The 209,538-nt window shown below is 46.1% G+C and overlaps 1 protein-coding gene across 3 annotated transcripts; it reads right to left on the minus strand.

Annotated features, from left to right (window-relative positions):
* Positions 1 to 12,899: 12,899 nt before the first annotated feature.
* Positions 12,900 to 191,946, minus strand: GAB2 (GRB2 associated binding protein 2). 3 transcript variants are annotated; one of them, XM_073335690.2, is made up of 11 exons: positions 191,544 to 191,605; positions 95,707 to 95,898; positions 81,853 to 82,153; positions 31,185 to 31,425; positions 26,236 to 26,822; positions 25,092 to 25,186; positions 21,331 to 21,613; positions 18,850 to 18,940; positions 16,866 to 16,968; positions 15,536 to 15,661; positions 12,900 to 13,908 (listed from the first exon to the last, which is right to left on the minus strand). In XM_073335690.2, the coding sequence occupies exons 3-11, from the start codon at positions 82,112 to 82,114 to the stop codon at positions 13,765 to 13,767; spliced, it is 1,932 nt and encodes a 643-aa protein (XP_073191791.2). In that variant the 5' UTR covers positions 82,115 to 82,153; positions 95,707 to 95,898; positions 191,544 to 191,605; the 3' UTR covers positions 12,900 to 13,764. The 3 variants fall into 3 exon arrangements, with proteins under 3 accessions (XP_073191791.2, XP_073191786.2, XP_073191770.2); XM_073335685.2 differs by lacking the exons at positions 95,707 to 95,898; positions 191,544 to 191,605 and adding exons at positions 163,140 to 163,257; positions 163,691 to 163,753; XM_073335669.2 differs by lacking the exon at positions 95,707 to 95,898 and having other exon boundaries at positions 191,544 to 191,946.
* Between the last annotated feature and the right edge of the window lie 17,592 nt (positions 191,947 to 209,538).

Consider the following 209,538-nt stretch of genomic DNA (forward strand, 5'->3'; position numbering starts at 1 on the left):
GAGCCTGCCTTAGCCCCAGGTCTCCGCTGTGCCACCAACTGGACTTTTAACAACCTGGTTGCTGGTGCTGATCGGAGCCGCCAGTGTCCCTTTTCGACTGGGCATTCCTCTGGAAAACCGGATGCCTGGCAACCCTAGTTCCAGCTCCCTCCCACGTTCTCTCTGGCCTTATCCTCACTACTAAAAAGTTGTGTTTTTACCTCAAACTAACGAACATGCCTGAGCTATTCTGAAGTAAAAATACAGAGAAGACCAGACACTGTAGCTTTACTGCGAGGTAACTAGGTGATGTGAGTCACAAATAGTGCTGGCTGCACCCTATAGTTACTTCACAGTAAACCTAAAGTGTCTTGTTTTTACCTCAGAAGCGCTGCCCTGTGTTAGCTACCCACCACATAAAAAACACACATTTTTAGTTGTGAAGACAAGGCTAGTGATGGGAAGGGTTTCTTACATAGCGTCTCTCTCTCTCTCTCTGCACTGTCCCATTCTGCTTAGAGGGTCATTCCCACAAAAAGATAAAAGGGCCTGATTTTCAGAAGTGTCAGTTGAAGTCAGTGGGACCTGTAGGCCTTGACGCTGCACTGCATTGCACCTTGTGTTTCTATTTACCTTTGTACCAAGTCAATGTAAAATGTTACCCAATCCAAATGGTATTTGGCAGTCATGGTAGCAAGCCCAAAAGACTAAACCCAATTGTATTATGAAGCTCTGCACTAATCTGCTGTGGGTGGCATGTCATCAATAGATTGGCTTTAAAATCATGGGATTTATCCACAGCCACTAGGGCTAGAAACTTAATTTTTCTTTAAGAATGAAGGCTGAAATCATAACATATCCACTTGACTCCAGGAGCTGGGGCTTTAAGGAAAACATTAATTATCATGAGCCTCATGATGATATCACTAGAGTTGGCAACACTGTTTCATTTTGGGATGAAAAGCAGTCAGAGGTTTGGCGAATACCGCCGCGCCTGCGTCCCCATTTCAACTCTTATTCTATTCCTAAGAACAGGGGTTTGCCCTGCTGCGCTCGGCCAAAATATCCCTCCCCACAGACATGGGCTGAGCTCAGTTTAATAGGAATGAGACAGAGGGGAAAAGCACAAACAAACTGAGAAGGAAAAACGTCTCCATGGGAGGAAATAAGTGTGAAAAACTGATTGTGGCAGAGAGAACCTGATTAACATGCTGACGAGATCTTCTAAAAATGCAGCATGAAGGAGAGTGAAGAAAAGACATATTAACCCATAGGCCAATGGCCAGTCCCGTGTTCTTTATTACTCTGAGGCGAGGTCTTCCAGATGGGCTGCCGTGGCAGGCACCAGGCAGGGTTTTAGCATGCTGGGAAGCAGGGTAGGTTGGGCCCCATTGCACCTTTCCCCTGTTGAGAATCCTTTTGTACAATAACCTGTGCTCCCAGTGCAACCCACTTTACCTCATACCATGAGATAAACGTGAGCCTCATTTTACACCCAGTCCTGGTGTATATCTCCTGTCATAAATATAAAGGGAAGGGTAACCACCTTTCTGTATACAGTGCTATAAAATCCTTCCTGGCCAGAGGCAACATCCTGTTACCTGTAAAGGGTTAAGAAGCTCAGCTAACCTGGCTGGTATTTGACCCAAAGGACCAATAAGGGAACAAGACACATTCAAATCTTGGGTGGTGGTGGGGGGAGGCTTTTGTTTGTGCTCTTTGTTTACATTTGTTCTCTCTTGGGCCTGAGAGAGGCCAGACAGAAATCCATCTTCTCCAACCCATCCTAATCCAAATCTCCAATATTGCAGCCAGTATAAGTAAGCCAGGCAAGGTGGATTAGTTTATCTTTTGTTTTATGTGAATTTTCCCTGTGTTAAGAGGGAGGTTTATTCCTGTTTTCTGTAACTTTAAGGTTTTGCCCAGAGGGGGATCCTCTGTGTTTTGAATCTGAATACCCTGTAAAGTATTTTCCATCCTGATTTTACAGAGGTGATTCTTTTACTTTTTCTTTAATTAAAATTCTTCTTTTAAGGCCCTGATAGATTTTTCATTGTTCTTAAGATCCAAGGATTTGGGTCTATGTTCACCTGTAGAAATTCGTGAGGATTATTATCAAGCCTTCCCCAGGAAAGGGGATGTAGGGCTTGAGGGGATATTTTGGGGGAAGACGTCTCCAAGTGGTCTCTTTCCCTGTTCTTTGTTTAAAATGCTTGGTGGTGGCAGCATACTGTTCAAGGCCAAGGCAAAGTTTGTACCTTGGGGAAGTTTTTAACCTAAGCTGATAAGAATAAGCTTGGGAGGGGGTGTCTTTCATGCGGGTCCCCACATCTGTACCCTAGAGTTCAGAGTGGGGAAGGAACATCTCTATTAACTAAAACAGGACAATGCCAATTTACTCCAGCTGGAGAACTGGCTGATTGTGTCTCACCAGAGGCCAGTGCTGTCTCATTCCCGCCATGGTGCAGGATACATAAGAACAGCCATACTGGATCAGACCAAAGGTCCATCTAGCCCAGTATCCTGCCTTCTGACAGTGGCTAGTGCCAGGTGCCCCAGAGGGAACGAACAGAACAGGTAATCACCAAGAGATCCATCCCCTGTTGCCCATTCCCAGCTTCTGGCAAATAACACATAACTATCCATAATTATGGCTAACCCATAAAAGGGTTCTTCCAACACAAATGATTTTATGAGAGGTCAAAGATGGTGCCTGAGTCCATTTGTCCACTAATTGATGTCTTTACCCTCAGATTCAAATAACATTACAACTCAGGAATTGTGGTTGTCAATTTTTTTATTTATTTATTTTCCTGTTGCTTCTCTGCTGTGATACAATAGTTAAAAACAAGATCAACTTTGCTTCAGGCATGTACCATGTTTATTAACAGCAAAAACGTATTATCTAGGGTAAGCTCAAGAGCAATTTACAGGATAAATAAGTGTTTCAAGTTATTCTTTTTTTAGAAAAAAAACCATGAATAAATTAATAACTTAAGTGATTAGTTGTTCACAGTGATTTGAAAAATTAATAACCACCTCAAACAGCGACACCACAAGAAGACACAGACTGTACATTTTGCTACTGATTTTTTTTGTCCTTTCTGACTTCTACAAATGGAAAAAAATACCCCACAATCCTGTTTAAGAACAGTCATACACTTTGGAACACACAAAATATCACCGAGAATACGCTGCAGATTCAATAACTTCAAAGCTGCCAGTCATACATGCCTCACAGCAGTTAAAAAAGCTATTCTAACATAAATGGGTCCAGCCTAATTACTACTGAAGTTAATGAGAGTCTGTTGAATTCAGTGGAAATTGGATTGGGCCTTACTGATTATTCAAAGGATCTGATCCTGAATCTACTGAAGTCAATGGCAGAACTCCCATTGAGTCCAATGGATGCAGGACCAAGTCCCTAGTTACATTCCCTGTATTCATTGCTCTCCAGCTAGGAGCTCTTAATTGCTCTTTAAAGTGGCAGATGTTTTTTTGAATGATATGATAGCAGAGCTTCAAAACTGTGTAAAAAACCTTCTCCCATCACCTTTCTTCACCTGCACAATTTAGGATTAGCACTTCTAACGGGTTTTATCCAGTAGGACATCCTGGTTCCAGGATGGCATTGTGACATTTGGTGTCATAACACTAAGGTGCAGCATCATCATGTAGTGATCCAGTAATGTACAGACGACTGACAGCACTTTGCATCTCCTGACATTAACTAATTAACCCTCACAACACCCTTGTGAGATAGAGAAATGCGTACTAGTATCCTCATTTTACAAATGGGAAAGTAAATGAGATCCAGGGAGGATAAGTGACACTCATCCAAAGCCACAGAGGGAGTCAGCAGAAGAGCTGGGCTGAGAATTCATGACTTGTCTTAGTGCCCAGTCTTGTGATCAGCCCTCTAGAGTTGCGGCCCATGTGACATCCTGGGGGACATATAAGTAGTATTGGATGCGGCCCACATAACACATTCTGGGCCGCATATGTGGCTCACAATGGTAAATAGGTTGAGAACCACTTCTCTTGAGTGTAGCCCACACTCCAATTTGTTTATGCATCACTACCGTCTAATGAGTGGCCATACAGAATAGAAAAGCCCTTCTACCACTTGTGAGTTGACAGAAAATCTAATTTTGCTCAAATGATAGAGCTGACAGTCCTGGGTTCTATCTGTTTGTGTTGCAACTGGTGACCCTGCTGTCTATATGCACAGGGGAATAAATGTTACGATGGGGTGACGTTGGGCTGGCTTGGGAAATATCTCATGACACTTTGGCAGCCCTACAAGCCTTAACATCGGGTCTTTCCCATGGGAACCAGCACTGTGGTGACCTTATCAACAATACAGCCCAAAGAACTGTAGAGATGGACAAGAGGACAGGAGACAGAGAACAGACCAACAGAGGGACGGATGCCACCGACATGGCCATGGAAGAAATGATTTAATAAAACTACAGCTGTCAAGCTGCAGGAATATCATTAACAGTCATAATATCAGTGCATAAATAAGAGCATCTTAGTGCTTTTCGGCTGTGATCTGAAGTACTTGAACTGAAATAGCGCAGGAGAGTACTGAAAGGAAAAACTGCAGTGGAATTAAGGAAGTGGTTGATACAGGGACAGCAACTTGGGTCCTTCAGTCTTCACATTTACAAACTCAAATTTACTTAGTCCCTATGACTTGAGGGTGGGTAGGTCAGAATTCTCTCCACTCACAGCTATGGCTGCCATTCAGCATTGGTCCTCTTTCATACATGTTACATTGAGGAAACCTAATAAGGTACTGTACAGATGCCAGTGCTGACTTCGGGCTGATTCTAAACAGAGCTCATATACACATATATTTAGTGGGGAATCTCCACTCCTTTCTGTCTCTTGGGAGCTCCTTAAAACAAAGCACTGCGGCTTGATTGTGAGGTACATTAGTAGAAGCCTTATTGATCATGTTAGCATTGCATGGGCAGTCACACTGCAGAGACTAGAGTCCTGTCCAGCATGCACCTGGTTCTGTATAAAACCAGGGTAGGATTTACTGGGGGCCAACATTTTATTTGGTTGTTCCAAAGGCCTGGCCAGGAATGTAGCTGGGATCTTTGCAGGACACTACCGTCTCTGCCCTCTTTCAGGGTAATCCAGTCCACGTCCCCCGTGGAGCTGCACAATTTATCAGCCAAAAGTAACCACTGCAATAGGGAAGTAAAACTCACAACACCTGGGTCTGAACTTCATGCTTTTAGCAGATTAGCTACATCATAAGATGGGATACAATGAGTGTAACACCATTGAATCAACGTGTGAATTCCACCTCTGCAGAAACCAGCCTGTTCTCTTGCGCCTGGGGCAGAAGGCATGCTCTAGAGATTTGGGAGATTTCTCTGGCTTCTTTTAAAGCACCAAAAACCCTTCACAGCAAGAGACACTAACTAACACCTGTCTCTCACCATTTGGTTTCCATGTGCACTCAGAACTAGGGGAACCACTGTGTAACTGAACAGAGCTGCAGGGGGGTCATGAAATAATTGTGACCCCCACTTCCTGACATCACATCCCAAAGTTGCCCACTCACAACACGTCACCCAATAATGCAACGGGCAATCAATAAATAATAATAACAACGTGCACTTCCACAGCACCAGCTGCCTGTGCATCTCAGTGTACTTTACTGAGGCCCGTCCAGACACCTTTTCCATTTTATGTGGCAGGCAATTGAAGCACAGCAAGAGTAAGGGTAAGTCTACACAGCAACAAATACGCCGCAGCATGGCTGCAGCTGGCCTGGGGCAGCTGACTCTGTCTGTGGGACTATCAATTTGCAGGGTAGACCTTCGGGCTTGGGCTGGAGCTTGGGTTGTGAGACCTTGCAAGTGGGTGAGGAGCTCAGAGCCCAGGCTCCAGCCAGAGCCCGAACATCTACACTGCTATTTTTAGCTCAGCAGCCGGAGCCTGAGTCAGCTGCCCAGGGCTTGAGACTCGGTGCCATAGGTTTTTTTTATCACAGTGTATACAGACCCCAAGAGACTTGCTCAAGGCTACAGAGAGTGGCTGGCTCAGCTGAGGCGAGAAGCCAGGTTTCCTGACTCCCAGTCCCTGCTCATCTTGCTGATACAGACATTGTGGGGCGACTCCCCTTGTGCCAGGTCTGGGCTTGGGGCTTCTCCTCTCTCTGAGCTGACTGCTGGGAGGGTGGAAAGACTCCTCTACATCTCAGTGGCTTTGAAGGAATTGCATGGCCTCTGGCCTCTTTCCTCACAGGAGACTGGGCAGAGGGAGAAGAGCCCTTCTTGGCCTGGAACGAAGCTCTGGAACTACACGCCGAGTCTCAGCCATGTTATCTCCTCACAGACAAAGGGGACACAGAAACGGGATCACCTGGAATGCTACAACATTCCCATGCAGATACCTGGGCGGCTGTTTATCCCTATTCCAAAGCACCTCTAAGAATCTGCGCTTCTGTGCCATACTGTCTATTGGTGAGGGCTCCTCACTGGCCACCTCTGGGCTGTTACCAAGTGTGCACTTGCTTACAGCTGGCGTTCTGTAGGACCAGCTCACCTGAACTTCATGGGATAAGGGCCCACAGCTGGATGGGGCTAAACTTGCAGGATGCCAAGCAAGTTCAGCTCCCCACTGAAATCAATGGTGGCGCTGAAGGTGCTCAGCCCTTTGCAGAGTCAGGGCCTGTGTTTTCAAAGGGCTTTAACTCATTAGCAATCCTCACCGCATCCCTGTGAGTCAGGTATGTTTTGTTGACCCCTTATTATTCCTGGGGGAAACTCAGGCAGAGGGGGTCCCAAAGGAAGGGGTTAAGTGTCAGGACCAGGATGGGCCTAATATCCAGGTCTACTCTCAGACCCTTAGGACCTGCTCCTCCTCTTACATAATTCCCCAGAGAGACAGGCCAGGGAATCCTTTAAATGGCTGGTGTCCATGACTAAGCACAGCATTCTAAATTCATCTGGCTTGATTTAAATCATCCCAAACCCCAGCCGACAGCAACCACACTGTACAGAGCGAGAGCTGGGCTCTGTCTGTGAATCACGCCACTCCTCCCCTGTACAATACACCCACTCCTTTTCTTTCTCCTACTTCAGCGTAAGCCTAACTCTATAACCCAAAGCCGTTTCTAGCAGCAAGCAATTCATTTCCCACCCAACACTGAATGTCAACCCTAAGCAAATCAGCTACAGGCAGTTAATGGAGTCCAAGGGCGTGGATAGCTCATAGCTGGTAACTTGCGAGAAGTGATACGTGCTTTCGGATACATGCGTCCTTAAAAAATATCTGCTGAGCACGGTATGGCTGAGGGTTTTGTGCCAGGATCTTGTTATATCATAACAATAAGAAAAATGACACAGTGCTTGACAAAAATTCAACCTCTCTTCATCACCACATGTCATTTTTTTCTAGGTGGGATGACAAAGACGGGAGGCCTTGGCATGAGAATCAGGCCAAGCCTTTCATTTGCAGTTAAGATTAATTATTTTCAATGCATTGAGCTCCCTAAAATACCCAGATCTAACCAAGAAGCCACTCTTCCTTGGCTGTCCCAGTGCAGATGGGACGCAATAGACCAATTCCCTCTGGGCAACGTCGTTGATGCCCATGCATTTAAAGCCGTTGGTTTTCAGGCTGGGTTAAGCAGAAGTGCTGCACAAACATTCACCAGGGATTGAACACCAGGAGTGAGTTCTTTTGTCAAGGCAGCCACCGATAGCAGGTCAACATACTTCGGCCCCTAAAAGTGCCTTTCTTTGAAGGCAGAGCACCATAATGCACAGAGCATGCAGGTTATTATTGAATATGCACTGACTACGTGCACAGTACTGTGCAACGAAGGTGTGAGGACCGTGCCCCCTTCCTGAACAATGTGAAAGGGAGAACATAATGAGTGCTCACCCTTGAGCAGAGCAGCAGAGGCACCCAGCAGTTTCAGGATGTCTGTAGCTGCCTTAAAAGTAAATCTGAACACACACACATATGTACTAAAAATTTACTTGGACAAGGTGGGAAACTTTGATCACCAGTTCCAAGTCTTGTTCCCAGTCACAACAGTGTTACATTAGAGATTTTTGCCTTTGACTGAATGTTCTGGTGTGGAATTAAAGCAATCATTTGCACAATAGGACTGCCACACAGAACAGCTCAGCTGCTATTCTAGCCGCCCTGCCACTGACATCAGTCATAACATGCCAAAGGCTGTTCCTGTTTCAGCTCCCTGACTTTCAGTATATACAGTAGCATCCGAATAGCATGTGGCCATTTGGCAAGTTCAACTTCTCTCCAGCCTCGCAGATGTGAAAAGAAAATAAATTTCTGATCATGCATCCTCTGGTGAATGCCCAAAGCTCTGAGTATATGTGCACGCAGGCTACAAGTCACACAGGTAGGGCATGTATCCATTTACTATGAGCATAGAACCTGCTCTCACATCCATTCAAGTCAATAGGAGTCTTTCTATTGACTTCAATAGGCTTTGGATCAGGCCCAATAGTTTATATGTTTCCTGTCTGAAGCTGACTTCAGTTTCAGCTCTGTAATAATCACATTTTTTGAGAGGTCTGCCTGTCCTAAAATGTGGGGTGGTACTGCTGTGTGCTGTTAAAATAGTTGTTGTGATGCACACCAGCAGTGGCTGCAGTCTGCTGGTGGGTGAAATGAACCTGAAGGGTTAATAAATTAAAGGGACATTGTGAGGCCAATAATCATATCGTGTTAAAAAAAGAGTCTTGTCTGTGTTAATGATAATATTTTTAGAGCATTAAAATTGAAAGAATTTTAAAAATGCTTCCCAGTGTGTATGCCATTTTTGTTGTTACATTTTGCAAATCCCAATGAGAAGGGCTGAATCAGTTTTGCTTTTGTTTCCATTTATTTCCACTTCCTGGGTCTCAAGAAGTACCACAGTGCTGCAATGTTTAGACGACACGGGGTGCCAAGATCCTGTTCATGGGACTATTGAATGTAATGGGAAGCTTTACACTGATGTCTGTGGACCAAGCCCACTGAGCTCTACGATGAAAGGAGCTAGAGAAGTGCAACATATCATGCTCTTCTTGCATTGTCTCATGGCAGAAAGAGTCAGATGCTTTTTTCCGGGACAGAGTAGCTTGCTGGCAATAAAGCCCTCACAATCCTATGAAAGACAGAGATCTACGCTGGCCCCTTCGATTAGCTTTTTCCTGCAACACCACAGTGATTAGTATTCTTCTTATTTGGACCCATTATGACACCTGCTTTATTTTTCCTGTAAAATACCATCATGGCAGCCTTGCAAAATTTCCTAATAGATTTTTCATGATCATCAGCCTTTTGCAGGGTAAAGGGAAGGAGAGTAGACGATGTGCCTGGGTTGGTAAAATTTCAGGACAGTTTTGCAAGGCAGCACAATGTTCTCAAAGAGCAGCATCATACAATGGGATCCATTTGGGTCATGCCGTGCTCATTGCAGGATGCGGGGAGGGGCAGATCTGGAAGAGCTGTTAATGCCCAAACAATAATAATAAGCAATAATTACTTTGTTGCTTGCATAGGTGCGGCAACTAGGGGTGCGGGGGGTGCTGCAGCACCCCCAGGTTTTCTGCCAGGCTCTGCTCCCAGCCCCGCACTCAGGGTCCTGGCTGCTGGCCCCACACCCTAGGCTCCTCTCCTGGCCCCGTGCCTACCCCCAGCCTCAGCCCCCTTACCCCTGTCTGGGTCCCCCCTCCTGGAGACACGACCCTGCTTCTGGCCCCAGCTCTGGGGGTGGGATGGGGGGGCAGACAGGGGAAAGGGGGCTGGCTTTCAGCACCCCCACTATTAAAAGTGTTGCAGTGACATTGGTTTCTTGTTGATGCTGAAGGAACTTTATTTAAAAATTGAAAAAGAACAAACACGTTGGCAATGCTGCGCTCCCCACTCAAAGTGAAATGCACCCCAAACTAGAAAGTCCAGACAAAGCCCTGCACCCCACTGAGGGCCTTCATCTGGGTCCTCTGTCCTGGGTTGAATGGCTAAAGCACCTGATGGGTCTGATTCTCCTATTATTTACACTGGCCGATAACCAGGTGTAGCTCCACTGTTGACAATGGTTTGGGTTGTATGAGCCCCCTCTCGATGTGTAAACATGGCTTGGTATTTTAACTCTCCTTCCAAGGCATTCCTCATAGCGAGCACATTGACTGGGCTCACAAAAACCTGGAGCCAAACATCCCTGCCCTTTGGAGCCAGGAGGCGAGGCTAGACCTCAATTTCACAGCAGGACCCTATCTCAAAGTAGGGCTTAGGCGGGACATAGACCCCCCATGCTGGCCCTCTGCGCAGGGACAAATTCCACCCAGACAGCTACCATGAAGCCCTTGGATGGAATGACCCCTGAGATGAAGCTTGCTGACTATAGACTATTGGGAGAGAGCTTGACACTGTTTGTCACCCGTTCTGGAGCAGACACTAAATGTGAATAAGTCAGTACAGGCTCAGGGAGAATTAATTAATGTCTGTTAAAAGGCTCCAGATGGTTAGTCCTGGAGACAGACATTCTCTATGGATGCACGGGCCAGGGGCACAGGTTTACCGCCATCCTGCCCTGCCAACAGACCTCAGCCCTACCTGGGGAGCAGAGAGCGTTCAGCCTTCATGTGTATTGTTCTGCATACAGTGGGAGCACCCCAAAGCCCCATAGTACCAGGTGATACATTTTATTTGGCCTAGTGTCGTTCATAATGATGCTTCCAGGATTGCACCAGGAGTTATACAATTCAGGCAAATGCCTGTGTAACGTGTAATGAAGGCATTGGAGAAATGTGAATGGCGTCAGTTATAGTGTCAGCCTGGGCTATATTATTTGTGGTGTGCTCTTGTACATTTCACTGTGTGTCTTTTAATAATCGGGCTTTGGGTTTGTTTATAATTGGCATTCCAATTTGAAAGGGTTTGCAAGTATCATGGTATGACCGTGCATTTGTAATACACTGGTTCTGTGCATGTGTGTTATCATGTCTCCCTCTCATAGCTAGCCCTTGTGACTAGAGTAGTCAGCTACTTACTATTAATGGAGAAACTCCTCTTGCTCACGTGGTAGGGACCTGTGTTTTTGTTGCTGGCAGTTCTGCATTCTATCCCCTGCTGATGATGGTAGTGTCTGTATGTGGCTTTAGTTCAGCACACCTACAGCTTGGCAGTCATTTGAGCACGAGGCTGCAAGGAAATGCACAGCTCTTACTTGTATTCATGATGTGTGCACGATTTTATAGAGGTATATTGGCCATCCATCGTGATACCTGCCTCACAGGCATGCTGTTTGTGTATGCATCATAGTAGCGCTGGCTACAGTCAAAGAACCAGGATTGGCACCACTATGACTTTAGAACCAGCCTTGCAATGTTCACTATTCTACTGCTTTTGCGTCAGTGTCACACAATATATATGTGATGTTCTCTTGACAATCCCCCACAAATGTTACTCAGCCAGAGTTAGCACATTCGGTGGGCACTGGGTGCCTAATAGAGCTGGTTGAGAATGTACCATCAGAATGGTTTTCTGATGGAAAATGCCCTTTTTTCAAAAATCAATTTTTTTTCTGTGGGAAAATTTCAATTTTGCCAAAATTTTTCAATTCTCCATTTGGAAAAATCAAAATGTCACTTCCCCGGCTGTGGGCCTGGAAGGCTTCTGCTGTTTCGCTTTCTTCCTGGGTGGGCAGATGGGAAGCCAAAAAATGCCGTTTTCAGTTCTCCCTCTGACTTCCTGAAAATCCCTTCCTGTGAAAATGTCATTTTGGACTTTTGATCCCAATTCAGGACAAGTATAAAAACAAAAAATGAACTTTTTCATGGGAATGGATTTCCATTTTCTGGCCAGCTGTAGTGTCTAACTTGTTTAGGCCCATTTGAAAATCTCACTCTTTGTCATCCATCCCTGCCGCCAATGGGAGGGGGGAGGAGTAGGGGCAGAATAGGTACTCTGAGTTCTTTAATCATTGCGTTTATTATCTTAACCTCTTGGTTTATCCTTCTGTTAACTCTTAGCTTATAGCAATGCTGTTTGTCCAAATCAGTGGTTAGCATGTTTCTAGCATTCTGTTTGGCAATCAGACCATTAAATGTCAATCGTTGTTCCTCCATATTGTTACGGCATCATGGATTGTTATCCATGCGTTTACCGATTATTATCCAGGCAATAGATTCTCCTTTCCTTCTCACTCCTCTCAGAGGGGCAAGTGCTTAGAAGAAGATGAACCCAAAGTGCCGGATCAGACAAGACCCTGGAGCTCACCGCCCTATGTCTCTAGGTGCTCATTGTTCATTAGAGCTGAGGATTGCTAATTTCATCAACATCAATTGCTACTGTAGTGTTGACTCAGTGTTGAGGCAGCGCACTGTGCAAACCACAGGACTGAGGCAACTAGAGATGGGGGAAGAAGGCACAGATCAGTTCTTAGGGCCCAGTGCACAGTTGTTTCCTACAGCACGTTCTTCACTGCTTTATTTGAGCCAGTTTTAAATTACTCAGGTGATGGGACTGCCCTGACTCCTCTTGGGAGACTATTCCCCAGTTGAAGATCTCACCAGTAGCCTAAATTTCTTTCACTCAACTCCATTGCATTACACACCTAGCTCTACCTCCTTGGGCCTCTTAAACAGTTCCACTCCTTCCCTGGTACAGTATTTACGCTCTCCAGATCCTTGTCGACAGCCTTATATGCCATCCCTCGTACTCATCATTAAGCCATACAAGTCACACATGGGCCTAATTCTCCACTCAGACTCAGGGGAGCCTTTTCCTGCTCCCATTGCAATCAATGGCAAAGCTTCTGCTGACTTCAACGGCAGCAGAATTGTCTCCCAATGGGGCTGCAAATGCTGCTGCCCTGGGCAGAAGTTGGCCCTCAGGGCCAGATCCAGAGCCTATTGAAGTCAGTGAAAGGACTCCCATTGGGTTCAAGCCTCTAGTCCTTTAATTCTGCTTTCACAAGCTGATCCTGCCAGCCCTTTAATTTTGGGGAGCTTTGAACTCCACCCCGCCAACAATACCCATTTAAAAAGAAGAGAGACCTTAGTAAATCTTGCTGTTTGATACATTATGTGTGTGCTGTGGGGGAGGGGCGATTAGCCCTGGAGGTCTAAGGTTGTCTCAACCAGTCGGTCAGTCTGGGTGCTTTACAAGCTGCAGAATGGCCACAGGTATTGGCATGCAAGCCATGCCGCCTGATGGAGACGTGCCAGGTTACAAATGCATGTCGGTTTGTTATTTACAAGCGATTTGATAATAAAACGAGTACAAATTAGACCTGGCGGTTGCCCATTGTTTTTAAAGAGGTTGAAGAGGTCAGGACCACCATATGGTATGGAGCGGGAATCCGTGTCCTGTAAAGGACGCCACCAAAGCAGTATACGTTCGGCACAGTTCAGGTGTACAGTACGGAAGAAGACTGAGAGAGATACTACAATGTTAGCAGGTACAAGGTGGCTTTAATAACAGCTGTAAGCAAAAGACATGCAGGGCATTTGTGAGCCCAGTATTGCTAAGTTTTAAGTTCCTAAACAGTATATCCAGCCGCTAAAGTAACAGCACAAACCCAGCCACTGCAAGTAGTTGGTCTTTGTCACTGGCAAACAATATCTGCCAAGTCTTCCCCTGAAATTAAGTTTCTTAAAAAAAAAAAAAGACCCAAACAACTGTACTGTAGAAATGCAACCCCAAAGTGAGCTCGCATACCCAGGGGAACCCCAGCCTGGGAAAACCCGTTGGACATTTGCCTGTCTGGATGGCTGTCCCCATCTGCCCCGTCCATTACTGCTTCATGCTCTTAATGGGCTCTGTTGATTGCCGGACGTCGGTCCACTCCTGCATGGTGTTCTGCAGGGCTTGTGTCTTCTCTTTGTCAACCTGCACATAATCGACCTTCTCGTCTGAGGCGACTGACGATGTGGAGGGCTGGGTACAGGGGAGGAGAACACAGAGTGACATAGTGATAGTACATCTAGCCCACTTCACTGCTTCTGCTGGCCTCATCTCTGTCCTCTCATACAATCTCACCACTCGTACTGCAAGAGTCTTCTTCTCTGCAGCTCTTGCTATCTGGAACCACCTGCCTATATCTCAGCCTTGGTAGCTCTTTATTTACATTACTTGCAAATGCCTTCTTAAGATCCCTCTTATTTTTTAATGAGGCCTTGATCAAAAGACTCCTATTGACTTAATAGGCTTTGGATCAGGCCCAAAGTGAGAGCCTGGTCTGAAAGAGGAGTGTAAAAACGATACCATGGGCTTCCATGTTTATTGTCTCTCAGTGACTCTGTGTCAAATGTGCTCAGTTTACAAGCAAAACAATATTGCTTTCTAACTGCCAGTGCTGCAAACTCAGCCTGGGATCTGAGAGTCCATCTGGGTTCTTTCCTTCTCAGTATGCAACTGTTAGCGACACAGTAGAAAGACTAGAATCTAGCTCCCCATCTCTTAGCTGTGTTGGCTCTGCAGGGCTAACAAGGAGTAAAAGATTATTTTTGTCATTCAAAGAAGCAGGTGTGGCTCCAAATTCACAGAAGGAGCAGATCTGCTGAGTGAGAAGATGCCGTTTGTACATAGTTGCTTTTCAGAGTACTTTAATTTTCTTGTCCCTCTGCAGTTGCTTAACTCTTTTAGAGAAACACAATCGAAAATCCCAGATCCAAACTTTGGAGGTTCAGAAAATCTTAAACTGGATCCAGATTAGATTTTTGTGGCTTTATGCCACCTCTCTAGTATGTGTATTGTTGTATTCTGTAATGTATGTAGTTGGCATGGAAGACACTATACACCATGCAGGTGCGTTGTATTTAAGATGCAGATTTGAACATAATGAAGAGCCAGTAACTCCATTACATGTTACCTAGAAGCCATTTTGCTGATGTTTCCCATCACTGGTCCATCTGGCTAGTCCTCATTTGGCGGCATCTTAATTGGCTCTGCAGAATTTGGCTCATAGATAGGGACTTCATTTTTCAAAAGTGACTTGTGATTTTGATGCTCAATTTGATACACCTTAAGGGAAGCCTGATTTTCCATGGTTAGGTGCTCAGCACTTTCTAAAAAGCAGTCCCCTTCCAGGTGTCTCAAGTTGGGCATCCAAATCACAAGTCATTTTGGATCATTTACTCCAGGGCACTTTGGAGATCCTGCATCTGAAAATGTAAGAAAGGAATGAGGGATCTAATCCAGCTCCCCTAGAAAGGGACATCTTCCCATTGACTTCAGTGAAAGCTGAATTAAGCCTAATATAGGATCTATAGTAGGTGGGCCAAATTCCGCTCTCCTTTACAGCCATAAAAGCCATTGCCTCCAATGGTCTTAGTTACACCTCCAGTGCAGCTGCAGGTATGTGAGTAAGGGCAGAATTTGGCCTAGAATAATATACAGGGCCAGATCCTCAGGTGGATTAAATGGATCCAACACTACTGACATCACTGAAGCAGTGCCTCCTTATCGCCACTGAACATCGGGCCCCTGTTGTTTGTTGAGCTGGCTTCAAATCATTAAAAATATATAATATTTAATTAAACATTTTTTAAAAAAACCAAGATACCTTTCTGTGTGGCCCAGGTGAGTTTGGCTGGAAGTCCAGGGCTAGATAATCCACACTTCCTGAACTCTTTTTTGCTGCTGGGCTGTTGGTGCCACTAGGAACCGGAGAAGCAGAAACAGGATTTTGCTAATGTGGGAAAGAGGTGGGAGAAAAAAGGGTTAATGAAACAAGGAGAATACAAAGGACCTAAAACCAAAATCCATCATTGGTAGAACTTTAAGGGAGAGCCTGGCCTGAATTCCCCCCTCACTTACCCCTCTGCAATTTGGGTCAGGAGCCATGAGAACAGCACAGTGGACTGAATTCAGTGGGGTCCTATAGCCCAAATCACATGCTTAACTGGATGCACCTGAGCAGTCTCATTGACTTTGGTGGAACTACTCACATGCCTGAAGTTAAACATACGCTTAAGTGCTTTGCTGGAAGGAGGCCTTAGCATGGCCATAATTGGGCCCAGAATCATCATTACACTTCGCTACACTGCACTGCAGGTAGATTTAATCAACAGTGTTAAATACAACTGTATGCAATGTGCTGTAGCCATGTTGGTCCCAGGATATTAGAGAGACAAGGTGGGTGAGGTGGTATCTTTTATTGAACCTTCTGTTGTTGACAGAGACAAGCTTTCGAGCTAACACGGAGCTCTTCTTCAGGTCTGGGAAATGTGTACACACTGTTAATACATTTCCCAGCATGACAAAGAGCTCTGTGTAAGCTTTAATACAATTGATTAATAATAGGTCATGGGGTAGCAGCGTTGTAAGAGACACAAATTCTCCTGTCTCATCAACGTCACTTGTTATAGCAGCTGGGAACCTGTCTTTTCATGCCTGGGGCAAGATGGATGGCTCCTGTCCCACACACAGTCAGAGAATGCCAGCACTTCCTGTGGGAGAAGGGTCTAAAAATCAATCTAAAAATAAGCAGGTACAATAAAATGTGGCATGGCATTAAAATAATAGAGTTTTTGGTCCTTCAGTTCCCAGAGAGGACCATGATATGATGTAGAGTAGTACTTAATAAAGGGAGGGTCATTTTTGAGCTTTCTGGTGTGGGAGGGAGAAGCACACGGTATGTCTGTGTCCACTCTCATTCTCTGCTTCCACAACGTAAAACAATAATTAAAAAACAATAGGATGTTTCATATAGATACATGTTAGAATGCCATGTTACAAAAAAACGCCTTGTAATCCATATAAGGATATATACTGGCCTTATCACCATAGATCTGAGTATCTTTAACACCACGGTCGCAAACACCGTGGTTTGCATTTATAGAGCCCAAGTCACTGCAGGACATAGGTAGCTTGCCAGTCCTCACAGGACTTACCATGGCCACGTAGTTTTCCTCACTGTCTCCCGAGTCAGTGCTGGTGATGCTCTGGGTGGAGACCGGGCGGCAGTATTGTGAGGCGCTGGAGTTGAAAGTCTGGCTGCAATGAGAGGTGCCAATGAGTTAGTTACAGCCACAGGACCCCACTGCTCACCACTTACTAGGGATGGGTCAGAGCTGCAGAGCTGGGCTCCAAGTCTGAACTTTCCTGCAGCTCATGAATGAAATCCAGGGTTTTGGTGCCACTTAAGAAGGACCATTTATAAAGTTTGTCTCCACAACCCAACCTTCCCATAGTCCAGGGAGGGTCCAGATTTGGGCCTTTAGCTCTGCCTCATTTCTGTTTAATATCACCGTGTTTCTTTATGTAGCCCCAATTCTCCTGCTACCATATTACTAGAGTCCAGGCTCCATAAACTCTTTTATCTCACAGGATGTATTTAATTGCAATCCCCATATGATGGCACATAGAGCCTCCGAGCTTCTTGCGCCATTTCCCCTCCATACTAATCACAGCTTCAAGCTTGCGTTTACTGTGCAGTAGCCTACTTGCATTTTGATGGCAGGCTAGACCTTGAAGGCCTCATCTTGTTTTCAGTCAACCAGATCTAATTACTGCATAAGGAATAACATAATGCAATCAGAGTCTGTTACTGAAGTTCCCATCTTAAAAAGCTATTGGTTGCCAGGCAGTAAAATAGGGTCATAAAATTAGTCGATAAGGGAAAAATCCATTAGCTGCTGTGGGGTCAGGCGTCCTGTCAATCAAAACCCAAGCTCTGTATGTTTCCTAATGTAGTGATCTGAGCACACAGCTCTCATGCCCTGCAGTCAGTCTCCAAACAATCCAATTTATTATAACTGTCATAACAGCCAATGTCCCCATATAGGACAATGTCAGACTATGAACTAGAGAACTGGCAGAACTGGAGTTGTGTGAATCCTGGCACTTTTGGCTTAGAGGGTTTGGTATGAAGCTCTTTAGTTTCAATTTGCAGAGTTCCTCTCAGCTGAGCTTTGCTTTAAGGGCCCTCAAAGCAAAACTCAGTCAAAACCTTTTGAGTTCCATCCTGTTTTGCACTGACACTGTGGGCTTCAGCTAGTTTTGATATGAAACCATATATTGACTCCAGGTTCAGCTGAGTCTGGGTTCACTCAAAGATTTTGTAAACCTCAGCCAGCCAATGACTACCCTGGCTCTGAGTTTGGATCAAGTCACTGACTTAGGTGTGGTTTGGGTGATGCACAATTCTGAAAAAGGCAACAATCTCCAAGTGAGATTAACCATTGGACTTTTTGTTAGTAATTAGCACTTTGTAATGCACTGGATTTCAATGTCAAATTTGAGACAATTCTCCTGTATTCACAGAGTTTTATCACACCATCAGGTAGAAAATTAGCAAATGCTGATGCATTTCTCTGGATGGGCTAGAATTGGGACCAAGACTGTAATTTCAGATCTGAACATCACCATGCTTTGAGAAAGTCTGATCCAGATTGAAACTTTGCAGCTGGCCCCTGCTTATAAAACGGACCAAGCCAAAACCCTGAATCCAGACATCCTCAAGCTTTTAGGGAAGTTCAGATCTGGCTCCAGACTTTGCAGCTGGGGCCCATTTCCAGCTCAGAATCAAAATGCAAGTCTTGCAAGATAGAAGACACATCCCCGTAACAGCAAGAGATGTTAAAGAGACCAGGACAACAAGAACCCGAATGGTCTTTTTGGTGCTGACTACCCTGGAGATCTAGGGTCAGTTACTTCTCAGTCACACCGGTGTAAATCCAGCGTCTCCATTGACTGCAATAACCATATTCCAGAACGACATAGATATTACTGAGACTAGAATGTGGCTCCTAGTGAATTAGCTATGCCATCACAATCTATCACCCTGAAGCTAAGTAAGTCCAGCTAATGTGGACACGGCCTGAGCTTGGCCCATGGTGGTGTTGCAGGAGTTAAGACTCCCCCCAGTCTACTCACATAGGTCTGGACCAAGATTTGGTGACGGGCGATTTGAAGGGAAGCTCATCGATGACCGTGTTGTTTCTCAGGTCCAGAGGCGTTGGCTTTGCTATCGCAGAAGGAGGATTTATTCATCAGTGAACATGTTCTTTAAGTTCTCCCTAACACTAAATCACCGTCTTTTAAAAAATAAAATGCAAAGGCCTCCACAGCCATGTGGATGATCGCCCCCCCCCCCCCACTTTTATAGAGGTCTATAAAATCATGAATGGTGTGGAGAAAGTGAATAAGGTATTTACCCCTTCATATAACATAAGAACTAGGGGTCACCCAGTGAAATGAATATGCAATAGATTTAAAACAAACATAAGGAAATACTTCTTCACACAATGCACTGTCAACCTGTGGAACTTGTTGCCAGGGGATGTTGTGAAGGACAAAAGTATAACTGAGTTCAAAAAAGAACTAGATAAGTTCATGGAGGATAGGTCCATCAGTGGCTATTAGCCAAGATGGTCAGGGATGCAACCCCATGCTCTGGGTGACCCTAAGCCTCTGACTGCCAGAAGCTGGGAGTGGACGACAGGGGATGGATCACTCGATAATTGACTTGTTCTGTTCACTCCCTCTGAAGCATCTGGTATTGGCCACTGTTGGAAGACAGGATACTGGCCTAGATGGACCATTGGTCTGACCCAGTATGGTTGTTCTTATGTTCTTAAAACACAGACTAGTGGCCTAATCCTGTCATGTGCTGGGCACCTCATGCCTGTTGAACAGCACCCTCACACATTCAGTATCTCCGAGCCATAGATTTGACACCCAAAAGGGATCATTAGATCATCTAGTCTGAGTTCTTGTGTAACACAGGCAAGAGAATTTACCCAGCAATTCCTGCATTTCATCTCCACTGCACTGGGCGGTACAACACCCAGGCTGCAGCTTCCATCTGAATGTGTGAGAAACCAGGAGACTTTCCAAGTTGCTCTGAATTACAGTCTGTTCTTTTATTTTCAAAATGGTGAATTTAAGCAAATGGTTAATTAATCAGTTACGACAATCGAAAAACATGACAACTTAAAAGGTCTCCTGCTGTTTCCTGAACTCAGATGATTATTGGTGTTATGGCAGGGGCTACAGAGATGGTGCTAGGCGCTGTACATACTCATAGTGTATGTCTCCATTTTGAGCGGGAGGTATAACTTCCAGAACAAGGAGACATACCCGTGTGAGCTCTGATGGAGCGAGTGCGCTAAAAGTAGAATGCAACTAGCCTGGTTCGCTGCACAAGCACGTACCTCGGGCAGCTAGCCCCTCCCACGGGCTGCGCTTTATTTTTAGTGCGCTAGCTCAGTCAGAGCTAGCATGGGAATGTTTCCTCAATTACACTGCCAGCTCCAAGGGTAGAAGTACCCATAGCAAGAAACAGTCCCTGCTGCAAGTCTAAACAGAACTGGTATCCCCATTTCACAGAGGGGGACTAAGAGCCTTACCCATACAGGAAGCCGGAGACAGAATCAGGGCTTGAACCTACAGTGCCAGACACCAATGCCTTAACCACAACACCACCTTCTTCTCAAAGAGAGCTGTGGTGCCCAGTGGCCTAATCTACATGAGGAGGATGGAGCTCTGTATTTCCCACTTGGACCTTTCAGTATAATGGCAGGTTCTGGGGAGAGACCATGCACCGCTATAAAGGGAGCGCTGATCCAGCTCCCTTTGAAGACAATGGGGTTGTTAGTAGGCCCATAGTGACACGTGACTGGTGTGTCAAGTACCTGATTTGAAGGTACATTTTTTGGTATGCAGATTACTTGCTATGGGAAAGATTTCTTCTGCGGGGATGCGGGGGGAGGGGGAAAGCAAGGACCTTCCCCATTATAGGGCCTTGTGTAAAGGCCAGGAAGAACTCCACTTATTGTGCATAAGGGCTATGAAGGTTGTGTCATCCCTGAAGATGGAAGAGGAGTGGGGAGGGGTTGGGGCTAAGGCTCTGTACACAGATCCTGGTTAGAGCTGCTCAGAAATTGGAATTTTTGTTTCATGGTAAATTCCAAAACTTGAGTGTTCCCCCTTCACCCCTCCCCCCGCCCCTTCAAACTGAAAAACCAAACTTTCTCATGGAACAAAAATTTGCCCCAAAATTTTGATTTGGAAAAAGGTTAAAAAGTTTAATTTTTTAGACATTTATATTCTGTTCCGTAAGTCATTTTCCGAGTTGCTCTAATAGTGGCCCGTGCAGATGGCTGGCTGTGCTGGGGCAGGGAGCAGTGCCCCGCACAGGGCTGTGGCAGTCAATATGTGCTGGAGGGCTCTGAAAGGCAGTGAGTGCCCTTCCCCGTGTTTGCCTGGAGGCTGTGCACCACTGTTCCCCCATGGTTATGTGGCACAATCTGATACTTCTATTCAGCTGTCTGAAGTATTATAATTAGTCATGGCAGAGTTCCTGTGAAGATTCCCCTCAAGTACAGGAGTTTCTGTCCAAGGAACTGGTCTTACCTTTCCGGTCGGGTTTGAGGTTGCGGTTGACCGGAGGGGGTTGGATTTCGCTCAGCCGCCTGTGGCACTGGGAAATGGCTCCTCCTTTATGGACTGGGAGGGTCGTCGAGGACAATCCCAGTAGGTCAAAGTGGTGTGGACCAGGGCTCATGGGGATGTAGAGATTCTGGGAATTGTCATTCGCTTTCTCCATGTTCAGCAGGGATGAGGAGCCTGGGTTCATTGGGACATAATTGTCCTCGGAGTCAGCACTGTGGGAGCGAGCCACTGCGGCTCTGGCTTGCTGCAAAGCACAGGGAAGTCAAGGGTCAAGAGGATATTTAGTGTGGTATGGAATACGAGCAGCAGTATTCAGTGTAACTCACTGTGGCCTAGACTCCAGAGTATAATCCCTCCAGTGATGAGCTGCCAAAATCTTAACAACGGGTTCCCTCCTCACCCCATGCAGGGGTCATTGCCCACCCCTGCCCCCCGGGACTCCTGCCCCATCCAACCCCCCAGCATTCCTTGACGCCCCCCTGGGACCCCTGCCTTATCCACCTCCCTCCCCTGTCCCCTGACTGCCCCCAGAACCGGGCAGAAGGGTCTCATGGGCTACCGTAGTGGGTGCCCACCCCACCCCTAAGAGCGAGAGGGACCTGCTGGGGGGCGAGGTAGGGAGTCCCGGTGGTGCTTACCTGGGGCAGCTCCCAGGAAGCATCCGGCAGGTCCCTCTGGTTCCTAGGGGCGGGGGAGCGTAGCTGGGGGGGAGCAGGGGGAGCGGCCGCTTCCCCACTGATCACATCAAAAGTGGCGCCTTAGGCGCCGACTCCCTGGGTGCTCCGGAGCACCCACCAGCAGCTCCCCACCCCGTGCCTGGCCCCAGCTCATTTCCGCTCCGCTCCGCCTCCTCCCCTGAACCCACCGCCCTGCTCTGCTTCTCCGCGCCGCCCCCAGCTTCCCACGAATCAGCTGTTTGGCGGGAAGCCAGGGAGGACTGAGAAGCAGGCCGTGGCTTCCCACTCAGGCCAAGGGTGGCGGAGGTGAGCTGGGGCGGGGAACGGTTCCCCTGCACACCCCCCCGGGTTACCTGCTGCGGCGCGGGTGGCCCTCCTCGCGTCCTCCACCCCAGCTCACCTCCGCCTCCCTGGGCCTGAGTGTGAAGCTGCCGCTTGCTTCTCAGCCTGCCCTGGCTTCCCGTGCGAACAGCTGATTCGCAGGAAGCCTGGGGGGCAGAGAAGCACAGTGGGGCGGCGCATTCACGGGAGGAGGTGGAGGCGGAGCAGAGGTGAGGTGAGCTGGGGCCGGGGGTGGGGCGGGAAACTGCCGATGGGTGCTCTGCACCCACCAAATTTTCCCCTGGGATGCTCCAGGGCTGGAGCACCCGTGGAGTCGGCGCCTAAGGCACCACTTTTGGCCGGTTAAATTTAGAAGCCCTTTTAGAACCAGTTGTCCCTAGCGGAACAACCGGTTCTAAAAGGGCTTCTGAATTTAACAACCAGTTCTAGAGAACCGGTGCGAACCGGCTCCAGCTCACCACTGAATCCCTCCCTATCACAGTGAGCAGACATTTACACTGGAGATGGGATCAAAGCTGCCAAATTCACGTCAGCCTTTGGATCTGAAAGTCAAACAGTTCCCAGTTCAGGGGAGTTCTGGTGTTGATTCTCAACATTTCTTTGCTCCCATTCAGCTGTAATTTCTGGGCTAGCCTTTAGTGCTAGAGAGAAGCAGAGCTACCTTTAATATTACAATTGATTTCCAGCATTGCCTAAGGTATGCTAGGCACTTTCCAAACAGGGAAAGAGAAAACAATCCCTGCCCCAAGGAGCTGACATTTCCTGTCCTCCTTAGCGAGTGTCTTTGCTTGACCCAAGTGCTCCGTAGCTCCTGTCAGCTTTCCCCCAGCTCCTGGTTTTAATAATCCCTCTGCGCTAGTTTCCACTTGGGTTAAGGTGAAACCCATCCCTTTGGTATCAGGTCTCCTCCTTTCCTTAAGGAATCTCTAATAAATTTAAACCTCCCCACTACAACATCTTCTCATCCTCGCGTTGAGACCCTGATGGTTCCCTGACTAGCTGGCCCAGGTGTGGCGCTAACCCCAGCATGCTAATTTAGCTTCCAAGACCTCCTTCCTACACCTCCCTATGTCATTTATACCAATATGTACCACAACCCCAGGATCCTCCCCAGCACTCTGTGGATGTTCGTCTAGATGTCCATTGAGACCCAACTTCACAGCCAGTAGGGAAGTAAACAAGGCTACCTCACCACATTTCCCACTATCAGTATTTCTAGTGACCATGTCTCCAACCACAACTCTATCCAGTTTCCGGATGTGACATCGTTACATGAGGAATGATCAGATTCCTCTACCTCTCTTGGAAGGCAGGGCCCATCCATTGGCCCTTCCACTACACTTTAGCCACCTCCCATTATGACACTGGCTCCCTCACAGGGATGGTTGGAACAGCCTGCTGTGAGGTGGACTGGATTTACAGTGTCCCTATAATGGCCTGTAAATAACTCGGCATCTCAATTCCTCCAGCTCAGGAACTCTGGCTTTTCAAGATGCTGTAGTTAGGCACTGAGTATCACAAGGATATTGAGCTGGGAGGATGGTTTGAATTCCCAGATCTGGACCCCTTTGTGTGGCCTCAGAGCATGATTGCAGAAGGTCTGCAAACTCAGAAATGAGCTTTTTCATTTCCACTGTGAATTTTGCACACAGCTCTGATAATGATCTTTATCAAAACATCTCACTGAGCTCCAAGTTCAGGGTGGGGATTAAAGATGGGATGGTGGAATCCATCCAGATAAACTCACGCAAACTTCAAACTGAACTGAACCTTCTCGGAGGTTAGAAAATAGTTCAGCTAACTCTGTTTCTCATGTATCTCTGCATGTCCTGGCTCCAGCCATGACAGAAATGCAGTGCAAGAGGCTGGTTTAATGGTATTTCCAGTTCAAAAGGAAGCAGGAAATATCAGAATTCTCATGATAGAGTCTGTGTTGGCAACATTTCCAGCCCAGCTCTGCAGAATCATAGATTCAGATTCATAGATTATATTTCCAGAAAAGACCATTAAATCATATAGTCTGACCCCCTATATATCACAGGCTCTTACATTTCACACAGTTACCCCTGCATAACTTGTGCTGGGCTAAAGCACATCTTCCATTAAGGCATCCAGTCGTGACCTGAAGACGTCAAGAGATGGAGAATCCACCACTTCCATTTGTAGTTTGCTTGAATGGTTAAAACGCAGGATGTTTACGGTTTGTGTAAGCATCCAAATCAAATCTCAGTTCTCAATAGTGTGAGCTTATCTAGCTACTAGGAAACAACTGTTAAGTTGGTCATCACCAGGGTTGAACCAGACTTCCAGGGCTCCAGCATGAGCTGAAGGACGAAGGCTGCAATTCTGCTTTCACTGAAGTCAAAGCAAAACTTGCATTGAGTCAATGGAGCCAGCTCAAGCCCTAGGTCCCCAAGCTGGCAGCCGTGGCGGAGTCACAGTGACATTTTCAGTAAGGCACAAAATTCTACACTTGCCATGGAAGGCATGACCTGGCAAGTACTTTGTATGGACGCCATTTTGTAGAACAAAATGGCATCCTCCATGCGCATTCAGGGGCCGGTCGGAATTGTACTGGAGGCAAAGCCAGTCCTGGGGCATGTAATGTGTGTGTTGCATAATGGATGGCAGACTCACTTCCTTTGTGGCTGAGGGGGACACATGACACACACTGACGAGTGGGTGATAGTGGCATCAGCTTACCAGATATGAGTTGAACCCGTCATTCACAGACTCTGCTGACTGAACTGTGCTGCTGCCACCATGCTGGGGGTATTCGTAAGTCTCACAGGAAGAAGCTGAAACACAAATCATGGATTCACAATACACACGGCACCTGCTTGTGACTCCTCTAGTTCTAATAGTGCCCCTGACACATGGAGCTCTCAACAGCTCACCTTTAACTATGGCTGGTTATTGCTATACCGTAAATGCTGTGTGTTTAGGTTAGCAGAGGATGGGTATCTGCGCAAGGAGTTCTGAAACTGTGCAAGTCTTCTCTCTTTTTTTTCTATCCCATCTCAAACAGGTTGGTCTAAGTACTCCACAGCCGTTTTATTCATTTATCCTCACTGATGGCTAGTGAGGGTGGTAACAGCATTTGGCTGCAGCTGACCTAGCTCAGCCTGGAATGGGTGTCCTGGAGGGAAAGGCCCCACCTTACATTAACTATTCTCCTCGGCCAGTTAGTTCCTTGCAGCTTTACGCTAAACATTTAAAAAGTGCATGGTGTGTGCGTCCAGCTGGAGATGGACCGACTCTGATTTTCAGAGGTGCTGAAGAACCACCGCTCCAGTCAGAGTCAATGGGAGATGCAGCTGCTGTGAAAATCAGGCCTGGAGAGCACTGAAAATTACCTTTAGTTATCTCAGGTTGGGTGCCCAAACTTCGAGGCCTCCAAAATCAGTGGCAGCTTTTGAAAACATTGGCCATACGTTGAATTAAAAGTCAAATGTACCGGCAGGAGCTGAGAAAAATATGGGCCTGAAAGGTGGTGTTTTGATCTAGATCTGAACTTCCCCAAAGTTTGGGGGTGACTGAATCTGGGGTTTCGGTTCAGCCCTTTATGCAGACAAGAACCAACTACAGAATTTGGATATACCCAAAAATTCAGGAGTGTTCATATATGCCACAGGTCCATCCCCTTAATATGTAGCACCAGCTGCTCAGTTGGAATAAACCAGTGCACCTCCATTGATTTCAGTTGAACTATGCTGATCTACACAGGCTGAGCATCTGGCTCCACTTCTCTCTAAGGGAGTCAGCATCTTTGGCTGTACTGTTCAACTTGATATCTGGGGAAAAGATGCCTTGCCCCACCACACCCCCATTTAAATGTAACACTTACCTCGATGTAGTCTGCTGTTCTCCACTGCTGGTAACGTGTTCCTCCTGGGAATGGTAGCCGCCACGGAGACCATACCTATGCTTTCACCATTCGGCGGGCGCTGCTGGGGGCTGCCCCACCGTGACTCTATCTGCCCTGGTTTAGGGGGCCGGGGTGGGGGAGCAGCAGATGAATCACTGGAGGCCACGGCCAGCGTGTTGTGGTTCTTGTCCAGTGTGAATGTCCTTGGGATCTGGTATACAGAAAGAGGGGTGACGGGGATGTCATAGGAGTCCGTGGAGAGCTCCCCAAACTCCTTGCACAGGGTGTTGTTGGGAGTCTTAAAGGTATAGACCTCCTCGTTATCCGTGTCAGAGCCCGTGAGGCTGGCTTTGGTGTGAGTGTAAGAGCCAAAGCTCCGCGGGAGGTCGTAGGCACTGTCCCTGAGCTCTGAATTGTGTCTGCTGGGCTTCGGCAAGCTGTAGAATCCGTGGACTTGCCCGCCGACCCCGTTCACACAGTGTCCGTTGCCCTGGGAGAGTTTCTGAACGGCCGTGTCGCTCTTCATGAAGAATGAGGACCTTGTGGCTTGGGAGAAACTGGCGCTCCTAGGAAAGAGGAAAGGGTGTGGCTTAGCTCTCCGAGGCAGTGTGGCCAATGGCTACAGCAGGGGTCTGGGCATCTGGAGAGCCACTGACTTGCTCGGTGATCATGGGCAAGTCACGTGCTACACTCCCTGTGCCTCCCCAGCCTGTACAAGTGGAGAAAGACACCTGCCTCACTTGGCTCCACCACAGAGCAAAATCCCCTGAGGGGAAACCTGGGGGCAGCAACAGGAGGGGAGCAGGAAGGGAATTCAGAGGCACAGAGCTTTCATGGTTAACCTGGGATCTGAGCTGTAGGGGGCCAGCCCCCTGGCTGTGTACTAGGGCTGGACAAACTCCACCTCCCTGATGGTCCGATTCAGAGCCCTTCCTTGTGGAAGGTATGATTTGGATGTGACAGAATGCACTCCTGTGTTCACACCCTATTGTTATCATTTTTGTACAAAGTGTGCCTTGTGAGGTACCATTGGGAAACTCATAATTTGCAGGTCAGTCTTGTCCTGATAAAATATGTGTGGCAACATTGTATGTGAAGTTATAAGATTTTCCTATGTGATGTTATTACCCTCTGTTCCAAACCCCACAGCCCCGCCCAAACAGAAGTTGGCAAACAGGTCTGTCCTAACATAAAGGAAAGTATGCTCTACTAAATTTGCATTTAAGTGGTAAACGGAGTCATCAAACAGGGAGGGAAAACAAAGGAAGTTCAAACAGGTGAAAAAAAACCCCAGTGGGGAACATCCTTCCACATAGACTCTGTGTCTCCTGGGTTTCAGCTGGAAATGTTTTTCAAGAGGGAGACTGAAACTATAAAAAGGGACAGAACAACACCGCCCCCCCCAGCACTTCTCTCTCCCTCCCTGTCCAGTGCATTCACTGCACCTGAAGAGACAAAGGAAGCAGCTGTTGGACTCTGGGAGAAGTGGTCCTGATGTAAAGAGTTTGGGCAGTAAGCCTGCTGAAATTATGTGGTGAGAAGACTTTGCTTTGAATCTTATATAGTTTCTTAAGTTAGGCATCAGGAGGCATTTTATCTTTATTTTTCATGTAACCATTTCTGATTTTTATGCCTTATTACTTGTACTCTCTTAAAATCTCTCTCTTTGTAGTTGATAAACTTGTTTTATTGTTTTATCTAATCCAGTGTGTTCAGGTTGACATAGCTGGGTCACTCCATTTGGGGTAGCAAGCTGTGTTCCCTCTAAGATGCACGCTTACCCGGCCACACGGGAACCCATCAAAGGCTGCACATCAGCAGCGCTGGCATACACACAGGGGAGCGTGGAGGACGTGTAGGGTGGGTGGGGGCAGTGGGGTGAGGTGATGGGGGTTTGGAGGAGCGTGGAAAGTGCAGGGCTACCAGGGTGGTGGGGGGGAAACAAGATGCCTCTCTCCTGGATCCAGCTCTGGGGTTATGGCAGGGATGGGAGAGATGCCTCTCTCCTGGCCCAAGCTCCGTGGCTGCGGCAGGGATGGGAGAGACGTCTCTCTCCCAACTCCAGGGCCGGAGGAGTCCTTTCACCCCACCGCAGCCCCGGAGCTGGGGGAGCCTTGGGAGTCAAGAGACTTTGGCTCTTTCTCCAGCTCTGCCATTCAGTTTCTTGGGAAGTCACCTCACTCCACGCTGTGCCTCAGTTTCCCCATTTTCCAGATGGGAATAATGATATTGACCTTCCTCTGCAAAACACTTTGAGATTTATAAATGAAAAGCACTAAATCTGGTTGGCTTTTATATTTGTGTTTTAAAAGGAAATTACCAAAACTAGGACTAATGGAAATGTTTTTGTGACTGTTTTCGTTGGATTTCCAATGACGACAATTCCCTGAGTGGTGAGTGTTGGGGGGCTGCAGGGTGAGGGGTTAAGGGGAGTGGGGTATGTTGGGGGCAATGTGGTGAGTTGTGGGCATTGTAGGGGAAATGGGGATGTCGGGGAGTGGTGGGTAGTTTGGGGACAAAGAAAATTTTAGATTTCAGAATTGGGAAACGGGTCCCTAACCTCTTCTTCAACCAGGGTCCTGTGTGGCCTTGTTGTGCCACTGATAATAGTGTTCCAGGGAAGATTTTGCCTGCAGTAAATTACACAGCGGAGCTGAAATTTGTTTCTGAGGTGTGTAACTTTTGTACACGGGGTAGGCAAGGGCCAGCGAAAGGATGGTTTTGTTTCTATTTTAAGATCCAGGCATGTCTCCCACAACGTGTGCAGATAAAGGTGCTGCTGTTCACAGAAACCATCACAAGATGGCGCTAAGAAATAGACTCATTTGAACAAAGACTGAGCATCACAAGACAATGCTGAATTTCACCAAGTGGATACTCAGCCCTTGGAATTTGGTTCCTGGGTCCCAGCCGGGTATTCTGACTCTGACAGTGACTTACACCAGATGCCCCAGAGAAAGAGCCTTGCTTTGCCTTTCATCTGAGGATCTGAAAGTACTTTGCTAGGGTTAATTAGACAGTTCCCCCTAACGCTGCTGCCACATAGTGACTATTATCCCCATTTTACAGCTGGGTAAGACCCAGAGAGGTTACATGGGAACAGTACCAAGGAGCCCTGACACCTTGCTCTAGGGCTGTAACCATGCGTCAGGGAAGGAATTTTCTTCCAGACCCCTACTGGAGATCAGCTGATACCATGATCATGAAGGTTGACAGCCCTTATTATTTTTATCCCAGCTAATGTACCTGCAGATGCTTCTCTGGGCATTCGAATTATTTCTATAGAGTCCAGGTTAGAGCGGGGCAACATTTTTCGAGTGTAAATTTTTTCCAGTGAAAAATGCTGATCTGGTGACATGAAAATGTTTTGCGAATTCCTGTGCTGAAAACAAAACACAAAAATTCTTAATCTGGGCATGTTTCATTTCAACCTTTTCAAAATGAAATGTTTCAATATTTTCAGTCTGGAGCAACTTTTTGTTTAGAAATTTCCTATCATTTTACTTTTAAAAACAATTCAGAACCAATTTGAAAGGCTCAAAATCAAAACAAAACATGCTGTTCAACCCAAAACAAAGTTTCGTTTTACTTTTCGATTAATTGAACATTTGAAAAATTGTTTTCACGGCAGCCTGAAACTATTTCCTCACCCCCCCTCCAATCTTTCAGACTTATCAGTGAACCAAAAAATCCATTATTTGCACAGCGCTAGACCAGGTCACTGGCGTAAGGGGCCGTCTTATTCCTACTCCAAGGACATCTAGCCCTTGTTATCTTTCCTCCTTGTCTCAGATTCCTCTGTCACCAGGCTTGCAGAGGATGTGTGCAAAATGGTCTTTAGTCTCCAAGAGGCGTCTAACAGCTGGACCATGAGGAAGGTTATTTATAATGTTTCATTAATTCCATCTGAAGTTAATTTTTTTTATTGTTAGTGAAAGACAGATGCAGCAGGGAAATTCTGTGGGGACTCAGGAAAAGCCCCTGATCTCAGCAATCCAGTTGTGCTGTGACCTTTACTCCCGTCTTGTTCTCTCAGTAGTCCCTCCTCATTGCTTATACTCTGCAAACCGGCTCTCCACTGTTTAAGGCAGCCCTTCCAGCTGGGAGGTGGGATGGCTGCCATTCTCCCATAAATACTTCACTGAACGTGACTGACAGCTGTGATGCAAACCAAGGTCTGGGGTACAGCAGGTTTGCACAGTCATCATATGAAACATCAGAAGGGTATCAAACAGCAGGCAAATCTACCCTTCCCTTGAAATAGAAAAATTGTTATTTTGTCCAGAAAGCTTTACATAAAGGTTAAAACTGGAAACGATGGGTCAGATTCATGCAGTGCAGAGGGACTAAAAAGCTGGGCAGCTTAGGATTCCTTTAGCTGGCATAGTCACTGCCAGCTCTTTTTGCTTTTTGCTGCCCCCTCTCAGCCACTCCAGCATAGGGGGCATGTCATGGACATAGAGAGGGAGAGAGGGCTTGGCCACAGTTCAGCTGCATGCTGGCAATCCCTAGCATTGGAACAGCCCCTGGAAGTCTTTACAGCTGGGTGTAATGTAGATGAGCCCCAAGGCTGCTCTACATTATGCCATGGGCCACCCCACCCCACATCAGCCCTTGGGATCGGGGGGACATTAAGACAGTTTAGAGCCAGCATTGCCCTCTCTTCAGCTGCCTAGATTCACTGATGCAGTAAGGCTGACATCATGCCTTTGATCAAGGCACAGTTCTCATTCATGTCAGTGATAGACATGTGAGATTAAGTGACTTGCCCAAGATCACATAGCCAGTCAGTGGCAGAGCTGGAAGTAGACTCCAGTTGTCTGTAGCCAACCGCCAGCGCTCCCTCTGGATATAGCTCTGAGGGTGGAATATCATTGCTGATGTTACAGGGTTTCCCCCTACATTTGCCCATAGACCTCCTACCGTACCTTGTATTTTCTGATTTTCGACTCATACACTGGTGCAGGAAGAGATAGTCCTGTGGGGCACTGGCAGACAAGGTGGTCTGGACGTGGTTGGCAGGTGAATCGAAAGTGAACAAGGTAGGTTGGCTGGAGTGGGCAGGAGCTGACGACTTGCGTTCTCTGAGCAGGTGGTGGTTGGAGCTGTTTAGCTCGGCTGGGGAGGAGCGCGGACCATGGCTCACCAAGGGAATGTTCCTCAGAGTATCTGTGTGAGAAAAATACAATGAGGATTATTAGCATGTAAACAGCTAGCCCTTTCTAGCTATAGCTCTACAAGCACCATGCAAAGGCGGAGGAGGAAAGCGAGACGTACAGTGGCCTACCCAAGAACACTCACTGGGTTTTTGGGTCACCATCACCTGGCTCTGCAGGCAAGTGTTCGACCCCCAGGCCACACTCCACTGCCACTCAATTAGGCACTTACTTTCAGTCATCAAAGTTATACCTGTCTAGAGATCTCAGCTGCGATGCACTTAAAAATAACCGTGCAAATGCCACCAATCCAATGGCAGCTTTGCAGGCAGTCCGAACGCTGAATGGGCCATGGGAGTCTAGACTGTATTCTCACCTCCAGATCATGACTAACACACATTGACGGGGCAGCAAGGGCAAACTTGTGTTCCCACCGCCCCTCAGGCTGTGGATAAAGACAAGATTTAATTCTCCAGGGTTGCCCATCTGGTGCCTTTCACAAGCACTAATGATTCATGCCAACTACAGAGAATTCTTTCCTGGGTATCTGGCTGGTGAATCTTGCCCATATGCTCAGGGTTTAGCTGATTGCCATATTTCAGGTCGGGAAGTAATTTTCCTCCAGGGCAGATTGGAAGAGGCCCTGGAGGTTTTTCGCCTCCCTCTGTAGCATGGGGCATGGGTCACTTGCTGGAGGATTCTCTGCTCCTTGAAGTCTTTAAATCACGATTCGAGGACTTCAATAGCTCAGACATAGGTGAGAGGTTTTTCGCAGGAGTGGGTGGGTGAGATTCTGTGGCCTGCGTTGTGCAGGAGGTCGGACTAGATGATCATAATGGTCCCATCTGACCTAAATATCTATGAATCTATGAACCTTGTCCTTAATAATTTGAACTTTAGATTCTTTAGGAAAATGCTCAGGAGATGGTTTTGCTTATGGTTATTAGTGACATAGTCATGCAGGAACCCACCATATTCCTCAGCATGGGAAACACAGACAGTTATTGGTGCTGGCGTTAAATTAGTGAGTATCTGCTGACAAAGCCACCTAGGTGATCATAGAATCATAGACTATCAGGGTTGGAAGGGACCTCAGGAGGTCATCTAGTCCAACCCCCTGCTCAAAGCAGGACCAATCCCCAACTAAATCATCCCAGCCAGGGTTTTGTCAAGCCTGACCTTAAAAACCTCAAAGGGAGGAAATTCCACCACCTCCCTAGGTAACCCATTCCAGTGCTTCACCACCCTCCTAGTGAAAAAGTTTTTCCTAATATCCAATCTAAACCTCCCCCACTGCAACTTGAGACCATTACTCCTTGTTCTGTCATCTGCTACCACTGAGAACAGCCTAGAGCCATCCCCTTTGGAACTCCCTTTCAGGTAGTTGAAAGCAGCTATCAAATCCCCCCCCATTCTTCTCTTCTGCAGACTAAACAATCCCAGTTCCCTCAGCCTCTCCTCATAAGTCATGTGTTCTAGCCCCCTAATAATTTTTGTTACCCTCTGCTGGACGCTTTCCAATTTTTCCACTTCCTTCTTCTAGTGTGGTGCCCAAAACTGGACACAGTACTCCAGATGAGGCCACACCAATGTTGAATAGAGGGGAACGATCACGTCTCTCAATCTGCTGGCAATGCCCCTACTTATACAGCCCAAAATGCCATTAGCCTTCTTGGCAACAAGGGCACATTGTTGATCATATCCAGCTTCTCGTCCACTGTAACCCCTAGATCCTTTTCTGCAGGACTGCTGCCTAGCCATTCGGTCCCTAGTCTGTATCGGTGCATGGGATTCTTCCATCCTAAGTGCAGGACTCTGCACTTGTCCTTGTTGAACCTCATCAGATTACTTTTGGCCCAATCCTCTAATTTGTCTAGGTCCCTCTGTATGGTATCCCTACCCTCCACCGTATCTATCACTCCTCCCAGTTTAGTGTCATCTGCAAACTTGCTGAGGGTGCAGTCCACACCATCCTCCAGATCATTAATGAAGATATTGAACAAAACCGGCCCCAGGACCGACCCTTGGGGCACTCCACTTGATACCGGCTGCCAACTAGACATGGAGCCATTGATCACTACCCGTTGAGCCCGACGATCTAGCCAGCTTTCTATCCAGCTTATAATCCATTCATCCAGCCCATACTTATTTAACTTGCTGGCAAGAATACTGTGGGAGACGTATCAAAAGCTTTGCTAAAGTCAAGGAATAACAAGTCCACTGCTTTTCCTTCATCCACAGAACCAGTTATCTCATCATAGAGGCAATTAGATTAGTGATGTACACACACAAATACACCCAGGAACTGGAAACTGGGTCCAATGGTGCAACTATAAACTGGCAGCATCAAATGCCACCTTCTCTGCAGGGGAATATGGGGAAACAGAAGGAATTAAGTGGTCGTGGAGTAAATGGACTGAGGGCCGGGTCATGGAAGTCGCCTAGCAGGAGGTTCTCAGCACTTGACAGGAATAGGAGGCTGTTTCTCCTCTCATTTACTCCAGTGAAAATCAGGAGAATGTTCCCTGAAGTCAAGGAGGTCACACTGGTGACAAACCAGCATGAGAGGAGAATATATTCAGGGTCTCTGCATAGGAAAGAATTAAACCAGGCTCCCACTGAAGGGCTCCTAAGGGCCTCTTTAAACAAGTTCTTTAGTTCCCAAGTTCTTGCCTTCAAGCTTAGCCCCAACTGATCCTGAGGAGGGAATACAAGAAGCAGGTGGCTGACTGCATTTGCCTTGCTGGGACATCCTGAGGCAAGGGAGCCTGATTCTTCCCTGCCTGGGGCAGCCATTCACACCTGTGCCCAGTGAGTCCACCATGTTGCCAGCATACAGTGGAAGCATTTTATACCCTTTTTTGCGCTCACTTTTCACAGGGGTAAATGACTACACAAGGCACAAATCTGCTAGGAATCAGGCCTAACATCATCATGAACTCACTGGAACACCAGTTTACAAATGGGAGCTTTTAAATAGTGAGTTGTGCTTCTCATCCAAAGAACTCCCCAGAGGCATTAGAGACAGGTGTTCAATATGCCTCACCACACACCTGTTTGGGATTATTACATCCTAGTTACAGCAGGGTAAACCGAGGCACAGAGAAGTGAGGTGTCTTGCCCAAGGTCACATATTGAGTCAATGGTAGAGCAGGAAGGCATTCCAGAGTCCTGATTCTCCTCTCCTACTGTTTTATGGTGTAAGTCCATTGATTCCAAGAGAGCTTTTTCTGATTTACACCAGGTGAAGTGGGAAAAGATGCAAGGCCTAACTCAAAGTCCCCTTCTCTAGCCACTTCCTAACACTGCCTCTGCACTGTTGCTGAAGGAGAAAATACATTTTAAAATACTAACTCTATTTCCACCCAATGCCCCTACAGCGATCCAGAGCCATCCCAGCTCTCCGATAAATGTGCTTCAAGCACTTGAACCAGGCATGAATTTTTACAGCCAGGCTGTAAGCCCCATAAAAACAAGGAAATATATATTGGAAAAGCAGAGCCAGTTTAGTTAAAGTGGTTTCAAGAGTTCCCAGGCGAGGCATGTAAACACAATACATATAAAACTCTAGTCATATGGTACTGAAGTCACCATTTTTATAGCTGTGATTTTAACTAATGTAGTGTTAATGGGAAAAGTGTCTGATTGACAGTCCTGGGGAATTAAATCCTCTCTCCATGGAGCCGGCACAGCACAGTCAACAATAGTGCAAACTGCTCGTTTGCCTCAACTGTGATCTGCCTGGACCACCCATAGGGATTCATAGATAAGGATTATGATCAGCCCGTCTGTCTTTCTGCAGTGTACAGGCCAAAGAACGTAACCCACTAATTCCCACACCGAGGGTATAACTTCTTGTCTGAACCGCAGCAGCTCTTTTACAAAGATATCTGGTCTTGATTTGAAAATGTCAGGTGATGGGGAATCTACCACTGCCCAAGGTTAATTGTTCCACTGTTACAAATTTGTACCTTGCGAGAGGAGAGACGGACAGCTCAGTCTCCATGTCCATTCAATCCTGAACCTTTCTGCCCAGTGGGGCAGATAAGTGCGAGTTGAGATGGTGGGTTTGTGAAGTGGACACCTGTGCACTAAGATCTGGACTTGGATCACAGCCTTAGTTCACACATGGCATCACTTCTGAACCAAACAAGCTGCCTGCCAGACTATGTGCCTGACATATAAATACGCAGAAGTAACAGGCCCCAGCCTGCAATTTTTGCCCAGGGAAAACTCCCAGTGAAGTCAAGAAATGGAGCCCACTGGTTGGTAGTGTTACTCTGTTTTGACCCAAGTGGCGAATCAAAGCCTGTGAGTGTTCCAGTTGCGACGAGAAACAGATGATAGAGGCTGATATTTCTTTGATGCAATCTTGTTTATTTACAAGGAATGTACAAAGTCCTGCTTCTCCAAACACAGGAGGAACCCAAAACAGGGGATAGCTTTATTGCTTACAGCTCTAAACCTCTTTTAGCCAGCACCAGACCCCAAAACTCTCTCTCCAGCTTCTTCCAGGGCTGTACCATACTTATAGGCCTCAGCTTGAATTTACAATACTCAGCAAAAACTCTTCTGCCCACACAGTTTAAAACTCTCGGGCAGGGTCACATAACCCTTTTGTTTTAGGTGGAGGATTGTGATTAATTTATCCTTACAGTTATGTTAACTGAAGAGTGCATTCACATCCATTAATCTCAACAAAGTTTTAACTCAATCCATAACAAAGTTTCACCTAGTTCATAACAGTATTATAATAAGTATTATTATTTACACAGCACCCAAAGGTGTGTTAGGTGCTTTGGGCCAGAGCTTTAAAGATGTTTAGGTTCCTAACGATGGAAATAGGTTCCCAGTGGGATTTTCAAAAGTGTCTAGGCATCTAATTCTCCATGGGAGTTAAAAAGCTGGCCTTTTGCAACATGTAAGAAGGCAGAAGTTCAGACCCTGGTTCCCTGATCCGCCTACATTGTGCCGCTAGGGTTGCCAGCCATCCAGTTTTCAACTGGAACGCCCGGTTGAAAAGGAACTCTGGTGGCTCCGGTCAGCGCTGCTGATCGGGCTGCTAAAAGTCTGGTCAGCGGGGCAGCATGGCTAAGACAGGCTCCTTGCCTGCCCTGGCTCTGCGCGACTCCCAGGAACTGGACAGAAGGTCCAGCTCCTAGGTGGAGAGGTGGCCAGGGGGGCTCTGAGTGTTGCCCCCACCCCGAGCACTAGCTCTGCAGTTCTCATTGGCCAGGAACTGCAGGCAATGGGAGCTGTGGGGGTGGTGCCTGTGAGCGAGGGCAGCACACAGAGCCTCCGTGGCCAAGCCTCCGCCTAGGGGCCGCAGGGACATGTCGCCACTGCCGGGAGCTATCAGAGGTAAGCGCTGCCTGGAGCCTGCACCCCGCACTCCTCCCACACTCCAACGCCCTGCCCCAGCCCTGAGCCCCCTCCCGCACCCAAACTCCCTCCCAGAGCCTGCACCCTGCACCCCAATCCCCAGCCCTCCTGCACCACAAACCCCTCATCTCCAGCCTGCACCCCCCAGCCTGAGCACTCCGAACCCCTCATCCCCGGCCCCACCCCAGAGCCCACACCCCCAGCTGGAGCCCTCACCACCACACACCCTAACCCCCTGCCCCAGCCCAGAGCCTCCTCCCACACGCCAAACCCCTTATCCCCAGCCCCACCCCAGAGCCCACACCCCCAACCGGAGCCCTCATCCCCTCCCGCACCCCAACCCCCTGCCCCAGCCCAGTGAAAATGAGCAAGTGAGCGAGGGTGGGGGACAGTAAATGACGGAGGGAGAGGGGCTGGAGTGAGCGGGGGGTGGGGCCTCAGGGCTGGGGGCGGGGCAAGGGTGGCTGGTTTTCTGCAGTCAGAAAGTTGGCAACCCAATGTACCGCTCTGGTCGTGTGCACCAGACAGAAAGCAGGTGTAACTAGCTGTTTGAAAATCCCACAGTGTTGGGGAAAGTCCAGGTAAAGTGAAGACCAGAGAACCGGCCACCCCAGCCTCCTAGCTTCGGTGTAGAGTGTGTGTCAGGGGCGTGACTGCAGATGGGGGTGTGGCTGGAGTGCAGCTCCGACGTACAAGATAAAACCTGCAAAGGGAGACTCTGATCTCCGTTATGCTGGCAAATACCACTGTAACTGAGATCAGAATTTTCCCAGTATAACCCAGGCCTGCCTGGGGTGCTGCTCTGTCCCCCTCTCGTGGCACCTAGCCCAGCTAGAGACTGAGGACTCTGCTACAGCCTTAGCTAAGAACAGGGTTTCTCAAATTTCATTGCACCCTGGCCCCCTTCTGACAACCAAAATTACAACATGACCCTAGGAAGGGGGACTGAAGCCCGAGACCCATCACTCAAGGCAGGGGGGCCAAAGCTCAAGCCTGCTGCTGTGAGGGGCACTAAAGCTTAAGGGCTTCAGCCCCAGGCAGTGGGGCTCAGACTTTGGCTTCAGCCCCGAGCTCCAGCAAGTCTAATGCCAGCCCTGGTGACCCCATTAAAATGGGGTTTGTGGTGGGGCAACTGCCCCACCCCTATGAGAGATAGGGCTAGAGTAGGTCAGAGCGGCTGTGCAGAAGGGCAGCCAATCAGGAAAAGGCCTACTGGGAGCCAATCAGGGCTAGGCTAGGCCCTATATAAAGGCTGCCCAGGAAGGGAGCAGGTAGTCTGTCCCAGACCTTTGTGGGGAAAGGTCTGTCTCCTGATAAGGAGACAGGTACCTTGGCTGGAGCAGTGCTGGGCAGGCTTGGGGAAGCATAGAAGGGCTCTGGCCCAATATCTGCCAGACTGTGGGCCCTGATAGAAAGGGCCTAGAGGGTGTAAAGGGCCAGAGGGGAAGTGGCCCAGGAACAGTTAGACAAGGGGAGAGAAGGAGGGCAGGGAGGCTGCCACTAGAGGGTCCCTGGGTTGGGACCCAGAGTAGTGGGCTGGCCTGGGTCTCCCCTCTTCTCTTGCCCCCTCCCTCTTACTCCTTGTACAGCACCTGGCTGTGGAAGGGTGGCTGTGACAGACTGCAACCGGCCCTTGAACAGAGGGGCTAGACTTGAGGGGTTGTGGTTGGCCACTGAGGCAGGAGCAGACTGGAAAGACTGCTGTTAACCCTCTTCCCTCTCCCCCCCCCCGGGAGGGGGTGAATATGGACTTGGGGGCACTGTTGGAGGGCAGTGTCCTGAAGAGGATGGTGTGAGCTGGGTGCAACATGGGTTGAGATGCCAATCGAGGGCAAGATGGACGTGACACCACCGGCAGAGGCCGCTCTGCATGAATTGAGCTAATTCCCAGACTGAACAGAAAGAGGTGCTGTGGTGGTGAGTCCCAACCCACTTTGGGGTCCCGACCCACAGTTTAAGAACCTCTGGCTAAGAGCGATATGTCTCTTAGCTCATACAGTAGGAGTAGCTCATACACTAAGTTTCAGGGATGCCGGGTTTGATCCTGCCTGCTGATGACTGGGGTGTGTGGACATTACACCAGCTCTAAAATGAGATTTTGATTAGTCCACACCCTTTTATCTTCCTCCATGATTATTAGTAAACACCTTCTAAACAATCCACTGTCTTTAACCATCACTTATCACAGGTAAGGTTTGTTGCTCCTAACTTGACCATGGGATCCTATTGAAAGAGAGAGTAAGAAACTGGGTGTTGTAAGTGAAAGTTGCTGTTATAAAGATCATGTTCCACCTGGGACATCACTGGAAGGATGAATGAAAGATCTTTGAATTTTATCTGTCTTCTCTAGATCCCCAAATCTGGGCCAGATTCCACTCTAGATTGAAGTCAATGTTGCTACTCTGGATTTATACTGGTAAAACTGAGATCAGAATGTGGCTCTTGGTCCTTGTGACACGACCAACAGAGAGAAGAATGGCCCCTCAGGAGGTGGTTTTTTTTCAGTCCTCTAAATCATGTCAAGGTACCAAATTGATCTGTCTGCTGATCTTTCACTGCTGATGTATTTTCCCCCATCATACTGTGAACTTCTATTGAGACAGAAAAAGCACATTAGTAAAAGTCCAGGAGTGTGGCTCAACTTTATTGTGTGGTTTGTGATAAACACAAAAATCAATATTTAACATTGACATTAATGGGGTTAGAGGAGGACTTAAACCTAACTCTTGTTTTCTTTGCATGGATATTAAAAATCCCTTGGTGCTTTTCAGGGGAGTAGACAGCTGCCTCAGTGTCCTTGGACACTTATCATTATTATTAAATATTTATGCTGCTATAGTTGCTAAGGACCCCAATCAGAACTGGTGCCCCACTGTATTGTAGGCTCCGGAGATACAGTCCCTGCCCTGAGAATCTGTGAGCTGGGTTGCTGGCTGCATCAGTGCTTGCACCAGCACAGAGGGAATGCAGTTTTTTGCCTCCCCTATTCGGTGCCTGCTGAGATGGGGGTGGCCTCTGGCTAGGGCAGTCCAGATGACTTCACTGAGTTGTACCCTCTGCTGCAATGGCCTGTATGGCGCTCTACAGGGGCACAGAATAGGCAGAGCACAGATCCACTCTGGCTACATCCCAGATCCATCCTCTCCCTTCTCTGGCCTGCCCCTGCAACTGGGGCTGTTGCAGAGGCAGTACTGGGTGCCCCTGCCCAGAGGTATTCCTCAGGGGGGGAATTTATGCCTGCCTAACAGCCCCTTTGCACCAGCCTAGCTGACATAAGTGGGCTGTATGGCAATGATAATGAAGACAGGCAGCATACTAAAGGAGAGGGACAAGGATACAAACAAATTGATCCTATTGTCTATAAATACAGACAAGTCATAAAAAGACCATATTTGGTTAGACCAATGGTCTTTCCAGCGCAGTATCCGGTCTTCTGACAGTGACCAGTGCCAGGGGCTTCGGAGGGACTGAACAGAACAGGTAATCAAGTGATTTCAGGAGAGTAGAAAAGTGATTACCTGATACCTATTCTTAGCTTCTGGCAAACAGAGGCTAGGGACACTTTAGAGCATGGTTTTGCATCCCTGCCCATCCTGGCTAATAGCCATTGATGGACCTATCCTCTAGAAACTATCTAGTTCTTTTTTGAACCCTGTTAGTCTTGGCTTTCACAATATCCTCTGGAAAAGTTCCACAGATGGACTGTGCATTGTGTGAAGAAATACTTCCTTTTGTTTGTTTTTAAACCTGCCTATTTCATTTGGTGACCCCTAGTTCTTGTGTTTGAGGAATAAATAACACTTCCTTATTTCCTTTCTCCACACCAGTCATGATTTTATAAACTTCTGTCATATCTCTTAGTTGTCTTTTTTCCAAGCTGAAAAATTCCAGTCTTATTAATATCTCCTCATATGGAAGCTGTTCCATACCCAATATCCTTTTTTGTTGCCCTTTTCTCTACCTTTTCCAATTCCAATATCTCTCTTGAGATGGAGCGACTGGATCTGCGTAGCATGGATTTATATCGGGTGAGCAAACCTTTTGCCCCAAGGGCCACATCTGGGTGGGGAAATTGTATGCAGGGCCATGAATGTAGGGTTGGGGCAGGGGGTGCAGGAGGGGCTCAGGGCAGGGGGTTGGGGTGTAGAGTGCAGGAAGGGTTCAGGGTGCAGGCTTCAGCCTGGCACCGCTTACCTCAAATGGCACCAGGGTAGCAGTGGCATGCAGTGGGACTAAGGCAGGCTCCCTGCCTGCCCTGGCCCTGCACTGCTCCTGTCATAAATATAAAGGGAAGGGTAAACTCCTTTGAAATCCCTCCTGGCCAGGGGAAAGCTCCTCTCACCTGTAAAGGGTTAAGAAGCTAAAGGTAACCTCGCTGGCACCTGACCAAAATGACCAATGAGGAGACAAGATACTTTCAAAAGCTGGGAGGAGGGAGAGAAACAAAGGGTCTGTGTGTCTATATTCTGTCTTGGCTGGGGATAGACCAGGAATGGAGTCTTAGAACTTTCAGTAAGTAATCTAGCTAGGTATGTGTTAGATTATGATTTCTTTAAATGGCTGAGAAAAGAACTGTGCTGAATAGAATAACTATTTCTGTCTGTGTATCTTTTTTGTAACTTAAGGTTTTGTCTAGAGGGGTTCTCTATGTTTTTTGAATCTAATTACCCTGTAAGATATCTACCATCCTGATTTTACAGGGGGGATTTCTTTATTTCTATTTACTTCTATTTTTATTAAAAGTTGTCTTGTAAGAAAACTGAATGCTTTTTCATTGTTCTCAGATCCAAGGGTTTGGGTCTGTGGTCACCTATGCAAATTGGTGAGGCTTTTTATCCAACATTTCCCAGGAAAGGGGGGGTGTGCAAGTGTTGAGAGGATTGTTCATTGTTCTTAAGATCCAAGGGTCTGGGTCTGTAGTCACCTAGGCAAATTGGTGAGGCTTTTTACCAAACCTTGTCCAGGAAGTGGGGTGCAGGGTTTTGGGAAGTATTTTGGGGGGAAAGACGCGTCCAAACAGCTCTTCCCCAGTAACCAGTATTAGTTTGGTAGCGGCCAATCCAAGGACAAAGGGTGGAATATTTTGTACCTTGGGGAAGTTTTGACCTAAGCTGGTAAAGAGAAGCTTAGGAGGTTTTTCATGCAGGTCCCCACATCTGTACCCTAGAGTTCAGAGTGGGGGAGGAACCTTGACAGCTCCCGGAAGTGGCCAGCATGTCTGGCAGTGACTCCTGGGCATGGGGTGGAGCAAGTGGCTCCACCGCGCTGGCCTGTGGGTACCACCCCCAAAGCTTCCATTGGCCGCAGTTCCCCATTCCTGGCCAATGGAAGCTGCGGGGGGGGGACAGTGCCTGCAGGCGAGGGCAGCGCTTGAAGCCCTTTCCCCACTGCTTCCCCCAGGGGCCGCAGGGACATGGTGCTGGCCGCTTCCAGGAGCAGCGTGGGGCCAGGACTGGCAGAAAGCCTGCCTTAGCCCTACTGCGCCATGGGGCTGGCAATCCCGTGGGCCAGATTGAAAGTCCTGATGGGCCGTAGTTTGCCCTCCCCTGATTTATATAGAGGCAAATATTTTCTGTCTGTCTTAATGATTCCCAACATTCTGTTCACTTTCTTGACTGCTGCTGGATGTTTTCAGAGAACTGTCCACCATTACTCCAAGGTCTCTTTCTTGAGTGGTAACAGCTAATTTTAGACCTCATCATTTTATATGTGTATTTAAGATTGTTTTCCAGTGTGCATTACTTTGCATTTATCAAGTCTTGCTGTTAGAAATAAAATGTCAGACATCCCCATCTGCTCCTCAGCCCAGCCACCCCCCGCAGGCTGCCCACCTCTGTGGAGATGCCTGTATGAAAAACAAAAAAGATCCCAGTTTCATAGGTATTCACATCAGGCCACGGTGTATTTTAATTATTGTTGCACAGGCCTAGCTGCTAAGGCAGCCATTTTACATCATACCATAAGCTGCCTCTTCTCATCTATCATTTCTACCTCCATGCCAAATCTCCCCTATGGCTACTGCTGCCCGACAGTCGTGGGAATGAGGCATGTTAGAATTCAAAGGCATTGGGAATAGATTTGATTGTCGGGGGGCCATTCCGCCAAAGTGATTTGGCATCTACTGAAGATGTAGGGAAGCTGATGAATGCACTAAAAAATAAACAGCAATTTAAGGCAGGACTAATGGCTCCACAGCTCTCCCTGACTGAAAAGATGTTTATAAAAAAAGGCAAAAAAGCAGGTGGCAGGGGAGCTCCAGTAAAAGCATGCTGCTCCCTCAAGGGATACCATTCCATTGACATCCGCATTGATTTTCAAAATGAATTCCCATTACACTTCTCGCACTGACCTGGACACCAAGCACATTAACGGGAGTGAATTCAGCACTCACTTACTCCATTAGGTTTGTGAGATGAACTCCATAAATAGCAGGTGAGAGATGGATTGTTCTGTGGGTCTGGTAGGGTATTTCAAGTGCCAGAAAAATAAATCCAGCTGCTGCACCATGAGGCTGCCAAGATATATTTTTGTTATTAGATAGGAAAGTGTGCTTTAGGTCAAACCTCAGTGACGGGTACTTTCGGGGAGGGGGAAAAGTATGCAGTGTTAAGATTCACCTGACATGATGGGGATTACTTTTGATCCATGCTAACAGCTCCAGCGCTTGAAGAAAAGCCAAGGTGTTAGCATTTCTATACTGGCTGGAAATGGCAATAGGTTAGAGGAAGGCTGACCTTGTGATTATGCCACAAGGCTGCAACTCAGGTGCTCTGGATTCCAGTCCTGGCTCTCCACAAGCAGCCTGAGTCACCTTGGGCAAGTCATTCCCCTCGCTGTGCCTCAGCTCCCCATCTGTAAGGGAAGGATAACACATCCTTTCTATCACCCTTTGTCTACAGAGACAGTACGCTCGTCAGGACAGGCACTGTTTGTACAGCCCCTAGTACAATGGGGCTCTGATCACAGCTGGCATCTCTTGGCCCTACTGAAATGCAAATAATACCAGCTATAGGGTTCATTTTTTAGCAAGTACAAACCTGCTGAACTGAATAGAATTCCCTTTCTCCTAAAAATACACACCTCATGCATGGTTGGCAATGCAATGCGGAGAATGGGAGGGAGGGATTGGTAATAGGCGATGGAGTCCTGGCTTTCTCCACCTGGGGTTCAAAGCCAGCCCCAGCTGGCATCTCCAAAAGCTATAGCCAGTTAGCAGGTGGTAAGAAATGAGCTGACAAACTCAGTTCTGAGTGGGCAAGGTCATTGCAATGGACACTTCTGCTGGCAGGGTTGCTTTTCCAGAGCTGGGAGGGTGTAGAGCCTACCTTGCCCCTCGGGGTTGTTCAGTGGGGGCAGCTAGCATCAGCCCTGTTTGCAGTGATGTGCCATTTCCTGGATGGGCAGAGAACATCAGTTTCCAGAGCCTTGTCTACGTGGAGTATGTTGTTTCCTACCATTGTTCTAGGCCCAGTGCAGCTTCTGCAGTGCCGCAATAACGGCAGTGCTGGTGTAGATGGGGCACTGGTGTCTTTAACCACTGTGTGGTCTAATCCCAGAACGCTGGTGCTTCCACCTTTGCTAGCCCTATATTCTCCGGAGAGACCATGCAGGGCTCCCTTTCTAGTCCCCCGCCTGCAGTATTATGGGGTAATGCCTAGTAACACCAGAGTTAATGTTGCAGCAGTGTTTCTGTTTAGAGCTATTTGAAAGTGCTCCTAAATCCACATGCTGAGGCAGGTGGCCATGAAAAAATCCTTGTGCCACCCAACTGTGAGTCTGCCCTCCTCTCCCCCGCCCCCCTCCACAGACACACACTTTGATTCTTTCCCAAAGGAGTCCCTCAGGCAGCTCCCAGGACTGTACCTTTGTGTGCAACCAGCCTCAGGTATTCCTTGGATCAATGAATTGGAGCACAGTGAAGGAGTACTAGTGGCACCTTAGAGACTAACCAATTTATTTGAGCATAAGCTTTCGTGAGCTACAGCTCACTTCATTGAATTCATGCATCCGATGAAGCGAGCTGTAGTTCACGAAAGCTTATGCTCAAATAAATTGGTTAGTCTCTAAGGTGCCACTAGTACTCCTTTTTTCTTTTCGCGAATACAGACTAACACGGCTGCTACTCTGAAACAGAGCACAGTGAAGTCTCTATGAACAGGTGTGGTACACTGGAACTGTGCCAGGTGCAGGGCAAATATCAAGAGTAGTTATGGAGGGCTAAGGTACTGTCATACTCCCAGTTCCTCATGCCATCCCCACGGGGGCGGAGTTAAGGTTGTGTGGGAAGTGTCATTTTAACCTCACACTTCCTGGTTTTCCAGCCCTTCAGTTTTGGGCGTTAAACTCTCACGATCTAGCAAGGCAGGGGGTGCACAGGGCACAGCTGAATGCCGATGAGCTTCACTCCATGTTAGCAGTATTGTTTTGCATGTGAACCGCTCCTCAAGTTCATGCTACAGATGTTTTAGTGATCCCTTAAGGAAACATGGCCTGATGCTCTGCTGGTGTAAATGGGTGTAGCGGCACCAAAGTCAACATTGTTGACTGATGCCAACTGAGGCTATGGCCCTGCAGAGTTCAGAGTTAAGACGTGCATGTTAAGCCTTATGTTATGGTAAGGAAACAAACAACTGAGACGCCATCCCAGAAGCAAAAATGTGAATCTGAAACTGTGGCTCGCTACAGTATTGACTAGGCTGGGAGCCAGGAATTTATGACTGTTTTTCAATCTTAAAAAGTTGGTATTTCCCTCCTTGTTGACAGCTTTAAATTCCCTTGCTTAGAGCACTTGACTATTACAGGGTACACATTTTTACACAATGTTCCCGTGCTTATCTGAGTAAAATAATTACTCAGTCTCCTTTGGAAATTATTGCTCAGAAGGTAGTTTTTTAACCATGGCAGCTGATATGACAGTTCTCCCCTGCCTAGAGCCAGATACAGCCCTGAAACATTTCCCATGTTCACTGACTTGAAAAGGTGCGTCTATGGAAGAGCTGTAATCCCTTTTCACAGTCAGTTATATTCATGAGCTTCTTGTGGACACAGAGTTAGGGCCAGATTTGGTTTCCATATAATGTGAATTTTTTTTTTTAATCCTGTGAGAAGTGCCATTGAAGTCAATGGGAGTGCTTGCATGAGAAAGGACTGCTGATGTGAGATGGCATTTGCAGGGCAGGTCCTGACGTCACTGTTAAATGATGCAACGCCCATCTGATACCATAGGCCTGCTTCTCCTCTCGCTTATGTTGCTGTGAAGTGAGGGTAACTTCAGAGGAGCCAATGGAATCACGTGGCTGTGAAATGGAAGTGGAGAATCAGGTTCAACCTGCCTTGGGAATACGGATCCTGCTTTCAAGCTCTGTTTTGTGGATGAGGCAAGAATTGCCCTTTAACGCAAGCTAAATTCAGAGACAAATTAGGGTTCATGCTCTAGATGTGGTTTAGCAGAGTGACCAATCAAATCGATCTATGAAGCCATCAGCTCTTCATGCTTTTGGCTTGTGCTCATGTGCCTCCATAATGGCACATAGGTGCAAGTGGGGCAGGATCTGAGGCTAAAACAGGGAAAGAACAAGTTAAGAATTATTTAGACAAGCTAGACATCTTCAAGTTGGCAGGGCCTGAGAAAATATATCCCAGAACACTTAAGGACCTGGCTGAAGAGATCTCTGAGCCATTAGCAATTCTTTGAGAATTTGTGGAGGACAGGAGAGATCCCAAGGGCAAATATAGCACCTATCTATAAAAAGGGAATAAGGATAATCCAGGGAATTATAGACCAGTCAATTTAACTTCAGTATTCAGAAAGGTACTGGATCAAATAATCAATTTGTAAGAAACTAGAAGATAAAGTGATAAGTAACAGTCAACATGGATTTGTCAAGAATAAATGAGGTCAAACCAACCTAATATCGTTCTTTGATAGGGTAACAAGCCTATGGATGGGGAGAAGCAGTAGATATGATATATCTCAATTTTAGAAAGGCTTTTGATACTGTCTCACATAACTTTCTTGTACACAAACTAGGCAAATATAGCCTAGATGAACCTACTATAAGGTGGGAAAAACCATACTCAAAGAGGAGTTATTCATGGTTGTCAGTTAAACGGGAAGGGCGTATCATGTGGGGTCTTGCATGGATCTGTCCTGCGTCCAGATCTATTTGATATCCTCAAAGGATTTGGATAATGGCATAGAGAGTACACTTGTAAAGTTTGCCAATGATACCAAGGTGGGAGGGGTTGCAAGCACTTTGAAGGACAGGATTAGAATTCAAAATTGTCTGGAGAAATGGTCTGAAGTAAATAGGATGAAATTCAATAAGGACAAATGTAAAGTACTCCAATTAGAAAGGAACAATCAATTGCACAAATACAAAATAGGAAATGACCTCTGAGGAAGGAGTTCTGCAGAAAACAATCTGGTGGCCATAGTGAATCACAAACTAAATATGAGTCAACAACGTAATACTGTTGAGGGGAAAAAAAGTGAATATTTTGAGATGTATTCGCAGGAGTGTTGTAAGCAAGACACGAGAAGTAATTCTTTCACTTTACTCAGCACTGATAAGGCCTCAACTAGAATATTACATCCAGTTCTAGGCACCACGCTTCAGGAAAGATGTGGACAAATTGGAGAAAGTCCAGAGAAGCAGCAAAAGTGATTAAAGGTCTAGAAAACATGACCTGAGAGGACAGACTGAAAAACATGACCGTGTTTAGTCTGCAGAAGAGAAGACTAAGGGGGGACATAACAGTTTTCAAGTATGTAAAAGACTGATATAAAGAGGAGTGTGATAAATTGTTCTCTTTAATCACTGAGGACAGGACAAGACAAGAAGTAATTGGCTTAAAATTGCAGCAAGGTTGATTTAGGTTGGACATTTAGGAAAAACTTCCTATCTGTAAGGGTAGTTAAGCACGGGAACAAATTGCCTAGGGAGGTTGTAGAATCTCCATCACTGAAGGTTTTAAAGAATAGATTAGACACGCCTGTCGGGGATGGTTTAGCTAATACTTAGTAATGCCTCAGTGCAGGGGACTGGATTAGATGGCCTATCAAGGTCACGTCCAGTCCTGTGTTACTATGATCATATGACATGCCTACGATGGGAACTTGCAAAGCCTGAGACATGGCTCTCGGCTCACCTCTTGCCCGGTTGTCTCTTCCTGTTGAAACTGACAGTATGTGTATTTTTTTTTAATGGGGATAGTAATATATCGCCTTCTACAAGTGAATCCAGACAGTGGTGAGGCTCAGGAGGTGTCGTCTTTGCCACCGGTCTGAAAAGGATCCGTCTTCCGGTCATGGTCACGTTCACTAATGCAGCACTCGCACCATTGACACCGAAGGCATAGTGCCAAATCATAGGGTGAAATCCTGGGCCCTCAATGGGCACTTTGTTCTTGACTTCAACAGGGCCAGCTTCCAATCTAAGGGCATTCTACAGTGCAAAGTTAAGTCAGCAGAACCACTTTGCTCAGGGGTGTGAAAAATTTCACACCCTGTACAATGTAATTAAGCTGATCTAAGCCCCAATGTAGCCACCACTAGATCAATGGAAGAATGCTGTAGCATTTCTAGTGTAGAGATACCCTAAGTATATGACAAGACGTGGTTACAGAGAGGGGGAGTACCAGGAAACAATAAGACAATATTGGTCAGCATAACAGTCAGGGTCTTTGCGCACCAGCTGCCTGACATCAGTCTCTCTCAGGTCACTTTGCTTCTGCCAAATGAGCATGCTCTTTCTGAGATCTTTTTATTTACCAAACCTTCCCTCTGACTATCACATTTGGAAAATCTAATATGAAATGGGGGAAAAAAGCCCATCTCTCCTCATCAGAAAATTGACAGAGCTCTGGAGCAGAGAAGTGAAGTCACCTTATAAAGGTCCATCTAACAGCTTAATGGGAAAGATGATCTCAACATTTTTTCCTTCTCCACTTCTTGCTGGCAGATTTTGATCACTGCCTTCTCTTCTTTCGTTCTGCACATTCTCTCATCGAACTCAATGCCCCTTAAAGTTAACATCAGAATTCCTCCCTTGTCTCTTTTCTTCGGGGACCATTAAGACCTAGAAAGTCACTGGGTTGTTGTAATTTTAAACCCAAAACAACAGCAGTGTCGAAACTTGAACTCAAGCCCCCGAGTGCAAGGCTAGAGGAAAATCATGAAGTCATTGCATTAATCTCAGGCGGAGAGATTTTCAAAGTTACAGTGATTGCTATTTCCTAGTAAGATATTCTCGCATCTGCTTTAGGGCTTTCTATAGCGTCCAGCCCATAGACATAGTTTCTGAATGCTAGGATTCGCTGGTCACCTACAGCAGAAGTTCAAAACTTACAAGTAATCTTCCGTGTTGAAATATGAAGCACAATGGACAACTGATGGTCATGCAGGGTTGCTGTTGTGAGATGCTGAGCACCTTAATAGTTTCAATGGGAGCTGAAGATGCTCCCCATTCTGTGTTATAGCTGACAATGATTCTATGGGCCAGATCCTCAGCTGGTGAAAATTAGTGCAGCTAATTAGTGCAGCTCTATGGACTTCAATGGAGCTATTCCAGTTTATACCAGCTGAAGATCTGGCCCATAGAATCTACCACTATCCATTTCATGTATTTAAAGGGAGCTAGGTGCCACAGGAAATTGATAACGGGCTACAGCTTTTCATCTCTAGGTTACTGGTTCAAATGCAGGGCAGGTTATTACTATTTGCATGATAGTAGTGCCCAGAACTGCAGCGGAGATCAGAGCTCCATTGTTCTAGGTGCTGTACAAACACAAACTAAGAGACAGTCCCTGCCACAAACAACTTTCAGTTTGAATAGACAAGTCAGACAAAGGAAATATCACCATTTCCTAGATGGGGAACTGAGCAAAAAGAAATTAAGTGATGTGACCAAGTACATACAGGAAGCTTGTGGCAGAGGAAGGATTGACTCTACAGCTACTAAAGTGTAGTCTCATGTCTTAAACATATGACCATCCTTCCTCAGTAGTGAATGCAAACTGGTGGCCAGTCCAAAAGGAGCTGGTGGTCTCAGTCTAGTTCCCAGTGGAGAGATGTCCACATTCCACTGTCATTGGCACTCAGCAGAGAGGCCAATGACTGAAATATCCTCTCAGGTGCATCAATCAGCAAGTTCACAGGACAGTGAGAAGTTTGCACTGCCGGTGTTTATTCTTTGGGTAAATAAAGGACGGCTGTCGCCTGGGCTGTCAGTTCAACACCTTTCCCAAACATAAGATTTTTCTTCAATAAATAAGCAATGCCACATGTGAGTTTGGCTTTTGCTGTTTTGTTTGTGTGTTACAAAGTGAACATTTGCTGAGAGGTGGGGAGAGAGAGAGAGATCAATGTAAATAAAATAACATCCCTGTGTGCAGAAGTGTCAGCAATCTCCTCGGACTGGTAAAAAGAATACAGAAACATGAGACCCTTCCAAAGCAGTGATAGCCTCGGAGGAGCATGGGAATGAGGGGAAAATATCACAGCACGGATGAGAGAGAGAGAAGGGAAAAGAGCCAAGTCAGATCATCCTGACCTCAGAGCATTATATATCTCAGTTATTTTAACAGAAATCAATTATTTGAAGGACAAAGAGGGAAAAGGGAGAGAGGCTGCAACATAAAAGGCAAAGCAATGTGCCTGATCTACCTTGTAGCAATTCATATGAGATTCCCTGCCCCATCCCCCACCACGAACTGACTAAGAAGCAAATCCAAATGCTAATGCCTTCCTTGGTATTCAGATATAAAATACATGAAAAACACAGAGCCCACTAGCTGCTTTAGGACTGCACAGAAGGCTTACTGTGTTGCTTGCTACCAATCAGTTACCAGACAGTGTTTCTGGGGTGCTAGTTCTGATCTCTAACAGGAGAGATGGGTTCGAGGCTTGAGTCATAAGACTTGGATCCAGATCCAGGATTAGATTCAGATCCGAAAGCTCAAGTCAGGACTCTCTGTTCTCCTGTGGTAGATTAATTCCCTTGAGTACAGGAATTACTGCACTGCATGTGCTATGCAGGAGGTCAGACCACTACTGATTTTTATTCTTTGTGTTGTGGTAGCACCTAGAAGTGCCAATCATGAACCAGGATACCATTGTGCTAGGTGCTGTACAAATGCAGATGATCAAAATGATGGTCATAATGATCCCTTTAAAAATAGATAGGCCTGAGTCTCCATGGCCTCACACTGTGTGTGGTCATTCGCACCTGTCCGAACATCACAAAACTACAACTGTTGTTTGACACCCACATTCTGCAAGGTTTGACACCCACATTCTGACTTCACAAGGTGCAAAGCAGTGGAGACACAAGGTCCCACATGCTTTTGCTCCTTCCCATTGACTGCAGCGGTGGAGAATCAAGCCCTATGTTAGCAAAGGGATGTGATGAAGTTGGCTTATTAAAATACCCCTGAACGCTGGGGCTAATTTTAATAAAAAAATAAATAGCAGCTTCTCAGTACTGTGATGATCAACCTTAAAGGGATAATGCCAATGTTTGTAGACCTAACATCTGGTCTACAGAACCTTCCCCCTTTTGATATGCTTGCAGGGCCCATGGTAACAATGTGTAGGTATTTTTAAAAAATGAGTGCTTCAGGACTCAAGGAAAAGACAGACAAATATCAGCATCTGCAGCCCGGCACTTACAAGCAACCTTGCAGTGACAAACCTGCGTGTGGTCTTATCTTACAACACACATGTTGGATAAAGACCTGCAAGGAGGGAAAATAACAGCGCAGGAAAATATTTAGGATGAGGCAGGATTGATTTATTCTGCATAAATAACATTTTTTATGACTTTCCATTTCATGAATCATCATTTTTGTTATGCACAATAACAATATGATGAGAAGGGATTTTTTTTTAAAAAAGGCTAGATCTGTTTAATTTGGAATGGAGAGGAAAAAAGCAGAGATAATAGAGATCTACTGTAACTGTATAAAATAATGAGTGGCCCATTTATCCTTTCTCATAATACATGAAGGGTCATTTAAAACACAGACAAGAGAATATATTTTACAGAATGAGCTAAATTCTGCCTTTAGATAAACATGTGCTACTTCCATTGAAGTCAATGGGAAAGCCAATTGGTATCTGCAGCAGAATTTGGCTGGATGTGTTATTAACGTGTGGAACTCCCTGTTGCAGGATATTATTGTTGGGATCCCCTGAGACTCTCTTCCACTTGGTTCCCAAAAAATCAGTTTGACTCTGGAACTGGGCACTCATTTGGCACACAGCAACAGTATGCCCAAGCTGACCAGGTTTAAACACAGTGGGTGGATGGTACATCACAAATCCAAAGTTACACAGCAAAACATTTCCTTACATATATCTATACTAACACTTGCATTCCTGACTATACATTGCATCATATGCTTCATGACTGGCTTGGTTACTTTTCACGAACCAATCCTTGTACAGCATGTACTGTTATCTTGTCCCTAGTACCAACCAGGGTGTTCCTGCTTTTCTTAGCTAGACTGACTCCAGCCTAATGTTTGTTACAAATTAATCTTCCATTCACCTTCCCAGTCATGCCCACTGATAAATGAAGTCATACTTATGTCATGTAACTCATGTCAAGATAGGCATACAGTTATTGAGGCAAATTGCTTGGTAAGAACCATTAACAGGGATTAGACATTTACTGAATGTAAATTGAAAAAGTTGAAAAGAGGCTCTTTTCTCTTCTGTGGCCCCAATAGAGCCATGGTAGCACTAACAACCTGTCCTCTCCTGCCATCTTAACAGTAAGTACAGTCGCTGTGTTTTAAGGGGTCAGGCACAGGACCACTATAGGCTGTGGTCTTCCCTGGTTGGCCAGGGAGAACTGACTTCACCCAGTCCTTAGCCCAGCCCTGTCAGAGTAGCAGAGGCTTGATAGGTACAGTAAATAACATGCCCCAAAATTCATTTCCACTGGAGATGTTTATTCTACCAGAAGGAGAATTAATGATGTTCTATTTTAATTGGGTTCCCCCCCCACCCCCCCCGAGGCTGGAAAATATCACAGGCTTGATGCAGTGCCTCCCGGAAACTCCTTGTGAAGTTAGTGCCACTTCCAGAGAAACAAGAAGTGAGAATTGCATGAGACAGAAGAGATGGTCTTGAGGTCATGACAGTAGGGTGGGATTCAGGGGAGCTGGCTGATATTTCTGGCTCAGCCACAGGATTTCACTATGTGTGCCCAAGTGAGTCACCTAAAGTCAGATTTCCAAGCCTTCAATAGCTACAGGTGGGGCCAGCTTTTCAACAAAGCTCAGCTCTCATTTAGAGACCCAAAAGTCAACTTAGCTTGCGCTATGATATCCAAGAAGCCAAGCTCTTCTGAAAATTCTGGCCATGATCTCACTGTGCCTCACTTCCCCATCTGAAAAACAGGGATAATGAGTAGAGCTGGTCAAAAACTTTCCACTGAAACAGACACTTTCTGTGGGAATGTGCCGATTTCAAAGAAATTTCATTTTGGGGAAAAAAGTGGAAATGTGATTTAATGTATTTGGAATGGTACATTTTGATTTTTCCTTAGGAAGTGACTTTTCATTTAGAAATGTATTTTATATTACCTTTTACAATAAAACATTTGAAAGACACTTGAAAATCAAAAACAAACACTGAGATTGACTGAAAATGAAATTTCATTTTGCAGGAAATTTTGAAATTTCAGCTTTTCATTCTGATTTAGAATGAAAAAAAAAATTCAAATGTTGGAATTTCACCTGGAATGGAAATTCCAGTTCCTGATCATCTGTCTTATCCGTTCAGCCTGTAAGAGCCTTGGGGCAAGGACTTTCTTACTCTCTGTGCTCACAGTAGTTAGGACAACGGGGTCTCTTCTGGCTGGGATGGGGACTCTAGGCACCACTGATATACATACACATAAGTAGTGTACCAATAAATTGAAGGATCTCTCCATGGGATTCTCTCACTGAAACATGCTGCTTTCGGGAGATGACCTAGAAATAGATTTTTATTTTGCTCATCATCTATGATTGTGAGCAATGTTCTCTCTAATTTTTGACAGGCCGTGTGCACAAAAAATTTCTTCTGTGTAAATTTTTGAAGCAGAGTTCAAATTTGTGCGCCATGGGGCCAATGTGCGCAAGCGAGTAAAATGCTTATACATTTAAAAAGTTTTAATTTGCAATTTGTGATAATAGTTTTACACCAGGTTATTTTATAAATGTCATTTTAAAATACTTAGAAAAAGGAAATTTAACCTCCTTTCCCTTTCCCCCCCGTGCCAGCTAGTAGAATCTGGCTGTGTTGATAGATGGCGGGCGAACAATGTCAAAAGTCACCTGTAAATGATATTTCGGCCTGGCTCCAATGTAGTATTTCATTTTTTGTGCACATGTTGTTTCACCGTGTGCACGGGGTTTAGGACCTGTGTGTGCACACACACGCGCACAGCTTAGAGGGAACAGTGCTTGTGAGTTTCTACCTTTGTTGGGCCCTGATTTCCAAGCAGCCCTTTGGTGGGTCTAAAAATGTTTGGCGAGAGATTAGCCATGGAGAGTGGGGTCACGCAGGCATCATCAGCTACATGGTTATTATGGGTAGGCAAGAAATTAAGGGTTGGTCATTTTTTCCCTCCTGCAAACCTTGGCACCTGAATGGAACCTATTCATTAGACCTGATTGGTTAGGCTAGACAAATGAGAACTCCAGCAGAGCAGGTGACAGCCAATTGATTTAGTTGGGGATTAGGGCCTGCTTTTAGCAGGGGGTTGGACTAGATGACCTCCTGAGGTCCCTTCCAACCTCGATATTCTATGATTCTCTGTAGCTGTATGTGTGAGGCAGTGTGGGATAGTGGCTAGACATTAGGACTGAAAGGGCCTGGGTTTTATTCCTTCCTCTGCCACTAGCATGCTGGGTGACTTTGCGCAAGTCACAGCACCACTCTGTGCCTCAGTTTCCCCATCTGTAAAATGGGGATATTGATAGTGACCACCTTTGAGATCCACTGAAAGCACTACAGAGTAATGTGTTATAAGCATTATTGCTATGACAGCCTTTTTGAGGGTGCAGAGAATACCCTCTCAGCGCCCAGCGTGTGGGGGCCTTGGTTCCAAGTCCTCTGCATGGGGAGCTCAAGGATGGATGAGAGGCTTTTACACAGAGATGTGAGGAACACACAGTAAGCAGACAGCAGGTGTCTCTCCTTGCTTAAACGAACATCACTGCCCTTCTAACTTGATGACAGAGTGTTCAGCAGGGAATTAATTAATTAATGAGACTGGAGGTTCAGTGTCTTACAGCCAGTTTCAAAGAAACTGGCAATGGGTCTTAAAGCTCAGGGAGAGGGTGTGAAAATGATAACCCCCATGGAGTTGTGAGACTGTTCCAAACTGATTCATTTAAATGTGAGGTATTGCCATTTCCATTCAAGTGAATGGATGAGAAGCACAGATATTCTGTATAGAGAATCTGCCCTCTATAGATCTCCAAGTGCTCTACAAATGTGTTTTGTTTATCCCAACACCCTATGAGGTAAGCATTATTGCTTCCATTTTACAGAGTAAATGGAGGGACAGAGATGTTAAACACCTTGGCCAAGACCACACAGAAAATCAGTGGCAGAGGAGTAAAACCTAGGTGCCTTGCCTTCCAGTCCTCTGCTCTAAGCACTAGAGCACACTCCCTTCTAGAGGTGGGAATAGAACCCAGGAGTCCTGACCCACAGTCCCCATCTCTAGTCAGGGCTAGACCTCGCTGCATCCCAGAGTCAGAAACAGAACCCTACAGTCCATTGGCCTCGTTTCTACAAAAAGAAATTTTCCCTCTGTTGATATTCACCCCTTCTTGTCTACTGTTGGGAATGGGCCACTTCCACCCTGATTGAATTCGCCTCATTAGCACTGATCCCCCACTTGGTAAGGCAACTCCCATCTTTTCATGTGCTGTATCTTTATACCTGCCTACTGTATTTTCCACTTTATGCATCTGATGAAGTGGGTTTTAGCCCGTGAAAGCTTATGCCCAGATAAATTTGTTAGTCTCTAAGGTGCCACAAGGATTCCTTGTTGTTTTCACGCCAATCACAGTCACTTTTGAAAACGGGACTTAGCCTCCTAAGTCACTTAAGGATTTTTGGAAATTTTAGCCCAAAACCAAATTAGAAACAAGAGTCTATGAGCCTTTTTTCAGATTTCCATTTCAATCATCCACAGTTTCATCTGCATTCAGAATCCATTTCTTTGATCATGACTAGTCTTTCACTTCTCTACCCTGTAACTGCAATACAAACTTCTAAGGCACCCACCCATGGTGCCTGGGCACTGATACACACTTAGGCCCATTCATTGGTCGTTTAGTCACAGATTCTACAATTTTCTGCTTGTTACAGGAACACTGTGACTGCTTTCTCCTATCAGCCCCACCACACTGGAATGGGATGAAGAGTTATTGCTTCTACCGCTTCTAGCTAGTGTAGACAGGGCATTAGCATCTTCACGCTGCTCAGAGCGGAGCCAGAGACTGCATACAAACACCACGTGAACCTAGTTTCCTGCAGTTCTTCCTCCATTGCTACCATCTGTGGAGCTGCAGTATTGCTAGGGGCCATACTGGGGCTCACATCTCTTGTAGACAAGGGCTATATGTTTTGCAGAACAGCCTGGTAAATTTTTCTTCCCAACACCATGGGGGGGCAGGGGGACAGGGACACCCCATGCCAAACCTAATTAAATTAACAGCTTCTGTCTAGACTATGCTGCAACTCTCCCATTAAGTGACTATGTCTTTTATGCAATGCTTTTATTTTTAGCTGTGCTTGGTTCTTTTTATTTGGACTTAAATCTAGATGATGCAAGTTAAGCTCTCCTCTGCCTGATCTGCTCACGTGCTCTGTTTACAGGAGCATAGGACTTGGGATATTGGATTGAGACCTGTGGTCCATCAAGTTCAGTAGCCTGTCATTGATAGCAGCCAGTTCTAGAGGCTTCAAAGGTCAATGCAAGAAACCTAATACCTACATAGTGCATCCCCTTTGGAGAGAAGGCCTCCTTGTGAAGGTTTATCAACCCAACCATGCAATTTTGGGTTGAGAAAGTACCTAGTCTAGATGTCAGAGTCAGCCAGGAAGTGCTGCAGCAAAAGTAGGGAAGATAAGACTTGATGTTCCTAAGATATCTAAGGGAACAGATAAGAGAAAACCAGCTTAAAGAAATCTGGGGTCGTAGCAGTCTGTTAAGTCTGTCTGTACAGCACCTAGCACAATGGATCCCTGATTGGGGCCTCTAGACACTACCACAATATAAATAATCAGTATTAAAAACCAAACAACCATCCCAGCTGTCCTTATACATCATAAAGGGCAACAACTGAATGTATCATTATTATGTATATTACAATTGTGCTTAAAGGCCGACTTACTTAGGAAGTAAGTACTTACATAGGAAGAGACAGTCCCCGCCCCAAAGAACTAAACAGACAGGACAGACAAAGGGTGGACAGAAAAACTGAGGCACAGAAGGATTAAGTGATTTGACCCACTGCAAATCAATGAAGAATCCAGGTGTCCAGTGCTCTAACCATTAGACCAGCTGCTTTCCCCCCACTTTTATGGATATTCTCTCCACCCCCACAAATTCTCTCCCTGATCCTGCTAAGAATTTCCCACCGCTTCTTGCACTGGTGTAGCTGCTGCCCTTGGTTCCTGGCATTTGTAACACTGTATCAGTTAGGCTGGTGGTGAGCTGATTTAATTGACATGAGGTTAAAAATGACTGCAACCACAGAAGTTTATCTACTCTACGACTCTCAGTTTTGTTAGCAATGGTGGGGACACTTTTAGAACGTCTTCACTATAGACAAGAACTTAGAGGGTTTTTCTTAGAGACATGGGAAAAGTACAGGTTTTTTTAAACCTAAATGCAGTGTTACCAGAAGCACTTCAAAGTCATTACACACACACACACTTAATGATATGATAATGTCATTAGAATGGAATGTTGCATTGCAGGTGATTTAGAATCATATTCTCTTTCAAAATATTAGTGTTTAATTTAAAGTGGTCTCTAAGGCAACAGGAAACAAACTGGAATAATGTCAGATGAAAACCTCCTTCAAGCCTGAGAAGTGCTGACAAGAGATTCCACATTGTACATTTTTTGTTTTCAAACTCTCAGGCTGCTCTGGGGATTAGTAATGTGGGATATGGGGGAGAGCAGTGCTTGTGATCAGATCTGGGCTGATCACGGTCAGATATCATTCCCATCAGGTGGCCATTTGATAGCTTGGGTGAAGCGAATCTGGTGTTGTCAGTCAAGGGTATTATCCCATTAAAGTCCATGCACCTGGTTCTCCTTCCTCATACACCAAAGCTTCCCATGCACCTTAAGGCCCAGATGGTGTCACGTACAGGGCTCTCATCTAACCTTTCTCAGAGACAGCTCAAGTTGTGGGCACAGGGATACCAAGGTGCTCTACCATAGCAGCAGAATGCCTCTGGGAGCACACACGGCAGCATGAGCTGTGATACCCTTCAAAAGGGAGCAGCACCTGACTCCCTGTGCACCAGAAGCGTGCCATTGATCAGTACAGAAGGGGCTGCATTGTCCCACCAGGACTCTTTTAGGATGTCCAGTGTGCACCCTTTAGCCCTGGGAGGAAAGATAGCTTTATGGTTAAGTCAGTGGACTAGGATTCAAGAGATGCAGGTTCAAATTCCAGGTCCACCAGACTTTCTCTATGCCCTGATGCAAGTCACTTATTATTATCAATGGCTGATATTGTGGTAGCACCCAGGAGCTAGGCACTGTACAAACACAAAACACTGGCCTGTAGGGTGACCAGATAGCAAGCGTGAAAAATTAGGACAGAGGGTGGGGGGTAATAGGCCTGTATGTAAGAAAAAGCCCCAAATATCTGGACCTTTCTGGACTTCAGTTCTCCCCCAGGAATAATAATCTTTCTTTTGTCTGTTTTATCTACTGAGATTATCAACTCTTTGGGGGAGGGACTGTTTCTTACTAGATACTGCACCTAGCACAATGGTATCCCAATCTTGTCTGGGGCTGCTAGGCTGCTACCATGACATAATTAATATTAGCAATTTAGACCATAGGAAGGTCTTTCAAAGCTCTGATGTAAGGGGGGATGCATAGAATGGCTGGAAGTTCAGTCAACTAAGAAAAAAGTATCCCCAAACTGACTATCAGCTCTGTTTATAATTATCTGGGCGCTGGTGGGTGTTAAAACATCTGTATTGGTTTGGCAGAGATTTGGGACTGAGGTTTGTGCCAAAGATAAAAGCTGGCCTGGCTTGAAAGCAAGGCAGCAAAACATTAGTATGATGTTCACACTCAGAAATGCAGGGCTACACACCACTCTGCTGCAAGCAATTAACAGAACGAGGAGGAGATCTGCAGCACCCCTCCTCTGTGGACACACCCTTTGATGATGATTCCAACAACTGGGACTGCTCCAGTCAACCTGCTGGGTCTGGTATGTGAGTGCCTCCCTTCCATTAACTTCCTGGCTGTGCTGCTGTTGAGAGTTGCACTTTTTAAAGGGGACACACTTCCAACTGCTGATAACTTATGGCTCTCTCCCAGAAAACCACTGATTGCATCCTTTTTCCATTGACTTTTCTACAGGGCTGTGTCTCTGTCCTACACCAGTTCTACAAGGCACAGAGCTCCATGCATTTCCACAGACTTCAGTGGGAACTGTTGGTGTGCAGCACCTCACAGGATTGGGGTCTTAAGAGAGAAAGAACCAATAGGACTCCCCAGAGTGGCTCAGACATAAGGCCTGTATAGTTCCATGTCCTGGCTTTGGCAGTCACCAGGTGTCTTTCACCAGCTTGTCTTTCTCACCAACAGAAGTTAGTCCAATACAGATATTACCTCACCCCCCATGTCTATCGAATATTCTGGGACCAGCATTGCATAGCAGCCAGGTGTAAGAACCCCACAGCAGCAGAGGTGGGATAATCTACCCCCTTCCCCCCCACATTAGATCTTTTCCTGATTTCTAGTAGATTGGCTTAAATCCTGAGGCATGAGGATTAACACCCCTTCCAAAATTGTGGTTTGCATCAACAATGATAACCCCAGGCTTTCTTGTTGTTTGAAATTTGTTCACTCCATTGTCTGTTTGTTTGCCAGACCATATGCAGCACTGATGATATCAGCAGGAATTGATGAAGTGTTGGAAATATCAGGCTTGGTTACTATGCCCTACTCCACTGGCACAAAAGGGGCTTTAAACCTAGTGGACTCATGCACTTAGTAATTTCTCAGCATAAGGGGATTCCTCGGATAGCAAAGAGCTGGCAGGTGGCTCTATGCCACCATGTCACAGCCCTTGGTGTAAAGGTGTGGCTGGGCCAAAAGGGGTATGCCCAGAATATTCCTGGCTATTCCTGGTTGCCAAAATGACCCTGTGGGGCAATAGACAGCTGGGTGTAATTTAGAGCAGCTTCTGACCAGCTCTAACTTACACTGGGGGCCAAATTGATTCATTGGGGCTGACTCTGACCTTACTAGAATTAGTTTTACACTAGTCTAACTTCATCATAATTAATAATTTGCTTCTGAACTGCTCTAACTTTCACTTGGGGCCAAATTGGGGAGCTGCAAAGCAGATGTAAGGGAGAATGCAGAGCTGAGAGTATGGTGTAGGTGGACTTTTATGATGGATGGCAAAAGGAAGAAGCCATGGGAAGGGGGCATTAAATTATATAGTTGTGGCCCACTTTAAATTTGTGGTTCTGGGGCCCCTCTGAATACTTATGCTCTGACCTGCAGCTGAATACCCAGCAAGGGCAGTGTGGTCAGTGCTGTTTGAATGTGTCACACTGAAATAGTGGCTGTTTTCCCTTTTAAATTCATCAGCAATGGAATTGTGAGTTTAGCAGGGAAAGCAGTGGAATCCAGACACCAGTCCCCAGTGGATTTTAAGTAGGTGAGACTTAGGGTCTAAATTGATTGTCATGGTCTCCTTAAGAGAAAGGTAGACAAGCTCTAAGTGCAGTGGGAAAATGCAATCAAGGGAGCAGCAGTAACTATGGAAGCAATTGCTACAAAAACAATTAAGTTGAGATAATCAGTAACATTTAGGGAAGTTCACAAGTTCACTGCTTTGGTACTACGGGGCACTATTGAAATAAATACAATGTAAGGTATCGGAATGTTTTTCCTCAGATAGCTACATCTTTCTGTTTCCCATTCTTCACAAAACTGACTCAGTTAGCACAGAACGTAGATTCCACATGTGGAACTCATGAGAACTGTTCCCCCCTTAGTTAGCGGAAAGACACGTAGTTTTAAAAAAAAATTAGATACATATTAGTCCTAACTCTGTGACTGGGGTACTTACTATCAATCAAGGTAGGAGTTGTAGTCTAATGGTTAAAACAGAAGACTAGCTGCTATGATTTTTGGCTTCTGTCCCTGGCTGTGGGACACTGTGGTGCCTCTTACCTATCCATCTTACCTACTCCTACACCAATGGGCAAAAATATGGATCCCTAAGATGGATAGAATGAAATGGAGTTTTCTCTCTCCACAAACACTGGGCAGAATAAACCATGTTGTAATAAGTTTTAACCCCAACTACACAACCAACAACCATAGGAACACAGGACTTGCCATGCTAGATCAGAATAGTGGTCCATTCAGTCCAGGTCCTGTCATCAGAGATGCTTCAGAGAAAGGTGTGAGAAGAACCACATAGTGCACAATCATGGACTAACTGGTCCTTAGGAACTAATACATATATATTCCCTAGTAAGTTCTAAAAACTTATCTGATGGAATTTTGGTTATTCTCATATCCACGCAATTGTTTGATCCTTTGAAAAAACCTAAACCATATCTGCAAAGTGAGACTCTATGCCTTATGTAATTTTGAAAATATAGGGCTGGGGTCTAATCTCACATTGGTTGTACCCATTCTCCCCTCACTGAAACTGGTGTAAACTGGGAATAGCTCCATTGAAGCCAATGGGTTTCCATCACTGTCTTCCCCCCAACATCCTTTGAAGATTGAGGCATCTCTGCAATGTCTTGACATTCTAGGTTACAAGTCAGTTATGGACTTAAGTACGTACTGACCTTTAAGCATGTGTATAAATCCCACTGATTTCAATTGAATTTAAGCATGTGCTCATAGTGAATCTATTCCCTGGACTTCCAGCAGAACCACTGATTCTCCCACAGGTTCCTGCTTCTGATAATATTGGAGAATTTGTTGCTCTTTGGTTCTATGGCTGAAGCTGTTTGTACCTTCAAATGCCCACCTAGGCTTCCTAATTTCCATCTTGCCTTTCACCTTCCCCCTTTTGGTGCAGACACAGCCCTGTGGGACAGCACACCTTGCCTGCAGAGCATCTCTTTCCAGGCTTGGGGGATACAGGTGATCGAATCCTGGTGGCTTCCTGCACAGGATTAGTGGGGAGAAAGGGACTCATCAGGCCTCTTCATCCCCAGGGCACCTGGCCTGACACAGGCATCAATTAGCTCTTAACTCATCATTTATAATTTTTGTTTTATCTAAGGTACTTATATGTCCCCATTGCTGTAGTACCTGAGTGCCCCACAGTCTTTAATGTTGTGATCCTCACAACACTTCCGTGAGATAGGGAAGTGCTATTATCCCCAGCGGGAACTGAGGCACAGAGAGACTGAGGGCTAGTCTTTGTTAGGTCGGTATAACAACGTCACTCAAGGAGGTGGATTTTTCACACCACTGAGCGACATAGTTATACCAATATAGGTCTGTAGTGCAGACCGGACCTTGGTGAAACACAAGCAGTTTGTGGTGGAGCAGTGAATTGAACCCAAGTCTCGCAAGTTAGTGTCTTGACCACTGACCCTCCTACTTTAAGCTAAATTACTTTTCTTTAAGGCCCCTGGAAGTGGTGGTGTTGGCTGCTCTGAGCTCGGGCACAGCCATGGCCGGGTACCTAGGGAGGAAAGGAAAGGAAAGATTGGCTGACCTGAATAGACAGGGGAGAAGGAGTGTGGTAGCAGCTCGGGCAAACAGTCTAAGGACACAGAGCTGCAGTTCCCCTTCCCAGGCTGTCAGAAAGCTGTCTGAGATCACTGTGAGCATGGGAAAAGCTTGTTTGTTTGGGTTTCCCCACCCCCGGATGGTCCCATTTTTCAGCAATCTGTCCTGCGAATCTGGAGACTTAAAACAGCACACTTAAATGTTCCCTCTCACGTTCATTCTCCTCAGCCCACAGGGAGAGCCGCCACACCTGTGCTTCTAGGCAGAGCTGTGTGATGGCACCAGAGAGGCACTGCTAATGCCACAGGTGGGTGGCAGGTGGCGGGTGGCCCTGGCACCAGCAGGCCAGAGTGGGGTCTGGCTGGCGGCAGTGACCAGCCCAGCTGGCAGGAGCAGGACCAGCCCAGGAGGAGAGGGGAAAGGAGGGGTGGGATGCGTGTGGGGAATGAGGAATGACAGGTGTCCCCTTTTCATTTTGATCCTCCAGTCCCCACAGACATGGAAGCTTCCAGCTGTGGCTATAGGAGTGCTGACTAGTGCAAAGTATTGATTGTTGTGGGTATGATCCTGCCCTTTCTTACACTGGTGTCAATCAGGAGTAACTCCACTGGAGTCAATGGAGGAGAATCCGGCTACGTGGGCCGGATTTCCCAAGTTGCTCAGCACCCATTTAGGAACTCAAATACATGGCCTGATTTGCCAAATTGCTCAGCACACTGAGTGCCTGTTGGGTGCTGAGTCCTTTGGAAAATCTGCTTGTAAGTGTTGAAGTGGGAGCAGCTGGGGGCTTTTTCAAAATCTGGATCTCATGTAGGTGCCCAAGCGGAGAGTTGAGCTCTTTTGAAAATACGACCCCAATTATCGGTGCTGAACGCTTGAAAGTTTGACCCCATGTCTTCATTTAATATGTTGTATTGTAAATGATTAGGCACAAAGAGCCAGGTCCTCAGTGAATGTAAATTGCCATAGTTCCACTCACGATGATTGGATCTGGCTCAAAATGCATTATTGTGTCAGAAGAAACAAAATGCTAATACTTATATTCTATATCTAGATAGTACATTCTTTGAAGCAGGGACCATCTTTGTGTTATGTTATACAGCACCTAGCACAATGGAGGCCTGGTCTGTGAGAGAAGCCCTTAGGTATGATGGCAATTCAAATAGTAAATACTAATAATAACAACACCACTGAAATGTCAATACAATTGTTTTTTAAAGAACTCAGCTGAGAAACACACAGACATTACATCTGAGAATGAGAAGCTAGCTAGGGGAAGCCGTGTTATCTTTACAGATAAAATCAGTAATAAATGCTATTACATTCATAAATAAGATCAAACTGGAATGGAACACCAAATGGTGTCGCTGAAAGTTCATGCAAATCTGGAGTCCCATGAAGCCACTATTTCACAGTCTGTCTGGTCTCTGTGGTTTTGTCTGATGGCTTTGTGAGAACTACCTCTTTAGTTAGGTTTGTTTCTCACTGAAATAAGAAAGCAATGGAAAAAAAAAAAGTAAACAAATATACATCAAGGTCTGGGAAATGAGAGTTAAGTCTGTCCTGGCTTTCATCTCACGCTTTAATGAATGAGGCTCAGGATCTCTAAAGAGGGGCTGATATTAAGGGCTTAAAAGGATCAGCATGAAAACAAAAAACAAACAAACAAAGAAATGGAGGAAATCAACTGGTAGATAAGGCAGCTTGAAAAAATGTAATGATGTGAAAAGCCACCCTAAATTGTTAGATTAAAAAATACAAAGTCATTTAATCTACAAAATATCTCTCACTCACACACACTCTCTATCTCTCTACACTGTGCAATCCTGCAATGATAGGTAGGGATTTCATACTGCCCCCAGATCAGGCATGCACAGGAATGACAAACGGACACAGAGGATCAAACCTCACCCGCTGTGGATGGATTTTACTTGCTTCTGGCAGGTACCTGAGGAGCGTGTCCCTTTGTGATACTTAAGCAAGCAACACTTGTAAAGTTTGTCATGTTGCCTTTAAGTCTGAACGGTGTCTGTGTTGACTTCACTGCAGTCACTCCAGATTCACACCAGTCTGAGATCAGAATTGGGCCCTGTATAATCATCATCGATTACAGACCACAGGGTACGTCGGGTGTGATGGTCAGGGTAGCCCTGTTGTCAGGCCTTGCTGCGGCACAGCTGAGGTGTTGTACCTCCAGCTGGGCTGTTAAGTGCGGCTGGCAGGGCCAAGGATTGGGCTGGTGTCTGCTACTCCCCCTGCTGGATCTGAGTGGGGAAGGAGCAGCCAGGAGGAGGGGCAGGCCCTGGCAGTAGAAAGAGCAAGATGAGCCAGAGGGGAACAAAAGGTGAGGACTCCAGTACTGGCCCCAGACAACCCTACTCATCCCCCAGCTTCCCCCCACCCCATATCTCAACACCTTCCAGCTCTTCCTCATCCCAAATACTGGAGCCCCCACCTGCCTACCTAGCATCCCTGACACCCTCCATGCCCTCCCCAGATACAGCTGCCAAGTTTTGTGCAGCTTCATGTCCTACTGCTGCCACTGCTTGGGGCAAGGCATGCGGATGCCAGTTTTATGGTTATATGCAAATTAGCTCATTAAATAATTTGCATACCCATTTGACTGCCCAGAGTGCAGAATATACAGCTTCTTGGCTGGGGCCAAGTGGGATATGTATGCACTGGATGCCAGGAGAGCTCAAGGGGTAAATACAAAACATCAGAGTTGCTGAACTGGGGGAGTGGAGAGAGATGGATTCATGAAGACTGAATACAGGAACATTGTAGAGGGAGCCAGAAGCCAGTGTCATGATGGGAGGGGGCCAAGGTGGAATGGGAGGGATCCAGTGCATAAGAGCCATCTTCCCATAGTGGTAGAAGCTGTTCCTTCCTTGTCAAGGTCACTTCAGGGCTGACAAGAGAGGGGAAGCGGGGAGGTGGGTACGGGCGGGGGACAATTGTACTCAGGCCCCCAACTCAGGGCCCTCAAAAATATCTGAAACATCTGTGTAAATAAAGTGAACTGGACGGAGGTGGGGCCCCAGCAACCATGATCTACCATGTCCCCAATTTTCTCTTGATAGGCCTGACTCCAGGGGAGCGGTATATCATCGTGAGATGCAGACAGGCTCTGGGTACTAGGGGATCCGTCCTTATGGAAAGAAATAAAGGGGAACTGGAATGTGAGTTTTGTACGAGCTGGATTATTCCCAAAGTGCCTCTCACTCTGGTCTTTGTACAGGCAGTGCTGCTTTTCCAGTTCTGGTGCTAAACGTCTATCAGCTGTTTTAGCTTCAAAAGACTGGTATGGTTTTGGTTGTTTGATCTTAGACTGATAGTGTCTGCCTCTCTCCCTTTCCCATGGTCAGTTAAGTACTGACATGCAAAGAGCTTGTGAGAAGAAAAGACAATGCAAAGCTCGGAAATAACAGATTTTTCAAAAAATGTGCTGAAGATCTTTGCACCGGTTCTAGGTGGGTGAATTCTGGGCAGATCTGAAATACAGGTGAATGCTGCTTCCCAGCCTTAGTGGAACTGCCGTTACCAAGCAATCTTGGTAACTGATTTTTTTTTTTCAAATGAACAAAGCTCTCAGACTTCAAGTTTTTTTTCCAGTTAAAACAAAAACATTTCCATAGAAAATCTGTCCTGACCTTAAACATAGCAGCTGAGTCCCTGGCCTCACTGAACTCAATGGGAACTTGGCCAATAAGGCCAGGATTTCACCTCATGGGTCCAATTCTCACCAGCACCAACTTTATACTCAGAGGAAGGCAGGGTGAGAAAGACGTCTTTAAGCCACTTTTCTGCCTTCCCCACCCAATTCTGGGGCACCTGGGGGCAAAATGGTCCCTGATGTAACTAACTCCCAATATCCCTAAGGCCTTGTGAGAGTGAAGGAGGATTTGAGGATTGGTTGGGTTTTTTTAAATGTGGAGCATAAGTTTGCCTTCCCCTTGGTAGCCTCTCTTATTATTTGCATTTGATAAGAAACGTCTTTGTCTGCAAAACTGGGTGGGAGTCCTATGTACACATCTTGCAGGAGTCTGTCTGCAGCCTTTAAAGTGTCACAGTTCAGGGAAACTGCACCTGTATTTCCCCTCAGTGGTCCAGCAATGGCCCCCATTCTCAGGCTTCCAGCTCCCCAGCTGTTGCCTCTCTTGAGTGAAGACCCGCGTCCTGCTCCCTTCTGACTGGAGTATTTCCAGGCTGCACAGTTCCCTGCCTTCGCTGTGTTATTCCCAGCACAGACAGGTTTCCCTTTGGGCACCTGCTGGTTTCTCTCCTCAAAGACAAGTAACAGTGTAATCACCCACAATTAGGTCTTTCTAAGCAAGCCTACTTTATTCTTAAGGGGAAAAGCACTACCAAAAAAAATTAAAACCCTAAAAGAACCTACGTGCATGCTAATAAATTTACCAGAGATCACCCTAACCTTAATGTGGATTCTGGTAGGGGCAGCCCCTCAAACCCCTACCCAAAGGGGGATTCCTGGTGGTTACAAGTTCATCATAGCTTCAGCTTAGAATAAGAATGCTCATCACAGGTTTAGGCCACCCTTTACATGGTTCAGGGGTCTTTGATCTGGAGTTTCCCAGAGCAGATAAGTGGTAGACAATGGGTTTTCCTCTCCAGGGCATAGCTTCAGAAAGGAGAATTTAGAGAGGGACACGGTGGGTGAGGAAATATCTTTTATTGGACCTACTTCAATACAAGTGCAGTTGCCCTGAACTGTGACACATTCAAGTCTGCATCTTGGCAGGGGGTTAAACTAAATGCCACTTGCGTTCCCTTCTAACCCTATGGTTCTATGATTCTGTTGGTGAGAGAGACAAACTTTCGAACTTACACAGAGCTCTTCTTCAGGTCTGGGAAGAGGGTCATTTGCATTCCCTAAATACTTCCTAGGAAATCCACTTTAAAGGACTTTTTGGAACAATAACTCTGAAGTTCCTAATACCTTCCAGAGATTGCATTAGCCAGTCTCCTAGAGAAGGTACATATATACAGTAACACATACACAACTGTGTTTTTAATACAATGGACCCAAAGATGTTAAACTTAATTCCATAAAGTTCTTTCAGAATATTGCAAGATATTGTCAGTCTGTCACAAGATGTAACCCAATACGAACTCCCCAAATGTAGCTCTTCCTGTGATCTGGTGAGTGGTCCATGCAAAGAGTCAAACCCTCTGTTAGAGTTAAACCCTTTTTCCACCTGATTTATTCCATCTCCTTGTTTCCTTCCCCCTACTCCCTCATGTCCAGATCCCTGGACCATTGAAGATTAATAGATTATAAGGCCAGGAAGGACTGCTGTGACATCTGTGTAACACAGGCCAGAGAACTTCCCTGAAATAATTCCTGGTTGAACTAGAGCAGGTCTTTTAGAAAAACATCCAATCTTGATTTAAAAATTGCCAGTGATGGAGAATCTACCACTACCCTTTGTAAATTGTTCCAATGATTAGTTACCCTCACTGTTAAAAATGTACACCTTATTTCGTCTGAATTTATTTAGCATCAGCGTCCAGCCATTGTATCTTCCTATACTTTGGTGTGCTACATTAAAGAGCCCACTATCAAATATGTGTTCACTGTGTAGATATATAGACTGTATGTGATGGAGTAGAGCAGCCCTTCTGAGTAATACTGATGAGTAAGGGCAATAAGGGCATTCCATTCCACTCTCCTCCATCACTGACTAAACCTAAAATATTTGGCCCAGAGCTTTGTATTAATTTGGCAGTTCATACCAGTGGAGATCTGGCCCTTCAAGGTACGGCTTTCCACCCTACAAAACTTATATTATCCACCTCCACTCCCTGATTTTTTGACATTCCATTAAAAAATTATAATTAAATCCCACATCATCCTGTCCCAGTATTGTCAGCTCCAACCATTCAAGGTCATGAGTCCCCAAAATCATGATTTTTAAGCCAAATCATGTGATTAAAACATATACCTGGGGTTCTTTTTATTTGCTTTCTTGTTTCTGAGCCTTTATGATTCATGATTTCAAGTTTTCTCTGCAACCAGGAGAGTTAGAAACTTACTTTTTTTTAAAAAAAGAAATGTATGAAGGGGGGTCAGACTAGTTGATCATAATGGTCTCTTCAGGCCTTAAAATCTATGACTCTCTCCTGATATAACAACATGACTCCAGGAGCTGAGGCTTTAAGAACACCACAGGGGAGAACCTCAGCTGGTGTAATGAAACTATGGCAGCTTACACCAGCTGAGAATCCACAAGACTAATACAATAGAACCTCAGAGTTACGAACACCTTAGGAATGGAGGTTGTTCGTAACTCTGAAATGTTCATATCTCTGAACAAAACATTAGAACTGAACATTGACTAAATATAGCTTTGAAACTTTACTATTCAGAAGAAAAATGCTGCTTTTAACCATCTTAATTTAAATGAAACAAGCACAGAAACAGTCTCCTTACCTTGTCAAATCTTTTTTAAACTTTCCCTTTATGTTTAGTAGTTTATATTTAACACAGTACTCTACTGCATTTGTTTTGTTGTTGTTTTTTGTCTCTGCTGCTGCCTGACTACATACTTCCGGTTCCAAATGAGGGGTGTGGTTGACTGGTCAGTTTGTGACTCTGGTGTTCGTAATTCTGAGGTTCTATCACATTGCAAGACTCATGCTCAAAATTGCAAGAGTTGGCAATTTTGCGTCTCGGTTTACTGAGACTGGCGATTCTTGGAGCTATTTAACTAGAGATGATCCCAAACCACAACCCCAGCTCCAAACACCCACTAAACTCTGGGGAAATTGGATTCCAGATCTGAGCACAGCATACTGGGCCTATTTCTCTTTTCATGGAAAAATATAAACGGTCAAGTTTGCTAGAATACACTTTGCTTCCAGTCAGGGCCATAGAAATAAATTGTTGTGAGGAGGTGCTAATGTAAGGGTCTGAGCAGCAAAAATAAAGAGACTCTCCACAGAGTATCAGAGTGCTGGACTGTGCAGTGCCCAGATTATAAACAGGATGCTTCTCAGAACAGCCTGCCCAAATCCCGTCAAGCGAATCCCTCTCCGGAACGCAAAGGAAATGTATATCAAAGTGATGCTGAAAGGTTAGAAAGGCTCTGAGGGCTAGTATGCCAAAACCTTGACAACGGCTAGGCTGTTGACGCACTGAGACCGTTGCCTATCATGCTAATCAATATTATCTTATTGTTTCCCTTTTATTCCCCCATCTGTCTGCATCCACCTGTTCTCTCCTGTAGATTGCAAGGGAACAGGGAGTGTCACTTTCTTCTGTGTTGGAACAGCACAGATCATAGGAGCTATGGTATTATAAATAAACAATAATACCGATATTCACTGTTTCTTTTTTTCAGGGGGAAAACCGCACTTGTTTGTGGCGCTCTCTGCTTTTCAGTGTTGTGACTCATTTAGCACCTGAACTATCTAATCCCTGAAGGGAAAACCAAACGAGCAATGGCACTTCAATATACTTAAGCAGCTCCTTTGTGCCAAAAACTGTTCCATCTCTGGTATTGTTTATACTGAAATGAAACTGAACGGTGCTAAGATCTTAAAATAACTCGCTGTTTGTGACTCAGGAAACTCAGGGTCAGCAAAGTTTACAACAAATTTAAAGGGGCAGCATAACTTCAAGTAATGATTTTGAACTCTGAGACTTAGATTTTTAGAGTTTGGCTACATTTCTTACATCCTTAGGCAGTCAGCTAAGAACCTGATCCAAAGCCTACCAGAATCAGTGGGTGTCTTTCTGTTGTCTGTTTCAATGGACTCTGGGTCACGCCTGTATCAGAAATGCAACCCAAACACTTGCTCTACCAGAATCAATGTAGAGACCACAGCTGTCCCCATTACTAGGAAAACCTAGTACATGTTAGAGAGCCAGGAGGGGCTTGACTCAAACATCCATATTGGAACACCCCCCAAATTTTGGGGATGTTTTATAGCCAAAGCTAGATCCAAAATTCACAAATTCCTCCCCTCTCCCCCCAAATCTGATTTTTGGAATGTTCAGAAGAGTGATCTCCACTTAACTTAGCAGCTGGAAGTGTTGACTGGTAAAGGGAGACAGATTACAAAGAAGGTAGGTAAAGAGGCTGCGTTATACTGGTGCATGGTATATATGATACAAAAGGGGAAGAAGTCAGCCAATCACTGGCGTCTAAATGGAAGTGGGCTGATTTTCAGAGGTGCTGTGCACCTGCGAAGCAAGCTGAAGCCAGCTTCCATTGACAATGCTATAAATCAATGGAAATTGTGATGCTCCATGCCCCAGAAAGTCAGGCCGATTTTATTTAGGTGTCTAAATACGAAGCTAGGTTCTAAGTGTGAAAATCTTTGGCCTTTACTCTTTCGTCTGCCAAAAGGCCCTTGACAATAAGAGCCGAACATTCAAACACGGGCACAGTGCTGCAACTGCAAACAATGCAAGGAGGCTCGTGGCACTTACCAAAGCATGTATTACTAGTCTGCAGGTCCCCAATGCGGGCATGCCAGCTGGGTAAATGTACTTGCACCCAGGTGACCAAATAATGATAGGGACACAATGGGACCATACGCATTTTTCCATGTCCACTTGTTCTGCTCCCTTTTGAAAAACAGGCCGTAATCTGCTGTGTATGTAATCTACCCTTGGCCACCACCCTTCAAACCACGCATCTCATATCACCCAGTGCCCTGCATCATGAGTGCGAGCATGAAAAGAAATGAACATGTGCCAGGCACAAAAGCAAGGAAGTAGTTGGACTTCACTGCAGCTGTTAATGTTTCCCCAGCATTTGAATTTAGCTTGGCCGCACGAGAGGCGACAGCAGCAACAGAGCAAGGACTCTGCGGGAGTTATTTTTCTTCCTGTCACTGCTGTCCTTCCCAGAACCCCTCGGAAGCTGCTTTCTTTCATATGGGTTAGGTATGAGGGTGGCATTTCTGAAGGCACTGACCGTCAGGTATTCAAGGGAGGCTATAAATGGAAAACAGAGGAGGCTCCGTCTCCATCCATTGAAATGTTCAAACCTCTCCCGGATTCTGAAACCTTCTACCAACCTTGTCCCACCTACTTCACACCCCTCCTTCTGCTCTGCTAACAGCAGCCTGCTTGTGGTCCCTCCATGCATCCTCTGTGCTCTTCTGGACGAGTCTTCCTGGATCTCTTAGCTGTATCTATTCCCTGTCTCATCTCAAGACTCATTTGCAAAGATATCTTCATCACCATTATTATTAGTTAACATTCATAATACAACCCCACTGAGCTAAATGACAATCCCTGCCTCCCAGAGCGTACAGTCTGAAAGACAAGACCGAGGAGGCGGATGAGACAAACAAGTGGGTGAGTCGGCAAAGATGAATTAGCACAGACTGGCCGTGTTTGTAATTCTTAGCCAATCAGGTTCAGTAATTAGGGTTTGTCACCTACTAGGCTTTTACCAGACAGCAGTTTCCCGCACGTGTCGAGGCAGAGGTGAGGTGTGAGGACTTGGAAAGAGGATGAGGGGGTGGTTAGCACAGACTGGGAGACCGCCCTATGTATAAGGGGCAGTTTGGGAGAAAGAGCAAAGGTGTTTGTGGGAGAAACTGTGAGGAGCTCATGTAGCCTGTGTGGGGCTTGTAACTGAATTAGTATCGCTTAACCCCTACTAGTCATTGCCCACCAGAGGCTGCCCACACTGGCTACATAAGAACTCAGCGAGTGCCAGTCAGCGTCTGCTCAGCGCAATGGCAGGTGAGGAGCCAGCTATTATCATTATGCAGCCCTCAGTATTGCCAACCCAGATTGCTCAAAAATCAGGAGTTAGGACCTCAGAATTCACGTGTGTGAGATTTACCCTACAATATATTTGGGATCATTGTTATAGACCATCTGGTTTCAGCCATTAGGGGTCACATTTTTCAGCCTTTACTCTGCAACCATGAGGGCTAGAGACATACTTCCTTTTTTAGTCAAAGCTTAGAGTCTCACACAATCACATGCCTCTGGGAGCTGGAGGCTTTAGAAAAGTCACCAAATACTGTGAGGAAACTTGGTAACACTGAACATTAGCATAGAGAGGGAAAGTGACTTACGCATGCGCTCTCTCTCTCTGCCTAGCCCATTGGTGAAATGCAGCCCACTCGGACTGGGCTACAGCGGCTGTTTCCATACGCTGCTATGGGACAGCCAGTGAAGAATACCATATCCAGCTGGAAACAGCCATGGGTTTATTCAAGATAATCTCACAGGCCCTCGCAGAAACTCCTAAGAAGAAGAGCATCCAGCTTCCAGATCATACAGACAAGAAGGAAGGAGAGAGAGACAGTAATTTCTGCTGGGGATGCTAGAGCAGGAAGCTACCAAAACTTTTAGTTTAATGCACAGTGGGACTGAAAACTTCTTAATTTTTCAGAGCAGAAACAGCTCCTGACATTTTTAGGTTACATCTGTACGTAGCTAAGACCATGGTGTTGTGAGGAGACACAGCCCAACAAGAAGAGTCCGGTATTCTCGGCTCTCCTTGATCGGAATGCCCTGCCCTTTGAGCTGGAGGACCAGCTTAAGGCAGAGCCCTGCACTGTGCTCTGGCATCAGACCTTCCTCAGTGACTCAGACTAGCTCTCCTTGGAGTCAGTGGGAGCTTTGCCATTGATTCTGAATGGCTGCAGGCTGTGGTCTTCAGCCTGCCTGTGAGTGCCCATGAGTTCTTTTAGACAAAAGAGCTGCTGTTGCATTTCTGTTAACAACCTGTCTCACCTGGACAGAAATGGCTTCAGATGCTGTGCTGCCCAAGAGCCCGATCCTACAAGCCCTGCCCATGGGAGTGAACTTTGCTCATCGATTTCAATGGGACAGCTTGAGGGCTGGACACTGTTGCTTTCTCAGGCCAACTCTCTCCCCATTAATCGTCTCCTTGTTCCCAGCAGTGCCAGCAAAAGACACTCAGTCTCCCCATGAAAAGTGAATGTTAGTTTCTGGCTGTGATGTTCAGTGAGACAATAAAAGCACAGAGAGTTCTTCGAGTGATTGAGCTGACCTTTAATTCAAAATGCCATGACGTTAACACTGAAGCTTTAGTGTCGGGATCGTAGGTAACTTGGGAGCCTTCCATCTCTCTCCCAACCTCATCTCAGCAGTACTTGCTGTTGCATGCAGAGCAGGGGGAGAAACCCAGGCATGTGCCCTTCTGAAAAGATAACACAAGGCAGAAAACCCGGGTTCATTCAGACTAGTTCTTGGTGTGCCTGGCCTTTTATTCCTAGTGTTGCCACAGTCTCTGCAATAAAACCAGTGGAATGTCACAAGTCGGAGGGTTTGGGAAAAGGACATCAACAGATGACAGGACAATGTGGTCAAGAAATAAAATCACATGTAAAACCCCTCCAACTCTCTTTAATTGTGTTACTTCATTATTAAAACTGACCGGGAGAGGTCACTGCTCCTAAATTCAGACTAATGTCAAAAATTAATCTTAATCTCCCAAACCCCTACTTTTTCTCTCCTGGAATCTGATCCTTAGACTTGGGGTAGGAACCGTATCTCCTTCCATTAATGTATTATTATTGTTATGGTTTATATTACAGTAGAGCTGAAAGACCCGATCTGAGATCCAGGCCTCCTTGCACTACGCACTGTACAAATACATTGAGGGAACAACTGTCTCCTACTATCTAAATAGGCAAGAGGCAGGAATTGAAACAGAGGCAGAGGAAGGCAAAGTTACTTGTCCAAAGTCACACAGTAAATCGGTACCAGGTCTGGGAATAGTACCCAGGTTTCCCAAGTCCTAGGTCAGTGCTCTGCACTGGTCCAGTCTCTCTCACCATACAGTATCATGCATACTCATGGCCACTTATAAAAAGTGAATAAGTTAGATCTCCAGATACATATTCAAAGAAAATTAAACTAGGCACTTGCATCCCCCCATATATGCAGAATACAACTTGGCTGGGTTTTGGATGGAGCCCTCATGTGATCCTAAAGAGGGTTAATGACACAAGAAATATCTTTAGCAAGACTCCCCCCCACCCCTCCCAACAAACAGAACACATGAGAAAGTACAGTTCACAGCTGAGATCAGGCTGCCTGCCCACTGGGGCAAGGGAAATACAGATGGTTAGAAATAGAATAAAATAACAATGAGCTTGTATTTCTTCAGCAGGCCATGTCCAAGTGTCCCTGGGAGTCCTACTGAAGTATAGCAATGAATGACTTTCACATAAAGGAGGGCGGTATAGTCTAAAAAGTACCAGCATAGGTATGGAGTGAAAACCAAGAACCCTTACCATAAAATGTACAACAAATGGTATTATTCCATGCTCCAAAACACCTCCTGTGGCATCCCACACATGCTGACTGTGCACGCACATACCCCATAAAATGAGAAAGGGAACTGTCGCAGGGTGACTGACCTCATTGGGTCCAGCCCTATCTATGCCTCATTCAGCCTGCCTGGGGAAAACTGTCACAGCCAAATGACAGGTAAGTTATGTGGCTAAACCAGTTGTGGCCTGATAATAAAGGAGAAGCCTCCAGAGAGGCAAAGGAGGAGTGAGGGCGGACAGCTCAGAGAGGAGGATGCCTGCCTGGCCCCAGAAGGAGGACTGTGAGCCCTCTGAACCGAGGGGAAGAAGAGGCGTACTGTGAAGTAGAGCTGGAAACTGGCTACAAGTGGGCTGGGGGAAGCTGGTCCTAGTCACAGCACAGGCCTCAAGCAGGAGAGTGGTGGGACTTCTGAACCAAGGAGAGGAACCCTTGCCTTAATCACAACATAGGCACTAATCAGGAGAGCTGTGGGAATCCTGAAATAGGAGAGGAAGCATCTGGGTGTGAGGGCCCAAACTGCCTGTATTTAGAACAGACTTAATAAGCAAGACCCCACAAGGGGAATTGTACTTTAAGTATCTTGGTGTGTGTGCAAATTATTGCAAGACCCTGATGACCCTAAGTTAAGCCCCATTGGACCAGATCAGCAGCTAGCAAAAATCAGCAAAACTCCAGGGTCTTGGCCTTTGGCTACACCCATTTACACCAACTGAAAATATGGTGAAATGATTTTGACCTAGGTTAAGGAGAGTCTCCCGGGGTCCCTGGCAGGGACCCTAGACACTGTGGCAGAACAGATAATAATAATTTCACGAGTGTGTCAAACTGAGGGCCAGAGAGGTCAGATGACCTGCCCAATGTCACTGAGTGCATTAGAGAAGTGGAAGAGATCCAGGACACTCCCAATGCTGTGATCTAACCACTAGCTAACATTCCCACCCATTGAATCGTGATTTACTCATCATCTCCAAGGGTTCTGCTGCTAGTCAATCGGATTAATGATCAGGATTTGTTCTGTATCAGCGAGCACTGTCTGAGCCCAGAGGAGGATTTCAGCTTACTTCCAGTGCTACATAAATCAGGGTCTGTAGCAGAGATGGAGGAGGTGGCGGAGGTGTGGTCAGGGAAGGCTGTTTGTTCTACTGGATGGGACACAAGGTTGGGAACCAGGAGACCTGGGTTATTTCCAGTTGGGATCAGACTTTTCTATGGCCTTTGGTAAGTCCCATGACCTCTCTGTACCATCAATCAGTGCAACAAATGGAGCTAATGTGCTACACAGAGTGAGTGTAGCAAAAATAGAACTGTACTGTCTTCCTCCCCCTAAATCTCTGCTGTCTCGCGAACTGTGCGCTGTAACAGTTCTCACTGTATGTCAGCTCATCATTAAGTAGGGTAAATTTGGTATGGGTTTGATTGTGCTCTAGGATGGATTAATCAGGCCTGAGACTGGGATGAGCATCATAAAGCTTGCACATCACAGTGTTGCATTGCATTCAATGACCTATTGTGATGCAAATTCTGTGTTCTTCTGGAGTGAAGGGCCCAGGTCCATGGGCAGAGATGGAAGAGCTCAAAACCAGAACTTGGCTCCAAATAGCCAGGGGATCATTGTGCACTGGCTTTCAGTTAGCAGGTGTGGTGATTACCAGGTGCAGTCTGGGGTTTATTTTGTTTTTTTTAATAGCACCAATGCAGCTTTAGTGGAAGCTCTGAATAATTCCATGGTGCAATCTGAATTTGAACATCTCTTTTCTAACGCATTGGGATGTGTCAGCTGAGGTTGACACTGCAGACCATCAGAGCCCTTTTTAAGACTGACTCAGAAATTGTGCTTGGCAGCCTAGCACTCCATTGAATGGCTTCCTTTCCTACAGCATTCACCAATAGCTATTTTGTGTCAAGAAGGGATTTTTGTTCCTCTTCTGCTGATGTCACTCCAGGGTCCTTCAGGGACCTACTCGTGGACCTCTGCAGTTTAACACTCCTTGTGCTCCCTTGGGGGTGAGTTTATTCGTAAGCACAGGCTTGTTTTTCACTATGATATCCAGACTTATATTTCGCTTAAGTCCAGTATTGATTCTGCTATCTCTGGCTTGTTTTGCTAAATAGAAAAACTCTGGCTGCAATAAAATTTCTTCCAGCTTAATGCAAGCAAAACAGCAGCTCCTGTGATCGGGTCTGCTCTAGCTCTTGAAACAGGTGTCTGCCTGAATCCTGATGGCCATGAAATTATCATCAGATGGGGATGAAATTTATTTAGCCTAAACTTTCTTTGTAAATTTATGTTTGCAAGATTATCGAGGGTTCTTTATACCACTCATACACAATCATTGCCAAGGTGACATCCTGTTTCATGCGTCAGCCGCTGAAGGTTGGGTTTGTGCTCTTGTGACGCTTTGTTTGCTATCCTGCCTGACAACCTTTTGGCAGGGTTTTAGTTTGTGCAGATTGCAGCTGCTCCATTATTGACCAAAATGAATTAAAGTTAGATACTATTATTGGTTGCATTATTACGATAGCGTCTATGAAGCCCAAGTAACCATCAGGGCCTCCTTGTGCTAGACATGTAGTAAAGAAGATAGTCCTTGCTCTGGAGACCTTACAATCTCTGTATCAGATAGGATGCATGAGGTGGAAAGAAAGGACAAATGGTGTGTGTGTGTGGGGGGGGGTGAGGCATGAAAACGATGAGGTAACAATTAAACAGTTTTACAGAAAAACAGTGGTCTCAACTCACCACTTGCTTACATAATGCCATAGGGGAGTGATAATGTAGTCATCACAATAGAGGTAGGTTTTAAGGAGGATTTAAAAGAGGATAAGGTGGTGGTTTCATGATTCCTGTGGGACAAAGTGGAAATTTTTGGTAATATTTTTATGAAGCTTATGTGTACCTCAGTTTCCCCCTATACTTTGCATTGCTACCTGGGGGGAAACAGGATTAAGTCTGCTCTCAGGGCAGACCAAGCGACATAGAGTATGTCTACACTACCACGTATGTCCGTATAACTTATGTCACTCAGGCGTATGAATAAGCCACCCTCCTGAGTGACATAAGTCACTCTGACCTAAGCGCTGGTGTGGACAGCGCTATGTTGGTGGGAGAGATTCTCCCGCCGACATAGGTACCGCCGCTCTTTGGGGATGGATTAATTCAGCTGATGGGAGAGTTCTCTCCTGTTGGCTTAGAGCGGCTATACTAGAGAGTTTAGAACGGCGCAGGTGCATCGATGTAGCCATGGCCTCAGGTGCGTGCGTGTCACCCAGCTGTCTGAGCAGGCTGAATGGGTCAGTAAGAGGACTAGCTGAGGCCAACCCATAGCCATGGAAAATGCAAGAAGACCATTGGAAACCCCAATAGCCAGAACATTGACACACCTAGCAATCAGTGACCCAGAGGAAGGGGCTTTTCCCCACCTCTCAGCTGGGGTTGTGAACTCAGCATGAACGCACAGGACCGGGAAGTGACCGGCAGGGAATAAAGAATTGATTTCTGAAAGAGGCTGGTGGCTGTCTCCTGAGACTGACTAAGGAGGTCAGAGAGAGAGCGCGAGCCTGACATGGAATTCACCTCAGCTTGGCTGGTGAATTGCTTTGGCTTGACCAGAATGGCCTATGCTTTAACTTCAATGTCTCTGTGCTAACCTAAGGGCTTCCAGTGTTGTGGGCCAGTTGACTAATACATCCTACTCTGTTTCGAAAATGCTGCTGAGATGTCAGTGCAAACGCTTGCTGAGGCACATTAGTCTCTCAGGAGTGGACATGTCTCTGCCAGGCGTCCAGCTCAGTTGGACTCATGGGGCAGAACTGAAGGTGTGAAGCAGGCGTGCTGGGGCCAGAGGCTTGAGGAGAGGAGGTGGTGAGGCTGCGGGACCTACTCTGAAGGAACAGTGGACGAGAAGCTGGATATGAGTCAACAGTGTGCCCTTGTTGCCAAGAAGGCCAGTGGCATTTTGGGATGTATAAGTAGGGGCATAGCCAGCAGATCGAGGGATGTGATCGTTCCCCTCTATTCGACATTGGTGAGGCCTCATCTGGAGTACTGTGTCCAGTTTTGGGCCCCACACTACAAGAAGGATGTGGAAAAATTGGAGAGAGTCCAGTGAAGGGCAACAAAAATTATTAGGGGTCTGGAACACATGACTTATGAGGAGAGGCTGAGGGAACTGGGATTGTTTAGTCTGCAGAAGAGAAGAATGAGGAGGGATTTGATAGCTGCTTTCAACTACCTGAGAGGTGGTTCCAAAGAGGATGGTTCTAGACTATTCTCAGTGGTAGCAGATGACAGAACGAGGAATAGTGGTCTCAAGTTGCAGTGGGGGAGGTTTAGATTGGACATTAGGAAAAACTTTTTCACTAGGAGGGTGGTGAAACACTGGAATGCGTTACCTAGGGAGGTGGTAGAATCTCCTTCCTCAGAAGTTTTTAAGGTCAGGCTTGACAAAGCCCTGGCTGGGATGATTTAATTGGGGATTGGTCCTGCTTTGAGCAGGGGGTTGGACTAGATGACCTCCTGAGGTCCCTTCCAACCCTGATATTCTATGATTCGGAAGAGTGGGATCCCTTGGGTTCTGCCACACTTGGGGTTCCTCCAAGAGACTGTTTAGAAGCTGGGGCATAGCACCAATCCTGCAGATCTGTGACATCCTGACAGGGAAGTGGTCCCCAAACTTTTCTTGTCGCACCCCACCTTATCCCTGTCTGTGCCCTGCCTGGGAGCTGAAACTGGGGCTGCAACTGGGGGCGGGGCTGAGGCCGGGAGTGGAGCCGCAGCCGGGGGCCGAGGCTGGGGCCAGGGCTGGAATCCAGGGCTGTGGGTGCGGGCTGAGGCTGGGGGCTGAGCAGGGCTCCCTCTCCATTGCCTGTGGGGGCTGGCTCAGGCCCTGCTGTGCTCCCCTAAATATTCCTCCATGCCCCCCTAGGGGGGCGCACCCACAGTTTGGGGACCACTGTCCTTAATCTATAATCACTGGCAGTGGACTCAAGGCAGCATCGTCTCTGAAATTCATCTGCCTGCTGCTCTTTGGTTTAGCTGGTTCAACAATCCTGGCTGCCACTGTACCCCAAGATATGGGCCAGAAGTTGATTGTTATATTAGGGCTCCCCAAATGTCCTTAGGTCAGGGTTAGATATGTACCCAAAAGGCATTCACCGTGCAGGGGACAACAGCAGATATCATAAATAATAATGGAATTGGGAGACACTCGCAGAAACCCCCTGGCTGCTGCCAGAGTATCTCAGCCTGTGCCCCTTTCCAGACCGCACTGCCTTTCTTCCAGCCTGGCTTACATTGCCCTTTTAGCTGCCTGCATTGTTTGGGAACCTGAAGGGTTTTGTGGCATGTTTTCACCATGCAACAGATGTTGTGCCATGTGACACTGAAAAGAAACATCCCTGCTCAGCGAGGACATGCGGGAAACACTGACAGGGGCTCTGCTGTCACTGCAGGTCTGTGTAGACGCTCTCTGGGCAACTCAGAGAAAACCAGCAACACTGGCACAAACCAGAAAACAACAGTATTGTAAAAAGAAAAGAAGTACTAGTGGCGCCTTAGAGACTAACCAATTTATTTGAGCATAAGCTTTCGTGAGCTACATCTCACTTCATCGGATGCATTGTGTGCATCTGAGTATGCCTTTAGTGCTGGTGAATCAAATGTGACTCTCCTGTTACACAGAACAACACCAGTTTTTACCTGTCAACTGCTGCCAGTGTCTCGCCTGGGTCCGACAGGTACCATGTTTAGGGATGGGTAAGTAACTGATTCCCCTTGACCCAATCACTCCTTGGCTAAGTCTGCCAACTGCAGAGGTGGGTTTTGTGATGTGGACAGGACACAGTGTTTCTTGGAGAATCTTCCCCCATCAACCTGCCTCCTCCATTTGATCCCACCCATGTCAATCAGCTAAACGAAACCTTTGAAGGAGAGGACGTCCCACTGCCAAGTCCCAAAGCCCTTGAAGAGACTGCTGACAATGACTGAGAATGTAGAAAATACACCTGAGAAGGCTCAAACATTGGACAGAGAGGTAGAAAGATGGGAAAGCAAAAATCTTACAAATGGTGTGTTCTACTGCATGCCATTCTGAACTACCTGTTTCGTTACATCTCATCTGACTTAAACCATTAAACCTCCCTGACTTCTCAAAACCATGCTGTCAGTTACATCCTAGCTATCTATGGTTTTATAAGGTCACCATGGTATGGAAGTGCCTTTCTGATGGGAACTGAAGCATGGAGAGTGATTCTGTGACTTGCCTAAGGTGACCTGGGAAGCCTGTGGCAGAGCACTTCAATCTCAAGAATCCCAAGTCAGTGCCTTTAACCACAAGACCATCCATTACTCTGCCACTGAAGAAATGACCAACATCAGCTCCTGGAAATGGCAAGCTGAACAAGCTTCAGTGTTGGGGAAAGTATGGAAGACAGAAAGCTACAGGGAGAATTAATTAGGGAGCAGGCAGGATCAGTGCTTGCTGCCATGCTGTGGAAGTCAGAGAAGTGCTGGAGGGCTGGGAGGAATATGGAACTCCTGGGGTGGGGAACACTGGAGAAAACTTCCCATTTTGAAATTAAAAGGTCCGTTCCTGCTCCCATTGACATCAGTGGGAACAGAAACAGGGCTCAAGCCCTCTAACTCACACTCCAATCTAACAGAGAAGCTGGATTCCCAAGGGGAAGAGTTTGGGTCTAGCCTCCTTTCTAGAGCACAGTCTGACATGTGAGGCCGTATTTCATATTCCAGACATAACTCTCACTGTACCTGCATTCTCCTCAGACTGGTTGAAGCCACAGATCTGGCAGATACTGCGAACCCACTTGTTCATGTCCTCCTCTGTCTCGGCCACCAGGTAGAAAGTCCTGTCGCTGGTCTTGATGTCGAAGACGTAGCTGTCCTGCAGCTCCTTCTTGTTGAAAGTCAGCCCTGCGTCCACCTGCTCACAGAAGTTGAGGTTGATCACACGCAGAGGCTTCTTGGAGTGGTCATTCTTGTAGTATTCCAGGACGTCCGGGTCGCCGCTCATCCGACCACTGCGCAGGAGGAACCAACGTTTCTTCCACGCCTGAGGACCAAAGAGAAACAGTCTTATCCCTCCGAGAATACAGAGACCCCACTGGCCAGCATTCCCCACCACGCGAGTCCCTTAAAACTGCACCAGGGAACACATGGCAGCATTGGGCAGGCAGTGCGATTGAACTGGGAGACGTAAGTTATCTGACAGAGTGGTTATGGGTTGATCCTGAGAGGTCCTGCCTCGCTCATCACACAATGGGGCCCCAAGTGACTTGCCAAAGACCACGGAAGGTTTCCGAGTCAGGACTAGAATTTAGGAAGTCCTTGATCTCACTGCTCCATTCAGCTAAGTGCCCCATGAATGTCTTGTTCTCTCTGGCTATGTCTACACTGCAATCATGGTGTCTGCCACTCATGGACAAGCCTGCCCAGAACCCTAGGTAGTTACTTGGGTGCTAGCCTGTGCTGAAGTCCATGGTACCACGGCTTCACTGCTCCGCTGCCCACGCTAGCTAGGTTGAAGTTAGCTAGGGTACGTCTACACAATCTACACTCACACCCTGTGACTGCAACATAGTCATACTCTCGGTGCCAAGTGATCTGCGGGAAGACATTAGCAGCAATAATCACGATGAAACACATTTCAGTAATGCAAAAGCATCGCATTCCCTTTGGACACAATGCCCCAGGGAGGCTGCCTTTCTTAGACATCTCCGAGATGCATTCTATCGAGGCTTTACAGTAGCAGGGTATGCGTCAGAGAGCTGCCTATCGCATGCATGTTTAAATGCCAGTATTTGAGAGGCAAACAAAGCCAACGTGAAGCTGCTGTTTTTTAATATCGGGAATCGTGCCAGGAAGATCTGTGGAGAATCCAAGCTTCACTTGTTTGCAAAATCTTCTGTTTCCTGAAATATATCCAATTCCGTAGCAAAGAAAATGTTACTGGTTCTCAAAGAACCATCCCTGTCAAGGCTACTTCCCTGAACAGCCTCTGGGGATTTATGGTGCCCTAGGCAAACTGGAAAATAAATGTGACTCATGACCCCCCGATCGCTCACGTAATGAACATTTTGCCGCCTCCAATATTTTCCTCCCCTAAGCAAACACCTGTTTTGTATGTAGGAAAGTGCTGGCTGAGTGAGACACGTTTGAAGGGCTGGTTTTCAGATCATATGCCTTTTGCCAAGAAGCACATGTGTTTGCAGCATGCATATTGGCCCGGCTGCTGGAGGCAGAGAGCAGGAATTAATCTGTGACCCGAGCTGGAATTTAAAAACCCCAAAACAAAACTAGGCTGTCACGTTAGCTCTGAAGCAATCTTGTGAAACATGCTCTGAAGAGACCGGTGTGCAGCCTGCTGCTTGGGCTTGGAGGATGCCTGACAGGATTACTTATATTTAGTGTTTTCTAGCAGGGCTAAATTGTGGCTGTAAACAATAGTCTTTCTGGGGAGGCAGTACGGAAGTCCCCCAGTCCAGCAAGAGCTCATCTGATTCCAGCCCAATTTTGCAGACACTGTTGCTTTGTATAGAGTTCCTCTAAGCGCTGGGTGCTCATCCCAGCTAAATAAAATCCATGAGAAGCAGTGTGATCTCATGGCTGCAGCCCAGTTTGAGGACTCCTAAATCCAAATCCTGATTCCCTCTGTGGTCTTGGGCAGGTCACTTACCCTCTCTGTGCCTCAGTTTCCCCTTTCTGTGAGAGGGGAATAATAATCCTGCTTTATCCAGCTCACAGGAGTTCTGGGAAGGTGGATTTGCTCATCTTTGTATGTCACTTTGAACATGCAAAATAAGTGCTAAATATTACGATTAACAGAATTTAAACCCAGATGGGATGATTGTGATCCTCTAGTCTGATCTACATAACACAGACCATAGATTTCATCCAGAGATAGACCTTCTGAAGTTTGTCCAGTGCTATCCCCACATACTTCTGTATCCTGTTGCTATTATAAAATGTCACGGCATTAAGAAAAGCACTTCAGGAGAGGAAATAATTGATTTCTGGCTCCTCCTTAAGATTGTATGCTATGATCTTACAATGTGGTGAACTCAGCTCTCATGGAGTCAGTCAGCACCAGTAGATGCTCAGCACCATTCAGTCTGGCCTGTGTGTGGAGTCACCATGCTTGGAAGTAGAGTTAGGCTCAAGCTGCAATGTCTAACTCCAGATCCAGGGCAGATGGAGGGTTTTGGTTTGGCTCATTACAGAGATACACTCCAGCTGTGGAGTTCAGATCTCGGTCAGGCTGCTCTGACCTCTTTGTGCTGCTCTGGCTGGATCTGGACAGCTGAGAATTTTTGTTGCATGGGGGGAGGTCTCAGTCAGCTCCAATGCATGGGCATATTGGGAAAGGAGGGGGTATGGATCTGATTAGCGCATGGTATGCTTCAGCATCTCCAACTAGACCATTGCCAGCTGACATAGGTTACAGTAGGTCATAGACTGCTGTAACCTAGCCTGGAGCTGGTGTGGATTGTCCCAGAGAATCAGGGAGCCATAACCAGCTCAGTGATGGTCTCCTCTCCCTCACTTACACTGAGTGGATTGTGGTGCAGGAGAGAATCCAGGCTCTAAGTTTGAACTTCCCTAAGGTTCAGGGGTGTTTGGATCCATGTCCCAGTTTGAGACCATGCCTCCTTGGGAGTTTCAGAGACTTAACCAGCTGTGAATTCTGTTCTGTAACAAATCTGTATTAAACCTTTCTGAGTGTGTTCTTCCCCTGGAGGTACACATCCTGACACCTGTCTCTGTTAGTATTCATGCGTGTAGGAAAATGTTGGGCCAGATTCTTGACTGGTATAAACTGATGCAGCTCCCTTGACTTTATTGGAACTCTGTGAGTTTACACCGCCTGAAAATCTATCTCTTCCTCTTCAATCAGTTGCATTAAAACCATTTACATCATACATGCATGAAGGAGAAGAAACGTGTTTGTGAGAGATAAACTTGGTGTCAAACTTGCATTGCATTGACAAAGCTGCATTTGTTGATAAATGGTTTATTGCAGATAGCTCGCTGACCATTTGCCAAGCTAAGTAGAATTGTTTTCATTTTGTTCCTGAGGTTCACATACTTTTTTGTTGAATAAATGTCAGTTTTATCTATAAAAACCACAGGCAGTGAACACAAACTCACCCAAAATATTTTGTTTAACAGGCTAAAAGAAAAAAATATAGGCACATACATAACAAAGCCCATGACCACATGCATTCTGGACAGCCCCAGTGCTGCCTTGTGATATTTGGTGGCTCTTTTTTAAAGCCCCAGCTCTTGGAGTCATAGTAATCTCAGCTCTCATTTTTAAAAAAGTTAATTTTTAGCCCTCATGGTTATGGAGAAAAGCTTGAAAATGTGAACCTTAATGGCTCAGAAGCCAACAGGCAAATAAAAAGAATCCCAAATTTATTATTTAAAAAAATTCATAATTTTAAACCAATCTCATGATTTTTGAATGCTTGGGATTGGCCATGCTGCAGACACAATGCATCATCTGCACGGATTGAACTCAAGTCCTCCAGCACCAAAGGCCTAGCCCAGGGCCTGAGGTAAGATATTAATTACCATACGTACTGGGTGGCAGAATCTCGCTCTAAAGATTTCAAATAAATTTGACCCTGCTGGTACCCAAAACTTGTCCAACCAAGGGCCACTTTGGTGGCTTGCCAGGAGCCCAAAGGTTGAACCTAATTTCCATAACATGGAGGAGATTGCAGCCACCGTCATCTTTAATACAGGGATGGAAACTACAGCTCTGATCATGCAATGCTTCTGATCTGAGTGACCTATTGAGATGGAACATCACTTGCTGGGACCTGTAGTAGGCTACATAGCCATATAAATGATGAGGGTGATTATAGTGTGCATGATAGAATTCTCTGCACCTTGGCCGCTACTGATCTAACCCAATTACATGCAGCCAGCGAAAACAAGAGTAAGAGAAAGGAAGCAGAAGTTTTAATTGGAGGACAGGCACTAGGTTGTATATAGTCTGTCTATCTTAGAATGATAGAGGAACCTAATCATGCTGGTATCTAAATATTGCCAGGGCAGAACTGGTACCAGCATCATGAGAAAACAGGAGAGGTACATCGAAAACCAGTCTGGAATAGTATTTGCTTTGGCAGCTGTCGTGTTATCCCAGCAAAAGGAAACTATGGCCACAACCCTACATGGCTGTGTATTCATAATAGATAATAATACTTCACACTTGAATTACATCAGCTTTCATTTATCAACACCCCACTGATAAGAAAGTTGTGTCCATGTCACTTATATTGGAAGCAATTCAGGCCAGGGACCCAGTCTTGTCTTTGCTGATAATGAATCATGAATAATGATTGTACTGTAGCTATAAATAAATAATAATAATAATTAATAATAAAGGCAAAAACATCACTCAGTACACTGGAGATGATGTCAGTTATAGGAGATGTGCTGTGAGCCAGCCCTTATCAGGCAGTGACTTAGAAACTGATAGCATCAGCTGGTATAGAATTCAGATTGTCTTCTCCAGAAGCAAGGAAAGGAGGGTCTTCCTTAGCTGTTATAGCAGTACAGGACTCAGCAGTGCTGATTTCATCCAGCAGAGGACAGTGGCGCACATACACACTGTACATCTCAGAATAGCACGTACTGTGTCCACTTCATTCTGGTCACTATTGTAGTGCATTCTGGAAGGACTGTTCTGGTATTTAGACTAGCTCTGTGAGAATTCAGTGACCCAGTTAAGAAAGAGAAACCTCTGCAGACATTTCTCTGAACAATCAGATTTTCACTTGTCTTCTTATAAAGACTTATAAATAGCCTTTGTTTGCTTCTCCAAGATTTGTAACCTAATTAGTTTTGCGCTAATTCTCAAACTGGCTGTCGATGCCAGGAAACCAGGCACAGTACAATCTTACAAATGCAGTGGAGCAGCGAATTGTTTAGCAATACACAGCACACCAGGCTGGCTTTCAGATTTCAATTAAGCTTGGAAAAAATCACAATCTTCTCTTTGCCATGACTGCTATTAGAGGAACTAAATATATAGATATGTGTATGCACGCCCCATCTGCAACCATTACAGAAAAAACCGAATAGCTCTTTTTTATCTCCTATTTCTGTGGTTCTATAGTAACAAGACAACACGCCACTGTCCCCTACAACAGCTTTCTATACTTGCAAACATTTATCCCTTTAGCCTAGCTCCATGAAGAGAACACTCCATTAGCTTCTGGGTAATAATACTTAGCACTGAAGAGCCATAGGTCTCACACCACTATACTGGGGGATTATTATCCCCATGTAGTACATGGAGAAACAGAAGCAGAGCTGAGTCCAGAATTCTGGTGTACCCTAAGCATTCAAAAATCATGACTCAGCCCCCCCCCCCCAAACCATGACATTCTTTTTTAAAAGATTTTTAAAAAACCCAATACATTTGGGTTCTTGAAGAAGAAGAAGAAGAAAGCTGAGGTTCTCACATAATCATTTGACTCCCAGACCTGAGGCTTTAATTAAAAACACCAACTAGCGTGAGATACGGCAGCACTAGAAAGAGAATTTCTCATCATCACTGATGTCAAACCCATTACAACTTCTCCACTACTTTGTTCTGTATCTTATCAATGGACAAACCCATCCAAAGCCCCCTGCAGTCAATTTGAACACAACCTCAGATTGTTGGTAAAACCTGCTATCTACTCATACAAAGAGAACATGGCCCTGCATGTGAATCTCATTTATTCTTTTCAGAGTAGCAGCCGTGTTAGTCTGTATTCGCAAAAAGAAAAGAAGTACTTGTGGCACCTTAGAGACTAACCAATTTATTTGAGCATAAGCTTTCGTGAGCTTCACTTCATCACTTCATGTAGCTCACGAAAGCTCATGCTCAGATAAATTGGTTAGTCTCTAAGGTGCCACAAGTACTCCTTTTCATTTATTCTTACAAATCAGTTTATTGCAGTGTTGTTGTAGCTGTGTCGGTCCCAGGATATTAGAGAGACAAGGTGGGTGAGGTAGTATCTTTTTTCAGACCAACTTCTGTTGGTGAAAAAGACAAGCTTTTGTGCTTACACAGAGCTCCTCTTCAAGTCTGTTGATATTTTTACAGAAGGAGCGGTTTGCAGTTTCTGTGTAACCTAATCTAGCTCGGCATTCATAATGCTCATCACCATGGCTACTACACTGTACTCCTCCTAGTCAAATTCCTTTAAGTTACATTTTGTCCCCACCAGCTAAAGAGCAATTTATCAGATTTTACAGGTCTAGTGGGAACTAATGCCTTGTGTCAATTGTCCTTGGAAGGGAAAACGATGCCTGCATTGAAGTATCATAAAAGCAAAGGCTTTGATGCTTTAGAGTCTGCTCTAAACCCCACTGAATGTCAATGGGAGCCCTTCCATTGGCTTAATGGGATCAGGCTAGATGGATAATGGGCCAAACACAGAGGGAATATAAGTGAGATTCCTTTGTGCTTATTCCAGGCCTGATTTAATTCCCTTTGAACTTTGGGGTGAGTTTTTCCACTAACTTCAGTGGAGCTGGATCAAGCCCTTAGGCTCTGAATTTTGCCCATTGTGTCCATCGTGAGTGAAGTGTCCATAGCAAGCAGAGGTGATACAGTTTTCCTGCTGGTCTGTTTGTGGGAATCATTCTTTCTGATAGGCTGAGGAGGGATCTTTCTCCTACTTCTTTGTATTTTGTACAACAAAGTCAAGGAACTTCTGTTTCAATTTCTCCCCCGTTACATTCTTTGCAAAGTTATTTCTTGAGTTTCCATTGTGCCTTGTGGCTTCAGTATCTGTTTCCACCGTGTGAGCATTCAGACTGTGTTTTCTAGGCGAGGGCCTTTGCTTTGAGTATTTCACTGGTGTAATGTAGCCTGCTTGAACGAAGCCTCTCTGAAGTGTTAAAGAGCAGTATCATATGCTGCCTTTTTAGGTTTGGCCCGGTGTGTTGAACAGTTAATTTATCTGGTTGTTTCATGGGGCTGGAGGTTATTACTGTTCAGATTTAGCTACCTTAGGTTTTCTTAGAGCACCCCAACTTCGTCGTGTCTGGGAGAGATGGGAAGGGAAAGAGTGGGGTGAAGTGACTTGCCCAAAGCTCTAGGATAAAGACCAGGATTGACAACTTGGCCTCTCTGGCACAGTGGAACTCTCTGCCACAGCCAGCTCCTGGTATTCAGAGCCAGAGTCCTCAGTGACAGGACAGGAGTCAAGAGTCAGCTGGGTTGGGATAGCAGGAGATCAGAGGCAGGAGACAAACCGGAGATAGGAACTACAGTGAGGACAGGTCAGGATACCAGGGGGTCCAAGGCTGGAGACAAAGTGTGGAACCACAAGTCAATCTGGGTCAGAATCCTAGTAATTCAAACCAGGGAAGCGGGAGCAGGGAGCAGATAGCAGGGGTAGCAGGAAGCACAAGATGCATGCGAACACTCCATAGCAGAGTGAAGCCTAGTTGTACACACCGCTTCCTTTTCCTGCTGCTGGCTTCAGTAGGGCCAGCGGGCCAATCAGCCACTCTGGGAGTCTGCCAATCAGACCTCGGGGTGGAGCCTCACACTGGGGCTGGGCTTCGGGGCCTGAGCTAAACTATTGCTAGCAGGGTGGAGGACTGGAATGGGGCTGTGCCCATGGCCCTTGCAGGGCTGTGTTCAAGACCCCTGGGCTGTGACACTCCACGATAAGAATAAAGCTCATCCACGCAGGAGCTAGAGCTTCTTCGGGGACTGTCTGTAACTGTGGAACAAATTCCCCCCATGAGCTAAGGACCTTCCCCAGCTGCCCTACTTTTTGCTGCAAGTCCCAGGTGTGCTGCTTTGACCTTGCCTTCTCTCATGTGGATACATAGCAATGTGTATATTTAAACACAAGCCCCTACCAAACCAACATCCAGGAGACAGGATGAGAGAACAAACGACAGGTGACAGAGGCATTGTCACGTTGCTCAGTGCACGACTGGAAGGAGCTCAGATACCACAGGAATGAGTGCAGCATAAACACCTATAGAGCACAGAAGATGGGCACACAGCACATCAGCCAGGAAAAGAATGCAGCCCTTTGAAATCCCAGTTTTGTGCTCTAGCCACTGGCCCACACTGTCTCTCACTAAAAACATTGCCTGTTCACAGTTTTGTTTTCAATTTTCCGATTTTACTTATTTCTGGTCCCTTCTATTTCCAGCTTGAAACCTTTGCCTGCTTCCATTTCCCCAGCTATACCAGAGCCTCTCATTTCACTCCCATGTAGTTTGATCCAAGGGTTAAATTTGTTCAATAGCTTTTTTTTTTTTTTATGGTGGAGTAGGGCCAGTAGCTTAACAGCTGTAAAATGATGTTTGTGTGGCATAAACTTCCACTGTGTGGTCCTTTGTTCATATCAGGCATCTTCTCCACTAAATTATGGCTGTTTAATGGCCTTTAGATCATTTTAAAATATTTTGATTCCGCATACCTTACTTCTTTTTAAGGCAATTCAAGAAAAAAGAAAAAAATAACAAAGACCTCCCAGCACAATGTATTCATCTGAGCCTCTGATCATCAGGATGATTACTTAATTGTTACATGAAGACCGATCTGTGCCTACTTTAAGAGGATTCTACTGAACCTCTTAATAGAGGAAGGACATGTTATCCCTCAGAGAACTGTCCAGTTTCCAGATGGATGATACTTGGAAACTGGCTGTTTTATGGGTTTGAGGCCAGATCCCCAGCAAGTGGAAACTCCGCTGGTTTTATGGGCCGAGTGCTCTAGGCTGGGGGGTGCTTTATCCACAGACAGGAAAAGATTTGTCTGAGGCATGCTTGACTGAGTGAATGAGGAGGATTCCTGGCAGTGGGTAAGTAGACTGGGTCAAGAATCTTGCTGCCTCGCTCTCAGGGACCTCCTTGGTGTGCTCCCCATGTGACCTGTCACCGACTGGACAATCAGATTGTGAACTGTGCAACAGGGAAGTAGGGAGGGGGAGCTGGATTTTGGAGGAAGATGTCTGTGAAGAGTGGGTGCAAAAAGCAGATACCTGGAGGCTAAGAGGAAGGAGGCAGCGGTACAGGAAAGAATGTTTGCAAGAGAGGGTGTGTCTCTTGGATAGGCAGTTTAGGAGAGAATCAGGGTGTTTGTGGTAAGGGTACAGGTGAGGGAGGCAAGAGGAGCCAGCTGAAGCACACTTATCCTTAGTGATTGTGGGGTTAATGCAAGTGTACACTTTCCACTCTGAACACGAGGTAGGTAATAGCTTGCCCTGACACATTCAGCGTAGTACATTGCCTTCCCTGCCCGTGTCCTAGTTGACATGAAGGGGGAAACTGCAGCAAAAAGATGCTGATAGCATCGAAGCCGGGCATTCAAACTGCCTTTTACTGGTGAGGCAAGGAATTCACTGATAATTATTCAGTCACAGCAATTGCTGATAAGAAGGCCATGGCTATGGCCATTATAAGGAAACAAATTTGATCAGAGAGGAGAGCATGTGCTCTGCTTAGGGGGCAGAACGTGGTTAAATGAATGGGTCCACCTGATCCAGGCACTGTTTCCACCCATACATGTGGTCACCAGAATTGCCAGCATGGCCTTCACTGCATTCAGGGCTTGAGTGTCCTGCCCTTACCACTGGGAGCGTAACCCACTTTAGGACTAGACCATGGGCCTTTGTCCCCCTTGTGGCACATAAGAGGTGTGTGATTCTGCTGCAGCAGGCAACTAAGGGACTTAAGGATAATACTGGCTCTATCAAAATCAGTGGGAGTTTTGCTGTTGGCTCTTCCCACCCCCTCCCACCCCTTTTTTTTTTAAGTCAAGCAGTGGTGGAATTACTTCTGGCTATCTTTTGCCTGGTGTGGAGAACTGGAACCTTGCCAACGGCCTAGAAGGATGGTATTGTGCTCTCACTTTAGAAGGGGAAGAGGTGGTGTGGCAAAGGTAAGAGCTATAGGCTGATCTCCTTGTTGTCCATGCCAGGGAAGGGGTTTGCGCATGTTCTGCTTACATGTTTGGAGCCCCTGCTACATTGGAAGCATCGCCCCCAACAGTCAGGCTTTACGAGGAATAGGTCCACATTAGACGCCATTTTGGCCCTCTGCTTGTTGTCAGAGATACAGCGTGAGTTCAGGAAGCCCCTTCATGTGACCTATGTCACGCTTAAGGCTGGGTTTGATTCAGTTGACCGAGTCGTGCTATGAAAGGCCTTAAAGGGTGTGGGTGTCCCAACCACTCTGCTGGACTTGATTAGCGAGCTGCATAATGGAACCACTGCCCGTGTACATCTGGGGGATCGGATGTCAGCACCTTTTAAATCAGTATCTGGTTTCAGGCAGGGCTGCGTCTTGGCCCCGGCACCCTTTTGTCAGGCAATGGATTTCATAATGCGGCATATCTTGTGTGTGTGTGTCTGAGGAGCCTCTTGAAGTTCGTGTCTCACAGGGAGCTGAGCACATTGTCAACATGTAATGAACCCTATAAAAGGAGGAATAACCCAGCCTATAGGGAACTGGCAAGGAGCTGGGCCTAGTACGGCCTAGGACAGTCATTTCCCACCTCTAGATGCCATGGGCTGGATTCTGATCTTTCTTATACTAGTGTAAAATCAGGACCAACTCCACTGACGTCAATAGACTGATAACCAGGGGAAAACCTAGCACAGGTGGGAGGAGAATCAGGCCCTATGGTCCCAGGTCTATATGAGTAGACAACAGTGAAGAGAAAGAAATGGGGCTCCAAATCCAGCCTGCTTTCACCATGACTGCTGGCCCCTAGCTCTGTAGTTAATGTGCACGTAAATGGTTTTGTATCTGTACGAGTCTCCTTTGCAGCAGCCGCTAATACCCCCTCCTCGTTTTCATCCTGTGTCTGTCACAAACCCCTTCACATAAAGGGACTAACACCCCATTAAACGCATTCAGCCCACAGCCACTGGCCTAGCAGCTTGGCAGAAAGCAGAACTGACTGCGTTTCCCCTGCCAGAGGAATTCACTCTCCAGTGATGTGCTGGAAGAGCCTTGACGCGTCTAATGGGATGCTGAGCAGCATGACTTGGGGATGGGGGAGAGGAGTTGAGGAGTTCGAGACGTGTCCGCAGTGTCACAAGGAGGCAGTGGGTCAGTGGTACAGCAAAGGGAATGTGGAAATGGCTCCCCAGATTTCCAGCTCCATCTGCAGAGGTGAGAGGTGGGAAAACACAGCTCTGGGGCAAAGGCAGGGCATTCAATCCTTGAGAGCTGCTCCCACTGCCTTCTAGGGACTCTGACACTGCCACGCTCCAAAAGGAACAGGGTACGGCCACTTCTCTGGAGGACAGGTCACTGCTTGGAGGGTGTGGATGTAGTTAAAGGGGAGGACAGTCAGGTGAGCCTCCCCTCCATCCTTGGTGCGGAACACTATAAAGACTCACTGGAGAAGACATAGCTAAGGCAATGACTGGGGTCAATTCCCAGAGCTGCCACAGACACCCTGAATGACCTTGGGCAAGTCACTTGAATCTTTCTGTGTCTCAGTTCCCCATCTGTAAAATGGGGAGAATGATCCTTTTGTCTCCCACCCTTTCTCAGTCTTGTCTATTTAGACTATAAGCTCTTCAGGACAGGGACTGTCTCTTACTATGTGTGTGTACAATGCCAAGTGCAATGGGGCTCCGGGATTTCTTGGAGCCTCGAGGACCTCCTGGAATACCAATAATAATAAACAGAGGTTCAGCACAACAAAGGCCTGGGTGTCAGCCAGTCTGGAGAGGTTCTTTCACCGTTGGGAGCCCATTATAGCAGAGTTGGGAGGACTGTGGTGTGGATTTGGACATGAACCCATCAGGAGTCGGGGGCAGAGCTGAGAAATGAACCCACAAACCTGTGCCCTGGCCAATAGAACATCCCCTACCACATTGCCAAACACCATCACAAAGCAATTTGGTCACAGCACCATGTGCGCTCATAACATCACAATGGGATTGTCCTTCATTGCCATAGCTGCTTGGAGCCTTGGGCAGCAGCACCATAGGAAAAGGTCCCATATACCGTAGTTACACAGGGCATGACTTCACACGGGTGTGTCCCAGGCTGTAAAGGACCAGAGCCTTTATCACGGAAGTGAAGGGCAGTTTTGAGAGAGATTTCATTGGGTTATGGAGGGTAAGATACTGGCTGCATTCGTAGCTCTGCATTTGAACGTTAATCAGTGTGCCAGTGACAGGCCTGAAGGTCTGTGTTGTTTCAGCAACCAAGTCTAGTCCCAATCCTGTTGAGTTATCTAAACTTTTCTGAAACTGACACAGAAATTCAGGCTAAGTGAGGCTGAGGTTTGTCACGTTGTGCAAAGCCTCTGTGTATTGGACGTATAAGCTGTATAGTCTGGAAACTTTTCTATTATTCAGTGCATTAGTATCCACGCGTTATCAGACTACACTCAGTCCCTTCACAATCTGGCACTGATTCCACAGTCTTGGCAGGATTATTCTTTGGAAACCAAAAGAAACAGACAGTGGTGAATTTCACTGAAGACAAAGCCTTTCCTCTTACTGTCATTGAGGTCACTGCAGCACCACTTTGTGAAAACAGACCTGACTGAATACAACTTAGTAACAGGTTTGTTGTTGGTGTTTAGTTTACCAAGCTTCAGCACCAGATCCTGAGCTGGTGTAAATCAGCATAGCTCCACTGAGATGACATCCATTTACCTTAGCTGATGATGGGGCCATTAGTAATTTGAGGCAAGCCTCTAGGTATCTGAGTTCTCTGGCCTAAGGAAGCTGTATAAGAACACAGCAAAGTGCTGAGTGAATTAGGGTATCATCTTGTGGCCCTTGTGAGGGGTGGGGATATGTAATGTCTGCCTCATAAACTCAGCCAGACACAGCACGAGGAAGACAGCAGCTCAGTCTGAGTGGTAGAGTGAGTGTGGTCTAGTAGATAGGATACTAGAATGGGAATAGGAAAACCTGAATTCTACCCCGACTCTACCACTGATTTGCTGTGTGACCTTGGTCATGTCACTTTGCTTCTCTGGTTCCCTTCCCATCTTTTGTCTGTCATAGCTGTTTAGAGTTTAAGCATTGTGAGGCAGAGACTCACAGCACCTAGCACAATGGAGCCCTGATCTCAGTTTGGGACTCTGCATAATACAAATAATAATTATAGATTCCATGGCCAGAAGGGACCATTGTGATCATCTAGTCTGACCTCTTGTATAACACAAGCCATGGAACTTCCCAAAAACAATTCCTAGAGCAGATCTTTTAGAAGAACATCCAATCTTGATTTAAAAATAGTCCGTGATGGAGAATCCACCATGGCCCTTGGCAATTTGCTCCAATGATTAGTTACTCTCACTGTTATACGTGTACGCCTTATTTCCAGTGAATTTGTCTAGCTTCAACTTCCAGCCATTGGATTGTGTTATAACCTTGAAGCGCCCATTATTAAATAGTTGTTCCCCATGGAGATATTTGTAGACTATAATCAAGTCACTCCTTAACCTTCTCTTTGTTAAGCTTTTGTAAAGGGAAATCAAGCCTCACCAATCTATGAGAATTCTTTGAGGGTGTCAACAAACATGTGGACAAAGGGGATCCAGTGGATATAGCATACTTAGATTTCCAGAAAGCCTTTGACAAGTTCCCTCACCAAAGTCTGTTAAGCAAAGTAAGTAGTCATTAGATGAGAGAGAAGGTTCTCTTATGGATCAGTGTCTGGTTCGAAGACAGGAAACAAAGGGTAGGAATAAATGGTCAGTTTTCACAATGGAGAGAGATAAATAGCAGGGTCCTCCAAGGATCTGTGCTGGGTCCATTGCTGTTCAACATATTCATAAATGATCTGGAAAAAGGGATAAACATTGAGGTGGTAAAGTTTGCAGATGATACAAAATTACTTAAGATAGCTCAGTTCAAAGCTGACTGTGAAGATTTACAAAGGGATCTGTCAAAACTGGGTGACTCGGCAACAAAATGGCAGATAAAATTCAATTTTGGTAAATGCAAAGTAATGCACATGGGAAAACATAATCCCAACTATACATATAAATCATGGGGTCTAAATTAGCTGCTACCACTCAGGAAAGAGATCTTGCAGTCATTGTGGACAGTTCTCTGAAAACATCCACTCAGTGCGCAGCAGCAGTCAAAAAAGCTAAGATAATGTTAAGAACCATTAGGAAAGGGATAGAGAAGACAGAAAATATTATAATGCCACTATATAAATCCATGATACGCCCACACCTTGAATACTGTGTGCAGTTCTGGTTGCCCCAGCTCAAAAAAGATACATTAGAATTAGAAAAAATACAAAGAAGGGGAACAAGAATGATGAGGGGTATGAAACTGCATCCATATGAGGAGAGATTAAAAAGACTGGCATTGTTCATCTTAGACAAGAGCTGACTGAGCGGGGATACGCTAGACGACTATAAAACCATGATGGGTGTGGAGAAAGTGAATATGGACATGTTATTTACCCCTTCACATAACACAAGGATTAGGTGTCACCCAATGAAATTAATAGGCAGCAAGTTTAAACAAAAAAAAAAAAGAAATATTTCTTCACACAATGCACAGTCAACCTGTGGAACTTGTTGCCTGGGGATGTTGCAAAGGCCAAAAGTATAACTGGGTTAAAAAAAGAACTAGATAAGTTCATGGAGGACAGGTCCATCAGTGGCTATTGGCCAACATGGTCAGGGATGCAACCCCAAGCTCTGGATGTCCCTAAGCCTCTGACTGCCAGATGCTGGGACTGGACAACAAGGGGTGGATCACTCGATAATTGCCCTATTCTGTTCATTCCCTCTGAAGCACCTGGCATTGGCCTCTGTTGGAAGACAGGATACTGGGCTATATGGACCATTGGTCTGACCCATTATGGCCGTTCTTATATAAGCTAAAGAGATTGAGCTTCTTGAATCTTTTGACAGGTTTCAGAGTAGGAGCCATGTTCGTCTGTATCCGCAGAAAGAAAAGGAGTACTTGTGGCACCTTAGAGACGAACAAATTTATTTGAGCATAAGCTTTCGTGAGCTACAGCTCACTTCATTGGATGCATGCAGTGGATGCCTTATGTGCCCCTAGGCACAGCATCTTCAGTGCCCTACCCCTGCCTACAGCTGACCTTTGTATTTTCCATAAAAAATGAAACTTTTAACTCACTTTTTACTTTTAGGTGTCTCTAGAACGCCGGCGTCCCTGGGCACGTGCCTACGTGCTTAATTGGAAATCCGGCCCTGCTGTCACTAGAAGGCAAGTTTTCTAACCGTTTAATAATTCTCGTGGCTCTTCTGAAAACCCTCTCCATCCTTCTTGAATTGTGAACACCAGAACTGGACACAATATTCCAACAGTGGTTGCACCAGTGCCAAATACAGAAATAAAAATAACCTCCCTACTACTTGAAATTCCTGTTTCTGCATCCCTGGATCGCATTAGCCCTATTGGCCATAATGTCGCATGGTGAACTCATGTTCAGCTGATTATCCACCACTACCCCGAAATCTTTTTCAGAATCACTTCTTCTGAGGATACAGTCCCCCTTCTGGTAAGTATGGCCTACATTTTTTGTTCCTAGACATATGATTTTACATGTAGCCGTATTTAAATGTATATTGTTTGCTTGAGCCCAGCTTACTGAGCGGTCAAGATTACTCTGTATCTCTGACCTGTCCTCTACATTACTTACCACCCCCTCAATTTTTGTATCATCTGCACACTATACCAGTGATGGTTTTATGTTTTCTTCCAGGTTCCAAAATGAACTCTGGCATTAATCTGGAAGCAACTCAGGAATGCTGCTTGGGCTGAATCAATCCTTGGTTAAACCAGGGATGGAACTGGCCTAAGCACCCATTAACATGTCATGATTCTTGGGAAAACATCCAGACAGAGGGCTCACAGAATCAGGCACACAGGTTTGACTTCTGCACAGAATCATAGGTGGTAGGGCGGGAAAAGACCTATTAGATCATCCAGTGCTTCTACCAGCTTGCTCCCTCTAGGGCATTCTACAGGGCTTGTAAGTTACTTACATAGGTATGATCACCATAGCCTCTAAGTACCTCACAATCTTTCATGTCTTTTTCCTCACTACTCCCACTGCGGGAGGGAAGTATGTTATCCCATGTTATAGACAGGGAACAAAGGCACAGAGACTCACCCAAGCACTTCATGGCAGAGCACAGAATTTAACCTGTGTTCCCCAAACTCAGGCTAATGACTTAACCACTGGACCATCCTTCCTCTTATTGCAATTAACACACAGGGTGGCCATTACATGATAAACCTATGGCCTAGCTTAGGCAAGGAGAGATAAAGACTGTATGGCACAAGACGTATGTATGTGTGTGTGTGTATCAAGGCCACAGACATTTGAGTGTGAGTTTTCTTCAAGCCAATTGGATGGTTTTACTGGAAAGCCAAGCTCACGCTGATCCAGCCTGGGAAGATCAGATCAGGTCAGCAGGGCCCTTTCACATGTCTTGAATTCCGATGACATGAGACTGAGTCATGATGTTGCATTGTCACACCAGGTCCCATAGAAGTGTAGAAGTGAGCAGAATTATTGTTGAACAGTTCTTCGAGCTGTATAAGCCATGCCTCTGTGTGTGAAAACATTTCCCCAAGACTCACACAGAGGAATCTGAGATTGGTTCTTTGGCTCAGTCCAGAGCTCATCTGGCTTTGTACAGAATACTTTGTAATAAGCGAATGCTCTGTTACATTATCAGCCAGCTTTTGTTTCTTTTATGTTTTTCATGCCAGCCTTGGTGACTTGGCCTACTCTAGACAATCAAAGCGAAGCTTTTATCAAGTGCTATTATTGTTCTTTCATCCACAACAACAGTGTTGATTATAGCCAGGCTTCCTGCATTAAGAGGGATATTGACCTAACTGTGGCTGAGCTACCATTGAATTCCTAAGAAAATAAAGCCTTTCGTTCGATAGCTCACACTGGGTGAAATTTACCCCCGTGCAGAAGAGCATCAGAGGGTCTAGGCATCAATTAAGTCCCACATCTTTAAGGCTTAAATGGGGCATAGACCTTGAGCTAGCTCATTGCGTATGGATACTTTTTACCCTGTGGGTTCACAACATTTCTGATGATCATCGATGATGCGGAACTGACATCTCTGGAGAGAAAAGTCCTCGACTTATGGAGGCAGTGGCAGTGCCCAGGCTTCCCACTGAATCACTCCATTCCCACTAATTTGCCTTATCTCTGACTCAGAGGAACCACATCTGAGCAGAGACAGAGACGGGTAAGGGCTAGCAGTGAGTATGGAAAATCCATGCAGATGTTAATGTCAATGTAATGCCAGTTAGGTCTTAGGCTTTCTGATGGACCAGTGCAGGCAGGTGAATGAGAGTGCAGCATCCTACTACCGTGTGGACATAAACTCACTATGGCCACCAACTCCTTTTACAATAGAATAGACCATGGCGATTCTCAGTCACTTCCAGCATCGTCTGGGTTCCAGCTGTTATCCCAGAGCTGAAAGGATAATTGCTAGTTACCTGAGCCATCCATCCCTGCCCCCCATAATCTAAAAGGCAGTTCTCCAAACTACATGCAAACAATTTGTCCTCAGCTGACTCCTGTTTACACAGCTAGAGTACCTTTTAATCCAACACGTCTTTGGCTAGCAGCAGGTGGTGTTTGTTTGCTTTTGGTCTGTTTAGTTGTAACAGCTCATCATCAGTGTGCAGAGAGCAAGAGCGACAAGTGATTCAAAGGCATGTCATTCCATTGTTCAGTTAGAGGTGCTATAATTATGCCTAATGACTTAAGCAGCCTCTCCACTAATATATCCTATACGGGTACAGCATCCTTCATACATCCCTGGAAAGCAAAAGCTCCCTTCCCCCCAGCCCAAATCATCAACAGTCTGGCTAATATATAAAAAATCATCACTTTGTGCTACCAATCTCTCTAGCTACTGCTCAAAGCTAGTGAAGAGCTGTCGCCCAACTCCGCCTGTACATTGTCCATGTCCTAGATTCCCCAGCCCCAGTCAGGTTTCAGGCTACGTCATGGGAAAGAGACATTACTGATTGCATTGATGATAGATGCCCTCCTCTTATCCACAGACAAGGGACATCCATCCATAATCGCACTGCTGAATCTCTCCTGCAGCATTTGACACAGTCAACCACCAATTACTGCTGTCGCATCTCAGAGATGGGTGAAAAGGAGGAAAGCGCTGAGATGTGCCGATCTTTACTCTTGGAATGAATCCGGAGGGTCATGATGGGCAACTTCCCTATTCTGGTTCCACAGCCCTCACCTCTGGAATCCCACCAGCCTCAAACCTTCTCTCAAGCATAGTCAATGTCTATATGAAGCCGTTGGGGGACCTTAGGAGACTCTGTGGATCCCCCTGCCAGGAAAATGTAGGCAACACCCAGCTCTGCATTTCTTTATGATCAGACCTTAACAGCCCAGTGTCCCATCTATCCCAGTGTCTGGGAGCCATCAGCATCTGGGTGAAGAGAAGTTGTCTGAAACTGGCCTCAGAGAAGATGGAGGTTATACTAGTGGGAGAGAGAAACATTATGACAGAGGAGAGAGACAAAAAGGATTAAAGGTCTAGAAAATATGACCTATGAAGGAAGACTGAAAAAATTGGGTTTGTTTAGTCTGGAGAAGACTGAGAGGGGACATGATAACAGTTTTCAAGTACATAAAATGTTGTTACAGAGAAGAGGGTGAAAAATTGTAGGAGAAGAAGCAATGGGCTTAAATTGCAGCAAGGCAGGTTTAGGTTGGACATTAGGAAAAAAATTCCTAACCATTAGGGTAGTTAAGCACTGGAACAAATTGCCTAGGGAGGTTGTGGAATCTCTGTCACTGGAGGATTTTAAAAACAGGTTAGTTAGACAAACGCCTGTCAAGAAAGGTCTAGTTATTACGTAGTCCTGCCTTGAGTGCAGGGGACTGGCCTAGATGACCTCTCGAAGTCCCTTCCAGTCCTACACTTCCATGCAAATCTGCAAATATCCTCAGACCATGTTTGCAGATTGGATATAGATACAAATTTTATCAAGATGGTTCACAGTCTTGGGGGTCTTTCTGGACTTCCCAATTTCCCTTAAGTATCCAAATAGCTATGGCTGAAAAAAAAAATTTCCTTCCAGCTACAGCTGGGCAGAAGACTGCACTCTACCATATCAGACTCTGATTTGTCCATGGCAATCCTTGGATTTGTATCCTGTAGACTGGATTATTGCAATTCATTTTATCTAGGAATTAAACTGATGACCATGATGAAGCTTCCATTGCAACAGAACAATGCATATCACCTACTGAAAAGCCCATCATCTTGGCGCTCTGCTCAGGCTCCCAGTGAAATACAGAATCAAATCAAAGTTTTGGTCTCATCTGTATCCTACCTCCACAGGACTGACTCCAGTTACCTAAGGAACAGCATCCCACTGTGCAGCCATGGCAGCCCGCTGAAACAATGGAACTGGCACCCTCAAGAAGGGTGCATCGTCCATGCCTTAGTTCAAGCACAGAGAACAAGTGGATCATGACTTCCTCCCACCACATGCATTAAAAGAAAAGGACAGAGAAAACCCAGACTGCAGGTGGAATGCCAGTGTGTTGCAGAGCCTCCAGTTAGCCAAAAGCCTGCAGAAACAGGTAAAACCGGACAATACTTTCTAGATGTGTTTCCAGGAGGAATAGATTCCAGAGACCAGCGGCCACCACTGACAGCATCCTGCTCAGGCCCCCTCAAGCTTCACCCTTGGGACAGACAGCTGCTTTCAGCATTCCAGGTGAATGCACCATCAGACAGTTCGTGTGGCAGCTTTCTATGTGACTGATTAGCCTTTTCAAAAGGCACACAGCCAGATCCTCAGCTGGCGTGAGTGGGAGCAGAGCCATGGCAGACAGCAAAGCTACGCGCTGTATTTGAGAGACGTTGAATAACCTTCAGTGAGTTGCACTTCTGCCTAATTAGAGTCTCTTTTCTGGTTCGTTGCGGTTTTCCTTTTCCATTCCTCCTGCGTGAATGTTGTGCTGCAGCTGGAAAGTCTGTCTTTATGGGTGCCCAATAGGCATTGTGGCTCGCACAATGTTTGTTCCTGTTTCACTAGCGACCCTAGCGTTCAATAGGTTTGATTGACTGTGTTGTCAGCGGCAGCCAGCTGAAAACAACAGCTTGGCGACAAGCATTGGGAAATCCTCCTGTGGTGCAACCAATGTGCAGATACCCTGCCTGAATCGTGGGGGTAGCAGTGGGAGTAATCTTGCTGGAGAAAAGCTTGTACATCACTCGGTGCCATCAAACCAGTGTTCCCTCTTCTGTGTTTTTTCTGCTGGGTGAGGAACGATCATGGCATAAGTTTCATTCCCATAGGGGAAATTCACCCCCCCATGCAGTGGGGCCAGCCACAAGACCTATGCATCACACATGTCCTGCTTCAGTCTAATTTTGAGGAGATGACTGTGTCTAGCTCTCGAAACAGGAGAGAATTCTGCCATTAAAGTTGTATGCCTCAGAAAGAAGCTGTACAAAAGTCAGTGTCTGCCATTTTAGATTTTACTAATAAGGAACTAAGGGTGCCAGATAAGAGGTAATTAAAGAGTAGTGTGAAGGAGTGTGCTGCCCCTTTAAGGGGCAGGGTGGAGTCTACAACCAAGACAGCCTAGGTATAACCAACGGGGCCCTGTCTCACCCTAGGGCTGGGCTATTTAAACAGGAACAGGAAGCTGAGCAAGGGGGAGAGGATTAGGAGCCATGCAGGCTGCAGCAGTTGGTGGGCTGTCTCTCAGACTCCAGAGGACCAGCCTGACAAGATTCAGAGGCTTTATTTTGTTGCGTTTAAGTTTGGGAGCTTTGACCTAGCGTCCAGAGGTGAGGGCTTTATGCACTGTTGTGGCAATTGCTCCTTCCCTAAGACCTTAATAAAGTGGACATGCTGTTTTGTTAGTTGGTTTTGGCTTCCCCTCACTCAGACCTTTTATTGTGAATGCACTGATGCCCCAGTTTTAGGACATTAAGGTGCTGCACATCTGCAGTGCCCCACCAGGCTTGCAAGGCCTGCATGAGGGCAGCACATGGCCTTTTACAAGTAGCCACAAAGCAAAAGGAAGGCAAAATGCTATGGAACCTTGCTAGCTCACACAGTCTGGGTGACCTACTGCAAATTAGAAGGAAAATAAACCAATAAAAGAACATAGAATATGCCTGGCAAAATAACATTTTGCGATGCATTTTCCAAGTGTCACTCATTTGTAACGTTTCAGAGTAACAGCCGTGTTAGTCTGTATTCGCAAAAAGAAAAGGAGTACTTGTGGCACCTTAGAGACTAACCAATTTATTAGAGCATAAGCTTTCGTGAGCTACAGCTCACTTCATCAGATGCATATCATGGAAACTGCTGCAGACTTTATATATACACAGAGAATATGAACCAATACCTCCTCCCACCCCACTGTCCTGCTGGTAATAGCTTATCTAAAGTGATCATCAGGTGGGCCATTTCCAGCACAAATCCAGGTTTTCTCACCCTCCACCCCCCCACACAAATTCACTCTCCTGCTGGTGGTAGCCCATCCAAAGTGACAACTCTTTACACAATGTGCATGACAATCAAGTTGGGCTATTTCCTGCACAAATCCAGGTTTTCTCACATCCCCCCACCCCCATACACACACAAACTCACTCTCCTGCTGGTAATAGCTCATCCAGACTGACCACTCTTCAAGTTTAAATCCAAGTTAAACCAGAACATCTGGGGGGGGGGGTAGGAAAAAACAAGAGGAAACAGGCTACCTTGCATAATGACTTAGCCACTCCAAGTCTCTATTTAAGCCTAAATTAATAGTATCCAATTTGCAAATCTCCAGTTGGACAGTCTCTACGTAAAAGAATAAATGGACACAAATCAGATGTCAAGAATTATAACATTCATAAACCAGTCGGAGAACACTTCAATCTCTCTGGTCACGCAATCACAGACATGAAGGTCGCTATCTTAAAACAAAAAAACTTCAAATCCAGACTCCAGCGAGAAACTGCTGAATTGGAATTCATTTGCAAATTGGATACTATTAATTTAGGCTTAAATAGAGACTTGGAGTGGCTAAGTCATTATGCAAGGTAGCCTGTTTCCTCTTGTTTTTTCCTACCCCCCCCCAAGATGTTCTGGTTTAACTTGGATTTAAACTTGAAGAGTGGTCAGTCTGGATGAGCTATTACCAGCAGGAGAGTGAGTTTGTGTGTGTATGGGGGTGGGGGGGATGTGAGAAAACCTGGATTTGTGCAGGAAATAGCCCAACTTGATTGTCATGCACATTGTGTAAAGAGTTGTCACTTTGGATGGGCTATCACCAGCAGGAGAGTGAATTTGTGTGGGGGAGTGGAGGGTGAGAAAACCTGGATTTGTGCTGGAAATGGCCCACCTGATGATCACTTTAGATTAGCTATCACCAGCAGGACAGTGGGGTGGGAGGAGGTATTGGTTCATATTCTCTGTGTATATATAAAGTCTGCAGCAGTTTCCACGATATGCATCTGATGAAGTGAGCTGTAGCTCACGAAAGCTTATGCTCTAATAAATTGGTTAGTCTCTAAGGTGCCACAAGTACTCCTTTTCATTTGTAACGGTTTCAAGTCGTGCAGCGCAGTGGATCTTGTAAAAGTAATAAGATCTTTGCCGAGAAGTGGGGAGTAGCTGACAGTACAAACAATGGGATGTGTAAATTAGCAAAGTCAGAATTAGTGAGTGGAGATGGTGAAATTTTGTGCCTGAAACTGTTTTTAACCAAACACACAGAGATGGTGACACTGAAACATTTTGCAGATTTGTGTCTATTTTGCCAAGTTCTTCATTTCATATAAAAAACCAAAACCCAAAATTCTCCCAAACCAAAATGTTTCATTTTGACACTTTCAAAACAAAATGTCTGGTTTTTTTATTCAAAATGACTTTTTACTTCAGAAGTTCCTTTAATTTGATTTAATTTTTTTTAAATGTTTGAAAATGCTTGAAATTGAAACAAAACATTTGTTTGACCGGAAAGAATTTGTTTTCCAACTTAGTGGTTGGCCAAACATTTTGAAAAATTTCATTTTTGGTTCAACTTGAAACTATTTTTTTCTAACTTTTTGGAATTGGCATCAAACTGAAGTCCATCTTTCACCCAGCTCTATTAGTGAGAGTCTGCTGTACTTGTATATAGAGACGTACATAGGTTAAACTGAAACATCACAGAGAAATCCAGCTAGGGTAGAAGGATGCAATGTGAGTGCACCATCGGTCTGACTTTCAGTGAATGCCCACAGGTTCCATTGACTCCCCATAGACATAGAGGACTAAATTCACTGGTGAGCCTAGAAGGCAACTAAGGTGGCGTAATGCACACCCACTGCCTCTCCCCACAAGGTGTGTACAACACCAGCTTAGACTCATCCCCACTTATCAATGTGCACAATACACACAACCCTTTGCACATCACCTCTGAATTCGGACAACTAAGTTTCTGCCAGATTTGGAGTGAGCTCCAGAGAAGTCTAAGCTGGAGTAATTTACCCCTTCTTCTGGTCTTTCAGTGAAGACACTACACAAATATTGACTGACACTCACTTCAGAATCGGCCCACTGAAATGCATCCCACTCAGTATGCGCCATAGGCAATGTCAGAGTTAATCAGTCATGTCCTTTATGATGGGGCCAGCCATGTGGGCTCAGCTGTATAACGTGACCTAGGGACCCCGCACTGTGGAAATCTGTGATGAATGACAGCACTTCTCAAGGCCATTCATGCTCATGGCCACTGCTGTGGCATCAGTGCTGTAAATACAAAGGTACAGTTGCTGAATGTTTTATTCTCCTTCGGGTTCCCTTCCTGGGTAATTCAGAATAGAGAACTATGAAAAGTGGCCCTGGATTAATTAAAACTTCCTATCTAGGGTTGAGGTGAAAAAAACCCTACTACACTTATGATAGTCCAGCTTCCCCTACCTGTGCAGGATTGCCTATTGCAGTGTTTGCTCCATTGATTTGTCCCAGCTGGATTTAAATGACTCATTCTAGGGCTTCCACCACTTCCCCTTCACTATCGGGAAGTATTTCCTGGTATTCAGCCTGTTTTTAATTTCATCCTATTACTTCTAGTCATGACTCTACCCATCCATTTAGCTTCTTATCCCATACCCAGCACTGTGGTACGTGAGTGTGATACAGGTGCTATGCATATAGGAATTACCTACTGGATTGAACCGGTCGTCCATGTAGCCTTTGACAATGGACAGAACAGATGTTTCAAAGGAAAGTACAAGAAACCCTGCAGCAGGCAGTTATGAAGCAATCTGTCTTCAGGGAAACTTTCCTATCAACCCCGTCAGTCAGTAGTTAATTTGAGAGACTATGTACCCTAAAAAGCACTTTATCAAACTACTTAGTTTGTGCCTGATCCAAAGCTCACTGAAATCAATAGGGTTTTTTCCACTGACCTCAATGAGCTTTGGATCAGTTCTTTAGTCATTTGATTAATCATTAAACGATTTTTGACCATGATGCTTGGATAATTGTGGTTGAGTTTTGCAACTGTTTGGGTGTTCTTGGTCTCTCAAATTCAGCAATAAGCGGCTGCAGGAGAGAGCAGTAGTCCTATGAAATGGTAACACAAACATCCCTAAAAACAGTAACAGAAGCACCTTCAAGGAATTCCCCCGACCTGTCAATCCATGCTGTAGCCAATTGCCATCATGTTCTATCAGGGCCGACCCCATGAACTGTTAGAACGTTTTGGCCCTGGTTCTGCAATGGGCTCTTGGCATACGGGTCTCTGTGCCGGTGCACTGTCCTATTCACTTCACTGGGGCCCTGCATTGGTGCTGGATCCAGCTGCGCAGAGCTCCTGGCAGGGTCATAGAATCATAGAATCATAGAATATCAGGGTTGGAAGGGACCCCAGAAGGTCATCTAGTCCAACCCCCTGCTCAAAGCAGGACCAATTCCCAGTTAAATCATCCCAGCCAGGGCTTTGTCAAGCCTGACCTTAAAAACCTCTAAGGAAGGAGATTCTACCACCTCCCTAGGTAACGCATTCCAGTGTTTCACCACCCTCTTAGTGAAAAAGTTTTTCCTAATATCCAATCTAAACCTCCCCCACTGCAACTTGAGACCATTACTCCTCGTTCTGTCATCTGCTACCATTGAGAACAGTCTAGAGCCATCCTCTTTGGAACCCCCTTTCAGGTAGTTGAAAGCAGCTATCAAATCCCCCCTCATTCTTCTCTTCTGCAGGCTAAACAATCCCAGCTCCCTCAGCCTCTCCTCATAAGTCATGTGTTCCAGTCCCCTAATCATTTTTGTTGCCCTTCGCTGGACTCTCTCCAATTTATCCACATCCTTCTTGAAGTGTGGGGCCCAAAACTGGACACAGTACTCCAGATGAGGCCTCACCAATGTCGAATAGAGGGGAACGATCACGTCCCTCGATCTGCTGGCTATGCCCCTACTTATACATCCCAAAATGCCATTGGCCTTCTTGGCAACAAGGGCACACTGCTGACTCATATCCAGCTTCTCGTCCACTGTCACCCCTAGGTCCTTTTCCGCAGAACTGCTGCCTAGCCATTCGGTCCCTAGTCTGTAGCTGTGCATTGGGTTCTTCCGTCCTAAGTGTAGGACCCTGCACTTATCCTTATTGAACCTTATCAGATTCCTTTTGGCCCAATCTTCCAATTGGTCTAGGTCCTTCTGTATCCTATCCCTCCCCTCCAGCGTATCTACCACTCCTCCCAGTTTAGTATCATCCGCAAATTTGCTGAGAGTGCAATCCACACCATCCTCCAGATCATTTATGAAGATATTGAATAAAACCGGCCCCAGGACCGACCCTTGGGGCACTCCACTTGATACCGGCTGCCAACTAGACATGGAGCCATTGATCACTACCCGTTGAGCCCGACAATTTAGCCAGCTTTCTACCCACCTTATAGTGCATTCATCCAGCCCATACTTCCTTAACTTGCTGACAAGAATACTATGGGAGACCGTGTCAAAAGCTTTGCTAAAGTCAAGAAACAATACATCCACTGCTTTCCCTTTATCCACAGAACCAGTAATCTCATCATAAAAGGCGATTAGATTAGTCAGGCATGACCTTCCCTTGGTGAATCCATGCTGGCTGTTCCTGATCACTTTCCTCTCATGCAAGTGCTTCAGGATTGATTCTTTGAGGACCTGCTCCATGATTTTTCCAGGGACTGAGGTGAGGCTGACTGGCCTGTAGTTCCCAGGATCTTCCTTCTTCCCTTTCTTCCCTGGTCAGGGCACATGTTTGTACAACTGAGCATGCAGATATCAGGAAGTGCTGGAATTAAGGTTCTGGCCAGGTAACGTTGCCCATGCAAGTTTTGCGACCAGGAAGAACCCCATTGAAGTCAACGGGAGCTGCAGGTGCTCAGCACCTCTGAAAATCAAACCATAAGGGTCGCAAGTTGGGCCCTCAGGAATCAGTGGCTACTTTTGAAGATATTGGCCTCTGAGGGTTGCTCAGGGCCTCAGAGGAAGCCATGTCTCAGGTGAGATTAAAACTCAGGCTTTCTCAGTAGGAAGGTGGATCTATTAGAAAGGGCAGTCGGTCTGGGTTCAATTCACAGCTTCAATACCGACTTTGGGTGTGACATGGGGGAAAGTCACTTAGTTTCTGTGTGCCTCAGTTCCCCATCTATAAAATGGGGATAATACTGCCCTGCTGCACAGGAGCATTTGTGAGGGTAAAATCCATTAATCATTGGGAGGCATTTAGCTACCGTGGGGATGGGCAATAGAAACAGACAGAATTCCTGGCTCCTAGTCTTGAATTCAGGCCACTGGATGATCACAAGCTGAATCTTGCTTGCTTTACTCACATGAGTTTTAGTCCCATTTGGCCAAATTCATTTCTGAGTGTAACTCCATTGGCTTCAGTGGAATCAGACCCATTAGCATTAGTGGAACTAGGTACATGAGTAAGGCAAAGAGGGTTTGGCCCTATAGCGGCCATCTGAGTCTACCGTGGGATTTTCAGAAAGGCCAAAGCCCCCTTGCCTACATATTTCCTGCCACTGCCATGTGATGCTTGAGATTTAAAGCCACAAAGGGCAGGGGGTTCAGAAGTGAGTTTGCATTGCTCTCCATCCCTCTTCCTCTGTCTGAGTCCCTCTTTCCCGGATGCCCTTCTTTCTGCCCCTGCGTGATATCCAAAAGGATGTTTTGGGAGAGGATAAGGTTTGATTTGTCTGGGCTCTGAAGTGCAGCTTATCATCAGTCCATAGTGCACCCAGGTTTTATTTTTCCTCCTTAGCATTTCCAGGCATGTAATGGGGTTGGAGGGACGAGCTGCAAGCTAAGTGGGGAATTATAGTGGGACTTCATTCTACAGATCAGGCCTAGTTCTGCAAGCTGCGGGGTGCCTCTGGTTCTCAACTCACAGCTTGGGCATCTGCAGTGCTTCAGCAATTGCAGTTGAAACCAAAACTGTCCACGGGGAGGTGTCAGTTTTGACAACTCTCCCAATTCAAACGTGGTTGGGGGGGGGGTGGGGGGGGTTCTGAAGTTGTTGAAATGATGGTTTTAAAGTGAAACATTTGGGCATTTGCTTCAAAACAGCTTTTCATTTTGAGAAGTTAATTTATACTATGAAAAAGATGTTGTTATTTTTTTAAAAAGGGCAAAATGGAAAAAAATTGAAATTATTGAACAGTTTCAATTGACCCAAACTGATTTTTTTCCCCCCAGATTATCGGTTCACAAACATTTTTGAGATTTTGACTTTTCGTCCTGATTTGTGACAGAGGAGAAAGATCAAAACCTTGAAAACACTCATGGGACAGGAAAACCATTTTCCACTCAGCACTTCTAAGGGGTTCTCAGGAGCTAAGGGAACCACAAAAGGTTAAAGGTAAACAAACAGGGACAGAAACAGAGTTGGAACAGAGGACTAAGAGACAACGAGAGAGCGAATGCACACTACCCCCAGCCTCCGTGATCCTTCCTTCTTTAAAGTAACCCAGAGAAAGGCATCGTTCCTGCTAAGTGATGTTTAATCCTTGTAAGCAGAGTTGATGCAGTTAAAGGGCCCCATCAAAAGCAAACATTCATGCAGCTCAGTGTCCGTGGATTAATTTGAAATAAGGAATAAAAAGAGGGAAGTTATCATGAGGAACGATCCACCCATCAGGCTTTCAGCCATGGGAAGTTTCTCACAGCATCACTGTTACATAATGGCCTGGGCTCCTGGGTTATTTTCCTGGGGGACTGGTTCGTGCTCCATGGGAAGGAATTTTAGTCTCGGAAAAAATCCCAAGGCTCCTTAATATTCAGCAAAAGGCTTGTGTGCTGTTTTGTTGTCATAGCACATGCCTGTCTCTGCTTGGATGAAATACTGATTTGCCTCTTGCCCTAGAAGTGAGACATTAAATCCTACCAAGATATCACTGCTAATAAATTAAGAGGATGGCATTGTTTTTTTCAGCACAGTCATCCTTAGAGAAGAAGGGGGATCTTCAGGTTGAGACATTGTGTGAGGACTTGGGAGATCTGTGCTAAATCCCTGACTCTGCTACAGACTTCCTGTGTGACCTTAAACAAGTCACTTAACCTCTCTCTGTCTCAGTTCCTTTCCTTTGTCTATTTAAATGATTATTTCTGTTTATGGTAACAACCAGCTAAGAACAGGGTCCCATTGAGCTGGGTGTTGTACATAGTAGGAGACTGTCCCTGTTCAAAAAGACTTAAAATCTAAATAAACAAGACAGGCAAAGAATAGGAGGGGAAAGAGGAGTGAAGGCTTATTGTACAAAACAAAGGTTTGCTGGCAGAGCTATGTCAGCTCGGAGAATGACAAAAACCACACCTCCTAGCCGACATCACACTCAGCATAGATGCAATTCTACCCACAGAAGAGTGCTTTTGTTGGGATAGCAAATGTCCTTCAGGGTGGCGGGGTACCTATACTGACAGAAGAACGCCTTGTGCCAGCATACACCACATCTCCACTAGGGGGCTTTGCTGGCATAGGTGTCTGTAGTGTAGACAAGCCCAAAGTGACCTACTCAAGGTCACACAAAAGGTCAGTGGCGGGAACGGAACCTGGGGTCTCTTGACTCCCACTTCAATGCACTAGCCACTAGATCACCCTGCCTGCCAGCTCTTCGCAACAGAGACTCACTCTTACCCCTTGTACCAATGGAGTCCGATCGCAGTTGGGGCATCAAGGTGCTACCATAATAGGGATAATAAATAAAGAAAAACAACACAGTTGAGACACACCAGTTTGTATTTCACTGCCTCTGCCTGCATCAGCTCTATCTGCTTTAGCATGTAGCACTTATCATGGCTCTGTGAGCATGCTGACAGCTGATGGGTCAGTGCAGCAGAGCAGAACATGCGCGTAAACATGTCACTCAGACCCAGAACTGTGCTGTGATTAAGGACAGCATGTTCCAATTGGGAGGCAGCCTCCACAAACCGAAAATGAGCTTGGTAACAGCAAAACTAGAGCGGAGGAGCATATTACAGGACTGTCTGTACTCCTGGGCAGGCCTGGTGTGGCTCAGATGTCAGAAACAGTCTAATTACACTCATTTACAGTTGGGGTGATTGTCATTTGCTGAGGGTGGGCAATAGCTTGATGCCTACACAAGACAGCCCTGCCCTGAGGAACTTACAGCGTAAACAAGACAGACGCAGAGCCCAGGGGGAGCCCAGAGGAGGGACTGGCTAGGATTTGTTTTGAGGGTTATTAATATTATTGCTGACTCATTTCACGTGGGCCTGCCAAGGAGAAGGGAGCCTGTCAGAGGTTCTGGAATAAGGAGACGGTGGAGGAACTTTGAGCTCAAAGGACTGTACAAAATATAGTCATATGTAGTACCAAGAGGATGCAGCCACTCTGCGCAGCAGAGAGGCCAAGAGTGGCAACCCTTCCAGTATGAAAAGTGTCAGCGGATGTTTCACATGCACATGCAGCAGGCAGGCTCTTGTGGCCTGATTTTCAGTGGCACTGGACACCTGCTGCCCTACCTGACTGTGACTGTGAAAGCCACAGCATGGTTTCTGATCTGAAAGACGCCCACAGAGTATCTTCATGGAACTCGGTTAATCTACCTGGGGACGGTGAAGGCCTGACTCAGCCCTGCTGGGGTTGGAGCCTGAACGTCCAGGGAGCCATGTCACATGTCAGTTTCTTCGTTGGCTCAGCAAAGTTCTGGTTACTTACACTGGGTGGGGGATGTGTCCTTTTTCTGCAACATTTCAGAGAAAGAAACGGGTATGCTTCCAGCCGGAAAAGTGAGCAAACAGCTGATGAGTGGGTCAGAGGCAATTCCTCCTCCATGAAAATGTTTGTCTGTTACAGCCAGCTCCCGAACACACTGCAATGGCAACACTTCCCGTGGCTTCAGTGAGAGCAGGGAATGTGGCTAGGAAATTCCCTGCACTGTAGAAAGCACCTTCTAAAACGTAGATACCAAAAACCAGTGGTAGGAAATCTGATACCTTCACCAATACACCTGGTACCAGCCCTAAGTATAGGTACCGCACCTAGGAAATAGGTATTGGTGGAAGATATGTTGCCACGCTGGCTGTATGAACAACCCAAACCATAATACTTGTTATATGTGAACAGAGGCTGATAAGCCAGAAACTAATTAACCACCATAAAGAAAACTCTTAAGCTCACATGGGAGAACCAGACAGGGCTGGTTCAGAAAAATCTATGATCCTAGCAGAGCCACCCATCTAGCAGCAACTATGATGAACTCAGGGTTGTGAGTGGAGACGTGGGCTTTATCCTGTTGGTTCTGCCCTTGACTTGTTCGTGTGACTTCGGCGGGGAGGGTTAGTCTCTTTCCAACTCTGTGTGACTCAGTGAGCCTCCCACTCCTGTCTGTAAAACAGGCAGAAAGATGCTTCCTCACCCTTGCAGAGTGCTGCGAGATCTAAAAACACAAAGCACCCTGTAAGTTGTTATGATAAGGCCCAAATTTCAGTGTGCTGCTTCCTGGAAAGTTCCTATCCTATGCCAGCAAATCTTCCCAGAACTGGGGGTGAGAGTGGACAGACGGGGAGCGGGGCGTTTGGGTGCAGGCAGTTAGTTGAGGTTTCATATGAAATGGGAGGAGAAGCTATTCTGGTAGTGTCTCAGGGTCATGATAAAGGGGGACTGGCCTAATGCTCCAGACTCTTAAGTTACCACCATCAGACAGCTCTCCTTCAGCTGCTTACACTCCACAGCATGTGTCACAGGAGCCTTAGCTGCAAACAGCATCCCACTGGCATTGCAGCCTGTCTCTGGTGAGCTGCTGCCCCATCACCTAGGCGTTCCCTGCAGTTGCAGGTTTGGCAACATTTGTTGTCGGTAGCTACCAGTATGGTGCTCCGCTCTTGTTCGATGATGATAACAGTTGGCTGCGTGCGTGTTCCCTCTGTGTGCTGCCCCAGCTCTGCGCAGGTAGCTAACACAGCAGACCCCGAGAGAACCCCCCAAAACCACAGACTCTAGAAAGGTACGAGGGAACCCGAGCCAGGTTTAGAATCATAGAACATCAGGGTTGGAAGGGACCTCAGGAGGTCATCTAGTCCAACCCCCTGCTCAAAGCCTCAGGAGCTCAAAGTCCAACCCCCTGCTCAATCCCCAACTAAATCATCCCAGCCAGGGCTTTGTCAAGCCTGACCTTAAAAACTTCTAAGGAAGGAGATTCCACCACCTCCCTAGGTAACCCATTCCAGTGTTTCACCACCCTTTACCTTGGTTCAGGCTTCAGGCCTCAGACTGGGCCTCTGATAGAAGAGTTTATGTTTCAGGGCCTCCTCTTACTACAGCATTGTCTGAACTGGCCGTAATCTAAGACTCCCCATAAGCAAAGGCCATTTGTTATAGCCCTGCCTGCATCAAGATGGTGTGGACTTTGCACTGTGAAGTCTCAACATTTTGCATGACACAGCCTCCCAGCAGGAAGTTGCACCATCCCCAGGTTTTGGGACCCTGATATCCTGTATGCTTAGCTTGAAGGGCATGGCATGGCCAGGAGAGGTGATAACCCTATTCCAAGCTCTCCTGGACTGACAGCAGCAGGGAGTGCCACAGAGACAGACAATCAGCTATTACATTGATGGGCACTGCATAAGAATCTGAGGATGTAGAGATGGGAGGGTGGATGTATGGATGAATGGATAAAGGGATTCACACAAGGCTATCGCTCAGTTGCGAAGCCTTCCACTGAGTAAGATGCTTCACTGAAGGGGCTGGTTGGAAGCCTGGGGACTGTAACATGGAGGCTTTGGCCTTATGGAATAAAACACAAAGCAACGGCCACTTCTCTCCAGCCTCCGCCAGCACTCCTGTTTCTTCCCTGGTGCCAAGAAGACATGTTCTGGCGGCACAATCAGTGTTGTGACTGTCTGGGAAGGTTTTTGGGAGCAAAGGTTAAATGATGAACTCTGGTTAACTCTAGCAGCCTGCAGGGCATGGGTGACCTTATGTAGTAAACAACTGGCTGGACACCGGGAGACCACAGGGACTTCACAGCCAGGCTGCTCCTCGCGGGCACATTTCCAAAGCACGAATCTTTGCTATGAGACTGGAACAGCCAGGATGCACTTGCTGATGGGATGAGCTAATCGTTATGTTGTGGGTTACACTGCAAGCAGCCATTTCCAACAGCCTTGGAGAGCCCTGCATGGAGCCACGCAGGGGACAGTGATGTCTAATCAATAATAATGCTTTGCATTATAGCACGCCTTCTGAGTGTCAGAGCACTGTACAGACAGCAATTAGCTGAGCTTCCCAGTACCACGGTGCGGCCTATAATCAGCATTTACACCCAGAGAAACTGAGGCACAGAGCAGTTAAGTGACTTTCTAAAGAGAACCAAAGCACAGCGAGAAATATCATCAGGAGTCTTGGCCCCCAGAACCCTGGTTTAAATGCTACACAACACTCCCTCCTGAGTTTGGATTTCAAGCTTGGGGCCCAGAGGCCGTTGTGGAGGTTTTACGCTCAAACCCCAGCACAAGTCAGAGCAGTCTCAGGGGCTACCCTTACTGGTGCCCAGCTGCCTAAGGCCCACAAAGGCTGGGGTAGCAGCGGGAAACAGCTGGAGCTAAGGGACAAGTCCACTCCTGCTTCCCCACAAATGCCTCCAACATACACACTGGTACAGCAGTGTCGTTAGACTGGCTCTATGCCTCCTGGGAAATGCCCTTCTCCTGGGGGAAATTCACCAGCCTCCTGAAAGGGGCTACAGCACAGCAAGAAAGTGAACGAAGAGCCCAATTCATCCATTCAATTTCCAGGGTAAATGAGGCAGGGAGTATAAATAGTGAATGCCAGTGAGAGTGACGCCGGACATCCCTCTGCCATCCCAAGTTAACCTAAGTAAAGACCCACACCTTGCCAGTTTGCTGCTATAGACTCATGTATATGACAGACAGCTAAAATAGGTGAGCATCTTTCAATTCCGAGGCAGGATCAGTGTGCCTTGAAGCAAGAGATTTCCCCTCTAGCCAGAAGGCAGCATTTCGTTGGGATCTGCTTTGAGTCCTGTGGAAAGAAGTCTCTTCTCTGGGGACTCTACAGAGGATGAACACAATAGCTCTCAAGAGCAGCAATGCTTCCCAGAGTCCTTTCCACCTGCTTCTCTGGGGCTTGCAGGTTGCAGGATTACGACCAACTTTCCTCATTGCAAAGAAATGACATCAGCATTTATGCCCCAAACTATGAGATGCTATTCTGATACCTCGTAATGGAACAGCTGTGCACAGAGGCTGATGTTCTGATCTCAGGAGCCTGCAATTCAGGAAGTATTTGAATGCCTGATTATGAATCCCAGCCCTTATGTGAATCACCCCAAACTTCTCTTTCCCTGACTTTTCAGATCTATGATCTCTTTTTTCTCCCACTTCCTGGGCATAGGGGATGGGAATGCTGCCATCAGGATCTTCATTAATTTCTAGATAATATCTAGTCCTGCCTCAGTGCAGGGGACTGGACTAGAGGATCTATCGAGGTCCCCTCCAGTCCTACATTTTTATGATTCTATGATTCCCTTCGAGATCTTTGGATTATCATCATCTAGTCTCTCTTCTCTCCTCTCCCAGCCTGCAGGGGGAATCAGTGATAGGATCTCAGCTCCCTTCCCTAAGAGCCAGGGGAAGCAGCCAGTAGAGGTTTTAAAATTCATTAGTGAAGGTCAAAGGAGGGGGAGTCACCAGAGATCTTCAGGGAAGGAACAAAGCATTTGAAGGCACACACTGGATTTTCTTGTGGGGGGCTGAGGCTCTTCTCTTCAGCAGGAAGTGGAGTTGTCTGCCTGAGCCATTGGAGCAATGGGGAAAATACACATCTGCACACTGCAGGGCTGCTGCTCGGGGCAGTAAATAAACACAAAGATTAAATGCTTTGCTAACCGATCGCATAAGAATGTAAGAAATGGCCATACTGGGTCAGACCAATGGTCCATCTAGCCCAGTATCCTATCTTCTGACAGTGGCCAATGCCAGGTGCTTCAGAGGGAGTGAACAGAACTGGTAATCATCAAGTGATCCATCCCATGTCGCCCATTCCCAGCTTCTGGCAAACAGACGCTAGGGACACTTCAGAGCATGGTTTTGCATCCCTGCCCATCCTGGCTAATAGCCATTGATGGACCTGTCCTCCATGAACTTATCTAGTTCTTTTTTGAACCCTTTTATAGTCTTGGCCTTCACAACATCCTCTGGCAAAGAGTTCCACAGGTTGATTGTGCATAGTGTGAAGAAATACTTCCTTTAGTTTGTTTTAAACTGCCTATCATTGGCCCTTGCTTTCCTCTCCAGTTAAGAGGCTCTTGGCATGCAGAGCATCCTGCTTTGCTTCAGAATTTCCATGTGCACGAGAAGTAGCTTGGTAAACTGGAATAAGATATAGCCAACCCCTCCGGGGGTACAAGTTAGTGATGGGCAATCCTCAAAGGGCTAAAGATCTGAACTCATGAATCCTGCTCAACTGAAGTCAGTGGCAACACCTATGTCACCCACAGGATGAGGTGCTCCATTTTGATAGGCTTTGGAGTTCATTGAGATTTGGAGGCTTTTGAGATGGCAAAACTTGGCAGGAAACTTCACAATGATTCCGCTCCTTCCAGTTTCCAGGAGGTGAGAATGGGCTCTCTGGAAATGCTTCTAGCCCTGGCCTGAAGCCGGTATTGAAAGATCCCCTGAAACTGCATACATTGCAAAGGAAAATGTGTTTGAGAGACACCATCAGGTTGACTTATACCCAGGGGTATCTTCTGTATAAACAAGGGGCCAGATCCCCAGCTGGTGTAAATCAGCATAGCTCAATTGACGCCAGTAATGATTTGCATCAGCTGAGGACCCGGCCCAGGTTTTACAAAGCCCTAGATCAACAGAGCTGTGTCAGTGAAATTTCTCTGGAGTGATGTTTCCCAGTTAGATTTCAGACACTTTTCCTGAGATGCTGCAATCCAAACATGGAGGCGTTGGGCTCATGGTGAGAGCCAAGGGAGTGAGTGAGATTCGAAACACTTTGGGATCCTTACCGGGCCAGAACCAAAGTCCAACCCTTCAGTTCATCCCCCACTAATTGAAAAAAACAGACAAACACCATACTGTGAAGCATGTGGCCTTGGAATCTGGCTTTGGCGGCCTCTCTAAAGTGCCTTGTATACCTCTGGTGCGCTTTCAATACCACCCCCACAATGTCAGGCCAGATAGCTGGTGTGAATCAAAGTAATCCCACTGACTTCAAAGCTGATTTATACCAGCTGGGGATCTAGCTCATAATATCTCACTGCTCATATGCACTGAAAAAACCTTTAACTGTCCTTGGCCAGATCCTCAGCTGGTCTAAACGGGAAAAACTCCAATAGCTCCGCTGCGCATATTTCCACAGGAATCCTGACTAGCCATGGATCTATCTGCCGACACAATCAATCTCTGAAAAGTATTTCAGAAGGCAGTGGACCACTTCCCCCTTCATGTATTATTAAAATCTCTGTTGTTCAATGTATTAAGGACATGCAGCACTTTGCATTAGAAAATGACCTCTTTGCTGACCCACTTAAACATCTTCCATTCAAACGTAAACACGTCAGAAGCGCTGAAGCAAGAAAGAGGCAAGTGTCCTAGCCAGACAGCTCAAGGATGGTGGTGTCGAGATTCATTGGCATGAGTGGATGACAGATGCTACCTAAATGATTACATTTACCTAAATGATTACATGACAGAGGCTACTACTTCTGTTTATTCTTAAACCTGCAAGACTCTCACATAATCAAGTGGTGTGCATGGTACAACAACCAGAATAGAATACTGGCCTGAACACAGAACAAGGAGCCAGGAATTCTTAACCTTGGGCAGGTCTCTTAACCTCTCTTGTCCTCAGTTTCCTCTCTGCCTTCCCTACCATAGAATCATGGAAGAGACCTCAGGAGGTCATCTAGTCGAACCTCCTGCTCAAAGCAGGACCAACCCCAACTAAATCATCCCAGCCAGGGCTTTGTCAATCTGGGCCTTAAAAACCTCCTAAGGATGGAGATTCCACCACCTCCTGAGGTAATCCATTCCTGTGCTTCACCACACTCCTAGTGAAATAGTGTTTCCTAATATCCAACCTAGACCTCCCCCACTGCAACTTGAGACCATTGCTTCTTGTTCTGTCATCTGCCACCACTGAGAACAGCTGAGCTCCATCCTTTTTGGAACCCCCCCTTCAGGTAGTTCAAGGCTTTTATCAAATTCCCACTCACTCTTCTCTTAGGCAGAGTAAACAAGCCCAGTTCCCTCAGCCCCTCCTCGTAAGTCACGTGCCCCAGCCCCCTGATCATTTTCGTTGCCCTCCACTGGACTCTCTCCAATTTGTTCACATCCTTTCTGTAGTGTGTGTGTGTGGGGGGGGCCAAAACTGGATGAAATACTCCAGATGTGGCCTCACCAGTGCCAAATAGAGGCAACCCTTTCCTACCTCAGCGGGGTGTTGCATAGATGATTTCGCTGATGTTTGCAAAACACTCTGAGCACAGAAAAGTGCTTCACATTGTGACATGATGGGCTGAGAAGTACTTCTCTGCTTGAAACATTTCTCTGATCTGGGAGGTAGCAAAGGGCTGTGGGAACAAGAAAAGGAGTACTTGTGGTACCTTAGAGAAAGCTTATCCTCAAATAAATTGGTTAGTCTCTAAGGTGCCACAAGTACTCCTTTTCTTTTTGCGAATACAGACTAACACGGCTGCTACTCTGAAGGCTGTGGGAACCTGTACCTGCAGCTGAGAGGAATGGAAGGAGGGGATTATGAGTTTTACTGCAGTGTGTGTTAATCATTCCTCCAAAACAGAAATGGGGTGGGGGAATCAGCAGCTGGTAGGAGGACCGGTGGAAAAGATGCTTTTGAGATATATTTACAGTGTTAAATCATGGTGGGGACTGATACCAGGGCGGGGGTGCAGTGTCTATGATAGTAAGGCCAGACGGAAGGTTTCTTTGGGAATAATGTTCTGAAGGGTCTGACCGGGTGAGCCAGGGGTAGTACTCTGAGGTATCCAGCAGGAGACCTGGATTTGTATAGCAAGAAAGATGCTTTACAAGGGAGCTGAAGTCAAGAGCTTCCTTGCTGCTATCTGTTCCCAGGCTGGGTGGTCAGGTCACAGCTGTTGCAGACTGCTATTTTGTGGGTTAGCATAAACTCTCTAAGTGGAGGGGCATTGACCAGACCTCTGAAGGGAGCCCGAGCCCTGTTCTCTCACCTAAGAGAATTCAGCGTGGCAGATGGACCTTGCCTTGCAGCTGGCTAGAATGGGCTCCTACCCAGGAGAGGCAGGTGATCTGCCCTGCCATGCAGGAAACATGGAGTAAATTGCCATTTGCAGGAGATGGACAGTGAGGCGACTCAATGGTAAAAAGGGCCAGGGGCTGAACCAGAAGGGAGAGAAGAGCTTGTGTTCTCCAGCCAATTGAGGAAGAGTTGCCCCATTCCCAGCATTCCCCCATTTATGACATTCCCTGTTCAGCTGACTCTGAACTTACTGACATGTGTTTTACAGCAGCGTAACGCCATTGTCTTCAGTGCAATTATTCCTGGCTGACATTAGCATAAGTGAGATGTGAAGCACAGTCCAGGTAACAGCCTTTATGCAGCCACAGATCCAATACATTTCCTCACAGCTTTCTCAGGGGTTAATTAGTGTTTTCAAAGTCCTCATATGACAGGCACGATTATATATACGTGCTAAGTATTAATCACACAGGGTAGCTTTGTGGCCACAAAGAAGTATGCGGCAGGTATGTGGCTCGACTGCACGGTGCCGCACAAGCAGCAGGGTGAGTGGAAGTCGGTGAGGCTATCCTAGCTGAAGATTCTTTGGCTCATTGTCACTGTCAGTGAATGGAGACGATCTGCCCTTTTTTGGGTGAGTCATGTTTTATGCAGCCTCCGTTGTATGCAGTAACTGTATCATAGGCCCGTTCCACTGTGTGCTCTCTGGCCAATGTCTGGCATGTGTTTGAAGTTAGCTGAGAGACAGGATTTCTCAGCCTGCACATGGCTCACCCTCCTCCTGACTCAGCAGCTCTTGCATTGTTGTGCTGACTCACCCTGCCCCTTGTGTTCTTGATTGGATATGCTGGGGCAACTCAGCAACAGTAAGTGGCTGAGACCGGGCTGTCGGGTTTTGCCTGAAGGATCGGGGTGAGTGTAGGGCACAAGGGAGGGGAGAGAGAGAGCACAAATCACACCGCTCTTAGCAACCTAACATCTCTAGGCACGTCTGTTCTGAGAGTCCAGGTACGATCTGAAACAAGAACATGAGTCCTTGTGGCACCTTAGAGACTAACACATTTATTAGAAAGAAAAGGAGGACTTGTGGCACCTTAGAGACTTACCAATTTATTTGAGCATGAGCTTTCGTGAGCTTGCTCAAATAAATTCGTTAGTCTCTAAGGTGCCACAAGTCCTCCTTTTCTTTTTGCGAATACAGACTAACACGGCTGTTACTCTGAAACCTGACATTTATTAGAGTGTAAGCTTTTGTGGGCTGCAGCCCACTTCATCAGATACCTAGAATGGAACATATCGTAAGAAGATGTATATATACACACACAGAGAAGGTGGAAGTTGCCATACAAACTGTGGAGAAGCTAATTAGTTAAGATGAGCGATTATCAGCAGGAGAAAAAAACTTTTGTAGCGATAATCAAGATGGCCCATTTAGACAGTTGACAAGAAGGTGTGAGGATACTTAACATAAGGAAATAGATACAATATGTGTAATGACCCAGCCACTCCCAGTCTCTATTCAAACCCAAGTTAATGGGATCTAGTTTGCATATTAATTCAAGCTCAGCAGTTTCTCACTGGAGTCTGTTTTTGAATCACTCTGGCTTTAGCGTATTGCACTATTATAGCCAGGCAGTTTATCCAAATGCTTTTAGGTACCAATCCAGGGAATTGGATGGCTCGGGATTGCTAGCTGAAATCAAATCATTTCATCTCTTGCTTGCCGGTTTTAATCTGTCCTGAGCCTTTGCCCAGAGCTCAAAGCTGGGGAAAGTTTAGTTAATGTTTCTCTCCCTGTTCCTCCCCCCCACATCTGCTGTTGGTGAGTGGCTGCAATATGGGGCTTCCCGGGTAGTTCCCAAACTGTGGTACACAAGCTTGATGTTCCAGCCACGCAAGGTCATGGTATGTGAACTGGTAAAGTTTGGATGCTGTGGCTCTTAAGTGCTGATTGGGAACACAACCTGCTGTGTGACTGGGGGCATCTGAGGTGTGATATACCCTTGGGAGGGCATCACGACAGAGGAAACCCAGAAGCGTGACATTTGACAGGGGCAGCAGGGAATCCAGTGGCACAACCTGCTGCTGCTGAGGCTGAGGTCCTGCAGACTGTCCTCACTCCAAAGGCACGGAACGGGGGAGAGGGGGCATGGCCCCCCCACTTTGACTGGCCATAAGGGCGAGCGATGGGGGAGAGGGGCAGGATCTTGCGGGGAGAGGCAGTATGGGAGTGGGGCCTTGGGGGGGAGGGGGCTATGAAGGTGGGGCCTCGTGGGGAAGGGGCGGAGAGAGGGTGGGGGCTCAGGGAGAAGGGGCAGTGTGGGGGTGGGGCATCAGGGGAAGGGGTGGTGCAGGGCTAGGAGTTTGGGGGGAAGGGGCAGTGCAAGGGGATGGGGCCAGGTTTGGGTGCCGGTGGTCTGCCCACTGTTAGGAAGCTTTGGCCACCCCTGCAGTGGGGGCCTCAGTGAAAAGCACAGGGACAAGTTTCTCAAACACCTCAATTGGTGGAGATGCACATCTTAATTTCCAAGAGCTTGTCTCAGCCCAGCTCTCTGAACTTTCTGGAGGTGCACCCATCAACAGCAGCGACTGGCTCTATGGAGGTCTGTGTGAAATGAACTGGCAGCCTGAGCGCAGTTCCGACATCACAAGCAATCACCGTGCCGCTGGCACCCGCTCAGTCGCTGCAGACTTCCTGGGGGAGCAGAGCTAGGCCCCATCTGGGGCACTGTTTGGCATGGAGGCAAACATCTGGAGAGGTGTGAGTGACTGGACATGAAGACACTGGCAAGCTGGTGTTCAGAGGTAGTGCAGCTTACTGGCATGCCAGGAAGGAGCAGGGGAGATGGAGGAGCGTATGCTGATTCTACCATTTAAATGTCCTTTTCTAGTAATGAACGCTCAAGTGGTTTCAGCAGCTGAGTAAATAGATCTGAGCTGAAACCCATTTTAGATCCTTCCTCTGCCTCCCTACATCCATACCCCCCTCCAACTAAAGATGCGGAATTACAGCTTTCTTGTTCCCACGCCATCATCATGATCATCTGGGGTGAATATACAGAGAACTCCTGTTCCTTCAGTAGTGGGTCTGTGTGTAACCCAGATGCTTTTATACAGCAGCTACAAGAGCCCAAGGAATCAGAAGAAAGGGGTTGGTAGTTACTAAGTGTTCTCAGTCTCTCTTTGAAGGCAGGGAGGAAGCTGCCATTAAGGGCAGTTCTACTTGTCTCTACATTCCCTTAGCCAACCAGAGCTCAGGGTGAGGGAGAAGTTGCAGGAGCTGGTGGGAGTTCCTATTGGACTCGGCTGGATGACTGAGCTTGGGAATGTGGCTGGTTTGGGTTACATTTTGGCTATAGGTGAATGTTATCTCAGCCTTTACCTACTAGCTAAGTTCTTGGTCAGAATAATGCACAACCCACAATGACGTACCTTATGGACCTAGAGGCAGAGCTTGGAAGGGTGCTTTGATTGCCCCTAGAAGCTAAAGAGTCTGTGGAAATTAAGTTTAGCTATTGGCTAACTGCTTTATTTGGGAGTTTAGTCTTAGTGGATGAGGAAAAAAACAGAAGCGGAGCTCAGTGAGGACATGTAAACCCCTTATCAGACAAGGCTCCGCACACTCCCCATCCCTCTCCACCCACCTATGGTCATGGGAAGTATCTGGAGAGCAGGAACTGTGTTCCGCATCAGACCCAGACCCAAGATGCAACTAAGTCTCACTTGGCTGAGCAGGAGATGGGGGACACAGGGGCAGCCTTCCTCCCAGATTTGTGTGAGGAAGACAAGGACACAATCTAGGCCATAACAAGGAAGGGCTGTTTCTAAGCAGCAATGTCCAATGGTTGTTTAATAGGTAGCTTCGCTTTCCGTAGAGTGCTCCTATTCCTGCAAGATTAGTTTCTTTACACTATGTTCAGTGCTGGGCACCTCAATTCCACACAGATGTCAATAAACAGGACAACATTCCAAGGAGAGCAACACAAAATATGATTAAGGGGCCAGAGAGACTGGCTTGATGAGCTAATACGTTTTGCTTGGCTAAACAACAACTTAGCAGGGACATGATAACTGTCTAAGTATTTGCAGGGTGTAAACACTAAGGAGAAAGAGAAATGGTTTAGATTGGTACTAGGGACTATAATGAAGAAGAATGGGGTGAAAGGAGAATTCAGGCTGAATATCACAACACCTTTTCTAATAGTGAGCTCTAGTAGAGTGTGGAATAGTCTCCCAAGGGAAACAGTGGAAGCTCTGTCCCTCGAACCATTTAAAGTTACACAGGACACACCAATAGGCGAGGCCAGTGGTTCCCAAACTTGTTCCGCCGCTTGTGCAGGGAAAGCCCCTGGCGGGCCGGGCCAGTTTGTTTACCTGCCGCGTCTGCAGGGTCGGCTGATCGTGGCTCCCAGTGGCCAATGGGAGGTGCTGGAAGCGGTGGCCAGTACGTCCCTTGGCCCGTGCCGCTTCCAGCAGCTTCCATTGGCCTGGAGCGGCGAACTGTGGCCACTAAGAGCCGTGATTGGCCGAACCTGTGGACGTGGCAGGTAAACAAACCGGCCCGGCCTGCCAGGGGCTTTCCCTGCACAAGCGGCAGAACAAGTTTGGGAATTACTGGGCTTTCGGGAATAATCCTTCTTTGACAGAGAGGTAGACTAGATTTTCCTGTGAAAATTTGTCTTGTCAAAAAACAATTTTCCATCCAAAAAATGTTTTGATAGAAAATTTTCAGCCAGCCCTAATTGTTACACTTTGGCTTTAGAGCTCATCTGAAAGACCTCTCTCTCTTCCCCACGTAGTAAACTGGGAAACTGAATTTAATATAACCCTAGAACAGGTCCCTGCATTCTGTTTCAAGTTGTCAAGAAAGCTAACAGCATTTTGGGCTGTATAAGTAGGGGCATTGCCAGCAGATCAAGGGACGTGATCGTTCCCCTCTATTCAACATTGGTGAGGCCTCATCTGGAGTACTGTGTCCAGTTTTGGGCCCCACACTACAAGAAGGATGTGGAAAAATTGGAAAACATCCAGTGGAGGGCAACAAAAATGATTAGGGGACTGGAACACATGACTTATGAGGAGAGGCTGAGGGAACTGGGATTGCTTAGTCTGCGGAAGAGAAGAATGAGGGGGATTTGATAGCTGCTTTCAACTACCTGAAAGGGGGTTCCAAAGAAGATGGATCTAGACTGTTCTCAGTGGTAGCAGATGACAAAACAAGGAGTAATGGTCTCAAGTTGCAGTGGGGGAGGTTTTGGTTGGACATTAGGAAAAACTTTTTCACTAGGAGGGTGGTGAAACACTGGAATGCGTTACCTTGGGAGGTGGTAGAATCTCCTTCCTTAGAAGTTTTTAAGGTCAGGCTTGACAAAACCCTGGCTGGGATGATTTAGTTGGGGATTGGTCCTGCTTTGAGCAGGGGGTTGGACTAGATGACCTCCTGAGGTCCCTTCCAACCCTGATATTCTATGATTCTATGTACATTTCTACAGTGCTCACCGCTGTGGTATCTGGGCCCTCATACACAATCCTTTCACTGGTTCCTTCCCTTTGTGTGTTAAGAAAGAGAGAGTTTCTAGGCATTATTTAGGTGTAAGCTCAGGGACCTCTCTGCGTTTGTAAGATGTCTAGTACAATGTGCCCCTTGATCCTAAAGCTCTACTGTAATAACCCTGATGAACAGACAACTCTAAATTTCAGCCCTCTTTTCCAAGACTGACTATTTAAAATCTCATGGTACTAATTCTGCCTTGATTTAAACCCCTTGTAGCATCACTGCACCTTCTTGGAAGGGAGGATTTAAATTTAGAATTGTTGGCTTGCATATTAATGGAGTCTGGAACTGAAAATAAATCTCACTTAGCCTGGAAATGCCTTTGGCCTCCCAGCCATAAGTACCCCTGCCTTTTATAGTAGAACTAAATATCTGGTTTCTATAGTTATTCCAGTAAACACTCAGGCTTCTTTATTTTTAAATCAAGCAAATGTTATGCAGAATAGCAGGGCATGGTTTGTGGGAATAGTGGTGGAGTCTAGGCTTTGGGGGTTGTGGGGGATATTAAAAATAAATCTACGTGCAATAAGAAAACCTCATGCCAAATGGCATACTGTGCCAAGCTTCAGAAAGGTTAGATGGTAAATGTGATTAGCTTTTAGCTGCTGCTGCGAGTTGGACTAAGAGTGAAAAAGGGCCTGGAACTAACAACTGCTAAGATAATAATGAGGCTCTGTCCTGCTAATCTGATGGTCTCAAAGAACTTTGCAAGCATTAATCAGTCATCATGCCAATCGGGTAGGTGGGCGTCATTATCCCTGTTCTTCAGTTGAAGATACTGAGGCACAGAGAGGTTATGGGACTGGCTCAAAGACACACATTAAGGCAGTTGGGTACTGCTAGCAAGAGACTCCAGGACTTCTGGTGAATATGGACTGATGTAGCATGCACAGACTCTCAGACCTCACCTATGGCTTTCCCACAGCCTCCCCAAGACACTCCTCAACCCCAATTTAGATATCTCCTGGAGGCACCATTCACTGGGAGATAAGTAGGGGCATGTACAAGGGGGGGCAAGCAGGGGTATGGGCCACCCAATAATCACTGGGGGCACAGAACAAGCTCCTGCCAGGGCTGTGGGGGAAGGGGAGGGAAGAGTGAGCTCTTGGGGGGGAAGCACAGAATGTGCCCCTCCAAAAGGGGTCAAATTTAAATTCCTGCACACACCGTACCCTGGAGCTATGAGTTTAGCTTGAAAGAGACCAAAGCCTTTAGGCGCAAGCAAGTGGATACCTGACAAGCAGGAAACTGGGCAGGAGAGGTGGGGTGGGGGCATGGCTTGGGGCATCTGGGTTGCAGCCTGGCTAAGAGGCTTATTCCTTGGGCTAGCAGGGTTGGGTACATTTTTAAAGGTTGGTATTTATATGGCATTAAACAGATTTGTATGAAGTCTCAGCCAGCACTTGGATCTGGGTAGCTTTCCTTTATCCATGGTTCCGTCTGGTACAGACCAAAGAGCCCGTCCATAATACAGCCTGCAGAACTGCCCCTGCTCTAAGGAGAGTCTAAACTGCTTTATACAAAGTAGAACAGCAACATCAATCTCCCAGGAACTTGCCTTCAAAGGGCCTCTTCATCTTTCTTGACAGCAGCGCTCAGTAAAGCCCTATTACCCATGGCTTAATAAATCAGACCTCACTCCCTAGACAACGTTCACCCATGATCCCTGGAGGAAGAAGGAAATGAAAGGCGACCTGTATGGCTTTGCAGGGTATGATTCTTCCCATCCATTTATAATTTATTTTAAATTAATGAAAGGATGCCTGCGAGAACTAAGGCAGGTTTGAATTCCATCAGCACTCCAAGGTGGGGGGACCTAGGGACAGAAATGCAGATACAGGGTGGAAGCAAGTGTGGTGCAAGACAAACCCAAGAAATCAGCTCTCTGGGTGACAGCAGCCTGCTCTTCAGGCTTGTTCAGCCAATGCCAGACTTTTGATGTCAGGTTTCTAGCTCGTGTTTCATTGACTGACTATGTTGCCCATCACTCAGTATTCTGCAAAGACATCCTGCTCATGTTGTTGAATTGAGCTTCTTTGTGAAGCCAGTTTGGGACTCTTAATTTATTATTAATCCAAATGCAGACAGGAAATTGCCATGTCAAGGGGACGGCTGGGAGTAGGGCCCTACCAAATACATGGCTGTGAAAGACGCATCACGGACCATGAAATCTGATCTTCTCTCTGAAATCTGGCTATTGTAGGAGACGCCAGATTTCCCAGAGTTGGATGGCCGGAAAGCGGTGGTGGCTGCTGGCCAGGAGCCCACCTCTGAAGGCAGTGCTTCCGTCAGCAGCAGCGCGGGAGTAAAGGTGGCTTGGTATGGTTATACCACCCTTGCTTCTCTGCTGCTGCTGGTGGCACTGCCTTCAGGACTCTGAAGGCAACAGCACAGAAGGGTGGCAATTCTGTGACACCCCCTACAATAGCCTCGTGACACTGTCCCCATGACCCTGTTTTGGGTTGGGACCCTGCACGGTTACAATACTGTGAAATTTCAGATTTAAATCTCTGAAACCACGAAATGTATTTTTTTTAAAATCTCCTGACTGTGAAATTGACCAAAATGGACCATGAATTTGGTAGTGCCCTAGCTGGGAGAGCGGAGTAGATCACTGTTGTAAGGTCCCTATCTCTGATGGGATGGACTCATGCCAGCCAGGACAGGTAGTTGCTATTTTGTGCCAAAGAGAGAGGGCTCTGCTGAACCATAGGGCTCTTCTGTAGCTATATACCAAGTGGACCCCTGGGGATAGCATGTGAAATGAAAAAACAGTGGTAAGATTACAACAGGAAGATTCATGTTTCAGCCTTTAAAGCGTTTCTCAAACTGGAGTCCGTGATATGATATGATATTCCTTTGCTTTATATATATGTTATCTTACATACACAAACAGGCTGGAATTCATTTTAGTTTGGATGTGGAAGGTTGAGTCTTTAATTAAATTGCCCCCAGAAGGGAAGGGGAAAGGTTTCTGCATGACTCACACTTTATGGACCTTATGACCCAAGTGATGTAAATGGGCATTGAATTATCCACAGCTGAATCATCAGTAGATCACTGAATGTGCGAACTGCAAAGTAAAGGGGGGGCAATCCATTCTTGGCTGGACACACCCCTGAGCTGGGATCAGAGACACCCTTGCAGTGGATCTAGTGGGTGGGAAGGGGCTGTCTGCTGGTGAAGTAATGCTCTAGGCAAGCACACGATGAAGTCAGATACTGACAAAGGGGGGGGTCCACCTCATTCCCCTGTTACATTCACATCATCTACAGTGTAATTTCCTGCCTTCACTGCGGCTGGTGTCTATTGCACAGGCTAACCAGACAAAACCTTACTTGTGCAAAAGGCCACATCTGGCCCTTGGATGTGTGCTCAGAGCTCACTGAGATCAATGGGAGCTGTGTGCCGTGCAATAGCCCAACACAGATTTTGACCCAGAACATTAGCAATCCAAGATTAGATTAAAACTCATTTCACTTGAGGCCTGACATGATTACACGGGAGGCAGCATGGTTTGGTGGGACTGGACCAGGTGGCAGGAGCTCTTGCATCTATTCCTGGCTCTGCCATTGATCTTGGGTAAGTTACGTCACTCTCTGTGCCTCAGTTTCCCTTCCCCTTTGTCTCATGTACTTAGATTATGAATTCTTTGGGGTGGGGACTGCCTCTTACTATGTGTTTGTACAATGCCTGGCACATTGGGGTCCCAATTTCAGATGGCATCTCCAAGTGCTATTGTAATACAAGTAATAAAGAGTAATGGATATGGAAGGCAGCCACACATGAAAGGCAGGAGGACTAAATTCCCTGCTCTCCATTTCAGCCAATGCTTGCTCTGGAATGGGAGACATTCTAGGCCCAGATTCTGCTCTCAGATGCATGCATCTCAATCTCCAGGTTTTCTCACCCCCCCCCCCCCCCACACACACAAACCCACTCTCCTGCTGGTAATAGCTTATCCAAAGTGACCACTCTCCTTACAATGTGTATGATGATCAAGGTGGGCCATTTCCAGCACAAATCCAGGGTTTAACAAGAACGTCTGAGGGGGGGGTAGGAAAAAACAAGGGGAAATAGGTTACCTTGCATAATGACTTAGCCACTCCCAGTCTCTATTCAAGCCTAAGTTAATTGTATCCAATTTGCAAATGAATTCCAATTCAGCAGTCTCTCGCTGGAGTCTGGTTTTGAAGTTTTTTTGTTGTAATATCGCAACTTTCATGTCTGTGATCGCGTGACCAGAGAGATTGAAGTGTTCTCTGACTGATTTATGAATGTTATAATTCTTGACATCTGATTTGTGTCCATTTATTCTTTTACGTAGAGACTGTCCACTTTGACCAATGTACATGGCAGAGGGGCATTGTACATTTGGGTTTGTGTGTGGGGGGGTGTGTGTGAGAAAACCTGGATTTGTGCTGGAAATGGCCCAACTTGATTATCATACACATTGTAAGGAGAGTGATCACTTTAGATAAGCTATTACCAGCAGGAGAGTGGGGTGGGAGGAGGTATTTTTTCATGCTTTGTGCGTATATAAAAAGATCTTCTACACTTTCCACAGTATGCATCCGATGAAGTGAGCTGTAGCTCACGAAAGCTCATGCTCAAATAAATTGTTTAGTCTCTAAGGTGCCACAAGTACTCCTTTTCTTTTTAAGAGAGTTGAGTGCCCAACTTCCCTAGGCCCCTTTGAAAATCCAAGACGTTAGGCATCTAAAAGGAGGAGGCTGGCTACCCAACACTGGAGGGATCCAAAAGTGTCCACTTTGGAAAATTTGGCTGTAAATGCCAGGTCTGGTGCTATGAAAATCCCACCCTAAATGACGTAAGCAGCACAAGTTCCGTTGACCTTCAGTGGGGCAGGTGCTCCTAAGGGCTTGTCTAAAGGAGTATTTAGTTTGCAGCAAGCTGAGGTGTAAATCTATCTCGCAGTAGCCTGCTGCTCACTAAGTGTCCGTGTGGACCCTGCTACCATGAACTAGTGCACTTTGATCTACACTGCTTTGAAATGCGGGTAGATTTAGAGCACACTAGTGAACTTTTAGTGCGCGGCAACAAGGTCCACACGGACACATAGTGAGTGGCAGGCTAGTGCAAGGTAGATTTACACCCCAGCTTGCCATGAACTAAGTGTTCCTATAGACAAGCCCTTTATTACTTAAGTGCATTTGAAAACACCACCCATGGACTGTGGTTGAGCACATGCAGCGTATTCCCACACCTTACTTTTTGTGCTCATGACGATGCATCTCTGCAAACACTACAATGGAGAATGGAGAATAGCACTCCCGAGCCCATCATCATCACATGGAATCCGTCCCTCCACAATGGCTTTCTCTCCCCCTCCATCCAACTTTGCACAATGTGATGCTATTCATGAGATGGTTCCCAGGAGTTTCAAGGCCTTCTTGGGCTGTGAAAGAGCCTTTGAGTGGGTGGTAGGCTCTTGTGTCAGGAGCTAATGAGGCTCTAGAGCACTAGCCTCTCTAAGGTTCCTCTGTCTTATGCAAAGTAAAAACAACAAGGAAGATATTTTAAGTCTTGGATTTTCCTTATTTGCATTAAAATTCCCTGCAATTGTTTCATCACTGGTTTCAAAATGTGTGGTTGCTTTGGATGGAATATTGATATTAACTGATACAGCTCTCTTAGCTGCATGACACTGGCATATAGTTAATTGCTTCCATTATCTAATTTCATCCTCTGATTAGAGATGCATTTAAAAGCAGTTGTGTGTAACTGTAAGAGACGAGCATAAACGTTTGTACTGAATAGCAGTCGTTTTCTCAGAACTGATCATCTAATTCCATCACCAGCCTTGCCTGTGTGCCCCTGGCTATATCTGCTTGCAAAGCAGATAAGGGCACACATCATAATTAGACATTTTTTCACCTGATCTCAGTGCAATTGCAAATATTAATCATGCCTCACAACACTGCCGTAAGGCCCACACGCAGTGCTACAGTCACATCTGAGGCACAGAAAGGTTATGAGTTTACTGAAGTCACCAGGAACTCAATTCTCAAAGGTTTCAGAGTAGCAGCCGTGTTAGTCTGTATCCGCAAAAAGAAAAGGAGGACTTGTGGCACCTTAGAGACTAGCAAATTTATCTGAGCATAAGCTTTCGTGAGCTACAGCTCACTTCATCGGATGCATTCAATGGAAAATACAGTGGGGAGATTTATATACATAGAGAACGTGAAACAGTGGGTGTTACCATACACACTGTAAGGAGAGTGATCAGGTAAGGTGAGCTATTACCAGCAGGAGAGAGCGAGGGTGGGGGGGGAGGGGAAACCTTTTGTAGTGATAATCAAGGTGGGCCATTTCCAGCAGCTGACGAAAACATCTGACAGGTTTCAGAGTAGCAGCCGTGTTAGTCTGTATCCGCAAAAAGAAAAGGAGGACTTGTGGCACCTTAGAGACTAACCAATTTATTTGTTAGTCTCTAAGGTGCCACAAGTACTCCCTTTCTTTTTGAAGAACATCTGAGGAACAGTGTGTGTGTGGGGGGTGAATAAATATGGGGAAATAGTTTTACTTTGTGTAATAATACATTCACTCCCAGTCTTTATTCAAGCCTAAATTAATTGTATTCAGTTTGCAAATTAATTCCAATTCAGCAGTCTCTCCTTGGAGTCTGTTTTTGAAGTTTTTTTGTTGAAGAATTGCCACTTTTAGGTCTGTAATCGAGTGACCAAAGAGATTGAAGTGTTCTCCGACTGGTTTTTGAATGTTATAATTCTTGACGTCTGATTTGTGTCCATTTATTCTTTTACGTAGAGACTGTCCAGTTTGACCAATGTACATGGCAGAGGGGCATTGCTGGCACATGATGGCATATATCACATTGGTAGATGTGCAGGTGAACGAGCCTCTGATAGTGTGGCTGATGTGATTAGGCCCTATGATGGTGTCCCCTGAATAGATATGTGGACACAGTTGGCAACGGGCTTTGTTGCAAGGATAGGTTCCTGGGTTAGTGGTTCTGTTGTGTGGTGTGTGGTTGCTGGCGAGTATTTGCTTCAGGTTGGGGGGCTGCCTGTAAGCAAGGACTGGCCTGTCTCCCAAGATCTGTGAAAGTGATGGGTCATCCTGTAGCTCACGAAAGCTTATTCTCAAATAAATTTGTTAGTCTCTAAGGTGCCACAAGTCCTCCTTTTCAATTCTCAAAGGTGATTTGGATGCCCAAGCTGAATTCCCTCAAAGGCAATTCTGATTTTCAGCAAGCGCTGGGTCTGTGAGCGGCAGGTTCTAGTCATAGGTGCATGGAAGTTTCTGCTTTCATTCTGGGAGATTCCCATTCAGACTCCTTCCTTAAATCACACTTCTTCCAAATGCATAGCCCTATTTAACACACATCAGATCTCACAGTATTGCTTGACAATTTCAAAGCCCTACTCTACCTATTCCATGTTTCCCATCCATATACATTATCCAAGAAAGTTTGCCTCAGGCTGTCACAGTGAGGTTTAGTACCCACACGGGCAGCAATACAAAGATTATTTTCTTTATTATTTTACATTACTTTAGCACCTAGAAGCTCCCACCAATATTGGGGTCCCTCTATGCCTAGTAAGAAACAGCCTCTGCCACCAAGAACTTACACTCTATAGCAGGGTTTCTCAAACGTCATTGCACCGCGACCCACTTCCGACAACAAAACTTACTACACTACCCCAGGAAGGGGGACTGAGCTCGCCCAAGCCCTGCTGCCCTGGGGTGGGGCGGCCAAAGCCAAAGCCCGAGCCCCACTGCCCCAGGCCGGGGGGAGCAAGGAATGGAGGGGCAAAGCTGAAATCCCAGGGCTTCAGCTCCAGGCAGGGGGCCTATAAACTCTGGGCTGGGGGTGCGGAGCTGAGGAGCTGGCTCAGGTCCTTCAAAATCAAAGACACTGGAGGAATGCACATAAAAATGCATACCCCACGTGCTTTATATACTGTAACTAGGGTTTATTTCCAACACATCCCCACAGGAATAAATCCCTCTAAGAACTACCTCTGTTGTGATGCCTACAGACTGCTATTATCTGGGGTTGGCTAAGCTGGTGGCTGCTTATGACTACTACGACCAACCAATGAGGCTACTTATTTATGCAAACACACTCATCTTTACTGTTACTTGTCCCTTGTCCCCATTTGCTTTGTGCACCTGTTGGGTCTTGTCACCATCCTAAATTGTGATCTCTCTGGAGCAGGGATTATCTTTGTTCTACTTGTTTACTCAGCACCTAGCATGATGGGTCCTGATTAGGGCCCAACTGTAGTACAGCTAAATACACAAAGGATGAGGGGGAAGATTTCTGGCCTAATTCTGATATCACTGGAGTTACTCCAGATTTTCACCACTGTAACTAGAAAAAGAGTACTTGTGGCACCTTAGAGACTAACCAATTTATTTGAGCATAAGCTTTCGTGAGCTACAGCTCACTTCACCGATGAAGTGAGCTGTAGCTCACAAAAGCTTATGCTCAAATAAATTGGTTAGTCTCTAAGGTGCCACAAGTTCTCCTTTTCTTTTTGCGGATACAGACTAACACGGCTGCTACTCTGAAACCTGTCAGTTACGGTAGTGGTTGGGGGCTATAAGAAGGGACAGATTTGGCAACTTGCCACAAAGAGGCTTTGACTTTGAAACATGTAGGTCTCTTGTGTTTGCTTTATCCATATTTGAAATAAACTAGAGTTTATTGAAGTAGACTCAGATTCAAGCTGCAAAAATCAGACCCTGATCTGGATTGCAAACATCCCAAGGTTCAGAGCATTCAGATCTAGGATTACACAGGAGCTGCCAGACTGGATCAGACCCAACTCCCTTCAGTCCAGTATCTTATCTCTGACAAAAGCCAGTACCAGCTGTTTCAGAGAAGGTGCAAGAAACCCCATAATGGATAATGGTGGAGTACCCTGCCCATGGGGGAAGTTTTATCCTAACTCCAGGGAATGGTTTACTCAGGCCCTGAAGCATGAGGTTTTATATCCCTTCTACTGTTTAAATCTATCTAATGTACTTGTGGCTGATGCATTAGATTGAGGCATGTAGGCTCCCTACTTGGGCTATGTGGTTACCTCGTTAAGTGGCTTTGATTCAACAATTGCCAGTGTCGGTCGCATTCTCGGGATGGCACTTGAGCAAAACAACTACACCCACTTATGTGGTTTTAGGAAAGCATGAATCAGTAATCCTTAGGACACTGAAGAAAAGTAGACTTGACTTTATAAATTACGAGGATGAGTTCAAGAGGAAGATACTGCAACTCAGCTCCTTACTGCACTGGGTGTATTGGCAAGTGGTGTTGCAGCATAGAGAGGATAAAGGACTTACTACCAGAGCCAGCTGAGGGACACTAGCTTTAATCCAAGTGGTAGAGTCTTGTATGTTCAGAGCTGAAGGCCCAGTGTCCCGTCCTAATAGGTGTACGAGATGATCTAGCAGTGGGAAGTGTCTGTAGTGCAGGGCTTTGCTACGCCATCTACAGTCCCAGAAAACTAACTGATCTCGTGCTCTCTGACTGCCGAAGAGCGGCACCCCCCGACACACATTTCAACCCATACTTGACCACCTCCCCTACTCATATTATTGCTTTTGCCTGCTTGGGAGGCAGGGGACAGTAACGAAGGCAAAACCTCTTACTCCTGTGAGCGTGGACCTAGGAAGACCATGCAGCAGCATAAGAGCAGGGCCTTGTTCCCCCTTATGCCCATGCACGGGCATCTGGTTCAGGCTACAAATGGGCCCCTAATGACTTGCCTGCAATTTGTCTCTTTGGGTCTCTAGTCCCGAGAGCTAACACACTGACCCTGGTTCTTTCCATGTGCCCAGTGCTGCACAGCCATGGAAGAAGCGATTGATGGTCTGTTTTCCTCCCTCTCCTTATTTTGCCCCTTTGTTTTGGAACCTCAGGGTGGAAAATGAAAATAAACAAAATTGGCCCCAAAACACCCAAATGAACCTTTGCAGCAGCTGCTGCTAGAGAAACAGCTTCAGCTTTTGCCCCGTGTTACATTGCTGCGGGGCCTTTCATTTCTGCCAACCCCCAGGAACAACACCAGGTTAGTAAGAGTGAAAGTGGCTGTTCCAGCCAGACACAGAGTCTGCCATAAAGTGTTTGGAATGAACAGCGGGGGGTAGGTAGGAGTAGGATTGCCAACTTTCTAACTGCACAAAACCAAACACCCTAGCCCTGTCCCTTCCCTGAGGCCCTGCCCCCTGCCCCCTATCCTGCCCCTTCCCAAGGACCCGCCCCCTGCTCACTACATTCCCCCTCCCTCAGTCTCTCGCTCTCCCCCCACCTCACTCACTTTCACTGGGCTGGGACAGGGGGTTGGGGTGCGGGAGGGGGAGAGGGCTGTAACTGCAGGTGCTGGCTCTGGGGTAGAGCCAGAAATGAGGGGTTCAGGATGTGGGAGGGGGCTCCAGCTGGGAGTGCAGGCTTTGGGGTGGGGCTAGGGATGAGAGGTTTGGGGTGGAAGAGGGGGCTCCAGGCTGGGGTGTGGGGCCGAGGAATTCAGAATGTGGGAGGGGGCTGTGGGTTGAGGTGCAGGAGGGGGTTGGGATGCAGGAGGGGGTACGGGCTCTGGGCTGGGGGTGTGGTCTCTGCGGTGGGGCCAGGGATGAGGGGTTCAGGGTGTGGGAGGGGGCTCTGGGCTGGGGCAGGGGGTTAGGGTGCAGGTGGGGTGAATGCTCTGGCTGGGTGTGCAGGCTCTGAGGTGGAGCCGGGGATGAGTGCTTTGTGGTGCAGGAGGGGGCTCCGGGCTGGGGTCGGGGACTGGACTTACCTTAGGTGGCTCCCAATCAGCAGCGCAGTAGGGCTAAGGCAGGCTCCCTACCTGTCCCGGCTCTGCGCTGCGCCCCGGAAGCAGCCAGCAGGTCTGGCTCCTAGGCAGGGGTGACAGGAGGCTCCGGATGCTGCTCTTGCCCACAGGCACCGCCCGCCCCCACCCCGCCAGCTCCCATTGGCTGCAGTTCCCAGCCAGTGGGAGTGCGGAGCTGGTGCTCTGAGCGGGGGCAGCGCACAGAGCCCCATGGCCCCCCCGCCTAGGAGCCAGACCTGCTGGCCGCTTCTGGGGCGCAGCACGGAGTCAGGACAGGTAGGGACTAACCTGCCTTAGCCCCGCAGCACTACCAACCAGATTTTTAATGGCCCAAGCTGCCAGGGTCCCTTTTTGACCAGGCGTTCCAGTCAAAAACTGGTCTCCCTTACTTCAGTTATACATGGCCAGGACTCCAGTGGAGTGACTCCTTACTTACACCAGTGCGTGTGAGAGGAGAATCAGGCCTTCTGTGCCATACACTGTCATACCTGATCTGCACCAGCTAATGACAGTAAACCTGCCCTTGTACTCTACCCCTCCCTCAATATTTCTCACAGTAGCTCCAATATTATGGTCATTGCACTTAAGTCATGGGAGTTTTGCTTGGGCGTCTCTGGGTCCTGCTCCCAGCTACCCTGGGAGCACAATATCCACAATAACGCCATTGTATTCTGCCTTTATGCTGGTGTAAGTAAGAGGAGAATCAGATCCATGGTCTTTATTTGCACCCTCCCTGCATGGTTCTGAAAGGAACCTGTGGCTTTCTGAGTCCTATCACTTGGCAGATTCCCCCCTCCTCCCTTTCCAGGGCTAGCCAGATACAATCACCCAGTGTGGGAGGACGAAGGATGGTATGCTTTGGATCTACCTATAATGTGAGGAGGAGAGGGGGTCTGGAAGGGGAGCACCCTCAGGAACTGACCCTGATCCATTCCCTGTCAAGTCAGACAGCTCCACAGCCGGAGCTGTCTACATCCAGCTGCCTATTTATTTTGGGGAAGAGCTTCCCGCCTCTGCTGCCCTTTTAGTGCGGCAGGAAATCTTTTCTTGGACATTTAAAAAAAAAAAAACAACCCCCCACACCACCCACAACTCTCATTTCCTGGAGCCTTCCTCTCTGTATCGTGTCTTCTGATGGATCCAGTCAGCAGGTTTCACTCTGTCTCTCTTTATACAGAGACAGAGCTTGCTGCTGCCGCTAACTGACCACAACGCTGAGTTTGTGTGCGTGTAGGTCAGTCTCATCACAAGTTCCGGAGCAGAATACAAATATCCTTTTTGTATCCCCTCACCCCACCCCGCTTGCCCCAGCAGATGCTGTAAACATTGTAGAGCCAGAGAACAGGCTGATCTAGAAGCAATGCAGCGTTAGCTCTTTTGTTCATTGTCAGCTTGACGAAACCGTTCCCTTCCCACCGCACAGGCCTTGTCATCGCATCAGCCGAGCGCTCCCCTCCACCCCCCTATCTTTGTGGCAAATGCAGCTATGTGGGATTGTGGGGCTCTTTTAAAAGTAAAGCGGGGCCCTAGCCTTCCTGCAGGGTGCTGCCTGCGTTAGCTCTAGGTGGTGCTGTTACAGAGCGAGTCTCACACACTGTGCTCTCTCTTCTGGAGACTTTTGATATTTGAATTTGCTGCCACCGGAAAACTCACTCAACGTCATCCAGACTGAGAAGCCAGGCCTGCTCTTGCTCTATGGAGATAACCTAACAGCCTTCTGTACTGGGTTCAAGTTCCGGGTCCTCATCTTCCACCCCGCTGCAATACTTCTGCCAGCCTCTACCTCCTTTTTTGTGAGCAAAACAGACCTTTGCTTGCATTGGCAGTCACACAGCTATTATAGTATATTGGCTAGTTTGAGCCATGATTTTTCTCTTGCTAGTGTCCCCTTTTAACAAGCAGGGTACCTAAAGACACCTGACACAATGTACTTGTAAGGAGTTTCTTTAAGCTTGGCTTGACCATTGAAATCAGAAGTCTTTCCATTGACTGCAGTAGGCTTCGGATCAGCCCTTTACTGTACAACTAGAGAACACATGGTCTCCTCCCTTGGCCAATACACATGCTCCAGCCCTCCGGCAGGAAACATAACATTTTCTTTCTATATGAAGGCAAGTGATCCGGTGACTGGGAGCCAAGAGGAAGCGTTTCCTCTTCCTGTCAGGATGTTTGCCCTTATAGCTGTTCTCTTTGACTAGCTTGTCAGGAGCGATGGCCAACACGGAGGTGTTCCTCCCAGGCCTTTGCAACAGCATGTATAGAGGCCCTCCTGTTAGCACTGCGCTTCTGCAAAGAGTCTAAACAGCTCTAAACCAACAGTGTGAATTATTTGGCCCCTGGAGACCTCAGGGATCAAACAGAGCCAAACCCAGGGACAGGAATTGAGTAACTGAAGGGAGACTATAAACAACTAAGCCTGATTCTCTGAGTAATGGGGCAGATATTCCCTTATTAACCGTAATTACTGATCCTGCAGTGAGATCCACATGGGTGGAGCTGTACAGCTATGTGGTGTCCCCGAGACTCGCTGAAATCAGCAGGTCTCAGCGTGGGTCCCATTGCAGGATCTGGGTCAAAGTTAACCACAGAGCAGAAACACAAAATCTGTTTTTTTCCCTTCTTTAATATTCTTTGCACTGAATTGAGTAGGGTCCCACACTGGCAACCCTTAAGACCAGAGCCCTCTGTTTAGGTCAGCATGGGACTGGGAGTTGGGAGCCTGGGGTTCATTCCCAGCTCTGCTACAGACCCCTTTGTGACCTTGGGCAAATCATTTAACCTCAAACTTTGCAGATGCAACTCTCTCTTTTTTAAAGTTTGTCTCTTTACTGACCCTCTTCTCTCTTTAAGTTCTGCAGCCTTGTATGATAGATGTTCCTCTGAGTGGCATAAAGAACTTCTCAAAGTGAATATTTACAGGCTAGACAAGAGCCATTTGAGTCCTGTTTCCTCTGCGGTCCATTATGAAAGAGTTGAAAATCTATTTTACAAATGAGTTAGGTATCAACTGGAAAGAGCTCTGAGTGGCTGGGGAAACACAGAATCTGTGAATATAAATATCACTTACAGCACCCAAGAATATAGTGTGTGGGGGGTGAAAAGAAAGAAATTACATTTTGGATGATAGAGTTTGATTTTCTGTCTATCTAAGGTTTAGGGATTATTATAACTTTACATTTATTTAGCACCTTTCGTTATGAAGAATACCAAAGCTTCACAACTATCTTTAGAGACCACCTCACTAAGTGTTGAAATGCTGCCATTTCTTGGGTGGAACACATCAGCTGTTTAACAGGGCACAGTAACCGTGAACCATTTAGGATAAGAAGTGAAGAACACTAGTCTGAATGAAACCACAGGACAGAATTGCCTATGCTGAACTTTGGTCAGGATCCCAGATTTAACAGCCCATGTGAAAAGTAACACTGGGATCTGTAATGATCTGGAGTGGTTTTACCCATTCCTGAAAGAACAGCACCTCCACCAGTACGTTGACCAAGAACACAACGCTGGGCATTGGCTCGGTAGGAGTACTGCCTGCTGGATACCAGCCGTGCATCCTGCAGTGCCTTTTCCTTACAAGGCTTAATAACATGGATGCTGAACAAGTAGCCCTACTGGAAATTCCAGTGGATTGTACCGTATTAGAAATAACTCATTGACTGGTCTCTGTTCATTTATACCAGTCTCTAATTGGTGTCTACTGGTCTCTGTTAAAGGATCAGTAGTCCCAGGAAACAGTAGACCAGTGGTTTTTGTATTGGTGACCCCTTTCACACAGCAAGCCTCTGAGCGTGACCCTCCTTATAAATTAAAAATTGGGGGAAGGTAATTTAATGGGGGTTCAGGGCTATCAGCCTCACAAAGCTGACACCTTGCGACCCCCATGTAACCACCTTGCGACCCCCTGAGGGGTCACGACCCTCAGTTTGAGAACCCCTGTACTAGACCATTATGGTTTTTCAAAACCCTAGTTGCCAGATAGAACCAGGAGGAGTCAGATTAAAAATAATTTTCAACTAGGATTTCCAGCAGGGAGTATTTATTCAAGCACTTAAAATTCTGCCAGTGAAAACACTGGCCATCAGTCACAGTGATCCATCTGGGCTTCAGTCCCAGAGCTGCCACCAGATGCTGAACACCCAGATTCCCTGGGGTGCAGTTTTGATGGCTATTCTCCATAGACTTCCAGCCATTTCCCGCTAGACTTTATAATAACCGAAAGAAAAGAAACCCAGTGGATCCAATTCTGATCTCGCATCAGTGTAACTCTGATGACTTCAGTGGAGTTACACCGGTGTAAAATGAGGTAAGCGGATCAAGCCCGACGAGTGAGCTACCAGGTCTCTGTATAGTTCTGCAAAGGGGGAAGTTCTGGTACTGGGGTGGGTCGGAAAGTACATACGGTACGTCTACACTGAAAATGCTACAGCAGCATAGCTGCCACGTTGAATCTGTGCCACTGTAGTGCTTCAGAGTAAACATTTAGTGCAGTGATGGGCGGGGTTCTCCTGTCACTGTAGGTAATCCACCTCCCTGAGAGGGGGTAGCTAGGCTGAATTCTTCTGTTGACCTAATGCTGTCTACACCAGGGTTTAGGTCATCTTACCTACACTGCTCAGGGGTGTGGATTTTTCACATCCCAGGAGACATAGCTAGGCTGATGTCACTTTTCAGGGTAGACCAGCCCATAGCGTATGAACTGGCCAACCCAGAAATGGGAATATGAATTATTAACCCTTAGAGTGCTGACTAGATTCCAGATGGGTGACACCCTGGGAACCTGCCATTTTATAGGTTTGGGTGGCCAGTGGGAGTAAGGGCAATAGTCTTGGGACAGAGGGAGTTTTTCCCCAAACGGGGAGATGGGCTGAAATTCATGTTCTTAGCAGGTCCCTCCCTGCTCAGCCCTCCTTATACTGGGAACCTGCCCATATGGTCTCTAGAAACCCACCTCCCGGCAGCTGGCTCAGCTGTTGACAAGTCTGTTTAAGTCTGTTTGCACAGCAAACAGAGGGTCTGGCCTCTTAGGGTAGAGTCATGGAGTCAGAGGGTTGAAGGCCAGAAGGGACCACCAGAGCTAGTCTGACCTTCTGTAGGTTCAGCCCCTAACACACTGGGGCCCTGATCTAGGTGGGGGCCTCTAAGTTTTACTGAATACAAACATTTAATAACAAGGATGCTGAAGCTGCACTCGTTTCCAGTCACTCATTACGCTAAGGCTGGCTGCGTGGCAGTCATCCCGGTGAAATGGTCTCCCCGGGTTAACTACATGCTGTGTAAAGTGCAGCAGAATTACTTGGGGACTTCACTCTCTTCCTCTCCTCTCTGAAAAGCAAGATCGGCGGGACAGCACAGAAGATAGACTTGCTCCTGCACAGCATTCTTATTTCATTTCCCCTTCAGCACGCCCACCCTCCCCCCGCCCCCATCCTGGCTCTTCTGCATGGCCGGAGACAGATCCATTAGGCAGTATGGTTTGATGGATTAATATGAGCGACGAGATGAAGCGGCTGTCTGCAGGCAGGGCCTGGCTGCCTAGATTCTGAATGAAGAAGGGAAGGGCTGGCTCGCTCATGGAATGGATGCAAAGTGGCAGTGGTTAGACTCTGCCCAGAAAGCTAAGCAGAGCTTTGCTGTGCTGAACAGAGATATTCCCATTGGGCTGTGGCTGACTGTGCTACATGCAGGGCTCTGGAGTGTGGCAACCTGTTTTGGAGATTCTTCCATGGGAAGACTCCAGTGAGAGACCTGGATTTGTGCTGGAAATGGCCCACCTGATAATCACTTTAGATAAGCTATTACCAGCAGGACAGTGGGGTGGGAGGAGGTATTTTTTCATATTCTCTGTGTATATAAAGTCTGCTGCAGTTTCCACGGCATGCATCCGATGAAGTGAGCTGTAGCTCACGAAAGCTCATGCTCAAATAAATTGGTTAGTCTCTAAGGTGCCACAAGTCCTCCTTTTCTTTTTTTAAAAATGTTGTAGACACGTACAGGTTCGAAAGCTGTTCCACTGGGTGACGGCATTCCTGGGCAGGTGGGGGACTAGGGCCTGACCTGTAGAGTTATAACAATGTTTCTCAGCTGATGAGACACACCTCCCCCCCCCCACCCCGGGGGGAATGAAAGGCAATTGGGCACTGAAGAATTGCAATCTAAAGAAAGAAAATCTCACTCCCCCACTCCCCATACATCCTTAGCCTTCTGTATTCTCTGTCAGTCTCTCCAGCACACACGCAAACAAATGACATAAGCGTTACATTGTTAGCATTTCTCTTACAGTAAATGTAAGGGGGAGGGTTTGTGACAACTTTTGACTTTGAATGGGGTTGGCCAACGTGAAAAGGCTGAGAAATACCCGCTCTATCACCCTTACGGCCCTGGCCCCAACTGCCCAGAGCGCTTCCAGCGTGCCCCACCTCTCTGCCATCAGACCTGACTCCCTGCTCTTGCACATTACCAGCTCCAAATGGGTGCTTCCACGCCCCCGGCTTCAGCTCCTTACACCTCTCTGGGAGAAGCGGGCACCTCAGGAGTGAAGGCTGGGAGTAGAACTGGTTGAAATTTGGAATTTCCTTCCCAAGGGAAATTCTGATATTTTAAAATTTGGTTTCATAGAGTCATACTTTCTAAGGCCAGAAGGGACCACTGTGATCGCCTAGTCTGACCTCCTGCATAACACAGGCTAGAGGACGCCCCTTAAACAATTCCTGTTAGAACTAGAGCAAAGCTTTTAGAAATTGAATCAGGGCGAAAAGTTGCTTTGACTTTTATTATATATCATAATTTATAATAAACCAAGTCAAAACGATGAAACCGAAACAAAACGTTTTGCTAATGTCCAGTGAAAACTTCGACAAAATGGTTTCAGTGAACTGGCATCTTCCAGTGGAAAATTGTACCACAGGAAAATTTCTGACCAGCTCCTGGCTAAGAAATAAAGAGATTTCCCACAAGGCAGGAGGGGCAACGTGGGCTAGGTCAGGACTGGCTCTGCACAATGGCTAGAACCACACTTTCCCTGCACAGTGCCTGCCTCCAAACCCTGGAAAGGGATTGGCTATGTGGTGGGGAGGGAAATCATTGCCCTGCTTTTGTCTCTGAAATGCAGCCACCTCTTCCCACCATTGCTAGCTCCCGCACAACTCCACTATAGCAGCAACAGCGCTGGGGTAGACAGGGCTCCAGGTGGCCACTGGTGTTTAAAGCACCATGACACCTGTGCCTGCTGTGGGCAGGATTAAATGGCATGGTGTGAAGTTTACTTGTGGCCCTGGGAGGCCCATCTACACTAGTGCTGTTGCAACCACAAGTGGAGCTGCAGAAGCATTAGTAATGGTGGGAAATATTTGCTGAAAAATCCAAGTCTAGACCCCTCTGCAGAGTGTTTGATACCTTTAAAAGTACTTTGCACATGTTAAATTACAACCCCAAGCATGAGTCTGGCCCTGAAAAAATCATGACATTGGCTTAAAAAATATCACAAGGTTTTTTTTTTTTATTAAAAAATCTTGTATTTTGGGTCTTTTTATGTCTTCTGGCACTGGAGCCTTAAGAACTCATGCTTTCAAGCTTTTCTCTGCAACCATCAGGGCTAGAAACTACCTTTTATTTTTAAATTAAAGCTGAGATTCTCACATAATCACATGATGCCAGGAACTGGAGCTTTAAGAAAAAAAATCCACCAAGTATCATGCAAATTGGCAACACTGTTAAACCTTCAGTACCCTTTGCTGCCACATCCCACTCCAGAGGTGGCTGCATTTCAGTGAGAGGGTTTTTTTTTGTCAAGTGAGTTGGGGTAAAAGGTCCATAAAGATGAAAATATTATCATCAATGTCAATTTGTCTTGTAAGTTGGGAGCTTGGAATTCTGAAAACACACAGTTTGCTTTGCAAATCCATCCAATCAAATATCCGCAGCACTCATTTATCCACCTGCCATGCCCCTCTCTCTCCCAGCAGACCCCAATACTGCACTGTTATACATAGAGTTGTGGAATGGGAAGAAATCCTTTCATTTCCCTGTGTCAATCAGCTGACATCCACAAGACAGCCAGCGTATACTTCGATCTTGCTTTGTTTCCAGGACGAGCAGTAAGCCTGTATGTTTTTAAATCCCACTTGTGACTTAAACCGCAACTGACTTTATTAAAAACCTTTGAGGACTATTATTGATGGTTATCATTTTGGGTAAAATGGCTCTTGCAGAGCTCTGGATATACTTTACATTTGAGGCTGTTGTGGAGAACACAGATCAACAAACCCAAAGCAACGTAGCAACACTTGAGGGAATTTTGCTGCTCTAAATGAACTGGACAAAGCATGGCCCTTCACAGACAGCAGCTACTTGCAAATTAAACTGTCACCAACATAAATATTTTGCTGCCCTAAGCAACCACCTGCCCACCCTATCAGACACAACCAGCCCTGCAGACACAACAGTTCGGATAAAGGTCAAATTCTGCTCTGCTACACTGGCATAAGTGGCAATAACTCTATTGACCGCAGTGGAGTCACTCTAGATTTATAGGTGAGCCCAGAAGTGCTAGACAAATTCAGTGCAGCATCCAAACACAGACCAAGCGGTGGACCTGATGGCGGGAGGAGCTGAGCACGATCAACCATTGTTGATTACAATGGAAAATGTGGAAACTCAGCTTCTCTCAATGCCCAAATAATACAATACCTGAACTGCAGATCTATACCTAAGTGTTCTCCGCTACATCAGGCTGTTTGTCACTTTCAGTATTATAACTGACTCACATGGGCCAACAACCTCACTCAGAGCACAGGACAAGGAAACATGAGTAAACAGAGGGGGAAAGTGTTTATGAATATTATGAAACAGAACAATGCTTAACACACCCTCACCAAAGGGGAAGGCTTGTGGGAACATTCTCCAGAGCCATGGAGCAGAGAACATTTAGAAAACTGTGCAATGTTTTGCATACAGAAATGGAGCAAAGCTTTGCATCTGGCCCTTATTTCTAGGATGCACCCGCCCAAACACCTGGACTCAAATCTCCCATACTTAGAAAAAGATCAGATCTGGACCCATCTGTTTTAAAAATATCTTTACACACACAGTTTGGAGCTACCAGATTAAGAGACGATAAAAAAAGGCGACTGGGGAAAGATTTAACCCTCAGAAATGCCTCAGATGGTTATGTGGTGCTAATGGTAAGATAATAAAGAAATATTTCAAAACCTGACACAGTAACATGCCGGCTGTGATTGCAATTTAGTACGTATTATCAGGTTTTTCATTGCTTTTCGCTCAGTACAATGGATTCCTAGTTTGCATTTATTACTGCCATTACATGTTCAATTTTAATAGAGGGGGTGCTTGCAGCTGTCACGATGGGCTTAAAATATATTCTTTATGTCAAATAGCACAGCAGACATTTCCTCCTTGAGGCACTGACAGGTCACCTCCCAAAACCAATTAGCTAATTGCCTAATATTACTCCCGAGGAGCAAGAGAAATGACTGACTTGTGAATGAACTCTGTCCATAGAAAATGCATGTTCTCTCTCTCTCTTTTTTTAAAGCCCTAATTTAATCTGTATAACTACTTCCAACAAATGAAGCAGTGTTCCTGCCATTTTATGGCACACTGAATCTTTGCCAGTGTATTTTATTTATTTTATTTTATTTTATTTTTTTTAAGATAAAGAGGAACAAAAATTAAGTGTTTGCACTTTCTAACAAGGATAGGTAATTTACTGTAGCTAGAGGGGAAAGGTGAGAGGTTATTATTTATTGTTAGATCACTCTAGGTTTCTATAACCAGCTCTGCCATTATTTCATTGTGGGCTAGAAACAGCTAAATGCCAAGGCCCCAATTCATAAAGCACTTGCTTACGTCCATCCCGTGCTGTACTGACTAAGTAAAAATGGCATCTCACTCAACAGAACTGCTCCTGTTGTGAACGCTTTAGTGGTCACAGTAAGGGTTTTTATTCCTGTTAGCCCTGCAGAGCCAATACAGTGAGGAGAGAGAAGGAACTGATTCTATCCTGCATATTCAGTGTAAGTTATATGGGCTCCTGAAGGTCTTTTTCATGCACAGTCTTGCCATCTATCCCTAGGAAATGGTGGGCACAGTCTGCAGGGATATGTATGCAGATATAGCATGGGATATGGTAGAATGGACAGAAAAGCCCATTTTACTTGATGGTGTCCGGGTAATAGGAGATGTATGGTTCCTGACGATTCGGTTACAGAGGAAAATAAACAAGACATTGAGCCTTTCTGGTGCAGCTCCACTGATTTCTTAGGCAGTTCCACCAGCGAATGAGTTTGTTACCTTGTGCTTCTGTCTGCTCTTGATGTCGGAGGGGACGTTGTATGAAGGGAGAGCTGCAGCTCAGCTTACTCTGAGAGCAAGTCGCTTTGTCAGCCAATCTCACTCAAGAGCCGGAGGCAGGAGTCATGCCCGGAGGCCACACCTGCTCCCCTCCCACCACCTGGCTTTGCCCCACTCACTTGCAACAAACAGCCTTCATTCAAACAGATCCTGCGTCGCTCAGATGAAGGCCACCGAAATGAGTAACAGCAAACAGGCCAGAATGGGCCAGGGGACTAGTCCTCGGCACTGCGATTTGCTTTAAATAACATTCCTAGTGCCTGGATACCATAGTGATAGACACCCTATTAATACTCCAAACACCAACAGAGGGGTGTAGCGGACAGGGCTCCAAACAGAGCCTGTATGTCTGGGGTTAGTCCCAGCTGCCACTGCCTCATTATGTGACCCTGGACAAAACACAGACTTCTCCAAGTCTGTTTCCCTATCAGGAAAAGCCTCCAGCTCCACTGGACAGACCATACCTCTCTCCATCACTACCTGCATCTACCTGAGACAGGGGTGCAACTTGGCAGCTACTATCATGACTGAGCAGTCCTCTTCAGGATCCCCTCTGCTCACCCTGCATGGGGAGAGGGCTAGAAAAGGTACCCTAAACCTAGGCTGTCTCATACACTCCTGGCTGAAATACCGCATCCAGTGGGATCTCTCTGCCTGTGGTCAAAGCTATAAAAAAACAGAGACTTTTGCTACGTGGAACGTTCTCACCCTGATGGATAACAAAGATAATGTACGACTAGAAAGAAGAACTGCTATCGTGACCAGGGAACTTGCAAGATATAACATGGATGTCGCTGCCCCGAGTGAGACAAGGTGTCCAGATGAAGGTCAATGCTACACCTTTTTCTGGAAAGGAAAATCTGCAGAGGAACTGCTGTGGACATCACAAGCTGGGAAGAGCAAGCCACTAACCGACCCCAATGACGCCATATCCTCCATCAGGCAGTGGCCCGATTCGAGGAGAAGCGCCTTGTCCTTGAAGCTGAAAAGAGAGAAAGGTGGAAGGAAAAAAAATAACTTTCTCCCAGCAGGCTCTCTCAGACTCCAACGGGTTTTGGATCAGCCGTAAGGGAAGTGTGTCCGTAAGCACCCCTGTATCCACATCCTACACGCAATGATGTTTGCACAAAATATGCCTTGCAAGGTATGTGAAAACTCATAGCACTCTGGTCATTACTTTCTTTGTTTACCTTATACTTGAAGTTCTGAATTCCCTCTCTTTAATGTTACTAGAACATGTTTAAGACCAGACAGCCTAGCCTAGGTAAAGGTAATAGGTCTGTCCTAGACAAAGGAATGTAGGTTTACCACAATTTACATATTAGCCCAGAAACCCTCCTTTCCCCCCCATGACACAGCACCACCCAGTGGTCATAAAAAAGCCCGAGGATGGTAGCCAGTTGGCTGACAGTGGGTAGTTGGGTATTAGCCCAGGTTCCTAAGGGTTAAGTGTATTAATAAAAGGAACCTGCTTTGACACATCAATATCAATGTCTCCTTTTTGCTTTGGAAAATGCTAAGTCACAATTTAGCAGGAGTCCAGGAGAGAGGTTGCTTAGGAACTAAATTACTTCTCATTCTTAGACAGTGATTAGAGCTGGTGTTGAGGTCAGTGTGAGAGCATTAGACAGGAATCCAAGGTTTTGAAAGACTAGCTGTGTTATGTTAGATGTAGGTACCTGGCTATGGAATCATTGGAAATAGATCTTTCTGGTTCTGCACTGCTTTAGTCTTTAGAGGGGAAGCCCAAGTATATAATCCTTTCTTGAAGAAAAATGTATTGAAAAGTAAACTCAGAGGGAAAAATACAGGCGAGAAACTATTTAAGGATGTCTCAGGGTAGTAAAGGAGATCAGATGCCTTTTTTCACAGCTTCAGGGTTAAGCTCATCAAATTTGGGGTGAGGAAGGAAACTTTATAATGCTAAATTGCACTTATAAGGTACCTTTCAACCCAGGATCTCAAAACACTTCATGACCATAAATGACAAGATGTGTGAGAAGTTGATAATACTGCATTATTATTAAAGTTGGTCACAGAATGGTTTTTTCTCCTGTGAAAAATTTCAGTGAAGAATGGAAACAGTTTTTGTTTTTATCAAATTTTTCTTTCGAAGGTTTTTGATTTTGTAAAAACACAGAAATCCAGAATTTTGGCATCCAAAACAAGTAAAATTTCAGCCAAGAGCCAAAAACAATTTAAAGTGAGACAATTCCTGCAGAAATTTCTCTTTTGATATACAAGCCATGTTTCATTGAAAATATTAACCAACTCTAATTATGATCCATATTTTAGAGATAGGGAAACTGAGGCACAAATTGATTACATGACTTATGCAAGGACATGCAATGGGTGAGTGGCAGAGTAAGGCACAAAAATCTGGATTTCCATCCTCTTGCCATACCGCTAGACTGCAGTCTGCCCAGAGTATACTGGGAGGGACTTGCATGGGCCAGGTCTGAAGCACTGAACAGGTAACATCTGTTAGGATAAGATTGGGATAGTCCATGTTCTCCATTCCCTGTGAGCATGTGGAGGGTGGATAAAGATGAGTAGCTCTCAGCTTGTCTTGTCCCATCTTCTTCTCTCTTCCTTGTGGAGCAGTAACTTGCTAGCCTGAACAGTCTAGGAAAATAAGCAAAGGACCAGAAAATGGAGTTTTTCTCCTTTTCGTTTTGTTGTGTTGTTGTTCCTGCGGCATGCACAGAAAAGGTTCTGTGTGCAAGAGCCCGGTAGCTCAGTGGCAGAGCTTAGCACCACCAGGGAAAAGACCTGGGGTAGAATCCTGGCCCCCCGGAAGTCACTGGGGACAGGATTTCACACTTGGACTCTATCTCCATGGACAGCTCCCCAGAGCTGCATGGACTGGGTCAGCAGCAGCATCCACTGTTCACTGGGGATCCTTTAAGTTGTGGCTGGGATATTTATTTCTTCCTAAACGTTTCCAGTCAGGGAGGTGCCCTGATGTGGCTGCTGTCATGGCACTGGAAAACCAGATGGAGAGTATGGAAAAGGACTGATAAATAAGAACTTCTGCACAAACCCTCCCTCCCCACTCTACATCTTCAAATCCTCCAGCAGAGAGGTCAGTATGGAAACCATTCATCTCTGCTCACAAAACTGACCGTGGACCAAGTGGCAACATTTCTCTCCCACCACATCTACCTGGTAGAGAGAGAAAAAAGGGACCAGAATAGTTCCCAAGAGGTAAAGCCTCCTGTGTGATCGGCACATCAGCCTCTCACAGATGTTGCATATTCCACACATGGGCTGCCCAAAGAAACTCTTTTGAGCTTAGTCACACTAGGAGATATTTTTGAGTCATCAGCTTTGTAGCAGTGAAGTAACTGATATCTGTAGGAAGAAAAGGAGTACTTGTGGTACCTTAGAGACTAACCAATTTATTTGAGCATAAGCTTTCGTAAGCTACAGCTCACTTCATCGGATGCATACTGTGGAAAGTATATAAGATCTTTTTATACACACAAAGCATGAAAAAATGGGTGTTTACCATTACAAAAGGTTTTCTCTCCCCCCACCCCACTCTCCTGCTGGTAATAGCTTATCTAAAGTGATCACTCTCCTTACAATGTGTATGATAATCAAGGTGGGCCATTTCCAGCACAAATCCAGGGTTTAACAAGAACATCTGGGGGTGGGGGTGGGCGGGGTAGGAAAAAACAAGGGGAAATAGGTTACCTTGCATAATGACTTAGCCACTCCCAGTCTCTATTCAAGCCTAAGTTAATTGTATCCAATTTGCAAATGAATTCCAATTCAGCAGTCTCTCGCTGGAGTCTGGTTTTGAAGTTTTTTTGTTGTAATATCGCAACTTTCATGTCTGTGATCGCGTGACCAGAGAGATTGAAGTGTTCTCCGACTGGTTTATGAATATTATAATTCTTGACATCCGATTTCTATCCATATATCTGTAGAGTAAGCCTAGCTTCTATCTTCCCACTATGTGTATCACAGACTCTTGGCGAAAGACCTGTTAGAACACAGGAGCCATGCCCCTGCTGCGGCAGGATTAAATGGCTAAAGTGTTCAGATTTTCATCACTTTCCTTGGTCCCTTCCACATTCTGATCAATCAGGAAATTCTTCTTGATATTCTGCCAAAATTTTCCCCACTCGAAAGGCCATGCCATTAAAATCAGACATCACTCGTGTCTGTAATTCAGAAGCTGTGAGCAGAGCTAGAGCCAACACTCCACCTTTAAAATGAGGAAAATAGCACTTCCCTGCCTCACCGCGGAGTGGTGAGGATAAATCCATTAAAAGATTGCAAAGCACTTGGAGCTCCATAGATAGAAAGTGCACTATAAGAGCTAGGTGTTATTATTATTATAAACACCAAGGCTGGAGAAGAAACATTTAGGGTGACACAAGGGGGTACACCTCATTGTAATGGGCTGCGATTCTGGGAAGGAAAATCTACAGCGACAACAGGGAAAAATCTTCCTAGCTGGTGTGGGTGAGATTTTAAATTCAGCCTCCTAACTCCCTGAAGCTATTTGAAAATCCATTCCTAGATCTGTTAGACTGGTAAAATCCCATTACCCAAGACATTTAAATTGGACGGGACAAAGCACTAGAAAATATACTGACTCTATGATACGGAGCAATCCTACATGGGCTGAGGATGTGCTGGGTGGCACTCTAATACTCTAATAGATCTTTTTCACCTCCAGCTTCTGGGACCAACATACCACATATCAGGCTTTTTACTCTCTTAAGTGAGATCAAAGCCCCCCCTCCAAAAAAAAACAAAAACAAAAAACAAACAAAAATATCCAGCTAAGAATTAGCTCTCAGACTTACTCAAACCAGCTTCTAGTGTTGCCATTAATTAATGTAGAACCCAGTTCTGCATTTCATACTCAGTCAAAGCTCCCGATTGATTTCAATGGGAGTTCTGGCTTGAGTAAGAACTGGAGGATCTGGTCCTCACGGAACGTGTCTCTCATTTCCATATATAAATGTTAACCGAGCCATTCTTTTGTAACAAAAAATCTTATAAAACTTGTTCTACAACTTAAACAGAGATAAGCTTAGTATTTTAAACAAATGCACAATCATTAACTGGTCTGTGGAAGTCCCTACTGACAAACCTCGCAACCAGTCACGTTCTTGCACTTGGTGATATTGATCATATTGTGGTTGAGGCTTCTCTACTTTTCCTCATCCTCTTCTGTCTTTTCAGTTGATAGTATCAGTTCAAGTCTTTCATCTCATGTTTAGATCCAAACGTCTGGTTTGCTTACATGTAGATGTGCAAACTTATTTATTCGTTGCCCTATCGAAACTGTACACAATACTAAGCTTTTCTCTTTCTTCTTCCCATCTATTTTGTTTTATTTTAATTTCCATAATTTTTTTGGGGGGTACAAATAGCAAGTGCCCATCAAGCACCTTCTTAGGGAAAAACAGGTCACAATGGGCAGGCAAAAATGCTCAGTTTCTATACTTACGCTTGAGCCGCAACCTATGAGAACAGCTTTTAGCCATGGTGAAGAATAAACTAAGAAAGGTGATTAACCCCCAAACTGAAATAGAGAGACTTCTCTATACTTGCTCTTGCTCTATACTTCTCTATGTTGCTCTTTGGGACAGAGACTGTCTTTGTGTTCTATGTTCATACAGCATCCTAGCACAGCAGGGTCCTGGTTCATGACTGGGGCTCTTAGTAGCTATTGCAATATGAATAAATATTATATGAAGAGACAGTTGCAGGGCTACCTTATTATTAAACTGTTTGCACTATGCTAGTGAGGCCAGGCACTGCACAAACATACAGGTTGAGAGAACCAAGAGGTGAAATGACTTGCTCAAGGTCACGGGCAGAGCTAGGCCTAGAACGCAGGCCTCAAAATTCCTAGTAGAAGGCACGACCTACTAGTTCACAGTTTCTCCCATCTTAGAGCTCATTGCATGTGGGCATGAAGCATTACTTAGGCCTGTGTTTTCAAAAAGGGCCTCAATTCTTGGGTGTGCCACTTTAGACACCTTGAACCTGAGACCCCACAGCTCCCACTGACTTGCTGGAGTTGTGCGTGTTCAGAACCTGTGAAGATCAGGCCTTAGGCAGCTCAAAAGGAGGTTCCCTGAAAGCGAGGCAACCAAAGCTAGAGGTCACAACTGAGAGTTCTGGCTAGCAGCCCCTACGTTCTAGGGCTCTGTGTTAGTGTGATGATGTAGCACTCGGCTCCATCACAGCCAACACCACATGGCCAGGACAAGGAAACAGAGATGCAAGTGCTGCAGATCCTACAAACATGCTCAGATCACTATCTGCTCCCTTGTAATAAGATCGGATCAGGTGCCCTAGTTCCCTGCTGTGTTGTAATCTATGGTTTGACTTAAAACAAACAAATAACCTAATCCAATAGCACATGATGGGCCCAAGGCATGGATAACACAGCTGAGGACACTGCAGCTCTAGAGCCAGAAATGGAGCACATGCTTAAGTGTCATTGCCTTCAAAGTTCAGTGCTTTGCTGAACTGGGGCCAAAGTTATTTGTTCCAAAGTCCCAAAATAATTTACATTCCACCAGAAGCACTACTAATTCCAAAAGGGGAGAGCGCATACGCGATTGGGGTGTGCACTGTGGGTAATTAAATTACATTTGTCACCTAGATACCACGCCAATGAGCATATTAGAAATGCAGACAGGCATTATTATAGCATATAATTTGTATATTGCACCCTGTTATTACAGCAGTGCCTGAAAACCCCAATCAGGGATCAAGGCCATTGTGTTTGGTGCTGTACAGAGAAGGGCATGGAATCAGAGAGAGAGAGAGAGGGAGGGAAAAGCTACAGACCCTCCCCAAGGAGCTTACCATCTAGGTGAGATGGATACCACTGCAGCGTAATTCTGGGAGAAGGTTCTAACCAAACATGGAATCCAGCTCTGAATACTCCCAAGGGCAACTCTTTAACAAAGGTGCCAGAGAACGTATTTGAGTGAGACCTCGGTAGGGACTTTTGGCTTTTGTGCCAAATTTCAATGGCATGTCTGTGCTCTGATTTCACTCCCTGTGCCTACGTGGACCATGAGCTTTTCATGATGCCAAGTTGCAGCATCTTGGTCATGGAGCTTGACAGTCAGTGAATACCGAAAAGGAATCCATTCAGTTCTGCTGGATGGGAAAAGCCAGCTAGAGATTTGCAAATAGATAGGGAGCCTCATGAGTTAAGAGTGCGATTTTTCCCCACAAGACATTGGATTTTTCAAATGAATGGGGAGTGGAGTCCTCTGCATAGAGAGCAGGTACAGCATGGGTATCAGCACGATACGTGCTTCCGCCACAATGCACTGCGTTCACTCAATCAGCCACCACAACAATGCAATTCATCCAGGAATGGCATCAAGGCTTTATCAGAAACCCTCTGGTTGTTTCTTACCTATACAGTGCCTCAATTCTGCCCTGTAGTGACCACCTTTAGAGTGAGGCAGTTTGTCTCAATCTCTGTTCAAACTTGGGGCTTCTTCATGGACCCTGCCTGTGTGGCTGCCAGTTAATTCCAGCTGTGTAACATGTGTTCCCTTGGAACTACACTAAGCCCACTGATTCCTTTCACCCAGCCTGGTGGGTGGAGCCATGGGCCAGACCCAGTGACTTAAAGAGCTTCATTGGTCTGGTACCGAATCACTCAACTGCTTTGCTTGCGCTAGGTGGAAGGATAAGGCCAGGTAACCATCCTCTCCCCTTGCCCCTTCTAACATTTGCCTTGGGCCAGTCTCCTGCCTCTTGGTCCAAATTTAGCATCACCATATGGCTACAACAAATATTTCTGCTCTTTGTTTTTCCTGATCCCTGTGGCCTTGTGGGTCAGCTTTTCCCATCAATGGTCTCTTGCTCCTGGCCGCTCAGGGGATGTCTACACTGCAGCAGAAAGAAAAAAAGCCACAGGCAGCAAGACTCAGAGCCCAGGTCTACAGATAAGGCTCATGCTATGGCACTAGAAATGGCAATGTAGATGCTGAGACCCGGGCTCAGAAACTTTCCCCTTCTCTGGGTTTCAAAGCCCAAGCTCCAGCCTGAGCGGGAACATCTTCACTGCTATTTTTAGAGCCGTAGCGTGAGCCCAGCACTGCAGACCCAGGCTCGGAGACTTGCTGCCCTGGGTTTATTTTTTTAAATGTAGACGTACCCTCAGCAGCTGTATGCCCCAATGGCAGCAGCAATGCAGACAGCTTCATGCATAAGTTAAAGCAGAGATGGGCAAACTATGGCCCGCGGGACCGTCCTGCCCGGCCCCTCAGCTCCCAGCCAGGGAGCAAGCCCCTGGCCCCGCACCTGCTGTCCCCCCTCCCCTGCAGCCTCAGCTCGCCTCACCGCCAGCGCTCTGAGCGGTGTGGCTGGCTCCGGCTGGGCGGCAGGGCTGCGAGCTCCTGCTGCTCTGAGCAGCATGGTAAGGGGCAGGGGGTCCCAGGGGCAGTCAGGGAACAGGGGGCAGCCCTGGAGAAGTGAGGAGGAGGCAAGAGATGGAAGCAGCCCTGTACAAGTGAGGCTCCCTTTGTAATTGCTGTGCAAAGAAAAGTTTGTCCACCCTCACTATATATGACATATATCAAGTTAGGAGGGCGGAATCTGTCTGTCCATATTTTAAATCCATTCCACATGCAAATACTTAGCCTGCCAAATACAGCTCACATCTGCAGGGTCGTGTATTTAGGGGCTGGACAGTCCCTGCACCAGCCCCATGCCATGAAGAAAGGTCGTGGGAAAAAGCATAAGGCATTGGCACGCAGCAACTCCACAGCCTGTCGGCTCAGCATCCTGGTGTACTACAATCGTGAATACAGCAGAACGTGGGGGGGTGGAGAGGGAGGAAGAAACTGTGTGTGAGAGAAAGAAAATGGAGATGAGAGAGAGTCTGTATTTGCTTCTCATTTAAAAGCACAACATCCAGCTCTGCTCTCCCTGTGTCCTGCCCTTTCCCGGTGGTGCTGGAGCAGAGAGGACTCCACTCAGCCTTCTGGTCCAGCGAGTTAAGAGACATGTGGGTGTGGTTGGGAAACGAGTGGGTGGAGGCTCTGAAAGCTGTGAGAATTCAAAGGTGTTTCAAAGCATCAGGATTCAGACTGTGCTATTACAGGGCCTCCCGCCCACGAGAGCCCGGCTTTGCTTCCTACCTGTTCATCCAAAAACCTGAGACTTCCCACCAACACTTGGGAGAATTTTCTACTGGAAAATAATTTCCTCCCCTGCTTTTCAAATCTATGTAAATAGATCTCCTTGCCCTCCCCCTTCCCAAAACCCAAGCTCTCAGCTATGCTTTACAAAACTCAGCATCCATATACTACAGGGACACATGTTTTTGTGCTCATTTGAACTAAACCTCCTCCACAAATTTCCCTTTTGCCAAATGTTTCTGGGTAGGAACTTTGGAAAAATAAACTCCCCCAGCTCAGCTGGGAAAGGGAAGGCGTCAGGAGTGATCCGGAGAGCTGACAAGCTTTGCCTTCCCTTTTGGAAGTGCCTTTAAATCCCCTCTGAAATGTGTGCTGACTTCTGTGGGGCATTTACTGGAAACAAGGCTCTATTGTACCCAGTCGATATTTAAAGGCTTCTCTGCAGCTTGACATGGGAGAATATAAATCAAGGCTTAAAAGACTTTGGTGGCTTCCTCTTTGCCTGCCTAGGAAGGGGGAGCAGCACCCCTTTTATCTTCTAAGGCAGTGGTGTCAGCTTGCATCATTGTGCCAGCATTATTACCAGTGGTCATGAGACGCACAGATTGACAGCTCTGGAAACACAAGCAGCCTCCGTTTACCCACAGAGTAGGTACAGCTAGGGCTCCGTGTCTGTCACGGAGGTCGTGGAAGTCACAGGTTCCATGGCTTTCTGCAACCTCCGTGACTTCTGCAGCGCCCTGTGTGGCTGACCCCAGGGCCAGCTGCTCAGGTGGCCCGGGGGACAGCCATTCTGGCCACTCCTGGAGTGGCTCTGCAGGCAGATGCTTGGGCAGCCCCGGGGCCAGTCACTGGCCCCAGGGACCACCTGAGCAGCGACCAATGCAGCTGGCCCCAGGGATCCCCTGAGCAGGAGTCCCAGGGCGTCTGGAGTAGCGGCGGGTGGGCGGTCCCAGGGGGCGGCTGGAGCAGCCATTGCTTGGCGGCCCCAGTAGCTGGTGCCACTGCCCCCACCCAGGCAGCGGCCCCTTGGCCCTCCTGAGCAGCAGGCCCTCCTTTGATGCCCTCCAGCAGCAGCCCCACCCGCTAAGATTTAGTTAGGGGTATTTATGGTATAAGTCATGGACAGGTCACGGGGCCATGAATTTTTCTTTATTGCCCGTGACCCGTCCATGACTTTTACGAAAAGTACCCATGATTAAGTTGTAGCCATTGGTATAGCACAGGCAGGAGTGCATACTTGCCCAGTGGGTTTCAGCCATGCCCTAGGAGTCGTTAGGGCTAGAGTGTGCATCTCCTGAGGGAATTATGGTCAACTCAGGCAACGCACCCCAGCATGGAAAAAACTCATCTGTTCCATACTCACAATAAGCTATTGAGGTCCACCCTCTAGTTATATTCTGGTTATGGGCACCCACCAATTCCTTGTAGGCACCAGGGGTGAAGTGTGTCTTGAGAAGACATTTGGAAGAGGAGAGACTAGTGACCTTATTAGTTCACGGAAGCCTCAACATCAGGGGAAGCATGGGAGAAAGCCCAAGGCTGCTATAGTTGGCTAGCAAGTGGGGAGAGGGCTGCACACTAAGAGACAGGAAAGGATATATAGGGGTAGGCAGAGCTAGGACAGCTTGGGTAGGGCAAATAAGAATGGTTGCACCTGGAGGGTCAGGATTGTCCAACAGTTAAGGCCCTGTTTTAGGATGTAGGAGACCTGGGATCAAGTCCCTGCTCTACCACTACCTTCCTGTGTGACTTTGGGCAACTCATTTGGTTGCTGTGCCACAGTTATCCCATCTGTAAAATAGGGATAATTATGCTGTACTCTGGATATAATACTAATGGTAATAGACTCTGCGGCTCCTGGATGAAATTTGCTATGTACCTGCTAATTAATAACAATGAATATATAACACTACAGATCCTGAAAGGACACATCTTAAATAAATAAGCAAACAGCAGCGGCAGAAGGAGAATAGACATTGAATCAAAAACACTGATTAATAAGTTGAGGTCCAAGCTAGATGATCTAATGGGCACTTCTCAAAATGTATGAATATCTCACTCAGATATCCTCACCCAGCAAGCATGAAAGTGTTTGTAACACATGGAAATCGAAGAGGTGCTGCCATTTTAGGAATCAGAGTAATTTGTTAGGTAATTAGAAGTAATTCAGAACTGTCCTGATGCACCAGCTCACCAGGTCTCAGCTGACCATCAGAAACAACAAGAGTTCGTTTTTTTGCTTTTAACTTAAAACACAGAAGGCGAAATTCACCCCTGTGCATTGAGTCAGCTCGAGGCTTAGACGCCACTTACATCCCACTTATGTTCTGAAAATAAGGCTGACGTGGGACCAAGTGGTGAATTTCATCCAGACAGCACAGGCTGGGGAACTATAAATTTCCCCCTCCACACATACCCCATGAAGATTAACATTTGAGACCCGTCACTTGGAAAGGAAAGCACAATGCATATCAATCACACCCACAAAACAGTGGAGCCAGGGTTAGAACCTCAAGCATATATTGATTAAACATATTTCCAGCTTGCAAGTCTGCAAAGCAGGCTCTCCTAATGTCCAAAAAAAAAAAATCCTTAAAGGCCATCTCAGTGACTCTCAACTGCCCAACACACCCCTCTGGCTAAGACTACTGTCTGTTGTTGTCTGCTCCGTTATTCCTTTCTATCCTCCAGTTCAGAATTCAGGATGATGTGTATAGAATCATAGAATATCAGGGTTGGAAGGGACCCCAGGAGGTCATCTAGTCCAACCCCCTGCTCAAAGCAGGACCAATCCCCAGTTTTTGCCCCCGATCCTTAAATGGCCCCCTCAAGGATTGAACTCACAACCCTGGGTTTAGCAGGCCAATGCTCAAACCACTGAGCTATCCCTCTGTTTTGCGCTAATTAACTATTGACTGGGGATTTCACTTAGGAGCACGTAAAGCCTTTTCTACATTCAGTGCTGTCTGCGTTTGTGTTCATTCCTCTTTACTGATGGATTCTTTCCATTATCTTCATGCGTCTTCTGCCATTGAACAAAAATAGTTAACGCAACAATAAAACAAGCCCCACCTTAGCCTTGTGTCATGTTGGATACCTGTGAAGCTGCCATCTAGCCTGAATTCCCTGGGCCAGTCTTGAATTTCCAGGGGTTGTCTGGAGAACATTTAGAGCTGGCCTTCTCTCCCTGCTGCACATCCCATGCAATCCCCATGTATGTTGAAAGTCAGGGTGGATTTGGCCCACTAGCAGGATGAAATCAGAAGTGGCAATTTATTTGGCACAGCCCAGTGACATTGCATCAATACGGAGGACATTTTTGATTACAGTATTTCCACAGTATTGTAGGAGGACATGGTGATTTCTATGGAGAATTACGCAAAAAACAACATGAAATGAAGTCCCTACTCTGGGGAACTTGATGCACACATAGATCCAGTATATGTCATTGTTGTGTGGCCACTATAGCTGGCAGGGAGTCTGGAGCACATGGGTTTTGGGAAAAGATTTTAAGAAACAGGCATGCAGCAATTCTCCAAAAAAGGCCATATTTTTGGTGTTTAAGGTATCCATGCTACATACTCCCACATCATATATCATTTGAAAGCTAATTTTATGTATGTTTAGATGAAATCTGATGTGGAGCTGTTGAGATGAAACAATAGCACCGGAAATGCAAATGTCACATTTTGCACAGTTCCAGGAACACTGCAACAGGACAAGGGGAGCAGGTTTTACTGTTTAAAGTTAATTTCAACACCTTGATGTGGCATTTACTGGTCAAAGCTACCAACCAACAATATAGTAACAGATTTTTATTAGTTTTGCATGGGCAACTTTTTTTTTCTTTTTTTCAGAAATGATGAAGCTGTTTTAGCATGTGGCAAAAAATGGCAAATATCAGCATTTTGCAATATTAGCACAAAGTGTTTTCACATTGCAAATTCTTAATTATCAAGGTATCTCACAAGCGATTCTAATAGTTTTCTATATTTTCAGTTGATATATGCTGACCAGGTCAGTCTCACACTGAAGGTTGCATGCCCATAGTTTATAGTGTATGTGAATTCCTCCTCCATTTGTAAGCTTTTGTACATACAATGTAACATTAGTTGGGGACTGGTCCTGCTTTGAGCAGGGGGTTGGACTAGATGACCTCCTGAGGTCCCTTCCAACCCTGAGTCTATGATTGATCTAGTCTGCCTGGTAGGTTTTAATTTGTAATGGTCTATGCATGCAGTACTTACTAGCCTTTGAAATATTTTAGAAACTAGCTTTTTAATTCAGTTACACACAGGTCAATATTAGTGTTAAAGATGACAATACACTGCTTCATATTAGGTTTCAATCAAAGTGCTTTCTAAAAAATGGCAATTTTGATACTAACCTACAGGTCTAACAAGTCTATATATTGCACTAAATGAAAAATGGTGATAGTGATGCTAACAATATACTTTGGGAATTTTATCCTCTACAGAGAAGTTCCAGTACGTGAAGACATAGAGGATGTAAAGCTTACATCAAAGAGAAAAAGACTTTCCACTAACTCTGAAAAATGGATTATTTGTAAAAAAAAAAAATCAAAAATCAAAAGAATGGAAAATTATCAAAAGCCACCACTGCTAGAGAGAACTCTGTGATTCTGTCAGCAGACAATGAGTGATTAATTGAATTGGTGGAGACTGGATGAGTTTTTTCATTTAGATGATGTGCTACCCGTGCTCTATAATAGGGGTTGCTTTCAGAAATACACAGGCAAGTCAAATTTGGCACGTTAGAATCCAGGAAAGAAAACAGGTTCTGAATCTGATCAGAGTCCATCATGCAGACCTGCTTCTATAGCCAAAGACTCGGAGGGCAAAAGTGGGATTGTAGGACTGACCAGAAATAAGCCAACCCTTGTCTGATGGACCCTCACAAGACGTGGCCTGAGTGAATATGCAAAAGTTATGAGAGAAATAGGTGGCTTAACAAGAAGTAGTGGAGATAAAAGTCCACAGACAAGTCTTTGCCTCTATATGGACAAGGGACGAAGAACATGTTACAGCTCTTGCCAGCCATGTCATCAACAATAAAGCAAACCCATCTGACTCAAGCACCAGAGGTACTTGTCAACATATCTACTGGACTGCATGTAACATCAGATTTACAAGAGTCTCCACTGAAAATAGCAGATGTTGGTGAAGAACAATGGAGAGATCTGTGAGAGGTGCCTTTGATTCTGAAGAGACACATAACTTCTTCAGCCCAGTGAAGAAATCCAGCATCAAAACATTTGCTCTCATGGCCAAGAAGGCCCAATTTAAGTTTGTCCAGGGAGGGACAATCCCAGCAGCTATCCATCCAGAAACTGTTTTCCACAGACCCCCGTCCTTAGCAAGATGCAGAGATGATGTTTCAATGGCAACTGTTCTTAATCACCCAAGAGGACCTGCACCTCTGTCCCTCTTCCATGCTGATTGAACAATGAGAAGAACAGACAAAGCTGAATTGGGGGGGGGGGATCAGCTGGAAGCTCAAGAATCCATGAGCTAAGGGCATGCAACAAAGAAACCACCCTGTACATCAGAGATGCCATGGCCATCACACAAATGAAGGCTGGTGACAAATTCCACACATTTAGTGGATTGGTTGCTAAGTACTTGAGCAGGTCCTAAAAGCTAATTCTGTAATTGAAGTCTTTGATGGATATGACAACAGTAACTGTGAAAACTGCAGAGAGACAGCGTTGGAAAGGATCTAAGGTTGGATGTAAGAAATACCAGGTGGTTGATGGACACCCTTTACCTCTATGGAAAAAAAGTTTCTAACTGTGGCATCCAATACGTAGTCACTTGTAAAAAATATATGGTTCAAAATGCACCTGAGTAAAGAAGCGTACCCAACACAAATTCTCCTTGCTGGAGGCTCTCTCAGTGACGAAGTAGTAAACTCCATCATCATTAGAGGCGTTGAAGAAACCCAAGACTAGTACAGTACTCAAGAGGAAGCTATACAAGGAGGCTTCTGCATGCTGTGTGTGCCAATATGGCTTTTGAGTTGCTTGGTATCAAAGTAACCATAGTGATTAGGTCACTTGATACAGATGTTTGGGTCCTTGATGATCACTTACTTTCCAATAATGGAACACATAGATAACATGTGGATTGAAACAGGCAACATTAGCAGCATCAACAAGCATTGCTTCATACCCATGCATGCAATTTGTGATGCATTCACTCCTGACTTCTGCAACATACTTCTTGCTGTCTACCTGTTAACAGGATGTGTTTCTGGCCATCCTGATTTGGTACTGGGGAGAAATCTGTGTTAATGTCAAAACAAAGGGAGCTTACTGCTCCAGAGAGCTTGCCAAATTGGAGAGAGTGATGACAAGCTGCAGTTTCTGCAGCTAGGAAGTTAGTAGCAGTGCTGTATGACCAGAGTGAGAAAGAAAAGGAGACCACAGAGACCTAAATTGCTTGCACCTCAATCTAGCCATAAAAAAGGACAAGTCACTGGCCAAATTCCCACCAAATGAGGACAGTTTTGAAGAGGAGGTAAAATAGGCATCTTGGCAAACAAGGATTTGGAGGTCTTTGCATATAGGTAAACCAGATATTGGATCACAATAGCAACATGGATGATGGAAAAATGTGGATGATGAACTACTTCCTGTATTCCTCAAGGGCCCAATCACATCTGAGTTCTACAAGACCTTATTAGTGCCTGTACCAGTAGGGTCACTGCACAGTCCAACTATGTGTGTAGTCAGAACAATCTTCCCTGCACAGAACTGTGTACATGCCAAGACAAAGACGACTGTGGTAACCCAGGCACTCTTGACAGAGATCATAAGGAAGAACAAAATGATAATGATGTTGACTCGAAATGTCACCACTGTTACATTTCAATCATACATGTACAAATTATTAGATTTTATTTTACCCTTTGGATTGTTAGGATGCTTTGAGATCAAAAGAAATACAAACTGATGTCTTGAAATAACACATGGAGTCATTAAAGTAACAGAAACTAATGCAAATATTTCAAAGTGGTCATTTTAATGTGTTGATGGTGTAATTGTTTATCTCTGTTTCTAGGGTAACATCACCACTTGACAGCTCCACATCGTACTTCAACTTAAAGTAGATATAATAAGCTTTCAAATGATGTATGATGTGCCTATGTGTAGCAACGGTATGTTAAAGTAACTGAGTCAGTGTCTGCCTAAGAAGGAAAGCTTTTTCCTTTCCCAGAGAAAGGATGACCAATGTTAAAGGCAGAGACACAACAATCAAGTCCCCAGGACTTTAGCTCAAAATTAACGAGAGTTCCTAATTAAACAGTGAGGCTCTTGATTTCATTCGTTAATATTACTGTTATAGGACCAGATGCTGAGCCTGCTTCTATACTCACATCAAGCCCAAAAGATTTCCACGGGTGGGTGGCAGATCGGTGACAGATCCCACACTAGGTGACTGCATCCGCATGCAACACGGAGATGGCCTTCTCAGCTATTATTTTGTACAGCAACCTGGGGGTAGGAAGGAAATGGATTCAGGACCCCAGGACAGTTGCTCAGCAGGGGTGTAAGTTTGTGAAGCTCCAGTGAATTCAATGGCGCTAAGCCAGTTTATAGCAGCTGAGGATCCAGCCCTCCCCCTTCTCCACAGCTGGAGATTGTTCTGATCCAACAGGTTATATGTACCAATGAGCACTGCAAAGTTTAGATCTGAATCCTCCTAGAGTAGGTGCATGTTTGTGTTTGGGGTCTATCCCCAGACTTAACTGGTTTCACTAGGACACAAAGGATGGGCCTCGTTGTGTCACTGTTATAGCCATTTCAGTTGCTGGATTTGTCCTCCAGAGTTAGGAATGCGACTGAAATTCAGCTTAACTTAATGACTATGAACCTCACTGAGCTCTGTAGAATGTTTACTGCATCTTCTACACCCTGGAGCACTCACCTGGCATTTCTGAAGAATGTTGACTGACTGCAGAGTCCCAGCCAGTAATAATGTTGGGCATCTATATAGCTCTTTCAATCGTAGGATCTCACCCTGCTCCAGCATTTTACATATAGGGATAGCAAAAAAGAAAGCACTTAAATGACTTTCCTGGAGTCATACACTGAGCACATGCCAGTAGGAACAGAACCAAGGTCTCCGGACTCTGTCACAAAGTTGCTGATTTCTTAAAGGTGTTACAGCCGAGGTGGGCCTTGGTGAGAGGGTAAGAGATACAAGCAGTAGTTAGGGGGAGCTTCAAACTAGAGAGAAAAGGAGTACTTGTGGCACCTTAGAGACTAACAAATTTATTAGAGCATGTTAGTCTCTAAGGTGCCACAAGTACTCCTTTTCTTTTTGCGAATACAGACTAACACGGCTGCTACTCTGAAACTAAAGAGAGAGACCCGAACCACAACCCTGTTTCCAGACATCCTGAATTTAGGGAAATTCAAACCTGGATCTGAATGTCGTGCTAGACGAGCATCTCTTTAACTGTATAAGCCACTCACAGTAAAAGACAGACATGACTATAATTAAAGTATTACATCAATGGACCAAAGCCCAGTGTCTTTGCCAGTCTTTTACCTGGCCTTTGTTAGGCACCTCAGAAATACCAAATTGCAAAACTCTCATTGACTTCAGTGGGAGCTCTGCCTGAGTAAGTCCTTCAATACCTGGCATTATATTAGCAGAACGCTAGAGAAGCACAAGAAAAACAACCAATGTTTGTTTTGTTTTAAGATGATCACAGAGAAGTCAACCAAGGATAATCCCTGTGGGACTTGCTACTGTTGGAATAATTGTGTCTACATTCCACTGCGAGACTGGGTGTGGGTGGCATCTTGAGCTACCGCAGAGGAGACAGGGCAGACTTTGTTTGCATGGGCAAAAAAAAAAAAAAAGAAAAAAAAAGATTTTCTTTCACAGAACTAAAAAACAAAACAAAAACAAACAGCCCCCCACCCCCAACCCTCCCTTATAGCCAGAAGATGTAATAGTTTACCAAAGCTCACAAGGCCTAGAAAACAAAACAGATAGATCCAAATGGCAGGAAAAATGCTGCTCAGAGCGGAGCAGATAACTGAAAGTTAGGAAAAGTGGAAGGTATTCTTTGTTCCTGTACTTCTATTACTAACATGGATCTTTGGAATACAGACGTAATGGCAAAGGAGGGGTGGAGAACAACTACAGTATCATGGTGAATACTGGGAGGGGCGTCAGGCGGAGAAGCCATTCAGAGTGGAAGGATGGTTTTGTGGGTAAGGCACTAGACAAAGCCTTAGTAAATGTGGATTCAGTTCCCAGGTCTGGCACAGACTGAGGCCAGGTCTCTGCTACAGACTTATAATCGGTATAAATATGTCACTCGGGGGCATGAAAAATCCACACCCCTGAGCGATGCAGTTATACTGACCTAGCCCCCCGTGTAGGCAACACTAGGGAGAGCTCCTCCCGCCAACATAGCTGCCGCGTCTCGGGGGAGGTGGATGACTGTGCTGACCGGAGAGGCTCTCCGACGGGAGTAGTAGTGTCTTCATTAAAGCGCAGCACCAGTGCAGCTGCACCACCTTAGGGCATGGCTACACTTGCAGATGTAGAGCGCTGGGAGTTAAACCAGCCCTCGGAGACAGCAGCAGGGAAAGCGCAGTCGTGTGTTTACACTGTCAGCTGCAAGCGCACTGGCGTGGCCACATTAGCAGCTCTTGCAATGCCACAGAGAGCAGTGCATTGTGGTAGCTATCCCAGTGTGCAAGTTGCTGCAACTTGCTTTTCAAAGGGGGGGGTGGAGTGTGACAGGGAGTGTGTTGTGTGTATGTGGGGGGAGAGACAGTGTGTTTTGGGGGGCAGAGAGTGTAAGATCAGACAGCAGGGGGAAACCCCAACATGAGCCTCACTCCCCCCACACACACGCCTGCCTCGGTAGCAGCAGCATTCCACAGTAATGGTTGCTTTGTCCCGGAGCAGACAAGCAGCCGGCTGTCAGAAACGGAGCTTTGAAAGGGGATATCCGCATGCCTGCAGCCAAGTTCAAAACAATGACCAGAGTGGCCACTTGACTTCAGGGGATTATGGGACATTTCCGGAGGCCAATCACAGCGCAGTAATGCAACACATCGTCCACACCGACGCCCGGGTGTTTCAGCCAGGGCGTGGCGAGCTCTCTGTTTCTCGTGGAGGTGGATTACCAGGGGCGTGCCAGCCGTGGAGTCCAAGCGCTTTATGTGCCTTGCCAGTGTGGACGGGTCGGGAGTTAGGGCACCCGGGGCTGATTTAATGCGCTCTAACTTGCAAGTGTAGCCAAGGCCTTAACGCTGTGACCCTGGGTTAGTCATTTAAGATGTAAAATGTGGATAATAACCCTTTTGCCTGTCTGGATTGTAAAAAAGTCTCTGGGCAGCAGCTGTTTCTGGCTAAGCAGATGCACAGTCAGGCACTGATTTAGGTCGGGGTCTCTACGTGACAATGCAGCGTAAGTAACAGAACTGTTAAACGCCACTCCGTGCTACAAGCACAGCATACCCTGCAGTGAATTAGTGTGGAGACTAGTAAAAGAACTACACTTCCTAGACCCCAGCAGGTAAAATACAATAATCTTCTGACCGTGAACCTCTTAGCAGTGTGGGTTTTTTTTTCACACCAGGAAATCTGGATTCCTGATTACAAGAGTCTGAAAGCTAAAACTAGGACATGAACCATACAGGAGATGAGAAATGGAAGGCCAACCACATTAAAAAAACCCCAAAGGAAACAAAATGGAAGACAGCCTACACAGAATGAGAATTAGCCCTGGTCTACACTACAAGGTTAGGTCGAATTTAGCCGCATTAGGTCAATTTTAAAATGAATGCATCTACACAACCCCGTTCCGTCGACCTAAAGGGCTCTTAAAATTGACTTCTGTACTCCTCTCCGGTGAGGGGAGTAGCACAAAAATCGACCTTGCTGGGTCGAATTTGGGGTAGTGCAGACGCAATTCGACAGTATTGGCCTCCGGGAGCTATTCCAGAGCACTCCAGTGTGACCGCTCTGGACAGCACTTTGAACTCCGATGCACTAGCCAGGTACATAGGAAAAGCCTCGGGAAATTTTGAATTTCATTTCCTATTTGGTCACCGTGGCGAGCTCAACAGCACAGGTGACCATGCAGTCCCCCCAGAATCACAAACGAGCTCCAGCATGGATCAAAAGGGAAACACTGGATCTGACTCTGTATGGGGAGAAGAATCTGTGCAGGCCGAACTCTGATCAAAAAGAAGAAATCTTAATATATATGCCAAAAATTGCACAGGGCATGGTGGAGAGAGGCTACAACAGGGACACACAGCAGTGTCACCTGAAAGTTAAGGAGCTCAGGCAAGCCTACCAAAAGACAAAGGAGGTAAATGATCGCTCTGGGTCAGAGCCCCATACATGCCACTTCTATGATCAGCTGCATGGCATTCTAGGGGGGCACCCTACCACTACCCCACCATCATCTGTGGACACCTGCAAAGGGGGAGTCTCACGCAACAGGGAGGAGGATTTTGTGGATGAGCAGAGGAGGAGGAGAAGAATGCGCAGCACGCAAGCGGTGAATCCATTCTCCCCGGCAGCTAGGACTTTTTCATCACCCTGGAGCCAATACCCTCCCAAGGCGGGATCCCCGACCCTGAAGCCAGAGAAGGCAGCTCTGATGAGTGCACATTTGTAACTACAGTACAGGGATTAAAAGTAATAGTGTTTAATGTTTGATTTGCCCTGAAGAATTGGGATGCATACGCAGCCAGTGCAGCTACTGGAAAAGTCGGTTAATGTGTCTGGGGACAGAGCAGGAATCCTCCAGGGACATCTCCATGAAGTTCTCCTGGAGGTACTCTGAAAGCCTTTGCAGAAGGTTTCTGGTGAGGGCTGCCTTATTTCATCCTCCACAGTAGGACATTTTACCACGCCAAGCCAGTAGCAAGTAGTCTGGAATCATTGCAGCACAAAGCATGGCAGTGAATGGTCCTGGCTTTTGGTCACATTCAAGCAACAGTCGGTCTTTATCTTTCTGTGTTAGCCTCAAGAGAGTGATATCATTCATGGTCACCTGGTTGAAATAGAGGAATTTTTGTAAGGGAACAGTAAAAGGACACTGTTCATGCTGGGTTGTTTGCGCTTGGCTAAAAGGGACTATCCCCAGAGAATAGCCATGTGGCACGGAGAGGGGTGAAGGGATCATCCCAGAGAATAGCCACGTGGTGGGGTGGGGGAGGTGTGTGCTGCACATCCAACAGAAAACCGCAGCCCCTCCTTTTAAATATGAAACCCAACCGGCATTGCTTGCTATGGGAAAAGAAGGCTCTGCAGTTTGAAACCATTCCCACATGTTATGAAGGCATAAGAAGCCAACCCCGCGTACGAAAAGACTTACCATAGCTGCCTGGAAACTGAATTCTGTTGCCCAGCTGTGTGTGATGTGTCACTGGCAGGCGCTCAATATAAAAGGCAAAATGTGACCTTGTACCTAAAGCACATGTGCTGTCTGCTGTGAATTGCTTGATTCACTGTGAAAGAGTCTCCCTTTTGTTCTCAGAAATGTATCATCTTAAATTTTAATCTCTCTTTTTATCTCCCCCCTGGTGCAAACTCCTATGCTCCTCCCTGCGGTTATCTCTGTCCCTGAGGTTATTGCAGATTAGAAGGAAAAAAAAAATGCACTCGCGATGGACATGTTTTCTGAGCTCATGCAGTCCTCCAGCACCGACAGGGCACAGCTTAATGCATGGAGACATTCAGAGGCAGAGGCCAGGAAAGCATTAAGTGAGCACAAACAGCAGAGGCAGGAGGTGATGCTGAGGCTAATGGGGGAGCAAACAGACATGAAGAAGCATCTGTTGGAGCTGCAGGAAACCCAACAAGAGCACAGACCCCTGCTGCATCCATTGTATAACTGCCTGCCCTCCTCCCCAAGTTCCATATCCTCCTCACCCAGACACCGAAGAACGCGGGGTGGGGGAGGCTCCAGGCACCCAGCCACTCCACTCCAGAGGATGGCCCAAGCAACAGAAGGCTGTCATTCAAACAGTTTTGACTTGTAGTGTGGCTACAATAAGCAGTGTCGCCTTGTCCTTCCCCCCTCCTGAGGCGATTTGCCTCAACCTCCCACCCCACCATAACAGTCTCCCCCTTACTCTCACAGATATTATGGAACACACAGCAGGCAGCAATAATAATGGGAATGTTGGTTGCTCTGAGGTCTAACCTCGTCAGCAAACAGCGCCAGCGACCTTCTAAATGTCCAAAGGCACATTCTACCACCATTCTGCACTTGCTCAGCCGATAGCTGAACTTCTCCTTACTACTGTCCAGGCTGCCTGTGTACAGCTTCATGAGCCATGGGAGCAAGGGGTAGGCTGGGTCCCCAAGGATAACTATTGGCATTTCAACATCCCCAATGGTAATTTTCTGGTCTGGCAAGTAAGTCCTTCTTGCAACTGCTCGAACAGCCCAGTGTTCCTAAAGATGCGAGAGTCATGCACTTTTCCCAGCCATCCCACGCTGATGTTGGTGAAACGTCCCTTGTGATCCACCAGTACTTGCAGCACCATTGAGAAGTACCCCTTGCGGTTTACATACTGGTTGGCAAGGTGGTCCGGTGCCAAGATAGGGATATGTATTCCGTCTATTGCCCCACCACAGTTTGGGAAATGTGCAGGTCATAGTGGATGGCTTTCTGCAATGGGGTTCCCTGAGTCACTACCCTTGATAACAGAACGTCAGTGATTGCATTGGCTACTTGAATCACAGCACTCCCCACAGTAGACTTGCCCACTCCAAATTGATTCCCGACTGACCGGTAGCAGTCGGGCGTTGCAAGCTTCCACAGGGCTATCGCCACTCGCTTCTCAACTGTCAGGGCAGTTCTCATCTTGGTATTCCTGCACTTCAGGGCGGGGGAAAGCAACTCACAAAGTTCAAGGAAAGTGGCCTTACGCATGCAAAAGTTTCGCAGCCACTGTGAATCATCCCATACCTGCAACGCTATGCGGCCCCACCAGTATGTGCTTGTTTGCTGGGCCCAGAATCGGCGTTCCACTGTATCAACCAGCCCCACTGCCACCATGATGTCCCAATTGCCACAGCCTGTGCTTTCAGGAACGTCTGTGTCCATGTCCTCATCACAATCGTCCTCGTGCTGGCGTCTCTTATACCGGTTCTGCACATACTCTAGGATAACGTGTGAGGTGTCTACAATGCTCACAACAGCTGCGGTGCGCTGAATGGGCTCCATGCTTGCTGTGGTATGGCTGGGTACTTATCACCTCAGGATGGGATGCAGAGATAAAGTTTCTTGACACCTTAAATGACTGCTTCATGGAGCAGCTAGTCCTGAAACCCACAAGAGTAGAGGCAATTCTTGATTCAGTCCGAAGTGGAACACAGGATGAGGTCCAAGAGGTGAATATAGCTGGACCGCTTTATAGCTGGACCGCTTGGTAACAGGGACCATGTTAAATTTAATTATATTATCTCTGTGGCGGGGAAAACACCACAGCAGACCAACACTGTATCATTTAAGTTCAGAAAGGAGAACTATACAAAAATGAGGAAGTTAAACAGAAATTAAAAAGGTACAACACCAAAAGTAAAATCCCTGCAAGCTGCATGGAAACTTTTTAAAGACACCACAATAGAGACTCAACTTAAATGTATACCCCAAATTAAAAAACATAGTAAGAGAATAAAAAAAGAGCCACCATGGCGAAACAACAAAATAAAAGCAGCAATGAGAGGCAAAAAGGCATCCTTTAAAAAGTGGAAGTTAAATCCTAGTGAGGAAAATAGAAAGGAGCATAAACTCTGGCAAACAAAATGTAAAAATATAATGAGGAAGGCCAAAAAAGAATTTGAAAAACAGCTAGCCAAAGACTCAAAAAGTAATATCTATTTTTTTTTAAAATACATCAGAAGGAGGAAGCCTGCTAAATAACCAGTGGGCCCATTGGACGACTGAGATGCTAAAGGAGCACTCAAGAATGATAAGGGCATTGCAGAGAAACTAAATGAATTTACAGTTGAGGATGTGAGGGAGATTCCCAAACCTGAGCCATTCTTTTTTAGGTGACAAATCTGAGGAACTGTCCCAGATAGAGGTGTCATTACAGAAGGTTTTGGAACAAACTAATAAGCTTAACAGTAATAAGTCACCAGGACTAGATGATATTCACCCAAGAGTTCTGAAGGCTCTCAACTGTGAAATTGCAGGACTACTAACTGTAGTCTGTAATATATCATTTAAATCAGCTTCTGTACCAAATGACTGGAGGATAGCTAACGTGATGTCAATTTTTAAAAAGGGCTCCAGAGGTGACCCTGACAATTACAGGCAGGTGTTCTCACTGGTGAACAAGGAACCGTCTACAAAATGACATGGCTTACCAGCGGTAAACAGCAGACACCAACAAACAAACACTCTCATCAGGGACAAACAAGGCCACCTGCTAATAACTGGAAAACAACAAGAAATGCACAGGACAGAGCATTTCAAAGAATTGCTGAACAGGGAGCCTCCTAAAGAGGAAGCAAACATCCAGGAGCCAGAAGATCTTGATATCAATACAGACATCCCAACTAAGGAAGAGATCATTCAAGCCATCAAATCCTTAAAAAATGGGAAAGCTCCTGGCAAGGATAATTTGAATGCAGAATTGTCCAAGGTAAATCCTGAGTTAGCAGCATCTATCCTGGCCCCTCTATTTACATCAGTCTGGGAAAGGGAAAAAGTGCCAGATGAGTGGACCAATGGGGTTATAGTGAAGATAGCAAAGAAAGGAACTCTCAGTGATTGTAACAACTGGTGCGGTATCACACTTTTATCTGTGCCAAGCAACACACTGTGTAAGATCATAGTCCAGTGTATATCAGAGGCAGCTGATAGAGTTCTCAGAAAAAAGCAAGCCGGGTGTCAGACAGGGTGTGGATGCACAGACCAGATCTTCACTCTACAAAACATAATAGAACAATGCTTAGAATGCAGTGGCAACTCTACATAAATTTCATAGACTTTGAGAAGGCTTTTGATAGCATTCACAGGACCAGCGTATGGTGCATTCTGCGGACATATGGAATCCCTCTGCATATAATCATCATCATCCAAAGCTTCTATTTCAACTTTGCATGCAGTGTTGATCACAGTGAGCTCAGTTTTGAAGACAAAACAGGAGTACATCAGGGGTGTGTCATGTCTGCAATCCTCTTCAACATTGCCATCAACTGGGTAATGCAGCATACAATAGAAGACATGCCAAGAGGCATTAAATGGACATCCTTCTCATCCCTTGAAGACCTGGTCTTCAGAAAGACTTTGACAAGCTCCCTCACCAAAGGCTCTTAAGCAAAGTAAGCTGTCATGGGGTAAGAGGGAAGGTCCTCTTATGGACTGGTAACTGGTTAAAAGATAGGAAACAAAGGGTAGGAATAAATGGTCAGTTTTCAGAATGGAGAGAGGTAAATAGTGGTGTCCCCCAGGAGTCTAAACAGAGAGGACGGACAAAGGCAAAATGACTTGTTCAAGGCCACATCAGTGGCAGAACCAGGAGTAGAATCCAGGTTTCCTATGCCACCTGTTATCATGAGTACTTATAACCCCAGACTTTCTGTTGGTCGCCCCTCACTAATTATAAAGCGACCAGGTGTGTTGTGGCACCAGACACCCACGTGATTTGTGTGCTGTGAGGAATGAAGCTGCCAACATGAAGAGACTTGTGGAATAATCTTCCGATTCTGTGGCAGGTGAGGCAGAAGCTCATTGCTTTATTAACAGACACACAGGCTGGTAGCAGGAATGCCAGGACCAAGTGCTCTTTGGTTTTAGAGGAATGTTGGATCCAGAACTAACCTTTGCGATGATCGAGGTGCTAAAGGAGCACTCAAGGAAGACAAGGCCATTGCAGAGAAGCTAAATGAAGTCTTTGCACCCATCTGTAGGAGGTGCACTCTCTCAAAGGGGCAGAACCAGAACATGAGCACCCAGACATCTGGGGATGATTCAATTCCATGGCAGCTGCGACAGTGGGCAAGTTATTCCTTCCATGGTTCAGTTCTTCATCTGTATAATAATACTCACGTAAAGTTCTTTGGGAGAAGAGCCTGTGTTATTATAGATATGTACAGTGCCTGACCTAATAAGGCCCCTCTGGGCATTACTGCAATATCAATAACAACCATAGAAATGTAGGACTGGAAAGGGCCTCAAGAGGCATCTAGTCTAGTCCCCTGCACTGAGGCAGGACTAAGTATGATCTACCATGGCTGACCGGTGTTCACCTAATCTGCTCTTAAAAACCTCCAAATCTCCAATGACAGAAATTCCACAACCTCACTATGTAACTTATTCCAGTACTTAACTACCTTGTAAGGAAGTTTTTCCTAATGTCTACCCTAAATTGCCCTTGCTGCAATTTAAAACCATTGCTTCTTGTCCTATCTTCAGTAGTGCAGGAGAACAATTTATCACCCTCCTCTTTATAACTACCTCTTATGTACTTGAAGACTGTTATCATGTCCCTCCTCATTCTTCTCTTCTCCAGTCAATGTATGTTTTTTCCAATGGGTGCATCCAAGGTAAGGGTATTACACTTACCATCAAGTACACGTCATCTTGGAACACCTAAGGGCAAATGGGTGAATGAGTCCCAATCCATACCACCACACTGGATTCAATCTCATTCCTTCCTTTGTAATGCTCATTTTATAAAGGCAAAACAATGTGCAGCACATGGCTTGCTCCATCACACTCTTAATGGCAGGACTTAACATCGATTAGAATCCTTAGTATTTACTGGAAATGTATTTACAACCACAAACCTTCAGTAAATTACCTTAACAGCCTTTAACTGTTGCTCTAATGGCCAAAACACTGCCATCAACTACCAAGCTACCATACAGATATATTCCTCACTATTCTACAGTGTTCTAGTCATCACCCTACTGAAACAGAGCGGTGGCAGATTTACTTTTATTATGCAGCTAAATCAAGGCTTCTGCCGTCTCAAGCAAAACACACACGCACGCAGCACGTGAAATCTTGGACTGACCTCCCTCTGCTGACATGCCCCATGTGGCAGCAGCCCATCACCAGCACTATACTGAACACACTGGTGCCAGCTGCTTCGCTTTCCCCCTCCTTTCCCATCTGTGATTGACTTTCCAGTCATCATATTTTCCTGTTTGGCAACCAGACTGAAATCTTTAAAAACACACACACACAAACACACTCTAGGCCAAATTCATTCCTGGCATTACCCCCTTGACTTTAGTGAAGCTACACAAGGGTGAATTTGGCTCATAAAACTTTAATTTTTTCTGATACAGGACCACAGGATGCATCATTCCAGGACAGACATTAGAAGGGCTGGATGGAGGCTGAGCTTGTGGCTAAGGCAATGAACGAGGCTTGAAAAAATCTGGGGTTAAATTCCTGACTCTGCTATAAACTTCCTGGGCAAGTCATTCAATCTCCCTGTGCCTCAGTTCACCAGCTGCAAAATGGGGATAAGAAATTGTTATCAATTACAGAAGCTCTCTTTGAAAGGAACGGGGCAGGTCAACACCTCTCAGAAGTATCGTAACAGGTTTTCTGCAGACAGCACTACTTCGGTTTATGCTTCGTTCACATTTTTGAAGCTCTCTCTGCAACCATAAGTGCTAGAAGCATAATATTTTCTTTAAATGAGAGGTCAGTTTCTGGATCACCGTCCTGCAGCAAGAGTGGCCCGATAATAACTCCTTAACCTGTGGTGCAAGGGTAAAGTTGGTAGTATTTGTAAAATGCTATGGTGACAGGAATACCTAGGTAGAGAGATGAGTATTAATGACATGGGTAGCTGGAGAAGAAGGACAGAGAGAAACAGTAAAAATAAATAAATAAATAAATAAATCCGGTCTTTGCTGTAAAGCTTTGTATAGAGGGATGGTGGGGGAGGGTGAAACAGACACAGAGGACTAGCCATCCCATTTACTAGTCATAACAAATGAAGTCAAGGGATATGCTAAGGTCTCTCAATCAATGCATTTAAAAGATGTGATATCATTGGACTCTGGGGTTGTTTAAATAGACAACTCCTGAGATTATCAGAGAAAGGCTGATAGGAAATAATAGGGGTAGAGTTTGGGGTTGGGAAGCTGAGATCATTGACTCTGAATAGGAAAGCCTTTGTGTTATGGTAAATGGCTAGGGAGAGAAAAATGCATCAGGATTAAATAGTGGCTAGGTGCACACATTAAATAGAGTTATTTCATACAAGGATGGAAACTCAGGACCACACTGCAAGGGGAGGGAAAGAAAAGACAACAGTGTAAAGGGAAGAACGAGGAGTACTTGTGGCACCTTAGTCACTAACAAATTTATTTGAGCATAAGCTTTTGTGGGCTAAATCTCATTTCATCAGATGCATGCCAAAGTGTAAAGGGAGAGCATTAGGATCTTCTTAGCATTAGCATTATTACTTAAGTGCTGAACAAGTGCTTGCCCTGCGTAGTAGTCTGCATGCAAAGGAAACAATCCTGCCACATGTGCGAGGAGTCACTTTCCTGTAGATGAGTGTGAGGGGGAAGAGAGAAAGGAGGGGTATAGCAAGGGAAGAAATGCCTAATTTCTAGCTGCCAAGTCAGGATAGTTATTCTCTGGTAGATTTTGGAATCAAGCCTGATCAGGGCGTCCCAATCAGGAGCTTTATTTCTCTTTGCTAATTAAATACTTGCGGAGGATGAAAGACAGCGTTACTGGGCAATCTTTTATGAGAATGGCCTGGGGATCCAACTAACTGCACTGGGAAACAGGGGTTAGAAACATGCTGGCTTTTGGGCCTTGGTTTTCCCATTCCCATGTGCATGCTCTCCCAGACACACACAGGGTGGATTAGAGGGTAAGAGGCAAATGTCTGACATAAAGGGTCAGTAACGTAGGTCAGGCTGGCAAAGCTCTGGAGGGTGATCAATGCGCCCTGCTCAGAGGGAGGGTAATCAGTTATTTTATTTAGTGTTTTGTTATATAAATACACACACACCTCTTGAGGAGGGGAGTGGAGGAGAGAAAACACACACACACACAAAAAGCCCCTCCTCTGTCTTTTGGCCCCATCCCTGCATTCTGACCAAAGGCAGACTCCAGTCAAAACAATGAAGGTTTGGAATCAAGAGTCAATGCTGTTGAAGAGGCATAATGTAAAGTAGAAAGTCATAAGCCTGTTGCACGTAGGTTTCCCTTTCCAGGAAAGTTTCTGCAAGAGGGCCGAACCATTGCTCAGTAAACCTAAATGGGCACTTTACTGTTAACCTCATGAGCTAGCACAGAATGGGCCAGTTTACATACGACGCAAAGAGAAAATCAGGTCTTTGGTAACAAGTTTATGGTACCAGCAGCGCTGATGGCTGCAACCCTGCCACCCCCATCCTTGGCTGGGTGTTTGTCAATTCATCAACGTAGCTGCTGATTACTTGCGTGGCAGACCTCCAGGGAGGTAGTTTACAAAGGATCCTGCAGTATTAGTAATCCAACAGATAGTGCTCTTTCTTTTGAGACAGTATTGGACCAACGTCCTGGCATGCTAAGGAGCACTCAGATGTCTTTTGGGCAAAACTGACATCCTGGTCACATGTGGCCATTAAAGATTCCGTGGTTAGAGCTGGTCAGAGAATGAATTTCCTTCCCCCATCCCACGCCCTCACAGAAAATTTCAGCTTTTCAGTGAAAAATAAATAAATAATGCCCCCCCTCCCCCAAAAAATTTCTGTCTGAAACCTGAACATTTAAAATCAGAAATGCTGCCATGGTGCCTCATGGGATTTGTAGTTTGAGTGACTCATCCCCCTTATTGTCTTTTGTGGGGTAGACTACCTGACTACTTCTTCCTCCTGTTGGATCATATTAAAGAAGTTTTGTATTAAAATCACAAATGAGTTTGATTCCCCATAGTTTAAATTCCAGGGTATTACTAATTAAGAGGGAGGTCTCTTGGCTTTTGGCTGCTAATTGTGTTAGTACATCCTAAGACAGAGTCTGTTCTCAAAGCAATAATTTGTAACAACAACTACTCACACACAGAGGACTCAAAGCAGTACTTTGTAATAACAGAAACAACACCCAGAGACTCCCCACCCTTTTGTTGTATTTATCTCGCTTTGTTAACAATTGTGATTAAAATAGAGATAGAGGATGTATATGGATGGATGCTTGGTGTGGATAATAAATGAATGATTAGGGAGGTGCCAGCCTAAGAATCCAGTGTGGATCGGCCGAAGAAGGCGTCAAGTGGAAACAACCAGAGGACCCCCGGAGGGCAGACTGGAATCTACCCAACAGCCTCAAGAATGGGAGAACCAAAGAACAAAATAACATCTAGCAGCACGGAGCCGTCAAGAATGTGCCATCTGCTGATAGATTCAGCAACAGCATGATGAAGCAATTCCCAGAGACTGGCATAGGAATAAATTCCTATAAAAATGGACTCTAGAAAGTGAGAACTTTGGGGTCTGATTCTGCAAACCAACTTCCAGGAGCGTCAGATGAGCATCTGACAAGGCCCTGCTCCCTCCTCGTGTCCAGGCCACCTGGCCAGTCGCTTGGCATGAGCAACTCTAAGGCTGGTAACTATGATAACAACCTTGCAGAACCTGAGTGTGTGTGTGTATGAATGAATGTGTGAATAAATATGAAATTGAATGGAATGTTATAGCTATAACTAACTGCTTACTGAGAGAACAGGAGTACTTATGGCACCTTAGAGACTAACCAATTTATTTGAGCATAAGCTTTCGTGAGCTACAGCATCCGATGAAGTGAGCTGTAGCTCACGAAAGCTTATGCTCAAATAAATTGGTTAGTCTCTAAGGTGCCACAAGTACTCCTTTTCTCTTTGCGAATACAGACTAACACGGCTGCTACTCTGAAACCTAATTGCTTACTATGATTCTTTCTATATTCACAATAAATGTGGCATTTTGCCTTTTCCCCTTTAATAAGATCCTGCTAGTTTTTATTTTATTGGTATAACACTCCCTCCCTTCTTGTTGAGCCACCAAAGTGCATCATGGGAGCCGTAGTATGGCTGGAAACCCAGACCCTAGAGAATGGGGGCATGAGGCCTCCAAACTACGACTCACATGAGACAGTGTGATCGCATTTCTGAATCAGCATTTTTTGGTTTACCAAGGAAAGTGTAATGCATCCGATGCAGTGAGCTGTAGCTCACGAAAGCTCATGCTCAAATAAATTGGTTAGTCCCTAAGGTGCCACAAGTCCTCCTGTTCTTTCTGTGAAAACAGACACTTTCTGTAAAAAAAATCTCATTTAACCAAAAACCCAATTTTCTGTAGACAAACAGTTTTGACAGAAAAATGTTGACCAGCCCATACTTCTAGTATTGTTTGTGTGAGTAAAGGGGGTTTAAACTCTGGTGGCCTGCCTGAGTTGGAGGTGAAACACCAAGGAGGAGATAGGAGCGTATAAACTTCCCGGCACTTGAACATGAGATGTGTCAAACCTGCTTCTCTCTCTCAGCCTCAGCTAGGATTGCCAACTTTGGCTGGATGAATTCCTGGAGGGTTCATCACATGACATTATCTTTAATTATAAAGATTAATTTTTAATTCCTGAAGACTCCAGGACAATCCTGGGGGATTGGCAACCCTAGGCATCCAGGAGAGCCTGATCCTGCAGTTAGTGGGAGTTCTGGAGACACACAGATACGCAAGGAGCAGACTTTACAGCTTTTTATTACAAGGGCTAAATCTTTAGGGATCAGCCAAATCCCATTAGGGGTTGGGGGCGCTCATCACCTCACAGGAATGGTCCCAAGTTAGCTTTCTTAACTAATGTGAGTTTAAAAAGGGCTATGGATGAAGCACGACTGAAATCTACTCCGAGGAAAGAAGGAAGGAAGGAAGGAAGGAAGGATGTCATGTGGGCTCAGTGAAAATATTCCTTATATCTTCACAAGTTAGCCATGAACTATATGACATTCCAAGTGGCCCCATAAACATCCTATTTATAACATTCCGTTTTTAGAAGTGTTTTCATCCTGCCTCCCTCACCTCTCCTGTCTGACTGTGGCACAGGACATCACATCATCTAACTACTAGCTGGGTTCTAGTTTCCAAGAGTCCAGACTTCAAAATATGGCAGCAGGTCAGCAGCCACGTAGACTATTATGGTTGCCACTGAACAGCAGCCACTCAGAACTCCATGGCAGTGACAGGGATCAAACCCAGCTTTTCCTGATCCAACAGCACACGACCAGATCACTTCACTAAAAGGAAACTCACTAGCAGTACAGAGGCTATGACCCACACCTGAGCAGTTCTGTTTCTGTTCAGTAGAGGGCAGTGGTTTACATGCCAATACTAGCTTCTTGTATTTACAATAGTGTTGCAGGTCCTCAAAACACTGTACAGAAATGTTTATTTTTAGGAATAAGTTCACTGCTCATGCTAGGTCATAGTCACAACTAACAATAGATTAATCATGTTTTGTTAGAGTCATCGTGCATGAAACAGGTTTGGTTTTTTTAATAAGTTAAACAGATACATATGCAATAGAAGTCACATCATGAAGTCTCTTTTTATATACCAAAGAACAGAATGAGATTGCAGCTGCAGTTGCAAACAACCTTCCTCTACATTCAGGTCCATCTTCAAATCCCACTGCTGCTGCAGGGTCTTCCCAACCCTTTCAATCTCTCTTCCCAGGAAAGTTTTTGCATGCTCCTAATCATTCTTGTCGCCCTTCTCCAAAAAACTGTGTCAAGGGTCCACCCCCACATACCACACTGATGGCAAGGAGCTTTTCTTCCAACAACATGGTCTGTAAGTACAGCTGTGCATACTGTCTTTGCTACACAAATAAGCCCCAGACCATTGGAATCAATGTAAGCCCTTCCATTGACTTCGATGGGCTTTAGATCAGGCCCTGAATACCACTACACCGCACACATTTGAGCTGTAAGCAGGTTGTCTTTCTCAGCAAAGCAATGCCAGTTGGTTTCAAAGTCTACAATGCAGCCACATATACCTGTTTTCAAAGTCAGCCCTTGTATTTCACTGTTTGTGTTTGTTCCCCGCCCCCCTGCTCAGAAGGGTTCTACAAACCTCAACCCTGCCACAGTCTGAGTGCACCCAACGTCTGTGCTGATAGCTATGGATACTATAATGCTGCACTGGAGGTAGTGATTAATTTCAGCTTCCAGCTTCACTTCTCTATATCCTGACATCATGGCTCTGATCCCTGACCTGTTAAAAAATGGACAGGTCTGTTCAATGTGGTCGCACTGGAATCTCAGATCTGACATTATGTGCAGTGAACAGTATGCGAGGAACATGGAGGAAAAAAAAAAAGACACCCAGCCCTCAAAACATTGATTCTTCTTAAATCAAAACAAAGGATATATTCCTATAGGCTTCCTGTATGGATAGAGTTATTTATGGACCATACTAGACAGCTGAAAAATGCCAGAGAGCTGCAAGCGATATTGACAGAATGAAGGCACTTAATCTATTTTCCATTGGCAGTGAGCATGTATGCCCCACGATGTGCTAGATATCGTTCCTAAACATGGAGTGTGCAACCAGTGGGGGAGGTTTATGTATCCACAGACACATGGGAGAGCTGATGGAGTCATGTGGTAGAAAGGGCTGATCAGCATGAATTTGGGAGGCACCCGTTATCCAGGAATGGTGACGTCACAACTGGGAACAGTCCACAACTGTAGGGAATCTTACCTTCCCAATTGGGCATATCTCCCGTTGAGTGGGAACTATGAAGTTTTCAGCAATTTGGAAAAAACAGGTGGCTCAATAAGAACTTAGGACAAAATTTTCAAAAGTGACTAATGATGATGATGATGATGATGAATCATGTTTATTACCGTTGGGCCTAAAGATCAACCAAGAACAGGGCTCGGTCGTCTGGGCACTGAAAAGCACAGAGATGTAGGCAGTCCCTGCCCTAACAATCCGACAGTCTAAATAATGGCTGACTTGATTTTTCAGGGAGCCAAGTGGAGGCACCTTAAAGGGGCCTCATTTTCAGAGAGTGTCTTTTTCCAAAGAATCACTAGACACTTCTGAAAGGTTTGGCCTGTAGCCTTAATTTAGGCAGCCATTGTTTAAATATTGGCTCTGCATTACTGGACTTTAAAGCCATGGCAATTTTATTTGTAGGAAACTGATCACTGGCCCAAATCTTCCCATCCTGGGCCTTAGATGGGAGTAATTCTGGGTGAGAAATTCCACATTATGGACAGAGAAATTCATTTCTAGGCACTAGTGTAATAAAAGCAAAGAACCACCAGACTGATACAAAGATTCCCTGATGCTCCCAGGTTCTCCAGTGAAATCACACACCAGCTGAATACCCTGAAGAAGGGAGATAATAAAATATAAAAAAGGGCAGCTCCAGAAACAAAATCCCCCCTGGATTGCTACCCACGGAGAAACAGGCATCCTTGTCCATCCTAGACAGCAAGATGTGCATTTACACAGTACCTGCTTAAAGGGCATGTCTTTTCCACTCAGCCTCTGAAAATGCAGCTGAAAGGTAACATATCTGCTTGCTTTGGAAAGAGTCTTTGACAAGAGAAAGATTGTAAGATCTCTGGGGCAGGCCCTCTCTTAATTTGGTGCTGCCCCTGTACAAATTAATACTATGATCTATGGCCTGTGCCATGCAGGAGTCAGACTGGATGATCTAATGGTCCTTCTTGGCCTTAAATTATTATCATTCATCAGTTTTAAAGAGCTATTCCTCCCGCTATACCTACCCACTTAATAAGAGGAAGGTAAGAAAGGGACCATTACACCAATGACCACTTCGATCTGGCTTTCCATGCTTCTGCCCAGTGGCAAACTGCCTACTTTTTACAGCTATAACGACAGTTGGGATCTAATTTCATTTTGTAGCAAGATGATCAGAGTTTTTTATTATGCTCTCCAGACAAAGTCCTGCTCAGATTTAATAAAATAAATGAGAGAGAGCAACCGTGCATGTCCCTTTCATGCAAATAAGGGGATCTGGAACATTTTACATCAACCTTTTCAGGGCTCTGACTCAAAAAGCTTTTGCATAAATGCATCCAGCCCCAACGCAATATTAACATAATGGGGCATGATGGCGTTTTGGAAAGAAGCTGATTCCCAGTGCTAACAAGTCATCAGCTGGGACGGGAGGCTGTAAAAGCCAATCCTCAAAAATGCTCTCAGCCTGTTTTAATTCGGCTACCTTGTAAGCATTGCTTGGCGTCTGGAAAAAGTTGTTGTAACGGTTATTGATTTATTTAGACACTGATATGCAGTGGAAGAAGAATGGGGGGTTTATTTCATAAATCTATTTTTATTAAGTTAATAAGAGGCATGGGGAAGTGTGGTCTAGCTTATAGAGCACAGGACTGCTAGTCAGGAGATCTGGGCATCATTTCCAGTTCCGTCATGGACCTATGATGTGACCTTGAGCATGAAGGTCACTGCCTCTGTCTGTGTGTCTATTTCCCCTCATAGCCCCTGCCTTGTCTATTCAGGTGAGCACTTTGGGGCGGGGACTGTCTCTTACTATCTATTTGTACAGCATCTAGCACAATGGGGCCCTGATCTCTGCTAGGGCCTCTCAGTGCTACAGTAAGGTTACAGTAGCGTCCATGATGTGGAGGGCATGAACATTCATCGATGGTCCCTCCTCTGAGATGCTTATAAACTGAAGACAGACAGAGCTTATGGGAAGTGGAACATAAGGGGCAGTTTATATACAAGCCAGTTACATGCATACGCTGTATGTACTATGTAGGAGTGGGTCTTTGAGAGGGCCTGAAATATGAATAGATAGAGCCTTGCAGATGAGCCCAGGGAGGTGGCAACATGCATCCTGGTGGTGGTGGTGGTGGGAATATGTAGAAGACGACACAGATGTGGTCCAGTGGTTGGGGACCGGCATAAGACTTGGGGGGACCTGGGCTATTCCCTGTTTTGCCACAGACTCCCTATGTGATCTTTGGTAGGTCATTTAGTCTCTCTGCACCTCAGCCCCCCGGCTATAAAGAGGGGATAATAGCACTGCCCTGTGTCACAGGGGTATTGGGAGGATAAATCCATTGAAGCTTATGAGGCTGCTCAGACCCCATGGTAATGAGACCACGAACATACACAACTGAGTGGTAACCGTGCAAAAAGCTGACAGACAGATGGACACAAAGCTGTGGGCATGAAAGCAAGAAAAGATTACAGGTTGATGGGACTTCATTTATAAACACTACTGAGATCAGCAAAGGCTGCAGAATGGGCTCTTAGTTTGCAGCTTCACATGAGGAAATAATAACAGACTGTATTTATAGGACGCCTCTCCCGCAAGTGATATTCAAGGTGTGTCACACGACACAGCAATTAAAATCCCATAACATTACAAAGCCAAAGCCCAGTGCTGTGTAATATTCATTAGTATGTTTCTTATGCTTGTTTTAACCCCTTCTCAGCTGACCTCTTGGGGAAAGTGGGTATATGCCATGGCGGGGGCAGGAGGGATGTGGGAGGAGTGTGTGGGTATCGTAGCAAGTGCAGTTAGGAGGAGGAGTGTCAGGGTAATTGTAGAAGTGTTTTCTAGTACACAAAGCAGGGACCTAGGAGTTAGATTCTTAGATTCCAAGGCCAGAAGAGACCATTGTGATCATCTAGCCTGCCCTCCTGTGTAACAGAGGCCGGAGAACTTCCCCAAAATAAGTCCTAGAGCAGATCTTTTAAGAAAGACATCCAGTATTGATTTAAAATTTGTCAGTGACGGAGAATCTATCACAACCATTGTTCCAATGGTTAATTACTCGCACTTGTAAACATTTTTGCCTTATTTCCAGTCTAAATTTGTTTAGCTTCAACTTCCAGCCACTGGCTTGTGTTACACCTTTCTCTGCTCATACTGAAGAGCCCACAAATAAATATTTGTTCCCCATATAGGTACTTAGAAACTGTAATCAAGTCACCCTTTAACCTTGTCTTTGTTAAACTAAATGGATTGAGCTCTTTGATTTGATCACTATAAGGAACTTTCTTTCTCTGAACTCTTTCTAATTTTTCCATCATCTTTCTAAGAACCACAGCTGAAAAAGCTGCTATTTGCACAGTTCTCTGGCAATTCCAACAAATAAAAAAAAAAATCATTTCTGGTCAAACGAAATGTTTCATTTTAACACCATCAAAACATTTCCAATTCTGACCATTTTAAAAAGAGAATTTTGAAACAAAATTTGTATCAAACTAAAAAAAAAAAAATCAAAATGAAACATTTTGAAAATGTCAGAATGCAACATTTCAATTTATCTTCCCACCCCCCACCCCCAACTGAAACAATTTTGTGAAACCGACATGAATTTGCGAAACATTTCGGTGTCAACAAATCTGAATTTTTTGCTCAAAAATTTTTTTGGTCCAAAAAAAAGTGTCACCTGGCTTAAGTTAGGACTCAATATCACCACGGCTGCAGTGTGTGTCCTTGAGAAAAATCACACACCTCTCTGTAAAATGGGCAGAATGGTGCTTACCCACCTTTATAAAATGCTTTGAGCTCTCTGGATGCAATGACTAAGTAGTATTGGTTACTTTTATTAAAGGGTAATTTAAATGACCAGCAGGACTTCAGAAAGGAAGGATGATCTTGTGTGTTAAGACACTGCTGGCACCCAGGAGATCCAAGTTCAATTCCCTGCTCTGCCACAGACAACCCTGTGTGATCTTGGCCAAGTCAGTTGATCTCACGGGTAGTAACACTTCCTTTGTCTTTTATCTCTTTTGTCCATTAGACTGTAAGCTCTCCAAGGCAGGGACTGTATGTCACTGTGTGTTTCTAGAGCACCTTGCACTATGGACCCCCAATCCTGACAGCTCCTCCACGCCCCAATGCCGGTAATACAAATAAATAATTTGTAATATTTGCTCCATCTAAGTCACTAATATCTGCTTTGGTCCAGTAAACAGCATTACATCACACACTGCATGTGCCATTTGTTTGTGAAAGGCCATTTAATATCACTTCTGGTCTCTTCCAAAGAAAAATTAATCCAGCTTCCTGTTATACTTTCCTTAAGTGCTGTTTGTCTTTCTTAAGTTCAACTTATATTTTGCCATCATCAATCTTTTATGTCCACAGTGGACTTTGCCAGGGACATGGGCCAGTCCTGATGTCATGATGCAGGCTTGACAGAGAGAGAAAAATTCTTTAAAGCAACGTTATGAAAGCCAAAGCATGAGGCAATTACATATCGTGCAGGAAATGCAGCCAATATAACACCTGGTCTCCAAGGATGGGGAGTTATAGATGTAAATTCCAGTGCAACAAAATAAGACTTTATAACCCTAGGTCCTCCCCAGTCAAATATTATGGCTGGCTATAAAAAAGGCCTCGGTATTTTTATGACCACCAAGTAGAAGAAGAAGGGAGCAGAACAGCCAGCTGTAGTGCCTCACACTATCTGGCCGGCTTGGGAATCACATCTTCATACAGCATTGCATCATCGGTGTGGTAGGGCACAGACACGATAAGAAACACTTCTCTGCTGGTGGAGGAGTTGTGTTTGCTGACCTGATAGGGCTTTTCCAGCTGCAGCACAGGATTATAAAGGTATGTTTCTCCTTCCTCTGGAACATCAAGTGCTGGCAGCTGCTGGAAGCCCATGATGGATCAGAGTTCTGATCCCAACCATATGTCCATAAGGGGCAATTTGGATATAGCAGTGCAAATTCACAGCTGACAGAGGAGACTCTCAGGCAACGCCAGCGGTGTTGGAATCTCTTCCACCAGCGAGGAATTTGGCCAACAATGTCTGTGGTGCCCTACATGGGGCCTGAAGACTTCATACATGTGCTTAAATGGCCACCAGTCAGGTCACATGTTGGCAAGAATACACCAAGGTCTCTCTCAGGTGCCTTTGTATTCCCCTCCATGCAGACTACAACCTCTAACGCTCTCTAATTTCATGAGCAGCTATTAAGACTCCAGGCCAGGAAATGATCTATATTTTGCTAGATGCCCATTTCTTAGCGTTGAGCTGCATAGTTAGGGGCAGGGGAGGTTTTTCCCCAAGTGCATAGCTCTATGCAAGCGGGTCCCTTCCCCAGCCCTACTCTGAAACATAGTCCAAAACTGCAGAGTCACAGCTCACCGCCTTCTTTAACATCAAGTTCAGCTCAAGTGTTCTTCCCAGGCATGGCTGCTCCCCAGTTTCTTACCTCAGTGCTGTTCAGCCTACACCCTAGATCTTCTCTTCAAGGAGCCACTCCCACCTCTCTTATATCCCGGTGAAAACAGATGAGCCACCTGCCTCAATGAGTCAACACTTAACCCTTTCCTAGCAGGATCAATCTCTGGTAACAGGTTGCAGTGACTCAGGAAAACCCTGCCAGCCTGTTACACTCCCATTTATCTCATGTGCTTGCATCAGGAGGGAAGAACAGGTCCTTTTCTTACTGGAGATCTGGTGCGATTCTGTGCCCCTGGTGCAGAAGTGACTTGTGATACGCATTTTACATACTGAAGGTCTGATTCGTCTCCCATTTACACCAGTGCAAGTCCAGTGAAATGAACTGAGCTACACTGATGCAAGACCAGTGACAGGAGAGCCTCATGCCCCGTACTTTTGTTTAAAACATAGACAGCTTAGCTAACCAGCACAGATATTAACACTGCAGTATGAAGATAAACAGGGTGGAGTGCAATGGTTTGATTAGAGGATAAGAGATAGTTTACTCCCAGAATTACACAGCAACACAGTAACTTTAGGAGTGCATACTGTATCTTCACTCCCTCTGACCTGAAATGGTTAGGATTCTTACCATTAGGATATCAACCCCAGCTGAGATCAGGTCCCCATTGTGCTAAACACTATATAAATACACAGTAAGGTACAGTCCCTCCCAAAAAAGCTAATAGCCTACATAGGCAAGACAAAGGATGGGAGACAGGAACCGTAACTTCTGATCCTGATTTTTATATTCATACAGCACCTTTTGTGCAAAGGGCTCTCAAAGCACTTTACAAAGAAACAACACACAAAGGATCAAATCCCCCGCTACTGAAATGCAGCTGCCTCTCAAGCGAGACAGCAGCTTCTGGACAATGCACAGCATCAACGCTCCATGCTGTCGGGCAGGATGTGAAGATGCATATCACCATTACCCCAAGGAATCTGGAGGGAGGTTGTGAAAGTGTACAAGGTGAACTTTGGATAGGTCCCCGGGTTTGGCACCTGCCCCCTTACCAAGAGGGCCACAGACTCTAGAAAGATCAGGATCTTTGTTCGGCACCACTTTCCACAAGACAGCACTGGGCCTCCTAACTGCACTTCAGCAACACACGGCTACCCAGACACCCATGGAAGGGACGCACCTCTAGGGGGTTTCTAATCATGTTGGACTATAAAAATAAACCAACATTACGGTGCAGTTTCTTGTGTTAATACAGTCATATCCTGAATGAGCCAAATCCCAGCTAATGGCAACTCATGGTCAGAGAGGTCCTCCTGGGATTTGACTTCAGAGCGCAAATCATGGCAGTAATAGAGGGAACGATGCAGCTAATTCAATAGGGGGCGCTCTTCCCTCTCACTCAGTACAGAATCCAATGCAGTGGGAGGACCTCTGTTGCGGGGCCTATTGTCTTCCTGAGGAGATGGAAAACTGAGGTCCTGACTGCTTGTTTTCATTACAGAGCCCACAGCACATTGCACAAAGAGTACAGGTGTTAGCCTCAGATTCCTGACCACACTGACGCTCTCCTATACAAACGATACTTAGTGCTGATCCAGCGCCTTCCGTGTGAGGATCTTGAGTATGCATGATTGGGCTACCCCTTTCAGAGCCTTGTCAGGTAGGTATGGTAAACATTATCACCACCATTTCACCGGGTTGGAAAACTGAGGTATTAAATAAAAGCTAAGGCCAATGTTTTCCAAGCCAGTCATTGACTTTTGGGCACTTGTCTGGAAACAGAGAGGCTCAGACCCACAAAGTAATGGAAGCACCTAATGCCCATGAATTTCAATGAGAGTTAGGCTCCTAAATACCTTTGAGGGTCTGGGCCTGAAGGCCTGGATTTCAGTGGGAGCTGTGGGTGCTCAGGACTTCTGAAAATCAGGCCCAAACGTTTCAAGATGGGCACCCAAGAGTGGCAAAACAGTGGCAACTTTTGGCAACTGTGGCCAAAGTGACTCTCTGCATGACACTGGGCAAGCCAATGCGAGAGACAGGACTAGAATCCACGTCTAACTTCCAGTCCCAGGTACATGGTATCCCCTTGAGTGATATTTGTTTACAGCTTCCTTCGTCACATCCTACCTTGAAAACATTGAGTAGCATTGCTGTGAACTATTAAAAGTTTAGGCATTTCACCCCAGAGATGGCTGTATTTCCAAGGGAGGGTAAGGTGTTTTCTAAAACATATGGGGTTTGCAAAGTGCTGTGGGATCTAGCTGGATGAAAGGTGCCCTTATATACACAAATCTTTATGGTTAGCCTCCAGCATTTCACACCCTCGTGCACACCATTTAAAAGATTTACTCGGCTCTTGCTGGAATTCCAGAGCACAAGGGCTAAGTGAGTGCTCTTTCATTGGACAGTTAATGACATTTGATGAGTTAAAGGTACTGGTGACTCAGCGTTGGCAATTTATTTTTGTAGGAGGACGGTGCTTTGCTCCATTAACCTAAAGGCAGCCTCTATTGCTCAGTACACAAAATAAATCTGTCCAGCTGCTCAAAAGCCTAAATAAATGCATTGTGTTTTAAGAGTTTAGTCTTTTTAATAAGTCTAATGTAAAAAAATCCAATTGTTTAAATATATTAAGACCAAAGTAACAAGCCGAGTGGTTAGAGAATGGGACTGGGAATCGGGGGCACTGGATTTGTTTAGTAGCTTTGGGCAAATCACACGGTCTGTGGTTGATCCTGACATACTGCAGTGACAGGCATGGTACAGGAACCCAAATAGATCTAATCTCAGCCCCAGCATAAGTAGATGCAGCACCTATGAAATCTATGGAGCTGCACCCATTCACTGCTTGGCTAATTTTGAGTCATTTCCTCAGTTCCCCCTTCTGTAAAATGGGACTAATACTGTCTGCCTATTTTCACATCTTTGCTATGACGCTTAAGCAATTAAAGGGGCTGCAGCCCAAGGTAAGCCCCAGTGGCACCCATGGCCCTTTATGTATGCTAGGTGAAAGCAATGAGAAGCTAGGAATAGTTTTGCTGATGGCAGCCCAAGGCAGACTAGAGTCCACTTTGCTCTCCCAAAGCTGTGCTGGCTCTGAAGTGCTAAAAGCCAGCGGACACTTATTTTTGTCACTAGAGTCAGCAGATCTTACTCTGAATTCACCCAGGGAGTGGGTCTGCCGAGTCAGAAGATAGCAGCTTCACACACCCACTTTTCAGAGCCATGCAATGACACACCGTTACACGTTACACGAGTGCCGTCCCGAGACATCTTCAGACAGAGAGCAAAAAGCAATGGGATTTATTTTAAAAAGTCCAGAATGCGGCATAGCTGCTGTTCAGATTCTTTACAATTTACAGGAACTGTTTGATCTCAACGACTAATGATAGCACTTCGATAGCCCTTTATGTCTTCAAAGCCTTTGGCGAATGTTAAATAATTAACGCTAATGACAAGGGGGGGAGCTTAGGAAATAGAACCAGTTCTACCAAGATATAATATCGCTGCACTTCAGGGCAAAGGTGTTCAGAGCCGTTCTTAAAAAGAAAGATAAGGGAGAGTTTAAAGGATGCCGCTCTTTGTGCAGACACTGGAGTGAATGGTAATGAAGAGATAGGGTATGTCTACACTGCAAAAAAGGTGTGTTCTTAACTCGGGTTAAAATAGTAATGAAGACATGGCAACTCTGCTTTTAACTAGGTTTAGCAGCTTGAGTTGAACCCCAGGGTGCCCTACTGGCTTTAACTGGAGCTGTTAATCCAAGCTGCCTTGTCTTCACTGCTATTTTAACCTAAGTTAGCTAGCATGTGTTAGAAGAAAATTAAAGTGGACTCAGTCATTCACTGTGAAGTATCTAAACTAACCTTTACTCCTTTGGCTGGTGTGTTCCTTTCCTATGGCTGCTTCCTCAACAAGGGATAAATCCCAGCCTCCCTTAGAAGACAGGATGGAAACGTAACCCCCTCATCCTTCAGTCCTCCTTGTTTCCAGTGGAGGACTGGAGATGGGCAAGTCTCTGGTAATGCTTGAAAGCCACCGGGTTGGAAGGATCATTGCTTGGAAGCACACACTTGCAGAGGATATAGTCATTCTGGCAGGTGTAAAGACACTAAGGTGCCTAAATGCCTTTGAGAATCTGGTCCTGAGCTCGGATAGTTTCCTTGTGCAAGGCACAGAAACACCAAGCACCTTCACTGGGGGCGGGCCCTGTTTTGAGTCTCTTTAACCAGTCAGGACATCCTGGTGGACAACATAATAATCTGCAGCACTTGGTGTGGGCCAAGTTCTCCGCTGGCGTAATTCCACTGACTTCCATGGAGTAACACCAGCAGGGAATTTGGCTCTGTCCCAGGATCCCAGCTGAGGGTCTGTAGCTATGGAGCTGTGCTCTGCAGTGTGTGTAGGGGGTAGGGGCTCCCCTGGCCTGCAGAAGATATGGGAAGAGCCAAGGATCTACATCTGTAGTGCTTTTTATATGGCCATTGGTCCCCCTGCCCCCAAGGAGGTCGGTTCCCAGATGCTCTAAATCCTCCTTTGTCCTGGACTCCCCAGAGACACAGCCCCAGCTGGGGAAGGGGGAGCGGTAGCCCCCAAATGGACACTCCAGCTCACTCTGATCTCAGAGCCTCATTCACATCCCCACCCCTGCTGCCTGCATCCCTCCAAGAAAAGACGGGCGCGATCCTCGGCGGGCATGAAGCCAGAGCAGGGCTCCGTTGACTTGAATGGCGCTTCCCCGACTGACAGCAGCTGAGCAGCCGCTGCCCTGGGCCTGGAGCTCTGGGCTTGGGCTTTGTCTCAGCGGGGCTCCTGGCTCGGTCCACGTGGCTTCCTGCAGCCCCGGGGCCCCGCTTGCAGGTTGCGGAACGAACGGGTCACAGACCGCAACAGGCGGGCCCCAGCGTCACCCTCCTGGCCCCGGCCCCGGCCCCGCCGCCCGCAGATCCCTGCAAATGTGTCCCAGGACCGGCCTCCACCTGGTCTGTGTCTAGCCGCCGCCGCCCACGCACCGCCCCTGCGGCTCCAGGGTCCCCACCGCCCGCCAGCCCCCGGGCGGCAGCACGCTCCGCAGATCAAGTCCCTGCCGCCTGCATGGGCGTTTGCAGCCAGGAGCCAGCCCCGTACCCGGGGCGGCAGGTGCGGGGACGCGGCGCGGGGCGCTCCGCTCCACCCCTGCGGTAGGCTCCCCGCCTGCCAGGAAGCCAGGAGCCGGGTGCCCGCGGTGGGGGGGCTGCGCGGGTCAGTCCAGCTAAGCAGCACCGACTCCGTCCCGTCCAGCATCGCTCCCCGGGCTGGGCCGTGCTCGGGCGGCCGGACAGCCCAGGGCCGGGGTCCCGCTCGGGGCGGTGGGCTCGGGCGGGGCCCCGCCCTGCTCGGGGCTGAGCATCCCGCTGCCGAGGATGAGCCCCAGGCTGGCCCGGGCTCCCCGCACCCCGCCAGGAGCCTCCCCCGCGGCTGCCCAGCCCGGAGCTCCTAGGGGGTCACCGCGGTGCCCGGAGCCAGCGACGCCCCGGATCCGAGCCCTCCCCCCTGGGTCCGCTCCCGGCTGAGCGCCCTGCCCCGGGGCACCCCCAGCCCGGCACCCCCCCACTCCCGGGCACCGTGGGCTACTCACGTAGCGTCTCAACTTCTTCTCCGGGGGCGACTTGCGCAGCCAGCCGGCGCACACCACTTCCCCGCCGCTCATCCCGGGCTGCCCCGCCGGCTCTCCGCGGCGCCGGCCGCATGCACACGGGCGGCCCCCGCCTCGCAACGCGCCCAGCCGGTCCTCCGCGGAGCAACTCCCCGGGCGCAGCGCCGCCGGGGCCCCCTGGAGCGCCGGGGTGAGTCGGGCGCGGCTCAGCCGGAGCCTGCCCTGGCCCCGGGTGGCAGCAGCCGGCGCCTCCGCCCCAGCCTCGCTCGCTGCACGCCAGGGACTGCTTGTCGTCTTCTCCAGAGATCCTCGGTCGCAGCCTGGGCTGGCTCCGCTGGGCTGCCGCACGCACCCTTTCAAACCCCGCCAGCTGTTCGGAGCTGGGAAGCAGGAAACCGCCTCTTGCTCCCCATACACCACGCCTCCCTCCCGCCCGCCTGTTTGCAAAGATACCAGGCTGGCCGGGGTGCAGCTTCAGCTTCCAAGGCAAGGTCAGCGCGGGGATGCTCAGACGCGGGTGGGGCTGGGTTGCGGCCCCCGCCCTCTCCCCGGCGCGCAGAGCTTTTGACCCGGCTCCCTGCCGTAGAGTGATTCCCGGTCCGACAGTAACAGTGTGCTAGATTCCAACTAACGCAGCAGGTGACTGACTGGATCCTCTGCCTAATGCAGGAGCCTGGCCTGCCATGGACCCCACGACCAGCTGCTTCAGAGGCAGGAGGGGAAGGGGGCATTCCCTTAAATGATCACCCCCAACAGGTCGAGGTTGGTTTGTGCCCAACAGCTGGAGAGAAATGAGGGAGCCATCGCAAACAACCGGGGGACCAAGCAAAGAGTCTGGACTCTGGGAGGCCTGTGACGGCCTCCCTGCAATTAGCGGGGGAGGGGATGGATAACCTGTCACATTATTGATTTTTTAAATAATGCCACAGCGCCCGTTGAAAGGGAATATGACGGCTACTGGTGCCTGCTAGCTGGGTGTCATGTTACCGTGTATTATGTCCTCCCTGAAATTAGCAACGCCCTTCACATCTGGAAATATTGTACCTTCAAGGGCCTGTTCCTGTTCCCATTGAAACTCCCCTTCACCTCAGTGGTAGCCGAATTGGGCCTTAAATCTTCATTTGCTCTCCCCCCCACCCCTTTCTGAATTTTTAAATGGTTATAAAGATGGTTGCATGGACTGAGAAGCTAAAAGATGGAAATGGCTCTGATCCTGATTCTCTGCTGCTGGGGTCTCTTGGTCCTACATACCTGCCAAGTTAGTAACAGAGCAGCAGTGTGATCTAGTGGGTAGAGCAGAGCAGCCCTGTGCTCTAAACCTAGCTCTGCCTTAGACCTGCTTAGGCAAATTATGTCACTGCTCAGTGCCTCAGTTTCCCTTTCCATCCTCTAATCTTTATGGATAGGGACTCTCTCTCAACATATGTTTGTACAGCACCTTGCACAAAAGGGCCCTGAGCTCAGTTGGGGACTGTAATACAAATAAATACTAATAATACTTGGCACTTATACAGCACCTTTCATATAGGAATCTTCAATCGCTGTAGAGTCAGTGATTAAACCTTGCAATGCCTGCCTGAGGGAGGTATGACACCCATTTCCCAGCTAAGTGAATTGCTATATTAACAAAGGCTACAGTGTTTTGCATCTATTAATCCTTAAGGAGAACACCTACAAGGCAATCTATGCTATTTATTAGCAATCTAGAAAAACAGATGTTTTCAGGCTCTCAATTTTTCTTCTTCTGTGAAATGTAAGCATCTAAAAATGGGGTCTTCTCCCCACTCAGCATCCATGTTACAGTCCTGATCCAAAGCACATTGAAGCCAATGGGAATCCTTCCACAGACCCCAATGGGCTTTGAATCAGACCCAAGGTGTATAATGGCGCCTTGGCCATGAAAACATGTAGTGCCAGATTCTCAACTGGAGTGAATTGGCATAGTCTATTGACTACATTGGATCTACCTTGATCTACAGTAGTTCAGCATTTGGCCTGTAATCTCTCGTTGTTTTCAATGGGACTTTGGGTGTTTATTGAGAACAGCTCTGCATTGGCCCAAATTCTCCTCTCAGTTATACAGGTTTAGGTAAATCTGGATTAACTCTAATGAAGTTGATGGAATTGCTCCAGATTTACATTGGCATAAGTGAGATCAGAACCTGGCCCAGTGTCTTTTATTGCTAATATATGGAGCCATTATGGGGTTTGTGCTAATGATTCATGAGTTAAGACCTCATTCATACCCCATATTGACATGGGTGCATTTTAACTGGCCTTAAATCTGATATTACAAAGAATCCTGTCTGGATTTTTATGTTAACAAGCCCCATCAGACATAGTGTTGATATGTACCATTATATACCTACAGAGTGATGCCTCAGGCTTAAAGTGGATCAAATAATATTCATAGAATAAATTATTCAACACATTTGGTGACATTTTATGGATAAATTATCCCATTTCTCCCCTATTTTTTATCCACTTTACTGATCTGGTTAAATCATAAAATACATTTGAACTCATTGCAAAATCCATCCAGCTGAGATACCTGATGAATTATTTCCCCATTTCTTGCCCATCTCTACTGAAAAATCTGACAGCACACATCTCAAGAGAGCTGTGATCTGCAAGCCAGGTGGAATATACAGAGCAGAAAGCACTGCTTTTTTCCCCTATTGAACATGTTAGGATCCCTAACATGAAATACAGGCCACATGCAGACGTAAGCACATACACGTCAAAAGCAAAGATGTTCCTTGTGAAGGCTCTTATCACATGCCGGTCTGATCCTGCTGTGACTCAGTATTGCAAGACTGAGAGTGGCACGCAATTTGGCAATACGTATATGATGCAATATGCGTGCACTCAAGCTTTGAGCTGTTTATAGGGCCATGGACCCAAACTCTACCCCCACACACTTGCCAGAGTTAAAGGAGAGTATGTGGCATGTGTTGTAAGACAGCACAGGTATAACGGCCTCACACTGGGTTCCCCACTGCCTTGTGTTGTTACCCTTTACACTTGCAAAGGCTGTTCTGATGTGGAAGCGTGTGCAGCCACACTGCAGCACGTGGAGCTGACTACAGAAGCCCTTGCAGCCAGCCAGGGGACTGAACGAGGGGCTGCATAAAGCTTTAGAGCTTGAGCTGAAGAGCCAGCTGCCTTGGCTGAGAGCTGTAACAGACTCGTAGCCTTTGTGGAGCGGGCACAGACCGCACACGCTGATCAGGGAGGTTATCGAGGTGGTGGAGAATCAGTATCTGCCAGTAAATCCAGTTGAAGAGGAAGCTCACAGGACTAGCAAGGAAGACTAGATGTGAGACGAGCTGATGAGCTTGACTCAGTGGATTGCAGAGTAACAGGAAGGCTGCTCTGGACAGCAGGCGCTTCCAAGGTAAAGGCTCTCGGTGCTACGTGCCAGGCCCAATGAGCTGAGACAACGGTGAAATGGGATGACACCCTCTAGCACAGACTTTCTCATTTAGTATCATCACTCTGATCTTATTCCCTGGCATTTAGCTGTATGGGAACTGACGTGCCTGGAAATCCGAACTTCTAGGAACCATAAACTCTTGCACACTTCCAATTTGTACTTCCAAATTATTTAAACAAGGAGCTGCACCATCTACTGGAGGAAAGCTGATGCTTCAGGCAGAATAGCTTCCCTCTAGCTCTCCACTGGGTTATTACTATTTAAGCAATAAGGATAGAGACGCAGGGCATTTCCTGGAGATTAAGGAGCAGGCAGCTGCAGTGCTTTGGGCTCTTAACCCCACTCAGTCGCTAATGCCCTGTGAGGAGATCATTGTGGGATGATGCTGAAGGCAGTGGAGGAACCAGGTGATAAGAATCAGTCAGGCCATACAGTGTTTCCCTCCTCTCCGATTCTGAGCGTGCGAACGGTCTCACAAGCTACTCACATGGTCCTCATCACTGTATTATTTATTTATTTACCTTGCGGTAGCATCAAGACTGTGCTGTGCTTGGCCCTGTCCACACCCAGAACAAAGAGATGGGCCCTGTCCCCGGGGGTTTACAGGCCCCGTGGACCTCATGCTCTCCAGCGAAGGTATCTTCACCAGCTGCAGGAGGTCCACAACAACCTGACTGAGACTGAGGCAGAATGCCATGGGCTCTGCTCCACCCCAGCATGCCCTCATCCACACCTACGATGGTGGTGGGGGGGGAGGAGGATAGGCAGCACAGAGATGCCCATGCTGGCTCTGTGCCAAACAGGGACTCTCTTGTGTCAGGGACAATCCTTGCTTCCCCTTTGTGGTAGCTCTCCAGCTGCACTGCATTGCTGAGATGGTCCAAAGCAATCAAACCCAGGAGCAAGTCCGGGGCCCTGCATGACTTGTCCAAATCCGTGACACAGCCAGGCACCGAGTCCCAAGCCCTAGCTGCATTGATAGCTATTAGTCTCCTTGGTTAATTCATTTCCACATTCTGGAAGGCACCTCAGATACTGCTGGGTGCCATATAAGAACCAGAACAGACTGGAACCACGAGACCATCCTTCCATCTCTAGTGACGTGCAGCAGCTCCAGCACCAATGAGCATTGTCCGCGGAGGAAAATTAATGTTGAGTGCCCATTAGCTAACGGGATGGCTTAAAGCATCCCATGATAGGACATTAAAAAAGGCCAAGGCAGGACATAGCTCACATGCTGCACTGGCTACTGCATACAGAGAGGGCAGCCTTATGATCAAGGCCCAGGTCACCAACTCTGCCACAGGCTTCCTGATGCGGGCTGGCACTGGTAACTGGAAGCCATCACTGGCTGATGGTCTCAGACTCAGCCCACTTCCTGTGTCTCTGGGATGGAACTGGAGGTGTCCCCTCCAGGACAGACATTGGTGGGGCAGTATGTGAAGGATGCTATGCTCTTCTCGTTCTGTGGATAAAGCTGGCCCAGGCTGCCCAATCACTCTATTTGAATTGCTCCTCCTATTTGTAAATCAAGATTTAGCAGGTCCAGTCTAGGGCCCAGTCCTGCACCCATCACTGTATTGGATAGGGTGCCTTTTTGGTCACTTATTTCAGATAATTTTCCCTCGAGAGGAACCAACCGCTTGAGTGCAAATGCTCTCAAACTTTGGCTCAGCATCAGAACTTTGAGCCTGTGCCCCCTCTCTGTGACGGGCGGAACCAAAATTCCAGACCCAGACACTCCCAACTGGATGCAGATCCAGGTTAGCAGCTACGATTCAATCCCATTTTCACTTGTCTTGTTTCCACCAGGAAAAATGTGGAAGCGACACCTGCATAATGTTCTCTCAGCATCAGTGTAGAAGGCAGAAGCGGAGTGGAGTTGCAGTGGGGGAGGTCAAGTTGCAGTGGGGGAGGTTTAGATTGGATATTAGGAAAAACTTTTTCACTAAGAGGGTGGTGAAACACTGGAATGCGTTACCTAGGGAGGTGGTAGAATCTCCTTCCTTAGAGGTTTTTAAGGTCAGGCTTGACAAAGCCCTGGCTGGGATGATTTAACTGGGAATTGGTCCTGCTTCGAGCAGGGGGTTGGACTAGATGACCTTCTGGGGTCCCTTCCAACCCTGATATTCTATGGATAAAAGCGTTAGCCCGGGACACTCAGGCAACAGTTGGTGTTTGTCTCAGCTCTAACAGTGACCTTAAGGATGAAGGTCCCTTCATTTCTCTTTAAACTGTACACTCTTCTGAGCCAGGACAACGTGCATTTACAGCACCTAGCACAATGGGGGCCAGATCTCAGTTTGGCCTCTAAAGTGTTAGTATAATACAAATAATAAAGTAGGATAGGAAAATCCATGCAAGTCTCTCCTGCCTTCTTAACTGATCCCGGTATATTTCTCACATCCCTAAGCATTATTTCAGAAGCAGATGGTGCTCTGTGGCAGAGCAAATAAGCATTTACCCTACTGACACCCAGCAAGGCCTCCCTGCACGTGATCATGAGAAGTGGCTTCACCCCAAGCTAAGAGCTGTTGTCTGGCTTTTCAGCATAATTGGATCTAATCAAGTTTAATTTTGTTGGTGCTGTAACTCCGAAGACTTTTGTAACTGGATTACTGTCAGCTCAACGATCATGTGCCATTACATCTACTGGTCAAAACAGAAGCCAGAATAAAAACAGATGCTTCTTAGTTTTTTTTTTTTTAATGCCACCCCTTCAGGATATGAGGTTGCACGGTGCATTGCACATAATGAACTAAAAATTCTATTAGGAAAGGAAGTCGTTGCTGTTCAGGCCTCTCCTAGAGAGTGCAAATAATTTAGAAAATGCTTCTCTACATTTGTTTTCAATAATAAACCATACATAGGCCTTACCTCTGAAGATCAGGGCAGTTTACAAATATCAATTAAGGCTCACAAGCTCTGAAGCACGTACACATTGTTATCTTTACTATATAATGGGGAAACTGAGGCAGAGAGGCTAAACAGTAGTCCATGTTCACACAGTGAGTCAGCGGTTGATCAGGATTAAGTCTCAGGAGTCCTATCTTCTGTTCTACGGCACATTGTAACACAGGCAGGAGGAGCAAGGAAGACAGAGAGCCACACCAGAGGTAAGGGCTTTATTAATGGTACCTCAGAGTCAGCACTGCCACTACGTGTACTGAAACCAACTATAATAGGCTTAAACGGCCTGATTGTCAGAGCCTTCTCAGCTCCCAGGGACGCAGAAGTACCACTCTAGAGTGAGAAAGCCTGTTCTCATGGCATGGCCAGACAAATCCTTCAGAAGTGACATGAAAGTGCAAAGAGGCAAGGCTTAGCAAGATCCAACAAGTAGAAGCTGAAGCTAGACAAAGTCTAGAAATGTGGCATTGATTTTTAACATTGAGGGAATAATTTACCTAGGGATGAGGTAGATTCTCCACCACCTGCTGTCTTTAACTCAAGACTAGATCTCTTTTTAAATGATAACTTCTGATTGAGCACGAACCTATGGGCTTGATGTAGAAGTGACTGGGAGAAATTTCTGGCATGTGCGGTGCAGGAGGGCAGATTAGATCACCATAATGGTCCTTTTTGACCTTAAAATCTGAGTGTGGGGGCTTCAATTTTTCGGTGCCCAACGCAACACACCTTAAGTGAAACTGAGCGGGTGCTCAGCACTCCCTGACAATCAGGCCCCTGGAAGGTATCTCAGGCTCAGGCCAAGGCTAGAGTAAGGAGCTAGACTTTTGGATGCTTCTCTGTACAATTTCACTCACTTGGACATGCACAGTTTGCACGTGGCCCCATAATTTTGCATAGCAATTTGGAATAATTCATTCCTAAAAAGCAGCCCTTACACATAGCACTTCTCACCCATAGATCTCAACATGATCTTCAGTGTGTGGTTAGTATCATCATGCTCATGCTACAGACTGGCATACAGCGACCCAAAGAGGTGAAATGACTTGCTCAAGGGAATACAGCTGGTCAATTGAGCCAAGGTCTCCCGACTCCCAGCCCTGTGCTCCGGCCTCTAGACAATGGTTGCTATTGCTGCTGAGTGGTAAGTGAGGAAGGCCTGAATATAAATACCTCTTTTCAACCAGATGGACACTTTGAGTCTCCAGTATTCTGCGAAACAAGAGTTTCATCATCCTGAATCTCTGAGGGTTTAGCATACGCCTTCATCCCTCCTTACCATTGCCATGTGTACTGTGGTAGCCCCTAAAAGCTACAGTCAGGGATGAGCGACCCATAGTGCTAGGTGCTGTACAAAGTCACTCACAGCCCTAGAGAGCTTACAATCTAGTCCTGTCATGCAAATCCTTTGAGAGGTTCATTACCAAATGCGCACATGCTGCTGTTTCAACAGCTGAACTCTTATGCACCCATAAGTCATCACAGATAAGAAGAGGGTTTGAAAGCACCGTCGGTCTTGTCTGATGCCACCTCTATCAACAAGGTCCTCCGACGTGACCTGCATTGTGGTTGGTATTTTGAGAGCGGGTAAGCTCCAACCTATATAGAGAACACCGCTCAGGACTGTTGGGGTACGTCTACACTGCATTTAATAAACCGCTGGCAGTGAGTCTTAGAGCCTGGGCTTACACACTCAGGCTCACGCGGCTTGTGCTACAGCCCTAAAACCAGCCGTGTTGACGCTACAGCTTGGGCTCTGAAACCCATCCCCGTCCTTGCACTTCAGAGCCCTAATTCCAGCCCAAGCCCCACTGCCTAGCTGGCTGTTTTAGGGCTGTAGCGTGAGCCCAAGTCCGTAGAGCCTGGCTCTGAGACTCACCGGCATCCGTTTTAAAAGGCAGTGTAGACATATCCTAAGTGGATCCACATGGAGAATAGTTATGGAGCAGCCCCATTGGTAAGGAGAGTCCTTTGTTGGTGACTCTGTTGTGCATGCATGATATTGTTCAAACTGAGCATCAGAGCTACTCCCTTGCTAGACTCTGACCCAAGAACTAGTACATTACCAGTTACTGACGTGCCAAAGCCTCTTCAAAGGAAAAATACTATGGGCCAGCTGGAGTCACCTGGCTTTAAGGATTCACACTGATTTACATCAGCTCAGGATCTGGCCTTATCTGACTTCAACTTAGGAAGTAAGGCCTCTAGATCCTCAAAGGTATTGATGAGCTTAGTGAGAATTAGGCCCAGAACTTAACAGGTATTTATCATAGAATCATAGGACTGGAAGGGACCTCGAGAGGTCTAGTCCAGTCCCCTGAACTCATGACAGGACTAAGTATTGTCTAGACCCTCCCTGACAGGTGTTTATCTAATGGGCTCTCAAAAATCTTCAATGATGGAGATTCCACAACCTCCCTAGGCAATTTATTCCAGTGCTTAACCACTCTGACAATTAGGAATTTTTTCCTAATGTCCAAACTAAACCTCCCTTGCTGCAATTTAAGCCCATTGCTTCTTGTCCTATCCTCAGAGGTTAAGAAAAACAATTTTTCTCCCTCCTCCTGGTAACAACGTTTTACGTACTTGAAAACTGTTATGTTCCCTCTCAGTCTTCTCTTTTCCAGACTAAACAAACCCAATTTTTCAATCTTCCCTCATAGGTCATGTTTTTTAGACCTTTAATCATTTTTGTCGCTCTTCTCTGGAGTCTCTCCAATTTGCCACATCCTTCCTGAAATGTGGCGCCCAGAACTGGACACAATACTCCAGTTGAGGCCTAATCAGCACGGAGTAGAGCGGAAGAATTACTTCTTGAGTCTTGCTTGCGATACTCCTGCTAATACATCCCAGCATGATATTACACTGTTGACTCATATTTAGCTTGTAGTCCTCTATGACCCCCAGATCCCGTTCTGCAGTACTCCTTCCTAGGCAGTCATTTCCCATTTTGTATCTGTGCAACTCATTGTTCCTTCCTAAGTGGAGTACTTTGAATTTGTCCTTACTGAATTTCATCCTACTTACTTCAGACCATTTCTCCAGTTTGTCCAGACAATTTTGAATTTTAATTCTATCCAAAGCACTTGCAACCCTTCCCAGCTTGGTGTGTGTTCTAAGCTCAGCAATGGGAGCTAGGAACGCCATTTTGCTGTGACTCTGCTTCCCAGCATAGCCTCAGGCAAATCACGTAAGCTGTCCCTGACCTTGTCTGCACTAGCATTTTGCTTCAGATTTCCCAAACTTAATTTCCCCAATACTAATTTCTCCCTACTGTTACTCACACCTTCTTGTCAACTGTCTGTAATGGTCCACTCTCTTACCACTTCAAAAGTTATTTGTCCTCCCTTGGTATCCTGCTGTTAATTGATTTATCTTGTTAGACTGACCTCACACTTGGTAAAGTAACCCCCCACCCTTTCATGTATTTATACCTGCTCCTGTATTTTCACTCCATGCATCTGATGAAGTGGGTTCTAGCCCATGAAAGCTTACATCCAAGTACATTTGTTAGTCTCTAAGGTGCTACAAGGACTCCTCATTAGTCTTCCCACTGTTGCTCTCAGCCCCCCAATGTGGCTAGACCGACTGTAGCACTAGCAGAGAGGCCACCAGTGTTTTAAATCAGCACATCTAGACTTGCTCTGAGCCAGTCTATTGAGAGCTTGCTGCTGGCTGTGTTTTCCCCATATAATAATCTTGGGGTTCATTATACAACAAACCAGTGAATGAGAAAGGAATAAAACTTTTAATACAACAAACTAGAGCTCATCTGGGGTGAACTGCTGCCAAAAGCTACACTTTGTTCTCAACCCCAGCTTCCAAGGCACATCACAAAATTCTATATTCATAATATTGTCCCTTATGAGGGAATGTCTCTAAATTATAATCTTGAACGTATCTCTGCATCTTCCCCCATTAGCTCTTACATAAACAGCTAACAACTATCTAATAACACACACATTCAATTCTCAACCCATCTAGTGCATTACCATAAACTCAAAGCATCAACTACCTAGAGAGGAGAGGTTACCAGCACATCACTCTGGAGTGGGTCTTTACTACTCACTTTCCTCAAATACCCCTTCTCAAGGCAGGTTAGCAAGTCTATGAATCTTTCAGGATGTTTAATCTCCCACTCTGAGTTGTTCTCTCGTTCCGTGACAGTTTCTCCTTTGTGCGTTGATGATAAAGGATCAGTCAGATGGGAAATGCCAGAGTCCACAGCTACTGTCAATGTTTTGGAACTTTCTGGGATTATTCTTAGATCTCTTCGATTACGTCGAAATGCGTCCCCCTGGTCTGTCTGGACTACATAAGACCTTGGATGCAGCTGTTCTTTAAGGGCACCCCTTTGACCCCAAGTATTTTTCATGCAATGCACTATCAACTTTTCACGCAATGCGCCGTCAACCTCTGGAACCCCTTGCCAGAGGGTGTTGTGAAGACCAATACTATAATGGGGTTCAAAAGGGAGCTGGATAGATTCATGGAAGATAGGTCCATCAGTGGCTATTAGCCAGGATGGGCAGGAATGGTGTCCCTAGCCTCTGTTTGCCAGAAGCTGGGACTGGGTGACAGGGCATGGATCACTTGATGATAACCTGTCTGTTCATTCCCTTTGGGGCACCTGCCATTGGCCACTGTCAGAGGACAGGACACTGGGCTTGATGGACCTTTGGTCTGACCCAGTGTGGCCATTCTCATGTTCTTAGAGTGTGCTTGAGGTATCACACCTATCACCGGGGTTATGAGATGGGAGATCATGGGCCCTTTTGTCAAAATATTATTTCTGCCTCCACTTCTGATTTTCTTTCAATTTCCACATGGTTTCATTGTCGTGAGATTTCAGCAAGTTAAGAGTGATTAGTAAATTAGATCTGATCCTTCTTCCCATTAACAGCTGCGCTGGAGAAGAGCCATTCTCCAGGGGTGTACTTCAGTAAACCAATAAAGCTTTATACAAATCACCCCCACTGTTGAAGGCTTTTTCATGATGTTCTTTAGGGTCTGTATAGACCTTTCCATTCGATTGGGGTAATTTGGATTTGATATTTTGTGATGAAAATCCCAATCTATGGCAAGATGCCTAAAACCTGCACTGTAAAATTGTGACCCATTATGGCAAAAGACTTCCTTTGGAATTCCGCGTCTGGAGAAGATTCTCTTCATGCCGGCTATCACTGACTGACTGTTAGTACTGTGCATTGTGCACATTTCTGGATACAGAGAATAATCCTCTGTGACTATTAAATAATCCTTTGACTGCCAGGTAAATAAATCAATGCCTACCTTCTCATAAGGCCTTTGTGGAACTGGATGAGGTCTCAGTAGCTCCACCTATTGGCATGGCTTGTGTATTTCAGCAGGAAAAGCAGTTTCCTACCACATTAGTAATGTCAGGATTGATCCATTGCCAATACAGCACCTCTCACGTGTATTGTTTGCACTTCTCAATACCTAAATGACCCTCATGGATCTTCTGTAGCATTTCTTTTCGGAGGCTCATTGGAATTACAACTTTACTGCCCTTGAAAATCACTCCATCTATCCCAGTAAGCTCATGTCTGCATTCCAATAATCTCTTATACTTGGACAGCAATTGCTTATTTCTTCAGGACACTCTTTAATCATCACATCTTTCTCCATTTCACCTCTTATTTGTTGCGGTTTCCTGTTAGCTATGGGAATTGACTTTACAATCAGTTTTATGTAGGCTTGCAACTCTAAGGTCCGCCCTGGTTTTGTAGTGGGAGTCACCACTCTAGAAAGTGCATCTGTAGTGAACAGAAATTTACCAGACATGTAGGTCACAACGAAATCACACTTTTGCAGCTTTATCATCATTCTTTGAATTCTTACCATACAGTCATTCAGCAGTTTGCCAATTAATGCTTTGTGGGGCTTGTGGTCCATTTCAACATCCGCTGTCTGGCCATAAATATACTGACTGAATCTCTCACAGGCAAACAATATTCCTAAAAGCTCATTCTCAACCTGTGTGTATCTGGTTTCTGCCTCAGTCAGTGATTTGGATGCATATGACACTGGTTACCAACAACCCTCATGTTTCTGTAAAATCACTGCAACTAACCCAGACTGTGACATATCTGCTGAAATTTTAATAGGTCTTCCTGGAGCACAGAACTTCAACACTGGCTCTTCTATCAGTTGTTGTTTCAAACCTTCCCATGAATCCTGTTCTGCACCCCAACGCTATTCATTTTAATTCTCTGGGAGTTTTCTCAAAGTCACTGCTTTGGTAGGCAGATTAGGTTTGAATTTTCTAAGATAATTAACCATTCCAAGGAACTGTTGAACATCTTTCTTTGACTGGAGACATATTTCAATGGCTGAAACCTTCCTCTTGTCAGATTTTACACCTTTGTTGGAAATAACGTCCCCAACAAAAGTCAGTTCCGTAACCCCTAAAACACATTTCTCCCTATTCAGTTTGAGGTTTGCAGCTCTAGTTGCATCCAGGATTTCCTGAAGTCTACAATCATGCTCATCTTTCGTTGATCTCCACATGACGATGTCATCCATTGAGATGTTGACACCACTAATATGTTCATAGATCATATGTACAGCTTCGTGGTATACTTCTAGTGCTGAAGCTATGCCGAAGGATAAGCATAAGAATCTTTATGTTCCAAATGGGGTATTAAATGTGCATAGCTGTGAGCTTACTTCAGTTAATTTTAGCTGCTAACATCCTGAGGATGCATCCAATTTACTGAAATACTGTGCTTTTGCAAGCTGAGTCATACTCTCGTCTCTTGTTGGTAGTTTGAAATGTTCTCTTTTTATAGCCTTATTGAGGTCTCTTGGACCTAAGCATATATGTAGCTGGCCATTACTTTTCTCCACAATGACTAGGGAGCTCACCTATTCCGCTGGCTCCTCAATTTTCTGTATTGCATTGCTTCCATTCTTGCAAGTTTGAGTTTATCCGCGTGCAAATGGCAACTTTCTACATGGATAGCTGGAAGGACCTGCTTGTTTATCTGGATTGTATGTTCATCCTCCAAGCAACCCAACCCTTGAAACAGGTCATGATGTTCCCACATGAGAACCTTATAGCCAGGTTCAGTATCTTGTAGTGAGAGCACCCGTTTTACCAGACTGAATTTTTCACAGGCAGCCAAGCCTAAAATTGGTGTCACCTCCTTTGGCACTACAATGAATGGGAGCCTGTACATGTTGTTTTTATGGTTGATGCTAACAATGCACTTCCCCTTCACTGGTGTACTTGTTCCAGAATAACCAGTTACTTTTATTTTTGTTGGTCCCAGTTTTGCTTTTATTTTCAGTCTCTCATAATCTTGTTCAGACAGAATATTAACATGAGCTCCTGTGTCCAGTTTTATTGGAATAATTGTTCCATTCACTGTCATAGGCAGTATCCAGTCCCTCTCATCAGGCTCGATCCCAGAAAGTCTATGTAAAACTCCTCAACAGGTTGCCTTCAGCTGAATGCGCTTGACTTCTCTGCATTTGGGATCTGCAACATTTTGCAAAATGATTATTTTCCCCACATTCGTAACAGTTTCCAAAAGGCAAAACACGGTTTGGGGCCATGCTGTGATCCACACCTTCCACATAACTGTTGAAACCCAGTCTCCCCAGAGCAGTAGTTTTCACAGGGAGTGGTTCCACTTTTTGATTTGATCCTTTTTGACTATATTCTTTTGTACTTAATGCATGGATAAACCTCCCTTCTGGTGAATTCAGCTCTTTGGCTTGTGCTTTCACAGTTTCTGCAGCTCTGCGTATCTGGAGAGCTTTTTCTAAAGTTAAGCATCCGTCAGGGAGCAGTCTCTCTCTTAACACATTGTCTTTAATGCCACAAATGATTCCATCTCTAATCAGAGAAGCTGTCACCTCACCAGAGTCACAGGTTTTACTGAGTCTCCTTCATTCTGTGACATATTGCTCTATGGTGTCTTCAGTTTTTTGCATGCATGTAAAAAATTGTCTCTTTCAAAGGTTTCATTCCTTTTTGACATGCAATGTTCCTCAAATTTAGTCAGTATTTTGCTTAACTTCATGTTTTTATCTTCTTCAAACTTAAAAGTTATTAGGGCTGTCAAGCAATTAAAAAAATCAGTCACGATTAAAAAAATTAATCGTGATTAATCATCCTGTTAAACAATAATAGAATACCATTTAAATATTTTCAGGTGTTTTCTACATTTTCAAATACATTGATTTCAATTACAACACAGAATACAAAGTGTAGTGCTCACCTAATATTTATTTTTGATTATAAGTATTTGCACTCTAAAAAACCACAAAATAAATAGTATTTTGCAATTCATCTAATACAAGTACTGTAGTGCACTCTCTATCATGAAAGCTGAACTTATAAATTTAGAATATGTACAAAATAAACTGCATTCAAAAATAAAGCAATGTAAAATTTTAGAGCCTGCAAGTCCATTCAGTACTATTTCTTGTTCAGCCAATCACTCAAACAAGTCTGTTTACATTTGCAGGAGATAATGCTGCCCGCTTCTTGTTTACAATGTCACCTGAAAGTGAGAAGAGGCATTCTCATGGCACTATTGTAGCCGGCGTCGCAAGATATTTACATGCCAGATGTGCTAAAGATTCATATGTCCCTTCATGCTTCAACCATCATTCCAGGGCACATGCTGGTGACGGGTTCTATTTGATAACAATCCAAAGCAGTGTGGACTGACGCAAGTTCCTTTTCATTATCTGAGTCAGCTGCCACTAGCAGAAGATTGATTTTCTTTTTTGGTGGTTCGGGTTCTGTAGTTTCCGCATCGGAGTGTTGCTCTTTTAAGACTTCTGAAAGCATCCCTTTCAGATTTTGGAAGGCACTTCAGTTCTTAAACCTTGGGTCGAGTGCTGTAGCTATCTTTAGAAATCTCACATTGCTACCTTCTTTGCGTTTTGTGATATCTGAAGTGAAAGTGTTCTTAAAATGAACATGTGCTGGGTCATCATCTGAGACTGCTGTAACATGAAATACATGGCAGAATGTGGATAAAACAGAGCAGGAGGCATACACTTCTCCCCCAAGGAGTTCAGTCACAAATTTAATTAATGCTTTTTTTTTTAATGAGCGTCATCAGCATGGAAGCATGTTCTCTGGAACGGTGGCTGAAGCACAAAGGGATAAACAAATGTTTAGCATATCTGGCAAGTAAATACCTTGCAATGCCAGCTACAAAAGTAGGAGTGTTGCCAGCAGATTGAGGGAAATGATTATTCCCCTCTATTCGGCACTGCTGGGGCCACATCTGGAGTATTGCACCCAGTTTTGGGGGCCCCCCACTATAGAAAGGATGTGGACAAATTGGAGAGAGTCCAGTGGAGGGCAACAAAAATGATTAGGGGGCTGGGGCACAAGATTTATGAGGAGAGGCTGAGGGAACTAGAATTATTTAGTCTGAAGAAGAGAAGAGTGAGGAGGGATTTGATACCAGCCTTCAACTACCTGAAGGGGAGTTCCAAAGAGGATGGAGCTAGGCTGTTCTCAGTGGCGGCAGATGACAGAACAAGGAGCAATGGTCTCAAGTTGCAGTGGGGGAGGTCTAGGTTGGCTATTAGGAAAAACTATTTCACTTGGAGGGTGGTGAAGCACTGGACTGGGTTACCTAGGGAGGTCGTGGAATCTCCATCGTTAGGAAGTTTTTAAGGCCCGGATTGACAAAGCCCTGGCTGGGATGATTTAGTTGGGGTTGGTCCTGCTTTGAGCAGGAGGTTGGACTAGATGACCTCCGGAGGTCTCTTCCAACCCTAATCTTCTATGATTCTAAGAAGAGGGCAGCATTATCTCCTGTAAACGTAAACAAGCTTGTTTGTCTTAAAAAGAAAAGGAGTACTTGTGGCACCTTAGAGACTAACAAATTTATTTGAGCATAAGCTTTCATGATCTACAGCTCACTTCTGAGCTGTAACTCATGAAAGCTTATGCTCAAATAAATTTGTTAGTCTCTAAAGTGCCACAAGTACTCCTTTTCTTTTTGCGAATACAGACTAACATGGCTGCTACTCTGAAACTTGTTTGCCTGAGCAAGGACGACGACTGAGTGGACTTGTGGGCTCTGAAGTTTTACGTTGTTTTGTTGTTGTACACTTTTTTATTTCAATTACAACACAGAATACAATATATGGAAATGTAGAAAAATCCAAAATATTTAATTAATTTCAATTGGTATTCTATTGTTTAACAGTGCAATTAAAACTGTGATTAATCACAATTAAATTTTTTTAATCGTGATACTTTTTTTTTAGTTAATTGCGTGAGTTAACTGCGACTGACAGCCCTAGTTGTTATAAATATCTAATGCTTCCTCCCAACAACATGCAAAAAGATTGATGATGGTACTTTATCATTTTTCTCCTCTGCCCCACAGCAGCCAAATACAATTCAAATCTCTGGGTTCTTTTTCCAATTCTCTGCAACATTGCATAACAGTTGCAGACTGCATGGAGTTTGCAACACATCCATTCTTGGCTTTTTTCCCTTCTTAAGTTAGTCAAGCTACTACTGTGCTCATAAAATTCCTACACAAGTCTTTGTCTTTTCTCTTTGCTGCTCCATGTGCTCCCCTTTCCTCTGCTTTCAGTTTCAAACACAGGAGTTAACCTCACAATTCCTGTAGTCTCCTTCTCACTCAGCACTTCTGACACCATGTGAGACTCTCAGGGTTTGTTAAACAACAAACCAGTGAATGAGAAAGGAATAACACTTCTAATAAAATGAACTAGAGAGCTTCTGTGGTGAACTACTGCACCCAACTACACTTGTTCTCCACCGCGGATAGCTGGGCACATCTCAGAATTCCTATCTTCATAAAATACTGTGCCCCTTATGAGGGAGTGCCTCTAAATTATAATCTTGCACAAACATATCTCTACCCCTCAGCAGAGTTGCACCAATGTTAAAGCAATGTCTGAGATGTGAAGAAAAATGGTTGTGTGAGGCTGAGCTGTGTCTAATTTCTTTAACTGTAAATCACAGATAACAACCCTACTTCACATAGGGGTGTCTGGCTAACCACACCACTTACCACAGGCTCAGCAGCTTCACAGACATTAACTAATTAATGTCCAAAGGCCTCTGAAGGCAAAAGGCACTAGAGAGGTGTCATTACAAAGCCCTGGCTTTTATAAATGTAGTTACTTTCCCTGTGACTTGAATTCCAGAGTGGCTTGGGTATCATGGGGGACTCTAAAGAATAATCCAAGACAGAAAGGATACCAAGGAGGTGAAGGTTTACTCCAATGAGTCATAACAAGTTATAACTACAACTGCCTTATCTTCATAGGATTTTAAAAACAGTTTAAAAATGTGCCCTTTTTTGCTAGTGAAGACATCGCCCAAGGAGCTAGGGGCCAAATCTTAAAGGAATTTAAAATCCTCACTGTGATTAGTTTCAATGGAAGTTAGGAGCCTAAATGCCTTTGAGGATTTGCACCTAGAAGACTAGTTTTCTGGGTTCTGTTCCCGGCTCTGCCTGACTTGCTCTGTGAATTTAGGCAAATTAGCTAGGGCTGAGGGGTAGGAAGCTGGCAGACTCAGACCCACTGCCTCTCGCGTCCACCAGTATTGTCTCAGTTTTCTTGTTCTTGCTCCATCTGTCAGTCTCCACC

Source organism: Lepidochelys kempii, chromosome 1 (assembly GCF_965140285.1).
Source record: "Lepidochelys kempii isolate rLepKem1 chromosome 1, rLepKem1.hap1, whole genome shotgun sequence".
Classification (NCBI taxonomy): Eukaryota; Metazoa; Chordata; order Testudines; family Cheloniidae; genus Lepidochelys; species Lepidochelys kempii.

Coding starts and splice junctions, on each gene's coding strand:
- GAB2 (XM_073335669.2), bottom strand. CDS start 191,615: ATGAGCGGCGGGGAAGTGGTGTGCGCCGGCTGGCTGCGCAAGTCGCCC. Junction 26,823..31,184: donor CGAAAATCAGAAAATACAAG/GTACGGTAGGAG, acceptor CCTCTTTCCTAG/GAGCGCCAGTTTCTCCCAAG. Junction 13,909..15,535: donor CACCTGGGCCACACAGAAAG/GTATCTTGGTTT, acceptor CCCTGTACCCAG/CCCTCCACATCGTCAGTCGC.